Source organism: Furipterus horrens, unplaced genomic scaffold (assembly GCF_987537825.1).
Source record: "Furipterus horrens unplaced genomic scaffold, mFurHor1.1.pri manual_scaffold_2, whole genome shotgun sequence".
NCBI lineage: Eukaryota > Metazoa > Chordata > Mammalia > Chiroptera > Furipteridae > Furipterus > Furipterus horrens.
In genome coordinates, this window is record NW_028327172.1 from 214,648,885 (window position 1) to 214,932,018 (window position 283,134).

General features: G+C 54.3%; 4 protein-coding genes across 9 annotated transcripts in view; 2 read left to right on the plus strand and 2 right to left on the minus strand.

Annotated features, from left to right (window-relative positions):
* Positions 1–3,081: 3,081 nt before the first annotated feature.
* On the minus strand, positions 3,082–7,416 carry CYTL1 (cytokine like 1). The gene is made up of 4 exons (XM_090268218.1): positions 7,225–7,416; positions 5,176–5,220; positions 4,915–5,043; positions 3,082–3,679 (listed from the first exon to the last, which is right to left on the minus strand). The coding sequence occupies exons 1-4, from the start codon at positions 7,372–7,374 to the stop codon at positions 3,596–3,598; spliced, it is 408 nt and encodes a 135-aa protein (XP_090124344.1). The 5' UTR covers positions 7,375–7,416; the 3' UTR covers positions 3,082–3,595.
* A 20,239-nt stretch (positions 7,417–27,655) lies between these two features.
* On the plus strand, positions 27,656–183,131 carry STK32B (serine/threonine kinase 32B). Of its 4 annotated transcripts, none has more exons than XM_090267087.1 (13): positions 27,656–27,788; positions 71,188–71,243; positions 89,571–89,722; positions 138,926–139,099; positions 159,965–160,002; positions 163,917–164,006; positions 174,406–174,509; positions 174,987–175,067; positions 175,514–175,630; positions 177,451–177,576; positions 178,368–178,499; positions 179,890–179,954; positions 182,414–183,131. In XM_090267087.1, the coding sequence occupies exons 1-13, from the start codon at positions 27,737–27,739 to the stop codon at positions 182,550–182,552; spliced, it is 1,326 nt and encodes a 441-aa protein (XP_090123213.1). In that variant the 5' UTR covers positions 27,656–27,736; the 3' UTR covers positions 182,553–183,131. The 4 variants fall into 4 exon arrangements, with proteins under 4 accessions (XP_090123213.1, XP_090123215.1, XP_090123214.1 ...); XM_090267089.1 differs by lacking the exon at positions 182,414–183,131 and adding an exon at positions 180,620–180,887; XM_090267088.1 differs by lacking the exon at positions 174,987–175,067.
* A 15,481-nt stretch (positions 183,132–198,612) lies between these two features.
* Positions 198,613–262,105, minus strand: EVC2 (EvC ciliary complex subunit 2). Of its 3 annotated transcripts, none has more exons than XM_090267092.1 (20): positions 261,848–262,100; positions 260,675–260,743; positions 258,591–258,777; positions 255,642–255,751; positions 253,709–253,756; positions 248,080–248,214; positions 245,728–245,867; positions 230,802–231,126; positions 224,293–224,532; positions 221,960–222,135; positions 219,919–220,078; positions 216,784–217,238; positions 213,950–214,154; positions 212,699–212,821; positions 209,111–209,338; positions 205,749–205,963; positions 204,311–204,398; positions 203,203–203,399; positions 200,648–200,749; positions 198,613–199,267 (listed from the first exon to the last, which is right to left on the minus strand). In XM_090267092.1, exons 1-20 carry the CDS (start codon positions 262,046–262,048, stop codon positions 198,997–198,999), a joined length of 3,675 nt encoding a protein of 1,224 aa, XP_090123218.1. In that variant the 5' UTR covers positions 262,049–262,100; the 3' UTR covers positions 198,613–198,996. The 3 variants fall into 3 exon arrangements, with proteins under 3 accessions (XP_090123218.1, XP_090123217.1, XP_090123219.1); XM_090267091.1 differs by having other exon boundaries at positions 253,703–253,756; XM_090267093.1 differs by lacking the exon at positions 203,203–203,399 and having other exon boundaries at positions 253,703–253,756; positions 261,848–262,105.
* Positions 262,106–264,432: 2,327 nt separating this feature from the next.
* Positions 264,433–283,134, plus strand: part of EVC (EvC ciliary complex subunit 1) — a 41,910-nt gene continuing 23,208 nt past the window's right edge. The window contains exons 1-9 of the mRNA XM_090267094.1: positions 264,433–264,789; positions 267,829–267,954; positions 270,957–271,040; positions 272,787–273,019; positions 274,120–274,204; positions 274,522–274,620; positions 275,196–275,333; positions 277,447–277,605; positions 281,750–281,966. Of these exons, the coding sequence (XP_090123220.1) occupies positions 264,616–264,789; positions 267,829–267,954; positions 270,957–271,040; positions 272,787–273,019; positions 274,120–274,204; positions 274,522–274,620; positions 275,196–275,333; positions 277,447–277,605; positions 281,750–281,966 (1,315 nt within the window). The 5' untranslated portion in view covers positions 264,433–264,615. The remainder of the gene's footprint in view (positions 264,790–267,828; positions 267,955–270,956; positions 271,041–272,786; positions 273,020–274,119; positions 274,205–274,521; positions 274,621–275,195; positions 275,334–277,446; positions 277,606–281,749; positions 281,967–283,134) is intronic.

Below are 283,134 nucleotides of genomic sequence, written 5' to 3' on the forward strand. Positions count from 1 at the left end.
TTTAAATTGCATTTGCAATTAACCTTTGATGTTTTATGTGAGTGCTATTCGTTTTAATTTTTATTTATTAAATTATGGACTAAATAATATATATATTTTCCTAGAGAGTGATAAAATATTGAACCGTCACCCAGTTTAAGGAAAATCATGCTATTATTTTTCCAAGTCCTCTGTATTGCCCACCTTAAACTACCCTCTTTCTTCACTCTTCAGGGGGACAGCTTCTGCCCTGAATATTGTTTTAAGCACTTCCTTGAATATATATGTATAAATCCTCACCCAAGGATCTGTTTTTATTGATTTTAGAGCAGGAGAAAGGGAGACAGAGAGAGAGAGAGAAACATCAATGTGAGAGAGAGACACTGACCGGGAATCGAACCTGCAACCTTCTGGTGTACAGGATGACGCCCCGGCCAGGCACCCCCCAAATATATTTTATACTTTGCCTGTTCTTCTTCTTTTCGCAAATGGAATCGTTCCAAACATCGTCTGCTCCTCGATGTGAGGTACCGAGGGTCAGCCAGGCGATTCCTTGTCATGGCTCCACAATCTATTTATCTGTTTTATCACTGCTGGACTTTCACATTGTTTTCGGTAATTTGCTATTATTGTAAACATCCTGCCCTGCATACCCGTAGATGTATTTGCTGGGGTGCGTGCGCTCACATTTCCCTGGGCTATAGCCTAGGGTTAAAATTGCTGGGTCATGGGGTATAACCCTCTTGAGATTTACTAGGTTACACACTGGCAGCAGCAGGTCCATTACCGCGTGTCCTCACTACTGCCTGATATGGTCAGATTTGACAATATTAGGTCTATTTATGGTATAAAAGGGTATTTAATTGAAGCGTCACTCTTAAATCTATAAATGGAGACAAACTACCCTCATCCACCTGTTCCCCAATGTTGGCAGAAGAACTAAAGTTAACAGGAGGAAAAACAGACTTGAAAATTGCACAGTTCTCCGCATACTTAAGACATTGTCATCATCAATAAGTTAAGAGTATTCCGGAGCATTGATACCCAATGTCAGAGCACACCTTCAGGCCCTGCCCTGTTATAGCCGGTCGGTTTCCAGACTCAGGACGTCTGCAGAACTGTGGGCCGGAGGAAGGGGGCCCGCCGCTGTGGCAGTGACCATGACCCGAGTCCATCTGCTGCATAAGGGGCATCGTCTGATTTCCCGGACTTGGGCTGGTGCTGCAGCCCAGGACCGAGGTGAAGTAGTGAATGAAAAGGCAGTAACTCCAGAGCACAATTCCTTATCTTTGTGTGACAGCCAGAAAGTTCTGGAAAGAATAAGTCGAGCTGCCTTTTAGGAACCTGATTGCAAATGTTTGAAAAATGCAGATCCGACGTCCAAATAATTCCCAGGACACCTCCAGGGTGAAGGAAGGCAAACCTTGGTTATGATGGCTGAGTGGGCCATTTTCCGCATAATTGTGCTCAATTTTTCTTTTTCTTTTTTCCTTCTCCTCCAACGCCTCATTGATTTCAGGGCACTTCCTTCTGCTATCCTCTGGGCTCTTCATCTGACTACCTGAGAACGAACACGGTGCAAAAGCAGACAGCCGTTTTGCAAATCAGCGAGGCTTACACCAGGAGGGTTTTTGCCTAATGATTCACAGTTGGGTTACACGGCCCCGGGGTGGGACGTGTCCTGCTGATTTCAGCAGTCAGGGCTCGGAGACAGGGGGACGGAGGATGGGGCTGAGATGCACTGGGGGAGCCGAGCTGAGGGCTCTGCGCAGGCCTCTGCTGCTGGCTGCGGCCCAGACGGTCAGGGTCTGTGGTCAGAGCACTGGGACAATGGACACCCACGGGTGTGTGTGTGTGTGTGTGTGTGTGAGTTGCGGAGGTTTTGAGGTTGACCAAACCAGCAGGAATCAGCAGTCCCTGGAAGCAGGACACAGGCCTCTGAGGCTCTGAGTGTATGAGTGTGTGCCAACAGTGAGCACTTCATGGAGAAAGGGTGGGCGCGGACCACCTGGGACTGCAGGACCTCCTTACCTGTTGGCTCTTTTGGTCTTCCCAGTAAGCGGTATCCACTATCCATCAGTCAACTCCCAACGGATAGTTACTGAGCACCCACTGAGTGGCAGCAGGCACGGTGCTAGGTGCAGGCGAGGAGACGTAGCCCCTGCCTTTCTGGGCACACGGCCTCGTGGGGAAGACGCCACAGGCAAGTGAACAAACCAGCCAGCGGGTGACCCACTGCTGGGTGTCAGAGGGTGCTCTGCAGAGGCGGACAGGGTGGGGGTGGCAGGTGGGGATTAGTAGACACAGTGAGAAGCTAAATTTCCTTCAGAGCGGAAGCATAGGAACCTGTTCGGGAGGTGGGTGTTGAAATCAGTGTTCTACTATTGGCTGGAAACTGGGTGGACGGGAGGGGGCCCCAGGGGAGGCCGTTTGTGGTACCAGGTCCCAGCAGTCCTAGGGACCCGGTACAGAGATGCAGGGGGCTTGTGTTTCCAAACAGAAAACAGACGCCTAAGGAAGCTTCCTCATAACTAACTCATCTGGGAAGCCAGAGGCATCCGAGACCAAGGAGGAAAGCATGGCCCGTGTGTCCAGAACGGAGTAAAAGAAACAAAACCCCAGTGTCTCATGGGACGCATTTCCAGCAATGCAGTTCCTTAACTGAGATGCTGCTGTAGGTTTCCTGAAGCAGGTAAGCCAGCTGCTTCACCTGCAGAGAACCATCATGGGGCCCTCAAGTTCAATCCGCGTACCAGCTGGTGACCTTCAACAAGTTAATCCACGTGAGCCTCTGTCTCCTCGGATGCCTGTCCCTGGGCTTGTTATGAGGACCAATGGACTGCTATCTGTGATAAGTACCAAGTACCGCACTGCCCGTGGGCACCATGCAAAGTACAGTATGTCCCCAAACCCAAGTCGGAGCCTCTCTCAGTGCCTTAAGGACAGATATCCACGCAGGTGGGTTGAAGCAGCCCAGACGCACCGGCGCCCGGTGGGAAGAGGGAGGGAGGGGGCATTTGCTAAGAGCAGCGAAGTTCAGAAAGAGCGTAAGGGAAGCCCTACAGCCACTGGGACAAGAACAGCAGGACCCGTGTTTCTCACTGTAAAGATCGTCTTTATTTGCTTTTCATCACCTTTCAATGAAAGTGCTGTGTAAGTACGGACCTTGCAAATACATCTTGTAGGCAGCAACGCTTCCTGAAAAATGAAAAGTCACTCTCGGGAAGCTGGTGTTGGGCGAGGATATAAAATACAAGGCCGGTTAAACGTAAGCAGGTTCTGTTACTACAAACACATTCTTTGTCCTTAAGCTAGTTGTTCAGAAGAGGGAAGCGATTTGCGCTTTTCTTAGTGACCAAGTACGCCTGCCTGCTTGTGTACCTAACTGTCCTGGCAAGCCAAGCCAAGGGGCATGCGAGCGAGGCGGCTTCTAACTACGCGCAAGGTGAGCTCTGGGCCAGGGCACAAGCCCTGCTTCCCGGAAGGCGGAGGGACATGTGACAGTCTGAGATGCTACAGAAACAGAGAGACCTGAGGGGACTGTGGCTAAAGCCCACTGTGCTGGGCAGCTGACGTAATTCAGTCCCCTGGGGTCCTCTCTCCGGTCTGGGCTGCCTTAGCCTTGAGGGTCTGGCAGGACCGTGGTCACCGGCATTGGGTACTCCAAGGCATTGCAGTCATCCGACAGGAACACCAGGTCCTGAAAAAGACGTGCCGTGAGCAGGACCGTTCCTGAAGTCGGCTGCGGGCCCCAGGCACGGGTACCGAACTCCAGGTTATCCTCCCAGACTGTTCAGTTGTTCCCTTTGGGGGGAAATTCCCACCCCTTTCTCTCCCCAGAAAAGCTAGTCACGTCTTCACATTCCCGCAGAACCTCATGTGTTCTTTAGTATTCACTGAGTTCACGCATACCTTGGTCGACCAGATGGATAGATGGGGAGGGAGTGGATGAGTGAATGAACCTTAATTATTGAGAAACAACTCTGGGTGCAGCAGTGGGGATATCTTGAAAAACAGCCAGAGCTCACCTTCAAAAGCTTTAGAATCAGTCACCCCACTGACAGCTGTATTACTCACGTCTTCTTCCTGTGTCCGCTCTGCCCGCCCCCCACCCATAGACCAAGGGGAGAAAGGAATGGGGAGGAAAATGGGTGTGGGAGGAAATGCCTAACAAATCTTTGATGTATGAACAAATACATTATAACTTCATTGCAAATATATTATAACTTAATTGCTGATTATTAAAGTTTCCCGAGGACAGTACTGGGGGTTCCCCTCCTGGGTTCTTAGGTCAAGGGAGTTACCACAGTGCCCCCAACACACACACGGTCAGGTGTAGCCATTATTATCTTCCCAGTGATCTCGGGACAGTCACTATCTGTCCCCAGTTCACAAGCGAGGAAACTGTGGCTCAAAGAGGGGAGGGGATGCGCCCGGCTGTGCAGCAGGAAGATCAAGACCGGAGCTCCTGTGGGTCCCAGGCTCTAGGCCATCGGGTCGCACGGAGGCTTCCCTTTCCACGTCTCAGCTAGTGCTGATTTCCCGCTGCCTCTGCCCCCGTCCCGGAGCACACCCAAAGCCTCTGCACAAAGTCTCCTCCGACTCCCAGCAGGGGCTCGGGGTGCTCTCAGGCTCCATGGCCCTCCGCCCCCACCGCTGCCATGCGTGGCTCCCCAGAGTCTGTGTTATGTGGTTAGCATGTGGTCCTGGGTGTTGTCCTTCCCCCATCAGTGTGGAGCTCGTGGAGGCAAGGGGGCTGGTCCTGAGTCCCCGTCACTTATCACGGGTGACTGTGGTTGAGGAAGGGCTGTGTGAACGGGAAGCACCCATAACCCTTTCTCCCCCTCAGCCCGCGCCCCTCCCAGCCCCCCTCTTCTAAAAGTCTTGGTCAGTGCCGTGTAGAGCGAGACCCTTCCATGGCGTCCCGCCACTTACTCTCCTGCAGAATGAGTTCATGATGGTGTAGAGTTTCCGCACTCTGTCCTTCAGGGTGTCCACCTGGGCCACCTTCCAGCACTGGGGCGAGGCCACGAAGTCCCGCAGCTTGGCCAGCACACAGTAATTCTGGGAGTGGGGACAGTGGGTCTCGTGGGGGATGCCAGTAGCCAGAGGGTTGGGAGCGGGGGGCTCCTGCGACCTTCCTCTGAGATCTCCACCCCCACCTTATGCCTCCCCAGGCAGGCAGACCCCTCTTACGTGTATATCCAGGTACAGCCTGGGCAGGTATCTCACACAGGGCTCCTGCAGAAAGGGCCACACCCTCAGCCCGGCGCAGAAGGCTCTCAGCCCGCCCTCCCGCCGCCAGACCAGCCCCAGGTCCTCGGGGCCTTGATGCACAGGACTTCCTTGTCCTGTGGCCATCTGGCTCCAGGGTCCGACTGTCAGGGCGCAGACTTGGTACTGGTAACTGTGAGTTCGGGACTGGCCATAGATGTACGGCCACCCCTGTAACTATGTACAACTATATCCACGCCCATAAATATGCATACGTGTACGTACATATTAACAGTGCTATAACTGTAATCTGGATATAGCAATACCTACAATATACCGTAGTAATATGGAAGTGCACAGGCATGTCTACTCTGACGTCACTGTAGTTTACTTTATGTGCGGGACTGAAGGCCAGGGGCCAGATTCTGGTCCCGTGATACCGGTGTGGGGTTTGTGGTACCCTAACACCTGCTTTGAAATCCCTGTGTGACTGCGGGCAGGCCTCCCTCTTCTCTGTGACTCAGTGTGCCAGTGGTGAAGTTAGAGTCAGCACACGTAACCCTCCCCTTCCATCCGGCTCTGCGGCCCTGGGCCCATGCGCTGGTTTTACGGTTTAAGATCAGGCTCCTTTCAAAGAGGTTTGCGCTGCATATGCAACCCCAGGGAGTCTGGGTAAACGGCGGGGCCAGGACACAGCAGAGCATTGTCACGAGTGGGTATTAATTTATGTGACAGTTTGAAAGGACCCACATCGCAGAACTGCTGTGCGGTTTGATCCAATATGATTGCACACATGCAGCGTACTCACACATGTACACACACGCACACACAAGCAGACACACACACAGGCAGACACGTGCACGCACCAGTGCACTCACACGTGCACACGCACGCTCACAGTACACATGCAAGCAGACACGCACAGGTGAACACACGTGCACACACCCATGCACTTGCACATGCACGCACGCACATGCACATGCAAGCAGACACTCGTGTGTGCACACATATGTGGACACACACACGCCTACTCACTTGTAGACACGCACACATGTACACATGCAAGCAGATGTGCACACGCAGCACACACAGGTGAACACGCGTGCACACATCCATGCACTTGCACACCCGCACGCACATGCACGCACACACGCGCACTTGGAAACCCCTGCGGGGACGGGAAGCTGACAGGCTCCCCCCAGGATGTCCTGGCAGCAGTCGCCTCTAGGGGGTGGGATGGCCAGTGATCCCTCTTTGTCCTTTGTGCCTTTTCCAACCGTTCTACAAAGTATATGACTTTCATAATTAGAAAAAAGCAAACATTATTTAACTTTTAAAAGAAAATACAGAGGTGTCAGGGTCCCATAAACGCCACATCTGAGAAACATTACCGTTTGTTTGAAGTGTTTACAGTGGTAAAGGGACACTTAAGTTTTACCAAAGTCTTTAATGGAGTTTATAACTGATCTTGTTTCCACACGGCGGTCAGGAGGCCCGTGGCCTGACTCCGAGGCCGCGGCTGCCACCCCCGGGGTCCCCATGAGGCCCCGCTCTGCCCGCTGACTCAGTAGCCACGCTGCGGACCCTCACAGCTGTCCCACAGGGGCGGGGGCCCGGCCGTCTGCTGAGACCAGTTGCCCAGGCCCCGGTCCCACAGCAGGTCGGGGTGGAGCCCGGTGCCAGAGTCACTCCCAGAGAGCACACTGGCCAGGGGACTCCATCAGCCCAGTTCTCCGCTCCTCCGTCGTAGCTCCGCAGTTCTAGGCTCTACGGGGAGGTTTTATTTTCTCTTTTTCACATTTTACAACATATCCTCCAATACTTGCTAGCAAGTTGCAAGCAGAAATTGTGAAGTTTTTGATAATGTTTCCTTGTACTAAGGAAAATGCAAACGACTGGCGTCGTATTTAAAAGGATGGGAATAAGGCAGGAACACCTTTGGGAGTAACATTGCCTCGAAAAGAAAAACAACAGTTACTTTTTGCTGTTGTTGCTTTTCTTGGGGGCCTGGGGCCGCCTTGGGGGACTCACCAAGGGCTCCGCCGCCTGCAGACTCTGGAAGTCCCCGGTGATCTGCCGGCTCAGGCTCAGCATCCTGGAGTAGCAGGTCGGGGGAGCAGGCCGCACGGCGGGGGCCCCGGCCAGGAGCAGCAGCAGCAGGGGGAGCAGCCAGGGCCTCATGGCGCCAGGGGACCTCCTGCAGCCCCGGCCGGCAGCCGCTTTAAGCAGCTGCTTGGGAGTGGTCCTCCACGCCCCCATTTCCTGTGGGGCCCCGCCGAGGCCATGGAGCACGCCCACCTGGACACTGGGTCCTTTCAGACCTGCAGGCCCCCCTTTGTGGGAGGAGGGGCTGCCTGGGGGGCAGCTGGGCGCCTGGAGGGCGGGCAGGGCGTGCTGGGCGCGGGGCACGGCTCCAATACAAGCTTCTCCCCCGGCGGGGGCTTTGCCCGTAGGGGCAGGACCTGCTGATGGGGGCTGTGGAGGACGGGGGAGACCAAGATGGATGAGGGGGCGGTTCAGCGGAGGCCAGCAGTGGGCGGCCAGGCCCCTCACACTGGGAGCTCGTTATAAAACTGGCTGCTTTCCTTGAGCAGAGGTGGGGGAGGGAGAGGACCAGCAGTGATGGATTGAGCGCCAGTGACCGGGGCTTGGGCTCATGCAGCACCCGCCCACCACTGACCAGCCGGGGGACCTCAAGCGGTCATCTACCCTCGGAGCGGCTGTGTCTGGGCATCTGGGGGGTGGGCCAGGGCCGGCGCCCGTGGTGGGGGGTGGGGTGAGCATTCCCGCAGCCAGCCCCCTTCAGGCTCCCCTCCCAGGCCCCGCACAGAGCGGACAGAAGGCGGGCAGTCCCCCAGACGCGCCGCTCTGTTACAGGGTGCTCCCCTGTGACGGGCACCTGCTAAGGGACTGCGCTGTCTCCTCAGGGGCTCTGGGACGCATGGTCACTCAACTCCGGCGATGACCTTGGGCAGGTTCCTTACTGCTTCCCTCCCTCTCCTTATAGCTGAAATGGGGGTGATGGGGCCCCCGCTCAGAAGTCGTGGTGAGGAATAAAAGACGCTGCACTAATACCACTGAGCTAATGTCAGGGCTACGATCGCCGTCTCCATTCCTACAACTGTCCCTGAGCTGCAGGGGCCTCGGAAGGCAGCCCCACGTTCCAGGCGGGAAACTTGAGGCTCAGACCGTCCCAGCGACCTGCCCGAGGTGACAAAGCTGGAGGCCCCTGGGGTCAGTGGAAGCGGGACTTGCGGTTGGAGCTGAGTTGGGCCCGTGGGCGGCCCGGGACGGCGGGACAGGGAGCAGGAGCTGCGAGAGGAAGGTTCTTACTTGGCGCCGAGTGTCACTTATGCTCCAGCGAAGACGCACGAGGGTCATTAGTGCCGCGGGTGTCCCGCACAGCCGGCCGGCCGAGCCTCACAGGGAGCCCGTGGGGTGGGCGAGGTCCTTCCCATTTCACAGAGGGGGAAACCGAGGGTCAGGGCACGTGAAACTGTTGGAGGTCACAAGGCTAAGGAGACGGGCAGAGCTGTGGACCAGTATCTGCCTGTCTCCAAAGCTCTGTCACTGTGGGGGGGGGGGCAGAAGGGGGCCCAGGCAAGCCACACACCCCAGAACAAAGCAACCCGAGATGGGGCCCAGAGGCACGGGTGAGGGTGGCTTGGGGTCCACCACAGGGATGACTCCCTGGCTCCAGCCTCTTCCAGCTCTGCTTGCCTGGCCCTGGACCCCAGTCCCTGTCCGTAAACAGTAGGGTGGGTCACCCCAGCAATGCCAGAGGTCCCCTCCAGTCCTGACGTTCTGTTTACCTGGTTTCTGCCGTTGCAGCCTTGGGCAGGGGTCACAGTCATGCCTTTCTGTTTTGCTGGGGAGTGTGTTCCCTAAACACCTTTAACGGAGTGGTCTGGGGGTGCCTCCGGGGCCTCCTCTCAGACACGGCAGAAAGGGAGGTACAGGCAGCAAGCACAGATGTTTTCCTTCTGGACGGAGGAGTCCCCACACTCCCTCTGTGGCGGAGCCTGTGCTGTGGCCCAGCCAGGGCCTCCACGTCCCCTCTGAAATGCTCTGGGGATGTGCTCATGGAAAAAATGTCACACTGGACACAGGGAAGGAAAACAAGCCCAGGCACCCAAACAAGTCCCTGGCCCGGCCAGGTCCGTGAGTTGTCCCTGGGCTGGAAAGCAGGACCCGTCTGCGCCTTTGACCGTGAGCTAACTAAAGCTCCGACCCTGTCCCACTCGGGACACCGCGTGTATGACTGTCTGTGGGCTCCCTGGGCAAATGCGGAACTGTGCCGCATCGGGGGCACCAGACACGGAGCTGAGGGGAGTCCGTCTGTCTCCCTCACCCACCCAGGGCCTGTCATCTCGCCCTGTCAGCAACCAGCACCCAGCCAGGCGGAGCAGGTGCCCGGGAAGGCTCTGCTGAATGAACCTGATGGTTGATGGTCTTGTTACGCAGAGTGGGGCACAGCCCCCGAGCCTGCCAGGGTGCAGGCGGCTCAGGAGACCCACGTCTCTGCTCACAAAGGTCCCCTTTGCCAAGTGCTCCCTGCAGCCCTTCAGCCCCCCGCCCCCGCCCCCTTCCTTCGCTCCTTCAGCATCAGGCTGCTCCGTTCAGAATGTAAATGTGAAAAATCCTGGCGGAAACTTCCCACAGATAAAGCCTTTGTCTTCTCCCAAAGGGACCTGCCAGCCCCTCAGGTGTGAGCTGGAGCCTAGTGGAACCTCTTTATGTCCCCGGAGAGCCCACCCACCAGGCTAGGTGACTGCTTCTCAGCTAGACAGCAGCGCTTTCTTTGAATGGATTTTTTATTCATTCTCTGGACATACAGCTACGTTTTGCGGGTCTCCTGCGGTGGACGGTGGGGATACACCGTGGGAGATGGTGCTCCCGTCCTCCCAGGAGAGTAAGCAGGCAACCAGCTACAGAAACGCAGGGGGCACGTGTGTGCTGTGCCCGCGGGGGTCATGGCGGGCTTCACCGGTGTGGGGGAAGGCACAGTGAAGAGAGAGAGAGAATTTGAAGGTGCTTTGCTGCTAGAGGGAGAGGCCATAAGCCATGGGAGGCAGGTGCCTCCGGAAGCTGGGAGTGACGAGGAGAAGGATTTGCCCTCAGAGTCTCCAGAAGGAACCAGCCCCGCCCGCCCCTTGATTTTAGCCCAGGGAGACGCATGGCAGACATCTGGCCGCCAGAACCGTGAGAGAATAAATGTGCGTTGTTTTAAGCCGCCCAGTTTCTGGAGATTTGTTCCAGCAGCCATCGCAGACTCATACCCCGCCCCCCAGGGTTCGGTGGGATAACAGGTTAGGGTGGTGAGGGACTCGGAAGGAAGCTGCATCCCCCTGCCTGGTGCTGGCGCTTCCTTGCAGCCTCCTGTCAAGAACTTCCCTGGAGTCTGCTTGCACACCTCCCGGGATGGGGGGCTCCCTCCAGATCCTTCCCAAGGGGGAGGAGAGATGTGGTGACGACCCCTCCTGCTGCCAGAGTAGCCTAACTCTTCTGTGCTGCTTCCACGGGACAGGCCTGCGGCGACCCCGAGGCCACCATCATTCCTCGCCCTGCCCGCCGCCCCAGGTGAAACAGAGCACATGTCCCCATTTCCTGAACCTTCTTCCATGGGGCGTGGCATCAGGGCCCTTTCCCAGGGACGCATCACATGTGATGTCTCCTCCCGGCAGCCAGCTCTGAAGCAGAAAACCGCCCGTGCCAGCCCGGCTCAGACCCTTCCCTGCTTCCCTGAGGCCGGAGCACGGTCCCATGGCTGTGGCTGGGCCCCGCCTGGCTCTCACCCGTCCTGCGCCGCCGCCGCCTGCACTCTGACCCGGTGACGATGATGACCATGACGGCCGCTGCCTCTGAAAGTGCTGCCTTGCTCTGAGCCTGTACTGGTATCAACGTATCAACGCGTTGACTCTATTACCACGGCTTCAGGGCAACCCGAAGGCTCGTAGTTACCACCCCAGAGGCCTTTGACCTTCACACAGGCTTCTTCCCTCCCGTTGTGCTGTTTCCATGGAACCTGGATGGACACACATCCCATCGGCTCCACCTGAAAGCCGCGTTCCTGTGTGGTCACAACGTGGCTGCCAGTACAGTCCTGGACACCTGCCTGCTCCTCCCTGTGCAGGGCGGTAAGAGCTGGCCGACCCCGGAGAAAGCCCTGAGCTCCGCGCTGGGAGCAGACGCTGCCCCCGGCCTTCTTGTGTGCTAGTGAGCGCCTCTGTGGCCTGGGACTCCTTTTGAGCGTTGCTGGGTAAAGAGCATTTGCCCTCTTCTTTCTGGCTGCTCAGACCGGCATATTTCTTTTTTTTTTTTAAATGTTTTTTATTGATTATATTGTTACAACAGTTCCAATTTTCTCCCCCTTGTTCTCCTCCACCCAGACCGGCATATTTCAATAAGTGGTGCAGGTATCTGGGGAAACACTCTTCGTGCCCAGCCTCAGGGAGTTACGGGGGACTCCTGAGCCGACCACAAGAAACAGGAGCTCACTGTTTCCTTGGTCTCTGGTTACTTGGCTCAAACGCGGAACCCCACCTTTCCCGAGTGTGCCAGTCTCAGATCTCCTCTGCTGCCCAGTGATAGGGAGAGCCCAGTGGCAGCTTCCATTCTGTGGAAAACGTCACACCGGACACACACAGAGCCTGAGATGCTACCGCCAGAGCCTGGCATGGGAGGCCCCTGCGGGTCTCTCCACGCCTGCCTGCCCTCGGAGGGCGAGTGCAGGCGCCGGGGCTGCCTCTGCCTCCCGACCCAGCACTCCCCTCCCAGCAGGCATTTGGGGGGGTGGGGGGGGGGAGCCGCCAGCCAGACTGTTGCCTCTGGAGTTCCTGTTGACATCAGTGTTCCTTCGGTTAAAAGCAGCACACCTCCCCCAGTTATGTGTTTTTGAGCTTGTTGCTTGCGCTGTTGGCAAACCCAGGTGGAAAGTTGGCCCTCGTGACCCGGAGGGGAGGACTGAAGACAGACACCAACACTGGGCTTGGCTTTGGGACAGCGATTATGAAAGGAACCCCATGTTCTAGAATAGAGACCCTTCTGTAAGCCTCCAAACACGGATTCAAAATTTAATGAGAAACAACGTGCAGGACAAGTTTCCCTCCACATTTTCTCTGGGTCTGTTTGTGCAGAAAGGACTCAGAAAAAAACCTTTCCGGAACAGCCCCGACCTGGCTGAGCAGAAAGAGCACAGGTTTGGGAGGAATACAGACTTCAGTTTCCAACTCGCTTGTGTGTGTTTTTTTAAAATTTATTTTTTAGTTACGGTTGCCACACACTATTAATTAGTTTCAGGTGTACGCACACACAGTGATTAGATGTTCACATAGACTCCCAAGGGCTCCCCGGAGAAGTCCAGGACCCAGCTGGCACCGTAGCCATTACAGTGTCACGACTGTACCCCCATGATGCTCCTCACAGCTCCGCCACAATTTTTATGATCGACAGCTTGTGCTTAATCTCTTTCTCTTCTGTTTTGACATGACTGTGCAAATCTTGTCATCCCTCATCTTTCTCCGATGTGCGCGGTTCATAACACTCATCGCACAGACTTTTTGTAAAGATGAAACAAACATGAAACAGCTGGAGTCACTGTGGGAGCTGTGCGTTTCAATTTCTTTATTTTTTTTTTGTCTTTTTTTTTTTCTTTTTCCCTGGTTATAGACCTTGTTCCTTAATTGCATCTTAGGCCAGTTCTTACCTCCCTGTTATGGTAATGGTGACGGGTAGATGTCCCAGGATGGATCCATCAGCACCTTCCCTGGGATTAATAGATGGGAACCAGAGGAGGTGGCCCTCCAATCCCACCAGTGTTCCTGTGTGGTTGCCAGGGGTGTGTCCCCGCTCTGGACTGGGCCTGCCGCAGAGGAGCAGGCAGGGCCAGGGTGCCTCAGTGGAACTGGGAGGTGGGCAGAGGAATGTCTGGATCAAGCTGTGCCTCTTGTTCCAGTCCTGGGGCCCCGTTCTGAAATTTCCCCCAGACTCTGTAAGCTGCCCTGGGGTCGCTTCCAGCTGCAGAGGTAGTGTTTCCTTTTGGCCAGAGCTGGTTTCAGTGGGGTTCTTCTCTCTCTGGCCAGGAGAGTTCTGGCTCCCACCGTGCACCGCACGGGGTCAGGGCTCACCGCCAGGGCGCTCTCCTTGGTGACCTACTATCGGTGGCAGTCATTAGTGCTGGTCATCACAGACGTTCAGCCTCTTCTCTCTCCCAGACCCATGTCAGGACTGCACTCCCCTGTGCCCTTGAGGTTAGATGTGGCCACGGGAGTAAGTCTGCGCAGTGACATGTAAGGGAAAGTGACAGATGTGACAGGTGCTGCTCCTGTGCGTGTGTTCGCACGCTCTTTCTCTCTGCCAAGGGACCAGTCAGAGATGGTGGCCGCTATCCTGAGGCAGAGGAGACCTGGGTGATGCCCTGGCCCACCTGTGGCGTGGACTATGGCTTGTTTGTTATCGCAGCAAAACCCAGCCCAGCCTGACTGTGGGAGGCAGAATTCTACAATGACTGTCAGTGACCCCTGTAGAACCCCTTCCTCCTGGCGGGGGGTGGGTTGGGGGGTTGGAGCCCATGTGTAAGAGGAGACACCACTCCTGAGCTCAGGTTAGTTATATGGCCAAAGGGATCTTGCAGATGTCCTAGAGGTGACCAATCAGTGGGCTTGAGTGAACCAAAAGCGATGACCCAGGTGAGCTTGATCCAGTCCCATGACGCCTTTAAAAGCAGAGAGTTTTCTCAGGTTGGTGGCAGAAGGGGAAGTCAGAGGGATTCCAAGTGTGGGAAGGACTTGACCTGCCATTGCTGGGTTGAAGGTGGAGGGGCCAGCCAGAGAAGGCGTGCAGGTGGCATCTCGGGGCAGACAGTGGCCCCTGACTGGCAGCCCTCCAGGAAACGGGAACCTCAGTCCAGCACTGTCTTCTCCCAAGAACCTCTGTGTGTGTGTGGGAGCAGATCCTTCCCCAGAGCCCCCAGCCTTGAGCCCAGGTCCGTGAGTCCCAGAGAAGAGAGAGCCTAGCGGATTTCACCTCAGTGCCCACCCCCCAGAGCTCTGAGCTCATAGACGGCTGATGTTATAATTTATTACACAGCAAAAGGAAATGAAGACACCGAACAACAGATTGCTGTTTGAGGTTACTCATAGAGGATTGTGATTTTCCACTCAATACCGCGTGTAATATTCCCATTCTGCTTCACCACGTTTGTTGGCGTCTTTATCGGACTCGGGATTCCTGATGGCAGGGGCTGGGCTGTCACCCCTGGGCTCCCTGAGCCCAGCATCGGGCCTGGCCAGGGTGCTCTTGGAAGTGTGCCGTTCATACCCGGCGAGACTGTGGCGTGGCTGCACCTTTCCCGCCCGCCTGCCACATCCATGTGGGCATTCTGGGGACCTGGAAAGAGGACAGCTAATGAGAGTCCAGAGGTTGCTGAGCGCCTGCCGCCTTTCTCAGGGCGTGGTGCACGTCACCCGGGGCTGTCCTCATCAAAGCCCCCCGAGGTGGCTGCTGGCATCATCACAGCCCCACGGCACAGGTGAGGCGCTGGGAGGCAGGCCGCCAGGTGACTCGCTCAAGGTCACACGTTGTTAAAGCCGGAGCCCAGGCTCGCACCAGACAGGCGGGCTCACTTCTGTGTCCCTAACCCCTATGCATCCTGCCACCTAAGGGAAGAGGCTCAGTCCCTTGCATTTGTTGAAGGACAGAGAGAAAGAAGGGAGAAGATCATTCACGCAGATGCTAACAAGCTGTGTGACAGTGGGCAGCTCCCTGCTTGACCTTTGAACCTCAGTGCCCTTGGACGTGAGGAGTGACTTTAATGAAGGTGATGTTTGGGGTTTTCTCTGTTCTGAATGTGGTGATCACCGCTTCGAAGGGGCCAGAGGTGGGACTGTGAGTCTTATGGGCCCCGGACTGCGAGGCCGGAGCAGGCCCATCCTCGGCTTCACCAGCCCGCGCTGGGTGGGAGACGCTGGACCCCAGGTGTCCTCGGGCCCTCACAGAGCAGTAGGTGTGCGTATTTAGGGTTCAGGCAGAGCAGGGGGGTGCTCAAAAATAGTCTCCCTCCCCACACCCTGCCCGGGGCTCGTGGAAAATCCCCGTTAGCGGGTAGCACGTTGTATTAGAGCTTGTTTTCAGAAGCCCGGGTTTTCCCCTTTGGGTTCGTTTATAGGACGCCAAGTGATTCCCTTGACAGGTCCTTTTCACCCGACGAACAGAAGTGACTTAGCTGGCCAGATATGCTCGTGGTCCCATGTCATGCTTATGAAACCGGACTTCTTTGAAATTCAGAACCTGAAACCCGTTCTGGCTCCTGATCTATGAAAAATTTTACTGCAATTTCCTTCTTTAAAGATCACTTTTTAAAAAACCCTCACCCGAGGGCTTGCTTATTGATTTTAGCGGGAGGGGAAGGGAGACAGGGAGAGAAACATTGACGTGAGAGAGAAATATCAATATGTTGCCTCTTGTACGCACCCCGACAGTGTACTGAACCCTCATCCTAGGCATGTGCCCTGACTGGGAATCGAACCCAGAACCTTTAGGTATGTGGGACATCGCTCCAATCAACCAAGCCACATGGGCCAGGGCTTTAATGACCACTTTATAATGAAAGCTGTTCCATTTCTGGTGCAATGTGATGGGCTTTTCTGGAGCTATCTATTACTGCCCTGTGCCTATAAAAGAATTATTTTATTGTGCTGAAGTAGACATAAGACACATTTCTTTTTACCATTTTAAGTGCCCATCTGGTGGCTTTAGGTACATTCACATCATTATACAGGGGTCACCACCATCATCTCCAGAACTGCTGCATCTCCCCAAACCAGAACTCGGTCCCCATTAAACAACAGCTCCCCATTGCCCCTCCCCCAGCCCCAGGCACGTTCCATTCCACTTCCCTTGAGAGGCCAGCTTGATTTAGGGATTTAAACTCAAAGCAGAGAGCCAAACTCGGGGCTCATACGCCAGCTCTGTCACTTTCTAGCTGTGTGACTTTCTCTTTCCACATCTGTAAAATGGAAACAACACCACTACCCCCACCCAGGGCCAAGAGAAGATGAACTCTGGCCAGTCCTACCAAGCCCTCAGATCAGCCAGTGCCCAGGGCAAGTGAGAATTATGGGTTTGCTTTCATTATTAATTATGCGATTTCCAGCCCCAGAAACAGTTCCCACCCTCAGCTCCAGACACACAACAGCACACTGGACCCTAAGGAGTTCAGCTGGGAGGCTGGCACGCCACCTCTGTCCCCAGGAACCAGCCCGGCACTCGGGGCCTGGTAGGACAGAGTGGGTCTGTGGAATGAGCTGGTACGCGATGCCCTGATATGATGGCCACTTGGAACCCAGCGCCCAGCACATACAGGGCCCATGCAGGCGCCCAGCAGGGCCCCCGCCCAGTGCCAGGGACCCCCGCTCCTGTGGAGGTAGGGCCTCCTCCCTGGGGAAGCGCTTGGAGCGCTTTGGCCGGGTAGACAGCACGCGCCCAGGGCAGGAAGGGCGGGAATAGCTCCAGCCGGCCGGGCGGAAAGCGGCTCAGCCTCTTCAGAACCCAGCTCGGCTCCCCACGTGGCTTGGCACGGTGAGCCGTGTTAAGTGTGACCCCCCGTTTTTTTCTTTATCTCTGAATAGTTCCTTTCTTCCTTGCCAAGGCAGCCCTCGCTTCGGAGCGCGCAGCCTGCCAGGGGCCGGGAATAAGGAAGGGACGGAGCACAGAGGCGTGTGTTGAGCACCTTGGGTCCCAAATCTCAGAACCTCCTCCCTTCGCAGCTGGCGTCCGAGATGAGTGTCAGGTCCCTCTCGCACAGGGCACTCTTAGGCTCAGAGGGGTCATGCGTCTTGCCAAAGGGACGCTGCTGGTCCCTTGGCGGGCCGGTACTAAAACCGAGGCCCCCTGACAGCAGACGTGTCCCGAAGCACCTTCACGGCCGGGCTCAGCCGGATGCTCTGCCCCTCACGTAGGCTGTGTCCACCAACACGGGCTTTCAAAGGCCCCGGGAGTTCTGTGAACTGAGCCAAATCCACTCTTGCAAAGGAGACGGAAGACCCCGAAACCTAATATAACATTCTACCCTGGAAACATATCAAGACAAAGAAGAAAAGGCAAAAAAGGAGATCGAGGGATATCGCATAGGTTTCCAGACCGGTCCCACGGGACAGATTTCACACCACGGCACCTAGTGCTTCCTAATTCCATTTCAACTCCGAGGAGCAGCAGGGACGGGGGGGACTCTTACGTAGCTGTTTACTCATTTGTTTAGTGGAAAGTTATTACGTAGCAACTGTGTCTCTTCCAGCTACAGACTTAGCCCTGAAAATGAACCAGAAAAGGTATGAAGCCAGTCTTTCTCACTGGCTGCACTATAATGATAATATTCTTTTTATACGTGGGCGTCAAATGCATCCTTTTCCCTCTGGCCTCGCCGTTCCCTTGCCTAGAACACTGTGCCCTGCTCTGAGCCGCGCTGCTGTCGCGCTCAGACGACGGGGCGGGTGGGTGATCCCTTCCCTGCCCGGCTGTGCTTGGTCCCCCGTGGGAGGAGCAGGCTGCGGCTGTGCCGGCCCGCGGACTCCTGTGCTTACCTGTCCTGACATCAGTCACAGATCTTTGCCTGCTCACCATTCTTCTTTCTGGAACATCTCCCCTGTGGCCCTCAGCCGGATCCTGAGCGCCCAGCACAGCGCCGGACAAAGGAAACAGTCCAGGTGCCCCCGCCCCCCGGGGCGTGTGATGACCGAGCAGCAGAACACACCGTCTCACCGATGGTTTTCGTAAGCGCCGCAGCCCTGCGGGGCCAGCTCTCTCTGGTTCCCTCTTGGGGGCGTGATTTTTGCTTTTTTATTTTTCTTTGTTTTGCCTGATGCTTTTGCAAAAAATGGATCTGTACACTTAGAAACAGCTTCTCTGTTGTGCGTGTGCCGGGTGTTTCACAGAGAGAGGGTCACATTCTCCTGCTTCAAGGTTTTATCATTCAAAACTGAGAAAAAGAAAGCCAGCCTCATCGGTATACTCATTCAGCTCATTCTTCAGGCGACCGGGAGTCCTCCCCAGGCTCCATCGCCCGAGGCTGCCTCTAGGGGCGTTTTCCTGGCGGCCTGGCCACAGAAGACCTGCAGTGACATCAGCAGCAATGAGCCTAATGCACTTTCCCCGTCGGTGCCTGCTTTCCCCCAGCTGGCTGTCAGTGACTTCCTTCAACTGCTGCTCAAAATGTACTTTTATGGCGAGATAGAAATTCGATGACAGATTCCCAGGAGCACCTGCGCCGTTGTCTGCAAGTGTTGCCCCCATTTACAGCCCCTGCTGGGGAGGCATTTAGTGCCCAGCTGAGCATGTTCCATCTGGAGCTGGATGGCCTCGCAGGACGCGTCATTATGCGTGGCGAGCACCGCATGGCTCCTTCATTTCCGGCGCCCAGCAGGGGCCATCTCCCTGTAGGCCTCGATACAAGTTCACCGAGGAAGTGACTGGATGAGTCAGTCCCCGAGACTCGCCTCTCACATACAGAACATGGAAAAACAGCCTTTACAGGGTGGCTGAAGGGATCATGTTTTGCAACATGCTTATTACGCTACTTGGCATATATTATAGTAATTGCCCAATGGTTGGCTAAATGCTGACCAGTGTTCTTCGTCCTGGTAGGGGTTGGAGGAGGAATTGGAATATCACGCAGAGAGGAGGAGGCAATTAGGAAATGGGGACAATATATTCCACAGCGCTTCCTTCCCCAATGTTTTGGGTAAGCCCTCGGCAGGCCTGGCATCTCACCATGGAATGTCCTAAGGGTGCAGGAGGGTAGAAGCTGTCAGCACCGCCCATGCTGGTGCCTAGAAGCAGTGGGACCGTGGGGGAGCCTGTTTAGTGGGGGTTAAAATCGTGGTTCCTGGCTGCACCATGCCCTGCTCCACTCTCCGGGCATCCCAGGGATTGTGTAAGCTAACAGACACCCTTTAATAGTTTCCCTTTATACTTCTGTGACCTCAGAGTCATTCTGCTCTTTGCAGCAAAGAATCCCGACTGTGTACTTGTTGGTGGGTGTCATTTTCTCACTTGTAACAAATACCATTTCTGCCTATATCGAAGATTTGAGTAAATATAATAGTACACGCTGCAGCCATCTGAAAGCAGCTAGGTGCAATGGTTGTAGGGACTGTGTTTGTCCCCCTCCCCGCCCCCTCCCCAAATACCCAGTACTCAGCACAGTGTCTGGAATGTAGTAGGTGCTCAATAAATAGTGCCTGAAAAATGCTACAGTCGTCACACCTTAACTGGTAATCATCATCATCACTACTCCTGCTCCTTCCCTATTTCAGGCCCCATGTGGTTCTGATTATGCAGAACCGGTGCTGTCAGATCATAAACTCCACCATGGCCAGCAAGACTGGGCAACCATGCTACTTCCTGATCACAGGGGTCCTGAAATCAAGGGGTACCTGAACAAGGAGGATCCGGTTCTACCAGCAACGATGCATATGTGGATGGAAAACTAAAGCTCGTGTTGCTGGTATTTTGAGGCAAATGCTTCCAAAATTTCAATTGACAGTTCACAGAAGCACTGTTTTATAGTTTCATATTAAATGCCAAGGTAAGAGTGGCATTTGAAATTGCACATAGCAATTCTAGCAACAGGTTGAATGTATCATGTTGAAATTGGTATTTGAATGGATTAGAGTGAAGTCCCCCAGCGCTGACCCTATTGACATTTTGGGGTGGATATTTCCTTGCTGTGCAGGGCTGTCCTATGCATTATAAACTATTTTAGCAGCATCCCTGGTCTCTATCCACTAGGTAGGTGCCAGCAACACTTCCGGGCCAGAGGTTAGTCCTCATGCTACCAAATCAGCATCTATTCATATGTATTGAGCCATTGCTGGGCAGCAGGCACTCGGCTGTGTACTTTGATTCAAAGTTCACATAACGCCATAAGCTGGAAACATTATTCCCATTCTATACACGAAGAATTGCAAGGCAATGACTTACCCAAGCTAAGTGACTGAATGCTGGATGAGTGGGCAGTAGCCAGTGGTGGGTTCAGACCCTGGCCACCTCATCTCACTCCCCGGCTGGAACTTTGACCCTTCCCGAGCCCCAGGCTCATGGCTAATAAATGACAGTTGCTTTGAAGACAAAGGGAGAGAACCTAGATGGAGGAGGAGGAGGCGGCCTTGAGGACCCTGAGACCGGCTCTGCCAGACGAACTTCCCCAAAGCAAACCAAGGACTCCTGGCCATGTTAAAGGCAGGGAAGATGAAGAGAGTTATTTTTTAGAGACCAGCTCCAGGGTGACTCTGAAGACTCAAAAATAAAACATTACCACGTTTTAGCCTCCGTTCATCCAAAAATGCTTTAAAAAAGATTATTTACTTATTTATTTTTAGAGAGGGGGAAAGGGAGGGAGAAAGAGAGGGAGAGAGACATCAGTGTGTGGTTGCCTCTCGCAGGCCCCCAGCTGGGAACCTGGCCCACAACCAAGGCCTGTGCCCTGACTGGGAATCGAACCAGCGACCCTTTGGTTCGCAGGCCGACGCTCAATTCACTGAGCCACACCAGCCAGGGCCAAAAATGTTTGACTTACGATTGCACCATCCTCTTCACCAGTTTGTGGGACTTCTGTATTTCTGTACCCATGGGGGCCCAGCATGTGATAAGCATGTTTGTTGAGTGACTGAATGAATCGCTGAAAGGGGGTAAAAGAGAGATCTCTTAGAACGCCCCCTCCCCGTCCTGTGTCTGGTAAACGTTTGACCGAGAGCATGCCGGTCACCATTGTGTTGGTCCCAAGTGACCCTCAGTTCTGAGAAACGACACGACGGGATTTTAGCACTGGAAGAATATTTAGACATGATCTCATCCGTAGCCAATCTGGTTCATGAATCATCCCTACAAGATTCCTGACTGTTAAAGCCATTCGACTGCTCGTTTGTTCGTTCACTCTCAGCTCGCTGGATGTCTGCTACGTGCCTATGTTGTTCCGGATGTAGGGGCGGGAGGAGGAGGAGGAGGCCCCTGGATGGCTTTCATTCCATCTGGATGAGTTAAATACCGGGCTGAGCCGCTGAGCCAAAGAAACCCTCCGACGCAGAACACAGTTGCACGCTGAGTGTGTTGTTCTCTCTAACGGTCCAGAGGTGGGCAGGCAGCCCAGCCCCAGTGGGGCACACTGCTGCATGAGGTCACGCAGGGCTCCTTCCGTCTGGTTTTCTGTTGCTCCCTAGGGTGCGGTCCTCACCAGCACGGGGGAAGCCCGTTCACTCCATCATGTAGGCAATACCACCTACAGGAAGGAGAAGGGAGAGTACCGCCCCTACGCGCATCACTTCTCACATCCTATTGGCTGGAATTAAGTCACATGGCCACGCCTACCTGCAGAGGATGCTGGGAAATGTAGTCCCCCATGTGCTCTGCTGAAACTGGGTGAGTGAGTGATCTTTTAAAAAAGAAGGGACAAATGGATACCAAAGATCAAGTAGCAGTCTTTGCCATACAGCACAGCTCCTTCATTCACTCAGTTTACAGAAAGGGGAACCGAGACGCAGGAAAGGGAAGTAGCGTAGCAGAGGTCACAAAAGAGCCAGTGGCAGTAGAAGTTCTAAGGCCAGTCTCCTGCCTCCTAGGCCACACACTTCCCACCTCAATACACGGTGTCTTTTAGGAAACATTATCGCTCCTGCTACATGTGGTTCTGATTTCTAAGAGAAGAATTTATTCTCCCTGATAGACTATTCTATAGACCAGTGGTTCTTAGTCCTTTTCTCTGAGGGAGGGTGGATTCATGAAGCCTCTTAAGGAACTGGGAAAGGCTTTAACTCTCCCCATAAAAATACTCAAGTTCAAGTACAGTTTCGGAGTGTCCATGACAACTCCCTTAAAGCCCTTAAGAGCCCCTATAAACCCAGATGGGGATACAGTGAAAGACGCTCCATGGACGCGGCTTTGGCAGTGACGGAATCTTCCTTCTGACCCAGCCTGGTTCACATCACAGCGAGAATTCTCCACAAACTCTTAATCGGAGGTCACCACGGAGCTACTACGCAAATTGTTTCAGCGTCAGAACAAGGAGCGCAGAACTGAAGGGCAACCAACTTCCAAACCATGAGGACGCCTCTGGGGAAGTCCTACAGCGCCAAGAAATGCAGACACACCACATTAGTAGCAACTTACGGACCCTTAGTTTGTGAGATGACACATGCACACTCAATAAAAAGCATTGCTCTTGAAATTATTATTTTTTTCCATCATTAGGAATCATTTACTATCTGGGTGAGATGATTTTCAACCACAGACCTCAGTGTGCAAACCGTGTCTTATCTTGATGCGCTGCAAAGCCGCCATTGTCCCCATCCGATCCCCCCATGATGTCCAATGCAGCGCTAGAGTGCGAGCAGCCGGGATTTAGGATAAGCAAACCAGAACCGAGTTTTAAATAGAACAGGCTTACCAGAAACGCCAAAATCTGATCTAGCCGACTCTAAAAAATGGCTTGGCGCAGAAGACGCCCTGCCCCAGGGAATGACTTTAGCCTCCACAGCGTGATCATGTTACATAAAATGAAAGGTTACAGCCGCTGGAGTTTATAGCTCCAAGTGCAAGTACGGGGAAGGCTTGATCAGTTCTCCGTGACAGGACTCACAGCCCCAGGGATCTACTGGCGACAATGTAGGTCAGAAAAAGAACCCCAGTTGTTATTGCTGCACTACACTTGGGATCTGAGAACCCAGAATCGCGTGCCGGTTCCCTCGTCAGAATCACAGGAGAACCCCTACCCCAGTGACTCTCAACCTCTTTCATCTCACGGCTTACGTACGCCAATCACTAAAACTGCGGTACCCCCCAAAAATGTATTTTTGCTGATCTGACAAAAAAAAACAGGTATAATTTTGAGTCATTCACACCGGATGACTACTGTTGCATTGGCCATGATCATTTATTTAATTGGATCATCTGAGGGGACAGAAGTCAGTGCCTCTGACTAAACAGTCAGGTATGACACGTTTTAAAGATTCTTACGGCACATCCATCGAAAATCACTGATCTGGACTGTGACTTCCATGATCTTTCCATAGTCAGTCTCTGGGAAAGCAGATACACTCAGCATGGAGAAGCAGATGGCTTTTATTTTACTGACATCTCTATTTTACAGAGTTAGAAGACCATACAAATCCTTATTAGGCCGAACGCAGCTGAGACCACGTGCAGCCATTTTCTCGGGGCGGAGGTGGGAGGTGCCGGACAGCTCACAACCTTGCACAGGAAGGAGAGGGCCGTGCTTACTGCGCACAGTAAGTCAGCCAGACTGCGTCAGCAGCGTGTGACCAATTCCTTCAGCCCTGCCTAGCGCTTCTGGAGGCTTCCACACTTGGCCGTCTGCTAGGGAGACCAGAGCGGGAGAGCAGGTACCCTCTCACTGTCCACCCACCCCCTTTCCTTACCTGGAGACTATTCTGGTTGAAAAGGAGCCTTGGCAGGGAGGACAGCCCAGGTAACGGTGGTCAGATGAACTGTGTGACCCGTCCCCTGTCATAAGCAGCAGCCCGCACCCAGGCAGCTGTAAGAGAATGGAGTTGTCACCTGTCTTCTTTTGGCTACAAATGTCCATTGAGTCTCCTCTGCTTCAGTGCTTCCCAATGGTGCCTGGAAAGTTTCTTTCTGGGGGTATTTTACAGAGCTATCCATAGCAAGGGTTAGAAACTGAACCCTCTGTCTGGGATGAAACCATCCTTGTACTTAGCTTTTAAGCATATTTTCCATGTGCTATTCTTAATTATGCATATAGTTCACTTCCATCTCTCATCAATCTAGAGCTCTAGCTCTCACAACCCTTGGAACAAATGGGCGTTTTGCTAGACACAGTTAGTCGTGAAGCTTCTAGATACCTTTTATTACAGACGAGGTGGTATTTATGCTCACTTCCCCCTTAGCTCTCCTAGTCCAGAGTCTTACCCAACGTACCAACTCGGTGAGAAAGCCTTTTGCCAGGAGCAGTTAAACGTGCCCTTGACCTAGGTTTTTGTTTGTTTGCTTTTCAAAGTCAGGTCCACTTCTTGTGCTGTCCACACGGCCGGTGTAAACGTGTATGGATTGCTTACATTATACAGTAGCCCCCATTTTGTAAAAATTCACTTGATACCACTTTGATTTTATGAAATAACCTACATTAGAACCTGGTTTCACTAACTGGAAGAAATACGAAGAGGTTTTTTGCTTTTATGAAAAAAAAAAAAAGTGAAAAGCAAAACTAGCAGTCCTAAGCCCAAAAATGCCTGGAGGCACCAGAAGCTGGAAGACCCCTGGACTGGCTCCTCCTCAGAGCCCCGAGATGGAACCCGCCCTGCCCACACCTTGACCCCTGGCATCCAGCCTCCAGAACAATATGAGAATTTATTTCTGCTGTTTTAAGCCACTACATTTGTAGTAACTTGTCACAGCAGCCATGGGAAACCAATGTGATAACATGGCATGAAGGACAAACCATTTGACCCTCTGAGCCTCTTTCTCTTCATCTGTGAAATGGGTGTGATCACAGCACACGCCAGACAGTAAGTATGATGATAAATTGTGAAATGCGCCTTACAAAATCAGGTATAGTTTACTGTCCACAAGATTTTTTCACAATGAAAATATTTATCATTCTTTTTCCTGGTTATTCAAACAATGTGACATCATACAAAAGCACTAAAAAATAAACAAAAATTGTCTGAATTCCTCAACTCCAGAAATAGTCACTGTTCCCTACGTCCTTTCTTCCAGATTCGACATATATGGCTAATTTGTGCCTGAAGGTACAGCCCATTCTTGAGCATTGTCCTTGTCCCGCTAGACTTCTGAACTTGAACTCCGTGAAAGCAGACCCTGTCTTATTCCCCACTGGGCCTGTTCCCAGCACCTAGCCAGGGCCTGGCTCACAATAAGTGTTCAGAAACTGCTGAAGGGAGGGAAAAAAGCACGTGCTCATGATGTGCTCATGTCTTCTCTGGGGACCCTCTGCCTTTCCTACCTCTCAGCACCAGGCCGAGTGCCTTCTGGGTTCCTACCGCCTCCTGGGATTCCTTGCACCACAGCACAGAAGCCAGCGTGGTCTCTGCACGTATGACTGTTTATTTAGGACATGCATCAGTCAGCTCTTTCTGTGATAATGCCAGGAAACAAACAACCCCCTCCCCAACCCCCGTGGGTTATAAGAACACGTAATTTTCCTACTCGTGAACCTGCAACTCTGCTTAGGATTCAGGTGGGTTCGGTCTGCTGCTTGGCTCTCTCATTCTGGGAATAGAGGCTCCTCCAGGGCTAGGCCTCCTCGGGATGGATGGAGAAAGCACAAGAGAGCTGAAACGCGTGGCATTTATTAAGGCCGTCACTGGGAACTGGTACACGGTCGCTTCCTCCCATACAGCACTGTCCAAACCAAGTCCTAGGCCGAGTTCCACATCCGCCGTGTGGGGGGAAGGGGAAACAGCCCTCACCCCTGTGAACACAGGTAACGGCAAGGAGAGAAGGAAGAATTCTGAGCAGATGGTACCGTTTCCAGGATAATAGCTCATCACTGAGGGCGACAGCTAACACTGCTGCTGTGCTTATAACGTCTCAGGCACCAACATCAACTCATTCCTTCCTCATAACAACCCTAGGAAGGGAAGTATTATTAGCCCCACTCTATAGGTGAAGACGCTGAGGCCAGAGAGGTTAAGTCCTTTACCACATCTGCGCGTTACAACCATTCCTCCCTCTGCCTCTTGATATAGGGATGTGTCTCCTTTATTCCGGTTCAGTCCATTGCCTGGGGTGGGCCAGCCACCCAATCAATGCTTGTTGGTAGAATGAAATGCAAGAGATACGTATGGATCCTTTGTTACCTGCCTAGCACTGTTCTGTTACCTGCTTGCTTTTATAAATATTATCGGTTATAATCCTCACACCAAGCGTGGGTGTTGATGTCAACCCTCCCATTTCATAGGTGGGACCTCCAAGGCAGACAGGACACACAGGAAGCGGCATAACCAGGGCTGTAAGTGAGGCTTGTCTGACCGGGGCCCAGCAGTAGCCCCCCCCCCCCCGCCCCCCCGCCATGCGGCCATCTCCTTGTCTGCAGGTGCCTGGGCGTGTTTGTTGTATAGGACAGAGACAACGCCCCACCCCCTCCCCGCCAGAGTGAAGCGGGGAGGCAGAGAGAGGGAGGGAGATGGCGGTGGGCTGAGGCGGAGACTCAAGAGGAACCGCTTTCTTCCAAAGCACGGACAGTGGCTTCGGGCGCCCGGTAGATGGCAGGCTGCGGCCGGAGATGCGGGCGGCAGGAGGGCGCGGCGGGCGGCTGCCCCCTCCCCCAACCTGCGTGTCCCTCTGGGAGCACCCTCTGGGGGCCCGTGCTCGTCCCCCTCGGCCCCACGAGCCTCGGGAGCACCCACTGCACCCCCGCCTTTAATACCCCAGTCCTTGGCGCGTCTCCCTGCCCCCCGTCTGGGCTCCCCACTTTCTGCCCCCAGGGGCCCTCCGACCCATAGGCGAACCGCCCGCCTGGGAGCATCCCAAGGCCCACGCCCGGCCGGCTACTCTGGGGGGCGGGGGGAAAGAGGGGGACGGTTTAGTGCAGACCACGTCCCTTGGGGGCCTCAGTTTCCCTAGGTACAATGAAGGGGCCACATTGGACCCTAACAGGTGTAGACCCTACGTTAATTCACCAAACACTTGAAAACACTTAATGTGATTAAGAGGAAAAGCGTTGGAGAACAGGCCTCAGGCTAAACAGGCAAATAAGGCCCAACGGGGTGTCGTGGGGGCTCCCCTGGCGGCCAGGACGGGCTGACTCCCGGCCGCAGGGCTCCTTTCGCTCTGAACCTCAGTCTGCCTGGCTCCGAAATGGGGAGCAGTGATTTTTCTGACCGCAGGGATGGTGTTTATAAGGCGTTTAGCAGGGCGGGGAGGGGGTGTAGGGGCACGCGGCGCACAGTAGGTGCTTACAAATGGGTTGCTGCCTGGCGGGAGCTCCCGACGCCAGTCGTTGGGGCTGACCCCCCGCACTCAGCCCCGTGGGTGTGGCGGGGAGGCGGTGGTCCGTGCGCTCTCCTCCAGGCCGCCCCCCGGGACTGAGCTCGCCCGCGGTGCACGCCACGCCCCCTCGTCCAGGCGTCCCCGGAGCGGAGCTCCCCCACCGCGCCTCCTCCGTGCGCCCCCGCCCGCGGGTTCCTTCCCTCCTCCTCCGCGCGCGCAGCCTCCCGCCTCCCGCTCTCTGCAGCTGGTGAGAGGCGCGCTCCGTGGCCCCAGCGCGGGGAAGGAGCCCACGGGTTCCCGGGCGGGTGCGGCGGACGAGAGAGCGCAGCCGGAGGGGCGCCCGGGAGGAGGGGGCGCGGCCGCCGCGGTCCCGCCCCTGCGTGGCGCTCGGTCCCCTACCGCTCGGCGCGCGGCTGCAGCCTGGGCTGGGCGCTCGCCCCGCACCCCGAGTCCCGCACCCCTCGCGGCGCCCCCGGCACCCCGCGCCCCGCCCCGCACGGAGCCCCCCGCGTCCCCGCGGCCGGGCATGTAGCAGCGGCGGCGGTGGCAGTCGCCGCGGCGGAATATGGGCGGGAACCACTCCCACAAGCCCGCCGTGTTTGACGAGAACGAGGAAGGTAAGAGGGCGAGGGGCGCTCGGGCCTCGGCCGGGTCCCCTTTCCTCTCCCCGCTGAGCCCGGTCTCCAGGCGCGGGGCTTCCACCCCGGCCGCCCCTGCGTGTCGGGGCCCCCAAGGGGGCGGCAGGTCCGGAGAGCGGAGCCCGAAGCCTTCCCTCCGGGAGCGGGAGGGCGGAGTGGCCTGCGGAGGCGAGCCCCGCTCTGCCGGCGCCGGGTCCCGGGGACGCCGGGTCCCCTGCGGAGCCCGAGGCTGAAGGCGGCGGCCTGGGCGCGCGTGCGGCCGCGATGCGTGTGCCCTCGTGCCGGGCAGCTGCCAGCCGCCCAGGGCAGCCGCGGGAAACTTTTCGTGGCTCAACTCCGCGGCTCCGAGCACGGGTCCCGCTGGCGGAGCAGTGAGTGGTGCCGCGCCGCATCTGGACTGCGGGGCCGGGGCTCCCGCGGCCCGGGGCGCTAGAGCTCGGGGTTCGGACGAGCAGAGCCCCGTTGGCAGGGCTCTGTGTCCGTGGGGAACCGTTGTTTCGTCACCTGCGAGATGAGGATTATGACGCCACCCGCTCCTCGGTGGGGCTGTTGGAAGCTTAACCACCGGCCACCACGTGAAAGTGGGGAAGCCACGCCGTGGCTCCTGTCCGCTCTCCGCCTGTCAAAGCCCCGTTTCCTGCTGCGGCGGTCCCCAGCGCGCCCCGGGCTCCTGAGCTCACACTGAGAGCCAGGCCCTGTGCCCGCGGTTTCCGTGCCCGCTGGGGCCGCACAGCAGCCCGCGAGCTCCGTGCCTTTCTTCCTCCCTTTTATAGATGAAGAAAGGACTGCCCTGGTCACAGCTCCAAGGGGCCAGAGCCGGTGCTGAGGCTGGACGGCCGCCGCGGGGGCTGTGTTCCTGGTCACCACCCCGGGGAATAGGCTCGTGTGCCCGGGTGATGGAGTCCTGCACCTCCAGGGCTGTGGGCATGGGCAGCTGCTCACCCAGACAAAAGGATACTGTCCTACAGTCCACGGAAGTTGGCTCAGGCCCATGTGCTTCTTTCTTGAAGGAGTTTCTAGTGTATCGACACTGAATACTCAATGAGGATTCTTGGTGATAAGGGCAGTGAGTGGGGCCAGGGCAGGGGCTTGGGGACCCCAAGAGGCCCAAGCCCTTCTTGGCTCTTCAGTGTGCAGCACAGGCAGGTGCGGATCCAGGAGTTGATCACAGAGGAGAGGTTGGCAGGGAGGTGATGGAGGCTCTTGTGGGTCCCAGGAAGGATTTGGACACCATGTAGCTGAACTCTTCTTCAGCTAAGTTCACACTGACCCTGAACTTGTCACGGAAGTCAGTGATCTTGACGCAGATATCAGCATTTCAAGGTCTGCTCTGCTATGGGACAGCCTGCTAGGGCTGGATATCCTCTTTGGAGCACTTCTGTCCTGCGTGATGACAGTCAGAAAGGCTCAGACCCTCTGAGAAGGTGATGCAGTCACTGACATGTGGAGAGGGTGGCTTGGGCCAGGAACTTTCTGTCCTCCACGAGTCCAAGTTCTCCTGTTGCTCGTTGGGAAGGGATTGGCGTTGGTCTGCTTAGGCTGCTGTAAGAAGATACCGCACACACTGAGACAACAGAATTTGTTGTTGGCAGAGGCTTGAACAACCGATATGTAATCAATCACTGTTCTGGAGGCTGGGATCCCAAGATCAAGGTGTCATCATGGCTGGTTTCTGGTGAGAACGCTCTTGCTGGCCTGCATATGGCCACCTTGCTGGGCCCTCACGTGGCCTTTCCACCATGTGCTTGAGGAGATAGAGATCTCTGGGGTCTGTTCCTCCTCTGAGAAGGACACCAGTCCTATCAGATTTGGGCTCAATTTATGACCTCGCTTAGCAGCGTCTCCTTCAAGGCTTATGGGGAGTTAGCGAGTTTCAGCACAGGAAGTCAGGGGGCTACAGCTCAGTCCATGACAGAACCGGACTCCCTTCTCTGAAGAAAGCAGAAACTTGCCCACCACGCCCACGGTTAGGGCTTCGGGGTTCAACCCTGGGCCACGGGTCATGCTTCTGGCACCCCTCTTAGCACCTTCCCCTTTATTTGCAGAGGAGCTTCACCTCCCTTATACTTAAAACCATCTCTATCCTTTATCTCAGAAAATGAGCTTAAAAATATTTATTGGCAAAAGAGTTACTTAGCCTTTCGATTTTCCTGCTGTTGTTCCTCATTCCAAATGGGTCAGGGCCCAAGGTCAAGTGCCCGTTTCAGGGCTGGTTGAAACACAAGGCTGGCGCTCTCCTCCTGGTGCCGGCTTCCAGCCCAGTGAAACATTAACTTGTGCGATTTTGCCAGCATATTTCTTAATTATTTCCGTGTGCAAGGAAAACATTTACTCGCCACCAGCCAATTCATTTATTTCACAGGCATTTTCTGATCCTCTTCTCCCCATCTACCCCTGTGCTGGGCACCAGCGATGTGGGGGCGGGGGGATGACCCTCAGGGAGCCCCCCGAGCAAAGAAAGAGCCAGGACAAGGCAGGGAGCCCAGGGCTGTGCTAGTCAAGAGAGGAGAGTCCCTCACCCTGGAGCAGGCGGCTTGGGTGGGAAGAGAAGACTTCTGCTTAGTCTTGGGTCTTATAGAGATGATAGGAGTTACCAGGGAAGGGGGAGTTGGTAGAGGGGGAAGGGTGTTTCAGAGAAAGGGAACAGAGAGTGCAAAGGCAGATAGGAAAGAGTAATCGTCGCTCATTGGGGAGATTGCAAGGGGCTTAGCACCCCTGCAGTGTGGAGTGTGATGCTGGGAGGCACCGGGGAAGAACACAGAGTGCCTAGCCGGCCAGAATTTGGACCTGATCATACAGGCATTCTGGGGTCACTGAAGGATTTTAAGCTGGGGAGCAACATGGTCTGGTGGATGAACACGCACTCCCAAACTAGAGTCGTCAGGTGGCTGATGATGCAGACACCTGCCCAACCAGAACAAGTTTTGTTTGTTAGTGATTTAATGCCAAACCAGAGCTGGAAAGTTCCCATCTATATCCTGGTGGTAAAAGTTTAACCTGCTTCCGGATGACGTGAACAACCAGCGTCACTTACCTCGCATGGAAGACCTTTCCGACCCAAGTGGGGGTCACTTTCATGACTCAGCCAGGGAAGTCACAGAATCTGCATTTTCCCGGAGAGGTAACTGAGGGTCCCACGACCTGTGTGGGTGAGCTGAGACTCACACTGGGTCGTTCCACGCCAGAATCTGGGGCCTGGCAGTGTCCCCTGTGCTCACCTGGAGGCCTAGGGGACAAGGCACCTCTCGCAGGTGTGTATGAGCACGCAGACAGGACTCCGACCAAGGTCCCGTTATCCAAGCGCAGGTAGGAATGTAATATAAATACATTCTGACACCTGAGTGTTCACATGCACATCGGTGACACCAGCCTCCGGAAACACTTGTGGAGCAGCCGTGACATGATACAAGACGTGGGAACGGACACAGAACCATCCGCCACTTGAAATTCGCATCATAATTGCTTTTGAGCTGTTTCTCCCCTTACTTCATGATCCATGTCTAGACATTTTTATATAAGTATACACCTACCACAAATAAAACGATTCCTGCCTTTTCCCTTAGCATCCTATTTAAGTAGTGATATTGCTACAATGTCTTCAAAATTAATATTCTAATAGGTTTTACTATTCCATCAAATGGAACTCTCCTAGTTTACTTAAATATTTTCATATTGTTAGAAATGTAGGTTTTCAGTTTTCCGTCTTTATAAATAGTTGCTTTGAAATTTTTTACGTAAAGAATTTCTTGTCTTTTCGATGAACTCCTTAAAGTGACGTGCAGGGTCTTGAGAGGATTAGATCGGCGGAAATGGGGACTTTTTAGGACTCCGGAGACATGTTGTTAAATTTTGTTTCCAGGGGGTAGAAACATGCTGTGAAATCATGTTTCCAGGGCGTTTTCAGTCAATGTTTTATCAGTTTATGGCCAGCACCCACGTTTGAGGGGGTTGTTGATTTAACCACCTCATCGTCCACTCTGGGTATTCTCATTGTAGAGGGGCATGAGTTAAAGAGATATTTAAAGATCAGTGTTATTCCTCTATTATGATCGGGCCAAGTAACTTCCCACACGGCTCACAACACGAAAGCACCTTCTTGGTCCACGTTACTGTGCACGGAAGCCCTTTTCTGCTAGAACCGCTCGGCCCTGGAGGCCGTCCGCCCCCTGAAGACGTGGGCGCGCTTCCCCAGGAGGGAGTCCTGTGAGCCCGGGACACCCAGAGTGGCTGGCATCTCTGTGCTGCAGGGTTCCCTCTTGACTTTGTGCCAGCTTTCCCGGACCTCTGGGCAGACTCACTCCTGTTACGCCTTGGTTTCCATACGTGGACCGCTTGTGCCTGTGCATAAGGTGCTGCCCTCCCCCCAAATAGTCTGGGAAAGCCTGGGATGGCGTGGAGGGCTTTGGGGCCCTCTGGAGAGTGTGCCCCGAGGCCGGGGCTAGAGAGGTGCCTCTAGGGGCTGGGGCTAAGGCCTCGGCTCAGTATGTGTAAGAGGCGCGCGTGTGTCTAACGCAGGATTCTAGGACGTAAAGCTTAGGCTTTAGGAACTACACCTCCTCTGAAAAGGCGTTTTGATCTGTCTTGTACGTGAGGATTAAGAAAATGGCCATAGATCAATATGTGACGGTTTAGTAGACGTGAAGGGCAGGATTCGCCGGTGCCTTTCAAAAGGCGCAGAGAATAGAGGTGGGTGTTGTAAGTCTGAACGTTACTCAGCCGTCCCTGTCCAGGGGGGCACGTTTGCGCGCTGTTGCCTTTCGCTGAGTCTAAGGCACCCATTTTCCGTGTGTGAACATCTCTGAACGTGGGCTGCAGCTTGGGACCCCTGCTGGCCAAGGTGGTGTTTGGGGTGCTGGTTTTACTGTCTCTGTGGGCTCACGTTGTTCACAGTAATGTGCCAAGTGCCAAGGAAGAATCATGTCCTCCTTAAGGGGCAGCGTGTCTTCTCAGTGGTCCCTAAAGCAACCACGTATTCGATGCGATGGTGTCCGAGGTGACATGCGACAGGGCATGTCAGACCAGCCTCCTTCGGTTGCAAGTGACAGCAAACCAACGAGAAGTTCTTTGAGAGGAACTAATCAGCTCTGGTCACTTCTGAGCACCTCCATCTGGTGCACGCCATGGGCACATCCCTTGCTTAGATGTGAGAATAGCCCCTCCACTGCTCCCCTTGCTTCGCCCCTTCTCAGTCAGCGTCCCCTGTGGTTCTGTTAAAAAGGCCATCGGGGTGTGCCCGTGCTGCGGTCAGCCTGTCTCCACTCCCCGCCCCCCAGCTGCGAGTGAGAGTGAGTGAAAGCTGGACCCCACCCTCTCCAACCTCGTCTCCCTCTTTTCTCTTAGTTCTTGTCTGTTTTCCTCCCCTCGGTGGGTACCAGCTCCTCCTAAGGACTTATGAGCTTCTTAAAGGGAGGGGTGTGGTGTGATGTATTCATAACTGTGTTTTCAAGACTTAAAAGACCCCCTTGGAGCACAATAGTGCCCGGTAAGTCTCCGGTGGGTGAGTGGGTAAATGAATGAGTGCCCGTGTGGGTCCCGTCCGTCTGCCGTGGCTGGGACCGGGTTCTGGAATGATGTCCTCAGGAGTTGGCCTCCCTGAACCCTCCGCTGTCCTCTGTGTGGCTTCAGGCAGGTGCCCTCCTGTGGGTCCCCGTCTCCCAACAGGCTCCGAGCCTCACAGCTCTGAGTCTGGGAAGAGGGAGCATCTTTTTCATGTCTGTGGCAGAAAATACCCCTGGGTTAGTTCTGCTCAGTTCTGGTGAAGCCTTGGGCCATTCTGGAACCAGTCGCTGTGGCCAGGGAGAGTGAGGCTCACGGGCCAGGCCGGGTCTCATGCCCAGGCTCGGACCTGGGGCGTGGAGTTGGCTGCCCCGGAGGCACTTGGACTGAGTGCATGTGAACAGGCCCCCCCAAGGAATACCGGAGAATCCACAGAGGAAGGGCAGGTGGATGCTGGGTAGGCAGGTGGCAACGCCTCACACCTTTTGACATTTTTAGGAGTTGTACCAGGTGTTATATATTCTTCTGTAATTTTCTGGTTTTGCTCAAGACCTTCCATTTTCACTGCTGTGTAATATTCCATTGTGCAACAATACCTTAATTCATGTCTTTCCTTCTGCTCGTGAACATTGGTGCCTTTCGAGTTTTTGACTCTTGTGAACAGTGCTGCTGGGGGTTTTGTGTGCATCCTCTGATACACATGTAGGGTGTCCCCGGGACACACCTCTCTAGGAGAGGGGCGGGGCCATAGAGGAATCGCACGTACAACTTTGTAACGGACGCAACTGGGAAATGATTTTCTAAGTGGTTATATCCGTTCCCACTCTGACAGGCCAGAGCGGACATTCCCATTGCTCTACAGCAGCACTGCTCTAAAGAAATAGGAATAAGTCTGCAAATACCAGCCACGCATGCGATTTTAAATTTTCTACCAGTGACATTATATAGGTAAAAGATATAGGTGAACTTACTAACCCATTTCATTTAACCCAACATACGCAGAATAACGTGGTTTCAATGTATAAGCAATATCAAAATTACGAAGGTATTTTACAGTCGTCTCTTGATGTTGGATATTGAGTGTGTTTTGTGCCCTTACCGCATCTGCATGTGGACACAAAGCAGCTGTGGCCAGCGGCTATGTCGGAGGGCGTGCCTTTATGTCCTAGCCAGGATTCACGTCACTGCCTTTTTTCACATTTGCCAATGGGATGAGCCCACCATGGGCTGTCACTGCTGTTTTAACTCCCGTTTCCTCACAGAAGAGGTTGAGGGGTCTTCACTGTTTAGTCCCCGCTGTGGAGAAGGGCCCGTTCACAGCTCTGGGACTTTTTCTCCTGCAAGTCTGAAATGGTGACACATCTGCAGGGTCCTGCTCTGCGGTCACAGCGCAGTCGATTTGAAGCTGAGAGGTGACATTAATAACGGGTACGTGTCCCTGTGTGACAGTAACTCAATAATTTAGTTCTTTAATTCCCGTTTCTCCTATGGGCTCTAAATCTGTGACCCTGGGTACAATTCCACTCGGCTGTCTCAGAAGAATGAATGCCTCAAATTGACAGGAACCTCAGCCAAGCTCAGGTTCCGCCAGCATTTCCCCGCTGAGTGGATAGGACCGTAGGCTAGCTGGTTGCAAACGCCAAAATGCCCTGGGTTTTCCTTGACACCTCTGTCTCCCTCACCCCCGCAAGTCCAGTTTAGGCACCTGGCTGTGTTGGTTTTACCCCTAAACATCTCTCATATCTGCCTGTCTTTCCAGCCGCCCCCACCACCAGCTCCATCAAACATCACCCCTCCTGGGGACCCCATCCGGCCTCTGACCTGCCTCCCGTCCTCCCTCTTGCGCTTTCAGCCACCCTCCACCCACACCCAGGAGTTTAGCTTTACATTGCAAGTACGATCAGGCCAGCCCCAGCGCAGCGTTCCTTCCTGCCTCCTGCTGCTGCTGGGGTCGAGAGGGGGAGCTGTGATGGCGCTGTGGTCCAGAGCCTGCGCAGCGCTTCCCTCTCCCCGCAGCCCACTGTCCCCTCCTGCACAAGGAGTGACACTGCGCTGAAGGTCCTCAGCCCAGCACCTGGCACGCGGCTGCGTCTCTTTATGATCCATGTTGCTCTTCGTGTTATTCAACCACGTAGGCCTTCTTTCCGTTTCTTGTAAGTTGCAGCCACAGGCCTGCCCCAGGGCCTTAGCACAGGTGCTTCCCCCTTGGCGTGGCTTCCTCCTTCCTTCAAGGCTGAGTCCCAGACAGGTCAGGACCCCTGGGGACCCTGTCACATGACCATGTGCCTCTTCATTGTGTTTCTCGTGGTCGTAGCTCTTCGCTTCTTTGTGCGAATCCTTCACGTGTGTCTGTCTGCCCCTGGGACCTGAGTCTCCACCAGGACAGGGCCTGAGGCTGCCCAGCGACTGCAGACTCAGGGCCTAAACCGCAGCCGTGATGTCCTGAGGTGCTGGCGGCTGAAAGTCTGAGACCAAGGTGCCGGGCGCACTTCCTCCTGGTTTGCCAGCAGCTGTACCTCCACACGCCGAGAGCGGGCATGCTAGTCTCTGTCCCTTCCCATAAGGACGCTAGCCCATCCTGGGGGCCCCACCCTCAGGGTCCCATCTAAGCTGATGACCCCCCAGAGGCCCCCCCCTCCAGGTCCCATCCCATCGGGCATTCCAGCATATGAATTTTTTTTGGGGGGGGGACACCAACATACATGTCCACATGTATGATTTTTATTCTTACTTCTCAGGACTGGCTACATAACTCGTGGGACTCAGTGACAAATGAAAATGTGGGGTCCCTTTAATACCTACCATTAAAAGTACTAAAACATTATTTTATAAAGCTTTTTTCTTTCTTTTACGATCTCTCTCTCTTTCTTGGTTTGTGTGGTGCTCTTTATTTGCTTCATAGTAGGAAACAAAATATAAAAGTGTAAATATTAGCAAGAATTTGACCATTTATTGCTATGTTGTGCAATGCCAGAGTTTTAAAAATTAATTAATTAATTATTTTTATGTATTTGTTTATTTATTTATTTGTAGAGAGAGGGGAAAGGAGAAAGAGAGGGAGAGAAACATCACTGTGTGGTTGCCTCTCACTCGTGCCCCCAACTGGGGACCTGATGTGTAACTGAGTCATGTGCCCTGACTGGGAATCGAACCAGCGACACTTGGTTCTCAGGCCAACGCTTAATCCACTGAGCCACAGCAGCCAGGGGCTATGCCAGTTTTAATGACAAACACAAGAGCATTTAAATTGGGTGTGTGTGTGTGTGTGTGGAGTTGCCAAAATGACACAGTTCCTATCTCAGAATACATATGTGTACGTGTAACATGTCCCTCCCAGGCAGCGGAAATGCCTCACAAAATGGACTCAGCTGTTTCATTCACTTCTGGATACGGGCAGAGTCTCCCGCCTTCTGTCCCTCCGGCTCACTGAAGAGCAGGCAAGACTGGAGGGACAGACTGTGGGCTGCCCTCTCTTGTCCCCTCCTTGTGGGTCCTCGTGTGGGCATCAGCAGTTAGCTCACACGGGAAGGACACACAGGGAAGAGCAGGTGGCGGCTGGGTCCTGTGGTCCCCGCCATCCCTGGGACAGAACAGCAATGCCTCCTCCTGCGCCAGAAGCAGGCAGTTCCCACTGGCAAGAGTGCCCTGCCACCGAGGGCTGCCCATGCGCCTGCTCACGCAGGGGCCCACGGAACACACTCACCGGGGCTTGCTGAACCTCCACGCTGTCTGCTTCCCCGAGGGTTTGTGCTCACAGAGAGCCTGGCCTCTGCTCCTGCGCGCTCCGGCGTTCCTGGTTGGATAGGTTTGCATATACGGAGACAGGGACTTCTATCCCTCCGCAAGGATGTCCATGGGAACCCAGGCACCCCCGTACCCCCACCCCGAGGTCGTGCAAGTCTTCCAGCCCCTTGATCCTGTGTCAGGTGCCACTTCCAGGCTCTATAGCTTATCAGCCTCAACAAGACCATCGTGTGGCAGGATTTTCCGCAATTCATTGAAACGATAAAAGACCTTGATACGTTCCGTGTGAAATGTGTTGTTTTTAAGCATGTTGTTAAACAAAATCAAAAAGGCCCTGTATGTCATATTTCATAAGTGGCAACACAGCTCCTTAGCCCTCCTCTGCAGAGGATAATTACCCCGTCTGTCCTCCTGGGGAGTCAGAAGGAGCTTCAGTAGAACCCATCTGTTACCCAGAATTAGGCGCGCTTCAGGTTTGCATCGGGACGCGGTCTGCACGGGCGTTTTCCTTCTTCCAGGAAATAGCGGTTGTTTCTGTTCCTGCTCAGGTATCACAGTCCCTTAGACCGAAGTGATAAATCTTTCAGGCCTTCTGTTTATCGATCCCTTTCATTGCTGTGGAGATGCAGAGAAACAAAGCTGTGATTTATGATTTGTTTTCTTAGCCAGCACGTAAGACACAAGCTCAGGCCCCTGGCAGGCAAGGTGGCGATCTGGCCTCTCCGACGTGCCGCTGAGGGAGGGGCGTTCGCTGCCCGTCCTCCAGACGCGTTTACCTGCTTGTAAGCGATGGGAATGTTGTGTTAGATTTCGATAAAGACTTCTAGCCGAGGCCTCTAGGACAGAGGCCCTCAGGTCGGACGTTGCTTTGGGATGGGTTGAAAGTCATAGCCATTTAAAATACCGTTCTATTAGAGGCTGACAGCGGCTTCATTTTTTCCAAGGCTCAGCCTGGACCCCACAGACTCAATGCTTAATGGCCACCCCCAAGTTTTTACACGGATATCCGGTAGGAACCTTACTCTTCCTGCCCCCCAATGGAGCCCTTGTTTTCCTGACTCATCCCCAGACCTGCTCCTTCTCATCCTCCCATGGCAGCAAATAAAAATTCCGTTCTCCCAGCTGCTCGGGCCCAAATCTTTGAGTCATTCTTGACTGGTGTTTTTTCAGTTCCTCTCTCTCTCCTTCTCCCTCTCCCTCTCTTCTGGGGATCAGTCACATGCATGTCAGACCAGTCGATAACATTCTACAGATTACTAGGAACTCTGTTAATTTTTTTTTTTTTTTTTTTTTTTGCTATGTGTGTGTGTTAAATACATTTTCTCACTTCGTTTCAGTTTGGATATTTTTCTGTTGATTTGTCTTCAAGTTCACAGACTCTTTCTTCTGCACCATCCAGTCTGTTCTTTCAAATAAATGAATCTTAAAATTCAAGGTATTATATCTTTTAGTTCTAAGATAATTTGTTTCTTTTTCAGGTTTTCTAGGCCTCTCCTGAAATTCCTCATGTTTTCCCACCAAACTTATTTATTTTTCTATAAATTCTGTAACAGTTCTGTTATTTCAACATCTTAACTCTGTGTGTGTATGTGTTTCTGTGGACGTTGTTTTCTAAGCCATGGGATACATTCTCTGTTTCTCCAAATATCTAGTCATTTTCTTTGTAAGCTGGACACTGTAGACGGTCCGTTATAGAACATGGTACACGTAAGGCTCTTACCTCATCGTGGCACATGACTGTCTTAGAGTATATTGGATGATGACAACATCGTTTTATCCAATTAACTTCTTAGTTAATTTTTAGTTCTAGGATTTCCACTTGGTTTCTTTCTTCCTCTCGAGAGGGTGAGTTTTGTTTCACGAGAAATTAAATTAGTGCAAGTTCATCAGGATGCTCAGGGACCTGACTTCAGGTTTATGACGGGTATCTCTTGGTTTTACTCTGTATTCTAGAGCGTAGCCGTTGATTCCGGGACTTCATACGCACTCTTACGGGGCCTAACATGACCTTCAAACTCTGTGTCCCCGACACTGGGAAGCTGCTGAAGTTTCTGCTCATCTCTTCCAGTTTTTCACCTTTCGTTTCGTGGGGCTCCTTGGAGTCTCGCCCTATTCATGCCCATTTAGGGTACAGACAAGGACCCCAAGGGGAATTAGAAGGCACAGTTGGGGCATTAAAACTGGTTGTGTCCTGTGGAGTTATTTCTCTAGCATAAATTCTAAAACAGTATGCTTACCGAAATGAGGAGCGCGACTGTCTTTATAACTTCGTGATTTATAAGACATTGGCAGCCCAAACACCTAAGTCTTGCTGCCACCGGCACAGCATACGTATAACACGTCTCCCAGACTCGCTCTCCCCAAAGTGTTAGCCTCGCTGCCACCTTTTCTTAACGCGACAGGCTCGCTGCGTCAGTCCCGGGCTTTGCTGACGCCCGCGATGTTAACTCCGGAGGAGAACACAGCCCTCTCTCGCGTCTTCACTCACCATTGATATGTCCTCCGTGAAATTGGCCTCTTTATGTGTTTGTCCATCCTTTTTCAGTTGTGCTTTTGATTAAAAGTGTATCTAAATGGGCTCTTAATTCACTTCAGCAATTGATCCTCAGGTCCAATTTTACTTTCCCCTCCTCTAAAGGTACGTTTATCATGGGATACATTGAATGCTGGCCAAATTTAGTTCCGGTACATTATTCTGATTCTTTTTAAGGTTCATATAGACTTATTATAGAAACATGTAAACATTGAGAAAACTTTTGAAAATTGTCGATAATCTTTATTTTATGGATTTTCTCATGTCCTCTTTCCAAGCACAGGGCACCGCCTCTGTAGACTGCAAAGGCCACTTTTATCCCTCTTTTTACTTCACAGTGGCACCTAATCATCTTCTGTTCTTTCCATAAATATCTATTACCACGTCTCTACCTGGCACCCTGCAGGGCTCCATGTAGTTACAAGTTTGCCTGGTTGTATCCGTCAGTTTTTGCTGCGTAACATGCTGTCCCTCATTCAAGGGCATTCAACAGGAAGCATTAATTTCTTGCCCCTGCCTCTGTGGCTCTGGCTGGAGATGCAGAAGCAACATGAGGGAGGCCTCGCGGCGGGGCAGGGACGCAAGGGGACAAGCCCAGGTGCACAAGCGTATCTCACACCCTGCTTATGTCACATCTGTTACCATCATTGGCTGAAGAAGTCACACAACCAGGTGAACCCACAGTTAAGGGGTGGGCAGAACGCCCTTGACCATGAAGCCATGGCATTCATGTGGATGTTTAATGTGACTCTGCAGGCATGCAGAACAGGGACCAATAACCCAATCTGCAACAACAATGGATAAATGTTATATTTTAACTATTTCGTATTATCCTAGCATATGAATATACTGTAGTTTTTGAACTTGTCTCTTATTTTGGGATATTTGGCTTACTCCTAGTTTTTGTTTTTATAAATGATGCCAAGTTGACCATCTCGGTTTACGATATTTTTCCTTCTGTGTGCAGTGCAGGACTGTCTTCTTAGAGCTGTAATGCCCTGGAGGGGAATTCCTGGGCCCAAGCACTGGGGCATCCTTAATGTCTTCTGAGGCGCTCTTTGGTACTCTGCATTGCTGACAGGCGTTTTTCTCTGCATTGCTTTTTTCACTGACGAGTAAATGCTGCATCTTCAGGAGGCTGAGCTGTACTCAGAATGTAATCTGCATTTTGCATCTTATCAGCTAATGCTGTGGGAAAATGTGCTGAAAAGACGTTGGATTTTAAGCTGGTGAACTGTGTACATGGTGATCCCAGGTTGCAAGAGAGTCATGATGATAAACTCTGCACGTGGAAGCCTTTGCCTTGGGTACCGCGGCCAAAATTACGGGGGGAGGTTCTGATATCACAGGGCACGTGGGCCTTTTTTGTAACTAGGCCTGGGTCAAGGGGAAATCTTCACGCCTTCATTGTAAAGTTTTCCAGGACAGGGATTTTTTTTTTCCTCCGAATTATTTTGCAAGGGTGAGGGCGCGAGGCCGTGAGGGGAAGAAGGGAGAGGAGCAGAGAAAAAGGGGTGCTGCCTGCTCGGGTTGCAGCATCCATAGTGACCCCTCAGGATGGGCTGCTGTCCCAGGCAGGAGGACGCCCGTGGTTCGGAGCTGCGTGCTGGGACTGCCACCTCCACGGAGCAGGGACCCCGTCACTGTGTTTCTCTCTGTGCGCTCGGCAACTGGGGTGCTCCACCCCCCGCCCCCACGGTGGTCCACGGAGTAATACTTGTTAAAAGGATGAATGGGTGTTTGTAACATTCAGTGGGGCTGGACCTGTGCCAGTTGACAAATGACATGAGAAGGTCATGACAGTGAGAACAAGCAGAACCCACCTTTAAAAAATCTGCGTCGTTGGAAACGTGGGGGCTAAGAATTCCACTGAAGAAGGCACAAAGCCACAGCAGAGGGAAGTTAATGCTCCGCGTAGGGGACCCCAGTAGGTGGCTAGAGGGAGGTGGTGGGGATCTGCAATTCTGGGCATCCAGCCCCTGGGTCTGACTCTGTCCAAGCCCCAGGTGCCGTGTGACAGCTCCTGCGGAATTTTGTTGACTCCTGCTTAAATATCCCCTGGGACACCTCCTGTGCCCAGAACCACGGGACTGCTGGGGACTTGGGGGCCACCCTCCACTTCTCAGCTTCCCTGGCCAAGGGGCCAGCACTTCACTGCCTGGCCTCAGCCTGCCCCGCAGCGAAACTGTTTGCCCAGTGAGCCTCCCCTTCCACCTTCTGTCCCGCCCGGCATTACCTGTACCCGCGTCCCTGTCTCAGTACCACGTGGGCTACTTGTTTGTCTTAATTGTGGTTCGCACCTTCGCTGAAATTATGCTACAGTGAGACAAGAATTTCTGTCTGTCCCCCCAGCCCTGTGTCCCCAGCATGCAGTGCCCGCTGGGATCGCAGTGGCAGCCCTGAGCGTTTGAATGGGTGGGCGCGCGTGCGTTTCCTTCCCGGGGCGCTGGCTGCCCGGATCCTTTGCGTTGGGTTGGTTGAGATTGCCATTAAAATCTTTTCTGTCATAAAAATAATATGTTTTATGATTTTTAAAAATGGGAAAATTCCAAACCTCACAAGAGGAAAGAAAATCACTGCTGGGGTTCTAACTTTGAGAGGAAATCTCTGTTAAATTTTACTTCCTTTCCTGGGAGGACTCTTTTTCTCTGCAAAAGTATTAAAAAATTTTTTTTAATTTATTGATTTGAGAGAGAGAGAGAGAGAGGCAGGAAGAGAGAGAGAGACGTTGACTCATTGTCTCGCCCATCCATGCATCACTGGTTGCCTCTTGTATGTGCCCTGACCGGGGAGCGAACCCACAACCCTGGCGTATCGGACGGCGCTCCAGCCAACTGAGCTACCTGGCCAGGGCTGCAGAAGTAATTTTGAAATGTAGTGTGCAGTACAATTTTACATTCAACTTTTCCACTTTTCCTTATGACGGATGTGTCTTTTCCATGTAACGATAATAATTATACCAGAAAATTTTTAGTGATTTCAAAATTACAGTAAATGAACTTATTCTGTTCCCCTTGGTTTCTGTTGCTGGTTCTTGGCAGTATCTTCACTTTGTTTGCTGTTGTAAATGCCATGATAAACCCCCTCGTGCACATCGCTTCCTCTGTCTTTCAGATCATTTTCTGGGGCTAGATTTTTCCAAAGTAGAAGCAGTTTATGAATGGTTTTAAGGCTTTGACATTTTGTCAGCTTGGAGACCCCTCTCGGGGAATCCTGTGGATGACTGAAATTCAGCTGCACTTAGTAGTCCCTTTGAAGGTATATTTAGAAATGTGCATTCTGGTCGCTCAGGTGCTTTTTGAGATGTTTTCCTTCCTGGCTGTGGCGTTTTCAGAGGCCAGCTGGTACTGGGGGCAGAAGCACACTCCAGTCTCAGCTGTGCGCCCAGCTCTGGCTCAGCCCCTTATTTCTGAGAGAGTTTGGGGCCCGTCACTCCACGTCTGAGCCTCATTTTCTGCATTCGTCAATTGCATAGAATTGTATCTGCTTTGCGGTGAGGGTTAAACGAGATGGGGCCCATAGACCCCTGGCACAGAGGCTAGCAGATAGCATGTGCTCAGTAAACGGACATGGGCATCCCTTCCTGTCGGGACAGTTACACGACAGGAATTGTCCCCGTCGCTCACTACGTACAGAACTAACACACGGAACATTTAAACAGCAGCTGGAAGGGCTGGCGTCTGTGCAACCCCTCGCCTCTACCCTGAGTTGTTAGAGTTCGTACTTCTCTCTGCAAGACCCTGCTTCTCAGCGATAGCAGCCCCTCTGTTTTTAAATCCTTGTGGTTTTATTGGGTGTGTCCTGTTACAGGTCTCATTTTCTTTGGCGAATTGGTGGATTCTTTAAATACTTCCTCACGTGCTCACGGGGTCACATGGACTCTGTTTCACTTCCCCGTGGCTGGGGAAGTGGCTGCTGCCCTTGGCCTCGTCAGCGGGCGTCTCTGGGTACTGCTCGCCGCTGGCTGCAGCCAGACCACCTCTGTCGGAACGGTGGGCACTAGCGTGTCGTGCATCATGCGGAGGGGCCTCGCGCAGCGTTTCTGAAAACGATGAAAGATGGGAGGCAACCTCCCTGGTCAACACGAGGGGAAAGAGTCAGTGAATTCTGATCCTTCCAATGAGATATTTGGAAAGCATGCAAAAAAAAAAAAAAAAAAGTTTATGAAGAGTTTTCATGGTGTACAAGTAATTATAACTAACAATTACATTTATGGCAAGATTCTAAGGATGAAAAGAAAATCAGACACGCAAAGTACTGGGAGGAGCTGTGCACACAGAAATTGCTTCTGAGTGGAAGCGACTAAGGTGTTTATATTCCATCCCTTTCCATGCCTTTGTTTTCAATGTTTTTTTTTTTTAATGCTGAGAACAAATTACTTCCTTTGTTGGGAAAAATCTGCAAAAATTGAAGAACACGAATCTTTAAGGTGGAGTCTGTTCACATAGTTCTTTTATAATTTCATAAATTAAAATTATATTGTTAAGTCCTGCCTCCGGGTAGAATTTTCTGGGGTTTTTGTTGCTGGTGCTAAGGTCGCCTTTGATCCTGCCCCAGAGGAGACCCTGAAACTCAGAAGCGTTTATGGACGGATCATCGATAGGCGGGAGAGCTCCACATTCCCGTCTTTGATTGCAGTTTAACGCGGCACGGGTCTGTGGCGTGATTCACGACTGCAGAAGCGCTGAGCAAAGCGCGGATCAGTTTCCGAGTGACTAGTGTGCGCTAGCTCAGCGTTTTCCGGGATGTATGCTGAGACACACGAGTTTTCCAGGATTCTCAGGGAACAAATAAATGTGTCTGTGGCCCGATGAAGCATCATCGTAGGGAAATTCTGCCGCGTGGGGTGCCGGCCTGGGCGCAGGCTGGATGCTGTGCTCATCACGTGTTCAATGTTGTCAATTACCAGTTGGGATCATTTCGTTCAACTTCCTGTGCCTCGGTCTCCTTGCCTATGGAGTGGGAATGAAATTATGATGGTCTGGGTCAAATGAGCTACGTGGACGTGTCTAGCATGTTCCTGGCCCACAAGACGCCTGCTCTTCTCATTTTTGGCCTGTGTCCTTCCCTTGAAGACACGTAGAATCTCTGGGTGTAGTGTATTACGGACCCTGAGAAATTCCACAGGAAGGAACCGTGTTTGACTTTATGTCAGGAGTATGTCCCAAAGCTACTGCCGGCTGCCTTCCCTGGCACCAGCGTTCTGGGGACACACTGGGGCCATAGCTCTGGATAATTCTAAGCAGCACACCATACAGTTCAGGTGCACCTGCAGCCACGTTCAGAACAAACATCAACGGGGCACGAGCAGAAACGGCAGAGTAAAAACCCTGAAATCCGCCCTGGCTGGGGTGGCTCAGCAGACTGAGCACAGGCCTGCAAACCGAAGGGTCACCGGTTCACTTCCCAGTCAGGGCACAGGCCTGGGTTGCGGGTCAGGTCCCCAGTTGGGGGCGTGCAAGAGGCAACCACACACTGATGTTTCTCTTCCTTTCTTTCTCCCTCCTTTCCCCTTTCTCTGAAAATAAATTAATAAAATCTTAAAACAAACAAACCCCACAAACCTCTGAAATTCTGAGAAAACTGGCAAAAAATGTCAGTATCAACTTTTTGGAACTCTGGAAGTTAAGCAAAGCTCCGTAGAAACCCGAGGAGCACGTATTCCAGAAAAGCGGCTGACAGCTTGGTAAGCACAGCAAGCTTTGTGGTGGTGTCACTCACCCGGGTCCCTTTCCCCACTTCCTCCCTCGGCCAGGGCCTTGAAAATGACAGCCCCTATTCCCAATACCAGAGGAGGCAGGAGGGACCTCCGTCACAAAGAACCGTGCCATTTGACCTGTCTCTTGGCTCCCAGCAAGCAGGCGACAAGCGGACAGGCTGGCAGGCTTATCTTTATTTCACCTGCTTGGGAACTTGCCCACTGCTCCCTGGGGTGCTGGTCAGAGTCATTTACAGGCACATGTTGAAGTCATTGCTGCCTGAGGCACACAGATAAGGGGCTGCTGTACTTGGTTTCGGTCACTGTGGGTGATTGGAAGAGACACGTCACCGTCCCCGCTCACGTGGCCCTTCCATTGTGTGACTAGAAGCCCTCGTGGCAGCGTGCTTGGTGACGGGGATTATGAATAATATAGTTCACTGTCCAATCTTAAGAGCTCGGTTACAGAGTTAGGGGCACGCTATGATGAAATGCTGTTAATCGTTCAAAGTGATGTGTGTGATTGATGTGGATGGAATGTTCCAGACGGGAGCGGAAAGGCAGGGCGCAAGCACAAACTGAGAAAAATTACCGCCGGGAATCATGCCAGTTCTTCCCCTGGGCGGCAGGTTATGAGTGACGTGCACGGTCGTCTCTGTACTTGCTGACACGTCCTGCGCAGGGGAATGTTCTCAATCAGGAGTCTGCGCCGTAGCAGGGAAGCAGACAGACACAGATGCAGCACGCCTTCTGAATGCTCCTAAGAAAGCTGAAGTTCTGGGTCTACGCTAAAATGTTTTTAAGAATTTTCCGACAGCTGATACAAGGGATAGAGGGGGTACTGTCTTCGCACCTGAGGATTTTTGTACTTTCCGGTGCAAATAATAATAAAACGTCCTGTCCTTTCTCGGCACGGTTTGCGGCCTTTCTGCAGACCCGCGTGGGGAGCGGCCACATCGTCCAGGACAGTTGGTGTCCGGGTTTGTGTGGACAACAAAGAGAAAACACGCCCACGTTCTGCTCCGTCAGACGCCCCCGTCTCTCCCTGGAGCTGCCGCACGGGACAGGCTGCTTTAGTTTTAGACGTTCACTGTGACTTTGAAGCCGCCTTTTATCAGCCTCTGAGGCTCGGCGGGGTTTTCTCGCGCGGTGGCTTTTGGAAACTTGGCATCTGTGGCACCTGCCCAAGCCGGGTGGGCACAGTGCAAGGTTTTTCTTCTAAGACGGTGGGAAGGGGCGTGGTCAGCGGCCCCCTTGCAGTTGGGTACTTTCTGTGGTGCCGCAGAAGGAGCCTGGGGCACTCGAGGGTCAGAAAAACAGGAGCCGATATGGATACTATGATTATTACTATTTGTTTACTTGTAATATTAAGTTTACTCCCATGATGTCGGCCAGTTGTAAAGGGGGAGGGGCGAACATTGACTGAGCTCCCGCTAAGTGTCGGGCATGCGCCACGCAGAAGCTCATACAACAATCACAGTGACCCCAGGAAACGTTTTTATTTCCACTCCAGAGGAAGTGAAATTGAAGCTGGGAAAGTAAGGAACGTACCCAACTTGTAAGTGGCAGAGCTGTGCCCTGACCAGTGTGGCTCGGTGGGTTGGGCATCATCCTGCAAAACAGAAGGGTCACGGGTTCGATTCCCGGTCAGGGCACAGGCCTGGGTTGTGGGCAAGGTCCCCAGTTGGGGGCATGTGAGAAGCAACCGATCGATGTTTCTCTCTCACATCGATGATTATCTCCCTATCTTCCCCTTCCCTCCCCCCTCTCTAAAAATAAATAAATACAATCTTGTAAAAACGTGGCCGCGCTGAGAGCGGAACCTCAGTCATCCCAAAGACCTTACTCCTGCCCGTCCCAGCCGTGGCTCCAGGTGCACGGAACCTCATTGAACTGAATCGGCCGCCTTGCCGGCGGTGTGTGTGTATTGGTGGCAGAGGGCCGCGAGCACTTCGTGGCGCCCACCGGGGAAGCCTGCCTGTTCCTGCCTGGGCTGCCTGTGGTCACGCTGCCTCCGCGCTGTCGAATGAATGCGTGATATGCTTCCCGTGTGGAAGCCTTCACAGGGGCACAGATGCCCCTCCGTGTTACGCCCCTATGTAGGCACGTGTTCTCTTTCACTGCTGGGCAGCGCCTGAGCGTGAGAACCGCCTCCTCGCACGTGTAAGAGCGCAGCCCGGCGCTGCTGGCTCCGGCTGCCATGCTGGGCGGCAGAGCGGTGCGCTCACTCGTCTGGCTTAACCGAAGCCTCGTGCCAGGGATGACGGGCTCCCCGTTGCCCGGCCCCCAGCCCTTGGCACCTGCCACGCCACTCTGTGGGCCTATGAGTTTGACTAATTTCGCTGCCTTAGAAGTTATCCTTCTGTGACTGGCTCATGTCACTTAGTATCATGTCCCCACGTCCATCCGTGTTGTCAACACTCCACTGTTTGCATAGAACATACAGTATTTATCCGCTCCTCTGCTGATGGGCATTTAAGGTGTTCCCCCAACTTGGCCCTTGTGAATAGCGCTGCAGTGACCATGGGAGTGCGAATCTCTCTTTGTGATCCGGAGTGTGGTTCCTTTGGATAAATACCTAGAACAGACGTTGCTGGACTTTATGGTCGTTTTACTTGAAAGTTTCCGAGGAACCTCCACACTGGTTTCTGTAGTGAATGCACCAGGCTGCACTCCCACCAACACTGTGTGCGTGGGTGCCGGTTTCCCCGCACTGTCACCAGCCACTGTGGTCTCTAAAAAAATTCTCACCCAAGGACATGCTGACTGACTTTAGAGAGAGGGGCGGTGATGGAGAGGGAGAAGGACAGAAACACCAATGTGAGAGAGAAACATTGGTCGGTTGCCTCTCATATGTGTCCTGACCAGGGACTGAACCCGCAACGCCGGCACGTGCCCTGACTGGGAATCGAACCTGCGGCCTTTCGGTTTGTGGGATGATGTTCCAACCACCTGAGCCACACCAGCCAGGGCACCTTTTGCGTTTTGGATAACAGCCATCCTGACAAGCGTGAGGTGATGTCTCATTGTGATTTTGATTTGCGTTGCTCTGGTGATGAACAATTTGAGTATTTTTTTCATAGACATGTTGGCCACTTGGAAGTGTTTTTTGCAGAAATGTCTATCCAAGTCCTCAGCTCACTTTCATAGGGTTTTTAGTGGTGTTTTGGTTCGTTTTACTATTGAATTGTAAGAGCTCACGCCATATCAGCTCAACGGCTTGCAGCATCTTCTCCATTCCGCGGGTCGCCTTTTCTCTCTCTTGTTCACTCCCTGTGCTGGGGCCCACCAGAAAACACCCGCACCCCGCCATGCTTTGTTGGCTACATCAAACCCCTAAGCCTGCTCAGATGCAGGGACTGAGAAAACAGACGTGACCTTTTGACATGAGGAGCTGAAGTGGGGCCGCGCCCAGGGCGTGCGCTGGAGGTCGCTAAAGAAGGGGTGTTCCCATCAGTGACCTGAAGCAGAGACAGCTGTTGTCTTCACAGGAGAACTAGGGAGGCGGTTGGGTGTTGTGATCCGCACGTGTTATTGATGTAACAGGGAGGCCCTGGGGCTAGGACACCACCCCAGGGTGTCTTGGCTGAGAACCAGCGCTCGTCCCTGGCAAGAAGACCCCCTGTCAGCAGCAGGGCGGTTGACATGCGTCCTCGGCATGTATGCGTACGTGGCGTGTGTGTGTGCTCAGCACCTGAAATGAGCCCGCTTGGGGGTGTGCCCGGCACTTCCCATGGCCATTCTGTAAGGAGGCACGCTGGCCCCGTTTTACAGGCGAGGAGGCTGAGACGCGCCCGGGTGAAATGGCTCACTGAAGGCTACCGTCACCGGGTGGGCAGCAGGGTTCTGGCCTCTGCTCCTCCGGAGTTCAGTTATGTACCCTGGCGACCCAACAGTCTGGTGTAAGGGACAGCGCCTCCTTGTCCTTACGGGAGTCTGGGACCCTGGGAAAGGAGACAGTGTCTGATTCAACATCTACAGGCATTTGTCAGCACTGACTGTGTGGAGAGAGGGTGTATTATTTCCTGTTTGTGCCCCAGCTACCATCACCGATGGTTTACAACAACATGAATTTCACATCTTGTGGTTTTGGAGGCCCGAAGTCCCAAGTGGGACCCACTGGGCCTAAAGCAAGGTGTCGGCAGGGCTAGGGCCTTCCGGAGACCCTGCAGAGAGGCTGCACCTGGTCTCAGCCGCACCTGCAGGCCGCCTGTGCACCTTGGCTCGTGGCCTCAGCCACAGCCCGCCAAGTCCCTCTCACAGCAGGCCCCTCTGGCTCTGACTTCTCTGCTTCTGTCATCTACACAGAAGGCCCCTGGGGACGACATGGGGCCCACCTGGCCAATCCAGACAAACCGCCCCGTCCGCAGGTAGGCTGATGGGCGGCCTCCATTCCGTCTGCTGCCCTCATCCCTTTGCCATATAATGTAACACTCACAAGTTCCAGCAACTAGACCGTGGGTGCCTTTGAAGGGCCATTGTTCTGCCCACCGTAGAGGGATGGTGCTCACTGGGGAAACACAGAGGAATTAGGGGCGCTAGTCTCTCAAGAAGTTTACAGCTGGGTGTGCGTGTGTGTTTGCATGTGTCTGTTCACAGCTAAATGGAGTTAAAGGCAGGACGGGAAAGCCCGTGGCAGGGATGAGGGTGGGATGAGAGGACCTGAGCGGAGGGGGTTGCTTCAGGCTGGGACGTCGGGGGGATAGAAAGGCTTTGTGGAGGAGGTGGTCTGTGAATGTGGCCTTGGCGTCTGGTTGCAGTTTCCAAAGGTAAAGTTGGTACAAGGAAGAACATTGTAGGCAAAAGGAATGGCCCCGGGAACAGTTACTATCAAGAGGCTGAGGCTGTGCTAGGAGTGTGTAGGTCGTGGCCCCATCTCAGCTGCCTTCAGGGGGCAGAAGTCATGGGCGTGACTTGCTGGCTCCCGTGTTTCAGCAAGGCCTGTCCCAGCCAGCACGGGCAGCCACCACCCAGCCCCTGAGAACTGTTGCCCTTCAGGAACCGAGGCTGGGGTGGACAGATTATTGCTTTTCTGAAGAAACCAGGTATCTGGATTTTTATGGGAAATGTTCAGATTTTGAAAGTTAGTGTCTAATCAAGTTCTTTAAAAACAAACAAACAAACAAAAACACTGAATAGGCCACACAGAAATCAGAGCATTTCCATCGGTCATCTCTGATGCAAGGCACAGAGAGGTTGAGCTACTTGCTGATGGTCACACAGCTGCGAAGCAAAGCCAGTGTGCTCAGTGATCCCTGGGTTCTTGATACCGTGCTCTGAATTACACAGCAATAATGAACATCCTCTAGAGGTGGATGGACCGCTGTCATGGTCCACAGGAGGTGTCTAGGCTGGGAGAAGACGGCCGTGGATCCGAGAGACAGCACCGTTGGAGCACTGGTGCAAGAAGACAAGCTTTCTTTCAACCTGGAGATGCCGTCCTTGTGGGAAGATGAGGGGCACGCCATGTGGCCCCCAGGAGGGGCTGCCCTGCGCAGCATGAGGTCTGGTGCACTGATTCCGGAATCTGTGTCTTTCTGGAAGAGAGACTATAGGGGTGGGGAAGGAGAGAGGGAAGAAGGCAAAGGAGAAAAGAAAATAGAAACAAAAACTAAAATTACCTCTTTTGTTTATGCCACAAAAGGGGATGGATAGTTAAGACCATTATTGATATGAAAGTTCATTGAAAACTCTGTTATTTTTTTTTCAAGAATGGAACGATAGAAATGATTCCTTTATCATCCCCTCTGATGATAGAATAGAAATTTTATCCCATCTTGTCCCCCAATTACAGACTATAAATGACTTAGTCTCCTGGAAGGTTTTTTTTTTTTTTTTTTAATACAAAGCATTTCTTTAATTCGCATTTCTGCTCTCCAGGGCGGAATGACAGGCTGCACATAATAAAACTACAGCTGGAATCCCTATCTGATGCGAATCGCCGTGGATTTACATCAGAGCGCCCGCTCTTTAAGCACATCTTCCAGCCATGGCAGCTCAGTTTCCCACGTACGTCCCCCTCCGTGTGACATGGGGATGAAAATCCGGGCCCCTGGGTAGAGCAGGCCTTAGTTAATTCATTCAACACTTATCGCTAAAGGAGCCTCACGCCCCAGCTGGCTGGGGACTGTCCTGTTTCCTTCCACCTCCTCCTCAGTTCAGCGTCCCCTTTCATTCTCGAAAGTGCGCTGGTTCTCGCTCTCCCGGTCATGCTGATGCGGCGGGTTTCCTCTGCGCCAGGCACGGTCCTCCGCCGGAGGGAAGGGGCGAACGGGGTGGAGTCTGTCCCTGCCCTTTCCTGATAGAACCACCGCGTAGCTCAGCGACCCCGGACCTGTCGCTGCACATCCCGTGCCTCAGTTTCCTCGCCTGTGGAATGCAGCTGGTTGTATCTACCTGGTGCGGCTGTCGTGAGAGTTCGATGATCCACTGCAGGTGGGCAGCGTGCGCGGCAGAGCCCCGGGCGCGGGGCTGAGCCGGCCACACGTTAGTTCCCAGCGCTGCGGACCCTCCTCCCGACGGGCCCGCGTGCGCGCTGGAGAACTGGGCTCCCCGAGACGCGCTGTCGAGCAGCATGCACTTGAAATGACAGAACCCAAAGGCATTTTTTTATTCGTTCATTTATTTAGCAGTTAATTCACATGTTTTCTACTAAATGTCCCCAGGCCCTGAACTGGGTTCTGGGGATTCACTGGTGAGTGGGACGTGGCCCCTGTGAACACGGCCTGAGAGCGCTGTGGCCCGTGCTGTGTGCGAAGGCAGGTCTCTGGTTTGGTTGGAGAGTTAGGGAGGTTTCTGAGGTGGGCAAGTTGTCTTGAAATTCCTATATTGAAGCCCTAACCTGCAGGACCTCAGAATGTGACTTTCTTTGGAGGTAGGATCTTTACAGAGGTCATCAGATTAAAATGAGGTCATCGGGGGAGCCCTAACCCAGTGTCACTCGTGTGCTTGTAAAAAAGGGACCGATGAGGGCAGAGACTGGGGTCATGCGCCTACAAGCCGAAGAACAGCGAAGACCCCAGTAGACCTCCCCCCCCCCCCCCGGAAGGCAGGGCAGGGCCTGGACAGGCCCTCCGTCCCGCCTCCCATTCATGCTCTCAGACTTGTGAGAGAACCCGCTCCTGCTCTCTAAGGCACGCCACTGCAGCGGCCCCAGGGCCTGGGCACATCTTCCTAGAGCCCTGGGCCCCCATGCAGGTGTGGCCATGCGCCAGGTGTGATTACAGGGGCGGGCGCAGCCCCTGCCACCTGGCGGGTGCTGCTGGGGGCCAGACCCCCTCTCCCGCTTAGCTGCGGAGGCTCTGAGTTCCATTCCAGCCCCATCACTTCATAGGACTCCAGATCCCAGGGTGACAAAGAAGAGAGGAGGCTCCCACGCGTGTTCAGGGGCAGAAAGACACAGATGGTTGTTTTCCAGAAGCGAGTGCTCCCCCGGCAGCTGTGGGAGGAAGAGGAAGGAACGGGGGCTTCCAGGGCAGGTCCGGAGCTCTTGGGCTCGCGCTGTGGGTCGGGCGCCGCAGGCAGTCCGGGTTTCCGTTTCCTGCCAGGCCCCCCCCACTGGCCGGCCCCCTTGACCAGGGAGAGGTGCACACATGCATGTGGGATCTCTCCCATCGTGGGGAAATTGGGACACCTCGGGGACCCAGGCACAGCCGACCGTGGCCATCGGGAGGGAACGGCGCAGTGTCCATCATGAACGGGAGCGCTCATGAACCAGATCACTCTTCTGTTCTGAATGATTTTTTAAAATGAAACGTGTCAAACATGGACAAGTATGGAAATCAGACGATGCATACCGGCGTCTCCTCCCCCAGCTGAAGAAAAGACCCATCGCAGGTAGGCCTGACGCTTCTTGTCCGTCACACCGTAGTCCAGAGACCACCACCAACATTTCCGTGGGGTTTTTTTATTCTTCCGCCTCATGTTATGTAACCCAGAGCCATGGAGCCTGTTTTCAAACTCTCCCCAGATGAAATGAGATCATTCTGCCTCTTGCTTTTTCACTCCCTGGGATGTTTTGTGTTGATTCAGCTGCGTTCACTGCTTTGCGTGGCTTCCTGTGATTATCCCCAATTTATTGACTCATCCCGTTACTGGGAATCGATGGGCGCCTTCTCGTGTGGGTTTTCTTGTGCACGTGCCTGGGCGTTTCTGGGCGGCACTTGCCATAGAGCACACACTGAGAAACAGTGGAGTTGCTGGGTCCCAGGATGGGCCACCTCGGGACGGATAAGCTATTGATTGACAGATGACTCCATGGAAGGGTACTTTGCGCACACACCTGTGGCTTTGGCCGTTCCTGCTCACCCAACATAGTCAACACTTGGTATGTGTCAGGCTTTAAATTTTTGCCAATATGATGAGTTTTTAAATTTTCCTGATATGAGTGAGGTTGACCCTCTTTTGAAATATTTATTATCCTTCTCTTATTCCTGTCTTCCATGAAAATGCTTCTAAAGTTTTAACGTTAAGAATGATCTTTGGTCCTGCCCAGTGTGGCTCCATTGGTTGGGCCCTGTCCCACAAAGGGAAAGGTTGCTGGTTTGATTCCCGGTCAGGGCACGTGCCTGGGTTGTGGGTTCGGTCCCTGGTCAGGGTGCATACAAGAGGCAGCCGATCAATGTTTCTCTCCCGCATTGGTGTTTTTCTGCCTCCCTTTCCTTCTAAAAATAAATAAATAAAATACATATTTTTCAAAGAATGATGTTAACTCATTGTAGGTTAAGGAAATTTACTATGTTCCCCATTTGCTATGAGTTTTATAAAGTTTGAGTGGGTGCTCATTTTACCTTTTCAATATTACATCTGTAAACGTCCACAGGAATGCAGCGTAAGGGCTGGTACGTTGTCAGAAAGTGAGCACACCCAGTCGATCGATGCCAACCGAAGACTAGAACAGTGGCCGTCACCCACACACCCCTCCCGCTTCTGCCCTCAGCCCGCCCCTCAGAGGGAACCTTACTGTGAATTCTAACACCGTAGGTTAGTGTTGCCTGTCTGCAAACCTTATGTAAATAGACTCAAGGAGGGTATATTATTTTGCTTCCGGCTTTACTTGCTCAACATTGTAGTTTTCTCTAGCTTTATTTGTATTTTGGCTGTGCTCCAGTGTATGCATATAGTGCATTATATTTTTCTGTCCTGATCTGGATATGTATCATTACTAGAATAGCATTCATGGGTGGGGTACGTGCCCTAGAGTAGAATTTCGAGGTCATAGGCTACACCTCTGCTTGGTTTCTGAAGGGCACCGCTATTCCTGCCCGGGTGCGAGTAGGGTCTCCTTGCTCCGTGTCCCCTCTGACTGTTGTCATGGTCATTCTCATTTTAGCTGCCCTGGTAGGTACGTGATGACAATTTCTAGCAGTGCTAATTTATATGTCCCTTTGTTAATGCTATTGCATACCCTTTTATGCGATTATTTCCATTTAGATGTCCTTTTAGGAAATACATTTCAATTCTCTGCCAGTTCTTCTACACATTGGTCTCCTTCCTGCGTTCCCTACACACTCTGGATCTGAGCTCGAACGCAGAGGTCTTAGCTGTGTGATAGAAATATCTTCTATTCTGGACGGTGCATCGTTACTCGCTTAAGGGTGTCTTCCGGTGAACAGATATTCTTAGATTTAATTTGTTAGCCTTTTCTTTTAGGATGGGTGCTTCAGAACCCTTGCCTACTCCAAGATCATGAAGATGTCCCCTGCGGCGAAGGGTCCTGCCCTTTCCCCCCAGGAGATTGGATTGTTGAATAGCATCAGTGATAGAGAGCATCCTTCTTTTATTCTTGACTTCAGTGGGCATGTTTCTGAAGTTTTAACGTTAAACGCAATGTTCGTGGAAAGTTTTCGGTCGTTAACTATTACCGCAGTAAGGACGTTTACTCCCCGTTTTCTCCAGTTTTAACCATGCACGCTAAGGTCTACAGCCGACCCGGGATGGATTTTTGACTCAGGTATAAGATAAAGGTCTTCATTACACTTAATGAAATTCACAGCACTTACTTAATATCATTCCGTCCGAATATGCCTTTTATTAATCGTTGAGATCAGGATTCCAACAAAGCTCCATCCATTCGTTCTGCTTCTTATTGCTATGTCTCTACGTTTCCTTTGTTTCTTTTAACCTATCAGAGTCCTTTCTTTTTGCGTTACTTTTTCCTGCTATTGACTTGAGAAGGAGGGAGGTTTTTCTGGAAACTGTTTCATGTACTGGATTTGGTTATTCCTTGTGGCGTCAGCTGAATGTCTTCCCCTGGACCTTCCGTGTCCTGTAAGCCGTGTCCATGTAACAGTTTGGGGTGCGCACTCTTCCCTGGGGGGGCGGTACATTGTATCTCATTTTGGATGTTTCGCTTTTAGCGGGGCTGAGACTGATCAGCGGGGTAGGCAGTGGCGGTCTGACCCCTTTCTAGTGAAATTCCTCACCAACCGCCCGCCGAGTGGTCTACCCTCTACCGACGAGCCCCGCCAGAATCAGCTGTTCCCCGAGGAACTGCCAAGGGTAAACTTTAACTCGACCTTTCTTCTGTATCTAGTAAGGGAAAGAACGCGACCTCACCCTCTCGGCTGTGCAGTGACCCCGGGATGCGACCCATGCGAGAGCGGGGCCACAGATGCCCTGTTCCCGCCCTTTCTTCGCCGCGTTTCGGGAGGGTTGGGGTCTGCATGTTCCAGCGCCCTGCGTTGGGCTTTGTTCCTTTTCTGAGGCCCGTTACGAGTTTTGTTTTTGTAAATTCCACGCGTTTTTATAAATTTCGGTCTTATTTTTTATATACATTTTTATCGAAGCATAACCCGTGGAGATTGTCACTCCAGTCGTATGTACAGCGCAAGGCAGGCCTCACAGGGGAACACATTATATGATCACTGGTCGTATCAGTAAGTATGTCGTGAGGCCCCCAGGAGCCCCCCTGTGCTCTCTTCCACTCACTCCCAGAGGTCACCTCGGCCCTGACATCACCTTCGTTTGCTTTCTTCCTGGCTTGGAACTTACACAAGCAACCCTGTGGGTGTCCTCCTGGGTGTGTGGCTTGTTCATTCAGCCCTGTTCCCGAGGACCCCTGTATTCCGTACTATTTCAGGTGCTTCTCCATGTTTATTCTTGGTGGCGTGCGGGGCTTCTGCGTGGGAATGTACTGCAGTCTCTCCAGTGGGCTCCCGGTGGGCATCGGGTTGTTCCCAGTTCAAGCCTAAAACTGCCCTCTGTGGGTCTCGGCATGGCTTTTGCGGTCCCTGAAGCGTTCTTGGATGTGGACTTGGGCGTGGAATTGCAAGCTCACCTGCGCGCGCTCAGCGTCAGTGGGCCCTGTCCGATGGTTTTGCAAAGTGGGTTTTTAATTGATTGACACTTCCTCTGGCAGTGCATGAGAATTCTGGTTGTTCCGCATCTTTGCCAACATTCAGTATTGTTATAGTTCTTTATCATTGTAGAAAGCGTGGGGGGCCGTGTAGGGACATTCTGTAGTGATTTCAGGGTACAGCTCTCTGCTGCACGAGGACATTCAGCTCGTTTTCCTGTGAAAACGACCACTCCTTCTATGACGTATCTGTTCGAGTCTTTGCCAATTACTTCTCAATCGGGTTATCTCCCTTCGGGCTGATTTGTACGTGTTCGATGTGTTTTAAATAAGAACTGTTTATCGGCTATATACATTGTAAAATTTCCCACACTCTAGCTTGTTCATTCCTGATGTTGTCTTTTCGTGACCGGAAATCGTTACTTTAATGTAGCCAACCTAATAATAGCCTTTTATTGGTTAGACACACTTTGTTTCTTGTGTTAGACTCCTTTACTCCTGATTAAGTCACAAAGGTTTTCTTCCCATGCAACCTGCTGGAGGTTTTGTTTCCCTTTCAGCATTGATTTTCCACCTCCCTGGAGTGGATGGCGTATAGGCAGTAGGGGAAAAGGACAGCGTTTATTTCCAGTGGACTCCCTGCTGTTTATGGGAGACGGCCGTGACAGTTTTGCCATCGCTGTGCAACAAAAACCACCCCAAACTGGTCACTTAAAACAACGACCACGTAGCCTGGTCACAGTCTGGCTCATCAGCCTTCTGGGCTGGGCCTCACTCAGGGCAGCCACCTCCTGGGTGGACAGGGGCCTGTTTCCGCCAGGTTTGTCATTCTCCGGCAGGGTGGCTTGGGATGCGTCACCGGGCGGCGGGGATCTGAGAGACACAAGGGACACGAGGGACCGCATCTGCCTGTGGAAGCACTTTCCAGTCTCTGCTTATAGGACACATGCTATCGTCCCTCTGGCCAGGGCACGGCCAGCGGTCAACCGCAGACTCTCCGTGGGAGGGGACTGCCCCACGGCACAGATACAGGGAGTCATGGTCAGCACTGGGGCCCGTCCTGCAGCAATCTATCCAAACTGTCCTTTCCCGATAGTGCTGGTGGCTCGTCACCCTGCCGCAAAGGCGCCGGCTGCGTGTGTGTCAGCCAGCTGTGGCTGTGGACTTGTACTCTCTGGTACACTGTTCTCAGGCCCAGTGCGGGCGATATATCGCCTCCACCCACCCGGCTTTGTCACTCACTGCACTTCCGGCACCTGAGCTTCTGTGACCTTGTGACTCTTCTTCAAGACTGCTGAGGCTCCCTGAGCCCAGGAGGTAGGGTCCCCTTACCCCCCGCCCAGGATCCCAAGTGGAAGTCATGAGCAGAGGCAGAGGGCAACTAAAACAGTAATTAGCAGAGAATCGTTATGTTTAAGTCGAAACACTCATTAGCTTTGAAGAATGGGAATCTTAAAAGGCCATTTATATGCAGATGCTCCCAGTGTCCCTGCTGCAACCCATCATTAGCGGCCCTGGCCGAAGACCTCCTGTCCCTCTTTCTTCCATCCTAATTGCCATGCGGTCCCTGGCTTCCTGTCACATTAATGCAGACGGAAGCCACACTTTTATCCGGAGCCTGTCCAGCCACGGGACCGTAAGCTTCATTATCCTGTGGCCACTGACACTGCAGAGGCCCAGGCTGTGGGAGCCAGGGGCGACCTTCCAGGCTCCTCGTTTTCCTAACGAGGGGGCCAAGGTCTGTGGGAGAAGACGCATGTCCAGGGCCAGTCCTTCCTTCGCTCATTTATTGACAGGTGTGTATTAAATATTTATGGCACAGCTACTCCACGCGAGGCACAAGTGGAACCCAGACAGACAAGTGCCTTGTTACAGACGGGCAGTGAGCTCAGAAATGAATTCATGAAAATGAGAGAACGTGGTGCATGCTGGAAAGGAGGTCAGCAGGGTCCTGTGGTTGAGAATGATGTGTGTGCCTGGGCCTCCTTCATGGGGGTTGTCCTGACTTGGGTTTCTCTAGAAGCAGACCCTGACCGGAGGATCCACGGCGAGTGTTAACACTTTGTTTAGGAGGTGATCCCCAGTGTCCTGGGCAGCAGGGAAGTGGGGCAGGGAGGGGAGGCCACTAGTGAGGTATGTGTTATCGAGCAGGTCACCACTGTGGGTACCTGCGGACTTTGGGGAGCCGTGTGGAACACACCTCAGAGTCATCACTCCATGGTTAAGAGACTTAGGGTAATGGTCCAGCCGTGACCATCAGTCATGGGTGGAGGGCTGCTGCTGGGGTACTTTCATTTCGGGGTACTTACCACCTGATGTGCAGGGCAGAGCCGAGTCCCATCGCCAGAGGCAGCCCCTCAGGGAAGAGGTGCAGGGGCCTGCACTGTGTGCGTGGGGGTGGAAAGGACTAAGGGGAGGTAGGTGGGCACCCCCGTCAGCTCCAGGGTTGTACCGGCCAGACAAACAGGATCAAAAGGACGGAGGGATGGACAGATAGAAGGATAGATAGGTAGAGATTTATTATAAGGAATTGGCTCGGGAGGCTGAGAAGTCCCAAGATGTGCAGTCAGAGAGCTGGAGACCCAGCACAGCCCAGGGTGCCAGCTTCAATCTGAAAGCCAGCAGGCTCGAGACTCAAGAGGAGCTGAGGTTTCACTTCGAGTCTCAGGTTGCTGACCTCCCAGCTCAGCCGGTCAGTGGAAAGAAGTCTCACTTCCGTGGTGAGAATCAGCCTTTCTCTCCTCCACGGCCCTTCAGCCGATTGGACGAGACCCTCCCACAAGGGAAGGGCCATCTGCTTTCCTCAGCCTCCCAATTCAGATATGACTCTCCCCCCAAAACACCCGCACAGGCTCACCCCAAACACTATTTGAATAAATCTCTGGGCACTTCGTGTCCCAATCAAGTTGACACACAAAGTTGACCATTGCAAGGGTGGTGTGAGAAAGTGTCTCTGGCGGGGAGAGATCTAAGCTGACAGCACACAGATAAGCTAGTTCTCAGGAGAGGGGCAGACAAGACAATGACATAGCATATGTCGTAGGTCAAACGGAGCCTCTGTCAGCCGGGTGCCTGGGCGAGTGGGGTGAGCAGAGTCACCAGCTGGTCTGTGTGGACAGGTAGCACAAGTGAAAAATAAACATTTATTTTTATAAGCCATTAAGGTTTGGGGCCTGTTTGTTACACAGCACATCCCAGCCCATACTGATGGATGAGGCATCTTGATAAATGGCAAAACTGATCCTATGACTCCATTGCTTAAATACACGTATATACTTGCATGCACACACGATACAACATGCTACCTCTCAAATCTCTGTAGGGTTCCCTGCTGCCCTCAGGAGAAGGAATAACGTCTCTATCCAAGCCTCAGAGACCTGTCCCTGCCACCTGTCCAGTACCATCTCTTGGCACTTGACCCATCTCAGTGTCCTTGACCTTGCCGTTCCTTCTGCTGGGCATAATGTCTCGTCCTCTTCCCACTTCCAGCCCCCCACCCTTCCTTCCAACATCACCTTTGTCCTTCTGGTCTCTGGTTAAGTTCACTTCCTCAAAGGAGCCTTCCCTGTCCCCTGTGTCCTTCCTGTGACGTGACACGTCTTCTCGTCACACCTGGCGCTCCCCCAAACCACAGGTGAAATTCCTGTGTTAATCCTGGGCTCCCGGAAGAGGGGATGACGTCCGTCCTATTTCTTCTGGTGTCTCAGCGCAGAGCTCAGACAATATCAGAGAAGACGTCTGCTGTAAATATGTATCACATGCATAAGTAGGAGCTCTTTCTGCCATGTTCCCCCCCGAGTGCTGTTATTAAACACCAGCTTTTCTTTGAAAAGGAGTCTTGAGCAGAAACGTAGAACTCACTTCCATTCGGTTCAAATCTTTTCAAAGAATCACCTCCCTGCACCCCCTGCCTGCCCCTGCCCCCCACACCCCTGCCCCCATCTCCCAGTAAAAAGAGAAACGACATCAGGACCAAGGAAGCCATCGCCTGCAGGACGGGCCGCTCCTCCTGCTGGGGCTGGGGCTGGACGAGGAGACGTGGGCTCTGACTGGGAGCCGCGCCAGCTCATTATGTCGAGGGGCAGTGGCACACCTGCCTGTCACAGGCTGGAGCCTGTCGTTTGTGTGGGATGTCTCAGCAGCCCGGCTCTTTCGGCTCCCCTGGCCCCACAGGTCAGGGAGGGGCCCCAGCTTGCAAGAAACCCGCTCTGCGGGCGAGAGAGTAGCCAGAGGCATGGCTAAGACTCCGTCCCTGTGTTCAGAGAGAACGGTGAAATGGTGATCACAGCTGGTTGGAAGTACAGGGGTTTGGGGAATGGTCAAGGGCCGTTCCCTGTGAGAAGCACATCACGGGCCGTCCCGTGTCGTCGGTTAGCTCTGCCGGGCTGATTTATCGTCCAGATGGGAGACCCCTGCCCTGCTCCTCGGGACTCGCCTGGGTCCCTCGGGCCTCCCACGCTGATTTGCACATAGTTGGCCAGTTGAGCCCAAACCCAGTTCCAGTCCCGGAACCACCATGCCTCCCAAGCAGCCCTGGAAAGGACCACAGCGAGCGGGGGAGGCCGTGTGCTGAGCCTGAAACGTCGCTGCGTGCCCAGGGAAGATCCCAGTCGGCTCAGCCGGCACACGAAGCGTGAAGGGATGGCACAGATGAAGATGTGAGCGAAGCGAGACGGAGAACAAGGCGTGGGGCAGAAATGGCAGCAGCTTCAGGTCCGAAACGTGAGCCTAAAAGCCCCCACGCGGAGTGGAGCTCCCTCATAGCCAGATGAAGAAGTGCACCCAACACCGGTGCCCACACACAGGTCCGTGCAGAGAAACCAGGCCCGGTGCTCAGGGGAAGCACGGGGGCCCGGCCCCGAAGGACGGTGTGCACGAGCCGCCAGGACAGCTGTCTGTTGCTGTGGCCCTGTGGTGTTGCCGGTCACAGTGACTTGGCCAAGTCACTTGGCCCCTCATTAAATCAAGGACAAGCACCTCTGTTCTGTCTTTGTTACAATAACCCCAGGACCTCCTGTCCCCCTCACTCCCGTGATTGTTTTTATATTATTGAAAGGAGGTGATAACAATGGACCCAATGTGACAATCACAAGAGCCCCCTAAAAGCAGAGATTTCTCCGACTGGTCAATGAAAGGCAAGTAGGAGGGGCCTGGTGCCTGGGAAGGACTTGATGCACTAGTAGAAACCTCTGGGTACTTCGAGAACTCTGGGCTCACAGCCAGGACAGAAAGAGGGACCCCCCCATCCTGCAACCGCAGGCTCCTGCAGCGCTGCCTCCCGCGGCCCCAGCTCGTCCTCGGACCCCGCCGCAGGGCCGTTTCCTGTTCCTGCCTGGGCACGTGCTCGGTGATCGGCCCCAGCCCGCTGCCAGGCGGCGCTGGCTTTGACTTAGGCTAAGGGTCGTTTTGGGGCCCACGGACGTCTAGCTGCTCCAGCCTCATTTACTACAAAGCTGTCCTTCCTGCACTGCGTTGATTTTGCACCTTTATCAAAAATCAGTTGGGCGTCTCGTGTGGCTGTGCTTCTGGGTTCTCTGTTCTGTTCCATTCACACGCCTCTCTGTCCCTCCACCGCTGCCCCCATTCCCGTGTCCCTGGATTTCTGAGGCTACGCGGCAGGCCCTAAATTGGGTAGAGTGGGTCCTCCCCTCTTATTCTTCTTTTTCAAGATTAAGCTACTCTGTGGCTACAGCATCTCACCCTTCTCCGGAGAGTCCTTGAGCCCCGTCGCCCTCTCCCTCCCTTCTTGCCATTTTCCTCTTCTCCCCCTTCATCGCACAGTCAGTACCACCACACACCACCGCCGCGATGTCTGTGGCTGCCACCAGCAAGCCTCAGCGCCCCCGCGGCTCTCCAGGCTGGCTCTGCTCGCTCCGGGTGGACGCTGTCACTTGTCTGGGGGTTGCCTGGTGGTCAGAGAGTCGGCGATCGCTGCAGCTGGGACCCCTGTGCCCCGGGGCTGCCCAGTGTCTCCCCGTCCGGAAGGGAGCCTGGCCGTGTTCCTGGGCTGAAAGCAGCCAAGTGGGACAGGAAGTGGGTTCCGCAGCCATTTTCCAGCCTCGTGCGGGTCAAGCCTGCCAGCACCCCCTCAGCCCTGCCACGTCATATTGGATGTGGCTGAATGGAGAATCCGTAGTGGGGAAGCGCCCTTCACCTCAGAGCCCGAAGGCCACCTCGTAGAGGACGTGGGTCAGGGAGTGGTGAAGAACGGGGTGATTGATGCTGTCCGTGGACCGCAGCCCCAGGACCCTCCCTCTGCCCCTGCCTCCCGAGGGCGGCCCTGGGCTGGCTGTCAGGCTCCGACGCCGGGCCAGCCTCACCGTTCGAGGTTTGGTACCAAGAGTTGAAGTCCGTGGCCTCGGTATGGTGAATACCCAACGTATACAGTGAGGAATTTTAACATTTCCAGGACCCCAGCTATATGGCAGCTAATGGAGGATGTTTGCTTATGTTTAATGAGGCTATAAATCAAAACAGTCTGCATCCAAACACTGGCTTGTTCACTGTGGTCTGGCTAAGCTCCCTCCACGACTCATGAAGAAAGCTCTTCCCATGAAGCACTTCACCAGGGCGCCTTTGTCTCGGCCTTGGGTATCGGATGAGTAATCTGCCACCTGGACTCAGCTCTCACCTCTGCCCCTAAACAATCAGCAGATTCTAAGCCACACATAAGACCCCTAATCTTACCCTATCTTTCCCCAGAAGAATCAGGAGATCGGTTTTCGGAGAAGTGGTCCCACTCTGCGTATTTGCAGACTTGCCTCTGAATCACTGTGTCGAGAGCGGGCAGGGACCTAGCAGGTGATCCAGTCACGTCACTTCCTTCCTGTGTGATTTGCCCACAGTTGCACGGGGGACATTGGTTTGAGAAGTAACCAAGCCCTGCCCCCCCAGAGCTGCTGAGCCCTGATGCCACTCTACGAGAATGAGGAGCCCATTTTGTTTCCAAGATATTGTATTGTTTCTGCAACGTGGACTGATACAGGTGTGCACACAGGTGCACAGAGCGTGGGCTCCCTTGCCTGGCCACTCATTCATCCGAGCAGTTAGTCAACGTTTATTGAACCTCTCCTGTGGGCCAGGTGCTTTTCCGAGTGTACTGGGCTGAACACCATCCCCCCCCCAAATTCACGCTCCCTCGGAACCTCAGAATGTGATCTTATTTGCAAGAAGGGTCTTCGCAGATGCCATTAGTTAAGATGAGGTCCTCCTGGAGTAGGGCCCTAATATAATGGCTGGTGTCCTTATAAGACGAGGAGAAGAGACAGAGACAGACACAGAGGGACGAGGACCAGGTGACGAGAGAGGCAGACGCCGGAGTGATACAGCCATGAGCCAGAGAGCGGCGCGGCTTGCTGGCCCCAGCGGACGCCGGAGGAGGCAGGAAGGATCCCTCCCCAGAGCCGTGAGGAGGGAGCGCGGCCCTGTCCACACTGGGTGTCGGACTTCTCGCCCCCAGAACGGGGAGAGAAGACACGTCTGCTGTTGCAAGCCCCCGGGGCGTGGGCCTTCCTACTGCAGGCCCAGGTCATGAACGCGCGGCCGAGAGGAGGTGCAGGCGTCCGAGACGGTCCTGGCTGTCGAGGGCCAGTTAGGGTCACGCACTCTCTCTCTCTCAAACACGTGTTCGATGCCTTCCTTATCGCGGACCCCACACTGACCAGCCACCCCTATCACGGGTTCTGGCCTGAATGGGCACCGGATTTCCTGACGGCTCAGAGGCGCGGGGGTGTTTCTGCTGATAAGTGCAGCGTGAGAAAGAACCTCTGGGGCTTGATGCAAACACATTCATCAGCTAGAAAACGGAACAGCTTTTAATGAGGCTCTGACACGGGAGGGCGGCTCGGTTCAGCAGACCCTGGGTGTCTGCTCTGTGCTGGCGTATCCGAGAGGTCACCAGGAGCAACGTTCCCGCTGTGGCCGCGGCCCGCCAGCGTGGACACTGGCCAGGAGCTAGGTGGGTGGCAGCCAGCATCTCAGGCGGGGGAACCCAGGAGCAGGAATGGGGGGCTGCAGGGAGAGGGCTAGCACAGGCCTGTGAACAGGACGTGGTGGGGGTTTCCGGGGACAGCTAAGAGCCTCCAGCCTTTGCAGTGACCACGGGCATGTGGGTCCTCCATGCAGGCTGTCTTCCTGGGCAGGGAGCCGTCCCTCCAGCCCTGGCGGAGCCTGCGAATCGGTGGCCTTCAAGCTTGCCTGCCACGGGAGGAAGTCACATACCTTGATGAGTCCTGGGGAAGGGAAGAGACTGGCTGTTTACTTACTTACGTATTTTACTTTCCAATTACAGTTGATATTCAATATTATAGTAGCGTCAGGCGTACAACACAGTGGTTACACATTTATGTAATTTACGGAGTGTTCTCCGCAACAACTCAGTACCCAGCTGGTACCATACGTAGTTATTACAATATTATTGACTGTATTCCCGCGACTATTTCGTGATTGCCTATTTGTGCTCCTTTTTTATGTTTGTTGATTTTCAGTGTTTTTCCGTGACAGCGGGCATTCAGCGTTAGTCCGTATTAGTTTCAGGGGTACAGCGTGGTGGTGAGACAGTCATGGACTTTACCAAGACTGATACTTGCCGAGAGCCTTTCTTGTCTGGCACCAACAAGGTTTGGGATGTTGTTACATGTAACTGATTCACTGGGAACTTCGTTTTGGCATCTGGCGAACAGAGAGCTGCTCATTTGACTTTGTTTCTATCCAAGGAGCTAGCCGGCACCCCCTGCCCCAGCCCCGCTCACCCCCTCCTCCCTGCCGCTGCCCCCGGAGCATGCCCAGGCCTGTGGGTCCCAAAGCTGAGTTCCTCCCTCCCCTCCAGGGTTCCGGTCGCCTGTTCTCTGAGGCACCTCGCCCCGTGCAGGGCTCTTTGCTGTTTGTTGACTGAAGGAATAAACTATGTGTTTACTCTGGTAGAACCGGGCTTCTCAGAACTCATCTGGCAAAACATTTGGCCCCATGCTGGCGTGGTTCTCCAAAGGATGACTTTGTTGATTTGGGGGGACAACCTCGAGTCTGACTGTGGTACATGCGGGCATGAATTTGAGAGCATCCCAGAACCTTAAAGCCTTACCCCCATTCACCATCTGGGCCCCCCAGTGAGGGGGGCATCACTGCGCCCATTTCACAGATGGCTGTGGGGAGATGCTGAGGGGTGAAGGGCTGGCCCCTTCTCAAAGCAGGCAGTGTCTCTGACATTGTGTGCGGCGCTCCCTGGGATATCTCCCTGCCAGGATGCAGTGTTTATTGAGCATCTGCTATGTGCTAGTTGCAGGGACACTGCAGTGAACAGAACAGGCAAACATCCCGGTCCTCAGAGAGGCGGCCTTCTCCAGGCTGCCAAGAGAACTATGTACAGCCAGTTCCATCGATGACAGTCACTATGAAAGAGATAAAAATGGGGACAAGGGAAGGCCCCTCGCTTCGCCAGGGAGGAGAGACCCGAGGATGCGGAGGAGCAGGCATGGGGGTGAAGCAGGGCCAAGCGTTCCAGGCGGAGGGACAGGAACTGCAGGAGCACCTGGGTGTGCAGAAGACAGCCAGGAGGCTGGGGGGGGCAGGCTGACTGGTGCAGAGGGAAGGGGAAGGGGGCAGCAAGAACCCGGTCCTTGCAGGTCACGGTGAGGAGCGTGGATTTTATTACCTGCACAACCAGCCCTCCTGAAGAAGATGAGCAGTTCTTGGGTTGCAGGCTCCTGGGATGGCGGGCAAAGGAGGAAGGAAGGACTCTTCCTGGTCATGGGCCTGGGAGCAAACGCAGACCCTGGAGCGGACAGGGGAATTCATCGCAAGCGCGTCCCTTTCTGAGAACTGCCGTGGTCTCGTCTCCTGTCCCAAATCACCCCTTCCTGGGACGTGCATCAGCCCGTGGGAGGGCGGCGTGGTAACCACGGGGAGAGGGACCCTGAGCAGAGCTCCCAGGCTCTGTGAGGCCTGACGTGCCCTGCCCCGAGGAAGAGTGTGGTGATCTCAGGGGCTGACCCCCTTACCAGGCCGGCTCACACCTCTCCATGTACAGCCTGTCCTGCGTTCCGGGAGCTCGCCCATGCGTGGCACCGGATTCTTGTGTGTGCTCTGGCTCTTCCTCGACTCCCTACGTCCCCTCCTCTGCCCCGGCCAGCTCTTGTCATTCCTCAGACCCACACACAGGGTCTTGTGCTTTTCACCACGTTCCCTGATGGTCCCCGCAGGACGGAGCTTCTCCAGCAGCGTCTGTCCCTTCTCATTAGGACAAAATGCTTTCCCGGAAATGCCCCATTAGCCCTCTGCTTAGACCTCATTGGCTAGGCTGGTGTCCTCAGGTCACTGCCAGCTGCACAAACATCTGAGAAAACGGGGAACAGAACTGTCCAGACCAGATGGCCCCTGGACAGTCAGGATCAGCCGGGAACTTATTAGAAATGCAGATTCTCGGGCCCCTCCCTGGACACGCGGGGGGTGGGGCACTATCTGTTTTAATCAGCCTCCAGGGATCCTGATGACGGCCACAGGGTTCGACCACCCGTGACTCGGTGCTGGGTCTGGCCACTCTGGTCCCTAAACAGATCCGAGGTTCCTCATCAAGGAAGAAGGGAGAGGGGAGCCAGGCTGGGGTAACAGCACGTGTGTCATTTTGTCATCTGTGTGACAGCTCTCGGGGAAGGCGTTCGTGAGTCCGGTCCCCTGCCCCGGTGGCTCTGCCTTCGGACAGCCGCATGCCCCTGTTTCTGCCTTCGCAGCGCACTCGGTCCGTGGTCACCCTTGGCAGCTCTGAGTGTCTGGTCACCACACACTGCTTGTCACGAGTGTTCCTCCCGCTCCCCCAGGCAGCTTGGAAGTGCTGCCGACTCCTTCAGGTGGGACAGTTTATGACCTAGAAACTTCCGGGTGACCTGTGGTCTCGGTTCTCCCAGGACCATGGGGTTCCCAGCCAGGGATGCAGGACGTTCAGTGAAAAACCATGCGGACAGTTATGTCTTTATGACTGACTAAAGGCTATTCTAATACTTCTACTTAAAAAAATAAAAAGCAGGAAGGTCCTGGGAAAACCAGGGCTGGATGGTCACCCTGAGAAACGGACCCTCCAGCCCTCCCACACCCCCACACCTCCCAGCCAAGTCGCCTTGCTCTGGGCCAGGCACCCTAAGTAACAGCGGGCTTTCTAGGGCCGTCTCTGGCTTGCCACGCTCCCAGCTGAAGCCATTTCAACCTGCTTATCCACCGCCAAGTCTTCCCTTATTCCAAGTGCACGTCTCAGAGAGACGCTGAATAAACGGAAGGTGCAGGCCATACGCTCAGTCATTTAAATCCAGTCTAGTCCAAGAGGGAAGTAAGCAGTCAGTCAGCACCTCTCCGCCCTGTGCATTACGGCAGATGCCCCCAGGGACCCGCAGTGCAGGGGATGTGGGTGAGTGAGGTTATTTACAATGTTACCATGCCGGTCATTAAAGTGATGATAGCTCTGACCTTTGCCAGTTTGCTCAGTAATTAACGCCCCTCTCCAGTTAGCACCCTGGACGCAAGAGGAGGCCCCTGAGAACTGAGCCTGCCCCCAGGAGGGAGAAAGCAGCCATGTGCTTCCTGACTCTGACGCCCACAATTAGCCGGACGCACCGCGTGTCCAGAGATAGGTCTGGACCCCACAAACCTCTCCACGTGGTGGCTGGCTCTGAAAAGCTCCTGGTGAGAAGGAGCAGAGGGAAAACGGGTCCGCCCAAGTGACAGATGCCAAGGAGAGAGCAGGGCGAGCAGAAACACGTGGGCTCGTTGCTTTGCCAGCGCACCACTGGGGGCGGGGGGCAGGCCAGGGCTGTTCACGGAAATCTCTCTCCTGGGAGAACCCGGGGAGCGGGGCGGCTTGCTCCCCGTCCCCCATCGCCGACATCTGGGGCTATCTGAGAGGTGGCTCCACCTTCTACAGAGGGGTGAGCGAGGCACAGGGAGGCCAGGGGACTCGTCCAAGGTCACTCAGAGTGTGGCAGAGGGAGAACCCAAGCTGTCTGAGTCCAGGCTGGGTTCTCTGGTCCCTGCTCAAAGTTCAGAGGTAGCTCCCCGGAGAAGGTGGTTTGTGGGGGTGGGGAAAAGCTTCCTGAGAGAGGGGGAGCCTGTGAGGTGCAGACAAAGGCCACGGGGGGATCTTCCCCCAAAGCAGGGGAGTTGGGGGGCCTGGCTTTCCAGGAGCAAGAACAGCCGTGGGGCCCTTGGGGAAGCAGGGTGTGGATTGCTGATGGAGGGCAAGTGTCAAATGCCAATGGTGGCACCTGGGAGGGACCTTGGGGACTCTTTGCTGATCACATAAGAGTGCAGTCCCAAGCCCAAGGCCATCCCTCTTCTCTTCTCCCTTGACCTTCGGTGGGTGGGGAAGACCTGGAAATATGGAACTTCCTCTCCTGGCTGGTTGTTCTCAGAGGAAACCAGTCTCTGTCCAGTAGCCTGGGCTTTGCTGAGTCAGCCATTGGCCCCATCCCTCTGTGTGACGCGCGTCAGGCATTAGGGGCACGCTGGGTGCCGACCGTGGCGTGGCAGGGACACAGCTCCACGTGGTTACTGTCCCCTGCCTGAGCTTCCACCCCAGGGGCCGATGGCATTCACATCCTAGTCTTTGCTAGGTGCTGGAAACTGGCTGTCACCCAACCTAATTAAAGAATATGCCCTGCCCCAGCTGGTGTGGCGCAGTGGATGGAGTGCCAGCCTGTGAACCAAGGGGTCACCAGTTCAATTCCTAGTCAGGGCACACGCCTGGGTGGCAGGCCAGGTCCCTGGTGGGGCCGTGCGAGAGGCAGCCACACCTCTCTCTAAAAATAAATAAATAAAATCTTTTTAAAAAGAATTAAAAAGAGAAGAGTGTGTCCCGAACACTCACTGTGCACTAGGAACTGTGTCTGGCACTATGAATGTGGAGATTTTCTTCCAGTCCTTCCCTTGGGTGAGGCGTGTCTGTCGAGGGCTGACCGGGTCCTAACGCTGTGCTAGGTGAACAGAAACATGCCTTTGACCTCGGGGATCTTAGAGGCTAGTGGGGAACGGTGATCCTAATCAAACCCAAAACTCAGATACAGACGGTGCATTTTGGAGGAAAGCCCCACAGGGCTCTGAGCGGATTGCACGGAGCAGACCTAGTCTGGAGAGGGAGGGTGGTCTTCTCGGGGTGCAGAGGGGGCAGCGAGGCAGAGGACCACGTGTGGGGCCAGGTGGGGAGCATGAAAGCCACAGGAGCCGCTGCTCCAGGCACAGAAAGCGAGGTCCTGTGACTGGGGCTCGGAGGGTGGGGAGGGTGCCCCCAGCCCTGCGGGGCCCCCAGTCGGAGCTCGGAGGGTGCCCCCAGCCCTGCAGGGCCCCCAGTGCGGGGAGGCATTCCTCCCGAGAGCAGTGCGGTGGCGTGGTGCCCGCATCTCAGGGCGGGAGGGTCGGGGCGGGCGCTGGGAGGCCCCTGTGGCAGGAGGCGATGGGGGTCGGAGTGGAGGGCGGCTGCAGGCGCGGACAGCGGGGAGAGGCGGCGAAGAGGTGGAACGGACGCGACCTGCCGAGGGGCTGGATGTGGGGTCGGGAGGAGAGGAGCCAGGATGAGTTCTAGGCCTTGAGTTCGCAAGGACAGCTGAACACTGAGTGGCTTGTCCTGGCGTCTGCGTTGGCTCGGTGACGTTTGTGGTGCTCGGGAGCTTCCAGGGGGCGCTGTGAGGTGGGCGGGGGTCGGTACCTGCGTCCCGGAGACCAGCAGCACCTTGTGGGGCCATCGGCCATCGGGGATGATGGAGCCTCTGCACCCGTGGAAGCGGAGGCTTGTAGGACGCGGGCTGGGTGGGCTGCGGTGTGTAAGGACTGGGGGCCCAAGGCTGTGTGTGTGCAAAAGCAGGAAGGTGAGCGGGGGGGCCCTACGTGGGAGCCCGGCAGGTGCTTGAGCAAGGAGCGCGTGGCCGAGCAGAAGGGAGCCAGAAAGGCGCCCGCTGCCTCCAGCGCGTGGCCCGTGTACAGCGCTGGCTGTCGGGCGTGGAGGGAAGCCGGGCTGGCGGAAGGCACGGGGAACAGCAACCACGGGGACCCCGTCCAGGCCTCCGTCCTGGGGGGAGGCTGAGAGAGGATGCTCCAGGAGGACGGCCGGGGCTCTCCGCCCTCTCCTCCAGGAGCTCACGACCCCGGGCAGAGACTGGCGTCCACGCAGGAAGGGACCATGACGTGGTCGTGGCAGGTGAGGGTTTAGGGCTCCTACAAAGGAGGCGGGATTAGCTTCTTGGACGCTCGGGCGGGTAAGCTGCTGTCTGCGCGTGGGAGATAAGTGTGCCAGATGGACGCCGTGGGGAGCGGGCGTGGGGCAGGTTGTCCCGGCCGAGGGGAAAGCGGCAGGTATGGGAATTTGGTAACCCAAGTGTCCATGGGGTTCTCTGTCATCCCTTTCCCTACGGGCCCACCAGGGAGGTGTCAGCTGCCTTAGGGGTGGGGATGGAAAATCCCAAGAGTGTCCATTCGGGGGGGGGGGTTGGGGCAGGGTGCTTCCTCAGCAAAGGCAAGCAATTGAAACTGGGAGCCGTTTGGAATAAATGGTTAGGTAAGAACTTTCCAGAAGCAGCACGAGCTTTGCCACATCTGACTTGTCTCCTCCCCGCCCCCCCCCCCCCTTTTTCTTTTGCAGTCAACTTTGACCATTTTCAGATTCTGCGGGCCATCGGGAAAGGGAGTTTTGGAAAGGTAAGAGTGACGGGTCCTAAAACATTCCATCCACGCACCATCCCCGTCGCGACCGCTGGGCGTGGGCTTCCGCGTCTGGTTTTCTGTGGCTGGCCGGGCGCCGTGCGGCAGAAAGCCCCGGACTCGCCAAATCTGAAAGGAGAAAGGAAGTCTGAACAGTTTCCTTTGGTTCCGCTGTAATTTCATTCCGAAAATCAAATTACCACGGCAGCCCTGGTTTCGGTGAATTACAATGGTGATTATTTCAAGATCGCTAATGCTATTTCCCCCTTGAGGATCCAAATGAGGGAAGCGGAAAAAACCCACCAGCTTACGAGAGGGCCAGCATCAGCTCCTTTCTGCAACACTGGCATTTCATGAAAACATTTTATTTGGAACGAACACTTCACAGGAGACCTGCCCTCCTCACAGCGTTTTCAGGGTACAGTGTGTTGGCCCTGGCTGTGGGCGTGGCGTTGTACAGCAGATCTCGGGTGTGCATCTTGCACAATTGACCCTTCCGCCCATTAGTTAGTGACTTTCCATGTCCCTCGCCCAGACTCTGTCCCCGATTCTGTGGCTTGGACTGTTTTATACGCTTCATTTACGTGGAATCTCGCAGCGAGGGTAATGTCCTCAAGATGCATCCATAGAAACATGCTGCAGATTTTCTTTCTTTTGAAGAAAAAAGATTTCATTTACTTATTTTTAGAGAGGGGGAAAGGGAGGGAGAAAGAGAGGGAGAGGAACATCAGTGTGTGGTTGCCCCTTGCACGCCCCCAACTGGGGACCTGGCCTGCAACCCAGGCCTGTGCCCTGCCTGGGAATCGAACCGGCGACCCTTTGGTTCGCAGGCCGGTGCTCAGTCCCCTGAGCCACACCAGCCAGGCTAGATTTTCTTTCCTTAAGGCTTTTGTGGTTCCTGTATACCTCATTTCCGTTTTCACTTCTCTGTCCCCTTGAACCAAATTCTCCAGCTGTATCGCCACCTGCTCCCCGACCCTGCAGATTGGGCTCTGGGTCACAGGGCCGTTCGGGATAAGGGGCATCGCGTCCTTACATGGTGTCCTTGGGCAGATAGGGGTTTCCCTTGGGGCGGTCGCCCCCACTGGAAGTCGGTCAGCAAGGGCTTCGGAGCGGGCAGGGCGTGGAAAACGGACGTGCCGTGTCTGCCACACCAGGCTGCCGCGATAAGCCAGTTAGGGTATGCGGTGCAGTGTCTGGCGCGAAACCAGACCTGCACTCTGTCAGCGCTGATCCCCTCACTGTGTAGGCACTTCCCCTCCTAGGCAGCAGCGAGGGGGAAGGGGAGACTCGGACTAAATGTGCTTTTCAGAAGGAGGTGGTGGTAGCGGGCACGCACGGTTCTTGCGTGGAGGGGCATTTGTTTGGGCCTAAGGGGGGCACTGGGATCAGCAGGGCTGTTGTGTACGTTTAAACTCCCAAAGCATCTCGTCATGTGTGACAGGTCACTATTGATAAATGTTGGGATGAGGCTTGGGAAGGCTCCCGATCTTTCATGGCGCTTGCTCTTCTGGAAAACCACGTAGTTCTGACTTAACAGGAGCCTTGTCATTGAATTTTCTCTATGACCTGTTATTGGTAGTTTGTGTAGAATTGATATAAAATTAGCCAACTTAGGTTGATTTCTTTACTCTTTTATTCATTCATTCTTCCTTCAAAAGATCCAGCCAGCCATCCATTCATCCCTCCACCCAACCATCCATCATCCATCCATCATCTCTCATCCATCATCCATCCATCCACCTACCCATTCATCCATCGTCCATCCATCCGTTCACCATTTGGGGGATCATGTTGTTCTGGATCCTGTTCTGGGTTCTGAGGTTGCAGAAGTGAACAAGATGTGGCGTCTGCTTTTGGGGATCTCTCAGGTACATGGAGGAGGCAGAGAAACAAACAGATAATTAAAATCCAGTCTGAAAATCACTGATGGAGAAAAGCCCGGGAGGTATGGGTATGCGGGGTGAGTTTGGGGGACACCAAATGCAGACTTCAGAAAGGACACTTCACGTAGAGGGCAGGGTTGACTAAATGTCTCCATAATATTTTCTAACACTTTAGTGTGAACATTTTCAAACATATAGCAAAGTTGAAAGAATTTTATAGTCAGCCCCCATATCCACCCTCTAAATTCCACAATTAACATTGACCAAATTTATTTTATGAGATACCTATTCTATTCAGCCATCAATCCATCTTCTCTTTTATGAATTTTATAGTAAATTGAAAATATCTGTACACTTACCCCAATTATCTCAGCAAAGAGATTTGCCTATAGTTTTTCTTTTGCTGCAAAAGCACAAACAAGGAAATGCACAAACCTCAAATTCACAGTTGTTGGGTTTTGAGAAACACATGCACCTGTGTCACCTGAACCTCTCCCAAGATATAGAACATTCCCGTCACCCAGAAGTCCCCTGCTGGCCCTCACCACCCAACACTCATCTGTACTCAACCCCTCCATCCTCTGTAGCTGAGGTTTGCCTGCTCTAGAACTTAAAAGAGATGAGGTCGTACAGTAAGGACCTTGTGTGTGACTTCCTAATGCTTAGCATTTTGCATCATGACTTGCCTCATAATGTTTGGGTGTTCATCCATGCTGTTGTGTGCCAGTACTTTTTTCTTTTCTCTGATGGATCATATTCCATTCTGTTAACCCGGTGATTTTCAACCAGTGTGCCACAAAGCATTTTAAACCGCGCAAGACCTGACTACTGAGTCAGGGACACTGACCCCTCCTCCCTTAGATTGTCACATACAAAAAGGTAACAACAGCCCACACCACAGTGGCCATCTGGTGTGAGCAGATCAAAATGATACCTATTTTTTGGTCAGATTGGAAGAAAATAATTTTTTGGGTGTGCTGTGGAATTTTGCTCATTAGTTTATGTGCGCCCTGGGATGGAAAAGGTGGAGAACCACTGTATTAACATGTCCCAGTCTGCTAGTCCGTTTTCATCGCGATAGACTCCAAGGTTGTTTCTGGTTTTCGCTACTTTGCAGAACGTTGCTGGGAAACTTTGTAGTCTTTTTTGTGAACATGTGATTTCGTTTCTCACGGTTTAACATCTGGGGTTGGAATGGCCTGGTATAGAGTAGGCGTTTGTTTCGTTTTGTATGAAACTGCCAAAAGGCTTTGCAATGGGCTTGTGCCAGGTTACCCTCCTCCGGAGACTTCCATGTGCTTCACAGCCTTGCCGGCGTGCCGGGGTTTTTCACGTCAGGTGTCCTGGGTGTGTGGGAGTATCGCGCTGCGGGTTAGTTAGCGTTTCCCCGATGAGTCGTGGTGATGAACATTTTCTTCCAAGGGCTTGGTGAGGAGTCTTATATCTTCATTTGTGAAGTTTCTGTTCAAGACGTGGTGCTGTTTTTAAAAACTGGGTTGTGATGTTATTAGTGAGGAGTGGGATATATATATTATATATATATTTTATAATATACATATCCATATCTCCATATATATATATATATATATCTCCGGAGCCGGAGTCCCTAAGGCGGTTTGACGTTGTAGTCAACACCGGCAACTCCTGCGGCGCACCTGAAGCCAAGCTGTATTGACTCCGTCTTTCCCTTGGACCCTTCAGCTGCGAAGAGAGGGGGGGTCTGCTGCATGGGCAACAGCAGACCCTCCATATCACCCTGCCCAGGCTCTGTAGCTTCAGCTTCACTGGAGAGGACACTCCAGCGTCATCGCAAGATGTCGATTCAACACGGGAGGAGACAGATACCGTGTCACTCCCGAGTCGGACTGCACAGCCATTCTCGGCGGTGCAGATAGACTCTTAAGAAGCTACACCATCGTCTCTCGAGACGGACGGCTGCCGACGATATACGGATACCAGTCCTTGCTCAGATATGAGACTGTTCTCTACAAAACTGTAGTTCTCCTATTAATTTTACTAGTGGTTTGTTTTGGTGCACAGACATTTTACATCTCAATGAGGTCTCATTTATTGAGTTTTTCCTTTTAGGGTTATCGCTCTGTGTGACTTGTAGAAGAAAACTTGGCTCAAGGAAATATACTCCAGTCTCAAAGATATTTTCCTGTGTTTACTTTGTAAAATTTTTATGGATTAGTTTATAGGTTTAGTCTTATGATTCATTTTGAATTATATTTTTTGTATGATGTGATATAAGGGTTGAGCTTCTCTTTTTTTTTTTGGATGTGGATATCCATTTCTTGAAAAAAATTTCCTTTGCTTATTAGACGGCTTTGGTGTCCCTGTGAAAGCTCAGATGCCTTGTGTAAGTGGGGGGTCTACTTCTGGGGTCTAGTCTGTTCATCCTACCGACTTAGGCAAGTACCGGACTATCTGGATCGATAGTAAGTCTTGAAATCAGGTAGTATAAATCCTCCAACTTTATTCTTTTAGGGATTGTTTGGGTATTCTAGGTCTTTGGATTTTGATTGAAATTTTGGAATTCTTGTCAATATCTAAAATAAAATAGATGGGTGAGATTATAGTGGAGATTACATGAGCTTTATATGTGAATTTGAAAATAATTGGTATCTATCAGCATTGAGGATTCTAATTCACAAACATGGTGTGTTGTTCTGTTTTTTTCCTTTATTTATTATTAGAGATTTAAAAATTTATTTTAGCAATGTTTTGTAATTTTGTGGGCAGGGGCTTTGTTGTGTTATTGTATTACTATTTCCCCTAAATAGTTTATAAAGGTTTTTTGGGGGGCACTATTTTAATGGAATTGTTTTTAATTTAATTTTTAATTGTTTATTGCTAGATATAAAAATACAATTGATCTTTGTATCTTGTATTTTGAAATTTTGCTAATTAAATTATTAGTCGTGATAGTTATCTTTGTCGTTTTCTATAGTTATTTTAGGATTTGTTTTTAGAACTTATACTAGTTTTACAAAATGAGTTGAGACATTTTCCTTCTCCATTTTCTCAAAGACTTCCTCAAATGTTTGATAGGGTTTACGAGTATGAATGAAACCATTCAGGTGAGGGGTTCATTGTGGAAAGGCTTTTGATAACAAAAATCAACTTCTTTTTAAAAATATTTTATTTATTTATTTTTAGAGAGAGGGGAAGGGAGGGAGGAAGAGAGGGAGAGAAACATCCACTGGCTGCCTCCAGCGCGGCCCCAACCGGGGACCTGGCCTGCGACCCAGGACCGTGCCCTGATCGGCAATCGAACCGGCAGCCTTTTCGTTTCCAGGCCAGTTTTTTTAATCGATGTGAGTCTATTCAGGTTTTCTGGGTTTTTTTCGTATGTGAATTTTGGTAAATTGTAATTTTCAAGGAATGTATCAAATTTCTTTAGGTTGCCAAATTTGTTGTCATAAAGTAATTTATAATATTTTTATATGAACCTTTATGTTTCTATAGCATCTGTAATTATAACTTCTCTTTCATTTCTGATATTAGTAATTTGTGTTCTTGATCTTAATTTTTTGACCAGTTTATATATTCTTAGATTTTCACAATGAAGCTGTAGGTAATGTTTATTTTAGACATTTTTTAAATATAAGTTTTTTAAGCTATAAAATTTCTTCTAAGTACCACTTTAGCTATATTCTAGAAAACTTTAAATATTGTATTTTTGTTATTTAGTTTATAATATTTTCTAATTTCTCTTTGACTCGTGCATTATTTAGGCATGTGTTTTTCAATTTCCAAATATTTGGGTTTTTTTTACCCCCCTAAACTTACTGTATTTATTCCCTTTCTTTCTTGAAAACTATTTCTGCTGGATACAGATGATCAGGTTGACAGTTTTTTCCTCATTACTTTAAAGATTCTGTCCCATTGTCACCTGATCGCCACAGTTTCTAATGACAAGTCATGAATCTGAGCCATGATGTGTGGTACGTCCTGTGTCACTTTGGTCTCTCCTTTTATGACTTTCCTCCCGTCATTGACTTTCAGCTGTTCGGCGATGGCATGCCTGGGTGGAAGCTCTGGGTTTGAGAGTCTCTCTCCCTCGGCTTAGATTGCCTGTATGTATTTTCATTTATTTGTACCACGGTGCCCTTTGTACCGTGCGGCATGGTCACAGCCGTGAAAACTGTTTCAGTGTCCTTTGTGCTAATGCCAACATCTGAGTTATCGTAAGACCGGCCTCCATTGGGAACAGGTCAGGTTTTCCCAGTGTTTATATGTTGAGTCATGTTTGGTGACGTCCTGGATGCTGTGAATATTGTGTTGTAGAGACTTTGGATTCTATTGTGTTGCTTTGAAAATGTACTTTTAACAAGCAGTTGACTTGGCTGGACTGACACCGCTTGCTCTGTGTCTGGGGCGGGTGCACACACCTCAGTCCCCTCTTTTCCTTCTCTGCCAGGCAGCTTACCGTGGCCTTCAGGGGCCCGCCAGCGATTTAGGCAGAGCTTCTGTGCCGATTGAGGCTTCTCTCTCCAGGTTTCTCAGAAGAGGGTGGCCCAGAGAGTTTAGGAAGTCTGCCCGTAATCTCAGGACGAGTGGTTGAACTTAACGCTCCGAGTGCCACGTGTGATCGCTAAAATCCATGTGAGAAACGCCAGGCTGTTTTGCTGAGAAATGCAGAGTTTATGAAAAATACCTATAAAAACATTATTAGTCATCATAATTTGCTGAAAATTTCACGACATATAGTAAATACACTCTTCTTTTGTAAGCAGTGTTCTTTGATGCAATTTAGCAAAAAACTTATTGCATTAAAGTTATTTTATTATAACAATTATTTTAGAAAAAGTAAATTCTTTCCTTCACTATGGCTTTTGAAATATAATATATGGCTATGGCATAATATAAAACCTGTGATTATAACTTGAAAAAACACATAGCAACATGGATAACAATCAAGAAGTATGCCAAATAGTGCATAGATTTTTGAAAAAGAAAGACAACATCACAACGTACAGAAAAATGAACACAAATGGCATTCACACTGGAGACATATATCAGTAGATACCCACAGTGGAAACCAGCTTATAAACAAAATGCTAACACTCTACTGTGAAGCAGTGAAAACATCCGTGAGCAAACGCTTCCGTATCAGGCATGCTGCGTAGCGTTTCGACAATTATTGCAAAGATAAATGAAATGAAAAGGACCGTTTAAAATGTAAGTAAAAATTATAACAGAATTAGTATGTCAGTATGTGAACAAGCGTAAAAACTGACATTTGGATCAACGTGAGAAAAAGTTATATCAACATATAACCTGAGGAACAGAAAAAGAGAAAACATGAAATAGGAATTATTCCATTGTTAGTTACATTGATAGCCGTGGGAAAAAGAGTCGCTGGGAGCGACGCGGGCACTTTCGGGAAAATTCGTCCGCGGCACTCACAGCGACATGGGCACTCAAAGGGTTAAACAACGGAACAGTTAAAATCCCGTCTGACCTTCCCTTTCTGTTGTTTGTTGTCCTCCGTTTGAGCATTTTATGATGTTAGGACATCTGCTGCCCCCTTTGAATGCACAGCACCATGGGTACCACGGGGAACACCCAGAAGCCCGTGGCTTTGAACCTCACGTTCTCGACGATTCGGGTCCTGAGCCCTTCGCCTCCATGCAGGGCGTGGGACTGACTCAGCCCAGAGGGGAGAAACCACGCTCCTCCTCATAGTGAATGTTTTGGCTTCGCTTTCTGCCTTTGGCAGACTCGCTGTCTGGCCTTTATTAGTTTTCCAGGAAGACGGTTCATTGTTAGACTCTGACAGTGGCCCCGGTTATCAGGAGTGAGCTCACACCGTTTACCTTCACGCTTCCCTAGTGGCGCCCCAAGGGAAGAGCTGCAGGGGGTGGCTGGTCTCTGCAGGAACTGACTGACGGTTTTAATCACCCCTTTAGTGCTGACTTCTGGGGCCACTGAGGCCCGGCAGAGTAATGTGTGCGTAGCTAGTGGAAGCACAGGAACTTGGGGTCGGGCTGCCTCTGCTTAGTGTTAGGTGTGGGCACCTGGGAGAGTCAGTTAACCCCACGGTGCCTAATTTTTCTCATCTATAAAGTGGAAAAAGAATGAGGAACTGCAGCAGCTGCTGTTCTTCTTTTCTTTCTTTTTTTACTCCCCTGCATGCTATTCAGTCCCCTTTCTTATCACAACGTCCCTTTCCATAGGAGACCGCCTCCCCACTCCGTGTGGCCCAGAGGACTGTCAGTCATTGTGGCCCCCCCTCCCCTCTGAGATGGGCGTGGGATGTGGCTGAGCCGCCACTCGGACCCTGTCCTGCTAGACCAGGGCTTGCTCCCAGGAGGCTGTGTGGCCCAGACCCAGCCACTCAGAACCTCCCACAGGACCGCAGGGGAAGGGCTTGCCCTTTTCCCTCCCGGATTGTGCGCTGTAAGAAGACAGATCTGCGTCTGGTCCCGCCTCCCTCAGGAAGTGGTAAAGGCGGAGGTCTGTCTGTAGAAGGAAAGAAGGAGGCACAGAGCAAAGAAACAGGAACAGGTGCATGTATCTCACCTGCACATATGGAGTGCATATCTGTATGCACATATGTATATACATATATACCTTCTAAGCAGTACATCTCGTCGGCAGCCGTCCGTCTCGAGAGACGATGGTGTAGCTTCTTAAGAGTCTATCTGCACCGCCGAGAATGGCTGTGCAGTCCGACTCGGGAGTGACACGGTATCTGTCTCCTCCCGTGTTGAATCGACATCTTGCGATGACGCTGGAGTGTCCTCTCCAGTGAAGCTGAAGCTACAGAGCCCGGGCAGGGTGATATGGAGGGTCTGCTGTTGCCCATGCAGCAGACCCCCCCTCTCTTCGCAGCTGAAGGGTCCAAGGGAAAGACGGAGTCAATACAGCTTGGCTTCAGGTGCGCCGCAGGAGTTGCCGGTGTTGACTACAACGTCAAACCGCCTTAGGGACTCCGGCTCCGGATTTTCTGTCGGGGTTTACTCCCTTAGCCTTTCCCCTGAAGAGGTATGCCGCAAGGCAGCGGAGGTTTTTTGGAGTCAGAGTTTTCCTTCTCTGAAGCAGTACATACGCATGTATATATATATACACCCACTAAGTAGTATATGTGCACACCTGTGTACACGTACACGTATACGCACATAAATATACACCCACTAAACAATACATAGGCACACATACATGTTACCCCCACGCGTATAGGATAGATGCATACATGAGTGTATATGTATGCACATATAAATGTACTCTCACATAGCAGTATATGTACACACATGTATGTATGTGTGTATCCACATACCCACAATATACATATATATATTCATACCCACCACACGGTGTATATGGGTATATACACATATGTACAAATGACAGAGAACATCTATGTGATATGTAATGTAAATGAATGGAGGTTGTATAAGTGAATAAAGAACGTCACAATTAATCATTCATCTGGGAAGATCTGGGGGACCGGTGGACACCGATCGTCTCTGGCCGAGGGTCCCGAGGCCGACTGCTCCGTCTCCCCTGCGGCAAGCCTGCCTTACCCACAGCCGCCCCTCCGATTACCGCCGCACCCCCAGCCCCACGCTCCTTGAGACGCCCCGAGGCTGGAGCCTGCCGAGTCCCGCGTCTGCACCAGCCGCGTCCAGGCTGACGCGCTCGCTCTGAGTGCACTTGGGAGTGAGCAGGGCTCAGTGACCTCCGAGGGAGGGCGGAGGAGACCTTTGGGAGAAGGTTTGCTTCCAAGGTGTCTTTTTTGGACGGGCAATGGTCCCTGTGCTTGAAGAGCCGGAGCGTTGAAGCAAAATAAGTGGGGAGTTAATTAAAATTCACGGAGGCAGCCCGCACAGAACACAGCAGAAGGCGGCACGGAGGGGTGCGCCGAGAGCCCGTTACGTCCCTCACAGGGCGGGCCTGGGAGAAGCGAGCAAGGCTGCAGGGACGGCCGTGCCCGGCTCCGCGCTGCCGTATTATGCAAGGGCCCTCGTTTCTGTGCACAAGCACGTTATTATTTGTCTCGTCCCACAGGGCAGACTTTCACGTCTGCGTGCGAACTGGTGGTGTGAAAAAAATATTGGATTAATAGCAGACTAGCCGATTGAGGGCCCCGACGGTGACGTCTCCGCTGTAGAATGAAACAGGGATGAGGTTTTACAGGTGCGTTCATCAGTTTGAATGTTGAGAAACATTTAACTTGGGGTTTTTTTCCCTTAAAAAGAGTAGTCTTTTGGAATCTTTTTTATCTTTTAAGTGGCTGAGTCTTCCAGAGACGGGGAGCAGAGTAGAAACGCACAGCGGGACTTGGGGCTGGACGGGCACTGTCTACAGCCAGGCGTTCTAGGCGGCTGTGTGTGGCAAGCAGCCAGACGAGGTCTGCGAGGCTGCAGAGCTGACAGGATGGCAGGGAACAGACCAACATGCAGACAATAAGCAAATACGGTATTTCAGCCGTGACCGTCACTCTCTGGGGGACAGTCTAGTGCAATGACCCGGGAGGACAGGGCTGCCGCTGTCCTCGGAGGAGAGGGCCACAGAGAAGGCCTCCTTGAGAAGGAGTCATTTAAGCCAAGACCTAACTGTGAAGAGCTGGGGGAGAGAACCCCATAGACAAAAGGGGCAGCAGATGCAAAGGCCCTGAGGCAGGCGCAGAGTTAGTGATGGGGCAGCGGCACCGCGTCTGCCAAAGCAGGGCCTTGGGATACGAGGTCTGTCCAGAAAAAGCCCAGCCGTTTTTAATATAAGGAGAATGGTGTGCGTGACATTGGTGTAACCTGGCAGCCAAGGAGAGAGGGCTGGAATGGGCACGTGGGAACAATGACGGCTTCACTGTACCGGTCAGTGGGGGTGGTAAACACCACTGAGTGAGCATGCGTACTGTGTGGTTGTCGCATTCAAAATGACTGAGCGAGGAGAGCAGCGAATCTGCATCAAATTTTGTGTTAAGCGTGAACATTCCTCCTCGGAAACTATTCAGGTGACTCAGAAGCCGCAGCTGTGGGTACCTGGTGACCGGCAGCTTCACCACGACAATGTCCCTGCTCACGCATCACGTCTCATGCAGAGTTTTTTTGTGAAACATCAAATCACCCAGGAAACTCAGCCCGACTACAGCCCAGACTGGGCGCCCTGTGACTTCTGGCTTTTCCCCAAACTAAAGTCACCTTTGAAAGGGAAGAGATTTCAGACCATTTATGAGATTCAGGAAGATATGACGGGGCAGCTGATGGCGACTGGGAGAGCTGGGTGAGGTCCCAAGGTGCCTGCTTTGAAGGGGACTGAGGCGTCATTGTCCTGTGTACAGTGTTTCTTGTATCTTCTTCAAGAATTGTCTCTGTTTTTCACATCACATGGCTGGGTACCTTCTGGACAGACCTGTTATGAGGTTGCTCTTCTCAGGAAAATGCACGAGTCAGCCTGTGGACAGCGGTGGGAAGCCTCAGCTCCCAAGCCTGACAGCACTGAGCTGGAATTCTGGCTGACGCAGGCGACTGCGGGCACGTCGCCTGACCTCGGGGAGCCCGAGGAGTGAGCTGTTATTCTTCTGTGAGCATCACTTTCGGAATTCTGAAACGTGATGCTTCTGCTTGGAAGCCTGGCTTATTCACGCAGACCTTTCATAAAGGATGGAATTCATTTCGTTTTAATGAAATATTTATTCATTTTATATTAATTAGGCGGCGTTTGGCCTGAGGCACGCTTTGGCAGGATTTGCTGGCTCCCGGGATCGCTTTATTAAGAGCTAAATATCACAGGAAATATCACAGGCTCACTCGTGAATGCCTTTCAAGCCTCGGCCAGGGCAGCCGACCCGTTACTGACCGCGACGTTTGACTGGCTTCACCGCTCGTGTGCCTTTGCTGTCATGTTCCCTTAATGAGTCTCATGCCACCCGCTGGACGAGCCTTCCGGGCCCTCTCACGGGCACACGTTTCCAGCACTGAGGGCGGCCGGAGCCCCAGCGCTGGCCCCGGCCCCGGCCCCACGACTTCCTTTGGCGTCTCCTGACACTGGGGTCTCCCCTGGGACATCGGACAGGACCGTGTGTAAACAGTGGCATTAATTTATTTATAAAACCCACAGCCACCTGTTGGAACTGCGCCAAACTCTCCTCCATCCTGCTATCGGAAAGAACACCTCTCCTCCTCAAAGCTCAGACTTGCCATGTTCGTTGTTCGTTTATTCTTTAGTGATGTATTCATTCACAATTGTATACCTAGGATCTGCTTTTAAAACTTTCCAGAAGCTCTCCAACACCCTCAGGACAAAAGCCAATGGTACGAGGTTGCCAGCGCTGCTGTGACAAAGTCCCACAGACGGGCTGGAGGTGGGGGGCACTGTCACAGCCGGAATCACTGTCTCGGGTCTGGAGGCCAGAGGTCTGGTGCTGTGTCTGAAGGGCTGGCTGCTTCTGCAGCTTCTCTCCTTGGCTTGTAGACGGCCGTCTCCTCCCTGCGTGCGCTCGTCATTTCTCTCTGTGTGTGTGTGTGTCTCCAAATTTCCCCTTTGTTATAGGGACACTGTCGTATTGGACGAGGGTCCACTCTAGTGACCCTGTTGTAACTTAATTATCTCCTTGAAGGCCCTCTCTGCAAATACAGCCGCGCTCTGAGGTGCCCCAGGTTAGGGCTGCCGCTTACAGGGTTTGGGGAAAATGCGCCCCTTAAGGCCGTCTCTCCCTGCCCCGTTCTCACCTCTGTCTCCTCTTCTTCTGCGACGACACCCAAGGTGCTGCCGCACTGCTTCGGGGGGACAGCAGGGGCCATTGCCCAGCACAGGCGGGAACTCGGACTCGGGACAAAGGGCCCGGGGTGGGCGTGCTGTCTCTCAGCGGCCCTGGGGGAGGTCAGCGTGGCCTGGAGCGGAACCTGACACGCCGTGGAGGGGCGCCTCCCGGGGCACTCCCCCTTTCTGCATGCGGACTGAGAGCAGACAGTTTAGAATCAAGCGCCTAGCAGTCCGAGCACTTGAGGGGACCGGGGGAAAGGCCGGGTGCCCAGCTCCGGAGGCCTCGGTGGCTCCCTGGGCCCGTGGGAAGCTGAATTCAGGCGCTGCCTGCTGCTCCTGGCTGGCTCACGGCCAGGTGTCGTAGTCAAGGGTCTCCAGAGGCACAGAACTAACAGGATGTGTGTGTATGTACATATGGAAGCCCCGAATCTGGAGGGTAGGCTCTCGGGCTGGAGCCCAGGGAGACCCGATGTGCCAGTTCAGTTCTAAAGGCCGTCTACCGCTGAATTCCCTCCCGTGCAGCGGGGTGCGTGTCCGTTCTGTGCAGGCCACCAACTGATTGGGCGAGGCCCACCCACGTTAGGTAGGGCAATCTGCTTCACTCAAGGTCCGTTGATTTACAGTCATCAGAAATTAATCGTATCCAAAAGCACCTTTACAGGCTCATCCAGAACAGTGTCTGAGCACATATCTGGGCACCGTGGCCCAGCCAAGCTGCCGTATAAAATTAACCAGCACACCAGACAACGGGGAAATTGCTCCTGAGGTCTTTCTTAGGTCATTTCCGCCCGTGTCTCTGACGTCCTCTGCGCTCCCCTTCGGCGCACGTGTGAATGAACGGTAATCGTAATTGCCGTCCTAGTCAGTAATCTAGTGAGTGCTTACCCTGTCGCCCTCCTCACCCCTTCTACAGGTGAGGACGGTGAGAAAACGGGCGTCTACCATGCTAACGGCACGTCCCGTCGCTCCGCTTCCAGTGGGGCCGTGCCCTCGTCCCCACGGCGCCCTTCGTCCTCCCTCCGCTGCACCCTCGTCTTCCTGAAGCCCGCCCCGGGCCACGGGGGGACCGTTCAAATGCAGCCTTTCCCACCAGGCCTTCCCCTGATCGCATATCCTGGGTCAGCTCCCTCGTGTGGGGTCCCCGCGCCCCATGTGCCCACTGCCCTTGCCTAAGTGGTAACTGTCCGTTCACTCGCTCGGCCAGCTTCAGGTATCAGCGAGATGCCTGCTTTGTGCCAGGCACTGCCCTCGCCCCTGACGACGGAGCAGGGAATAAAAGCGAGAAAACTCCCTGTTGTCGTGGGTTAACAGCCCCGTGGGGAGACCGGCAATAATTAACGGATAAACCAAGATGCGTGTCCTGTGGCAGGAGCTGCTTGGGAGGTAGAGGAAACAGGGAGCGGGGAGTGGCCGAGGAGGGGCTGGCTCTTTCACACGGGAGCCCAGGCACGCTCCCCTCGTAAGGTGACCCGTGAGCAGAGCCTAAGAAGGCGAGGGCCCAAGACCGGGGACACATGGGGACCAGCATCTCAGCCACAGGAACGGCGCTGAGGCCGGGCCAGGGTGGGCAGTGAGTGGGGAGGAGATGGGGTCCGAAGGGGGCTGGGGCCAGACGCTGGAGGGCCAAGGACCCGCAGCGAGGGGCGTGGCTTTCCTGAGTGTCGTGTGTTTTCCCCACTAACCCTTGAGTTCTGAGGGGACGGTCACAGCCTCGTGGCTGGTATGATTCCAGGCCTGTGGCTGCCGTTTAATAAATGCTTACTCATCCCCTTATGTTTCTGGAGGCCGGCTGTTTTTCCTTCCTTTATTTTTTTTACTTAACTGTAGTTGGTACACAGCTCACATTGGTTATATTAGTGGCAGGTGCATTACGGTCTAGTGATTTGACGTTTCCATACCTAACAGTGTGACCACCCCCCTAATTCTGGTGATCATCCGCCATCCCCCCACCCCTGCCTCTGGTCACCACCCTTTCAGTCTCCGTGTCTATGAGGCCAGCCTTTGCTCACCCCGGGGAGGCACCCTCGGTCAGAGCCCCCGCGGCGCTCTGCACTGTGAGAAACCCTCACGCACTGTGTGTGTCAGGTCAGGGGTGCTCAGCGCGGAGGCGCAGGAGAACGACCTAAAGAGGCGCAGACAGAGAGGGGTTGGTTTTTCTCACACGGAAAGGAGTGGGGAGGTAGGGGGCTCCGTGAGAACAGGTCCGGCATCTTTGAGATGCTCTTGGCCTCGTGGTCATGAGGGGCTGCGGCCGCCCCGGGCATCACATACGTGTTCAAGGAAGGAAAGACCAGAAGGTGGTAGAGGGGGGAAAAGGGGACCACGTGTCACCATTGCCTTTTAACCAGAAAGCAAGACTTTTCCCAGAAGCCTCTAGCAGATTAATATATCTCACTGGCAGAGCTGTGGTTGCTTCTGGCTGCAGGCAGTTAATGGGTCGCGTTAACTCCTTGAAGGAAATTGTTCTGCTATTACAGAGAGACGGGCAGATGTGCTCAGGCAGGTCACGGTCACTGTCTGCAAAGCCATGTTTCTGTCACGAAGGGTGTTTGAACCAAGGTCCCAACATGACCTCTCTCCTTAGTGACTGTATTTCATCCTGATTTTTCCCTCCAAATTGGTTCTTTCCCAGAATCTTGCTCCTGCAAACAAAACACTGCCCTTTATTGTCACGCTCCGGCCATTGACTGAGTCAACAGCGTTTGCTGGGTGCCCACCAGCTGGGGGGGGGGGGGGCATCAGCTGAGGCGGGTAGGAAGGGCAGCCCAGGCCGGCCCCCGGGAGGGCCCCCGGGAGGACAGCGCTAGCCTTGCCCCCACATAGTTCCCGGTCCCAGCTCGGCCCTGGCCTCTCAGATGCTGGGGTCCTCGGAGCTGGCCTGCCTGAGCTGTAAAGTGGGGGTTCGAATCCCGACTGTAAGGTCACTGGAGGTGCAGCCCGATAGAGACATTCCTGAAGAGCCTAGCCAAGAGGTTCTCAGCTGGTCTGCAGGTCAGACCCCGTGGGAGCTTCTGAAAAGTGCAGAATCCCAGCCCCTCCCAGAGCTCCGGCTGTGACTGACACTGTCAACAGCACTCAGGCTGGGCGTGACGTCCGGCCGGAGACCTCCAGGCACCACGCACGTGGATTCTTGTCACCCTTATTCTCTGCTGCTCCGAGGCCCCCTCCCCGATTTTCGATGTGCGCTGTGATTCCCACGGGCCATCCTTAGGGAAGATGTCCTGAAAGCCACACTCACTAGAATTCATTTGTCTGTGCCAATAAATGGTAATTAATAATGATAACATCAGTTTCTAATTGGATTAGACTAACGAGGAATGTTAATTGGGTGCTTGCCTTTTAGCAGCTTGGGTGGCTTTGGCCAAATTGCTCATTCTCCGCCTCATTAGCTGCGATTTCTTGCGGAAAAGCCTCCGGGCTGCCCTGCTGAGGAGAGGGGGTGCCCCGGGGACCCACGGCTTCTGTTTTAGCGTGGAGTGTTCCCGGGACCTGGCCAGGGTCGCCTGTCGGCGAGGCCTGCCAATGGCTCTCTGGAACTACCTGTCACGAGCTCAGGAGGCTGAGGTGCTGCGGAGGTTCGCAGGGGCCCTCAGGCACGTGCTTGCCATGGGATTCAGAGCTGGGAGGGACAGACGCCCCTCCTCTCGCCGCGTCAGCACGGAGGCAGGAAGGACCGCCCGCCTGCTGGAGGCCACACGGGTCAGGCGGACCCGTACACGTGACGTTCCAGTTCTCCATCCTTAGACCTCCCTGTCTTCACTCGTAAATCCAAACTTCCAAGCCCACACCCTGTACCAACCACCCTATTTAAATCCTGGACTGAAGTCAGACTGTGAAGCTCTATTCAAATATCATTAGCACTACTGCGAAAGTTGAAATTCTTATTTAATTTTGAAGCGTCTCTTCCAGTTCCGTACCCGCCCCTGAGCTCCTGTGAGGGCCACGCTCCTCCAGCCCCTCCCTGGGGGGTGAGAGCCATCTGGGCCCCTTTGCCCATCGTGATCACCGAAGAGAGCCAGGGACTGGGAACCCGGCGTTGGGCAGACGTCGTCTGATCAGAGCCCGGCTCTCTGAGGTCGATGTGGCCGGCCGGGCCGTAGGCTCCCTGCCCCGCAGACGCTGCGTCTGCTGGGCATCGATTCTGAGAAGAGAAATGAGAAGAGAGGGAGAGGACAGATACTGATGGGTCGAGCGACCAGCCCGCCACACGTCTCCCTGCAGGGTCTCGGGTACCCAGGGCTCCAGAAGTCTCTGCTGGGATCCCCCACAAAGCCAGGGCTCCTTGGTGCTTTTGTTCAGCCTGCTGGTGATTTACAGGTTCAAGGTCACTGGAAAAGGAAGTTCCATGGGCCTTTATGCCACTCGTTTTGCTGCCTGGAAATGAACACATCCTTTTGGAGTCCCATGAACAGTGCTGATGAAGGCATTAAGATTCACGTGACATTTACGGCCCCCCTAATACTCGGTCTCATTTCTCTCTCTGTGTCACGCCAGCGGCACAGGGTGGGCTTTGCTCAGTTCAGACCGAGACGAGGCTCAGAGGCAGAGCCGAAGTTGGAGTCGGAGTTCAGCTTCCCCATCGTCCCGTGTCTGCCCCAGACAGGCCCACAGCCTATCAGAGCTGCAGGGGGTCCATACCGCAGGCCAGAGCAACCTGGGATGCTCAACAGAAACCCCCAGCTCCTTAGCCAGGTCCCTGGTTTTATCCTGTGTCCTCTCTCCCGGGCCCTGTCCTCTCTCCCCCGGGTCCTGTTCTTAGGGAGGAGGCATCACAGGTGGAAAATGGGGGCTGGGGAGGCAGAGTCTGGGTTTGAGTCCTGAGACATGAGAAAGGCATGAATCCCCCAGGGAGGTTCCTCTGGCCATCCATCCTCCCGACCCTGCCCCCAGTAAAGGTCACTCAAAAGTCAGACCCACTATTTAACAGCTTGTTGAACTCTGGGCAAGTTCATTGGTCCCTTGGGGCGGCCGCTTCCTCGCGCTCAAGGGAAGAGGATGGCTTTATTCTTAAGGGTCTTGTGGGGATTGAGTGAGATCATAAAGGAGACCGTTTGCTCAGAGGCTGGCCTGCACCAAAGCGCCCGATCCATGGAGCCGTGTCACTGCTCCCGCGATGCCCCCTTCCCTGCCCGCAGCGGCCACAGGCCTTCGTTGGGGCTTTCCCAGGAGCGGGCTCCGAGGCGAGGACTGGAGTGCGGGGCACAGGCGCGGTGGGCCCGCGAAGAAGGGTGAGCAGCGGGCCAGCGCAGGCCGGGCAGGAAGACGGCCATCGGGCAGGCACCCCGTGGGCAAACCAACTGTAGGGGCCCCGCGAGCCCCAGACGCATCCCGCTGATGGGCGCGGGGCCTGGGGTCTCGCTGCGCAGCTGCCAGCATGGGTCAGGTTCTGCTCCTTCCGCCTGAATTAGCCCCCCGGCCCCGCTGGCCTGTGTCATGGACCACGGAGTGGGCTGTCCTGGCTGCGGGGCAGGGCTGCCTCTTCCACTTCCTGTGGCTCTAGCTCCTTTTGCAGCACTGACACTGGCCAGGCTTGAGGGTAAATATCTGATAAGCCGGCGACGCTGGTGCAGCTTCTCCATGTGACAGACGCCGGGCACTCGAGGCGTAGCCAGAGATGCCCCGCCAGCAGGTTCTCAGAATAGAGACGTGAAATGCAGCGAGGGCTGATTTTGTTTTTTTTTAAACGTCAGCCTGAACGCTCTCCCCTTTGGCTGTCGCTCAGGTGTGCATCGTGCAGAAGCGGGACACGAGGACGATGTACGCGATGAAGTACATGAACAAGCAGAAGTGCATCGAGAGGGATGAAGTGCGGAACGTGTTCCGGGAGCTCCAAATCATGCAGGGGCTGGAGCACCCCTTCCTAGTCAACCTGTGGTGAGTGCCCCCCACCCCCCACCCCCGCGCCGGCAGCACCCTCGGGACGGGGCCAGACGCCCAGCGCGGCTCTGCCGGGAGCAGTCCTCTGCGTTGCGCAGAGAACGGAGCGGGCCTTTCGGGGCGCGAACATCTCGTGGCTGTTTTGCGGAGGGCGTTTTCTGCTGACCGGTTTGTTCGTTCGTAAAGTGCGTTCTCTGACGACTGCTTTGTGAGCTGCATTTCCTGACGAAGTCTTGAAACGTAGGCTCCATTTCCATTCCGGTCCGTTTCCTTACCTGATGAATCAGAGTTGAAAGTAAATCTAGAAGGGGTTTTTGTCCGTCCGAGACCACGTGGCATGCGGTTAGAGGCCACCCAATGCAGTCTTCTGTGGGGACGTTGTAGAAAAGCACACCTGCCGTGCTGATGGTGAGAAGGACCCAGCATGGCTGTCCCGTGTGGACACCCCAAATCCCAAGTTCTGGATCCAGCCCACACGGGCCGCGGGGTCCATGTTCTGGAACTGACTCTCTAGCCCATCGCTAGTTTTTATCCCTGCTTTAAATCCGCATCCAAGGAATGCCGCCCGGCTAGCGGCTCTCTGCCTCTGGGCCTTGGCCTGGGCCGCCGCCTCTCCCCGGGGCTGCCGCTGGCCCTGGCTGCCCAGCCTCCTCTGACCAGGCTCTGTGGCTGCCTGTCGTGCAGCTTACGAAGGACTTAGGCCAGGAGCCTTCAAAAGCAAGGGCTGTTCCCTGGTTCTTTGTTTCGGTCTCAGACACGCTGGCGGCTCTAAGTGTCTGCTGAGCTGGGTTTGGGGGAAGCAAGGGGACAGACTGTCCCAGGAAACAAATTCTATTGCGTTCTGACCTCAGTCGACCTATCATTGATCTTAAGAGCATGAGAGGTGACCCGATGGGAAAGTCTAGTCCAACCTGTATTCCTAGTATCGCTGATTATTTCAATTGTCCTCCACGGAAGCTCTCCGAACGCCGGGCGGTAGAACAAAGAGGGACATGGATTGTCCTGTTTAAGGAAACCCAGGTGTGCCCGGCAGACACCGCAGCCCTGGGCGTTTCCGTGGGGAAAACCCAACCATGTGTTACACGCTGGGGTCTGGGCAGCAAGGCCAAGTCCTTCATCTCTCCGGCAATGGCCCAAACACTCAGTTGTTTGAGGAAAAGAAACCCCTTCGTGTTCTGATTGCAGTACCAGGGAACTTCTTAAAGTAAATTTCTAATCGGGAAAGCAACATCCGTTCATTGCAAAATTCAGGAAATGAAATACCTAAGAAGGGCACGATGAGCCAGACTCCTCCCATCGATATAAAAGCACACACGACACTCTGTATCCTGCTTTTTCAAATTATAATACTTCGGTGGGAGTATTCTCTCATTATGGCAAACTTCATGTAAATCCTTTCTCATGGCCACATAACGTTCCCCTTGGAGACGTTCAGGAAGATACTGAACTGTAATCCTGTGATAGAGGTTATGTCGGGCTGTTTCTCGTGATCTTGCTGAGACGAAGATCTGTGAGCTTGGCCTTTCCCAGGGGAGACTCCTTAGGACGGGCAAGGCGGTCAGAGGCCCGTCTGGGCTGCGGTGCATGCCGAAGGAGGGGGTTATCAGAGCCCTCCCTTCTCAGGCAGCGGCTTTGGGTGTTTCATTCACGGTCTCCAGGACACCAACGGATTAGTGACAAACACTCCTCATTCCATGACAGTGCTAGGTAAATAAGACCCTCAGCAAGCGTGGCCTCTGATGGCGTAATGGTCCCATCGTCAGCAAGGAGGGGGTGGACCTGCTGCTCGATTTTGGGGATACAAAATCGAGCAGCATTATAATGGATGGATGATAGATGGGTGACAGACGGTAGGTAGGTAATGCCCTTCGAGGCACAGGTCACAATGAGTCCTGAGTCCTCAGTCCATCGGGTGCAGCGAGTACTTTGCACAGGGTTTGTTACCAGGATTTATTTCGGTATAGACAAAAAGCAAATTTGCTTCAGCACAAAGGGAAGTCGCCCGGGTTTTAAACCTAAAGAGTGAGTTCCGGCTGACGTGGTCTCTGGCCCCAGCTGATGTCTGTTGGCTGGTTTTAGAGCCAAGCCTCACGCTGACCGCTGGCTGCTGCAGCGTCCCGTCCTGGCTGGGCTGCCCCGGCAGAGACTGAAGGTCGTGGTTGGCACGCGGGACCTGGCTCGGGTCACGTGCCCGCCCAGAAGCAGTGGGGGAGCGGTGGCGGTGGTTGGTCCCACCTGAGTCCCGGCCACAGAGGAGGAGGGAGGGGACTCCAGAGAGAGACTGGGAGCATTTCCAGAAAACGGTAGGGATGGTGTTGGCCACACGATTGGTGCCTGCTCCCCTGTGTGATGTCCTGGACTGCAGGCTTCCTAGTGCCCCGTGGGGTGAGGGCTTTGGGCCCCACCGCTCAGAGGGGAGAGCGGGGCTCCGGGCAGCCCCGGCCGTGCCCGAGTAGATGGAATCCTGACTCACACCGAGACCATCCCCCGTGCCTGAGGCTTTCCGGTCTTGGAGGGAGTGACCCCTAAACACTTAACTTGTCTTTGATCAGCACTGTCTTCAACTCCTTTAATCCCCTCACAGCCTCTGTACTTCCCTGTTACCCTCTTAATGTTATTGTCCTCATTTTACAGATGGGGCCCCTGAGTCCCACTACTAGCAGGGGACGAGTGGAGCTTGAACCCCAGCTTCCTGCTTCATGGGCCGCCCTCACAGCAGCAGGGAGGAGGCGCTGGCTCCCCCGCTCAGCGCACTGCACCTCCCAGCCCTGCATGGAGCCCCTCGGGCTCCGGTGGGCCGCCCCCTCCCCACGGCAGGAGGGGAGCGCAGTGAGAAATTGCTTGTCGGGTTCTAAGGACGCCGCCGCCTGGTGTCAATAACCTGCCAGCTCTTCCGCTCGTTGAGTGGAGGCTGAGTTGTCGCAGCCTTGGAAATCCAACTCGGCCCCCCCATTCTTGTTTTCGCTGACGTGCTCTGTCACAGGCGAAGGCTGGGCGCCGGCTGCTTCCATGGACGCTTTGTCTCTGAAGAATGAGTGATGGGTGCTCCCAAGCCTGCCATGGTCCAGGTGCAATTGTCAAGAGCGATATTTTCACCAGTTCTGAGGCAAAGCTGTTCTGTACGCCTGGGCCTCCGACAACCAAGGAAAGGAAGAAGGGAAGGAAAAGGTCAGACCTGTACAGGCAGGGCACCGCTGGGAGCCCTGGAGAGGAGGGGGGAGCGGTGGGGGGCCTTCAGACACCCCAACTCTGAGAGCGGACCTCCATGCTTCCGTGAGAGACGCTCACCGTAAGACCCGGGGACACAGGACTTCGGCAGCAAAGGGAGGCACTTATTCACGATTCTGAAAAAACGGGCGCACAGCCAGGGGCAGGCACCTCACTGTCGGGACAGACAGGGGTATTTAAGCCCTAACGCAGGGTGCCCGCCCCCGTCTCCCCATTGGCTGGGTCGTCCAGAGTTACATTCTAAGCCCGAGGTGTCTAACACGGATTGGTTCTACTGAGTCGCCATGGTGGTCAGCTCTGTAACAGTGCCCTCTGGTTGGGGAAGGGTTGCTGTGGGACAGAAAGTCCCAGAGCTCTATGGCCCTCGCTCCTGGGAAAGGCTCCGAGGGGGAGAAACCCGGTCTCAGTGGGGTGCTGGCAGCTCTGCCTCTGCCGCCGCTGTCAATGGGGAACTTTGTGACCAGGTACATGGCCGGTGATGGCTCAGGCCCTGCGGGACCGCAGGCCATGTTTGTTTCATGGTCGCCCGACTCCAGTTCCGTCGGGGACCTATCACTCTTGGGGCACGTGACAGCTGGCTCAGGAGGGGTGCTTAGTAATTTTCTCCTCTAAGTTTGAGAGGCACTTTGTTCTTTTTCTACTTATCCCACTTGCAGCCCAGCTCTGCCTCCTGCAGGCGTGAGGCTGCTATACACTGAATGGGGTCCCCCCCATTCATATGCTGAAGCCCTACCCTGACCCCAGCGGACTTTCCTGAGATAGGGTCTTCGGGTAGCTGTCAAGGTTAACGGAAGGACAGCTCCGTCGCTATAAGGACAAAATGGGTCAAGGGACAGCAAGTGCCCGCACGGGCTCTGGTGTGAGGACCTCCGCGGGGTTGCTGAGTTTGCGTCCTCGTCCTCAGGCCGGCCTCTGGCGGGACGACCTGGTGTCTTGTTCTCTCCTGGAGGACCTGCTGACTTTGGCAGTCTCGAGTTTTTAGCACTGGACTTTTACCCCAATTAAATGGGTGTTTTCAGACTGTATTTTCAAAATCCATTTCTACTTCCCTGATTGGTTATAGTTACTAGACTCGCTGTTAAAATGCGTGGCTTTAAACCGGGCAAGTGCTTGCCCTGCCTGGCTGATGGCTGAAGTGACCGTGGGCGTGACTGCCTGGCAGAACTGGACGGGAACAGACGCCTGGAATCAGTTTAGAAACAGGTCTCATAGCAAGCGTATGTTTCTAGAACCTTCCCCAGGTCGTAATGGACTGGATCAATGTGTTACTCTAAGGCAAGACAGAGCCACTTAAATTAGTGGCTGATAATTTTTACGGCATTGAGATCTTTGATTAAAAGGAAAGTAGGTAAGGTGCCGGAAGGCGCGGCTGGGCTGGCCAACGCTGGGGCGGAGAGGTGGACGGGGAGGACCGGGACTGGGCCACCCTGGCAGCCTTGGGTGAGGAAGGACAGAAGCCCCTTACAAACAATCACCAGGTGCTGGGCAGCCTCATTTCCTTAAAAATAATCCCCCTTGGCCTTGACTATTGCTACAGCCTCCCAACTAGTGTTTCCACATTCAGCCCACTGGCCATCGGAGGGGGGGGTGTGCCCTCCGCCGGGGGCCTGGGTCAGGTCAAGCCATCGCCACAGAGAACCGTAGGTTGACCTCGGAGCTTAAACAACACACCTCTGCTGCCCACAGTCCGGGAGGCTGGGGAGTCTGAGACCAGGGGCCGGCGTGGTCGCTTTCTGATGCAGACCCTCTTCCTGGGGTGGCGAAGGCTGGCCTCCGTGCTGTGAGCTCACGTGGGCGAGAGGGAGGGAGCTCTCTCTCGTCTCCTCTGTAAAGGACACTGGCCTCGCGACCTGGCCGCTGACATTCCTTCAGTCTCTCCCCCTGACCCCCGCCCCTGCCACCATCTCGGGACATTTCTGTCCCAGCCCTGTGTCCTGATTAGCAGTCGCTGTAATTCATCTTGCTGTTGGCCTCTCTCCAGGCCTTTGCATGTGCCGTTCCTTCTGCCGGGGACACCGTCTCCCCTTTGCTCACTGCTCATCTTCCCATGCGTGTTCATTCATATTCCGGGGACCCTTACTGGGTGCCAGGCACTGTCTTGAGTTCTAAGGTCCCAGAGAGGAGCAGAAGTGGTATGGCTCCTGCCTTCCGGGAGGTCTGATCCAGGCACCACCCACCTCCTACCTGCCCCCATCAAGTGTCCTTAGGACTGCCACCCATGGCCCTGCCCGCGGGGCTCTCTTCTGGACTCATTATAGCGCAAGGCAGCTCAGCCACATTTATCTGTGTGTCTGTCCGTTTCCTCCACTAGCTGCCCGCCACTTGGGGAACGGGACCGTGCCTTATTCACGTCTGTATTCCAGCATCTGGTGTTCAAGGAGCTAATTCATTCACCATTTGTGAAGGGCTTACGATATGCGGAGCGCGGTGTCTGACGTTGGTGACGGCACCGTGCAGGAGGGAGACCGTCCCTCCCCGTCCTTATGGAGCTCGCAGGTGAGAGAGGACAGACCTGAGTCCATGCTGATACTGCTCCTCGGCTCTCACTTACACCTTGTAGTCGCTGTCCTCTGGGGTTCTGGGGGTACATTAGAAATACACAGACATGACAGATTGTACTCTGCCACGTCCGGGAGGGTCAGGTGATGCCCCGGTCCATCTCCAGCACAGAGACAGGAGACGCTGGTGGGGGTTTTTCCGATTCCAGTCAGTAATGACTTCATCAGTCCCCATCACCATGGTAACCCCTTAATGAAAGGGGACAGGAGGTGATACTGTCTTGTTCAGGGTCCTTTTTTCATCTTTACTATTCCAGGATTTGTTCATGTCCCTGGGAACTTCAGCTTGTACTTTTAAAATGTCAGGTTTTCCAATTTTATTTTTAAGTGACGTAGGTTTGTTATTCTTCAGGGGACAGGAGGTGCTGTGTGCGTGGATTGTAAGATGCATCAGCCTGCATTCTGACACCCAGGGGTTAGCTGAGTGAGGAGACAGACGTGGAGCTGAGCAAAGACAGGGCTTGGGGAATGGGGGTTGGACCTGATGCACTGGCCCTGGTGTTTCGGACAATTCCTGCGGGTGAACTGGGGGGGTGGGGGCTGCAGCTCTCAGGCAGGGCGGGTGTGGGGTTTGCCCAAGGTCATGTGGGAGAACCAGGACTCTCCTTGGACCTGCTGGCGGCCTTTGGGGTGCTCTCCTTCCCGATCTTCTATCCTGATGTGACCCCTTCTTGGGCCCCTTTCTCTGGCTGCTCCTCACGCTTTCCTCTGTAGCCGGGCCAGCCCTGGGCCCATGAGGAATTATTAAATCCACCCCCCACTTCTTCCATGCTGCACAATGGGGCAACACCGCCATTTGTGGGTCACCCATGGTGCACGGCTGTGTCCCTGTCTCCTACTGATTCATCCTCAGAGCCGTCTCGCAAGGTGGGCGTTGTCATTCCCAGTTTGCAGGTGGAGAAGCTGAGGCTTAGTGGGTTAAGTAAGTTGCGCAAGACGCTGTCACTCACAAGAGACAGCCCTGAGACTTGGAGCAACGATGTGCTGGGAGGCGCTTAACAGCCAGCTCTGCAAGGGGACAGAAAACCCTGACGTGGCTCATTTCCGTGGTGTAAACACGCTCATCGTGGTTTGCTGTCCACTGAGTGTGTCCCCCCAAAATTCGTATGTGGAAGCCGAGCCCCGATGGGATGGGGTGGGGCCTTTGGGAGGGGTTTAGCACACGAGGGCGGGGCCTCATCCCTGGGATTGGTGCCCTGCTAACCCCCTGGAGCTCCCTCATGCCTTCTGCCATGTGAGGGCACAGGGAGGAGACGGCGGTCTGTGAACCAGGACGGGGGCTCCCGCCAGACGCGGAGCGGACCCGCACCTTGGTCGTGGCCTTCTAGCCTCCACCGCAGTGAGGAATGAATTTCTGTTGACCCCACGCCACTCAGTCTGCGGTGTTCGTTCCAACAGCCCGGCAGACTGGATGGGGTGGTTGATTTCACATTAACAGCAGGATGGTAACAGCTCGCAAAATTGCCAGAAATCTAGCAGCTCTCGCGAACCGGAAGGAACCGGCTCCAGCCCAGCCCAGACAGACCCCGATCGAACACCAAAGCCTGCGCTCTCTCTCTCCAGACCCAACTTCCGAGAGCTGGGCCCAAGCCCGGGCCTCCCAGTGCGGAGGTGACCAGGCGACGGGCCTACCCTCCAGGAGAGGATGCCCTGAGAGGAACAGATGCAGGAAGAATGGTGATTGTGTGCCAGACAGGAAATGGGAAGTGGAAAATGTGCCTTCCCTGCCGGTGTCCTCACCTGTGAAACGGGACTGTCCCCCACCTGCCCTGTGGTGTGAGGACCCCATGCACCGAAGTCCTGCAGGAATGATGGTTTGTTAGCAAGACAGCCACGATTATGCTTCTGCCCGAGAAGACTCTTGAGTATGAATAATAACCCGTGAACGTGTAGGACGGTTTACGAAGTTGCGAGTGGGAGACAGTGAACGTGGCTAAGCCTGTGAGGACTGCAGGTGATGCCGGAGGATGCTCAGTGGCCGAACAATTTTAGGTTAAGCTCAAATCCCAGAGACACACGACATTGCCTTGGATGCGATCCACTTTAACAGGAAGCACTTACCTGCTGCCGTGAGCTTAATTAAATTGGGAACTGGTGGCCTGGCTCCTCAGGTTCTTAAAAATCACGTGACAGCTCCCCGAGTTCTCCCAACATCCAGGCGCGTGCCCCCCGCCCCCAGTCTTTGTACCTGTGTTCCTCTGCCTGGGATAGTTGCCTGCAGACACCTGCAAGGTGGGTCCCTTCACGTCCGTCAGATCTTAGCCAATGGGACCTTCTCTCTGAGGTCTCTCTCCTTGGCAGCCCCTTGCTTTGTATGCTGTGGGACATTCCACTTTATAACGCACAATCCATTTTACTTCTTTAGCTTTATTTTCTTTGCCTGTGTCTCACACACACACACATACACAAACACACACACAGGAAGGAAGGCTGGTCTGGCTTCATGGGGGCAGGGACCCTTGTCTGCATCTCCCTCCAGCCCATTTCCTGCACTCAGAACTGAGTCTCGGCTCAAACAATGCTCATAAGTACCTGCCCAGTGGACGAGTTTTGTAATTAAGTCCTCCTTCCGCCCATCAGCTCCATGCAGGGAGCCGGGTGAGGCCAATAATTTTCTAAAAACAAAAATTAGTCTTACTGGGAATCAAAGACACGTGTAGTAAAAAACTCTGAAGCGCCATTTCTTGTCCGTCCCATTGGCCGGTGAGAAGGAGGCGAAGAGGCATCCCTAGAGATTTCTGGTCCTGTGGTCACGTTCCGAAATGCAGCTCTCGGTACGTTTCAAAAACCTCTCGGTCTGGCGTGTTGACTTCTAGGGACTGACCTTTTAAGCAAGTAATGGGGGAAGCAGACCCGGTTCTATCGTCACGGTAACAGCCAACTTGGAGACGTAACTGTCGGGCACGACACCCCCGTTCACGCAGGCATGTGGAGTTCGCTCTGCGGGCAGCAGGGACAGTCGTCATAAGTGGTCAGGTGACACGGGCGAGCACAGGTCACACGTTGCAGAGAGGAGCGACGTGCAGAGAATGCAGAGGACTTCCGGTGTCGCTGTTGTCACCCTCGTGATTTGCTGAGAAAACACGTGTTCTCCCGTGACACAGAACAAAGTGGGGTTCGTTCCAGGGAGCACAGTCCCACCAGCCGTTCCCCAAGGCCAGGGAAAGCAAACGTCTGAGCGTCACGAAGGCTCTTCAAAAGGCATCTCATGTATTTCAAAATCAATTCTAAAGAGAAAAAAACCTCTTAGGGACACAAGAATGAAAGGATAACATCCTTACGGTTATCGATGCAACCAAACAGGGGAGCAGGTTAGAGGTGTAACCGCGGGAAAGGAGAGGGTGTTCACTCTGTGCTCAGTTATTCATTCATTCATTCCACCCGTGTTTCTGGGAACGGCTGCCCAGAAGAGAACGCGGCGCCCTGGGAAGAGAACGTGCTGTGGGGGATGGGGGAGATCAAAAGGCTTGACCTTGACCTCCCGGGGCCCCCGGGACCAGGCCCCTGGGTGCGCAGTCCCCCGAGCTGGGCACGGCAGAGGTCTCACCGGGGATCCAGCAGCAGGAAGACCGGCCCTTGGGGCCCCTTGGGGTCAGTTTTCTAAGAAAATAGCACTGAAGACCTCGCAAATCCCCACTCCGCCCTTTATGAGCAATGTGGCCCTTAAACAGATACTGTCATTTGCCATCCTCTCAACCTGTTCTCATCACAGGGGCACAAGTGGCCACTGTCAGAGCAGCACCCCCCCCAAAGGGCAGTATGGACCCCACTGGGCTTTCTCGGCACAATGGCCTCTGCCGGGGAGGGGGCGGCACGCAGTGGCACTGGGGGGAACCCAGGACTCTTTTCCTGTCCCCTGCAGTTCCTGTCTCCAGCCTGGGGCACCGCAGTGAACGTGGAGGTGGAACAGAACACTTTAACCATGAAAGTGCCGCCTTCGGTTTTACAAACTGACCGTGACTTTCATGGAGCCCCCCATTTTTTGATTCGATCACAAAGTCTGGGTCGCCCTGCCCAGCTCACCAAAGTTGGCTGTGCACAGGAAGCCAGCTGGGGGGCTGTCAGACCTCAGACCCACAGAGCCGGAGAGACGGTCCGGACCGCCGGCTGCTGAAATGGTTAAGCAGCCAAAGCCCTTCCTTGGATGAAACCAAACGTAGAAGCCTAACACGTCACCAACAAGAATGCAGAACGAGGCAGGACGGAGCCCTGGACGTGGCACGGTGAACCCCGTCAGCCCCCAGGGACCCCTAGGGACTGTGGAAACCACGGGGGACCAGAGGACAGAGTCTAAAGCTTCAGTCCACAGCTGAGAAAACTGAGGCCCCCAGAGGAAAGTGTCAGATTTCCAGGTCACGGCTAAATCCCAGTGGCAGGTCTGCTTTCCCTCTGAAATCCCTTCACTGTTTGAAACAACTTCTACTGCATCCGCTGGAAAAATGAAGGCAGCGCCCTGGTCCGGAGAGCACAGGCCCTGGGGGAAGGCAGGCTCCTCGCCCTGCTAACTGCGGGGTGCGGGGCCCTGCACTGTGGCTCGCTCAGCTCCTCTGACCCTCAGTCTCCCCACCCATAACACCCCCTGCCCCGGGGACCTGCTGTCAGCAGTCAGAGGTGCCCCTTTCCCCGGGGAGTCCCCCTCATCGCCACGAAGACATGCAGGGTCCTTCAGTTCACAGTCCCAGACCTTCCCGGGCACATTCCTCTTAGCACTGGCCAGAATCCTGGATTCCACATATTTTTATAATGACTTGATTTTTGCTGGTCTCCCTGTCTAGACGGGAAAAGGAGATACTCAACACCCATGAGGCCATGTCTGCTTGGCTCTGCACATGCCACCAGCCCTCAGGACGGGGCCCAGCACAGAAGAAGCACTTCATAAAGAGGGGCTGAGTGAATGAACTCCGGACCTTGGGGGCGCTGAGGAACAGAGACACGCACGGCCCTTGTCAGGTGCTCGGGCTGCTCCGGGATGGTCACGGGACCTGCCCTTACCCCAGGGGTCACCCCCGGAAAAAGGAGCAGCAGAGCCCCCCCCAGATAGGCCCTGGTGGGAAGCATGGGGCACAGTGCCGGGCATCCCGTGCATGCGTGATGGGTGTCAGCCAGCAGAATCGCCACTGCCATTACCCAGCAGCCTCTGCTCCACAAACTCGCTCTGGCTCAGACGGAATGGGGGTCAAAGCAGCACTGGTTGTCACAGATGAGCAGACAATTTCTATCAGGTTCAGGGGACGGAAGGTGCCGTTCTGGTTTGGTTTCCAGGTCAGTGTGGGTCATGGGTCAGCGCAAGTGAGTGAGGATTTGAGAAAGTGGTTAGACTCTGCTGTCCGGGGGAATGACCAGTCTGGCAGGCGTGGCAGGAGAAATGTGCTACCGAGGAAGGCGGGGCTTGTTTACGTGGCTCCTTCGTGTAAGAGCCAACAATTAGTGTGGAGAAAAACAGGTCTTTATGTACAGTATTCCAGCCGTGGGGGGGCCTGTGAGCACTCCCCGAGACCCAGCACTTTCCTTGCTCCCCAAAAGGCCAGAAGCCAAAACCAAGCCCAATAGCTCCCCATTTCCTTATCTGTGAACTGTCTCCTTCAGGATCTGGGGTATGATGTCATCAGCCTCCGTATAACAGTCCAGGAAAGCACGTGCCGTGTTCCGCTGGGTCACGGTGAAGTCCAGGAAAGGCACAAGTCCTAAGAGAGTGTCCCTTCTGCATGTTCTGAGTTCCTGGAGTCCAGAGAGAGTCGGGGTCTGCAGGGTGGAGTCCTTGGTCGCTGCGGAGTCAGCCGGAGTGGGCGCAATCGAAGCCGCAGCCTGCCTGCTTCCTTACTAGCCCGGGCCGCGTGGCCAAACCCTGACTACAAACTGCCTGGCTGCTTCCTCTCACCTGGCCGCTACCACCTGTCGCTCCATCAGGCCTCTCTGACATGCTCCTGCCATCGGGCTTCTTGTCATGGCGGACGGGGCCCTTATACTTCCTTTCAGACCGCACGGTCCTTCTTTCACATCAGACTTCAAGCCGATGGCGGGGCCTTTCTTCATCCTTTCAGACAACGGCTCCCTCCCTCCCTTCCGGCTCTCTCCTTCAGGAAAGGCTCATCTCCCTCCTCGTCATGGATACGCAACGTACCTCCAACAGTATCACCCTCCCTGGCGTTACCCAGCAGCCTGCCGTACATACGCAAAGCACCTTAAAAGCTGCCCTGTCTCCTTCCCCATCCCCAAACCGTGGGCTGTGGGGACCTGTGGGGATGGCCTCCCCCTGCACTGCTACAAACGGACCCCACGCACATTCAGCCCCACGGCCCACACCTCATCCTGACAACCCAGGTGATGACGTCACCCTCTGTCCCGAAGGAGAAGCAGGACCACGGGGAGCAGAAACGGGCGAGAAGGAAGCAGCAGGTGGAGGGAGCCTGTGAGCCAGGGAGCGGGAGCCTGGCCTTCAGGACGAGTCCAAACGCCGCGTCCTCACTTCGCGTTTAGGTGGCGCAGGTTGCGTGGGAGACCCCGTGGCCGGTCGGGGTGTCAGGCTGGTTTAAAATCCCTGCCGTGCACAGCATTTATGCAGAGGTGGTGAATCCTGTCTTTCCCTGCTAATTATGCGCTTCTGAACGCGGTGCACTGAAAAGGAAAGTCTAAACCGCTCTGACAATTTCCATTTCGTCCACACCCTTGAGGTCTGTGCTGGGAGTAATGAGATTTCTGATGAGCCAGGAGCCAGGCACAGATTTGGCGTCTGGATGTTAATCTCGAAGGAGCCGTGGGTCTTACAGAGATCGCTTGTGGGCCATTATAATGCACATTAGTGGCATAGGTGACCCTTTTCAGCCACAAGTCCAGCTAAAGGCAGGGCACGCACTGAGTGTCCCTTTAATTAACGATGACACAAGGGGGTTGTTTGTGCAGAAACGGCCCACGTGAGGCAGGCATGTCAGCGTTCTGCAGGAAGCAGGAAGCCTAATCAGAGGCAGACAGGAGCGGCACCACGGGGACCTCCTTTAATGAATACATTAAGCGTTTGTCATTAGCATGTCTCTGTTGCTCTGTGGTCACGGACTCCTGGGTGTTTGCAAACCGATTGGTGCCTCCGGGCTTGCTTACATTATAAACCAGCTCCTCCAGTGCTTCTCTGAATCACCACGTATTCCAAATTAGGGGAGTCACCGAAACAAGATTTATTCTCCTTCTTCAAGTTGTGTGTTCTCTTCGCGCTCTGGTTTTAACTTCACTGAGCTTTATGAGACAAGCTAATTCGTTAGCCTCACGTCCCCCGCCCCGTCCTGTGCTCGGCTCCGTGGGGCACCCCCGCAGCAGGTACTTTCCCAGCGGTCCCGGTCTTTGCGTGTGCTGTTCCACTTCCTGAGACTCCTCCTGCCCCTGCCCACGGGGTGAGCTCCTATCTGAGCCACAAAACCCTGCCCACCACTCATGCATGAAGCTTTCTCTGATCCCGCCGGAGGGCTGCCCTTTTTTTTGAAGTTAGTGCTTGGGGTAAAAGGTGTGCTTTTCCTGAGGAACTGGAACGTGTCCTTGTTCTCAGTGAAAAGCGTGTGTGGCCTGGCCATTCTCCGCCCTCTGGCTGAAAGGCAGCTCAGAGCTAACCCTCTTTAGAGAGGCCACGCCATAGGAACAGAGAACCCCGGACGGGGAGGCCTGACTTTGAGGGTCAGATCATGGGCTGCTGCACTTGGACAGTCTGCTGAGCCTCTGTTTCCTCCTCAGTGAAGTGGGGCTGCTGCCTGCTTCTTAGATTTTGTGTGTGACATTGAACAAGACAATGCTGGAGCCCTGGACCCGGCGTTCTGCAGTGAGTGTTCATGGCCTGCCTTTCTCTGCCCTTCTTCTTTGAATTGCCTTGCTTTCTACCTGACATTGAAATTCCTTGGTCCCAGATCTCTTTCTATTTTTATCGTCACTTTGTTTTCTACGTTTATGTTGTAAAGCCACCTGAAGTCACCTGTGGAACTGGCTGAGATGTTCTGGAATAAGCTCTTCTATTTTTAAAGTGGCTGGAGCCCTCCTGCCGGTCCCCTGGTCCAGGAGGGGCCATAGTGCCGGGCCCTCCCATGCTGCCTTCTCCTCCCGGGGCTGGGGCGATGGAACCGACCCGCAAGGGTGCCGAGCCAGATGTGAGCGCTGCTTTATTAATATCTTGGCAGAATCCCCACTCCTCGCCACACGGTTCTTCCAGAAGCCGCTTTGGAAAGCTTGGCTTGGACTTGGGGTCAAATTGGAACCTTCTACGTCCAGCTCAAATCTAGGTGTGGGGATCCACGGACACACATGTAGCTGCAGAAATAGGAAGACTCGTCCTGAGCAGCCCCAAATGTTCTTGCCCAGAATGCCCCTCAGTGCTCCAGCCTCGCTGAGTGCCAGATCCCTGGGCTGGCTTTGCCGATACGGTGCTGGGACCCCACTCACCGGGTTACCGTCGAGCGGAGGGGAGGGCCCAGGTGTGGTCATTGGAAAGCTCCCCAGATGATTGCAAAGTGCAGCCAGGCTGGAAACCATGGAGCTGCTCAGCCCGTCAGCACCAAGGGGCACGGGTGAGAGGGCGCAGGGAGCCGCGGCCAGACCCCGCCCCGGACCGCGCGGCTGGAGGACTAGGGGGCAGGCTTGGGTTTGGGGGGCCAGCAAATGAGTGTCAGGCCCTGATCAGCTGGGTGGGCATCTTCCCCCCTTTTAGGGAGACGTGAGTGAGTGGGAGGAGAGAGACCAACAGCGTCCTGTGACCTTCTAGATTGGGGGAGGAGCTCCCTCCTGCCCAGAGACGCCTGAGCGGAGGAGGCAGTGAGGGACACTGCGGACCCCCAGGCTTGGGAGAGAGACCTCTGTCGGCCCTGTCAGCCTTTGGGGAAAGTGCCGTATGGTGCCCACGCGCTCCTCAGCGATTGAGATGCGCATGGGTTCCGGCCCCCCTTCGTTGTACCTAACTGACAGGGAAAGACGAGAGAAGGAAGCAAGGCTCCCCCGTGGAGGGGACTTCCGGGGGGAAGCCAGTGGCTGCCCATCTTCTTGCACTGCTTCAGCTGTCCATTCGGGAACATGGCGCCATCCCTGCACATGGGCCTTGCGGTCCCTGGCACAGAGCGACCTGCAGCGTGTGGTCCCTGCACTATAGCCATCGGGGCGCTTCTTCCATCTACTCCCAGAATCCGTGATTTCGGGAGTCTCCTCTGGGTACCTCGCTTCAGGCTCAGCTCTTCGTGCTCACCCTGGGTCCGGTGCTCGGCCCGGCTCCACGCTGGTCCCAAGCCAGCTGCTTTCTTCTTCTTCGGGGCACTCAGAATGCTCTCCAGGATAGATCACGTGTCGGACCACAGAACTAGCCTCCACTCACTTAAGAAGATTGAAACCATCCCAAGTGTTTAGCCATCAGCAATGGTACGAAATTAGAACTCAACAAGAGGAAAACAGAGAATTCACAAATATGTAGAAGTTAAACAACGTACTTCCAAACAACCAAACCTCAAAGCAACATGCCGATGATGTGCATAGCACGCACACGTGACACGGATGTGATTTTATTAACCAGTGTCACCCCAATGAATTTAATTTAAAAAATGAATCAAAAAGCGTATTAAGAAAAATGAAGACAAAAGCGCGACATACCAACCCTAATGCGGGCAGCAGAGTCGGTTCTGAGGGAAGATGATGGTGGTACAGGTCCCAGTGAGGAAGAAAGAGGGGGCTCAGATAAACCACTTCCGTTCACACGTCAAGGAACTAGAGCAAGAAGCTGAAAGTCGGCCGGAGCAAGGAAATTGTAAGTGTTAGACAGAAAGAGTTCAGAGGTGAGAGAAACAACAGTAAAGATCAATGAAACTCGAGTGGATTTTTAGAAAAGAGAAATACCATTAACAGACCTTTTGCTAGACTAAGGAAGTCTCTTCAGTACATGGAAAACAGAATATTCTCACACAGAAGAATGAAATTGGACTCTTATCTTACACCATATGAAAAATCAACTCAAATGGATTAAAGACTTAAACAGAAGACCTGAAACTATAGAACGCCTACAAGAAAACATAGGGGTCAAGCTCCTTAATGTTGGTCTTGGGAATTATTATTTTTTGTATATATTTCCAAAATCTCAGGCAAAAAAAAAAAAAAAAAGCAAAAATAAATATCAAACTAAAAAGCCTCTTCACAGCGATGGTAAACATCAAACTGAAAAGACAGCCTATAGAATGAACAAAGATATTTGCGAACCATAGATCTGATAAGGAGTTAATTTTCAAAGTTCATAAGGAGCTCCCACAACTAAACAGAGAAAAGCAAATAACCCAATTCTGAAAATGGGCAGAGGACCTGAATAGCCATTTCTCCAAACAAGACAAACAGACGGCCGACAAGTGCATGAAAATGATGCTCCAGATCACTAATCATCAGGGATATGCAAGTCAAAGCCACAGGGAGACATCACCTCATACCTGTCAGGAAGGCTATTAAAAAAAACCAGTATCACAAGTGCCGGCGAGGATGCGGAGGAAAGGGATCCCTCGTGCACTGCCGGTGGGAATGCAGGCTGGTGCAGCCGCCGTGGGAAACAGCGCGGAGGTTCCTCAAGAAATTAAAACTGGAACTGCCTTCTGACCCTGTAATCCTCCTTCTGGGTATTTATTCCAAGTAATTGAAATCAGGGTCTCAGAGCGATGGAAGCACTCCCACTGTAGCACGGTTCGCAACAGTCGGGATTTGGAAACGACCTAGATTGTCGCAGGGGGATGAATGGGTAAAGAAAACACGAGACACGTACGCAATGGGATGTCATTCAGCCTTTAAAAAGAAGGAAATCCTGACGTCGGCGACAACGTGGTAAGGGAAAGAAGCCAGACAGAGAAAGCCAGATATGTGTGCTCTCATATGTAGAATCTAATATAATCAAACTTCTAGAAGCAGAGAGTAGAATGGAGGAGGGTCAAAGGGTGCAGTGTCTCAGCTCTGCAAGGTAAGTTCCGGAGCCCCACCGTACGGATAGCGCCTAGAGCTGGCAATGCTGCATTTACACGTAAGGTCTGCTAAGGGGGTAGGTCTTACATGAAGTGTTCACACACACACACACACACACACACACACACACACACGATAATAGTAATAAAGGAAGTAGGAGGGACTTTGGGGGGGATGGATATATTTATGGCCTCGATGGTGGTCATGGCTTCACAGGTATATACTGACCTCCAACGCCATCGAGTGTACACATCACTCACATATGCCGTTTCGCAGGTCCGTCATACCTAAATAAGGTGATTTTTTTCTTCAGTTGCCTTATTTATTAACCTCATCTTAGCACGCCCCCTGCTGGCAACAACGCCTCTGTTTGGCTTTAAGTGAGAACTCCGGCCACCGGCATGGATGGACCTGGAGAGCATTATGCTGAGTGAAATAAGCCCGTCAGAGAAAGATGAATACCGTGGGATGTCACTCATATGTGGAATCTGATGAACAAAATAAAAAACGTAGAAACAGACTCATAGATACGGAGAACAGACCGACAGTGTCAGAAGGGTGTTGAGGGGCCGGGTGAGAAAGGAAACGAAATTAAGCAGTACCCATTGGTCGTTACAGAAGGACCACAGAGATGTAGATTATGGCATAAGGAAGACAGTCAATAATGACTACGTACGGGGCCGGGTGGGTATTGACGCAACGGGGACCACTCTGTAAAGTACATGGGTTTCTACCCACTTTGCTGTGCGTCTGAAACTACTACACAATAATATTGAACATAAATGTAATTGAAAAATAAATTTTAAAAAATTAATTAGGAAAAAAAATAAGCAACCCTCCGTCCATGGTGCCCCAAGGGCTCCCGGCTCCCAACTGTAGCTCAGCTTTGGATTTCTGCTTCCACGTCCCAGCCACTGGCATGGAGGCGGGGCTCCCTGATCACCCCATGATGGGCAGGGAGAGGATGAGAGACCAATCCTGGCCTGATGCACCCAGATCAAGCCCATCTGGCAAATATAGATTGTTTTGTCCTTTGTCAGATAAATTATCGTAATGCTCGCGAGCAATCTTCATTAAACTCCAGTTTTAGAAACCACATCCTCCCTCCGTTCATGACTCCCCGTGGTCTCCAGGGCAAGGTCCACATTTCTTTGTTTGAATGGGAGTCCTGCCCAGCTGGGCACGCTCCCTCTTTATGGCCTCTCATCCCGTTCAAGTGCAGACGTCCCCCCTTTGGGGCTGCTGTAGGGGCAGAGTTTTGGGGCAGCGAGGTTATGAGGCTGGACTAAGACGTTCACAGCAGGATGGGAGGAAGGGGGAGCCTGGAGAGTAGACAGGCAGTAACATGGACACTTCTTGACTGGGGCACCCAACGGTCCAGCTTCTGAAGACAGTGAAGGCAGTGACAGCATACAGGACGGTGATCTCATGAAATTGTCTGATCTCTAACCCATTCTTATGTCCCAGGGAATTGGATCTGGCCTTTTCTTCCCCGTGTCTCTTGTATGTGACTTTCTAGGGACCCAACTGTCTGACACAGTTCATGTCACTCCACAAATAGCTGTTAAGCTGAACTGGACTGATCATGACGATACTGTAATCATGGCAGCCACATTCCATATGGAACGGTCTCCATGCCGGGTCCCTCGTCTACATATCTTATCTGATTTTCACACAACCCCTAGGAAGCATGGATAGGATCTCATCCTACAGCTGAGAAATAGTTTGCAAACTTTAAAGGCCTGGGCCAGAGTAGCAAGGCTAAAAAGAAACAGACCGCATGTGGCTGCATACCTTTCTGCTTCCCAAACCAGGACCGCTTCCTCTCGGCCACCATTGCCCCAAGGACAATGTTTCATGTGTTGACACAAGGAATTTAAGTCAGATACGTGAAATGTTAGACGCCACCTGCCTGGTTTGGATGTAACAGCACAGTTCATAGGAGGCTTAAATTATGCATCATGGAAGCGCTTCCATGGGAAAAATAAAACATTAAACACTCTCCCACGGCTCCACACATCCCCGAGCTAGCAACCGTTTCCTTGAAAAGAGCATCTCATTACAAAGCTGTGATGTTGCAGGCGGAGTCTCCAGCCCACGAGGCAAAGGTCGCTCTCTGGGAGGAGTCATGGGAAGGGATGGCGTCCACTCGAGGCCAGTGGCAGGAGGGCGGAGGCTCCAGGCACACGGCACTGAGGAAAGGGGCCCCACCCAGCAGTGCGGCTCAGGGAAGGTGAATGTGGGGCGCCCTTGGATCCCTGCACAGTGATCCATTTCCTTCATTTCAGGACAAGCTGCTCAGTCCCCACGCCATCCGGAACCTGTTTTCTCATCTCTGAAGTGGATATAATATTGTATCTACCTCCCTGGATTGTTGTGGATGTGAAATAGTTGAATTCATGTAAAGTGCTCAGGACAGAAAGCAAGCGCTCTGTGAGCAGTAGTTATTTATCCTCCTCCTCCTCCTCATCGTCTGCGTCATCACAGTCAGTAACTTGGCTAGGGGAAGAGCACTGCCAGGAGTCAAGTGCCTATTCTGTCACTTATTAGCGGCATGACCTCAGGCAAATCCCTCGTGCTCCCTGGATCTCTGTTCCCTCAGTCAGTGTGAATATATCTAGGACCTTCCAAATGTCAGGTACAGTGCTGAGCATTCTCCATATATTATAATATCGGTCAGCTCTCGACAACCTGAGATGGATTACAGATCCCCTTTTAGAGATATGGAGTCTGAGGTTCAGAGATGTTAAGCAAATTGCCCTGTGTCACACAGCCAGTGAGTGGGGGAACCAGGTTTGAGCCCAAGTCTTTCTGCTTCCAAAGACCATACTCTTAACCACCTCCCTAGGAAAGAGGGTGGATTCCCTACCTCAGAGGGTTCTTGGAAAGTCTTAAGATCTGAAATGTCAAACACCTATTACAGGTGCTAGAATATAGTAGATGTTCAAACGTGGGAGTAAAGGTACGCCATCACCACCACCATCATCATCGTCGTCATCATCATTACCATCATCATCACCACCATCATCATCACCATCATCACCACCATCATTACCATCATCATCATCACCACCGTCATCACCATCACCATCATCACCATCATCATCATCACCATCATCATCATCATCACCATCATCATCACCACCATCATCATCATCATTATCATCATTACCACCACCATCACCACCACCATCATCACCATCATTATCACCACCATCATCATTACCACCATCACCACTACCATCATCACCATCATCATCATCACCACCACCATTGCCACCACCACCACCACCATCATCACCACCATCACCACCACCACCACCACCATCACCACCATCATCACCACCACCATTACCATCACCATCATCACCACCATCACCACCATCACCACTACCATCACCACCACCATCATCACCGTCACCATCACCACTACCATCACCATCATCATCACCATCACCACCACCGTCGCCACCATCACCACCATCATCATCATTATCATTATCATCATTACCACCACCATCACCACCACCATCACCACCACCATCATCACCACCACCATCATCACCAAGGCTTTCCCTAGGTGCCCTGACCCATGGTCCCCACCTTCCCTTCTGCCTCGCCCCTCCTGTGTTTACACAACAACCTGGCCCTTCACTCTCCAGCCCTCTCGCCCTTATCCAGGTCTTTCTTTCTGCCCCACCCGTCTCTCACCTTCCCCTCAGCCAATCTTTCATTCAGATCACAAATACTTTTCCACGGAGACTTTTCTTATCCTGCCTTAGCTTCAGACTAAAGGTGGACTGTTGCACTCTTGCATTCTCAGTGGTGTGTGTTATGAACTCTGCTTGTGGTTTTATTAACTCGTCAATCATTCCCTCACCAGACCACAGACTCCATGAAGCAGGAACCAGGTGTGGAGTTCAGTGTCATGTACGCAGCCTTACAGGGGGCATTGGCAGGCATTCAATGGCAGATAAACAGTCATCTGATACATTCTTAAATCTGTTCCTTGGAGCACTGTTAACTGTCGTGTGCAAAAGTGTGTTCTACCCAGAGGTTTTCCTGGTCAGGTATGTTTTAGAAATGCTTTTCTATCTCCGTTCCTGAACGGTCATGAGAACAGTGGTGTGCCAAAGGCTCTGAGAAGGCCTGCGATAAAGAAACCACTTACATTTCATTTGATTTTATTTTAATTTTTGATTTTTAAGAGAGGGGAAGGGGGGAAAAGAGAGGGAGAGAAACACTGATGTGAGAGAGACATTGATTGGCTGCCTTCTCTCTGTGCCCCAACCGAGGACTGAACTTGCAACCCAGGCACATGCCCTGACCGGGAATCAAACCGGTGACCTTTTGGTTTGCCAGACGATGCCCAGCCAACTGAGCCCCGCTGGCTGCAGCAAGAAACCACTTTAATTTTTTAACCCAGTACCCTTATTTGCCCATTGGTTCCCCCCGTTTCCACAAATGGCCGTTACTCATCAGACCTCTTCCCTGGAAATGTCAGACATTAAGAAGATAAGGCCTCTGTGGTCCTATGCTATTGGGAAAGATTTGTCATTTTGAGAGAGAGAGAGAGACAGAGAGAATGCTTGCTTCCCCACGACTTCAGATTTCCGGAAGCAAGGCTGCTGGGGGGCTAGAGCAAGATTAGCATCGGCTCCCACCAGAAGTGGCCGTGTCAACAATAGCATGACCAGACGAATTACCTTCCCTTCAGTGACAGAGCTCAAGCCCCTGGAGGTCCCCAGGAGGGACCAGGGAAGAGCAGGGGACACGTGTCCCTTAGCCCGTTGTGCTCAGGGGACAGAGGGACACGGGGACTGACAGCTGGGAGTCCCTGGAGCCCCTGTTGTTTGGTTGTTCATTTCTTTGCTTGTTTGCTTTGGGCAGGAGGGACCGTCCCATGTGGAGCGTGTCCTCGTGCCGGTGTCCCCTGTGCTAACTGACTCACTCCGCTCAGTGACCCTGGGAGGTGGGATCATTCCCTCCTGGGGAGAAATAAATGAACAAAACCATCATGTTTCGTAGTGGAAAATGCATGTCTGTTCGTCTGAAAAGTAAATAAACTTGCATTTTAAACTGTACATCAGGCAACCTCTAAAATAACCCAGGGACGCGTCTCCCTGATGCCAGTTTTAGTCCAGCGACGGGGCTTCCTCAATTCCCTTTATAAACCAGTGTTTATTTGCTGTGTTCCGGGGCCTTTCCTCTTCGTGACAGACTTGGGAGTTATTTTCCTACCCCCTTTCCTAGTGAGGAAACTGAGGCGGAGGGGGCACGATGCCTCATTCACCGTCCCTGCGACGGTGTGGAGCGCCTGGGCGCCGGGTGCTGTCGCAGGCTGGGTGCGGGGGAGTGACCGCTGAGGCCGAGAGCATCTGCCGCCCGCTGCTGTGCACTGCGTGTCTGCGTCCCCCCAGACTCAGGTACGGCAGGCGGGCCCTCGGGGACGTGACCAGGACTGGTGCTCCTATCAAAGAGAGGACCCCAGCAAGCTCCCTGCCATTCCCCCGTCCAGCTTGTGAGGCCACAGCGAGAAGCTGACGCCTGGGAGCCCACACCCATCAGCAGCTCGACCTTGGACGTGCAGTCTCCAGAGCTGCGCGGCACACACGCAAGGCCCCCGCCCGCGGTGTGGCTCCGGCAGCCGAGCCGCCGAGGACCCGGTGTTTTACGGGGGCCGCCTCACTTAGTCCCCACAATTAGGCGGCAAGCAGATGCGATTAGTGTGGACATTTAAGAGATGCAGCAACTGAAGGACCAGATTCAGAGAAACTTGTCCAAGGTGACAGCGGCCGAGTATGTGGCCGACCAGGACCCAGACCAGGCAGCTGGGGCCGTTTGCCCGAAGGACGCTCAGATGCAACACCTCACAAGAGAGATGTTCTTTCCCAACAGCGTGTGGTGCTGCTGTCAGCTTAATAAAGTGCTCCCAGGACTCAAGTTGTAGCCGCTCTCCAGGGACTGGGGACCATAGGGAGGTTACAGAAGACAAGGGTGGACTCGGCCCCCTCCCCGTGGTTCCTCTGCAGAAGCCACCAAACGGGCTCCCCCAAGTCAGCACGCCCTCAGCATCCTGTGATTTAATCCAAACTTAACAATTCTGTTATTTTAGCAAAGGCCACAAGGTGACTTCTCCTGCATTCATCATCGTCCCTTCTAACATAATTGGAAGCCCCTGCACTGGTCTGAGAGTGGGATGACGCCTTACGCACATTTCATTTGGACATAAATGCATTTGCACCAGGCCGGGGCTGCTGGCTGTAGGGGTAGAACGTTCACGGCTCATGGGACGCGCAGGCCCACGGGAGGCCGTCGGTGCGGGAGGAAGGCTGCTTCCGGCCACTCGGGCAGAGGGACGTTCATTATCGCAGGCAGGGGCGTGGCACCTCCTCTCAAAAGCAGGTGTCACTCCCTGCACGTCCTCATTCCATGTCTCCAACACGCAGTCTCCCAGCCTCCCGCTCTGTGCATCCGATGGGACGCGATCAGCGTTCATTCCTGGCGAAGTAACACGGGCGAGCCATTGAGAGCAGCGCCTCTCTTCTCGAGACGCTTCTTGTCCATTATTCCTTTTCATTTTGATTGGATTCTCGGCTGCTCCTGATTCCTCCTCCTCCCTCCCCGGCCTCCCCCACCAGCACAAGAGCAAAACCCTGTCCTTGGCTCTGACGGCTTATTGCTCCTCCACTTCTGTCCCCAAGCCCCTCTCGTGCCTGTCCCGGGCTACGGCGAAAGCCGGCTGATGACCGCTTCCCTTCCGCCTGGTGCCCGGCAGTCTATTCTCCACAGAGCCTCCCAGATGAACTTCCAGGAAGCTTAGGTTGGATCACGTCAGGCTTATTCAAAACCATCCAGAATCAAGTCCGGGTGCCTTTCTGCTGAGATGTAAGTGGAACAACACTGCCTCCTCCCCTTTACCGATAGGGAAGCAAGCCCGGGAGTGAGGCAGGCAGAGAGCCAAGTACCATGGTTATTACTGACCAGAAGGGCGTTGAAGAACATGTCCTGGGCCCACTGATGGGTGGGCTTCTCATACCCCCTCCCCTGAATGTCCTCCCCTGTACCGGAAGCATGCCTCTGAGCACCCCTTTGGCCTTCTCGGGGAAGTCCTGCTTCTGACTGCAAACCTCCCCCCTGTATTCATGCCATCCTACTCACGTTTAACGAGATTGTCTTTCCCTTACTGATGTCTGGGGGGGTGTATAGACATTGATTGTCTTCTTGCCATTGGGAGCTTGTATTTACATGTCACAGTGACTTTTTTCTTTTTTTTTTTAATTTATTTTATTTTTTAATTTGAATTTTAATTTTTGGGGGAACTTCCACTCTGTAACAATTCCCCCCTCTCAGACTTAAGACCCTTTATAATCTTATCAAGGACACTGGGAGAAGGTCTCATGCTCCTCGAGTTGCTTCAAGCTGGACATGGCCGTCGTCCTACCTACCCTTGGGTCCAGAAATCCCTAATAAGAGTGGGGGTGGAGAGGAGGGTGACCTTCCCACATGGGGAAGGATCGTGCAGACTCCAGATCAGTTGGCTGTCCCTGGACAACGGCATGCTTGGTTTAACAGGCTGGCATCCTTGTTGTATTCTGGGGGCAACAGATTTGGCAACAGGGTTAAAAAGCATCATTTAATCCTTAACCACTAGATAACAGAAGGCAGGGATTAATTTTTCAATGTCTTACATTAGGGGGAAAAAAGGCTTTTTGGACGAAGGTGTGCAAGGCACATCACACCTGTCCAAAACCCTTTTGCTCACTATACTTAGTTTGGACTGAGGGAAATAGTTTAGGTTTCCCCCCTCTCAGGCCTCTGGGCTCTTTCTGTCCAAGCCATTAGGACAGAAAAGAGAAACCAGTTTTAAAGTGAAGCCCACAGACCACCCCATGCTTCACCAACCCAGCCACTTAGTTCAGCCAGACTGTTGAGTCTCAGGAGGCAGCGATGCAGACAGGATTAAGTGAGGCCTATACGTGCAGACAATCACTCAGGTAATGAGATCATAGGCTTATGCCCTTTGAAAACAGAACACACATGTTAATTTATGCAACATAACCCACAAACAAGTCTCTAAATCTGCAAGACTGTCTTATTGGAAAGACATCCAGTTGCAAGGCATTTGACATTCTTCTTGCCTGTAAATTAAGCATCTTTGATGATGTCACAGACCTAATTTAACTTCCAAATGAAAACAAACTTTAAATGAAAAGAAATTTTAAAGACAGGTAGCTGCATTGTTTTATAGTTTACCACTGAGCATTGTGATTTTCCTTGAATCATGATATTTTTCACTAAGATTACCCTCTTTGTCATGAAAGGGACTGCATTAAGTCCAGTTTTAATTTATCCTGTTCATTTGCATAAACACAAGAGCACCAAATGATCACTTATGATCTTTACTTCTGCTTTGCTGGAACTTACGTAAGGAACCTTTAGGGTGACTTTCAGTCTGCCCTTCAGGGCACAGAAGCTGAGCCACATACGTGGCATTCAGCCTTGCCTGTAAACACCTGTCTTTTCCAAGTCCTTTGGGTTTTTCAATGTGCTTTAAGGTCCCTTCTAGCCATCTTTCAGGAAAGCAACCTTCATTCCTTCCCTGGAAAGATTGCCATCGACCACACAACCAACCAAGGTACCAGGCCTTTTATCTCGTGGGCTTTTATTACTTTCGAAAGTCAATCCCAGTACCTCAGGGCTTTTGGGGAACAACCAGAGCCCAAGCAGGTCTCCTTTAGGCATGACATTCCAGTCAAAGACCTGGTCAAAAAACCTCTATTAACAACTGGTCTTATTAGTTTTATGCCAAGAAGCTTATGTCATTACTTACATCTTCAGAATGCCAAATTCTTGAGGGATCAGATAGGGAGAAAAATATACAGTGTGAAGGAAAATTCTTGTCCTTCTAATATTCACTAAAATTGCATTTCCATACTTTACATTTTCTTTGGTTCACGTCCCCGAATGTGAAATTTTTTTTGGGGGGGGGGGACGGGTTGCTAGCTCATTTATTTATTTATTTTGCTTTTATTCCCCCCCCACTAAAATTTTTTGTTTGTTTTTATATTGCAGTTGTCCCACTTCCCCCCCATTGCTTCCCCCCCCACCCTGCCCACCCCTCTTCCACAGTCAATCCCCACCCCATTGTCCATGTCCATGGGTCATTTATACATGTTCTTTGACTAGGTCCTTCCCCTTCTTACCCCCCTTCTCTCCCTCCCCACTCCCTCTATTTTCCTTGCCAAATTTGGGAAGTTTTCCTTCATTATTTTTTCACATAAGCTTTTGATTTCTTGCTCTTCCTCTTCTCCTTCTGGCACCCCTATGGTTTGGATGTTGTCATGTTTCAAGTTGTCCCAGAGGTTCGTAAGCCTCTCCTTATTTTTTACAATTCTTGCTTCCTCATTCTGTGCTGATTGACTGTTTATTTCTTCCTTATGTTCCAGATCATTGATTTGAACCCTGGCTTCCTTCCCTTCACCATTGGTTTTGTGTGGATTTTCTTTCATTTCATTTAGCATAGCCTTCACTTCTTCCTTTATGCATTTGCTGTACTCAAGCATATCTGTCAGGCCTGTGAGCATCTTTATCACCAGTGTTTTGAACTCTACGTCTGTTAGGTTGGCTATGTCCTAGTCACTTAGTTCTCCCACTGCTGCCTTGATCTGTTCCCCCTTTTGGGCCATATTTCTTTGTCTCCTCATCTTGACAGGCTCCTGTGTTTGTTTGCCTCTGTGTCTTAGGTAGAGCTATCACACCTGTTACATTGTAAAGGGTGGAGCCTTAGGTAACCCGTTTCATTACGTTGTAGAGCTGTATGTGGTGGAGGGGTCAGAGAGGGAACAATGCTGCCTGCCCAGCACTCACCCCTTTTCTAGGCACTTCTCCCATTTCTATATGGGCCTGGCGCCCCTCTAGCTGTTGCCCTGGCCATCGTTCCCAGAGTAGGTGGCTCTGCGGATGTTCTAGGACCATGGGGACCTTAAACAAGTGGATTCTGCTGAGAGACTGGCAGTTTCTTCCTCTTTCCCAACCCCCACTGGTCTGCACAGTCAGAAGCAATGAGGCTTGATTTTCCCTGGCATTGGGACTGTGAGCTGTGCGGTCTGGTTTGGGGCTTGGAACGCTCCCCAGGTGTCCCTCGTGACATTTTAAAACGTGTGACTGCACTTTCTGCCGGCCTGCTGCTGCCACTGCTGCTGCCACCACCACACCGTGTCCTCTCTGCCCCGACTCCGCCCCTCCTACCTGTCTGGGTGAGTGTTTCTTCTTTATATCTTTGTTTGCTGGACTTCCATGCAGTTTGATTTTCTGGAACTTCTGGTTGTCTCTAGTTTTGAGGTAGTTGTGTTCCTTCTTAATTGTGGAGGGAGATGCTGCATGTCTGTCTATGCCTCCATCTTGGCCGGAAGTCTCTCATGGTGTCTTTTGATAAAATCTTGAGTTTTAATGGAATTAAATGACTAGTCTTCCCTTTTGAAAGTTAGCACATTTTACGTTTGCTTTGAAAAGTTTTTCCCAAGCTTGAAGTTGTAATGACATTTTCCTATATTTTCTTCTAATGGATTTTGAAGTGTGGCTTATCATGTTTTATGCTTAAATTCAGGAGGTTTCTCTGTCTGGTGTGAGGTGTTGATTTTTGTATATGGTGATACTTAGATCCAGGTTCTGTTTGTTTCTTACAGAAAAACCATTATTCCAACATCTTTTGTAGCCCCTCATGGATCGAATACATTCACTTTCGCCAGCGACCTTACGTCTTTGGGCCTGTGTCTGGGTGGTGTGTCCTGGCCCTGTGGTCTGTTTGTCCAGCTGCGCACCACAGCCACACCGTGTGAATTATTACCACCTGGTAATGGTACAAGAACACTGAGGAGAAATGAAAAATCTCTCATGGCCCCATGAGTTCAAGGCTAACTGCCTCAGAACCTTTTTAGTCTTTGGCTTATGCATCTATTCAGGAGAGATTTGAATTTTTATTTTCCCCTAACATTTGATTATTCATTTTCCCCTTGGAAGGAAAATGTTTTCATATTTTCTTACATTTTGATGCGTATTTGCAAATGCTCCAAATTTATGATTTTATTATGAGAAAGATATGAACCAAGTGTTAACATTTTTACAGGAAGCCCAACAGTGGTTTAAAGACACCATTTTGTCCCACATGAAAATACAAATCTCTCCTGAATAGGGGGACCCAGCAGCTGGTCTTGCCTGACTCAGGGGTCTCTTCCCCAGTGTTCGAGTCAGCGTGGACTGAGTGCTGAGCCCCCCAACGCACCTGCTTGTGGGTGCCCGCGGTGCCCGGCTCACTCTCCGGGGGCATTCTGTTACAGAGCTTCCCTAACTGTGAGAAAGCCGCTCCCATCACTTATCCAAAACCAGCGTGCAGGCAGTACCTGCCGTGGGCTCCAGCCTTGCCTTCGGGACTGCGCAGTGCTAGCCTTGCCTGCTGGGGCGTGAGTGCCTCAGCGTGACAGCCAGTCCCCGGTCCTGCAACCGTGCGCGGCCGGCCCACCCAGGGAGCAAACGCAGCTTGTGCAGCAGGTGAGCCGCCAGCGCTCCGTGTCCTCGGGCCGATCGCCTCTGAGTGCTGCGCCCTGTGAATGACCCCACGGGGCCGGCCCCCGAAGCGGCCAGTGATTGAAATGAGACATTCCACGGATTTGGAGAAGGTGTGATTTTGCGTTCTTTCACACTTAGGCAAGATGATGATTGACTGCTATCATTTAAGGTTCATAACCATATCGCCGACCTCCAGGACTGAAGTGTTTTTGATTCACCTTGCCAGGAGGTCATTCTGCATTTCATGAGAAGGAGGGGTGGCGAGCAGTGGAGGTCAAGGGGCTGTCGGGGGAAGAAGCATTGCAGCAGGGGCACGGACCACAGACGTTGCTGTCGTGGCAGCAATCGGGGCTGCCGTCCCCGTCCCCGTCTGCCCCATTAACATGCTTGGAAGGGCAGTGGACTCAGAGGGAGGGGATGTACCAGTGCGTTCGGGTCTTGGGTAACATTGGGCTTCAGTTACAGGATTTGTCCTTGTACCCACGGCGAGTTTCTTAGGGCAGGAAAAAATATCCCAGTCACAGTGTGGCACTTGATTTATTGTTTAATAATTTGGAGAAAAGATCTCATCGGCAGTTGGGCTTATCTCTCAATTTTAGTGCCTGGACCTGAGGGCGGAGCACTTGTCATGGTCCCCAAATAGAGGGAGGGTGGTCTGAGGGTTTCTCTTTCTGGAAAGGAAGGTGTGTCAGCCTCAGGGGTCCCGTCACTGAAAAATAAGGAGAGAGCTACCAATCTCATTGGATTTTAAGACATAGTGAAATTTAATTTACATATCTGAGCTGGTCTCAAGTTTCCTCAGGATTCTTCTTAAATGGAAGCTATTACTGTTATTACCATTACTTTTGCTGTTATTTTTTCCCCTGTCATGTATCCGTGGGTCAAGTGCCTTGTTCTCCACGGTTCCGGGCCCTGTAAACTGCTTAAGTCTGCATGACTGTTATTCCAGACGCAGCCCTGGGAGATACACGAGTCACTTCGGCATCCTGTTCGTCACCACGAGCCCAGACAGAAAGGGAGGGGACATTGATTACACTCTTGTTGGGAATAATGGCAAACAATTTCGTGTCCGTCTGTAATCCCCGAAGCTGATCTGTATTTTTGAAAGCCCAGTCTGACTGCTGTGGAAGACAGATTAGGGGACAAAAGCAGGAGGCCTGTTTAGGAGGCTTTTGTCCTGGCCCGGGAAAGAGAGAATAACGTCTGGACCAGGTTTGCAATAAATAAACGGAAGGTAGATGGATTTGAGATACGTTTTTGAATGTAGAACCAGATCATGGATTGGACCTCAAGGGCAAGAACAGTGAAGGCTGGTCTACAGAAGAGAAGGGATTCTTAACAGTTAAGAGTCCAAAGAAGTCCAGAACCCTTGCTCAGAAACCGTGGGCGCCAGAGCCCTCCCCCGGAGCTGTCCAGGGTCCTGAAGTGTTCACTGCGTCGTCCATCCGCCCAGGGGCCTCTCGCTTTGTGCCAGGGACTGTGATAACGTGGGAGCATAAAGAGGACAGGTATTTGTGATGAATTACAGGCGTGCAGGAAACCCCAGGACAGAGTGATGCCTGCCAAGGCAGAAAGGGGGCACCTAGGTCAGCCAGCTGAAGTCAGATAAGGCTTTCTGGTGAAGGTGATCTCTGAGCTGAATACTGAAGGGTGAGTCAGGAAGATGGAATTTTATATGTCAACAGCTTGCAGTAACAGAAACATGGCATGCAGGCAGTCAAAAGATTCAAGTCAAGGCTGGGAAGACAGGGAGGAGATCACCAAGAAGCTTGTATGGGGGGCTTAGGCATTCAGAGTCCTACTAGAGGCAGTGAGGAGACCCAGAGGGCTTTGCAGCAGGGAGCGGGGGCGTGAAATGGCTTCTGGCTCTACTGCGTCTCCACAGCGTGTGGTATGGGATGGAGGCGGGGCGGGGGCTGAGGTGTCTGGTGCAGTGATCAGCTACTGTCCGTGAGTGGCAGCAGGAATGGGAAGTATAGGGATAATCTGTCTTCCCTCTCTTCTTCGTCAAGTTGAGCCCAAACAGGGATTTCTGCTCACAACCCCATCCTGGAAGGGACTTAGGGGGAAGAAGCTGGTATCGTCCCTTCCTGCCTCTCAGTACGTTATCGGGTTTCTGAGCGATGCGTTTCTCACGTCACCTGCGCCTCCTTTGTCTATTGGAAGTAGCTGGTGTATTGCAGGTGAGTGCTCCTCAGGGTGCCGGGCCCTGAGTTCTCTCGGGATGGCCTGCCCCCAGGAGCCATTGATGTCCTCTCTGTCACTTCCCGCTTCTGCCAGGAGGGTTCGTGAAGGACCTGCTCTATAGATGCAACCCTTTTAATGAGGCGCTTCCAATGTCCACCACTGGGAAGACGTATTGGGTAGGACCCCGACTTTCGCCAGTAGGAGCTGCATTCCACACCTCAACTTCACAGCCTTAACATGCACCCACTGTTTCTAGTGGCCATGTATTCCTGTGATTGAAAGATGGAGAGTTGGCAGGGCTTGGTGGTGAGATTCCTACAGGAAATAGGGGGACAGGTGGAGTCCTGGCTACCTGGGTCTCAGGCCCAGAAGCAGGACATGGTTTTCTGAGGTGGACCCCGCAGGGGAGGGAGGACGCATTTGGGTGGCAGGTGTGGCAGATGCCGGCGATGCCCAGCCCGCGCGCCTGCCTGCCGGAACCCCTTTCCCGCCGGCCCGCCGCTGCTGCGCTGCCTTCCAGCTGGCCAGCTCCTGGCTTTCTGGGAGGGCTGCTGCCAGCCTTCCGGAGCGTTCCTCTGCCCGATGCACCTAAAGCTGGAACTGCCTAAGGGCTACACTCTCCTGAAGCTCCCCGGGGGCAGGGGGGTGAGCCCTCCAGGTCTCCGTGCCTCCATTGGGGGCGTTTGGGCAGTGATTCACATGACCCCCTCGCTCCCCCTCGCGGTCGCCCTTGGGATTTTGCGTGCTGTCTCACGTGTCCTGGGCCTCCTGTCCTTCCAGGTCCCACATCTCTGCTCCCTGACTGGTTTTCCTTGGAACCCTTCCAAGTAAACTGTTCTCAGATGAATCCTCACCTCAAGGCCAGCTTCTGAGGAACCGAAACAAAGCTGGGAACAATCGCTGATAATACTTATATCACAGAGTTGTGAGGATTAAATACAGTAATGCTTATAGAGGACTTTATTATATGCGTGACGTAATCTTAACATTCAAGAATTGTTAGCTAATGTTTTCCTGTAAGCGAGATTTTAGAAATGTTTATCTGCAGTGCTCATTGTCCTGCGAGTGGCTATCAGACAGACAGTGTAGGTTGGTGGTCTCAGAATGTTTGGTTTCACGACCCCTTTCCCCCTAAAAGTCACAGGCAACTTCAAAGAGTTTTGTTTATGTGAGTTTTATCCGTCAATATTTAGTTTTAGAAATGAAAACTGAGACATTAAGCACATGTATTTATAAATTATTTTAAAATGACCATAATAAAGCTTCTATGTGTTGACGTTAATAACATTTTAATTTAAAAATACCTATTTTTGCCCTGGCTAGTGTGGCTCGGTTGGGTGTCGCATCGTCCTGTTCTCCATAAGGCTGCAGACTCACTCTCCCGTGGAGGCGCGTGCCCAGGGCAGGCCAGGGTTTCAAGGTCGCAGATATCGAGTAGACACAGCCAAACTGAGACAGTCCGAGAACAGTCTGTGAGGTCATCTTTGAAAGTGGGCGTATCTGTACCTCGAACCTCCACAGATCTTAGAAACCCTATACAGCACAAGGACATACAAGCATGCATTCATTTTAATTTGGCACCATCACATATAATACAGCATCTGGGAAGCTACAGACTCATGAGAAGATGAAAGTTTTAGCCAATATTATAAAAGTAGTTTTGATAGTAGATACTCTGACAGGGGCTTGGAGGTTCCCAGAGAACACACTTTGAGAATTGCCGGCGCAGACCTCAGAATACTCCGCTGGGCTGGGGGGGGTGGCGTTTGAAGCACCCGCACGCATGTGCTGTGTGAATCGCTGAGTGTGGGCTGTGGTCCAGAGCGCCCAAGGAGCATTAGCTGCTGTCACTACCAAGGGGAGATGACGCCACAGAATATTTCCCCTTGAGGTTACCTGCGAATAAGGTGAGAGAAGTACTTGAATGGAACCTTCCGGAACCCCAATATTTAAGCAAAAGCTTAATGGAATGGTAGAGGCGGGGGAAACAGAGTGTTTATCAAAATGATGGGTGGAAAACTGCCAACAAACATATATCTAACTAGAAATTTCTGGAAACGGACCGAAGAAAGCAAGAGATGATCAAGCAAGCCCACTGATAGATATAATTTCCCCGGTCCTCCAGGTTTCCCACTGGCTGTGCGGCCGTGGGTGATGGCACCTGCCACAGTGAGGACCCAGAGGGGTGAGAAACTCCGCTGTCACCCTTACAAGGAGTTCTGAGCTCTGAGAAGTGAACCGCCCATAAGGGCCTTGCTGCCTGCTCCAGCTGCCTGGCCTCACACCCGGCAGACCAGACACATTTACGGGACGGGTCAGATGAAGGCTGGATGACAAACACTCTGTGTCAAAGCAGCTTCGTTAGATTAGATATTTGCTGGCTGGTCAGCTGCATCACCGGGATCTCTATCATGATCTGTGCCATCCTGACCGTTTTGTGTTGTACCTTTGCTTCCTGGGCGGGGCTGTCACACCTCCTGCGCTATGGGGCAGAGCCCCTTGCACTCGTCACAACCGGGTGACCCTTCTCACTACGCTGTGGCGTTTCCTGCAAGGGTGGGGGTCCAAGATAGATTCCTGCCATTCACTCTCCGCTGAGAGACCGGGAGCCTCCTCCTCTGTCCCCACCCCCTCCGGGCCTCACAGTCCAAGGCAACGCGGGTCTGCCTTCCCCGGCGTTGGAATCACAAGCTGACGGGTCTGGTCTGCAGCTGGGGGTGCTCCCCAGGTGCATCTCACCTCCCTTTAAATATGGGTGTCTGTGCTCACCGCCGTCCTGCCGCCGTTGTCACCACTGCTACCACCGCGAGCACACCTGACCTCTCTGCCCCAGCTTCACCCACTCCTACCCATCCGGACGGGCACCACTTATTTATAACTTCATACGTTGGACTTCCATTTGTTTTCTGGAATTTCTGGTTATTTCTGGTTTTGCGGTAGTTGTGTTCCTTCTTAGTTGTGGAGGGAGACGCAGCGTGTCTGTCTAGGCCTCCGTCTTGGCTGGAAGTCCCCCCAATTTTTTTATGCACCTTCCTGTCCACCCTCATCACTGCTTTATCCAGGAAACCACTGTTCTTGTCTCTATCACCCTAGCTTGGTTTTGCCTCTCCCAGAATTTCATCTGAATGGAAAGTTTGCTGCCTGGCTTCTTTAAAGCAGCATCGTGCTGTGAGATTCAAGCATGTCACAGTCTAGAGCAGCCGTCCATTCCCCCTTGTCACTGTGAGCGTTCTGATGGAAACGCCACACTTGAGTGACGTGGGCAGTTTGGGGCTCCAATGAACCAGGCTGCTGTGAACACGCTTGCTCAAGTGTTTCTGGGAGCATCTGCTTTCATTCCTGTTGGGTAAACACTGAGGAGCTGAATTGCTGGGTCAGGAGGCAGGCGCATGTTTAACTTTATGCGAAACTGGCAAACAGTTCCCCAAAGTTTGAATGAAATTCACACCCCTCATGGAAAACTGGTTACGTCACACTTTTATCAACATTCGGCGTTGTCGGTCTTAATCATGGTCATGATTGTCGGTGTGCATTGTTATTTCCTTGTGGCTTTAATTTCCTTTTCTCTGATGACTAATTTACTTATTCGCATCCTACATCTTTCTTTGTGAATTGCCTGTAAGCCTTTTGCCTATTTTTTTTAACTGCGTTTTTTTTTTTTTAATTGTGAAGTTGTAGGAGTCCTTTATAAATTGTGATATAAGTTCTTGGTCAGTTATACATTTTGTGAGTATTTCACCCAGCCTGCGGCTTGCTTTTCATTTTCTTTATGGTATCTTGAATGAGGAGGACTTTGATTTGGATGAACTATCATTGATCAATCTTTCTCCTTTATGTTCCCTGCTTCCTAACCCCGTCTAAGGACTTTTACTTGCCCCAGACCCTAAAGAGCACCTTTCCAGTGTGGTGTTTTCATCAGAGCCCTGCACAGGGATAAGAAGGGGTGAGCCACTGCTGCACGCAACGTGTAGACCTGCTGTCTGTCTCACATCTTCTGTGTACGGTGTGAGGTAGGGACTCATTCCGTGTGGACAACCGGTTGTTCCAGGCCTAGATGCTGGAAGAACTTTTCTTTCCCCAGTGACTTCCTTGGTTTGGTTTGGTCTTGTATCTTGTTGTTGTTAGAATGTCCCTCTCAGAATCACGGCGTCTGAGAAGGTCAAACACGTGGGTGTCCATGTGACTCCCGAGTGAGGGGTTCACCTGGCCGTCTAACCTGCGGCATGCACATCCTTCCGCAGGCCCCGGCCAGGGTTCTGGGGCACACAGATGTGACGCTGGCAGTCGGAAGTCCCCCAGCACTGGCGGAGGGGGTGGGGTCCGGGTTTGCGGGCAGGGATTGGCTCCTGTGCTCTGTCACTGATGCGGACATCCTGATGCACACCACGAACATCGAGATGCTTCTAAAATATTTTGAATTAGGGCTGTCTTACTTCTTTGTATTTGTTGCGTACATATTAACTTAAAATTTAACATGAAAACAAACCTTTCCACAATCAGGTTACTTCAGTCTCGGTCCACACTGACCTACTTTTATGTAACGTGATCATTGTAGACTTGGCATTCTTGTCCTCTTATTTTTCGCTAGGTATTATGTCCCAAGGGTCTTCCCTGTAATGGCACAATGTTTGTTTGTTTTTTAATTTTAGTATTTTTATTATTTTACTTTATTTTATTTTATTTATTTGTTTTTAGAGAGAGGGGAAAGGAGAAAGAGAGGAAGAAAAACATCACTGTGTGGTTGCCTCTCACTTGCGCCCCCAACTGGGGACCTGATGTGCAACCTAGTCATGCGCCCTGACTGGGAATTGAACCGGTGACCCTTTGGTTCACAAGCCAATGCTCAATCCACTGAGCCACAGCAGCCAGGGTTCACAATGTTAGTTTTAATAGCAGTGTAATATTCCATAACATAGATGTACCAACATGTATCAGTACTGACCCGTTCCCTTACTGTTAGATAATAGATCAGATCCAACATCCGATCGTGTATAAAATGATGACCATCTATGTACATAAACATTTCCCCTTACTTTAATATTGTTCTTTAAGGTACCTTTCTTGGTCTTAGATTACTGCATGAAAGGATTGGTGGGTGGGTATCATCAGTCTACTGATATGCATGCAATCTCCTGGTAATATACACCTGCATTAAGTCAGCTTGGGATTTAAACCAAAGACGCTACAGTGAATTTTGTTAGTAAGTTTTCTAATTACCACACATTAGTAATAATAAAAGCATCAGCAGCATTTGGACGCAATTTATTGTGTTTGGATTCTGTCAAAACATAGTCACAGCTGGCTTACAATCTGTCCCTGGTGAAATTAACTTTTTGAGATAGTACAGTTATAAAACTCCCTTTGCCAACGGAGCATATAATGTGGGGTTAAAAGAACAGTTATTTTCAGAGCTGCATGGAATTCTCCAGGGGATGGTGAGGTTAAGGGTGAGGTCTGGTTTCAGAGAAGATCTTAATTAATGATCTGGAAGGTCCCGATGCAGCTGGTTAATTAAATTCACAGATGGGACTTAGCTGAGGGGTGGTGTGAACTCTGGGGAAAGGTGAAGAAATCCGATAAAGAACTCCTGCAGTCACCACGGAGCACACCGTGTAAGTGAAAGTCGGCCATCGTCTGAGCCAACAGCGTTTGGCTCCGTGTTAGCCGAGTGTGCTGGCCCCGTCGCAGCTCCGTCTGGGCAGGGTTTGCCTAAGCAGCCCCGGGTCTGGCCCAGCAGCCTGCATGCCCGTGGCCTCCCTCTGTCTTTGCCATCGGCAGCAATACCCCCTGACATCTCCAGGGCCGGCGTCTTGTCCGGACACAAGAATAACCGTCAGCCTGACTGCAAAGTGAAATAAGAGAAAAGGGTGAGCCTGTTTGGTTAACGCTGAAGCGCCTTGACTTACGATTCCTTTCCCGCCTCTAGCATCTTCTGCATGAGCTTTGGTCCTAAACTTTTATGTCTGTTTTCCCCACTGCCAAGCAGGTTACATAAAGGCCAAATACGGGGCTCCCTAGCTCATACACCCAAACTCCTTGGAGCTCCTGGGACCAGGACGGGACCCAGGAGAGAGAGTCCTAAACTATGAAACCAGGATGGCGTGAAATGCTTGGATGGAGGACCCGACAAGGGAAATCCGTGCTGTCTGAGAGGGATCAGGCCACGTTTTCCATCATCTTGTTGAAAGTGGGAGGAAGGCCTGCGAGTGTCCCAGGGAGCAGCGGTGGTCAGTGGGAAAGCGACGTCCCGCTTCCGTTGTGGCTGAGTCCATGGGTACTGTGGCCACGATATGCTCTTAACTTCAGTTCAGCCTTTATATTTTAAAACACTGAATAGAAGAAAACACATTTATTACAGACTGCGACCTTGATGCCTCCCCTGCCCCCTCCCTGTTTTCCCCACGTTCCTCAGCTTAGCACCAAGTTCTGGTCCGTGGAGGGCCCTGGCTCTCGGCCCCATGGCTGGGCAGGGAAGGACAGGCTCCGTTTCGCTAATGTGGTTCCTGACAGCTCCTCTGGGAGCCGGTGGGAGCAGAGAGGACCCCCACATCTCAGGAAAGGAAAGAGAGTCTCAGGAGACTAAATGACCTGTCCAAGGTCACACCATGAATAAGTCACTCATCTGGGACTGAAGTCAAGTTCATGCACATATTCTGGTTATGCAGCCCTCCTGACGTCTCGTCTAGTCTCATAGCCAGAGTGCGGGAGGGAACAAATTACAGCGAAGTGGGGGGGGGGGAAGGAAACTGGGAAACGCTTCCCCTTTTAATGGGGAACCCAGCCCCCTCAAAAGGCACCTTCTTTGCGCTGCTGCTTCCCATGCACAGAAGACATTGACAATGGCGTCCCTTCTGGAAGGCAATGTGGCGGCGTCCCTTTAGGGGCGAGAGTGGGGAGCACCAGCAGCCTTGGGCTGAAACCTCTGCAGCCACAAGAGTGGGTAAGCTGATTGCCCTGCTGTTTCTTGGTCATCAGTCCGGACCGACGGACTGTAAGGAAAGTCTCCCTTCGGTATTTCCCTGTGTGTTGGAACACAGGGTCACTGCTCTGCTCCACGCCTCCCTTCCGGCCATGAAAGGCTCCTGCTGGTCCGGCCCCTGCCCAGCCCTGCTCTCGCGCACTCCACGCCCACCCATCAGGCCCTCACTCGGCCCAGCAAGGTGCTGAGCTCATCCCCCACCCCCCGGGGCTTCTGGCTCTGCCTGGAACGCCCCTCACCATGACCTCTGCACACTCACCGCCCCCTCCGCGCTCCGCTCGGGTCCTGCCCCTCCCTGGCCAATAGCCGTGCGTGCTGCCCCACGCTCCTCCAGGCTCGGTCAGGCCTTCGCCCAGCACTACCTGGGTTGTCTCGTTTACGTTTTTATTTTCTGCTTTATGTTTGTTGCTTGGCTCTCATGTCACTAGATGCCAAGCTCCATGAGTTCAGGGGCCTTTGTGTCCTGTTTACTGTGCATTCTTGATACCTAGATCATTCCGTCGTGGTTAAATCCACGTGTGTGTGTGTTAAAATCTACTCTGTAGATTTCTGGCCAAACTGGAGTAAGAGGTTAGATTTACCCTGCTTCCTGAAACAATCAAAGAAAGGGAGAATTACATGTAGCTTACTAGTTCATTAAGGTCAGTATAGCTGTATTCTGCATGTTCCGCAAGTTCAGTGGAGACATGAGGATACAAACAAGACCTAAGTCAAACTTCTAGGGATGAAGACTACGATGTTTGTGTTGAAAACACACTGGAGAGGATTAACGTCAGATTAGACAATACAGGAAAACAGATTAGCAAACTTGAAGACATGGCACTAGGGCGAACACTCCTCCGTTCATCCTGTGAGTCCCACGTTACCCTGGTTTGAAAATCAGACAAAGACATTACAAGAAAAGAAAACAGAAAAAGGGAGACATTAAAAAAAAAGAAAGAAAGAAATCTATAGACCAATGTCCCTCAGGAACATAAATGCAAAAATTCTTCACAGAGATTTAGAAAATCAATCCAACAATATATACAAAGTATAATACACCATTCCCAAGTGTTATTTACCCCAAAATTCAGGACTGAAAAGAAATGATCATCTTCACTGATGCAAAAGCAGCATTTGACAAAATCTCAAAAACTACAGATATCATCATATTTAATGGAGAATGACTGATGCTTCCCCCTAAAATTTGGAACAAGACAGGAATATCCACTCTTACTACTTCCATTAGAAGTTATATTGGAGGTTTTAGCCAGTGAAATAAGACAAGAAAAAATAAAATAAAAAGCATTCTGAATGGAAAAGACAAATATAACTCTTTATTTGCAAATAACATTACTATGTTGTTTACACAACAAATGTGGTAGAATCTACCAAAAATATTAGAGCTAATAATTGAGCTTAGTAGGGATTCCGGAAAGATCAATATGTAAAAATTAATTGTATTGCTATATGGTGGCAATAAATAATCAGAAATTGAATTTTTAAAAATAATACTTACTGGGTTGTCCAAAAAATTCATTTAGTTTTTTCTGTATGTTGGCTCTAGCAGCACTTAGTTGTCTTTAACTTCATTTGAAACAATTTTTTTGGATTGTATTGTGACAGCTGTCATATCAGCGTGCATTTACAAAAACTTATCAAAATTGGTGAATTTTTATGTAGTCACTTTAATATTGAAGATGGAAGAAAATACAGAACTTTTTTGGCATGTTATGCTCTATTATTTAAAAAAAGATAAAAAATGCGACTGAAATACACAAAAAAAGATTTGTGCCGTGTGTGGAGAAGGTGCTGCGATTGGTAGAAAGTGTGAAAAGTGGTTTCTGAAGTGTCTTGGTACTATTGGCATTTTGGCCAAATATTTCCTTGCTGTGGGGCTGTTTTATGCACTGGAAGGTGTTTAGCAGCACCCCTGGCCTCTGCCCACTAGAAACCAATAGCAAGAGACAGCCAACATACTCAGAATATGCAAGTCAATAAAATTATTGGTGAAAATGAAAAATGTGTCTTTTATTTTACAGAAAAAAAAAATGGACTTTTTGGCCAACCCAGTATAATAACATCAAAAATATAAAATACTCAGATATGAATCTGAATAAACATGTAAAAGGCGTATACACCGAATGCCACAAAATATTGCCGAGAGGAAGGAGAGAAGATTAAAGAAATGGAGAGAAATACCTGTTCGTAGGTCTCAGGATTTAGTATTGCTAAGGTGTAAAGTTTCCTAAAATTGATCCATAGATTCAACACACTGTCTGTCAAAATCTCAGCAAGCTCTTTTGTAGGAAATGACAAACCGATTCTAAAAATATGTGGAAATGCAAAGCTCTTAGAACCGTAAAAACAACTTTAAAAATTAAGAGCATAGTTATAAAACTAATACCACTTGATTTCTAGACTTACTATAAACATACAGTAATCAAGAGTGTTATATTGGTATCAAGATAGATAAATGGATCAACTGGACAGAACAGGGAGTCCAACAAAAAATAGACCCACACATATTTGGCCCATTGATTTTGGCAAGGCTCCCGCCTTATGGAGCTGACCTGCTAATGGTGGGGCCAGGCAGACCATATTCAGATAATACAAATAAACCAATTATATAATATTAATTGTGGTGTAAGATCAACTTAGTCACTTCTTATCTATCATTCATGTTCTTTCATTATCACAAAGAGAGAGAGTATGAATTGATTCGGTTCCAGTTTGTCAGTTCGTATTTTATGGTAGATCATCGTTTTCCGGGTCATGACTTCAAGTGTGCTGTTTTTCTTTAAAACGGCCACTAATCCATTTTGATGCCTGTATCTGCTTCCCTCAGACCGTGTCTCGGCGCTCTGTCCCTCAGCCTGTGGAGGAGGCGGGGAACTTCCCAGAGGAGGCGCGCTCCCGGCAGGATTGTTGCACCCATCGCCATCCCCCTGAAGCCCCAGGGTCCTTTGCTTGCTGGCTTCTGTCCGCCCTTCAAGTCTGAGTTCTGCTGTTGTCTTGGAGACCGCCCTCATCCTATCTCCATCAGCATCTGCAGCCGCTGCCCTGTCCTGGCTGCTTTGGAAACACTGGAAGGATGGATGGAGGGCTGACTGGGGCTTGAAGGCTGAGCGGAAGGGCTGAGAGTCTCCCCTGGGGGAAGGGCCACCATGTGAGTGGTTTGCAGTGAGTGCAGCAGGGGCCCCGGTCCCTGGGGTGGTGGACCCCCATTCTAGAAATCAGAAGAGCCTCATGAAGCATTCTCAACAGGACGAGCGTGCAGCCAAGCAGGAGTTGCCTCAAACCTTCCAGGTGCCCCGGCACACACGCCCCAACGTGTCCCTTTTTATCCAAGAACAAAGTGAGAACAGCGCGAGCCCCCATTTTAAAAGACATTTTATCATTTTACTAAGTTTTGATGTTTTAAAAAAAATCATGCTAACTTCTTAAAATGCACAGCCTCCTTTGGGGAGAGTGGGAGGAGCCCTGGCATCACGCGCCACCGCGCTGTGCACAGGCTCCATGGCCAGCGCCGCCCCGGGCCGCCACGCGAACAGAGAATCTGATGTTTCCGGGGTCCCTGCTGCCAGGTCCTGAAGGAGCCCCAAGAAGCTTGTTCCGTGTCATGGAGCCACCTCTTTGCTGAGAAGGCAACCAAAGGACTTAAGTATTTTCCTTCCATTTACTATTACAATAGAGTAGTCATTGCACCCAGATTTTCAGACTGACTCCACATGCATCTTCTCATATGCATCTCATGTCAAGCCTGTGATGTGAGGTTCCCGGTTATTTTTACAGTGATCATATTACAAAGAAGGCAATGCGGCTCCAGGCCTTGAAGCGCTGCCCGGAGAGGCGCGGCGGGCAGACGGTGGCACGGGACCCCCACTCTGCTCGGTCTAGACGCCCAGCTCCTGTGCTTCTCCGCAGCAACAGGTCACCTCCCAGTGAGAGCAGAAGCCTGGGGGGTTTTCCAGTTTCCTCGTTAATGGACTCATAGAAGAGGGCTCTGTTCATCTGGGTCAGCTCCCACTGGGTATGAGATCCGGGCTTCGGCACTGGCAGGGCGTGGATCGCCCCTGATGAACTTCTGTCCCGTGAAATTGGTCCCCTCCAACGTCAGGTCCTCGCAATAAACGTGGGCCATTTGAAAGCCAGCAGAGTTGCTTACTTGTTTCAAACAGAGCATAGCGAGCGTGCTCAGTTTTGCCTCGTAGGACGATTGTTCTGTAGACGCAGAGGACAAAGGCAGTCAACGCATGCTCTAGGTTTGTCCGGTCAAGTCATTCCTTCGTAATTTAACTACAGTTGGTATGTCATACTATATTCATCCTATTAGTCTTAGGTGAGCAATATAGTGACTCGACATTTTTATACTTTACAGTGTGATCACACCACTGATTCTAGTGATCATCTGCCAGCGCGTAAACTTATCACGATGTGATTGACTGGATTGCCCCTCCCTTCTTCACTCATCCCCCGACTCCCGCCTCTCTGGTAACCATCCCTTTGCCCTCTGTTTCCATGAGTCCGCTTTTGTTTTCTTTTGTTTTGCTTTTTAAGATTGTACATAGAAGTGACTTATTTCACTTAGCATATACCCTCTAGGTCCGTCCATGTTGTCACAAATGGTACTACTTCATTCTTTTTCATTGCTGTGTAGTATTCCATTGTGTAAATGCACAGACACACACACGCATATACATCACATCTCAGCTATCCACTCACCGGTTGACGGACACTCGGGTGGCCTTCACATCTCGGCTGTTGTAAACAATGCTGCATTGAACGTGGGGGTGCGTACATCTTTTCAAGTTTGTGGTTTCATTTTCTTTGGGTAAATGCCCAGCAGTGGGAACGCTGGGGCATCAGCCCACTCTAACCAGACAGGAGCCATTACAGTGGGGTCCCAGTGGTCCGGCTCACACAGACGCTGAGAAGGGGAAGGGGAATTTCAGTCTGCTTACGGATGTCCTCTCGGCCTCAGCGTCTCTGTGTGTGACACGTGAAGACACTGTTCGCCTGCCTACCTGGCTGTGGTGGTGTCCCCCTATCACTCAGCAGATATATTAGTCATCTGTCCCATGAACTCATGAGTGAGTGACCTACAGACCAGTTTTAGTGCTTGAGGGGACACTGTATGTAGCCACCATCCTGCCCATGAACAAAGGGGACAAGGAAGTCTCTGGTGGGCTCTGGAAAGAAAAATCTCTTTCCTGTGGAAATTTGAAGCCCCAAGTGTACAGCTCACAAGGACTGGGGCTCACGCGCATTTTCGGGCGTGGGTAACACGACTGACCTCTAGTTGCAGGCCTCCCGAGGCCGGTGATAGAGGACAGGACATGCTGTTGAAGAAGGAACCTGTCCTAGTGACCGTGGACAAGCCACGCTGTCTTGGTCTTAGTTTCCTCTGCCAGAAAAATGAGGGCAATAATGCCCACTCCCACGGTTAAATGGGATAAGGGCTGCATTCTAGGTACTGGGGATGGACTCTCTTGGTTCAGCTCCCAACTCTGCCATTTCCTGGCAATGTCACCGGCAAGATCAGGTACATAACCTCAGCATCTCCGTGTCCATATCTGCCCAAGGCAGCTCATCATAATGCCTACCTCCAAGGGTTTGGGGGAGCATGACAAGGGTCAACATATAGAGAGTATGTAGAACAGCACCTGTCACATGGAGCCAGGCACCATATCAGTGTCACCTATTTTCATTACAAGGCACCACAAATAAAGAGAGAGCTCAGTGTTACAGGGTTCACGAAGGCTTCTAAATGAGGGAGCATCGGCCTGAACCAGGTTTCTCCGCCTTGGCATGGTGGACAGTGGGGCCCAGCCGTCTTTGTGACGCCCGTCCTGTGCATTGTGGAATCCCTGGCTTCTGCTCGCTAGCTGCCACTCATGACGCCAAAAGTACCTGCAGACATGGTCACATGCCCCCATCTGTCAGGTTGCCCCTTGTGGGGAACCTCCACTGTAAACTGGGAAGGGAATGATGGACAGGAGAGGCGGGAGCCGTGGGCGTGGCGAGGGAAGTGGGTGGTGACAGTGGGAACACAGAGTCTCCTTGGGGATGCCGGGTCCGAGGCCCACCAGCCACCGAAAAGTGGGTGTGCCGCAGTGGATCATCCAGGAGGCTTGTCGTGGCCCATGGCACCAAATCCAGCCCCGTAGGTGAGCCCACGCTCAGGCCACCTCTCTAGGGTGACTGCTCCCACGGAATCCCAGCTCTGGCCCGGGGTCGGAGCACGGGAGGAGCCTACGTGGCGCTCACTGGCGCGTGTGTGCGTGAGCCCCACTTGTGACGGGAGCCTCGGAACGTCCTGTGGTGCTCCCTAAATGTGTCTTTCCACCAAGGAGCTCCTCCGTGCGCCGACGCCCCTGTAGCGCCGCTCTTACAGAATTGGTCTTTGATGCCTTCAGCTCACCTTGAGGAACATCATACAAAAAAAAAAAAAGAAAGAAAGAAAGAAGAAGGAAAGGAAGAAAGAAAGAGAAAAAGAGAGAAAGAAAGAAAGGAAAAACAAATCCCTGTTAAACGTGCTCCTCTCTCTAGAGCTAATGTGTAGGCCACTGCTCACCGCCGTCCAGAATGCCATCTTACAGAACCCAGTGGGGGAGGTTTGCCTCTCCGGCTTCCGTATCGGGAATAATCATCTTCTTTACTAAACAACTGATATCCGTCCCCACCTTGACCCTGACTCGTGCGGCTGATCATGGTTCTCACGTGGCTGTGCTTGCTGGGAAGGTCAGGGACACGTCTGCGGCCTGGGTCAGGCAAGCACGCAAGATCTTTGGGCATGAACTGGGCTATTTTCACCTGCTTCCATTTTCTTGAGTTTTTTATTTCCTGACCATCTCTAGGGCTTATATATTTTTTAATTTTATTACCATCTATGTATTTCACAAGTCACTTTTAATTTTTTTTTTTTTTTTTTTTTTTGGAACAAGGGAATCAATTAATATGATTTTTAAAAACCAGACACTGGGTTCTTCATGTTGGTGCGTCCTGGCGCCCAGGCCAGGACTGACACTTTCCCTGCCCCTGCCCTTCTCTGCTCTGCAAGGGGAGCCCAGTGACCCAGACTGCTCTGCGGCCAGTGTTCCTGCGGCGGAGCGGAGGCTTCTCATTGGTGACGCTGTCACTTCCATGACAATGTGCAGCGTGACGACTTCATTATAATTCCAGCCCAAGAAGACGTGAAAGGGACAGTGGCACAGAGCTCTGCGGGGGCGCGACCCTGCAGAGGGAGACAGACTAAAGATCCTTCTCTGATCTCCCGTAATCCATAATCCCATCAAGTCTCTCATCGGGAATGCGGAGGCCATGGCCCAGGGCAAAAATGGGTCTTAGGCAAGAAAAAGCCATCCCCCGAGCTAGCGCTCAAATCAGTGTCCTCTTTGCGCTTTGAATGTCCTCTTTAGAATTCATTCCGGTCGGCAAGCTTCTCTCCCGAAAATTCCTGTCGCCCCGCCAGAGCGCTGGTGGCAGCGGCGCAGTGAGCCGAGGGTGTGGACTGCGCAGGCTGTGAACGTCCCGTCACCATCGGCCAACAGTTGTCAGAATACAAACGGAGCTTCTGCAGGGGGCCTGTTATCGCTGATTCCTGTCATTGCTTTTGAGCATTTCAAGCCTTCTCTGCAGTGGCAAATGGAAAGATGTATCCGTTCAGACCTTTTCAGTTCCAAGTGACAGCAGCAGAAGTCCATAAGCGCAGTCGCTGCGGTCCCTGTAAACGCGAAGTTCCGGGACGGACTCTCTTCCGCGCTGGCTCTGTGTGGCCTCACTCTACAGGTGGGTCTCGTCCCCACGTGGGGCGACAGGATCCAGACAGCCTCTTGGTCACAGGTGCTAGCCCAGCAAACCTAGAAAAGGAGGTTTTCTTTCAGGAGTGCCCACACTGATCCCAGGGAGCACCCGCAGGTCTGGGTGAGCCTGCACCAGCCGCCAGTGGAGGCGCGTGGACTTCCCAGCCCAGGGTCGCATACCTGCTCCTCCCTTTGGTGAGAGGGAGGTGCGGGACTCAGCAGTGAGGAGGGCGAGGCCCAGAGGAATCAGAAGTCCGGAGTGGAGGGCACATGGACCAGACGCACGTGAGCTCTGCGTGAGCAGAGACAAGCCCACTTCCTCCCGTGAGGCCGCTTGACCTTGATACCAAGCTTGGGGTCAGGCAACAGGGTGATGGTGGATAGGAAGGAATGACACGTTCGATGCAAAAACCCTAAACAACACGTGGGCAGCCGGAATCCAATGTAAAAAATATATTCATATATATGTACATATACATGCATATATGTGGGTGTGTGTTTGTATATCAGGTAGAGTTTAGTCTAGAAATGCCGAAAGTTTAATGTTTAAAGAAAATACCTGTGCGCACACTCTTGCTAAAAATTCCGAGCAGTGTAGAAAGCAACTTTCTTAACTGGATGAATAAATTCCCCAAATGTCTACAGTAAATAAATTATTTAGTGGTGAAACACTTGACTGAAGTCCAGCATGTGAGAAACGCTCACAGTAAAAACCGGGACACAGGACTGAGCAGCAAAGCAAGGCGTTTATTCACGAGTCTGCAAAGCTGGGCGCACAGCCAGCGAGGAGCAGGTGCACACGAAGTAGACAAAGAAAACTGGTTTTCCAGTAATGCGATTAGCTCCCCCTCCCTCATGCAATTAGCTCCCCCTCCCCTCTCCTTCTCCCCCATTTCTCCATTCCTGGTTACTCCGGAGTTACAATCTAACACGATCATCTACTTAACTAAGGATGTGACTAACTCAGGGTAATCTAGTTATAGGTCTGTCTCCAACTCATTTGCAAAGTTATCCAGCTATACCTTCCCATTTCTCTGTGTTTGGTGATGACCATCTTCCTCCTTTTGATCCCAGAGATATGTGTGAGGAGCTGCAGAATGTCATTTCCTGGTCCCTTTTCCACGATTCATCTGTTAATTATCTCCTACTGGTTTGAGAACCACTGGCTTCTTTATCACTAACAAGAACAAGGTAAAAATGCCTGCTGCCACCTCTTCTAACCGACGTGTTCCTGGAGGCCGTGGATAGTGAAATAAACAAACACAGAAATAAGAGGCGTAAGGAAGGACGGGGAGAATGTGACCATGGCAGTTTTTCTGTGGGAGACACAGTCACCTTCCCAGAAGGGGCAAACCCAGAGCAGCAGAAGAAAAGGCCTTCGAACTAATAAGTAAGAGATTAGCCACATTTCTGGAGTCAAGATGAACGTCCACAATTCTGGAGGACACATTGACCTTCGCAATGACTGGCTAGTCAACCTTGTTTTAGAAGATTATGTTCACAACAGCAGTACAATCTATTTAAAATATCGAAATAAAAGCACATCTGTGCCAGACCTTTAAATAGAAGATTATACAACTCTATTGCCAGACCTAAAAGAAGACCAGAGTAAGTATTTCCTATTTCTGGAAAGGTTGGAAAGGGTCAGCATTGTGAAAAGGTTAATTCTCCTTAATTTGTAAAGTCAACATAATTCTAACAAAAGTTGAAGAAGGGTTTCTCAAGAAACTAGATACATTTATTCCAAAATTTGCATGGAAGAGAAATATTAACCACCACCAACAGCTCAACCATGTTCAAAGACAAGATGGAAGAGTCTTCCAAAGCCTTCCTTGGGTTAACTGCTCCGGGCTCGTGTGTCCAGAGCCTCCTTGTTTGCTTTTCTGTCCGTCCACGTGGCCCAGATACATTGCCTGGACGGCCCTCTGGGAACCGCAGTGCCTGGCAAAGGCTAAGGCCTGCAGCCTGCGAGCCTGTGGGGAGTTTTATGGTTTGGCCGGGTCGCTGACGTTCAGCTGCTCCCGGGAGGCACTCAGTGAGGCAGCCACACGTGCCAGACCGAGCTTCTGCGTGTCCTGCAGCAGATGGGAAGTCCAGCGGGTGCCCTGCAGATGGCCCGGGACCACCCAGTAGCCCCTGACCCTCTCGTCCCTGCCTGGGCTCGCAGCCAGGCCGCCAGCCCTGAAGTGGGGCCAGATGGGAGGGAAGAAGCTGCTCCATCACCGCCCTGTGATCATCAGTGGCTAGGGTGCTGGGAATGGGGGAACGGGAGGTGCCACGGCCCTGCAGAATCCTGGGCTCCCAGCACCGGGGGCTCATGCCGTCCCTGTACCTGAGTCACAGTCCCCATGTGCTCCAGACCTAGTGCGCCCTCATCTGCAAAGACCCTCCTGCCTACCCCACCTGCTGGAGAGCTGATTCCCTCCCTCCGCACGCCCCGCTGCACCCCGGAGAGCCTCCTAGTAGCCTGTGCCCCTGCGTGGCCGGCACTGTGGACTCAGCCCCCTCTTACAGGGGACTGTGTGCTCCTTCAGAGTGAGGATGGTCTCTTTGTCCCAGTGTCCTCACACACGGCCCAGCGCCTGTCACAGGGCCTGTGCTCCGTAAGCATCTGGTAGATTAGTGGGTCGGCAGCACAATGCTTGGCCGCAGTCCTCCTGGCCTAGACTCTGAACAAGTGCGAACAGCAGGTGAGACGTGCAAGACCTGTGACATCTGGGCCACCATTTCCCGTCCCTGGGCCCCAATCTCTGTGATGCAGGGCCAGCAGGGCTGGGTGGCCTGTAAGGGCTTTGCCAGCCCTAGAATCCCCATCCCATAAGCACGTGGCTGTCACCCCTATGGTCGAATCGAGCATCCAGCAGTCAGTCTGGGGGGCTGCACGCCCAGGTTACAGAAACACAGCGTGCACGTGTCCCAGCCTGTCCTTGTCAGAGCACCAGGGAGGGCTGGCGATCTGGGTTCTTGTCCCCACCCCGTCATTGGCTCACAGAGTTCCTTCCTCCCTCTGGGCCTCAGTTTCCTCTTTTGCCAAAAGAGGAGAATGGCCTGGCTGACCCAGGTCCAGTATCCGAGAATCCGAGACGCAGGTGTAATTTCCATGGCAACATCCTGTCGCGCTGTGATTGCCTCTCACAATGCCCTCATCACATTCCACAGTTCTTTGTGGGGCATGGCACCGTTTTGTGACATTGGGGTTCTACTTTGCAATTGTTGAACACCGTTCTCAGATTCTTCAGTCCTTAAAGAGCCGGAATGTATCTTGTTAGAAGTAAATTTAGTCCTTTGTCAGTTCCTTATTGCTTTTGGGAATAGGCTTCATGAATGGCTTAAAACACAGCTGTTTTGTTATCGCCTGTCCTGTGAGTTGACTGGGCTTCTCTGGGCAGTGGGGGAGGGGGACTGCCGTGGGACGTGCAGGTGTGCCGAGCGGCTCACTCTGCAGCCCCCCATTGGTGTCGCCTGTCCCTGGCTGCGCACCTAAGACTGTTGCTGACCTGGACGCCTCTGTTGTCCTTCTTGTGGCTTCTCCCTGGGGCTCGAGCTCTGGCTGGTTTCCAAGAGGCAGGAAGTAGAAGCTGCGGGTTCACTGGACCCAAGGGTTGCAGAAACGAGCCCCCACCATCACTGGGGAACGGCCTGTGTGTGGGGAATGGAGGAATTGCTGGGAGGGGGCTGCATCTTGGGAGACATGCAATTGCAAGCCCTGAAAACACTGAACTCAGGCACCTGCCGGGAACGAAGTAATATGTTAGAGCCGATGGTGGCTGAAATGCCGTTTGTCTGCCAAAGCCTGGGGGCCGGTGCTGTGCCAACCGTGCCCTGTGACTTAGGGCACGCCAGTGCCTCTCTGGGCCTCGGTTTGTGCGTCTGTGAAATGGGAATGTGGGTCTTGAGGATGCAGGAGTCCTCCCTGTCCCTAAGGAGCTCTGTCCCTCTGTGCTCCCAGGTACTCCTTCCAGGACGAGGAGGACATGTTCATGGTGGTGGACCTGCTGCTGGGCGGGGACCTGCGCTACCACCTGCAGCAGAACGTGCACTTCACGGAGGGCGCCGTGAAGCTCTACATCTGCGAGCTGGCCCTGGCCCTGGAGTACCTGCAGAGGTGTCACATCATCCACAGGTGAGCGGCTGCGGGGGGCGGGGCCTGGGGACAGCGCCGGGTGGGCGGGGCCGGGAGCCGTGGGCGGGGCCGGGAGTAGCGTGCTGCAGAGAGGGTTTTCTCACGGAGGGACGGTCTCCGGGAGCCACAGTCACCGGGACCGTGAGAAACAGCAAGGCGCGGCCCTTGCTGTGCAGCCTCCGCACACGCCTGCTGGCTCGTGACCTGTCTTGGAGGCGGACCCTCCCACCGCCTGGGCACGGACCTCGCATGGCCCCACCAATTAGAGACCTGGCTGGGGCTGGTCTTTGCTTCTGTGTTCCTGTGTCTTTGGGAGGCTGGAATGGTCTGTCCCTCCAGTGTCAGGTCAGAGCGGCCACGTGCTGTTGGGTGGCAGTGCGAGGGATGCTACTCCGTTCCTTTCGTACCTGGGAACCTCAGGTGTGCCTCGTGGAGGACTCCTTCCTCCTCGGCAGCTCCCGTGTGGCCTGGGCTCTGGCTGGAGGCTTCTCCCGCCGTGGGCAGCAGCCCCAGGTCCGACCGTGTGAGCAAGCAAGCTCACCTCAGAGGCAGGAGGCCAGCCAGCGGCTTCGGGGTGCCGTGGTGTCATCAGTGAGGTCCCCTCCCTGACCACACAGGAGGGGCTGGAGCGAGTGGCTTCAGACTTGCTCACTGCGGTCCTGCCCGGTGCCTAGCTGATTGTCTAGTGTCCACCGTTTTGGAAGACTTGAGATTGAACTTCTAATGAAGACGATAGTTGAAGCTCACGCATCTACATCTTCTTTGTTCTAAAACCCAATAAAATGGCAGTTAAGGTATGCTTGAGAAATGATAAACTCACAAAGATGGGGAACAGTAAAGAGGAGACAGAGCAAAACCTCGGGGGCGTGCAGAAAAGACGGAGAGTAGCAAGTGACTGAGGACACCAGGAACTGACCTTGAAGTTCCCACTGGGAAGAACCAAGAATGGGTAGACACTAAAGAAGTCTTAAAAGGCTCAGGATCTGGTGGCACCCAGTAGCTAAGGAGAGGGGGCGGGGCTGTGAAAAGAGGCTAAAATCAGGTAAATTGTTTGAAAGCTTTTCTTTAAAGAATTATTTTAATGTGTCAACCCTGAGTATGTAATGTTTAAAAAAGTTGCCATATTAGCATAACTTGTCTTCGGATACCTGACGTGTACGTGGCTAAAAACACACCCGTGGACTCGTCTTCACCTCCCGTGTTAGTGACCCCTTAGCGCGCAGCTCCGTCCTGCCCTGGCCTCACAGGTTCAGTGCTCCGAGGCCTTCAGCACCCTTCCCGTGTTAACAACTCATCACCTGGGCGTGGCCCCCTCGCTTCTTCCTATTTTCTCGGCTCTGTCTTCCAGGGGCCTTCCTGATCCCTGGAGGCTGATCCGCTGCTGGAGGCTGGTTTACTTCTCTTTGGTTTCCGGCAGGAGTGGGGGTGGCCTTTGTCCCCGGCGCCTATCCCTTCGGGTGGCTGTTGGACTACGTGTCCTGAAACTGTACCCCTTCGGTTATTGCTCCGGCTCCAAGTCCCCCACTGTTTCCTCACCTCGCTCCTTTGCTCGTACGGTATAATAGTGCATCAGGGTCCCTCTCCTTTGAAGAAAGCGGGGGATGGAGGAATTGTCTAGATATGAAACTTGCTCCTTTGGTATAGGGAGAGAGCAGCCATCTGACAAACCAACCTGAAGGTCACAGCGCTGTTCCAAGCACAGGATAGAGCGTGAACAATCCAGTACACCCTCCGATGAAGGTGTCCCTTCACGGGCCTCGTTTCCACAGCTCTGTGTGGGTGATAGGCAGGATACAGCACTCCAAACGCCGCGTCTCGATGTGGCCTCTTCTTACATCCTTAGTTATGGGACTTCTGTTAAGTGAGATTTTCGGTGGCCTCGTTTAGTTGTAATGTTGATGTGGTTGTGGGAGGTTCCAAGTACCGCGTTTACCTACACCGTCACCTTGACCGGAAGCCTGAATACTTTTTAAAAAAGTATTGAAAACCCCAGCCCTGACTGGCATGGCTCAGTGGGTTGGGCATCATTCCCTAAAGCAAAGGTTGCTGGTTCGATTCCTGGTCGGGGCACATGCCTGGGTTGCAGGTTCAGCCCCCAGAAGGCAACTGACCCATGTTTCTCTCCCTCTCTTTCTCCATCACTCCCCTACCACACACTAAAAATAAATAAAATAAAATAAAAAGAAGTGTTGAAAACACCAGATCTGCTTACCATTCTGAGTAACCGATGGCTGCCCCTTCCTCTGTCCCAAGCAGAAGACTGAAGATTTGTTTCCTAAAGTGTAAAATCGAGGGTGTCTGGACTGCAGCACACCAGGCCTCCTGCCCTCGAGAGCCTGCACTGAAAACCGCAAGTCTAACCAGGCGTAACTGTGACAGGTGCTACAATAACACCCTCCTCCCACTCCACCTGGGCTCGCGTCCCAGGCCTTCCTCCTCCTGGCAGGAAATGCAGATTCCAGCAGAATGTGAGTGAGCCGGGAGGGTAGGCATTGTAACATCACAGTGTCCTCATGACCCCTGGGAGTGTATTCACAATGAACAAGCCCACTCCCTCACCATGAGCTCCCACCTTGGTCAGCGACAGCCAGGGCTTCTCAGACACCCGGGGAAACCCGGTGTGAACACTGAGGTCCACAACAAGCCAATGGAAGAAGAAAAGCTTGGAATAAGCAGAGCATCTGCAGGGAGGAAAAATGGAAATAAAACTACACTTAGTCTTTTCAGAGGGATGAAAAAGGAGTTTGGCACTTGAAAAGTAAGAAATACCATATTTCTTTAAGACTCAGAGGACAAATATCAGAGCACTTACGAATTAACTATATGGAAGCAGAAATGAAACACCCAGAAGTTGCGTTGGAAGTAGAGTTGAGGACGTCCTTGATACAGTAAAACGAAAGGACAAAGAGAACACATAAGAAAACGGAAGGACCAGCTCAGTAACTTCAACCTCAGAGAGAGAGAGAACCCAGGGAAAGAAATTGTTACTAACTGAAGACAGTCTCACGGATCTGAAACACACGGGTTTGCAGGAAGGGCTCCCCCGGGACACAGTGCGGTGACTGGAAACAGAAACACACCCCGCAAACTTCAGGTCCGATCGGCATCCACGGAACCACAGGTCACGCAGGCTGAGGAGTCAGAACAGTTCGGGGTTTATCAGATCCCCAAAGGTCGTGGGGACGTGCTGATCAGCCAGATGCGACGATATACATGTTCACAAGCTCGCGGTCCCAGAAAATGGTCCTCCACACACCTTTTCTCTGGCAGCTTTTAGACAACGAGATGGCCCCCGATGAAAGCGAGGACTAAGTCCAGAAGGAGGAGGAAATGGCACGCAGAAAGCTGGGTCTTCAGGAGGGCCGAGGGGAGGGCCTCCTTTAAGATGATGGGGAAGGGAGTTCCTGCCCGAGGAACTATCTTTTATAATAGCCATGTTTTATTTATGCATATATTAATTACCATATATGTCTATATATACAGTTGAAGATTTTTATAGAACTTGTGCATTTTTAATGCTGATTAACATTATCTTCTGTTTCTCTTATATATTTTTTCCTGGATCACTTTTTAACACTCCAGAACTGGGGGGAAAGTGTCTTAGGAAAGCAGATCCATATGATTAAAATTCAGAGCTCTGGAAATCATTTTAACATCACCCTGAATGTTGGCCCTTTGCACTTGGACTTGGCTCTAGCCCATCGCAGTCTATCAAACGTGAGCGTTCAATTGGACGGCCCGGGGGGCAGCCCTGGCGAGAGCTCTGAAAAGTTCCTCCCGTCGTGCCTTGGTTTTGTCTTCTGTAAAATGGGTGCATAAGAGAATGGCAGGACGTGGCCCTGGAAGGACGAGTGGCACGGTGCTTGTCTACCATGTACCGGACCTTCTGTGAGACTCACAATGGCATGATAACAATTAATAAACAGGCTAAAACTGATAGGACCTATTTTTGTGTCCCAGATATCCCCCCCACCTCTCTCTACCACCCCTGAGTCAGAATAAACCACCAGTTCTCATCAGATGACAGACCTCCCACCTCGCCCGTGGGCCAGGTCACAGCAACTAGAAAATCTTCAGATACAAACAAAACTGAAAGCATGCAGAAGAGCCATTTAGACTAGAAATTCGCGTTCAATTTCAGGAGCAACTGCCGTTGCTGGGCACAGAGCTTCGGTCCCCTCCGGTCGCAGGCTCGCTGGCATTGGGAGAATTTACGGCTCTGGTGATGGAGGAGGGAGATACCAGAGAATCCAATTTATTCCTTAAAGTGACTCCTCCATCTCCTGGGGACGGATTGCTCCTGCAACTGGGTGGAGAGATAATAAATTTCAGAAATGGGGACCTCGGCCTCAGCTTAAGGTCAGAGAAACGGGAGTGAAATCTGGGAGCAGAAAGCACATCTCTGAAAGGCCCCAGTGTATGAGAGGCTGCTTTACAGACGATGTCCCCAAGCAAGGGGACAACGCCGTGTCAGGAAATCGGGGCAGCGTTTTTGGAAGTGTCACTGTGCAGTGAGAACGCTGAGATTTCTAACGCTTGATTCCCATGCTCGTCCCTCCAGCTCTGAAGCCTTCCCCAGTGGGACTCCTCACTCATCCGCCCAAGCATTCACCCAACAATAGTGGAGAGGTCAGCGCTCGGGCATCAAGGTCAGAGGCATGGAGACCACAAAACTGCCTTAAGCCTCAGTCCTAAGGGAGGAGTGCACTGGTGATTAGTAATCACGTTAACATGTTTGGGCACTAACCACCATCTGCCGGGATATCAATGTATATACACACACGCGATACACAGATGCAGGTACATATGTATAAGTCTATACCTTACTTTAATTCAGTGGAGCCTCCCCTCCCTCCCTCCCTTTGCCAATGAAGACAGTATAGGGCCAGCAGGATGTAATTCGTAAGAGAGGCAGGCAGGTAGGTACCAGATCCTCTGAGGGTCCCAAGCAGTGAGAGATCACTGTGCCTTGTGCCTCCCCTGGGCTCGTGGAGGAGCTGGGCTTGCGGGTCTGAACAGCCGGTCGCAGGTGCAGACGGCAGAGACTTCTCCAGCAGGAGCAGTGGGCACCAGGACGGGGGCAGAGCCGCCGACCAGCACGCCCTTGCGGGCTCACGGCAAGTCTCTGCACGGGCGCGAGGTCATCACATACAGGCTTCGTCTTTGGGGAGCGGCTGCGTGTGCGGGAGGCTCGGGGCGTGTCTGGGAGAGCTGAGGAGGGCGTGAAGCTGGAAAGCCTGTGAGAGTTACTTTTATTTTTTCACTCGTGGTACAAACACGCAACGTACCATGTACCATCGGGACCACTTGTAAGTGTACAGCCCAGGAGTGTTAGGTCACTTCACGCTGTTCTACCACCGAGTTCTAGGATGCTCTCACCTTCCCAAACGGAAATGCGGTGCGTGCCCACTAAATGACCCCCTCCCCCTCCCCCAGCCATGGACACCTGTGGCCTCCTTCCGTGTCTGTGGATCTGAGTCTCAGGCGGGATCACACCGTGTCCGTCCTGCTGTGTGGCCCCATCTCCCTGAGCGGTGTCCTTCTGGTGCATCCATGTTTGGGCAGGTGTGAGGATGCCCTTCCTTTTTCAGGCTGAAAATCATCTCAGCACGTGGCTGGGCCACACTTTGTGCACCAGCCACCTGGGGATGGCCCTCAGCTTTGCTCCCACCTTTTGGGATTGTGACTCTGCTGCCGGGAGCCAGCGCGTTGGGTGATTTGCCCGGAAGTAGAATTGCCAGAACTGCTGGGCCGTGTGGCGGTTCTGTTTTTCATATTTTGAGAAGCCGCCCCGGCTACAGTTTTATCATGAAGAGCCTGAGCTGCCGGACAGAAGAAGTCAGACTTTCTTCTGCAGACCGCGGAGAGGTGACTGGCGGACGCCAGGAAGGGCCAGGTCGCAGCCCATGTCACAGGCATTCTGAGGGAGAGGACAGCTCAGGAAGGCCAGTTAGGGGGTGTGGCGATGCGCATGTCCTGTGCCGCTGCGGGAAAGGAAAAACTGACGTTGGTATGTCAGGTTTGGGGCTGCTGACCATTAGGATGGGCCCTCGTATCCACACTGATTCACGTTCTTCCTTCTCACCACGGTGGGCGGTGCTTGCAAATGCGGGGTGTTTTGCTGTGGGAACTCAATTCTTCTCTGCAATAGTAAACAAGCTTTCTTTAATACAAGAGCTACCACGGCATCGAGACACAGACAGCACTGTTACATAGTTTTTTATGAAAAAGCAATAAAAATTACGTATGGCAGCAGAACTCTTCTTTGTGCTGAAAGTAGAAATTCCGCAGGCCGGAACTGCAGGTAAGAAGCCTCGAACAAGTGACAGAGTCGGTGACCCTGCAGGAGTCCAGTGAATAAGTATAAGCCCTCATGCACTCGTGATCTGTTTGCAAACTGGCAGGTCCTGAAACCTTGGGAACCAGTCCCACCTTCCTCCCTCTCATTCCTGAGTCCTCTGAAGTTCAAAGTCTTCCTTGCTCCCCCCGCTGCCTCCGCCCATCGCCATCTCTCACCGGGACCACGGCGTTGGCCTTCGTTGGGACAGTCGGAATGCAGGCAGGACAGGAACCCCCTAGAGCGTGTCCAGGGAACTTGTGCAGGGAGTAGGTGGCTGGGGGTCCTTCTTCTACACTGAGGAGCCAACGGGCATCAGCTGAGGACGACGCAACAGCTTCCTGCTACTCACACCCTGGAACTGGAGGGACACGGAGCAGGGGGCGGCAAGCGTGGCGTCATGGAGCCTTGAAGCAGGTCCCTGTGGGGCGGCGGGGGGGGCCCCACAAAGCACCTGCTCAGGGAGACCCGAAGCTGGGCAGTGCCACGGAGGCAGGGACTGTGAGATACACACTGGGCCACGCAGACGGGATGCAGCCCTGCCGGGCCACTGCCCAGAGGACAACAGCTCCGCCGTGAAGTCCCGCCCGAGGCTGGCCCAGGGGGAGACCAGAAGACCGGGCACCCAGGAAACGTGGCCCCAGGGACGCAGACAAGAACAGGAGAAGGGTGCGACCACTGGCAGGCACGGGGCCAGCACAGCTTGTTGGACCCGGCTGTACCGTGACTTTCCGTTAATCCAGACTACACGGCGTGGACAGTTTGCTACTTCATTGCTGTGACGATGTCACTTCCCAGTCAAGTATTGTCCCCTCCGTGATGGCTACCATGACTTCAGAGGGAAGCACTTGGGACTCTGTATTTCGTCCTGCTTCCAGAGCGCCTCGTGCAGACCTCCCCTACCACAGTGACCTCCCGGCCGCCTTCGGGTGATGCCCTCTGCCCGCCCGGTTCAGTTGCCACACGTTTGGAGCCATATTCTCATGAGCGGCGCAGCCCCAGCGCCTCAGCCAGCGGCTGACGGCCCGCAGTGCTTGCCTGGGCGAGCCTGTGATCAGAGTGTGCACCTTTCGTGGGAATACGTCCTTCACATGAACATGCTGATCGTTGGAAATTTTAACTTCAGAAGCTCGTGCGCTGTCCCGTGTAATTCGTGCAGCAGTTCCTGGGCTTGGGCCAGATGTCCCGGTTCCATTGACTTTACAGGGGGAGCAGCGGAGGTCTGGGGGAGGCTGCGACTTGTCAAGGCCACAGGCTTCGCCACAGTGGGAAGCAGGTCCCGCCCCTGGGGTGCCGGCTGAGCTCAGGGCCGCAGGGCTGTGTCTCCCCTGGGTTCCGGGCGGACTTCGCCCGTGGAGGACGGGCGCCCCCCTTGGAGCCAGCCCTGTGCCACAGCTCAGTCACTATGCCCAGCGTTAGCGCTTTTAAAAGTCGTGATGGTCGGAGGCTTTAGGCCAAGACGATGAGTTCAAGTTCAGGGCCCTGGAGAAGCACAGCTGCTCTGGGTGTGGGGAAAGGCACCCGGCCAGGCTCCCCCAGTGACGTGCCGGTGTTTCCTTCATTAACTGACGTGCTTGCTAATTGCGACGCGTGTCTTGTTACCTGGGGGGATTTTGCTGCATGAGAGATGTTCCCTCCAAGTGTGTACTCCATTATTTAACACGGGAAACTTCACTATTCATTGTTAATTAAATTAATCTTCGCTACTGAAGAGGAAAGTGCCTCCCGGCATATTCAGAGGGAACGCTGGGCGTCACGGCACGCCCTCCTCTCCCCGCCCCCACGGAGCAGGCGGGCGCTGTCCCCGTGTCGCACAGACTGATGGACAGCAGACAGCCGGGTGCTGTCTCCTTCCTGCCAGAGGTGGCTTTGCACAACAGGGCCATCCGCGCCGGAAAGGTGTGAGCTGGCTCCCGGTCGGGTCTGGGTGCCGTGCCCTGCCCGGCACGGCGGGACCCTTCATTCTCCTGTGCCCACGCGTCCCGTTAGCCGACTGGGGCACGGCACCTCGTCGTGGTGGTTTGGATGAGGTCATTTGGCAAGCAGGCTCCCGCCAGCAGCCCAGCAACATGCCCACCAGCAGCCCGGCAACACGCCTGCCACACGCCCCGCACAGCCGTGCACCCAGCTGACCTGCAACAAGGCCACGTCTGTCTTCTCGGTCTTCAGCCTCTTATATCAATCCCAGAAAAGCCTCTGATTGGCTCTGCTTGAGTCCCAGGACCGTCCCATGTCCATGACTGAGAAACTTCTGATTGGCTCTGCTTGAGTCCCAGGACCATGCCTGAATGAATTCCAATAGAAGGAAGGGTAGAATGTTCTAACTCAGCCCACCTGAACCATGTGCCCATCTCTCTGAGCTCCATGGACAGTCCCTTTGGGAACTCACTGAGTGGGAGGGGTTCCCCAAAAGAACCAGAAGAGGCCAGGAAGCCATGGAAGCAGAGAAAACAGGCTACTAGTCCCCACCCCCCAGATGTGATGCCTCCATTGGTGTGCAGGGCCTGCTCAGCCTGCATGCGCCTCTTCTACCAGCTCTTCTGGGAAGAAAACACTGCCTCCTCCAGGAAGCCCTCCGGAGTCTTCGGAGCAATGCAGTTATTCCCTGGTCTGTGTTTCCAGTAGACGCTTGCGTACTTCTATCGCAGAAATGACGTGGTTCACACCTGCCTGCTCCACCCGACGGGGGCTCATTCATTTGGGCTCTTTTATGCATCTTGCTGCCGCCGGGGCCCAGCACACTTCCCAGCACACAGTAGGGTCTACGTATGTCTCACAGTTCCCAGCACACAGTAGGGTTCTACGTATGTCTACAAAGAGGGAGTGAATCGAACAAGTAGTACTGCTAAGGTTTCTCTAAATTAAGCCGTAAACAGAATCTGTTTTCACTCTTATTTTAAAATCCCTTGCATGTTTTCACCGCTGGTCTGTTCCTCTGCATTCATAAGAGGCCACAGATCGAGGAACTTTCTGTTTGTAGCAGAGACACCAGACCAGACACCGGTCTGGAGGAGAGACGGCCATGTTTGAAAACCTTCTGCCCCGCCAAGGGCATGAAAATACGGAGAATTTCTATTCAGGTGGCAGCAGGGGTGTTCTTAACGTGTTCACACACATGTCTCCTGTGGCGTGTTGAAAAGCTCACTTAGGAGCTCGTCTTTGATGTTGATAATACTCGTTTTGCAGAAGAGACTGACTAGTGAGTCGCTGGGGGAGAGGACCGCCCTGAGCGCACGCGCGTGAGCACCACAGAGGTGTGCTGCCAGGAGCCAGGAACCAGGCCACTGCGGGCAGGACTGAACGGGCAGCGTCACAGGCCGTGACGGAGGACTTGGGGCGCTCACTGTCATGCTCCCCGATCTTTACAGATGCACTTGCAGCGTGTACGGGCAGCCCACAGCTGCACATCACCTCCTACTGTGGATTTATTTCTGTACGATATGTGCACACTCAAACCTACTTCTGAAAGAGCCTGGGGTGACATAAGAGGAAAGAGTGCGTGAAAGGCGGTGAGCAAGGGGCCCAGGTCCCGGGCTCGAATCCCTGTCTGTGCTTTCTGTGCAAAGTGGCCCCCTACCCCTGAGCCTGGATCCAGTGTTCTCCCTCCCTGTGGGGGTGGGGGCGAGGACCTCAGGTGGCTGTGAGGATGGGAGAGATGACGGACGTGAGCACCAAGCCTTGGGCGTCCTGTCACCGTCACTTGGTCCCTTTGTTGCATCCCCTGCCTCCCTTACCTTCTCAGGGAGGTTGACCAAGCAGATAAAACAAACTGAACTGTTTATGAAATAAAACTGAGTTTGGAACCTGGCTGTCCCGCTTGGTGTGTGGGTCATGGGAACAAGCTTATAAATCCCTTCAGTCCTCCTTTCTCTGATCTTTAAGACGAGGTGAGTGTGCGTCACCCCCAGGCTGGTATGGAGACGGGGTCAGGTAGCGTGTAAGAAGGTGCTTAGTGCCTGGGAGGGGCCGAAGCGACGTGTGCAAGAAAAGGACACCCGTCCCACCACGGGGATAGGAGGCAGGAACGGCCTCGTCGCTGGCCCAGGTGGCAGCTCACCTAGCATCCAATGGACCTGATTTCTTGGTGGCCCCTCTGTAAGGTTTTGCATTGAGTGGAAGGGCCCAGCATTTCACATAGCTGGACTTGAGGCCACATCCCGACCTTGTCTTTGTTGAAGTTGGTGCTAAGTCGCTGGGCTGCTCAGTTTAGAAGGCGCATTCCAGGTCCCCGGTGCCGGCTGCTGTTGCATACCGAATGTGACACAGGGTCCCATCCCGTCGGGTGCGTGGCGTGCGCCATGCCATCCAGTCCTCACGAGCACCAGGGCCGCTGGGCGTCACCAACCACCCACCTGCCACTCACAGCCACGAGCACAGGCGCCCGCGGAGGTTAAAGAGCTCGCAGGAGAGTATGGCGACGGAAAGGGGCGGACGGGGATTAAAGCCACACCCGCCGCATTCAGTGTGGAGACACCACGCCTCCCCTTCACTCCGGGTTTAGATTTTCATTCCCGAAGACAAAGAGAAAAATATTTTAACCACCTGGAAAGAACTCACATTTCTCCGTGGAGCTTCACTCAATAAGAACTGTAACCCAGGGGATGTCTTTAAGACGCCAAGGAGGACTTTGTCCACAGCCGGGAAGAGACTGTCCACCCCTGTGACTCAGAGACGCTCTGGGGGCACAAGCCACGTCTCTCCAGCCACGCGGACAGGCCAGGATGGGGCTGCCTGGGCCCCCCTTGCCCTGCAGACAGACTCACAGGCACAGCAGATGGTCCAGAAGGACGGCATGCTGAAACGAGCCAATAGGTGACTGACCCCATGAAGGAGAGACGAGGGTCAGTGGTCAGAAGGGCGCACGTGGAGGGAGGAAGGACAATGGCTTGGGGACCAGGACAAGCGAACAGGACGTGTGGAAGCAGAGGGTGGGGTGTGGATTCTGGTGAATCTGATTAATGAGCAAGGCAGGCGCAGCGACTCTCTGTAGCTGCCACAGCCCGGCAGCCCCTGGGCCCTGCCAGTGCCGCCAGCTGGGTGGTGTGTGGACCATGGTGCCATCCGTTGTTTGCAGGAGCCTCGAAGCTTCCAGCTGGCGAGGACTCGCGGTCCCTCGCTCCCTGCACCAGCGTTCTGCATTCAGACATTGTCGGGACTAGTCTCAGTTGGCGTCCTACCAAGGAGACTGTCATTAATCTGATGTCTCATCCCCCTGCTAGACCCCCAAAATCCAGAATGTTTAAAAAGGAGAAGATGGCAGTCTTGCTCTCATGTTTTTCTGGGTCAAGAGACTATTTAATTAGCTTCAGCTTCACTCCTGTCGTTACATCAGTAACTACGTCTCCATTCTCTGAGCGCAGGGCCTCAGCAGGAGGTGGGGGGCGGGAGGCAGGGGGTCTCTCAGACTCATATCCCCAGCTCCTCCTGAATTCAGATGGATGTCTGAAGCAAGTCGAAGCCTGGGTTTAGCACAGCGGACGGAGCCCCTCCAGGACGTGAGACCCGCGGCCTGAGTGGCGAATCCCCGTTTCTCTCGCCGGAGGGCCACCACGCGGAACTGAGCACAAACTAGACGTCAAGCATTTCGCTCAGCCCATGGGGAGATGGGGTCTGCTTTGGGGCCCAGAAAAGCTTCCTGGAGAGCGCGGCCTTGGGTCTGTGACTCCAGGCGTGAGTGGGAGTCGCCCAGGAAACGGAAACAAGACAAAGCCGGAGCTTCCGAGTACTCGCGGGCGTGGCATGCCTGTCCACGTGAGCCAGGGTTCCCCAGAGAACCAGAACCTAGGGGATGGACGCATCCCTGCGACCGATGCTCACGGACGGGCTCCCAGGATTCCGGAAGTGAGCAGGTTCCCACACCTGCAGGCTGGGTCTTCCAGCGGGAGGTGCGGGCGAGCCGAGGGGGTGGCTCCTGCCCGAAGTTCAACCAGCATGGTCCAGGAAGAGCGCACATTTCAGTTCAAGTTCAAAGGCAGTCAGCTTGGAAACAGTTCTGTCTTACAAGGGGGAGGGTCAGCCTTTCTGTTCAATGCAGACCTTAACTGGTCGGTGAGGCCCACGCACATGAGGTGGGGCAATCTGCCTTGCTCAGCCTACTGATTCAGGTGTTCACGCCATCCCAAAACGGCCTCACAGACATCCCCAGAATAACAGTTGACCAAATATCTGGGCACCCTGTGGCCCAGCCCAGTCGGTGCATTAAAATTACCCATCATGCCATCCAGTCACAGCTCCCACGGGGGTGACTCGTCTGTGGGCTGAGTTGGAATTTTGACCAGGGACAGCCAGATTTGGGGGACAGCAGGGCACAGGTGCCCCCGACATCGAGTGACTCAGCTGGTTCGTAGTTTGGAACGGCTTCCTGGCGATGCCCTGCTCAGCCCCACCCACAAAGCATGTTTGCTCTGTTCTCCGTGCTGGACTTCTAACCTGGCAGATCCTCTCTGTGCCCCGGACCTTCCTGGGTCCACGGTCACCGTGGCTGGTGGCCGTCTCCTGATTGCCAGGCTGTCCCGGTCTCTCCTGCGAAACCTCATCCTCCAGCTTAACCTCTACCGGTAATGACACTGAGATGGTGACCTCTAGCTTTACCCTTGTTTTATTCCTCTGAGTTCTCACCCAGGAATGAAAGACAGGGGCCGTTTGCCTGAGGCCCACTCAGAGACCCCGTAAGTTACGCTTAGGAGTTAAACTGTGGAGGTCAGAGTTCAAGACAATCGGAAAAACGAAGATGCACGGAGTGGTAGAGAAAATGTTGAAGAAGAAAGTGAGAGGGCCAGGGCCAAGCCTGGACCCAAGCCCCTGCACTTGGAGACAGCAGACAGAGGGGCAGCAAAGGGGCACAAAGGTGAGGGAACCCGGCCAGCACATCTTGCTACTCCCGGGAAGGAACTTCCAGAAAGAGGTGGAGTGGCCACTGCCCACGCCAGATACCCAGGAGCTTCCCCCTCACCAATACCCTGAAGTCCAGAAGTCCGGCTCACCAGCATCCCAAAGAAGGCGCAATTGAAACCCTTCCATGTCCCCTGGGAGTCAGGGCTCTTCAGAGAAGCAGAATCCCACGGTTTCACACATCTGGGCGCCCTGTGGCCGAGTCCAGCCGAAGCATAAAGTTAACCATCACAAGCCCTAAATTCATGACTGGTGTCCTCATAAGAGACATAAAAGGAAACACAGAGACATAAAGGAGAGCAGGCCATGAAGTCTGAGGCAGGGCCTGGAGTGATGTGGCCACAAGCCAGGGAATGCCGGAGCCACCAGGAGCTGAAAGAGGCAGGAGGAGGCCCTGCCGACACCTTGATTTTGCTCTGCTGGCCTCCAGGATTGGGGGGGAACGTACTTGTGTTCTTTGAAACTGCCCAGTTTGCTACAGTGTGTCACGGCAGCCCTAGGACATGCAAACTCCACCTTTATCGCTGTTGCCGTGTCTGCAGACTGCCTGTCTCTTAGTTAAATGACATTCCACAATGGACTGAGTACATTTTGCTAAGATACATTTGTTCCAAAAGGACACTCTACGTTAGTCCTTTGAAGAGGAAACAGTTTTGTTTGTCGTAAGTGGTGGTGACTGTGAAAATAAACAGAGTGAAATCATAATAATGTCGCAGAGTGCTCACCAGTGGCCTGCTCTGCGCTGTCTTTGTTAAAAGAGGGAGATCAGCACGTTAAAAGAGACACTGGAATCCGGCCCTGGCTGCCGTGGCTCAGTGGATTGAGCGTCAGCCTGCGAACCAAGTGTCGCCGGTTCGATTCCCAGTCAGGGCACGTGATTAGGTTGCATGTCAGGTCCCCAGTTGGGGGCGCAAGTGAGAGGCAACCACACAGTGATGTTTCTCTCCCTCTCTCCTTTCCCTTCTCTCTAAAAATAAATAAATAAAAAATAAAAAAATAAAGAGACACCGGAATCCAACTGCGATGGCCCTCCAACCCAACAGGAAGGACTGGGGAGAGTTTGTAGAGAACAGCTTTCTCATCCTGTGATGCAGTGTGACAGAATGGGGTCCTGTGTGCTCCCTAAGGTCCCCGCCCACCCCCTGTGGTCCTCACAGTCCCACCTCGCACAGCGGGGGCGCCCGCCCAGCAGCTCCCCAGCCGTTCTGCCGTCTCCCCGCCTGCATGTCCAGCCGGCCCCCTGCTCCGCACGCTCTCTGCTCACATGGACATCTCCGCCCTCTGGAATGACTTGCAATTTCTCTATTCATTCCATCGGTTATTCATGATGAAGGTTTTTCTCAAATGATTACTGGTCACGGATAAGTGTTTGCTGCTATTGAAGAGTGAGAGAGTCAAACACTAATCGGTTGGTCTGGGTGAGAAGGGCACCGTCGTGGGGCATCAGACAGCAAGAGGGGGAGACAGAACCCCCGTGGAATGGCCGGGCTGCAGCTGGCCACGTCAGCGCCTGCAGGTCTTCCCCTGGGGCCTTCACAGCCTCCTGAACGGCCTTGACCTTGGCTTGGCTGCAGAGGATGGGGCTGCATGACCGGAGAAGGGAGTGGGGACTGAAGGGAGCGGGGACGGCGGGCCGCACCCACAAATCAGACCTTTGCTTGTTCCCCTGCCCCGCTGAGCCATACACCCACTTCCACCCTTTGCTGTGCCTGGCCCGGCAGCTCGGGGCCAGCAGTGGTTCTGTGGGCAGAGTGTCAGCTCTGCGGCCCCCAGCAGCCCCTCAGCAGTGGCCCCTGGTGCCTCCGCAGCTGAAGATGCTGGAGGTCCCATGAGGGTTCTGGACTCACGGCTGCCAGGACCTCCTGTTATTCCTCCTGCTCTGCCCCTTGTGATGACAGGGTTCGTCCTTTGGTCTGAAATGGCTGATATCTCTGTCCTAGTGACCTTATACTGTTTTGATTCCTTGATTGTGTTGCTAGGGGACTCATTCAGTCACCAAATAAATCCTTGTTGGCCACTTAACCCTCTGCCAGGCGCCCTTCTATGGCACTGAGCAGAAACCCAGACAGCCTGCCTACCGGGGACTTGTGTCCTGTGTGTTCTAGTGCTTTCTAGTGGCCCAGATGCATCCGGGCGGTCCTCGGTGTTCCCTGGAAGCTCTCAAACTGCCTCCCACAAATGTGAAGCCCAGGCCCCGCCCCTGGTGCAGACCCCTCCAGGATCCCAGCCCTGCAGTCAGGCCAGACTGAGGCCCTGCCACGCTGGGACCCTCCCTCGCTCCCAGCCTCTCCCCAGGCCCCTCCAGCTGCCCCCTCCCTCCCGTGCCAGGCGTCTGTCAGCTCTCCCGTTCCTCCTCATGGTGCTCCGGGGCCAGGAGAGCAGGGCTCAGGTCTCCGGGCTTGGTCAGGTCACAAAGTGGGCAGGTGACGCCCGCTGGGTCCCAGCGAGGCTGCTGCCCTCCCAGTTGCCCTGGCTCCCACCCGCACGCCTCTCTCACCGGCTCCTGCCTGTGCTGCCCGGGGCACGGGGGCAGTAAGTCAGGTCTCCCCCTCCCCCCCTCTCCCCTCTCTGCCTCTCCATCTCCCTCATGGTGACTCCCTGTGGGCCATCTGCCACAGCACATCAGAGAGGGGGCTCCTCGGAGCAGTGACCAGGCCAGGAGCCTTAGAAACGCCGGCACTTAGAGATTTATCCCCGGGGACTGTCACCCGTGGGGCCATTAGCCAGCTCTGGGTTGATGAAAGGAGGCTGGAGGAAGCAGGGCCCCATGGATAGTCGGCCCCTTTTCACGTTGTGGGTCCCGGTCTGCAGCCACCTCGCCCTTGGCCTCCCCCCGCCTCCCCTCCCCCCTCCACTCTCCGTCCCCTGCCCCTCCCACCTTTACAGATGAGGAAATGAGGCTCAGACGGTGTGAGTCCCAGGGCTGGTGTGTTTCAGACCGAGTAAGGCCCCTTCCAGTTGACAGTCTGGGATTCTTACACATTTTGGCAACGTGCCCTGTTGGATGAAATACAGAGATTGGGCCCTAAAAATAGCAACTCTTAAAATATGAATTCATGTAACATGCCAGGTAGACTCTGCTTTCTAATCAGGGCCCACATTGCCCGTGAGAGCAGGGTGGTAAGTCCCTGCTGTGTTCCCCCGGGGCCTGTGGGGGAGGGTGGGTGGGTGTTTGCTTGTTTCCTATGCCAGCTGATAGCACCTGGGCGTCTGCTCGCTTTAGGTCTGCGCTGTGTCAGAGCCCACCTGTCTCACTCCTGCACCCAGACCCCCACGGCTGGCCAGGAGGTGCCGCTCCCCTCCCCCATCGCACCAATCAGCCACCCTGGCAGCTGTAACAAAATCTTTCTGCTTCCCAGAGGAGTCAGAGCGCACCACCGGGCCAGTATTTTAATGGAGCGATGCCTACATGCCGGAGGCTAAGAGTCCCCAGAAAACCCTCTCCTGCCCGCAGCAGCGGCCCATCTGGAGCCGATGCAAATGGCTGTCTTGCCCCATAAGCAGAGCAGGGCTCCGAAACCCCAGGAAACTCCATTCCTGGAGGAGCAGTGGGAGCTATAGAAGTTCTGGATCAGAGGGCTGGCCTCATCAAATGTGTGTTAGAACATGCTAAAGCTAAGCTCCTGTACTGGTTAGGATGGAGGCTTGGGTGCTGTAACAGTGAGCCAAATAAAAGAGAGTGAAACACACAAATCCTCACCCTGACATGGCGTACGTAATGTTTCCCAGCTTACGGCTGAGGAAACCAAGGCTGTGGTCAGGGGGCGGCGGGCAGGGCGTCAGGGCTGGTGAGAGGCAGCCCCGGGATCAGCCCTGGGATCGGCCCACGGCCTCCCCCACCTTCCCTGCCACCCCCACACACATCACAGCGTGACTCTTTCTCTGGTGGTAAAATATCCACAGGTTTCCATTTCACAGACGTGCCTCTCCGTCCACCAAGCTACTTGTCCTGATGGCTGCAGGAGACTGTCAGTGCCGATCACTCACAAACCCCTGCGGAGGGATGCACGCAGAAATGTCTTCCTTGGCAGTCTGGATCAGAGGCATTTCTGTGCTGTGTTTAAAAATAGCCCAGCTGACATTTCGTGCTGTTTCATTTGGGGGCTGGGGACTCACTCAAGAGTAAGGGCTGGGTTTTAGAGCCTCGGATGCCTCCCTCCCCTCAAAGTGTCACTGTGCCCAGCCCAGAAGTGATGGCTCTGTCCTCAGAGAACAGCGTCGCGGCCGCTCCCTCCCACTCCCCGCCTCGAGCGCCATTTCTGTGCCCACGAGCCCATGTGCAGCGGGATGACGCACCAGAGCTGAGATACGATCGATGTGAGAAATAGAACTGGAGGAAATGGCCTTGGAACCAGCCAGCCTAGGGGCTCTGATAACGCACTTGGCCAGAAAACGGTGTTCTTATTAAAGCCCAGCGGCCCAGGCTCTCCGTCGCCTCCGGGGGGCTTTGCCCCAGTCAGCTGGCGAGTCTCCCGCAGAAGAGATCCAATCCATTCTGCCAAAAGCTCAGGAATCTGCCCCGGAGCACCCCCGCAACCATGTGTAAAGGTCGGGGAGAGTCACCCCTCTGCCGTGTCATTTATTTTGGCACTTCTCATGGCTGGGAGGTGCTGTCCTGAGCCTCGTGTTAGTAACATCTCATTGCCTGGCTACATGCTCCCAGCGTCAGCCAGATGCGGGCCACTGTTTCCATTTGCCAAGACCCTACAGTGCGTTGGTTTTCTGCTGTCGCATAGCAAATAGCCACGAGTTTGACAGCTTGGAACAACTCACATGTATTTTCTCATCGTTTTCCTGGGTCTAGAGTCTGGACACAGCTTAGCTGTTTCCTCAGCCCCGACTGCCACAGACCTGCACTCCCCTGGGCTGCGTTCCTGTCTGGACCTTTCTGGGTCTTGCCCGAGCTCACGGCTGTGGGCAGGATTCAGTCCCTGTCCCACGGGACCGAGGTCCGAGAGGGGCCTGCGGTTGTGCCCTGCGGCCTATCCACACATGACCACTGACGTCTTCAAAGGCAACAAGGGAGGCTGCTTCGCTGCCGTCTGCTGAGACGGAGCCTTAGACAATGTCACTGTGGAATGGAGACGGCCCTTGTCCCCTTTGTCGTGCGCCCCGCGCTAGAAGCCTGCCACAGGTCAGCTCCTGTTCCCTCTCGGCCTTCTGTACCTTCACCTGCAAGCTGAGGACTTGCTCCCCGGGCGGTGTGGACCTGAGCCTTGGGAGCAGAGGCACTGGGGCCGGAGCCTCGCCACGCAGGCAGCCTGCCCAGACCTGCCGGGAGACATGTTCATGAAGGAAAGAAGGGGAAGGAGCGAGGGAAGAAGGGAGACGGGGCGGTCAGAGAGAAGACGGAAGGGAAGAGGGGTCAGCCGAAAACCCCGGGATGGCGCGTTTCATCATCCTTGGCGTTTTGGGTTCCTGCTTACTGAGCAGCGCCCACCCCTCGGTGTTCTCTGTGCCCCCACCAAGGTCATCTCAGTCCTAGGGACAGCTCACGGGATGCGCGTTCACACTCACTGCTGCGTTTTCATTTTTGACCAGCCTTTCCGCTCTCTCTCACCGTTTCTTGGGAACCGCGCTGCGAGACGCCCTGGGCGGGACCCAGTGTTTGCTGGCTTGACCCACAGGCTCTTGGCTCTGAGTCTCCTGCCTTGGTTTCCATTGTGTGAGGTCTCGAGTTCACCCTCCCCGTGGGACTCCATGAATAATCCGTCTGGAGGTTCGTGTGGGTGTTCTGCGAGCCTGGCAGTGGGGTCCAGTTACGGAACGCCCGTCCATTTTCACGGGCCCCCAAAGTCACAATGAAAATGAACATTGAAGTATACAGGCTGAAGCCAAAGCGTAGCCTTGTGTTACTACGAAGAGCTGCCGTGTGCGTTCAGATAGAACTGTTACTGGACAGACCAGGAGCGATTGCTCTTGATTTGGAAGGAAGCTGTCCGTTGTCTCGGAAGATGGCACGTTTACGGTCAGTGAGGGCACGGGGCTCGCGTTTCTAAAATCCGTGGTTTCGTATCCGGCCTTGGAAGTGTGCACATGTCAGTGATGAGGAATCGGGGCTGAAATGTCAGCGGGGTCCCTTGAGGCCTTTTCTGTTGTCCCCTGTTCCTCTCTCACTGTCCTTCGTGTGTTGACCAAGGGTCCCTTCTTCCCCAAAGTCTGCCCAAGGCTCCTCTGGGCCTGGGATGCGGCCCCCGTGCCGGCCTCTGCGTGGTCCGTCCCGGCAAGGACCCGCACGGCCAGGTGAGCCAGCACGTACCTGCCCAGGCTCCTCGTCCCGGCTGACGTCGGAAACCCGGGCGGGCTGTCTCAGCCGGGATGCCCTCCCCCGGCTGTTCCCTCCCAGCCACTTTCGATCTCCGACCCCTGCCTGCCCCAGGGGTGTAAACCCCCATGTGTGCGTGTCCTACGTGGGATTGACACTCTTCCACACGGATGTCCTTTCCCCAATTTCAACGGTCCTGAGTCCAGCATGTTTTTCTGTCTGAATTGGGGTTTTGGTTTTTCTTTGACAGCGTCTCCTACTGACGGGCACCATGCCAGGCACCACGGGGTGCAGGTGTGAAGCAGCGAAGCCCCCCCTTACCAGGCACCGCTCGCAGTGGGGAGGCCTCTGCTGTTAGGGCGACGTGCAGCAGGGCCTGACGCTCCCCAGCCCGGATCTGCATGCGGTTCACTGTGCGCCCCTAAAAAGGCACTGGCAAACCTTCCCCCTAAAGGGCAGACGCTAAGTTTTAGGCTCCCTTTTCATTTCTGTTCTGTGTGTGGTGGTGGGTGGTTGGTTTTATGTTTGCAGCCCTGCAAAGACGCAAAAGCCCTTCCCGCTCACAGAGCACGCAGACCGGCGGCTCTCAGCCTGGGGGTCGCGACCCCTTTGGGGGGTCAAACGACCCTTTCACAGGGGTCGCCTAAGACCATCGGAAAACACATATATAATTACATCTTGTTTTTGTGATTGATCACTATGCTTTAATTATGTTTATAACAATGAAAATATATCCTGCATGTCATATATTTACATTACGATTTGTAACAGTAGCAAAATGACAGTTAGGAAGTAGCAACGGAAATAATTTTATGGTTGGGGGTCCCCACAACATGAGGAACTGCATTAGAGGGTCTCGGCATTAGGGGGGTTGAGAACCACTGATACCGACAATTAAAGAACTGGCTGAGGGCTGGGTGTGGCCCGTCTGGGACTTGGACAAGGTACTGACGCTCCCCGAGCCTCAGCTCCTGTCCATGGAGAGGAGACGGTGATCCCTGGGAGGTCGTGTCCCAGCAAGGTGGGTGGGTTAAGTGACATCAAGGAGGGGAAGTGTGTACGCCTGCTGGCCGACACCACATGCTCAGTGGAGCAGTCACTACAGGGAGAGAAGAGGCCAGAAATTGTTAAGAATATTCCAGAAAAAAAACACAACACAGTCTCCTCGAAGGTGCAGGAAACAGAAGGAAGCAAGAGCACGGGCGCCCCGTGACTGCCGCCCTTCCTCCCCGCTCCGTCTGAGGCCTCGCGCCTGGGGAGAGAGACAGCTCGCCGGGTGCCGTCCGGCATTTGTCCCCGAGTGTCGCGTTTGTCATGCGCTTCCCAGTGGCTCCAGGAATCATGCGCTTAGCTTCTTTCTTTTCTGTTACAGAGACATCAAGCCGGACAACATCCTCCTGGACGAGCAAGGTATGCTTGCCGGGGACACTTGGTAGGAAAGGGGGGGAGTTGGGGGTCCTGAGGAAGTTGGGGTCCCGGGGAGTTGAGTTCAGGATTGAGCAGAAAGCCTCCTTGGGGTTTCCGTGCTGGCGGATGGCCATGTGTCCACGTCTGGTTCGTGTCCTGCCAAGGCGAGTGTATTTGCAGGTTTCACGTCGGAAGACGTGGCTGTTGGAGGCCTGGCGTGGGGATGACAGAGGGTGGGAAGCCCTGGGCCTCCCATGCCAGTGGCCCCCCCTGTGGACCTGTGGCTTCAGAAAACAGCTGGCCTCTCTGGGCCTCAGAGTCATCTGCCCAACGTGCCGAGGGCACCACCTTCCAGACCGTCAGGGCTCGAATGGGACAGTGCGCGCCGGTGGCGAGCTAGAGTCAGTAACCCGTCACCTGCGGAGCCTTCCGCCACCCACCTCCTCAAGCTCTCGTGTGCGCACGCGCCCGGCCGTCTTCTTAGACCGGTCCCGTCGGTCTGAAGCGGAGCCGGAGACTCTGCGTCTCTGATGGCCCCGGGGTGAGGCTAGCTCCGTGGGTCCGCGGGCCGCACTCTGAGAAGCCGGCTCCATGGTGGTAGCTCCCCAGCTTCAGTTGGATGGGAGCCTCCAGGGGGACTTGGTAAGACGCAAAGGCCAGACCCTGACCTGCATCGGCGAGCCGGGCCCTGGGCGCTGGATCAGCCCCGGGGGGTGACGCCCAGCCATGTCAGGACCACGGGTCCAGGGCGCGGCTGACAGCGCACAGCGAGCCATCACTGCTAGTGGCCACGTTGCAGCCGGTGGTCAGGGCCACCTTGAGGACTGCATTCGCTGGCTGTCCCAGGCTCGTCCCCCAAGGGCTTTGGGGTCGGTGGGCTAGAGGGAGCAGTGGGGATTTTTCTGAAAGGCTGCCTCTTCTGTGAAGCTCCCCCAGGCCCCCGCCCCCCCGCAGGCGGAGGCCGCGGCTCCTTCTCGGAGCCCCTCTGGATGCCCAGCTGTGCTGCCAGCACACAGATGTCCCTTCACATTGTGTGAGCCGCTCGGCACTGGGAGGTGGAGCTGGAGGGCAGGGGGGACCGTCTGAGTGCGCCTCTGCCCCCGGCTGCTGAAACCAGACTGAGTGCTTTGGAGCAGGGGCTTGAAATCCCTGTGCTCCTGAATGGAAGGTCAGGGGTGGCCCCGAGATGCCAGGGAACTGGGCAGAGCTCAGGGTGTCAATCCAGGTCCTCAGTTTGTATCTAAAAGTCAGGGTCCCCTGACATGAGCTCAGCTGACCCCCAACTAGCTGTGTGCCCTTGGGCAAGTTCCTCCGCCCCCCTGAGCCTCGGCCTTCCCAGAAATAAAACAGAAGTAATACCACCTTGCACGGGTGGGGGAGGTCTAAGACAAGACGTGAAGTCTGTTAGCGGGAGGCCTTGTATCACCCAGTCTCTCCCCCTGTCCCTCCTCTGCTCAGGGCAGGGCGAGGCCGGATCGCAGAAGCAGCTGAGGGTGAGGTGAGAGGAGGCACAGGCTGAGCCAGGGGTCCGGAGGGTGGGCTCTGGCCAGGACCCTCAGGGACCTGCCCTAGTGACAGAGGGAGACTTTTGGACAGAGGCCTTTCAGGCCCTGGACAAATGTCCAGAAGCAAAATTAAGGCAGGAACATAAGGTAATAGGATTGATCCAGCCATTTCATCTGTGAGGATAAGATGCTCACGAGCCTGGGGAGTAACTGGGCCTTTCTGATGTCATACTTCCCGCCCTGTCCCCACAGCCCGGCCACAGCGCCCCCACACCCTGGCTCTCTCTGTGCTTCCTCTTTTTCAGCCTCTAGGTCTCTGCCCATTCCTTCCCCTTCCCTCTCTGCACGGGTCCTCAGCCTCTGAGCTCAGTCCTCTCTCCCTGTCCTCCCAGAGCCCTCCGCTCTGAGCACCCCATCCTTCGCCACCTCCCGTGTGGCTTGCACAGGGTCCCCACCTGCCCTCTGCAGCATCCCGCACACCGCCCAAGGGCTCCAGACCCGCTCCCCCTCTCTCTTCTCCAAGCTCCTGCTTCATCACATGTCTCCGCTGGACGTTGGGACAGAGTGCTGAACACACTACTTTATACTAAAGAGTGAATGGCTTGTTACCCACCGCACTTTCACATCCAGGGAGCCTTCCCGGCTGTGCAGGGAGCGCTCAGACACACAAGTCCCCTCCCCCCCAAGGGAGGCGTCTCCTTCCCCTGATCTGTGACCAGAAACACCCGTGAGCTTTTCAATTTTTTCCTTATTCATTGTTGCCTTCTCTTCTCCAGCTTTATCGAGTTATGAATGGGAATTAACCATCGTGTCTGCTTAGGTTGTACAACGTGATTTCTTAAGGTGTACGACATGATACGTGTACGCTGGAAAACGATTACTGCAGTCAAGTTAATTAGCGCATCCCTCACCTCACACATTTACCTTCTCGTCGTGTGCGGCAAGAGCGTTTACGATCGGCCCCCTTAGCAAATTTCAAACCGACAAACCCGGATCATTAGCCGCAGTCACCCCGCCGTACGTGCCTCCCCTTGGCCTTCCGTTAGCTGCCTCATGAAACAGCTTGCAAAACAGATTGCCGCGCGTAGCTCCTTAAAGCGTTTGCTCAGCAGTCCCATGAAGCGTTTCCTCAGAGAACAAGCTGGTCGGCTGTGTTTGCAATGAAATATAAACATAATTAGATGCATTAATAATTTATTCATCATGCTCAGAATCCGCTGCTTACACACAGCCCACAGTGCTCACAGGCGCTTCTCCGCCCCCCCCAGTTCACGGAAGCTCTCGGGGAAGGTACAGCTCCTCGGGGTGCTGGTAAAAACAGAAGGGGATTCTGCCACCTGTCACTCCTGCTGTGCGTGAATTCGGGTGTCACCAGCGGTCTGCTTTAAGGTGCCCCAGTGCCCTGGCCCCCAGGGCCAAGAGGAAGGGGGGCATGTCTGCCCCTCAAGGGGACAGAGTGCAGCAGAGGGACCTCCCTGCCCCAGGGAGGGGCCCCTGGAGACAAATTATGGCTTCTCCACGTGTCAGCTGCGTGACCCTGGATGGGTCGCTGGTCTCTGGACGTTCAGGCTACTCTTCTGTAAAACGAGGGCATTGTCCCTTTTTAACAGAGTTCTTCAGGGATTACCCTGAGGTCTGACACCCACGCTGGACCAGTTATGCAGCCCTAAGTATCAGGCTTAACTGGGTCAGTGCCTCTGCACTTTTAATCCATACTTTTTTTTATCATGACCTCGGTATAAATAGATTTATTTATAGGTAATATGCGTGAACAACCAAGAAAGTGTACTATAACACGCACATAACGTGCACATTATAACCATTTAAGTTCTGCTCCTAGCAAATGTCAACCACACAGCGGTGTCTCCAACTACGGCCCCCGTGGTGACCGTGAGAGCCTCGGACCCTGTTCCCCTTCCAGCTGAGCATCGGGGCCCTTGACCCGCCTCTCCCCGTCCCTCCACCCCCAGCCCCGGCCACCGCCCGCTGCTCTGTTTCTGTGAGTTCGGTTTGGACAGCCTCCGCGTGCGACCCTGCAGTCTGTTCTGTACTTACTTTTCCGTCTTATTTCACATCGCATGATGCCCTTGAGGTGCGCCCATGTTGTCACAGAGGGCAGAGTCCTTTCTCGTGGCTGAATAACGCTTCGCTGTGTGCACACTCCACATCCTTCGTCCGTTCGCCTGCTGGCACGCACTTGGGCTGTTAGGTCCTTTCGGTCTCTTGGCTGCTGTGAATAATGCTGGGGGGAAACAAGGTGTTTTCTAAGTATCAGATAACCTGCGAGGGTAAGTGGACGTTCCCGTAGTTCCTTCCTGCAGCGCGCCCTGCAGACCCCAGCCTTAAGTCACACGGGAATAGCCCAGCTGCCCGCAGCGCCTGCTAACCGGAGTCTCCGTTTCTCTGTCTCAGGACACGTTCACATCACCGACTTCAACATCGCGACTGTCGTGAAAGGAGCAGAAAAGGCTGTTTCCATGGCCGGGACCAAGCCGTACATGGGTGAGCATGCCGGACCCCTTCGGGGCGAGCTGCTGGGTGGCTGAGGCCTCCTGCTCACCCCCGTGCCAGCCGGTCCCAGCATGGCTCTGGGCCGCCTTTGGGCTCCCCCCAGGCCGTCTTCCCAGCCAGGCACCTTCCCCTCCTGTTTCTGGAGAACTCCTACCCAGCCAGACAGCTTGGCTCAGGCTTAGGGGAAAACAAACCAGCCCCTGCTCCCGATTTGATTAAAGCCCACGAGTGTTGACAGAATGTAACTTTGGTGCTGGTCACTTGGGTCTATACGCCTAGATATACGTGTAGTGTCCGGTTGCTTTCTCTTCGTGACTTTTGGTGGAAGTATTATTTTTAGTAAACATGTTTCCCTTAGTTTTCTTTAAGGACGCCTGTTAACTGAATATTGTGTCTTCTCTGCCAAATCTTCAATATTTGTCGTTTTCGGATCTTTCTGATCCCTTCCTTCATTGGTTGAAATGTTCCTCGTTTTCCTTTCTCTTTCTTTTAAAGCAGTGTTTGCTGTCTTCACTCACTTTTGGGTGCTTTCTAGGGAAGTAATTATTACTGCAATCATTTCCCTTTATTTCTCATATTTTTCCTGAGCTCTCTGGCCTCATTCTGCGTTGTTAAGGTCTAACTTATATTGTTCTTTTATGTCTTGTGTAATTTTATTAATGTCTTTATTAGTCCTTAATTCTTGATGTCTACATTAATTCCTGATTGCTGAGTGACAAACCATGTCAGAACTTAGTAGCTTAGGCCCTGACCAGTGTGGCTCAGCTGGTTAGGTGTCATCTCATGGAGCAGAAGGTCACCGGTTCAAGTCCCAGGCAGGTCACAAGCCTGTGTGTGGGTTCAGCCCCGGGCTGGAGCACATAGGAGAGGCCACCGACCAGTGTTTCTCCCTCACACTGATGTTTCTCTCCCTCTCTTTCTCCCTTCCCCTCTCTCTAAAATGAATAAATACAATCTTTAAAAAGCAACTTAGTAGCTTAGAACAATCCCAGCGTATTGCTTCTCCCAATTCTGCCATTTGGTTGGATCTGGTTTGGGCTGGGCTCGCTCTTTCAGCCCGTGAGTCAGCCAGTGGGTCTGCGGGGGGGCACACTCCGCGAGGACGGGTGAGGTGAATGGGCCTGTCTCTGCGCGGTCTTCTGCCATCTCGGGGATCAGAGCGAGCTTGCTGCTGTGGTGACAGTCATCTCTAGAAGGGGAACCCAATTCCCACGTGCTTATCGAGTCTCTGCTCATATATTCCCTGATGTCCAGTTGGCCAGAGCAAGTCACGTGACCAAGACCAGGGAGCCCGTGGGAGGGACGGGCGGCCCAATTCACTGGGGAACCAGTGAGGAACCCCTGCCCCACACCGTCATTTCACTCTTTGAAAGAGTTGGTTGCAGCTCCGATATTTTTGTGGCGGCCACATCACTCCGGTGCGTTTTCCTTGTAATGCGTTGTTGTTCTACTCTTTGTTCTCCTTCGTGTCGTAGTGAAGTTGCGTGGGTTTTGACGTGGATACCTCTCTGTGGCTCCTTTTCGTGTGGAATTATTGTCCCTGAACTTTTAGAAGACGGTGTGATTTAGGGTAGCTTTTCTAACTTACCAGACCGACTTCACTTGCTTTTGGGAAGTCAAAACCCAAGGCAGCGCCCTAGCCGGGGCCTCCGGGCTCGGCTCCACGTGCCCGCGTGTATCTGGACCTGCTCTTCTCTGGCCTCTAGGGTCCCTGTCCTGCTCGGTCACGGTTCCACGCGTGACGGCGTCTCCAGGGGCCCTGGCTGCAGGATTAGGGAGACTTTGTGTCCCAGGCCGCCCGCCTTGTGCAGATCGTGCCCTAGGCCCCTGTGCTCCCCTGACGCGGGGCCGGCCAGGGCCCCTGGCCCGTCGGCTGGCGGTGCCTCCCGGGGCCGGGAACGTCGGGCGTTCTCTGTTCTCCGGTTCGCCAGACGCCGCCGCGCGTCCTGCCCGTTTCCGCCTGCGCAGAATTCGCTGGGCAGGGCCTGTCACTGTTCTGGCTCACTCCTCCCACTGGTATTTTGAGGTTGGTGAGGACAGCTAAGGTCTGAAGTGAACGTCGCCCGGGATGCTTGGCCGTTTATCTGCCCTGTCAGGTTTTTACGTGGGTTTGCCGAGTCGGACATCACAGCCTCACCTCCCCCGAACCCGCTGCTGAGTCAGGCACCTTTAACCCATTAAACGCCTCAGTGAAGGGAGCCTGGCAGTGAGTAATGGGGAAAACACGGCTTTTCAGCATTGGCTGAGCCAGGCCTTGAGCTAAGTGCTTCCCATCCGTAACCTCACGTCACCCTCGCAAACATGATGTAGGCACAGATTTTATTCCCATTTTAGAGTGGAGGGGACGGCTGAGAGACGCTGGGGGTGACGTCTGTGGTGACAGGCAGGCCCAGGTCAGTGTGAATGCCACGTACACCCGTGAGGGAGTCCTCTTATGTCGCATGGCCACCTTGGGACCCCAGTAAGGCTGTCACTGCGGATGATCTTTCTGCAGTCCCTTTCCAGAAGGATCCAGAGCTGGGGCAAATCTCTCCAAGGATGTCACGGACGTCAGATTCAAGATGAGAAGGGCAGGAGGCGGGGGTAGCACAGGCATCAAAGCCACCTCCCAGGCCTCTGGGACAGGCAGCAGGGTGGGTTAAGGCGATGTCCCTATCTGGGGACAGTGGGGTGCGGGGAGTCACAGTCTGGAATCTGAGGTGTCTGTGGGAACCTCACAGGCGTCGTCCAGGCCTCCGGGGGGTGACATGGCCGGGACGCGTGGACTGGGGGCAGTTTCCAGCCCTGAGACGCAGAAAGCCAAGGCAGTGACAGGATCGCTCTGGGAGGGCACAGGAGGAGAAGCCCCGATTCTGAGTCCCAGGGCATGTCCTGCTGGAGGGGCAGGGAAAGGCGGAGGAGTCGTGGTCTCCAGAGAGGGCTGGGGAGAGAGCGATGATGGAGAGAGAAGGCCCTCCCCTGTGGCCTCCGTCACCCTGTACATGACTTCTGACCTCCCGTAGGCTGTCTCCATAAGGCAAATTGATCTCCAGGAATGCGGGACCCGGGGCCCAGGAGAGACTCAAGACTGGGTTGTGCTCGCTTTGACCTTCTGCCTGCCCTGCCAGCATGCATAGCAGACTTCCCCGGCACCAAGGCAGGGACTCCGCTCGGGCCACCTCAGCCCCGCTCCTGCCCCCCGTGACATCTCAGGCAGCCGTGTCCCATTTGCAGCCTCTGGGGCAGAGGACCTGGAGTGGCTCGGCTGGCCGCTCTCCACGGGGGCCCCACCTTCAAAAGGCAGAAAACCAACACATATTGTGACCCCACTGCATATCCATTGTCACATTTAATCCTCAGAAGATCCAGAGATTCCTACATCTCTCCATTTTACAGATGAGGAACCTGAGGACCAGAGAGACTGATTAAGCTGCCCAGCGTCACACAGCTGGCCAGTGCAGGAGATGGAATTCGAAGCCACGTCTGTTCGGATCTGCAGTCCATGCGTTTGCTGCGGCAGCATGCTGCTTTTGGGCGCCGAGTCCCTCCCGTCTCCTAGGGCCTTACTTCTTGTACAAGAAGAAAGCTTGTTGTCCCAGCTGGGTGTAGGGGTCAGGGTTGCCACCGTCCCTCTAATTAGAGGAGCTTCAGTCCTGAATTAATGAGCAGAGGCTCGTTTTTATGGGATCTAGAGGGCCCAACGGATGTACCAAATGGATGTTTTCAGACACTGTCGGGGTCGGCGGTCCCAGTCAGTGGGGGTTCCGTGGGGGAGGGATGGGGCGAGGGAAGGCTCCTTCAGTAAAGTCAAACCTGTCAAATCCTGCGTGTCCCGGGGCTATAATTTCCCCACATCACCTGGCAGGTTTGCTGATTTCATTCACCTGAGCTGTTTCGTTTAAAGGCCCAATAAAAGTTCCCAATTGCTCTCAACATGGATTCGGGGAACAGACTGATGAGTAAGCTCCCAGAGGTTGCTCGTGAAGGATGATCTTGGAAGAAACATTTGCATAGAACTGAATTTCCATTAATTAAAAGAGCAGATGGAATTCGTAATCAGAGAAGAAACATCTCTCTGAAATGTGCCAGATGAGATGACAGCCCCGTCCCAGCGGCCACCCAGGGCTCAGAGCGTATGCGCCTGAGATGACACGAAGAACCGAGCCTTCGCTCAGCAAAGGTTTGCGGAGTCTGTAGGAGGTGCAGGGCTCAGAGCCGGGCTCTGGGGGCCAGAGGGCGTGGTGTGCTCTGGGCCTCGGGCTCGCGTCTTGGGGGGCAGATGGGTGTGTGGGTGTAGCTGTCAACAGGTCACGGTCAAGACGGACTCCCCTTCTCAGGGAGACTCCGAGGGTGTGTTCAGAGTTTGCTTGTTGGGTCAGATAAGGGGAGGCCATTTCCCGCAGAGGGAACAGCCAGGGCAAAGGTGCAGAGGAGGGAAGCAGCGTGGTGAGCTGCGGGGGGAGCCAGGCTTAGAGAACAAGAGGAAGGGGAGGGAGAGAGGAGACAGGCCAAAGCCCGAGGGTCTGGAGCACCGTGGGAAGAGCCTAGGGAGACAGCGGGAGGTTCAGTGCTGGCCCAGTCAAGGTCATAGCCACGGGATCCAGCCTCATGTGTGGCCTTGGAGATGCAGATGAGGAACCAGGCTCGCCAGGGCGGGTCCCAGGGAAGTGAGGGCTTCACGGGGACACCACTCAGTGGCTGGGTGAGCTTGGGTGAATCTCATTGCTGACATACGACACCCAAAGTGCTCAGCACGGTGAAGGCTCCCGCAGGGCTGGCTGCCCGACCTGAGGGTCCCCTCATCTGCGGAGCGGGGTTCGCGATGACAGTCGGCTGGCCTTGGCGGGCCGTTTGTGAGGGTTTACTGACATGCCTGTGGATGGTACAGAGCGCAGTGCCTGACAAACGGGGGATGCTCACGCTGGTAGCTGATCTCGTCACTGCTGTTGCCCTCGTGATTGGGGTGAGCACTAGGGACCAGAGCCCAGACCAACATGCCCTGGCCTTACGGAGCACACGGTCTGTGAGGGAGACAGACCCTAAACAAATCCTAATTCATATCGGAGCTGGGTCACCTGGGGGTGGTGGGTGCTTGGGGGGGTCACGGGGCTTGTGCCTCATCGGTCCTCATCGGGTGCTCGTTCCTCTCCCCCAGGAGCTGCAGTGAACACACAAGGACAGTGGTGGGGCCGGCATGGCGGCACTCACGCGCTCCTTGGTGGAATGGTGCAGGCCAGTGGAGTTTGCTGCCCTGTGACCCAGGGAAAGTGACAGAACCAGCATTCCGACCCAGGCCAGTGAGGCTCCGGGGCTCAATGTCTTTCCTGAGAATGTGTCATCTATCCATCCACCCACTCATCCATCCATCCGTCCATCCTCTATCCACCCATCCCTCCCGCCCTCCATCCATCCATCCCTCATCTACCCATCCAACAGAGATTTACTGATCACCTTCTGTGTACCAGGCACTGTTCTACGGGCCAAAAATACAGCTGTGAACAAATGGACAATATTTTTGCCCTCACTGGTTTGCCTGTTCATAAGGAAGACAATCATTTTAAAAATCATCAAACTGATATATAGTTCGAAATGTTTATTTTTGAGGAACAAATTCCATGCAGTAAATGCACTTCTAGCATATAGTTTTATGAATTTGGACAAATACCCACAGGCATATAACCATCACCACAGTGACAATAGAGAACATTCTGTCACCTCCAAAACTCCCTCATCCCAGTCCCCAGCAACCAGTGATCAGTTCTCTACCTCTATAGTTGTGACTGTCCCAGAAAGCCATATAAATGGAGTCATATTGTCTGTAGCATTTGAATCTGGCTTTCTCCACTTAGAATGATGCGGTTTGAGATTTAAGCATGTTGTCGTGTGTCTCGGTACCTGTCCCTTTTCATGGCTGAGCAGAGCCCCATTGGGTGAATGAATACACACAGTTGGTTCATCAGTCACCAGCGCAAAGACATTGGAGCTGTTCCTAGTTTTGCATAATTTTGAATAAAGCCACTATGCACATTTGCATACAGGTCTTTTATAAAACCTAAGTCCTGCAATCTCTAGAATAATCACCAGCAGTGGGATTCCTGGGTTATATGGAAAGTGTATGTTTAACGTTCTGAGAAACGGCCAACGTGTTTTCCAGCGAGGCGGGGCCATTTCCGCCCCCCGGGCTGTGCGCCCTCACCTGTCCTGGGGATGGTCTGCGGTTGCTGTCAGTTCTGGGGGCCATGCTAAGATACGGGCGGTGATTTCCATTTGCCATTCCCTAACGATGCATGCTGCCGGGCGCGTTTTCGTTTGCTGGTTTGCCATCCACGCGCCTTCTCCGCGGAGTACCCCTTCACATCATCTGTCCGTTAATTTACTGGATTGTGAGCTTTTTAAGCTCTTGGAGAGGGCTTTACGTATCCTGATGTAAGTTCTTTATCAGATGTGTATTTTTTGTACATTTTCGACCAGCTGGTGGCTTGTTTCTCTATCCTCTTTAGTCTTTTTAAAGCCAACGTTTTCCATTTTGATGAAGTCCAGTTTTCCCTGTTTCTAAAACTCTTCCTCACACGAGGTCCCAAGGATTTTTCCTGGTTTTGTTGTCCAAGTTTGATGCTTTGGGGTTTTACCTTAGGCGCTATGGTCCCTCCTGAGGTCATTGTTGACTACGGTGCCAGGTGTGACTCTGGCTTCCTCTGGCGGCATCTGGCCACCCAGTTGTCCCTGCACCATCTGTTGAAAAGACTGTCCTTCTGTTTTGTGTCGGGGGGGTGGGGGTGGAGAACGGAGCCCCGGGCAGGGAAGCAGGGAATTGCACACATCTGTTTAGAAGGAGAACTGATCTCAGTGGGTTGGAACGTCGTCCCACACACCACATTGGTTATGGGTTCGATCCCCGGTCGGGGCACATGTGCTTCTCTCTCTCATTAATGGATTGGAGCTGGGTGTGGGCTTGTTGTTGCCATGGTTACCCTCCACGCACCTCTTCCGGACTCAGGTGGAGGTGGTGCTGCCAAAGGGTCTTCTCGGTGGCCTGCCCCTCCTCCCGCTCTCAGCTCCCCTGGGGCCTGTGCCCAGAGGCTCACGCCGTGGCTTCTGTCCCCTGGCAGGCAGCTTCCGTTCCCCTTACCTGACACCTGCTGGCCCGTTGGCATTGGGAGGAATGGACAGCGCCCCCCCCCCCTGTTCTCCTGAGTCTTCGGGCGGCTCTGCACCTGTGGGTCTTGGGGTGGGTCCTTCTCGTTGACCCTGTCCCTCTCCCAGCAATGGGAAACCATCATCGTCTGAGCCCTGGAGGGTCATCTGTCCCTTCCTCAGGGGTAGAAACATTGTTTTTCCATTCCCTCCTCCCATCCTCCTGGGCACCCTCTCTGGTGACAGGCTGTGCTGCCTTCCTCCGTCAGCGTCAGGATCTTGTCCCAGAGGATGGTGCCCCCGGGACCCTTTGCTGCCACCATGTTGGCACAGGGGCTGTGTCTGCTTATGAGGCAAACATCAGTGAGCTGGACCAGTGACAAGAGAGCCAACCGATGTGCATGTATTAAGTGCCTGCTGTGCACTTGGCTGAGCTCCAGGTCCTGGGAGGGCGGGGAGGGAGGTGTAAGGGTGTGCCAGGACCCGTCCGTCCTCGGGTGCCTCTGTCACCCCGGCAGTCACCGCAGTGTCGGAGAAAGGACTCTGGAGTCAGACAACCAGGAGAGGCTGACCGCGGCTCTGCCACAGCGGCCGATGACCTGGGGCAAGTCCCTCGCCCCTCATTAACTTCCCAGGCTACACAGCAAGTCCCCAGACCATGGTGTCTTGGAGCAAGAGGAGTTCATCCTCTCACATTCTAGGGGTCAAATCATGACGTCACCAAGATGGGGGCAGGGCTGTGCTGCCTCCTGAGACTCTAAGGGAGGGTCCTTCCTGCCTCTTTCAGCCCCTGGTGGCTCCCGGGATTTCTAGGCCTGTGGCCACCTCACTCCATCTCGGCCTCCTCGCTTGGCCTTCTCTGTGTCTCAGGGTCTCCCTCTTTTTCCTCCTATCAGGACATTTAGGGTGGACCCAACATTTTATCTTGAGATGATTTTATCTTGATCACATCCTCAAAGACCCTATTTCCAAATGAGGCCCCACTCACAGGTGCTGGAGGTTAGCACTTGGACGCATCTTTCTGGGGGACGCGATTCGCCCCACTACACCCCTTTATGCCTCTACCACCTTGTCTGAAAAGTGGACATCGTTGGAGCACCTGCTTCCTGGTGGGTAGGAGGATGCAGAGAGGCCATGCGCATCAATCCTTCACGTAGCCCCTGGCACACCGCAGCCGCTCCTGTTCAGTCCTCTGTGCGCGGAATGAGGGGTTTAGTCTCGTACCCACACTTCCAGCTCTGAATCCGTATGATGCTGTGATTCTGGGCCACATGAGCAGTCATTTTCATGGCATACGGATTATGACATAAACGTTATGTTCTGTCATCAGCCCCAAGTGTGACGGGGAAGAGAGAATGTCACCTTTCACAGGCTGCAGACATTTGTCACTAGGCTGCTTGTGACGGCCCAGAGAGCATCCGTCAGCTGCTGTTTCTACCCTGAATGCTGGGTGGGCTCGCGGCTGCCGGGCATGACGGGGATTTACAGGGAAGGCCTCGGCATGCACAGCCATTCCTGTACGCATGGGCGCGTCCCTGCCTCTCGTCTGTCTGAGCACGTGGGCCCTGGGGACACTCACAGGGAACCACGTGACTGCTTTTCTCAGGAACCCTCAGCCCAGAGAGAGGGGGAGCATGCACAGGGCGAGGCAGGGAAGGGAGCCCCTCCAGCTTGGAGCTCAGTGTCGGGCTCAGGGAGGGGCCCGGTGGGATGCAGAACACCAGCTCAGTACCAGCGCGCGCTGTTACATCTAACCCTCCTGACACCTCTACGAATAAAACGCTAGATCCCCTTCTTCCATGACTGGGGTGAAGAGGAGGTCAGTGGCTCACTCACCTCAGCCTCAGCCACACTGACCTGCCTCCCGTCTTGGCACACACCCTGTTGGCTCCTTTCCAAGGCTCAGGGGGCCTACGGGGACATTTCCCAATCCCGTCTGCCCCATTATAGACCACGTATGTCTTTGATCTCAAAAAAAACACATTGATACAAACCTTATTTCCAACAGGGATTCAGCCAGTGCACAAGACACACCTCAGCTTTGCACTCGCCAGCTGGGTGGCCCCCTTCCCGCCACTGTCCCTCTCTGAACCCCGTCTGAAAATGTGTCACATGATGACAGGCCCCTGGGAACTGTGGTAAAGATGAAAGGAGAACCCAAGGGGGAAAGAATGCTCTAAAATGGGAAGTAAAGGCAGAGTCTCATCAGAGGGCAGCTGGACTCGGCCGCCGGGCAGATTCGTGTCCAGCTGCCAACCCCCCAGCGCCCAGACCCGAGCGGCTGTCTCCCCGTGGCCGTGCCGTCTGAACGCCCGTCTGGCGACTGAGTCAGGACGCCTTCGATCCCAGCATGCTGCGGCTCCCTGGGACAGGTGGTGGCTGCTCTGACCACTAAAACGGAATTGTAGCCACAGAACTTTTCTGGAAGCCAAGTGAGCGATTAGAGCTCGGGGTGCGCTCTGGGCCCTGGGAGGCGGGGGAGGCAATGAGGTGAACCCCTGCTCGGCACCTTGGGGAGGGCTGGGGCCGGGGACCCCCAGGACCGCTGCAGACCCTCCCTTGGGCCTCCACCCTTCACGTCTCTCAAACTGCGGTGAAGGGCACATCACAAGATTACCTACTTTCAAGCAGACGTGGCCATGGCACCTCGTGTGTTCACAGTGTCCCGTACCTGCCATCACAGGCCGCTCCGGAACGCGGCCGTCACCCCGTAAGAACACCGATAGGGGGGCTCTCTTCTCTCCCTTCTCCCCGGTCCCTGGTGACCCCCAACCAGCCTCAGTCTCTGCAGTTACTGATGCTGGGTACTTTGTGTTAGGTCCCACGCCTGCTGAAGTTGGCTCGTTCCTGAGACAGCAGCAGGCCCAGGGGCATGGACACCTGACCCGGCGTTGGTGCCGGCAGCAGAGTGACGTTTATCGGGGTCCTCAGCCCCTGGGGTGTGGTTTCTGCCACTTAACTCAGACTTCGCCCACCCGCTCCCCACGCCGGCAGGAGTCCTGCTCCGCCGAATGCACCTGACTGTCCCAGAGCAGAAAGTGCCCCCCTCACACACGAGGGGCACCCACTGTCCTGCTGCCCAGGTGGTCACACTGGAGTTTCCTGTGACACCCACAGCTTTTCTCGGGCCAGCGCATGGCTTACGGAGGGCTGGAAGTTCATGGCGCGGCGGATGAAGCACTGGCCTCACGGTTCCTGTCCCCATGTCCCCTCCCTAAGGGGCGGTAAGTGTAAACGGAGACACGCGGTGACTTTCTTTCTGTCCTGTCTTTGGCAGCCCCAGAAGTGTTCCAGGTGTACGTGGACGGAGGCCCCGGGTACTCGTACCCTGTGGACTGGTGGTCCCTGGGCGTCACGGCCTATGAGCTGCTGCGGGGCTGGGTAAGACGTGCTCCTGCGTGGTGGGCCTGGGGGCCGTGGACGTGGGGGTCTCAGGGTGTACCAGGGCAGAATGGAGTCGGCTCGCCCTTCTGCTGGGGTGGTGCAGGGGGCGGAAAGGAGCACTGTGAGGAGTCAGGCCTGGGCGCCAGTCCCGATGGCCCGGGTGTCAGCTCTGGGGTCCCTCCCTGAGCATTAGCGAGCTTCTGGTCTAGCCCCTTGGCTGTCAATAGGCCAAGGTCAGTGGCTGGTCAGTGGCAGCTCACACACGGGAAGCCCCTGGGCCTGGTGGTTTTGAGCACTGGCCCCTGTCTGCCCACAGTGCGAGGTGCCTGCCTCACGTTCCCGCTGGGGTGATGCCCTTGCGGGGCACAGACTGGGGTGTGTCCCTTGTTCTGTTTGTCCGTCCCACTCTCCCTGAATACCTAGCTCCATGTCCTGGGCCTTTCAGTAAGTCTTCTCGCTTTATTTCCTGTAAAGGTAACAGCCAAAGATGACGAATGGCACCATGTGACAAGTCATAAGTGCCCCTTTCGTTGGAGCAGAAAGAATCATGACAAAGTAACCGCTGCCCCGTGCAGGGCCAGGCAGGCCGAGAAGGGAGGGGCCGTGACTGAGGGGTGGCTGGGTGCTGGTGACGACAGCTGACCTCTCCGGACTACCCTCCAGTGCCCCGAGCCGGAGCCAGGAGCAGGGACTCTGGGGCTCGGCTGGTGGGTGTGGGTCCTGCCTCTCTCTGCCACGTACCAGCTGTGTGACCTTGTCACGTCACTTAACCTCTCGCGGCCTTAATGGAGCACACACCTGCCGGTGCCCGCGGTGCCCCCAGGCCTGCTCACTGGTGGGTGGCACGTGGGTCCAGGCCGCAGGCCCTACTGTGACACAGGAACACCCACGGCTTCCTGAGGGAAAGAGTAAACTGTCCCTGGTGGCCGCAGAGTGTCAGCCACGCCTGCGCTGTCTCCGGTCTCCGCGCTCCCTCTGATGTCGCCCCTTGTCCTTTGCAGAGGCCGTACGAGATCCACTCGGCCACGCCCATCGACGAGGTCCTGCACATGTTCAAGGCGGAGCGGGTGCGCTACTCCTCCACGTGGTGCAAGGGCATGGTCGCCCTGCTGAAGAAGGTGAGGAGCAGCCACCACGGCCCGGCGGGGGGCCAGGGCACGGCACGGGACAGGCGTCCCAGCAAACGAAGGAGCAAGGCCATCCGGGCAGCAGGGCTCCCACCGCTCCTCCCTGCCCCGCACCAGCGCCCCTCCCGCACCCGAGGTCACAAAGCGTGGGGTCCCGTCTGTGACAGCGCAGCCCCGCGCTCTTCCACACCGCCACCCACTCCTAATAAATAGACATGCGTCGTGCAGGGGGCTCTTTAAAATATTTGCTACAGATGGTCCTTTAACGCTCTGAGCTTTGAGAAACCGGCGTCTCCTGATGTTTTGCAAAAACTGGCTATGAGCGCAAAGCAGCTGCTCTCCAAGTGTGGGCCGGCAGCCCCGGGGGCTGGCGGGAAGGGCCGCTCCCCGCTGCACCCCGGACCGTCCGAGTGAGGACCCGGGCTGGGCCCAGTCACCTGTGCTTGATGAGCTCTCCCGGGGGGTGGGATGCACGTCCGAGGGCGGCAGGTCGTGGGCCCTCCTTTTAGGCTGCATTCGGCTCCGGTCACCTGGAGCCCTCCGAGACGCACAGTCAAGTGACAATGACGGCGTTGGGGGTTATGTGCCAACCTTGGCCGAGGGGATGTTATGTCCCGGGCCAGTGGTGGGACTTCTCGCCTGATCCCTGTGAGCCCAGTGGTACTGACCCCGAATAGTGGCATTAGCCCCCCAGGAGAGGTGAGAAGACCAAGGCTTTGGAAAGCGAACCGGCTCCGTCCGTGCCACGGGGTTGGGGTCGTTCAAGGGCAGAGGCGGGATTGGATGAAGCTCTCCTAAGGCTGCACCCAGGCCCCCCCAAAGGGACGCACGGAGTGACTGATGAGTTGACTTGCTTTACAACAGATTTACCACCTGGTCTGTAAAAGTCAGTGTCTTTAACCCAATGGGTCACCGGATCACAGGGGTCCTTGGCACCCGCCAGGGCCCTCCCCACCCACCCACCCGGCGGGTCAGACAGCCGCTGCCCTCACCGCTGGGCCCCTGCAGGGCAGGGCAGTGGGGTCTCTAAATCTGCACCACTCATTTGGGGGCAGCCCCTACAGAGAGGCTGTCACGACCATCAGACACGGCGCTGCCAGGTATCTCCCATGGGGGGTGGCTCTAGCCCACTGGCTGGCACGCCCGTCGGCAGCTGGGTGCCGACCTCCTCTTAGCGTGTGCTGGTCCTTCCTGGCCCAGGGCGGGGACTCCTGCCCTTCCGGTTTCAGCCCACGTGTTCTTTGCACTGGATGAGCTAGTGTCGACAGGCAGAAAGGCCCGTCTGGATGCAAGGCCGTGGGCCATGGCTCTCTCTATGCTGCATCACCCTTATTAGCAGAAATCTATTCGAGAAGAAGCTGAAAATTGTCCCCTTAGCTACCAATGAGGTCCGTGCCTCCGGCCACAGAGGTCACCTCATACTGCCCAGGGTGAATTACTCTGCATGTCCCATTTTCAAGCTGGAAGTCCTAAGACGAAGTGGCTGGTTCTTATGTTTAATTGGAAGCCTCTGCAGACACCCGAGAGCCGGCGTGTCACACAGGGCCATAGTCCCCGAGGGGAGCGCGGCAGGTCGCTGCAGATCTAGTCCCCGGCCGGTGCCCTGGGGGAAGCAGCCTGACCTCCCGGTCCCTCTCTGCTGTGGAGATGAGTGAAGGTGGCGCTGCCTGGGACAGCATCCCCCACACGGGGCGCGGCGCGGTGGGGCGTGACGAGCAGAGCCCCTTCATTTTCCCAAGGCCCCGCCCTCAGAACTCCGCTCCCCCCGGGGGTGCGCAGCCCAGGCAAGCATGGTTGCCCTGTGTCCCCAGCTCCTGACCAAGGACCCCGAGAGCCGCCTGTCCTGCCTCGGCGACGTGCAGAGTGCACCCTACCTGGCCGACGTGAACTGGGACGCGGTGCTGGAGAAGGCGCTGACACCCAGCTTCGTGCCCAACGTGAGTGGGGGCCTGTCCGACCGCGGGCCGTCCCTCCGCCACATGCCCTGCCCTGGGGTCAAGGGGCACCCCTGTCGCTGGTCCCTGAGCAGCAGCGGGTCCCGGTCCACTGAGCTTCAGCACAGGTGGGCACAGGCTGGCCTCGGGGGGCCGTCTCTGCTGTCTGAATGGAGGTAGACACTCCGGCTCAGCAAGCCTCCACCCGGAGACACACACTCACACTCACACACTCAGCGCTTGCACACGCATGCAATGCTTGCACACACATACAAGCACACGCACATCACGTGCGCACTCCCATTCACACACTAGCATATGCACATGCACAAACATGCACTCACATACACAATTCACATGCATGCTCAACACACAGGCACACACACACTTATACACATATGTACTCATACACACACCTCGAACGCAAGAAGAACAAAAGAGACTCGTTCAGGCCACAATACAGCAATCATACAACACACACACAGACCACACACTCACACACACAAGACACAAAACACACCAGAAGCCTGCAGGGTCCCTCTGGCCACGCTGTCCCTTAGCGCCCTTCGGGGGGGCCCTTTTGTCACAGGGCAGTCCGGGGGGGTTGGGGGGGGAACGAAGGCTGTGTACGATGGGAATGTGGTTGTCTTCTTCGGGAACGTCTGTGTAGCTGACATGTCCCACAGCAGTAGGTCATGCTTACTTGTGCAATGAGTGATTGGATGAATGAAGGGCAGAGTGGAAGTAAAATCCAGGGCTAGGTGGGACAAAGACGAACCGAGTTTTCCTTTCAGAAAGGGAGACTGAATTGTGACCCCACATTTGAACTGGAAGAAATGATCCTCGAATCCAAGCCACTGCATAAAAAGAAGAAGAGGTTGGCAAAGAGCAGGTCCAAAGACGGCACGAAGGACAGCTGTCCTCTGGTGAGCACTGTTGGGGGCGGGGCCCGGGGGCTGGGGTGGGACGGAGCTCGGCTGCTTCTCAGACAAAGGGGGGCCGTCACGTCACCCAGCCAAGGACCTCCATGGGCTGTGAGTGAGATGCCTCCATCCAGCAAGTGGCCTTCCACTGCACGAACCTATGAATGGATCACTGGCGAGTTATGTGTCCCCAGCTCTGACCATCCATGTCAGCGCTGTCCCCAGTGCAAGAGCAGAACAAGGCGAGTGACATCAGCACCTGCCGAGTCGTCCCAAGCACCCTCTGGGAGGGTCTCATGCTGTGGAGATAGCCAGGGCTGCGTTGTGACTTCCCTGGGGCCACACGCTGGCCTCACGTGTTCATCTTCTGGGCTGCCGCAACCAAGGGGCACAGCCTTGGTGCCGTAAAATAAGCGACATTTATTCCCTCACAATTCTGGAGGCCAAAAGTACACACTCAGTGTACTGGCAAGGCCAGGCTCACGGCGAAGGCCGGAGGGAGGGTCCTTCCCTGCCTTTCCTTGCCCCTGGTGGTGGCTGGCAGTCTTGTCCGCCCTTGGCTGGGGGCTGCCCCACTTCTTCTCTGCCTCCATTGTCTCGCGGCATTTCCCTCCCCACGGCTCTGTGTCCTTCTCTGAAGGACACCTGTCATTGAATTGGGGGCTCCCCCTTCTTCAACATGGCCTCACCATAAGTAGGTACAGGGGCCACCACCCTGTCTCCGAATAAGGTCACATTCACCGGTTGGGGGGTTAGGACTTTAGAACGTCAACGTATGTTTTTAGGGAAGAGCCCAATTCAACCCTCCACTGCCCCTTCCTCCATAAAAATATTTTTTAAATTATATTTAATGACCACATTGGTGTGAAGAGGACTGTAGCGTTCAATACTAAGAGTTCTTTTTCTCTTCTGCTTATTTTAAAGGAAATTAGAATAGCTCTGTAGCCCCTAGAAGCATGGTGGCCCTCAGGGCCTCCTGAGTGTGTGTTAATAGGGGTGCACGAGGCGGGGGCGTTCTGCCAGGCGTGTGGTTACGGAGCACTGGGGGGACAGGTGGTTCTTGGCACCTGTTCTTGACGAGAATGCGCACCTTGCATGGTGGCCTTGCGTTTCTGCCCCCCTCCCCCTCCCCCCGGGGTTTCCAGTGACCAGGAAACCACACTGACGATTTTCAATCCATAATCCACCCCAGCGTGGCTTTAGTGTTGGGTTTTATGGCTTCAGACTGAGAAAAACATGTCTGTCCATCTGCCAGGCTCCCTTGGCCCAGCCGCCCATGGGGCAGCTTCTGCCACTCGGCTGGTCCCCAGCCCCAGGCCGCCCGGCCCCATTTAGATCAATCTCTGTCTGCCACCGCGGTCACTCACAGTCCCCTGTCTGCGCTCTTTGACAGAACGGACACCTGCAGCAGTGCTTGGAGACCGTGCGGAAGGAATTCATTGTGTTCAACAGAGAGAAGTAAGTCTTCAGCGGCCCTGGCTGGGCCAAGCCCTTCCAAACCTCGGGGCTCCTGGGAGCTGGCCAGCGCCCAGAGCGGGGGCGGCTGGGGGCCCGCGTGGCTGAGAGGGCTCTGGCTTTTCTCCACACTCAGCCTCAGCGTGTTCATGAGATGGGGAAGCAGACAGAGCTGGCCAAGGGGTGCTGGCGCAGACACGCAGGGTGCGGGTGGCGAGGGGCCTGAGACCCGTACGTACCTTCCCGGGGCCTCATCTCCGGCACTGGCCCATGGGGCTCTCTGCCTTGCACTGGGGCTGTTATCAGATTAAATAAGGCTGTGGACATAATACCTGGCGTGGTAAAAACAGTACTGCTATTACTACTATTGTATTTTTTAAATTATTATCATTATTATTATTATTATCATTATTATTATTATTATTTAATGGGTGTGGGCTGTGCTGGGACCCCAGCATCTCAGGCTGACTGGCTAGAGATGTATGATGATGCTGTGTTGGGAGGGTCTCAGCTGTGGTCCTTAAAGTCCAACTCAGACGCTGCCTCCTACAGGAAGGCTTCTCTGATTCACACAAGGGTTCAGAAGCCATCTCTCCCTCATTGGGGCTCCCACATCACTAGGCTCCACTCTTCTTAAGCAGTGTTTGAAGTTTTATTTTGTGTTCCAGTGAGAGTACCGGAGTCTAGAGACAGCAGTGCTGGTTCTCAGTATAACCATATTTGGGTGCGTACACTATTTTTAAATAGAAAATCCCAGCTTTGGGGCATTTAAAAGAAAATCTTAAAGGGGCTCCTGTGAAAGACCTGGGGAATGGTATCACAGTTCAGTTATGAACCCACTAGAACTGTCCTGCTTCAGGAATAATGTCCTTCTTTCGCCCTCGGACGGTCCTTAGTCACTTGAGTTTTCCCCTAGAATTGATGTGATTTTCTCTCCAGAGGTGCCCAAGTCTCTAGGATGGAGGGCAGGGGAGAGAAAGGGCGGGAGGAAGATTCTGAGGCACAGCAGCCTCCCCCAGGGGGTCTGGCCACCTCCCCCTTTCCCACCCAGCGCCCCCCTCACCTGGACCTCAGCTCCGCCCCTGGGCCCCGGCCCCTCCCCCCCGGGAGGGTGTATTTTGTCCCTGACCACCTTCCCCGGTCATCATCCCTGAGAGCTGCAAGCCCCAGGGGCAGCGGGACTGCACACCTGGTCCTCGTCCCTGCAGGCGGCCAAAGGGCAGGCGGCAGGAGCCCCCGCGTCCACCGTCCGACGAAGCACAGCGCTGCTGCCGGTGTCTCAGCGCGGCCTGAGGACCTGCGCGGATGTCAGTGCTGTGGCTAACACGGGGCGTCCCCCCCACAGGCGTGTGCAGGGTCTCACGCACTCACGCGCACAGCTGCACACGCATGCATACGTATGTACACACACACAACTGTGGTCCGGCCAAGACCATGGACACCCACAGTGCTCTGCATGTGATGGGATGGAAACTTCATTTAAATCAGGCAGCGGGTCTGCCCTCTGAACATACTGCTGTCGAAAGCACATTCAGGCGAAACGCTGTGTCTCTCAGACAAGGCAGAACTGCGCTGATATGATTATTTCCAGCCCCTTCCCAGATATTTTACACGCAATCCCTCTGATCCCGTGAGGCTCCTGCCAGGTGAAGGCTGTGACCCCATTTTGGATAGGGGAACCGAGGCTCCCGACATAAGCGCGGTCTGCCTGCAGGACTTGCGAGCCTGGGTTTGAGCTGCTCCCTCCTGCTCTCGCACGTCCTGCTGCTCCTCAGCGTCTCGGTTCCGTCTTCGGCCTGCACTGCACGCACGCAGGGACAGTTGTGGGGTCACGCTGGAGCCTGGACTTGAAGGCTGGAAAGAGCGGCGTGTTAGCATCTGAACTCATGTGGGAGGCGACCAGTGGCCCGCGGTTAAGGAATGCGATGTTCAGAATCATGGTCCCTTAACCAGGCTTTCATGAGCTATTTTGTCAGTCTGGGTGCCCCCGTTTGGATACTTACTGGTGGGACGATCTTGCTTGTGTCCCCTAGGACTGCTTTGCTCCCCAGGGTGTCCTCTGCCCCCTACCCACCGGCCCCTGGCACGGGGGCCGGTCCATCGGTGGGCATTCGGTGTGAACACGGGGACAGGACAAGTGACGGGGAGGCCTCACCACCTTTACTGACAGAGGGCTCAGACGAGTTCCATCCGTGATGCCCTGTCGACTTCCGGGGGCCACGAGGTATCTCCTTGTCACCAGTGGAGAAGCCGAGGCTGTGTGTGTACAGTAGCGCACCTGAGCGCACCTGACCAGGCTTTGACTGCAGGCCCGCCGGGCCCCAGGGCGCTGGGCTCCCCCGGGCCAGGGGACGGTGTGGGCTGGAGGCGCCCGGTCACTCCGCTGGCCCAGGTGTGTCCTGGACGACTCGCTCCCCCCTCCCCATGTCACTAACTCAGGCCTGTGCTGTGCTCGCTTGCAGGCTGAGGCGGCAGGAGCAGGGCGGCCAGCTCCTGGACACGGAGGGCCATGTGGGGACACAGGCCCCGGGCAGGCCCCTCCGCGACGGCTGCAGCAACAGCGCCCGGGGCCCCGCCTGCTCCCGCGGCTGCAGCAGCTAAGCCGCCCCCGGGGCCGCCCGGCAGGACTGCACTCGCCTCCGCCCTGCCCAGCGGAGCCCCGCTCTGTGCTGCGACGGTCCCTGCCTCACCCCAGAGACGTCAGATGCAGACGGAGCCCTGGGCTCGGAGCTGGGGAGCCCGGGTGCTGGTCCCCACTGCCAGAATGCCTCCCTGCGCGACCTTGGACCGGCCGTGGCCTTCCTGTGCCTCAGTTTTCGGCATCTGCCAAAGGGGTCAACCGCTCTCCGCACCCCCATAACTACAAGGCCGCTGGGAGACTGCAGCTGGGTGGCAGACATGCAGAACGTTTGGCGTTTGGAAAACTGATTCCACAGCCGCGCCTCACCCTAAGGTTGGGTGCGCACGTCCCTCCCCGAAGCCCTGAGACCGCCACAGCGTTGCCACTCGGTCCGCCCGACTTACAGGCTCCGTAAGACTGCACTTTGGGAAATGCAGCTCAACGGGAAAGTGCGCAGCGGAGGGGTTCGCCCTTCCGAGGGACGCCCCGCGCCCCAGGCCTGGAGCCAGCCCGTCTCTGACCTCCTACGGTCGCCTGGCCAGCAGACCCGCCTGGTCGCCGAGGCCGTGGGGCTGTAGACGTCCTTCTCCCTAACTCGCTGAAGACTGCCTCCCCCCGTTTTTCATTCCAGCGGGTCCCCACCCCTCCCCTGGTGCCAGGATGGCGTGGAGGTCCCCACTGCCCATCAGTCACTCCTGTGGTGCCATCAGTCCCCAAACCAAGTCCCATGGCAGGACTCTGACTTTCCACACGCCCTCCAGGATTTCTCCCTCGGGGGCGGGGGGGCGGTGTGTGGAAGGAAGCGGGGGTCCTTACAGAAAGTCGACCCGCAGAGGACAGTGGGGCCACTTGGAAAACAAACACCTTGAAGGCCTGGCGCCTTGGATGGGGTGCAGTGTCCGGGATAAAGCCGGGACTTGGGATCAGGCCTGTGTTCGGAAGCCGGCCCTGCTGTTCACGAGCCAGAAGTCCTTCGGCAAACGGCGTCATCCCTTAGCGCTCATTTCCTCGGTTTAAAATGGGGGTGACAACACCCCCTGCGGGTCGTTTCGGGGTGACCTCCGATCCTGTGTGCTGGGCCCCCAGCACAGAGCACCCCCTGAATGGCGGCCACTCCTGGTCAGCAGTGTCATCAGCATTTAGAGAAACTGGCCTGTCACTCATTTGTCTGGTTGGTTTTCTGTAGAAATAAGCCCGGCGTCTAGGACTCTGAACTTCCTTCCTGGCGACATTAACATCTGCACGTCCTGTTGGTGTGTCTTTATTTTTTCATCCCACTTCCAATTTTCCCCTTTTACGTCACTGATCGGCCCTGGGGCAGTCACCGTCATCTGTCCGAGTCCCCGAGGGACATTTTAACGTGTGGTGTGGTTTTATATTTTCATTGTCTAAATGGTTCTCGTTTTCCTCCTTGCAGCCACAGCGGCGTCCAGCTGCTGCCGCCACCTGAGTCTCCTTGGCTTCCACACTTCCCATCCTTGTCCTGTCCTGTCCGCTCTGGGGACTGCCCGGGCCGCTTCTCTCCCCACAGGGACCCCGGCAGCCTCTGGGGTGTCTCCATGGGTGGGCCTCATGGGTCAGGAGCAGGAGCTGGAAGCAGCCTGAGAGACGCTGGATTTCCTGGCTCTATTCCAGGCAGCACTGTTCCTTCTGCAGAATAAACAATTTCTTGGTCATTCTTTCCTGCAACTTGGTTCTTATTCAGGGTCGGATGGGAGGGTGATGTGGTTAAGACCCGAAATTTAATGACAAACAGAGACAGGGTGTGGGTGTGGGTGTGGTGGAGGGACTACCAGGTCAGTGATGTGTTTCCTTTGTCCAGAGAATAAAACCAAACGTAGCAATTCAAGGCCCCATCCAACTTGATCACAAATTACATTATTATCATCAACTTCTTCATTGTTATTTCATGCTTACAAAGGTGCCGTCTATACACTAGGGAAAATATACAGAAAATCCTCCACCTAAAGAAAAATACTCTTACAATTTCCTCACATTATGGGTCAGACCTTTGCCCAGTCCCCCCGTGGGTGCAGGCAGCCCAGGACTGGCCTTAGGGTACAGAGTTTGCCAGGTCCTCCCTCCTTGCGACGCCTTTCAAACCCCGGCTCCACCTTTCGAAACAGGTGTTCCTCCTTGACCAGTTCCACCTCTTCCGTGAGGCCTCAGGCTCTCCTTGAGTTGCTATCCCCAGCCAGGTGTTTTCTCTTCCACTTCGTTCTCTCGCGCGTCTTCTGGAAACTTCTCGCGGCTCCATGGCTGTCACCTGCGCAGCAGGGTTGCTTTCGCCCCTGGCTCATCCTCCCAGCCTTCAGCTGAGAGAGGGGACGGGTCCTCTCCTGTCGGCCCCGCCCCCCGCCTGCACCCCTCTCCCTGTCCTAACAGCACCAGCTCTAAGACGGAATCAGTCATTTTCAAATGAATGACATGCAAGCACAAATCCTCGGAGTGGGTGGAGCTTCCTTCTGGGGGCCTCCTGCTTCTGGTCCCACCCACGGCCACTTCCCGGGGCTGTCGCCTCTCCTGTCCCCGGTGCTTTCCCAGAGGCTGCCCCTGGATGGAGCGCCCACCCTCACCCCCTCCTCAGAGCCACTGCCCCGAGTCCCAAGTTTCACGGGAGTTTTCCCTTCTTCGCCTCAACCCTGTTCTCGGGGTACAGAGCCCCAGCCCAGTACTGACAAGAAAGCAGCCCGTGGTGCTGAGGTGGGGCCCGAGATTCTGCAGAGCTAACACGCTTCCAGGGCTGCTGACACACTGGGCCAGGGACTGCCCTTGGGGTAACGGCTCCAGAACCTTCTGCCCTCAGGCCCACCGGGCCATGCCCACGCCCCCTCCCCACCGCACCTGCAGAGCGGGGTGGTTGCAAAGCTGAAAATATTTCCCAGCTGGCACTTTGCAGAAAGCGTGCGCTGGCCCCTGAAGCAGGAGGCACACCTGGGACGCGGGGCGGCAGTGGAGAAGGCACAGTGGCCTTGCTCGCTGGCAATTCAGCCCCATGGGGTTCCCGTGGGAAAGGAGTTGCAGACATACCCATGGTCCGTTTTGCCCTCATGGGGTGATTGGTGGGCTTTCCCCTCACTGTGGACCCTTGTCGATAACCCCTTTCCAGCCGGGTGTTATTGAAGGTCACCTCCGTCTGTCTGCTTCCTTCCCATGCCGCTCGGTCCCCCCAGCAGCCCTCTGTTCAGTGTCTCCACTTTGTGCGGCTCAATTTCCACAACACGCACCACACTGGCCCGCTACGGGCCCTGCACCCTGCCCGCCCCTCTCCAGGTCGCGGTCTCCACCGGGTGGGCAGGCAAGGCCGGCCCCCCATCGGGGACGTGTAAGGAGCACAGAGACTCCCACCTGGGAGCCCAGCCTGGGCCACGGTTAGCAACATGCCTGTGCTTTGAGGGTTCAGCCCACGCATGGTGTCTCTCAATATTTCCTCTTCCGACCTTGAACATGAAACCGCCCCAAAGAACGAGTAGCTACTTCCTCCCGGGCCAGACAAATGTGATGCTGGATGTCCCCCTCAGCGTCTCGGCTCTTTGTGGTCATGCCCATCCCCCCGAACACACACTTGCCAACTCTTGCCTCCCTACAGAGACGAGGGGGGAGCGGCACACAGACCCCTCCCGGGTGTAGAGGCTGCGTCCTCGCAGCGTCTGAATCCTAAGAATCTATTTGTCCACCAGCTTCGGTGCCCCATTCAACGCCGCCTTCTAAAGAGGAATCCATTTCACGTGTCATGTTTAGTCACCTCTGAGCAATTACGGGCGAGCCCTGGCCGGCGGCTCCGTGGCTGGGGCGCCGTCCCGTACACAAGAGGCTGCGGGTTTGATCCCAGCCCGGGAACAGAGAGGAGGCAACCAACCAGCAGGTGCTTCTCTCTCACACCAAGGTCTCTGTCTCTGTCTCTATCTCTCCCTGCCCTCCCCCTCTCTCTAAAATCAATAAACATGTTCTCAGGTGAGAATTTTAAAAAACAAAATAAATAATAATAATAATTGAGGGTGAGAGCGGGGCAGTTCTCAGATGGTGTTCTGGGCAGGACAAGAAAATCCTGAGTCCAATTCCGCCAAAAAGCCCTCCCCCTCTCCCAGCCCCCATCACACCTGTTCTCAAGGTCTCGGAGGAACAGAAACAATGCAGGAATCAGGGAACGAAGGACCATGGCAGCAACCCTGGGGCCCTGGCGCAGGGGCCCGAGAGAGGTGCCAGAGGAAGCGAGAAGCCCACCTTTGAAGCCTTAGCAGGGCCCCACTTCTTCCCAAAAGGCGGCCTTGGCTCCGGCCAGCTCAAGGGCGTCAGTGCTGCCGGCCCCGTGGGTGGTTCGGGTTCTTACCCATCCATGGACCCCACTTCCTCTTTCCTGGGGTGGCAGATGGGAAGGGCTGATTCCAGACGTGCCTGGCAGGGGAAATGCATGAAGTCTCTTTTCTCTGTCAGCTGCTAGCGGTTGGAGAGCCTGCTCCATGGGAGACCAGCGTCAAAGCAGCCCGGGGCTACTCACTCCCTGGCTTTCCCCACGCCCCCTCCCGTGAACCTTCACCCCCCCCACCCCCCCACCCCGCACCTCCTTGCCGACCTCGGAGGTTTCGGCAGGGGTGTGATTCACCCCGGATGTCTCTGTGTATTACATTTTATGTCTGTGTCTCTGGAAGAATTAGGCCCACAGTTTGTAGGACCCTGGGTGTGCTGGGGTCTTGACACCGATAAGCCCACCCACCTGACAGTTTTGAATCTTAAATATCTGTCATCCAGGCAGAGGCCATTGCATGGCACGGGGAAGTCTGTCCTAAAATCCCTCGGCCTTTCCCCTGCTGGCTCATCGATCAGAACCGGCCACATGCCCGTCAGCGCCCATCACTGGTGTGGAGAAGGGCAGTGTTGTGACTGGTTTAGACAGCAGCCCTCCTCTCCCACATGCTGCAGGCAGGCGGGGCCACCATCCTCTGGGGGGGCGTGGTGACAGGACCCTGACCCCAGCGCACTGCAGTTCTGTTAGGGGCCGGGAAGGGAAGGGAAAACAGATTTGGGCTGAATGCACAGCTTTTAACAGGAAACCCAGACTCCGTGGGACTTGAGGGCGCATATTGCAGTTTTATTAGCGGTGACCCCGCACAGATGGTCTGGCTCAGTTCCACCAAAGAGCGACGAGGCAGCAGGAGTCGCAGCCTCACCTTTTCTCATGTTTTCATCTCGAATCGTCATCGTGTCCTGTTAAGAGGCTGAGGCCAGAGCCATGTGTGCGCCCCAGTGGCCGTCAATTTCAGGACTAGATCACAAGACGTGGAAGGGCCTGAGGCTGCTCAGACAGGGGGGACTGCAATGCACTGAGGACCGGCCCCCGGGTTTCTGCAAGGCCCAAGTCATTCACCCCTTTTCCCCAGGGGGATCCAGGGATCTGACAGGTCTCAAGCCTCTGGGCAGCTCCGTACGTGAGGAGCTGAAAGGTTTCCTCTGTGTCTTTAATTCCAAAAACGAAGCACCTGGAGAGAGCCCGCCTGGCCTTCCATCTCTCCAAGTCCAGCGTCCCAGAGAGTGTCCCACCAATGACGCGTGGCTGGGGGTGTTCACGGACAGCCACAGCAGTGGCCCTGGAACCTCGTGGGCTGACCTCGGTCACCTCCAGCACACAGAATACAGGAAGGGAGAGAGAAAGGTGACCGGGAGAAGATGGACAGACACTGTCTACCCTGGGCGACCAGAGAGAACATGGCCAGTACAAAGTCCCAGTGACGTTTCTGCCCCTGATAATAAGTGACAAGAAAGGCACGTCATCAGGGCCCATAACCCCCATCTACTCCCGAGAAAACAGCAGGCAAACCTCGACCGGGGGACAGTTTTCAAGATACCTGAGCATCGCACGCCATGAAATACGGGGTCACCGGGCAGTGTCTCTGGGGACAAGAGACTGAGGAGGCAGGACGACGAATGAATGGTATGCGGTGGATTAGGTCACGGAACAGAGAAAGGACATTCGTGGGAAAACCAGTGGACCCAAGCCAAGGCTACAGCCCAGTTGATGGCAAAGCCCCAAGGTCGCTCCGTGGTGTTGACAAATGTATCGTGGGTGCGTGAGACACTGCCGTTGGGGGACGCAGATGAGGGACATACGGGAACTCTCTACGCTGCCCTTGAAGCGCTTCTGTCAATCTAACGTTATTTAAAAATAAAAAGTTGAAAAAGTGCCCGTGGAAAAGCTGGGCACCACGCCCCCCCAACAATGCTCCCTCCGCCCCTCCCAGTTCTCGAGGCCGAAATCGGGGTTCTGCCTTCGAAGGAAACAAAAACTACCCCCGAGGAGGGTTAACTAGCTGCAGGGATTGGAGCTGAGGGTGGCGCTGACGTGTGGGGCGAGGGACCAGAGTCCTGCCTCCGCGACGGGCTCACCCACGGGTGCAGAGCCCACGTTGCCCTTCCTTCACGCGGGAAGTGGGAGGCCACACACAGGCCCTCCTGCTCGGCAGAAGCCCACGAAGCCACTGCTGCCTGCCAGGCCAGGCCGGACGTGGGGACAGAGAACGACTCCCTGAAGAAAACAGTCAACTCGGGAGAGAAGGTGAGAAGATTGAATTCTTCCCCTCAGAGAGCTACGAGACGGCATTGCTAGTCCGAAAGGAAAAGAATGAAAGAACATGAGAGTTCCCGCCAACGCAGAATTGTGGCCGCAATAAAAAACTCAGTAAAAGGGCCGGAGCAGTAAGTGGAAGAACCTTGTGGAACAGAGTCGAGAGAAAATGAGCCAAACCGGACCGGGCGAGGCGCACGCGCCCAAGGACGGTAACGGCAACCGGGAGGCGTGTGGGCGCTTCTATCTTCTGGGCATGGCACCCACGTGACCTTTCCGCGGCCCAGTGAGGCAGGTGCCGCCGGGACCCCCATTTTATAGATGAGGAAACTGAGGTACGGCCCCTGGGGGGCTCTCCTGCCGCGCTCCGCCCCCGCGCCCTTCCCAGGCTTGCCCGGGAATTGGGGCTTCCCTGCTGGTCCCGGGGCCGAGAGAGCTTGGGGATTCAACCCGGTCCTTCCTGCCCCTCCCCACGGCCAGTGACCGGCCAGCGCGGCTGCACCTTCATCTGGGGCGGGACTAACTCTGACACGTGCCCTCCGCTCTGGCGCACCTGTCAAGATGGGGTTGAAGCTGGGTTTGGCCCGAGGTCGCAGCCTTTCCCTGCCCTCCGTCACCAGGACTCCCCAGGAGCAATTTCTTAATAAACCGCGTGCGCCCTAATGCCTGTCCAGGCTCTGCTTCTGGGGGAGTCTGACCTAGGGGGGAACTGTCCCTGGGCATACAGTGGCGAGCCGGACGGTGCCGCCCGGACCTCAGGAAGCCCCGGGAGAACTGGAGCGTCACTGATGGGTGTGTCCGTACCGTGTGCCAGGGCTGAGGAGGGGATGGGGTGGGTGCATGGGTGACTTCTGCCGGCCAGAGGGGGCCTGCCTCAGCGGTCCCCGCGGACCACTCCTGCCCTGCTCTCACGGGCACCGAGCCGCCTTCAGGCAGGACCTAAGGGGAGGGCCACTGTAACGGCAGGGCCAGCCCACCCGGGATCCCCAGGCCACCTGCCCTTTGGGCCAGTTCTCTGGGGACCCAGCATACCAACCAGGCTGTCACTGAGCAGAGGGCCAGCTCCCTCTGTCTCCTGAGGCTCTGCGTTTAAGAAGTAGGGTTTGGGGAAACTGGGGGGGCAGCAGGAGCTATGGGGGGAAAAGTGAGACAACTGTAATAGAAAAACAATAAATAAAAAAATAAAATAAAGAAGTAGGATTTTTTAAATGCTTTTGTTTATGAAGTTTTTCTTTCTTTCTTTCTTTCTTTTTTTCCTGAGAAAACCAAACTGCGCATCGGCGAAAAGCCCGAGGTGGCCAGCTTACGGGAACAATACCGCCCTTGCCTGCTCTTGCCCGCACTTCCGAGTTTTTCTGACAGCGCCCAGCTCAGAGAGACCAAAATGATGAAGGACAGAGATGGGAAGTGGGGGCTGGGGGGACAGTGATCGGACCCCCAGCAGTTTCCCTTAAAGTCCAATTTGCCAGGACGTCTTCCCGCCAGGAGACCCCCATGGGGAGCAAGCCCACACCTCACACATCACCTCCCTTGGCCCCCACAACCGATACAGGATTCCTGTATGCCCCCCACTATTTAGAAATTAAAATTGAAATTCAGGGAGGCGACAGAACCTGCTGGAGGTTGTCCGGGTCATCAGAGACCCTGGATTAGAACCCAGGCCCGTTTACCGCGAACACGGGGCTCTTTCCTACGGGACCTCAAACGCACCAGGAGTAAAGTGTCACCCACAGTCTCCTGCCCCCACCTCCTCAGGTCAGCCCTGCAAGGGTGATGCGAGATGCCTCTGTTCGGCGAACTCGCTCTCATGCTCCCCAGGACTTGGGGCGGGGGGGCTGTTGTTCAAGGGGGACGGAGCCTTGTGTCTGTAAATGCTGACAGGGAGCCCCCCAGCCCTAACATCAGGAAGGGGCTCCCACCATCGCTGCGCCCCCGTCACTCACTGGATCTGTCCACAGCTGGCCCGTGTCCCAGGTGCTAGACTACATCAGTGATGAAACGGACACGGGTCCGTTCTCCGGAGCTGTCACTGCAGCGGGGAGAGACAGACAGTAAACAAGCCAACAGGTAAACGGGCCCCCGGCTGCTGAGGACCGCGGAGCAAAGGCAGCGGGAGGCGAGGGAAGGCGACTGGTGCAGAGGAGGGAGGGATGGGACTGCACCTTTCATCCAGGGATGGTCTCGGGGAGAGGGTCACACCTGAACAGAGGCTCAGAGGACGTGAGGGAGCAAGCCAGGCGGCTGTGCAGAGAAGGGCACCGCAGAGGAGGCACCGGCCAGTGCAAAGGGCCTGAGGCAGCAGCAAGCAGGTCTGGCTGCCCAAAGGCCAGAAGGGCCGGAGCGGAGCAAGAGGGGAAGGCAAGGGCGGGGGGGCAGGTGTTGGTCCAGGCGGTGTGGCTCCCCAGGGCACAGAAAGGAGCCCAGCTCTTCCTCTGTCTGAGCCAGGAAGCCCTTAGCAGGCTCTGAGCAGCAGATGCACGTGACCCGATGTACATTTATAGGATCAGAGGTGAAGACGCTTGTCTCGGGCCCCGCGGCTTGGTGGGGACAGAACAGGGCAGTGTGTCTGCCTGGGGAGGCCGCCATTCCTTCCCTTCCCCCACCACTCACATCAGCCAGGTCTGCTTCCATTGCCCGGGGGAAGCTGGGATAGGGGTTGCGGGGAAGACGGATGGGCAGGAAGTCCTCTCCAAGTGCGGAGCATCTGAGCTGAAACCTGAATGGTGGCAAGGAAATCTACGGAGAGCATGGTGTCCGTGCTGAGGTCCTAAGACGACCCCGCTTGGCACATTGGAGGGACAGAGAGAAGACAACTGTGGCTGAATTAGGGGGAGCACAGGAGACAGACGCGGGAGACGGAGTCCAAGAGAAGCCACGGGAAGGAACCTGGGTTTTATTCCTAGGAGTAACAAGGAGCCGTTGGGGGACTGGAAGCAAGAAGTGATCTGCGTTTTTAGAAAGCTCAGTCCGGCAGCTCTGTGGAGAACAACCTGGGGCAGGGCCTGCCGTTTTGGGTATGAAAATGACTTATTTGAGAGCTGTCACCGTGCTGTGAGAGTCTGCTGCTAGAGGAAGCAGGAAGGAACTCGTGGGTGTGCTCTGGAGGCTGGGAGCACCCTATGGGGTGAGGGGCTGCCCATCCTCGTTCAGAGCCTTTCCCAGGAGAACCTAATTCACAGCAACGGGGAAGGAAGTGTTCATTGTCACTTCTGAGGACTCTTCTTCCATGGAGCATTGTCATTCAGTACTAACAGATTTCCCGCTGGGGACAGTCTTGCTGGGGGTGGGCGCGGGCTGGGTGGGAAATAACCGCCTGCAAATTTATCAAATTAGCACCTTTGGGCTTCCTGCTGGGTAACTTCAAACATGTCCCCCATGCAGCCTGCAGGATTATTTTCCAGACACGTCTGCGCTGAGTGATGGAGGCTTTTGTTGTTCTTATATCCTCCGTGGTCAAAGGGTCCTCTCCCGGCTTCTCCCGCCTCTCAGTGATCTGTCACGCAGCCACCAGCTGGCACATAGAAATCGCTCGATTCCTATTTCAATGAACAAAGGGACTGCTGGTGGTTCTACTCTCTCTCCTCTCTATTCTCTAAGGAAAACGAAGGATTTTTTTCTTAATTATCTCTTTTATTTTTGTGAGCTGTGAAGGAGCCGCAGCTTTCACATGTGTCTCCTTAATGACGAGCCTTAGATCACGGGCAACCGCCGGGTTGTCCAGCACTAAGTTAAAGATGTTAGGGACCTCCCAGACCCCCAGAGGGCCCGAGGACCAGGGGTGGTGGCTCCAATATCCAGGAACAATGTCCAAATGCCCTGCTGGCCGCCTCCAGAGAGGTTCTCCCATTGCCGCTCCCGCCGAGCTCAGCCGTCCCGGCTCCCAAGTCTGACCGCAGGCTGGGCGGCAGGACCCCGGGCCGCCCGCCCCTCTGAAGGGGGCCTCTGCCGTGACCCTCCTGCGAAGGGGGGCTTCCCACGTGCTCACCTCACCTCCTCCGACCATTTCTCTCCTGCAAATCGAGGTTCCTACCTGGTGAAGCCTGAGTCACACGCCTGTCCCGTTTGCAAGGGAGGCTGGGGAAGGAGTCCCTGACTTCTGTGTCAGGGACAGGCACCCTCAGGAGAAAGCTTTCCAAATCTGGGGCGAGTATTCCGGAGGCCCGGCAGGACAAACAGGCGGATATCCACCGCGACCTTTCCCTGCTAGGACCGCTTCCTTCCGTCCTCCGAGCCCGGCCCGCTCGGTGTCGAGGCGAATTTGACGGCGGCTGGGCCCCGACTTCTGAAGGGCCCCGCAAAACCCCGACCTGACACTGTTTTCTACTGACACTAAGTTTGGTCTCATACGTGCAGTTTTAATTACGTACAAGTTTACAGTCGGCGGTAAAGCCTGATAGTGTGTTTGTATTCGCTTATTTCCATTATTCCACGACCACGCTGCACACTAGACACGCGCTACGCTGCCCGGGCCCCGCCCGTCGGAGCGACAGCACCGCATTTGCTCCTCCGCGCGCACCAAGGTTCTCCCGCAGCGCAGACCCACGGTGTCCGCAAACGCGCAGGGATGCAGATTAGTCTGCGGGTGTGTGCTTGTTTCATTACGGTTTTAAAGACAGTTTTCTGTGCGTATCAATAAATATTCAGGTAAGCTGAAATTATATTAAAATAAAATTAATTCCTATTGTTGAAATTATATTAAGATAAAATTAATTCCTGTTGTTATATCAGCACCTGGATTTTCAGTTTATGAATCATTAATAAATAAACTAATAGTACATAGTGTTTTTTATTTATTTAAAAATATGGTTAACATATTTTTATTTTCCCTTTTTTAAGGGGCCCACTATTTTCTCCGGCGCCCAGGGCCTCAACCGACCTTAACCCGCCTCTGGGAGCCCCTCCCCAGCCAGGCTTCTCTTTCGAGACTAAGAGTTTCTGCTTGGGCTCCTGCGCTTGGAATCCGCCCCCCTAGACTCGCCCCGCCCCCCTAGAACCCTGCCCCCCCCCCCCACCGGGGACTATCGCACTGGAACCAGAGCTTTAAAAGGAAAAAACTAAACCACTGACCCAACACGCAGAGGTTTACCTTCTTCAACTCTAGCAACTACTTCCTAACACAGACGCATGCAAATATTCGACGCAAATGTATTTCAAAGATATCCTCTAAAAACAATCTGGGTGCTGACAGTCTATTATATCAGAATCCTGGTGTCCCCCCCCCCCCATGGGACACTTAAAAGAGTTCATCCAACGAACGGGCTGGGTGGCTCAGCGGGTCCCAACGTCACCCCATACACCGAACGTTTGCGAGCTTGGTTCCTGGCACGTCACTAGGCTGTAGGTTCTGTCCCCAGTCGTGGGGCGTACGGGAGGAAATCAGTCATTGTTTCTCTCGCACACCGATGTCTGTCTGTCTGTCTGTCTCTCTCTCCCTTCCTCTCTCTCTAAAAAAAGGGAAATCAATAAAAATCTCCTTGGTGAGGATTAAAAATAAAAGCTTATCTGTTTTGCTTGATTCCCACCTAATGCGCTTATTTATGTTGTTCGTTTTTAAAGAAACACAGTTAAGAAATTAGAAGCAATGGAAACTATTTGTATATAAAAACCAAAAACATTTTCATGACAAAATCATAAAAACTAAAGTGACAAATGTTACCTTTGGAAATATTTCGACTTTAAAACACGATATTAACAAGGAGTTATTATCCGTAACATATAAGTCTCTATAGAGTTTTCCAAAATCATAGGAGAAAGAAAAATCCTAGAGAAAAATAAGCCAAGAAATAAATAAGCAAGTCACAGAAAAAAGAAAAAGGATATTAATTGTACGAAAAGATACAAACCTTGCTGACATGAGAAAGATAAATTATCTTTAAATTAAAACTACTTTAGCTTAAAGCTTATAACCAAGATGTGGTAACAAGGGCTAGATTTACCCTCTGGCTTGAATAATTTAAAGCCCTGGACCTAAGGTACAGAATAATTGTTTGAACTTGCCCCTGAGCTGGAAACAAATGCGGGAGCCCTGCAATGGCCGCACTTCCTGCCTAGGGAGACAGCCTAGGCCCAGGTGCAGCCGGGGGGCTCCCTGAGTTCAGGGTGGAGATGAGAGGCCACGGATCCCCAAGAAGAGCACTGAGGAGCACAGCACCACAGGGAGCAAGAACACCCAAGACCCGCGAAGGGCCACCCGCTACCGGTCAGGAGGGTACCGTCAGCGCCTATGTGTGTGAGCCAAACAGTGCTTGAGGCCAAGGGAAGAACCGCCCAAAATGTTTGGAGGGACTACGGCTCAGTGCCTGCAAGACTGGGGACAGAGCCATCTCCCGCCAGCCAGACCTGACCGCCCTGTAAGTCAGGGGCCATTCCGTACAGAAGAAATCATATCTCAGTAATGGGGTGTAATGAGTCATCGACTAAACACTGCCCTAGCCCCAGCTAACCAACCTGCAAAACCAGATGCACGAGGATCGCAACATTCCCAAGTGCTTCGCGGCCCCCAGAACAAAGCTCAGGGCTGTTTAGAAGAAACACAAAGCTACCTCACAACTGATAAGCTGACCGGCATTCAGTTTAGAACCTTCTCACTGAGCTCCGTTCTGCCAACTGGCGGCAGTTTTCAGACTCGCCCCAGAAGGGAGGCCCATTCCCAGAGCCAGCGCTGTTCTGCCTCCTGGCTTCAGAGGCCTGCTCTGCTGTCCTGTGGGGCGTTCTGGAAAAACAGGGGGAAAAATGGAAAGAAGAAGAAGAAAAAGTGAACAAGAAAAGAAAAAAGAAACACCAGACACATAAAGCAGCAGAAAATACGTTGCAAAGTGAGAAGTCACTGACGCCACCCGGGGCTGACTCGTTGGAAGCGTACTGGATGTCACCGAGGGGCGTTTCTGGCACTACATTCCTATACCAGGAAAGAAGAAAGACCGCAAGTCGGTGACCTCAGATTCCCCCTTAAGAAACTAGGGAAAAAAGAGGAAAGTAAACCCGAAGTACATAGAATAAAGGAAGTAACAAAGATAAAAGCAGAGATCCATAAAATAAAAACAGTGGAGAAAACCATTAAGACTGTAAGCTGGTTCCCTGAAAAGATAAATAAAATGGATCAGCCTTTAGCCAGGTTGATCAGTAAAAATCAATCAATCCATCAAAGGAGACAGATTATTAAGATGAGGAATGGGAATGGTATTTTCACTACAGAATCTACAGAAATTTAAAGGATAATAAGGAAATATTATGAACAGCTTCATGCCAGTCAACTAAATAATTCCAGTGAAATGGAAAAATTCCTTGAAAGACTTAAACTATCCACGAACATTCAAAGAGAAACAGATGACCTGATACACTCTACATCTTTAAAGAAACAGAATTTTTGTGAAAAACCTTCCAATAACGAGGACTCCAGGCACCAAAATTCACTGATGAATTTGACCACATATGTAAGAAAAAATAATTCCAATTCTCCCCATACTCTTCCAGAAAAGTGAAGTAAGAATAAACTTTCCAACTCATTTTATGAGGTCAGCAACACCTTGCTTCCAAAACTGAACAGACATTACAAGAGACAAGTACAGACCGATATTCCTCATGAACTTAGATGCAAAAGTTAACAAAATTTTAGCAAATAAAAATCAATAATATATTTTGAAATGATAGTATATCATGACCATGTTGGGTTTATCCCAAGAACACAAAATTGATTTAATATTAAAAAAAAAAATCAATGTAATTCATCCTATAAAAGAATGAAAAAGAAAAACAATAAGATCATCCCAATAGATGAAAACAAATGCATTCGACAAATCCAACATTCATTTCTGATTAAACCTATCAGCAAGTTGTGAATAGAAAGGAAACTCCTCCACGTGCTGAAGGGCATCCATGAAGGACCAATAACTAGCATCAAACCCGGTGATGAAAGGCGAAACCAGGGAGAAATCAGTTACATCTGCTCTAACAATGTCTAGCCAGTGCAATAAGGCAACTAAAAAAAATGTGTCCAGGCTGGAAAACATGTAACACTGTCTTTAGTCAAAGACTCCACGATTGTATAAATAGAAAAACTGATGAAATGTATTTAAAAAAGTCACTGAAACTAAGGAGTGACTTCAGCAAGCTTGCAGAATACAAGTAAACAAACGAAAATCAATTGTATTTCTATATACTATCAATGAAAAAAAAAAGACAATCAAAAATTTTAAAAGCAGTATCATATACAATAGCATTTAAAATATTTAATATTTATGGATAAACCTGCCAAAAGTACGCTGACAACTATAAAGCATTGCTGAGAGGAATTTTAAGACTTAATTTAAATAAGTGGAGAGCTGTAGTCATGCGTGAGAAGAATCAATCTTGTTAAGATGTAAATTCTCCTGAACTGGCCTATACATCCAACACAATCTGAATAAAAATTTCAGCAGGCTTTTCGGTAGAAAGTAATTCTGAAATGTGAACGGAAATGCGAAGGACCTATTATAGCCAAAAAACCTTGTAAAAAAACAACAAACTTACTTACTTAACATTACTGGATCCAAGACAGTAAGGCAACAGTGATCAAGAAACTATCATTGGTATCAAAATGAGCAAATCAATCAGTGGAACAGAACAGAACGTACAGAAATGACTGACTCACATGTGTACTCGTACAACTGATTCTCCACAAAGATGTCGAGGCAATTTAGTGAAGAAAGAGGAGCCTTTAAAAAATGATGTTGCAACAATAATTGGAAATACATATTCTTAAAAAAGAACTTTAATCCATGTTTGCACTATACACAAAAAACTCAAAATGGATCATAAATGGAAAAGTATAAAAATGTGTGCTTATTTACCTATGTATGTACATTGTACACACACACGCATACAAAGTTCTAGAAGAAAACATAGGCAAAAAACCCTTTGTTAATCAGCTTAACAATAACCCACAGCCTTCGGACCAACTGTCAAAAAACCCTTTGTGATGTTGGGCTGAGTAAAGATCCTTACATACCAAAAGCATAATTCATGAAAGAAAAACCTGATAAACTGAACTTCATCAAAATTCATAACTTCATCAGAAATTTGTAACTTCTGCTCTTAAAAAGGAGCTGTTAAAGGAATGAAAAGACAAAATGCAGAATGAGAGAAAATATTTGAAAAGCCTATATTTGATAAGAATTTGTGTCCAGAATATATACTGAACTCTCAAAACTCAAAGATAATAAAACAAGCAACCCAATAAAAAAGTGAAAGATTTTTACCAGGCACTTCACCAAAGCAGATATGTGGCTGGAAAAGAAACGCGAAAGCCTGATTAGAACTGCCGTGAGACTGGCAAACAGTGGGGAGGGCCTTCAAAACGCTTGAAAGGGAGCTATGGTCCAGCGGTTCGACGTCTGGCCGTACAGCCAAGGAAGCCCAAACCACTAATCGGAAAGAAAACATGCAACCCAGTGTCCAGTGCAGCATTATTTACACTCGCAAAAATGAGCTCCATTGAAAAGAGCTGTGTGCAAAATACATTTATTTTCTTAAATTCCCCTGATGAGAACAGAGCATGTAACAAACACAAAGTGTAAAAAGAGAGAGCCTTTGACACCAGCCCATCATGCGGCCAGACATGGCGGGGATGTGAATCGGGGACTGAGTCTCCTGCAGGCCCTTGGCGAGGGGGGACCGAGTCTTCACGCCGCTTGTAAAGCCAGACAGAGGGCCCATCTGGGAATTCATGAGAACAGACTCCACTGGGTCCTTGAAAGTCGGGGGGCGGGGCTTGTTGGGGCGTGTGTCTTCCATGTGCCACTTTCGTTTTCAGAGTGTACCTTATAAACACACACGCAGGCGGGCAGGAGAAAACACATCTGTCCAGCTCCGTGGCACTCAGCTCGGGCCTAGTCCGTGGCCAAGGCCCAGGCGGCCTTCTTGGCGTTCAGAAAGCTCTTCTTCTTTTTCCTGGGAGGAGCGTGCAGGGAGAACTCCGGATCCTTTGGATTTCTGAATATGAAGACCTTCTCGCCCGTGTTCAATAAATCCGCGGTTTCTGCCCCTACAATGCGCACGGGCACCAGGTCGCCGCTGGACTCCAGGGACAGGTGTGGCCAACTCCCTTTTCCAGAGGACAACATCCTCTCTCTGAGAGGACGACATGTCTTCTTCAATATGCTAAAAAAAAGGAACAGAAGATCACATGGACACTGGTGGCATCTGACCCTCCTGAGTGTCGTGCTGGGGTCCCCCAGAAGAGCCCCCTTTGGGTCCCTAGGTCCCCAATCAAGGACCATTTTAAAGAAAGGCTTTCTTGTTGGTCACCCGATGGCCCCTGAAATGAGCCGAAGTGTGTGGCAGTGGCGTGCTGCGGGGAGCTCTCACTACGCACAGCCGTTACGCTGTCAGGAGTTGTGTGAGGCTGTGGTCATCACGCCGTGCACTTGACATCAGCCACGGTGGGAGTTTTTACACCGTGGAAATGGGCCCACGCTACACTCAGCGCTCCCAGCCCCCTCCCAGGACACCGCGGCCCATGGGCCTCATGCGGAAAGCAGGCTGACAAAACCTGATGACGAAGCCACAGAAGTTCCGCAGAACGTGTTGGAAGCAGGAGACAGCAGCACGCTTTGGGAATGTGGCCCCGGAACACTGCCCCCCACTCTGCCCTCCCCCCCCCCGCCCCCCACCAATCCTCATCATGAGCTCCCTAGCGGAGCACTTTAATTGGTAACAGCTTGCCCCTCATGGTCTTGGTTTGGGCTCAATATCCTGATCTGATTTCTCGGGGACTGAATTCTGATACGCAGCCTACGAGCCATGTCTCCGAGATTTCTCTCATGGACAGCTCAGGACGCACGGCCTCAGCACCTTCACCTTGGCTCTGAGAATTTGGGCAGGTGGCTGGACTCAGGTTAGACACTGCCCTTGGACAGTGACTATCCCTGAGCACACCCTGGACACCGCGTTTTAACCCATCATGATGCTACTCTTTCTCCAGATCTTCTCCAGTGGGCGATACTGGAAACACTGGCCGACTGTAGCAGCCTGCAGCCACTCTGCCCTCACTCTCCTCTGCTCCCCGGGTGTGCCGTCACCACCATTAAAGGAGAAGGACCCTCAAGAGAGGAGACGGCACTGGCCTGGACGTGGAGGGAATAAAGGGGTGAGTTAGCGGTCCCAAGTCCCAGGGCCGCTGTTTACAGCTGCAGACCTGGGCCTCTGCGCCTGGGCTCCCTCACTTCCCGGAAGGCTGGGAGGTTCCGTGCAATGAGCCGGCCTGGTCAGCTCTACAGTCAGGACAGTCCTCCTTCTGATGATCACACTAAGCCACGTCCATTGGTTTAAGTACATAAGTCAAAGGGTAATAAATTATAAGTGAACATTCTCCCACTGAGAGCTAGCAGCTCATCTGCTCCTGAAGTAGGCAACTTGGAAGACAGACTGTGGTCTTCGGGAAGGCATGGTCCCCTGCTTGGTTCCCTGCCCCTCCCACCCCGCTCCCAGGCAGCCTGGCTGAGCTCCTCCACAGCCCCCCGAGCAGGTGCCCGTCGTTACCTCTCCTTCCTCTGGCGAGCCCACTGGGTCTTCTCGAATCCTTTGCGTATGAGTTCTCTGCGCAGCTTGCTGTCCAAGTCCCGCCACCAGCCCAGGTGTTTCCTGAAGGCAAGAAGGGAGAGTCTTACAGTTTCAGGAAAGACAGAATCTTCCAGCGAGCCGCAAGCCTAAAAGGCACATGGCTCCATCCCAACGTGAGGAACTGCGAGTTTTCACCGCTTCTCTCACTCACTCAAGGCACGTTGATCAAGCACCTTCTCTGGCCTGGGCCAGACATAGTCTCTGCCCTTGAGGGGTCCCCAGTCCAGAGGTCAAAGCTGGTCAGGCAGAGGAAGGCGGCTGAGAGTGGAGTCTTGGTGCCCCGGCAAAGGGAGCACACAGAATGCTCACGAAGCAGTGGGCTCTGTGAGTGGATGTTCAAGGACCTTGGGCTCAAGTCAAGCCCATAAAGGACGGAGTGACCCCAGGAGTCCGCCTGTGCCCAGCTCTGGCCAAGCTCAGACTCTGCCTTGGCCGGTTCTCACTGCCCAGCTGCTGGTGGACACAGTCCCTCCCGGGCTGTGCCAGGCTCCCTCTCCCAGGAGTCTAAGTATTGGGCAGAGAGGGCCGGTGCTCTGAGGGACCAGCCTCCCAGAGAGCACTCCCCTTGTCCTCTCCTGGTCCTGCCTGTCCCAGGGACTGGGTATCACAGGTCCCTCATGTACCCTTTTTTGCTTAGATTAGTCAGTTGGTTTCTGTTGCTTGAAACCCAAGATTCTGAAATGATGTGACAGGCACTTGGGACACAAGAGTAGTGTCTGCCTGCCCTCCGAGACTATGACCCTGAGCCATGGGGTCATGCTCCACACTCTTGGTGACAGCCACCCTCCGTGCTCTTGCCATGTCCCATGCCAGCCTGACCATGCCTGCTCACCGGCCTCCCAAACTACACTGGCCAAAGGGGCAGCCCCATAAATAAGGTCCTCATGGGCGGCCCGTCAGGCAGTAGATTCCCTGTGACTCTACCACACATGTTCCTGCTCCAGAGTCACTTCCAATACCTGACATTTGCATGTCCCTACCTGACTGCGCACTGGGAGAAACCAAGCTGTGACATGCTGCTCCTAACCACCTCACACCCATCTCTGACCACACCCACACATAGCCCTGGCCGCGCCCACACCCAGCCTTGGCCACGCCCCCAACTACACCTAGCCCTCTGGCCACACCCACACCTGGCCGCGCCCACACCCAGCCCTGGCCACGCCCCCAACCACACTTCTCCCTCTGGCCACGCCCACACCCAGCCCCCGGACTGCGCTGCCCCTCCCCTGCGCTAGAAGCCTCTTCCTTGCCACTGCGGATCACCCGCCCTGCCCCATCACTGTTGCTCCCTCTCCCACACTTCCTCTCGTCCAGCCCTACTCTTTATCTACCGTCAGCAGTGCTTCCTAGCTCCGAGTCAGGGACCCCTTTACACTGCCCCTTTTCTCAGAAAAAATAACGCACGTACGCACTTACCCCTGCAGTCGTGCCGTTCCGCCCGATCCGCGGCTCCCCGACACCCACCCCCGGCCTCCTGTGGATCTGGTCGAGACACGGGCCTCACTGCCTGGCGTTCAGTACTTGCAGGCCTGGCCGTGGCTTTCCATGCGTCCCTGCCCCCCACAAACTATTCTCAAGTGGCACTGCTGGCTGCTCCCCACATCCCTGCTTCGTGCCTCTCCTTATCAAGGGCCTTTGCTGCCCAATTCACATCCGGAACCGGATCCTGAAAGAAGCTATCTCTGCAGCATTGCCCCTGATTGAGGAAAGCTGAGCCCACACTAGAAGTCCAGTAACAGGGTCACATAGTGCACACACACACACACACACACACACACACACACACCCCTGAGGGGACTATTAGGTGGCCGTTAAAAATAATACCCACGAAGGTGTTTCAGTAACTGTGAAAAGTATGAATTTTAAATTGTTAATAAAGTAACAGGAAATGTAGTCTAAGTAGTATGATGATTATTATATAAAATGACTTTGCACATCAACCAGAGCTGAAAGGAAATGTGAAAATCTGCTTCTGCTAGAAGGCTCTGGAAAACAGGATGTCAGGCTGTGCACACAGGGACCACTGCGTGCGTGCGCGCGCACACACACACACACCCATCACCCAGCAGGGGGAACACATGCTGGAGGAAGAACTGTAGCAAAGTGCTAACAGCCATTTTCTCCAGCTGGTAGAGCCATGGATTTCTCTTTTATGTATTTTTCACTCTGGTTTTTCTGTGTACTTTACACTGTCTTTAATGTGTCGCAGCATATTTACAGCCCAGAAAACTTCCTTTCTTACGCTCCTACATGAAAAATGAATTGGGGACAGAAAAAGAAGGTACAGACCAAACACATGGGCCCACCAGGACTTGAAAAGATTAATAGCGACGTCTGGCTGCCTTCGCTGCTTGGACAGCAGTGGGCAGACGAGGCGAGGAGCGTGCCACGGGGGTCCCACGCCCCTCCCCCCACCTGCTCTCTCCCGGGAACCCCTTCATGGTTTCCCAGAACAGCGAACGCCAACTCACCCCCTCCTGCCCTGGTCGGCCGGCTCCCCGCCGCCGTCCTTGTCCACCGCATGGTCCGGCTGCTTCTGGCGGACCGACTCGAGCACGGCCAGCAGCTCGGGCTGAGAGGCTGTGGGCAGAGCCACGCTCAGGAGGCGGCGCAGCGTGCCGGCCGGCACCATCGTCAGCTTGGACAGGTACGAGGCCAGCCTCAGCTCCTACGGGGGTGAAGGCAGGAGCTCAGGCCTCAGCGCTCTGGCCCTGATCAACAGCACGTTCCAGTGCATTCCAGCCTTAGGACGTGTTGTCCCGGGGTGATAAATATTTCAGTAGCTTAGTCTCAGAGACATGTCCCCAAATTTGCAGAGCTGTCAAAAAATTCTACTTGGTCAGCAGCCTTGGCTTTCTGTGACATTTCCAGAGCCTTCATCCACCCCTTCCGACTCCCCCCAGCTCACTCACCACGGCTAAGGCACTGGCCTAGAGCAGCAACAATCAGTAATGTCTCCTTCTCCTACTCATGTTCCGAGGGGTGACGTGGCTCCGGTGTGGGGACAGCACTGGCTCCAGAAACAACAAGAATGTCCCCAAACCAGTGGCATGAAAGAAGCTGCCACGCCACACCACAGAAGGGCACTCAGTGGTAAAAGAGACAGAACGGGGTGGAGTTCAGGGCACGGGGCTACATGGGAAAGGCCAGTCTCCACGGGCCACGCCTGTGTGGTTCCCTGTGCAGGACATTCCGGAACTGACCCAAGTTAGAGGTAGAGGAGGAGAGCAGCGGTCACCAGGGCGTAGGGACGGGTGTAACCAGCGGGCGGGGGGGAGGGGGGCACAGGGCACATCTTTGTGGTCCTGGGATAGTTCTATGTCTTCACGGTGGCATTGGTTACAGGAGTCTACATGTGACAAAGTAGCACGCATTTTATCGCAAGACCAATGTCCTGGCGTTGCTATGTGTTGGGTTTCGTAAGGTGCCACCACTGGGGGGACTGAGTGAATGAAGTATGGCAGGGGCACTGGGACGCTCTGTGTGACCTTGGCCACTTCCTGCACATCTAACATTATTTCAAAATAAAAGGTTAAGAGAGCAAGCAGGCTGTGCACGCCCAGAAACCCGTGTTCCCACCTGGCCGTACAGGGTCACGAAGGTGTCCGCCTCCATATTCTCCAGCAAGTCCTCCAGCACGACGCTGTCCTCATGCTCCTGTCGCAGACTGGAGGGAAGTAAAACCTTGGTGAGGCCTTTTGCTTTAGAGCAATGCTACGCGTCATTTAAATAACAGAGAATCACAATCTAATCTCCATAGTATCTGACATATGTGGGAAGACATGGCCGGAAGAGGCCAGGGCCCAGCCCGCTTTGCAATCATGCGTCAGGGAAGGCCCAGCGGCGGGGAGGGCTCCTCAAAGCGGGCAGCTCTGGGCAGGCATGTGGAGACCCCACTGTGGTTCTGCAGGGCTAGCAGTATCAGTTGTCCTGGCCACACTCGGGAAGTCCAGGCTCCGGGACCTCGTCCACTGTGTGCCCCTGTGTTGCCAGAGGCCCAGGACCATCATCCAGGGACATCCCTGGCTCGGACCCCCGAGGCTGGGGAGCACCTTTTCACAGGAGGGTCTCCGTCAGGCTTCCTGACCTGCACACGAGGGGCTCTACCTCACCGACCCCTTGGCCCACTCAGCTCAGCCTCATGGATCACCCGCCCTGCATCCTTGCTGTCGGTACAGCCCGACCCTCTGCCAGTGTAAGGTGCATCCAAAGCCTGGCCATTAGCACTGTCCTCCGTGAAGCCCAGAGGGCATCCGGGCGTGAAACTGCCCAAACCCTGCTCTCAAGCAAGTCAGCACCTCTGAGCCCTTCCCTCCGGTCACAGGGACCAGCCCCGCCCAGAATTACTTCCCTGTGTTTGCACAGAACAGCGTCATCAAATCAAAGAAAATCTCCTGGGACCTCACCGCCCTGCAACCACGCCCATGACAATTTGGTCTGCTTCCTTCCAATGAATGTGCGAACATGTTTCCAAAAACAGGGCCGTCCTTTCCACACCTGCGAGACTCTCACAGCGGGAAACTAGGGAGCTGCTGAAAATGACATTTTCCAAGAGCTCCCGAGGCCATGGGCAAAGGCTAATCATCTGACGGTAATTTACAGAGGACAGACTGGGGTTCTGCCTGTTTCACGTTTCACAGAGGCAGAGATGAAACGTGACGTGCGGGTGGGCCCAGGGCAGGCCCGTGCCGAGGCCGGTGCCCTGTTTGGATGCTGTGCCATGATGGCGGAGATGCTGCCATGGGGAAGCCGGGCAAAGGGCGCACGCAACCTCTGCACTAGGTTTGCGGCTTCCTGAGAGTCTATATTTATTTCCGAATAAGAAGTGTACACATATTGTGTTTAGCAGAAACTCAATGATAGTAGAAAGAAAATAAATGAAGGCTAGGAAGATGTCGGGGAAGAAGCAGCGTGTGTCTGAGCGCTGGGATGACGCCTGCTTGTTCCGCTGAGCGCGAGAGGCCAGGCCCCCCCTCTGCCCAGGACACTGACCCCACAGCGCCATCGCCCGGCTCACCTCTGCTGCTGGTACTCCAGCAACGTCTGGCTCTTGCTCAGGGCTCGCCGCAGGACAGCAGACACCTGCCTTTCGGAATCCGTGTCCTCAGACTCATTCAGAAGCCCGGGCCCGTCCCCGGCCCACTGCTGCCGACTGACCAGGGCCCGCTGCAGCTGAGCCGCCTCCTGCTGGGCCAGCTGGTCCTCCAGCTTCCTCTCCAGCTCCTGGAGCTCCTGCACAGGGGGGCAGGTGGTGAGCGAGAGGCGGGGGGCCCCGGGGGAAAATCCAATGTGCTCGGTGTGGCGCCAGAGGCCTGGCTCTGCCTGCTGCTGCCAGTCGCCCCCACCCGCCCTGGCAAACAGTGCGATGAGGCTGCACCATGATCTCATACCCCCGGGCCTTTGCACATGCTGCCCCCTCCACCTGCTGTGCCTTCCCCGGTTTGCCTGGCCCATTCTGAGTCTTCTCTCCAGCCTTGGCTTAAGAAGAACCCTTCGGTGAAGGGCTCCCTAAGTGCCTCGAGAGATGCAGACTCCTCTGTGAGGTGCCCACTCACTGCCCGAGGATAAGTGCCTCCTCCAAATCCAGGTGATGAAGCCCTAACCCCCGATGGGATGGGATTAGGAGGTGGGTCCTCTTGGAGTCACTCATGATGGGGGGATTAGTGTCTTCATAAGAAGAGGAGGAGGCCAGAGCTCCCTCTGTCTGCCAAGTGAGGATACAATGGGAAGGCAGCCGTCTGCAAGCCAGGAAGAGGGCCTTCAGCAGAGACAGAATCTGCTGCCCCCTTGATTGTGGACGTCCACCCTCCAGAACTGTGAGGAAATAAATGAGCGCCTTCCTAAGCCACAATCTGCGGTATTTGTTACAGTAGCCGGAGCTAAGACCATGCCCCATTTTTGCAGTTGCCTGAAATCACTGCCACGGGCCTTTCTGCAGGAATGTGACCTCCTTCCTGGCAGGGCTGGGTCTCCTCTGCCCTGTCTGCAGTACTCGGCCTGGGCCTGGCACCAAGCACCTCAACCGATGGATGTTTCTCTCCCTACCCCCACTTTCTCTCTCTAAAATCAATGAACATCCTCCAATGAGCATTAAAATATGTATGTGTGTGTGTGTGTAGGTATGTGTGTCTCTCTCTATATATATGAGTGTGTGTATATATATATCATGGGGTGAAGGAAGGTTTAAACACTTCACACGATGCCTTCGATTTAATGAGCACTCATGTCCTATAAGCAGCCCCCAGTGGTCTGTTTTTCGGGTCTAGATTCGTCAGGGCTGTGAAGTTGGGCAGCAAAAAAAAATATGAGGAAGCTCAGGCAGAATCGACAGACGGGGTGACCAGCAGCAAGTGGGCAGTGAGCGGGGGCAGATGAGAGGAGGACCGCCGTGCCGACCTGCGGAGGTGGGCAGCTAGCGGTGTCAGCGAGAGGGCCGATGTGGCGGATGGGTCACCCTGGGGCCACGGGACCCGCTCGGAGTCGGCCCGTGCTGTTTAGATGGGCCCGCCCCTGCCTGGGACTCAGTGACGCCTCTGCACATGTGCCAGCCGCACGAGACCCGCCTACGGCCGCCACCAGGAGAGGCGCCCCTGCTCACAGTTTTCTGCAGGAGTCATTTCTCCCAATGCATTTCGTTTCACGCTTTTTTAAGTCTCTTGAATGTCTAACAGCTTCTAAAGCCCGTTCCTGCTGGGGAAGTGGCTTTCACAGAATAAACGTTGTGCTGCCTGGAGCAGAGCCGCAGGTCTGTCTTCCCTCCAGACGCAAGTCGAGGACAAAGAAAAAATGGCACCACATCCATCGTCTTGCCACCCACTGACGAAGCCCGCAGCGCCTCACGTGTTCATGGTCAGAGGCTTCCAATGCAGAACAGCCGAACTCCCCGACTCCGACACACCGGGAATCGAGGAGGCCTTGCTGCTGACGTGGGGGTGCTTTACGGTGAGGCTGAAATGGTTTAGGGGTCACGCTGCCCGGGTACTAACAGCATTTGGGGGGATTCATGTAAAAAGGGCCCCTACGTGGCTTAGGGCTGAACGGAGGCTGCTCTCAGGCATTTAGAACGAGGGCATCGTGAACTGAAACCAGAGGTTCCTGGGGTCTCCCTTGGTCCCCAACTTGGCACATGACCTTAGACCTGCCCTCCCCCGAAGGCCTCATCTCGTCACCCATAACCCAGGGCAGACACGGCTCACCTCCACGCCAGTCCCCTGCGGCGGGGCCCTCCCTGCGGGTCCTGGGTACACACTTTGTAGTTTTCCTCCTCATATTAATTTTAACTTGGGTGGCCACGGAGCTCAATAAACTCCTTGTTCTGCATACATGGAAAGGGCTGGGTGTGGTGCTTCTTTCCTCTTTTAACCTGTTAGTCTGGCAAATGTTGCAAAGGAAGGCTTTCCTGTTACACCAACCCTCTATTCCTGCGAGAAACTCAGCCTGGCCCTGTTGTTGTCATTTTTTAAAAATAAGTGGCCAGGTTGTGTTAAAAACATTTTGTGTATGAATTGTACATGAATGTCTGCAAGTCAGATTGACCTGCGATTGTTCTCTCTCGGACTGTTCACGTCTGCTTTTGGTGTCAAGTTTACCTGAGCTTCATAAAATGAGCTAAGGCTTATTTCCTGCTTTTCTAACATCAGGGATCATTTGTATATGAGAGTAGGAAAATCCAGTACCTGGAAGACAGGTGAAGCTCACCTATAACTCCACTGGGGTTACGTGCTTTTTCGTGTGTGTTCTAAGTTGGTTTTTATTTTTCTTATTACTATTGACTCATGGCAATAGGACTACACAGTACAGACTTTTTTCCTACATGAGCCAATTCTGGCAATCTGTATTTTTCTAGAAAACTTTCCGTTTCACATTGGTTCTCGCATGGTTCATTGAATTTTCTTATTTTTTAAAACTTCGACTACATCTATAGTTACTTCCATCACTTTTATTTAATGACTCCACCTCCCACACCTTGAAAAACTGTAGCACGTGGGAATAATGGTAATAATCAGAATGATAAAAGTTAGCGTTAATCTGATATTTCATTGCATCTAAGTGCCATCCATGGAAAGCTATGCTGTGACTGACACATGTCATGAAAGACACACGCTGCTGCTGACAGATGTGCCAGCCCCATCGGAGATGTGAAAAAAGTTAACGTTAGAAGGCCCGCTCTTTAGAGGCAAAGGAACGGAGCACCTCAGGCTGCGAGAGGACGGTGTGCTCCCAGGTGCGCCACCTCGCTGAGCCCCCACCACGACCGCCCCTGCCGCCCGGACAGGACAGGCGCCCGCCGCCCGCTGGCTGGTGCGGGGCGGAGGTGGGCACCAGAAAGCAGCACCTGCGCAGCGCGGCCCCACCCTCGGCCCGCAGGCCGGCACTCACGGGGCTGTGGGACTCCAGGATCTGGGCGCACGCCGCCGCCGTCAGGGTCTCCGACACGCGCAGCTCCTCCAGCAGTAGGTCCCGCACGCCGAGGAGGGCGGTGTACGCCCACAGCGTCTGGGCTGCCCGGGCCGCCTTCTGGAACTGCAGGGAGACGAGGGCCTCCGCCACTCGGCCCTCCTGGGCCTCCAGCTGCTGCACCCGCTCCCGGAGCAGCTCTCCTCGGACCTGGGCAGGGGCCGCGCCAGAAACCGGAGCAGGTCAGCGGATGGGGAGGAGAGAGGGCGGCAGCTTACAGACAGCAGCCTGTGGGCTTCAGCGTCTTCAGTTCAGGACTGGGAGGAGGGTCTCAGATATTTACAAAGAGGCAGCCTGAAATCCGCAGTTTCTGACCCCAAGGGCCCCTCTGCTCACAAACACGCCCCAGGGCCTGTGGGGTCTAGGGGCTCACTGCACCCTGACCACTCCTGCAGGCACATCAAACCTCATCGCTCGCCAGTGCAAAATCCTTCCAGGCTCCTCATCCAAGAGGAAGTTCAGACTTCCTAACACAGGCCCCGCGGCCCTCCCCACCCATATCCCAGCAAAGGGACGCCTGGACCGGTCCGGTCTGTTCTGCCCTCGGCACCACACACCGGGGCCTTCCGCTTTCCCGGCCGCTCACAGCCCTGCGCTCCACGCTCTGCGTCTACTGAGCAAGCCCCTCACTCTGCCCTATGTCCCCGGCCCCTCGCCCTGCTGAAAGTCTCCCACCTGTCCTTCGGGCCTCTGGTTCCTGCTTAGCCCCTCTGAAGCCCCCTACTCTGCACATGTGTGTCACTGCCTTCTCTGTGACTCCCATGTTCCACACACGTCACTCAGGTGGACACTCACTGCACCGTTCATCCCGCCAGGACAGTGGGGACCCAGCACCCCAGGGGCTCAGTACTTCTAGATGAGTAAATCCAGTCCCTCCACCCATTCACCCAACTCAGTAGTTCGTTTGGGCATCCATGGATGCTCTCTCTCTACGACCCAGGGGCCCTTTACTAGGAAACTAATGGAGGGTGTGTTTCGTGAAAATAAGCAACATATCAAGAAAGAGAGGGGTGATAAAGACCCCCAGCAGGACCCCAGGACAGCAGCTGCGCACAGCTCTAGCAGGCAACCTCCAGGCGGGGCACAGCAGAGGAACGGAGGGCGGGACCAGAGGCACAGAGCCATGTCCTCAAGGTGATGCAGCTACTAGGAGGCAGGACTTGGGTGACAAAGGTCTAGGCAGGATGTATGCACAACTTCAAGAAAAATGCAAAGTAACATTTTTAAATGGACAATGTAAACAAAAGTTACTCCATTCAAACCTGGCGAAGACCCCGTGGCAGCGATCGGGTGTGAAAGGCAGACACAGAGCACAGGGCAGAGCGGAGGGCTGAAGCCGGAGGCAGAGGCTTTGAATGCTGCGCTCAGAAATCGGGATTTTGTCTGGGGGGTGGGGGTGGGGGTCGCGCGCCAAGACATCTCCCTGGGAACAGCGCTTCAGGGAGATGACTCTGGGATAAAACGGGGGGCAAGAGGAAACGTGGGGGGAACCGGCCGAGGCTTTCCCGTCTTTCGACGGAGGGAGTCCCCTCCTCTTCCTAGAACGCACCCCTTCCAGCGCGCCGCTGGGCTAAGCTTTCCTGCGACCTGTGCCGTCTGTGTTCTCCCGTCAGCTCGTCTGAAAACGAGCTTCAACTCTAGTCGCTTCTGAAAGGACAGGCGTGGAAGAGCGGTTCCGACAGGGCCCCCCCACCCCCCCTGAGTAAGTGCCTGGGGCGGAGGCCGAATGATGTGACAATCGGGCGCGCAGCGGGAGGCGGCACGGTAGGGGGACGCGAAGGAGCCGCGCTAAGGAGCCGCGCAGGCGCCGCACCGCGCGTCCTGGGACTGGCCGTGGGGCTGGATGATGAATGGTGATCGGGGGTGTGGCGGGCGCGCCGCCCAGACGCAGGCCACTGTCGTTAAAATCGTCCCGGACAGGCAGCGTGGGTGGGGCACGGGGGCTTGTCGTTTTCATCCAGATGTAAATGCTGCTGAGGAATATTTATGAGCAACTTCTAAGTGCGCTGTGCAGACACAGCAGGAGAACGCAGCCCAGAGCCACTGAAATACCCGCTCCGTTTCTGGGCCCATCAAACGATCCGCTCGTGGGACGCGGGAAGGGCGTCCAGGGGCCTGATCAGGAGGCCCCCGGAACGGCCGCGTTGTTGGGGAAAACAAGCCTCAGTGGAGCCCGCTCCAGAGTTAAAGAGCGCCTTTCCGCCCGCGCTCCTCACCAAGCCCCGGTGACTGAGGGGCCACTGTGGTCACAGGGCGCTGTTTACGGGGGGTGGGAGCCAAGGCGTGTCTATCCCACATTGCACCGCTGCGGGAAATACCTTTCACGATAAGAAAGACGGCATCCTGGCCCCTGCCTGCCTTCCTCTTAGTCCTGTTTCTTGGTGTCATATACTGAGTGGGGACAGGGTGCTACGTCCTGGGTCCCCAGTCACATGGAAGAAACCGTGGACCTTGCACAGAGGACTTCTGATGGCGCTCTGCCGGCTTACGCATTTGAGAAATACACTTCCATTAAAAAAATGAAAACGAGAAACTACGCCAAGGACACAGATGCACAAAACCGGCCGCTCCCAGCTGCGGCCTGACGCAGCCACTGCCTGAACGTACTGCTCCTGCGCGCCCGCCCTCGGCTGCGTGCTGGGGGGACAGCAGACTCCCAGGCAGCGATGACATGCTGTCAAGTCTTAAATGTTACTTCCTCACAGACTGAAACAGAGTCCTCCACCGACGGTCGATGCCACCTCCCACTGCTCACCCCCATCCTGGTCACCATCACATCATCTTATTCATGCCCTGAACGGCACTGATCCCAGGCTGCCATTTTAAGTGCTTTCCGTCCTCCTTCCCCGACGAGAACGTCACCCTGCGAGGACAGGGACCGGCACTGCCTCACTCACGCTGCCACCAGAGCCCATCAGCACGGCGCCAAGGACGCTAGTGTCGGGAACTAAGTGGGAAGAACCGGGTGTTCCGATAAGGCTTCTTGAAAGAGGGGCACCTGAGGACGGAGGCAACTCCTGAGGACAGCTAAGGACCGAGTTCATCCTTCCAGGTAAAGGAAGGTGGCGAGGGGACTCCCGGGAGAGCGGAGAACAGGGACAGGTGAGCACCATAGTCACTGTGCCTTGTGCAGGAACGTGAAACATGACAAGCAAGGGATGGGAAGCGGGCAGGGCAGGGGGACCAGGCAGCTGCGGGAGCATCTGGGGGGGAGGGGCGCTGGGTGAAGAGGGAGACAGAAAAGAGGCGGCCCTTGGGAACACCTCAGCCCTGGCCGGGTGCAGAGATGGCGGCACCCTCAGGCAGCGGGGGAGGCCTGGCGGTGACTGGCAACCTCCAGCGGACACGTGGGGGAAGAGGCTTCCAGACAGAAGGAGCAGGTGGAAGGGCGGGAGCGGAGCGGGCAGGTGTCCCCCACGGACCACCGCTTAGAAACATGGTGTTTGGGGGAGGTGGGCCACCGCAGCCCCGGCGCTCAGGGCACCGTGCACACGGGGCAGAAGCACTGACCTTTTCAACCAGGTCTTCGGGGGCCGGTTCGTCAAAGAGCTGGATTTTATCTTCGATGCACTTCCTCAGAAGGTCGGCCTTGCTTTTACTCTTGGCCCGCGGCTTTCTCGCCCTGGGCTGTTGCTGGAGAGGGTGAGAGAAAACGTGGGCACGGAGGTGACTGCCAGACGTCCCTGCAGCCCTGGCGTCTGAGCCAGAGCGGCTTCTGCGCTCACAGATGCACCCCTGGAGCCGGTGGGGGCCCAGGAAGAGGTTCTCGTTCCCGGCACAAGCTCAGCCCACGGGCCTTCGTCTTCATGGTCTCTGTGGGCTCCTCCAGCCAAAGTAAAGACGGAGCCCCTGCTGGGCAGAGCCGGGGCTCTGCAGTCACAAAGACGGGGCACCCACTGCTGGGGCCCTCCCCCGTCAGCCTCACTGAGCTGGGAGCGCGGCAGAAGGGGTCCGTCCTCAGGCGCCTACGGGCGCTGGAGAAAACCGTCAGTCAACACGGAAGCGAATAACTGAGACGCTCTCCTGGGGCCGACGAGGGCTAGGAAAGGCCGGGCACTCCGTGACAGCCGCTGGGAGTGCCCGGCGTTGAGTGGACGGGAGATGTCTGCAGAGGTGAGTGGCCGCTCAGGGCAGCTGTACGCGTCAGATCAAGGAGGCACCGTGCACACCAGAGGGAAATGGGATCCTCCCAGAACAACGGGGCGCACAACCCGCTCACGCGCGCATGCCAGGAGGTGACAAGGCAGCCGAGACCCCATGACAAGACGCTGTCAGGTGTGTGGAGATCGGGAAACCGAGGTTCCCGGCCCTGAAGGGAACACACTCGGGGCTGCAGGGGATGACGGTGAGGTCACGGGTGCCCAGCAAATTGTTATTCCATTAATAAAGGGGTGTGGCCGATGAGACAACCTCTGAGCCTCGGTCTGCACACCTGCAAAGGGGGGATCTGCCTCGTCCCATTACTGCAAGAACGTGACACCACAAGGCAAACACAAGGACAGACCGTGACACAATGTAACCGAATGCGACATAGCCCGATAGCGTGACATGACACAACAGAATATGACACAATATAATGTAACAGCAGGACAGACACAGCATGACACAGCAGAGCACACCCACGGTGTCAGCACAGTGCACGGCAGGCTGCCCTCCCCAGGGCGGGCCAGTCCCCTTCCCTCCCCAGCTCACCCGCCTGCCCTTCCTCCTCCCTGTCACACCCCTGGAGGAATCAGGAGGCCACCGAGACGCCCATCCTACCTGCAGCTCGGGGGCAGCCAGGGCCTGGTCCAGCTTCAGGAACTCCGCCTCCCGCCAAGCCGTCTGCAGCCGCTGCAGCAGGACGCGGGCCCGGATGCGGGGCAGGGCCAGGCTCCTGTCCATCTGTGCGAAGCAGCCCTGCACGTCCCGCCGCAGCCTCAGCAGCTCCTCCTCCGACAGGGAGACGGCCGCGGAGCAGAGCCGCCTGGGAGGGCAGGGACAGCGACGGGCTGAGCAACGGTCCCTCTGCACATGCGCCACAGCTCTCTCCCCGCTCGCGCGTCCGTGGGCCCCGGGCACTGCCGTGTCCTGGCTACTGCCAATAATGCCACCGTGAACTCTAGCCCTTCGGGACAGCATGGATGGACCCCGGGGACATGATGCTAAGTGAACTGAGCAGACAGAGAAAGACAAGTACTGTGTGGTTCCGCTTCTCTGTGGAATCTGGGGGATAAAATAAACAAACAAATAAAAGAGAAACAAACTCATAGGAACAGAGAGCAAACTGATGGCCGTCAGACGGGAGCAGGGAGGAGGGATGGGCAAACAAGGTGGAAGGTGTGAGGAAGCACGGACTGCCAGTTCCAATCATAGTCACAGGGACAGAAAGCACAGCTTAGGAAATACAGCCAATAACGCTGTGACAACCATGGACAGTGTCAGAGGGGTGCAGGACCTTCTGGAGTGATCCCTTTAAAAGTGACCTAAATGTCTCCATGTTGTACACCTGAAACTAGTATGATGTCATACATCAACTATAATTGAAAAATAAATTTTAAGGACTTCCAGCCAAGATGGAGGCCTAGACAGACCTGCTGCATCTCCCTCCACAACTAAGAAGGAACACAACTACCTCAAAACTAGAAACAACCAGACGTTCCAGAAAATCAAACTACATGGAAGTCCAGCGAACAAAGATATAAAGAAGAAATACTCATCCAGACAGGTAGGAGGGGCGGAGAGGACATGGTGTGGTGGCAGCAGCGGAGGCCGGCCGGCAGCAAGCACAGTCACACATTTTAAAAACTAGGGAGGGACACCTGGGGAGCACTCCCAGCACCAGACCAGACTGCACAGCTCATGGTCCCAGTGCCAGTGAAAATCAAGCCTCATTGCTCCTGACTGTGCAGACCAGTGGGGGTTGGGGTGGAGGAAGAAACTGCTGGTCTCTCAGCACAGTCCGCTTGTTTAAAGGGCCCCCACAGTCCTAGAACGTCCGCAGAGCCACCCACTCTGGGAACGACGGCCAGGGCAGCAGCTAGAGGGGCGCCAGTTCCGTATGAAAGTGGGAGAAGTGCCTGGGAAAGGGGCGAGTGCTGGGCAAGCGACATTGTTCCCTCTCAGACCCCTCCCCTGCATACAGCGCCACAACGTGGTGAAACGGGTCGCCCTGTACTGATGAATCCCTAAGGCTCTGCCCCTTACAACATAACAGGTGCGACAGCTCTACCTGGGACACAGAGGCAAACACACACAGGAACCTGTCAGAATGAGGAGACAGAGAAGTATGGCCCAAAAGGGGGAACGGATCAAGGTTCCAGTGGGAGTACTAAGCGACGGGGAGATAGCCAACCTCACAAAGGAGGAGATAAACAACCTAACAGACGCAGAGTTCAAAACACTGGTGATAAAGATGCTCAGAGGCTTGACAGATATGCTTGAGTACAGCAAATGCATAAGAGAAGAAGCAAAGGCTATGCTAAGTGAAACAAAGGAAAATCCACACAAAACCAATGGGGAAGGGAAGGAAACCGGGGTTCAAATCAATGATTTGGAACATAAGGAAGAAAAAAACAGTCAACCAGTGCAGAATAAGGAAACAAAAATTTTAAAAAATGAGGAGAGGCTTAGGAACTTCTGGGACAACTTTAAACGTGCCAACATCCAAACCATAGGGGTGCCAGGAGGAGAAGAGGAAGAGCAAAAAATTGAGAAAACCTGCTCTCCCTGGTGACAAGGTCAGCCCCCGGGCACAGCACTGAGCTGAGGAGGCAGCACACGGCGGAGGCCCGGGAGACCCTGTCCCGCGGGAGGTCACTGCCGCCGAGCAAGGGTGGGCCCTGCAGAATGGCGCTCCAGGGGTCCGGGAAGAGCGCGGGCCTGGGCAGAGAGGGGCCACGGTGTGGGGCCAGCAGCAACGGCACCGACAGGCAGGGCGGGAGGCAGCCGGACTTACCGGATACACAGAGGAAGACTCCCCCCCTTCCTCCTCGGCCACCCCTCCCCCACACCCCTCCACAACCCTATGTCAGAGGAACCATTTCTAATAAGAAGGGCTATGGATTCAGAATTTAAACTGACTCAGGTTCAACTTAAACTGGAGTTTAAGAGTAAAAGGGTTTTGGTTTTGTTTCTTGGCTTGAATGGGGTTTTCCAGGTGGGTGGCTTGGCGGGTTTGTTGAAAGGAAAACCAACTTAGAGGCATATTAAGAAAAGAGGACCCCCCCCCACCCCCCACCCCATTAAACATCACTTCTCCTCCAGGGACCAGACGAAGTTCCTGCTTCTCTATCAGCAGTGGGTTTCATTCCCGGTCCGCCCAGGAAATTGTTCAAACAAAGCAGCCAGGCCCACCCTGCCGTGGGAGCCAGGGGCACGTAGCCCTCTTGCTGCTACAAAGCCTGCCCCCTGCAGCCCCCGCTTGGTCACTGCGACCCCTGACTGGCCCTGGTGCCCTTCTCCCCGGGGCTGCAGTGACTTACAAACTGCTGCCACTCCCACCTGTCCTGCGTCAGAGGCCGTGTGCTCAGCCGTCCCAGACCCTCGGGGTGGGAGCCGTCCCGCCCCTGCAGTGGGACGGGAGAGGGTGTAATCACGCAGGGGTGGGTACTCACGCAAAGATCAGGTGTCCCCAGCGTCTCAGCTCCGCCTGCTCCTCCGTCGAGGCCTCCGGAGCATCGTCCTTCAGCCTCTGCCTCACGCTCTGGACGCCCTCCTGGTCCCTGTCCCTCTGCTGGCCCTCGAGTTGCTCGGCCCGCGCAGCCACCTCCCTGCCCTGCTCCTCCAGGACCTGCTTCAGGAAGAGCCAGGGCACGCCGCGCTTGAGCAGCTCCTGGGCCACCACGGAGTTCTGGAGGCGCCGCAGCTCCTCGGTGGCCTTCTCGAACAGCGACAGGGTCAGAGCCCTGAGGTCGTCCAGCGCGGCCTGGTCCAGACGCCCCTGCAGCTCCTCCAGGGCGGCGCTGTGGTCCGCCACCAGGCTGCGCCACTGGCCCAGGTATTGGCCCGCGTCCTCGGCGGCGCGGAAGGCCTCCACGACAGCCAGCCGCTCCTTCCGCTGCTCCTTGTGCTGCCGCGAGTTCCGGAAGGAAGCGACACAGGGACAGACTCAGTACATGAAGGCCACTGGGGAACCACTGGGGATCTGTCTGCGCCTCTTTCCCCAACAAGCCCGCCTTTAGAAAATTATCCTTAAGGAAGTAACCCAAACCATAGTGAACACGTCATTTGTGCAACATGTATCAAGCATTCGTTTACGGCCTAGGTGGAGCCCGGGAGGCAGGACCACCCCTGCCCCCCCGCCCCAGGTTCCAACCCTAGCTTCTCCAGGGACAAGCTGAGTCAGCAGAAGTGACCATCAGATCCCGGCTGTGACTCTACAGCCAAATCTGCACAGTGGCTCCACCTCGCAGAGGGGCCATGAGGGTTCAGTGAGTTACTCGGAGAGAAGTGCCCGGTGCAGAGCTCAGATCAATGAACGTCTGCTACTGTAGGGCTGCGTCCCAGGGACGCTGTAGCTGCCCATTGGAGTGTTAGAAGGAAAAAACCGGAGACCCGTGAGAGGTGATTAAAAAGTAAGGCCAGAGAAGGCCTTTTAAGGGAAGAGATCCACACGAGACCCAAGGGATGAGGGCAAACCTTAACCAGCTTAAACAGAAGGAAAGAATGTTCCTCACAGAAAGAACCGCAGGAGCAAAGGCCCGGTGGTAGAATAAAAAGCTGATCTGCATGAGGATGTCCATCGCGGTGTTCTTTCTAACAGCACACCCGCAGACAGTCTCGGTTCCATTTGGGGAGAGTGTGCCTGGTCTTCCCTATGTTCATGGGTCCTTGTGACCCGAGCGCCCATCCCCTCATTCTACATACAAGGTGTGCCCAGCGCCGGGGAGACAACGTAAGTCTTTGCCTTTGTGTAGCTACATCCTTACTCTGCCACTCGCGCTATTTATCAAAGTAACTACAAGAAGTAATATTCACGGAGGATGGCTGCGGTCCTGGCTGTCCGTCCATCCTTCCTGATCCTAACCTCGCACCAGGCGCACCCATCAGAGAAAAGGATCGTTGTTCCAACCCTTGAGCCAAAGGAGATGGATGAGGTGCTGCTCAGGATGGGGTGGAGTTCAACAGTCAGGGTGAGAGTCATGGCTTCTTGCTGGACCCCAAACTCAGTCGTTAAAAGCAGAGTTTCTAGCAATCAAGTTCCAAATCTATTCTGCATCCCCTGCCCTCCCTCCTGGATGGTGCCAGACAAGCACCTCAGTGTCACCCTGTACCTCCCATACGTCCTCTGACTGGGTCCCTGCCTCCCCCGGGCTCACTATCTCAGGTTGGGTCCTTGTCAGATCTCACTGGGCCGAGCGCGAGAGCCCCTCGTGGGTTTGGAAAGCCCTTCAGCGTTCCGCACTGTCCTCCAATGCAGGTAACCCTGGCTCACGGCGCCCTCACTCCTGGGCACACCCCGCCCCTGCCTTCATCCCCTGCCCCCCACACCCGACTCCACACACTCTCCGGTCCCAGGCACAGCAGGGCACCCCTGCCTGAGCACCTCACCTTCAAACAGGACACCTTCCCCCTGCCTGCAACGTCCTTCCTGGCCTCGGATGCATCAAACGTGCGTTTGTGCCCCGGGTCTCAGCTCAGGCTGAGTGTGCTCGGTAAAGCCTTTCCCAACAGGAAGGGCAGCCTCCTCTCCACGCTACCGGAGCGCACCGCACGCGGGGTGAGCGAGCCCGTTACGATGCGTTTACGCGCTTCATGTTGCTCTCTCCTCTGCAAGGCGGGCAAACAGCTGAGCAGGTCAGTGTCGAGAACAAGGCCAGGGCGCCCGGCCGGGTGGCTCAGTTGGTGGGAGCATCATCCCGTAAAGTGAAAGGTTGCGGGTTCGATTCCCGGTCAGGGCACGTGCCTCATGCCTAGGTTATAGGTTCGGTCCCCAGTGGGGGCACATGCGAGAGGCAACCAACCACTGTTTCTATCTCGCATGAATGTTTCTCTGTTTCTCTTTCTTTCCCCCCAACTAAAAAAAAAAAAAATCAATAAGCATGTCCTCAGGTGAGAATTAAATTTTTTTTTTTAAATGAGAGGAAATCAAATAAATTAATAAGAAATAAAAAGAAGGTGGTGGCCAGGGCTCTAGGTCAGCCAGGTCTGGGTTCAGTCCCATGTCACTTCCTGGGTATTTGACCTTCTGCTGTGATCTGAATGCTGTGTTCCCCAAATACTGCCATGCTGAAACCTGATGCCCAATATGATGGAGTCGGGAGGTGGGCCTTTGGCAGGCACTTGGGTTGGGAGGGCAGAGCCCTCATGGATGGATCTAAGGCTTCCAGAGCTCCAAGCCCCTTCCAGCACGTGAGGGTGCGGGGAGCAGTCAGCCTTGTGCAACCCCGAAGAGGGCCTCCACCGGAGCCCCAAACTGCCGGCACCCTGACCTCAGGCGTCCAGCCTCCGGAATCGTGAGACAGAGATTTCCATTGCTTGTGACACTTTGTGACAGCAGCCCAAACAGACTAAGTCACTCAATAAACGTTACGGCATTGTCATGACTCACTCCTGTCCCCTGGGCCAGGCAGACGTGACTACCCTGCCAAGACCCACTGTTCTGCCGAGGCTGGGCCGGACGGCGTCCCTAACGGTCACCTCCCACCACGCCCAGATAGCCAGTCACCACGCGGGTCCCAGTGCCCCCTGGCATAGGCAGGCGTTCAGAATAGCTGCGTGAAGAATAAATGGCGACATCCCTTCCGTACCTTTTGCAGCATCTCTCGTCTTCTCTTCATGATTAACTTCTGGTGGAGCCTCTTCTTCTCCTGCTTTAAGTCATTCTCCAGCTTCTGCTTTATCGAGAAGACGTCCGTCTGCGCCCGCTCCAGCAGCGCTTCCGCCTGGTCCTCGTCCAAGTACCCGGCTCTAGGAGAGGGAGACTTGGGTTAGTGCCGTCCCCAGTTAGTGCCGGACACCCGTGAGACGCAGGAGGGCACGGCCGGCGCCGGGGCGGGCAAGCAGCTGGCCCACCACCAGGAGAACCTGCCTCGGGGGCAGCAATAGTCAGGGAGACACTGGGGTATGGGCAGGCTCTCCCAAGAGCGGAGGGCAGGTGAGGCACCCCTGCGCACGGGCCCCGTCCAGGAGGTACACGGAGGGAGCGCTCGTGGGGGTCTATCAGCGGGACTGGCCACAGGGGCTGGCGGCCAGATTAAACACGGTTTCTGGGTATGTCTGTGAGGGCAACAGACTCCATAGAGCGGACTGCCCCCTCCCCACCCAGTGTGGGTGGGCCTCCTCCAGTCTGGGGCCTGGCTAGAGGTGGAGGAAGGGGCCCCCTTTTCCCTGCCTCCCTGTTCCGGCGGGGACCTCTCATCACACTTCTGCCCTCAGACCGGAACTGCCCCGGCTCCCAGGCCTCGGGACACAGACGGAACCACACCATCAGCTCTCCTGGGCTCGTCTGCCGACCAGACAGCACGGGGGGGCTTCTCAGCCCCCGTAACTGCATGAGCCAATGCCCCCCACACATGTTATTTTTTTCTGTTTTTCTGAAGAATCCTGCCAATGCGCTCTGCTCCTCGCATGTGATGCCAGTCAGGCTGCATCCCTGCGCTGGGCCGCCTGCTCGGTACTGGGCAGAGTCTCCATGGAAACATCGCAAAGGAACAAATAGGTGAATGAATGAATGAATGGGGGACACATGTTTTAGAAGGAAGTCCGTGCCGGACTTTCCCGACAGAGCTTAAACCCCGGAGTTAGAACACACCTCCCTGTAACAGCTCAGAGCGGCGCAGACCCAGCTGGCGCGTCCGTTCAGAGCGAGGCCCCGCGCCTCCCTCGCTGGAGCGAAAACGCATCAGGAGCACCAAATCCACTGCGGTGACAAACTCATTAGCACCTTCGGGCGGCTAGTGCTCACGTGAGGGGCGCTTACAGCACCGTCTCTAAACAGGGCAACGGAGTTTCGGAGTCCTGATCAAATTGTCTAGTGGAACCAGTGGGAAAACCACTCATCATGACGGAACCAACGTTAGAGTCACGCCCCTAGTCATGCCAGGGCTTCTTGTCACCTAAAGAGAATACATTTCACTGTTCATAATTAAGCGCCTCTAAGCCTGGCTGAGAAGGAGCCGAGGCACTGATTTGGGGGGCGACCCCCGGCTTACCTGGCCACACCCCCCTCCCGGAGCTCTGAGAGAGACCACGCAGGCTTTTGTACTTCCTTCCAAAGGCGAATGCCGGAGCCAGCGGGGCACCGGGGCCCAGCCTCCGCCGCGGATTTCCCAGTGAAATGTCAGGGACCTGCTTTAGGATAACCCGGGGCGGAGACCTAGAGCCACATCAGGACCGGCCGTGAGTTGGTACCTCCCGGAGCTGAATGGTGGGGGTTCATGGTACGGGTGTCTCGCCTATCGAGTGTTTTAAATTCTATAACGCAACGGAGCCTTACAACCAGAGGACTTTTATTCTTTCTTTTTAAAAAAAAATCCTTACCCGAGGATCCACTTATTGATTTTAGAGAAAGAGAGAGAGAGAGAGAAACATTGATGTGAGAGAGAAACATCAATAGGTTGCCTCCCGTATGCGCCCCAACTGGGGATTGAACCCGCAACCCTTTGGTGTACAGGATGATGCTCCAACCAACTGAGCTGCACTGGCCAGGGCAAGGATTTTTCTTAAGACCAAAGTAAGGAGCAGCCAGAGCACTCAAGGAATGAACAGCAGTAGGTGGTCTTGGGTGAGGAACGTGGGGCAAGGCGGTCGTCTGCACCATTTGGGGTGTTTGGGGCATTTGGGGGTTACCTCTCGTGCTTCTGGATGAGGAGGGTCAGCTGCGCTGCCGCGGTGCTCAGGAGCCCCTGCGCACGGGCCTCTGACGACTGGATGCTCTGCACCAGGTACTCCCTGTGGCCAAACCTTTTACTTAGATGAAACCTCTTACTGGCCTGGAAAAAGTCCATTAACTCTTCTACATCCTCCTGTTAAAAAGTAAAAAAAATCAAGAAAACATGCCTAATTAAAATTTAGAGAAAATTCTTTCCAGACATTAAAAGTATTGCATTTCCTGCCTAAAAATACAGACAGGAGTCGGGGCACCGGAAGGAACACTTGTACCTCCCGGCCTTTGACAATGATACATGAGTGAAAAATGAGGGCTTTGGGAACAGCCCTGGGACCAGATGGTCAGGAGTCACCAAAACACCTCCACTGCCCTGCGAAACGGAACGTGAATTTCCACGAGTCAGTGACGCTCCTTCGCCCACGCACACAGCACACCTGCGCAGTGTCCCGGATGCAGCACCGGGACAGGTGCGGCCGTTCTGGGGTCCATCAGCCACCGGCCCTGACCCCCAAAACTCCCACACTCAGTAAGAGCAGCAAGAACTCTTCCTCGGTCCACAAAATGAACCAAACCCGGCCAAACACAAGAGAGCACAGTAACCTAGCTAACCCTGGGTGTCTCCCCGGGGCCCGGCACGGGGCCCAAGGCCCTTCTCACCTCATGAAACTTGTTCGAGGGGACAGGACTCTTGTTCCCATTTCACAAATGAGGAAACTGAGTCTCCATCGCCCAGCTGGTCCATGGCTGAGCAGGACTGGAACGCAACCATCTAACTCCAGGGCCTGTGCTCTACTTCCCGAGCAGGCTGCCCGCCCCGCATGCGGTTCTGGCCGGTGGCCTAGTAGTTAGGTCAGCAGGAACTAAACCTGTTAGTCTCAGCGGTGCTGCCCCACGGATGGGCCCTGCTGGCTTTTCCCCGTGGGAATCCTGTGCATGCCATGGGCTACTGAACGTGGCACTTTGTTCCACAAGAGACATCTGGCGCCACGGACAGTCTCCTTTCCACACACGGCTATGGCGTCGCCAGTTCCAACACCTGAGGACGCGCCCCGTCCAGACGGAGGAAGCCGCGTGGTCAGCAGGAGGGGCCCAATTCCAGCATCTCGCTGGGAGGTCGTGGCAGCAGGGTCCCCACGCATGTTCCCCGTGGAACGGACCCACGTGAGCTGGTGGCCGGGACCAACACCCAAGGGGAGTCACAGTCCCAGCCTCAGGTGCCTTAGCAGCTCCGGTCAAGGTCGTCCGTGCAGCAGCACCACGGTCACCACGCTGGTTACTTCTTTGACCCCAGTGTGATTAACAACAATGTATGTCCTTCCTAACCGGGTGATCCTAGCCCTGAGAGTGAACACGGCTCTTCGTGAGCAGGACAAGGACCGCAAAGCCTGTCCACGTCCAGGTGAGGCCATGGGGGCAGAAACCCTAAATCTACAGCAAAACGAAGAGGCTGCTTTGTTCTCTTCTTGCCCCAGTGCCTTCTGGGAGTGGCCCTGACTCCCAAAGCTCACGTGGTCACATGGTCTCCTCTTGGCACTATCCGGCCTTGTGGCAGCCCTCACACCCTGGGCCTGCGCCGGGACCTGAAATCTGCATACCAGTGACTTCACGCTGTGTGCACATGTGTGTGTAGGTGTGCTCAAAGAGTACGTCATGCCGGCTGCAGGAGAAATTCCGAGCCTTGTGGACAGTCTCAGATAAGCTATTTTCACTGCCGCCTAGGAATTTATTCAGTCAGCGTTAATAACACACTCACGCTTCGGTGCAAAAACAGACACAAACTCACCCAGACATGTTGGGACACAGACTGTAGACCCTGCACACACACGTACGTTTATGCACCTGCGTATTTCTGTCATTTTAAACGTATACTGTTCTGGGCACTGGCTTTTGTGGATCAGCTCACTAACCCTCCATCACACGCGTGAGTGGGGGTACTCTGTCACCCCCATTTTACAGATGAGGAAACTGAGGCTCAGAGAAGTTGAGTAACTTGCTTAAATGGACACAGCTGGGGAGTAGGGGGGCTGGAATTCAAGTTCAAGGAAGCCCGAGTCCCAGGCCTGGGCTTCTGGCCCCCATTTTCCCTGCTTTCCGGAAACTCGCGCAGACATTGCGGCAGATTGGGGTCGGAGGAAGAGGGTTCACTCGTCCACAACGTGAAAAAAGAGCGAAAGAGGAAGGGAAGGAGAGCAGAACTGAGCCCTGGGAGGGGAGGAACCCACCAGCCGGCTCAGGGGACGCGCCTGCCCCCCCACCCCCCCCACCCCCGAGCGGGCGTGACCGGGGGCGTTACCTGGAGCTGAGAGTAGTCTTGCAGCAGCGTTTTAGCCGCCTCCGGCTTCAGGTCCCCTTTGGAAACGGCGCTCCTTATCTGGGCGAAGAAGATGCCATGCAGCTCGTTTCTCTGGAGAACGGCCAGCTGCCGGTGCGCCCTGGCGAGGTCTTCCTCCTGCTGCAGCGCCAGGGCCCTCCGCAGGCGCTCCTGCTCCCGGCCGTGCAGGGTCCGCAGGAGGCTGCTGCACTCGGCGGCGGACTGCGGGGAGAGCAGGCGGCCGTGAGGGCTGACACGCCAGCCGGGCACGCACAGGCGCGGACGCACACGTGCATGCACACGCGCATGCAGCAACCCACCAGGCACACACACAGCACATGCAAACACACAGCACACATGCATGCACACAACCTAGCATGGAAATGCATGCGTGCACACATGCACACAACCCACCATGCAAACACACCCATGCATGCATAGCACATGCCCACGTGCATGCACCAGTGCCTGCTCACACATGACGCAATGCACGTGCAAACACAGGTGCACACACATACACTCAGGAGCATGAACACTCACACGGGACACACACGTGTCCACAGTACACACGCACACAATGTCCCAGGCTGACAATGGTGAGGCTGTAGGCTCTGGGAGATGCTGTTGCAACCTGTCCCCGCTGTGACCCTAATGTTTTCTAGAACAATCTCAAAGGAAAAAACCCGCCGGGGTGGAAATCTGCACCCAAACTGTGTGAAAACAGCCTGGGAAACCGACGCCAAGGACTGTGCTGTCTGGCGCTCAGGCCCGGCGCCGTCACCTTTCATTCGTAACTTAGTCGAGGAGAAAAGGGCAGCAACCAGGCCCACGTGGCGGTTATCTGGGTACAAAGGGCAGCGAAGGGGAGTGACGGCAGGGCCACATGCTGCGTGGTCCAGGGTGAGGAAGGAGTGAGTGGGACCGGGACCCAGACTCCACAGAGAAGGCAGCCCGGCCGGGACCCCAGTGCAAGCCAGTGAGACCCGCACGGAGCGCTCCGCCAAGGACACTTGAGATGGTGAGGGGGTGTCCCTTTAAGTCACTCCGTGTACACAGCCGAACAGGAACACACACGCTCACTTTGCAGGGCAGAGGGCACACCCTCAGAGACACTAAGGGTCTCTCCCCATTTCTCTCTGTGCTCAGGGGAAGAGGGAGGAAGTTGAATCCAAATCTTCAGGCACCGGGTTCTGAAACCACACAGACACTGGGCAGTGCGACGTGTTGGTGGAGCCAAGTGAGGGACAGTGCACCTGTCCTAGAGGTGGAGGGCGCAACAATCCCAGGGGGCAAGGGTCAAGGTCAAGAGGAGCCTGGTCTCGGGTGGTGGGAGGGCGTGGGACAGCAGCCGTGATGCGGCTGAGCAGAGGCCCAGGAAGGCAGACGGGTGACGATGGCACAGGGCAAGGGCTGCCCCCTCCGCTAAACAGGACCGGGGGCCCTACCCCGCCCGCACTCTGTTCTTAGGGACCAGCGTCGCCGGCTCCCCGGTCCCCAAGTCATGACCTGCTGCCTCCGCTTCCAACCACTCACAGGCCTATGGAGGCGAAATACGCATTTCCACCTTCCCAGCTCTTTTCACTGACTTTTCAGTTTGTTCAGAACCTGGCCCCGAAAGCAGCAGCGGTGGCAACCCCTGCCCCCAGGCGCTCCCAGCGCAGCGAGGAGGAGCAGCCACAGCGCCAGACACAGGGACATCGGTGCACAGCCCTGGCCGCATCTCCAGGGGCCCGCCCAGCAGTCATGGCTGCCTTGGCCTCCAGAAAACAACACCATCCTTCCGCAAAGCTGGTTTTATAAAAAAGATCAGATCAGACCGTTCTGAGTCACTCTTCTGGAGAGAAGTGGCACTCACAGCGAAGCCTGTCTAACTTCGGGAATGCAAGTCACGCGCCCCGGGAGGGTGCCAGGCCGACTCGGGCACCCAGGGGCGCTCTGCTACCCAGGGCGTGGCTGGTCCCCAGTGAGGTCGACTCACCACCCAAGCGACGTTTTGAGCTGTATAAAATTCCACAAGAGCCAACCTTGATTTATTTTAGTTCATAGAAATGAAATAGGGGGTGCCATCTATTTAACTTCTCAGAGCCAAGACCAAAAAATATGTGTGCATGCACACGCATGCAAATCCTAAAATAAAATTATATGTCCTCGTTATTAGAATTATAGTTCGGCTGAAGAGTAAAGCCTGAGGCATTGACATGTTCATGTCACAGTGAAACATTCCTTAAAATAAGCCTGGATAGGAACCCCCTCCAATCTCCATATGCACTGCCCCCCTAAGGGGGTGCAGAGACCTAAAGAAGTGGGTCTGTCCATCCTCCAACCTAGCTCGATCATTCTGTGGCACAGTTGAGACGACTAAACCCTAAAGCATGGGGCACACCTCAGACCTCCCAAGTAGGAAACGTCATGTGCAAAAATGAATGAAGTGGCCTGGCGAGAGAGACACTAGGGAGTGGTGGGGACTGAGGCAAAGTGAAGAGAGCAAGCCCTGCCTGCAGGCCCAGCTGGGACTCAGGCCAGCACAGAGGGCCCTGCAGGGACAGGGACCCAGTGCAGCCTCATCTTTCCATTTTTTAACAGAAGCTGGAAGTCTGGGTTTTTATATGAAGTTTTATATTTTAAGTCTTGGCAAAAAATGTGCATTTTACCATAATGTTCACACACCCACAAGTCCTTGCTGAACCTTCCGCTAGAACAGACTTTTCAGAGAACTGAGGCATGTTGATTCCATGGCTTTGAGTGTCTAGAAAAGCAACCTGTCCTCTGGCGCAAGTGGGGGTGGCGGGTACCGCCCAGGAAGGGCACTTCCTGTCTGGCTGTGCTGGAACATCTGCACCATCAAACACGTGCAACCGTCCCAGGGAACTGTGACGTGTACTCAGCTTAGCCAGAGGAGCAAACGGCAGAAATGCTTGATAAAATCACGTCCATCCGAGACGGTTACAGCGGAAGAGTCCGTGCACGTACGGGATCTTTGAGGACACTCTCGAAGGAGCGCGGATGCCACAGACAGCTCCGGGCTGGCCGTGCCCCTCGCCACCTCCTCTTTAAGGCCAGGAGGCACCTGTGCTAGAAGACAGTCCCCAGACAGAGCACACAGCCTGCCCTACCAGTGGCTGCTGTCAGAAAGCTGGGCAAGGGACCACCCCTCCGGGCCTCGGTTTCCCCGTCTCAAAGCAGAAGGAGTTCACGTTCTCTGCTCCGCATCACGGGCTGCACTGAAGATCACAGGTGAGGCGTCCCAGGGAGCACTAGCGCGGGAGACACTGCCCGGGGACAGAACTGCACCGCCCCAGGCAGCTTTTGGTAGCAAAGCACTGGGGAGGTCCAAGCACACTGGGTGGGTCAACACGGCCCACGGCAGCCCGGGACAGGGTGGCCCATGGGTGGTGGGGCACCAGGGTGGCAGCGAGCGCCGTGGCTGGGCGCTGGGTGTGAGCCCTGGGCCCACCTGCGTGTCCTCGGGCAGGTGGCCTTCTCTGCCCGCTCCCTCACCTGTGAAAGGGCGGTGCGCTCTGTCCCCACCTCACTGAGCTGGTGTGAAGCTCCGATGAGCTGTGTGACGCGCCCAGAGCGACGCCCGCCACGCGGCAAATGCTGAGGACGTGTGAGGCGCCCGCTGCAGCCAGAACACGCTTGCGCTGCAAGGCCAAGTGAACGCAAGCAAGACGAGCGACTGCATGAACCAAGGGACCCTGACTTTGTGTAAAACAAAAAAAAGTACGGTGCAAAAGGCCGAAACGCGTGCCAACGTCCCGGAGCCCGGAGCGGGGCCCCCTTAGCGTCACGGTGGCCCCAGGGTCCGCGGCCCAGGAGGAGCCCCATTCCCAGGCCCAGGAGTGACCTTCTTCCGTTAAGAGGTGGGATGGTGTCCCCCTTTTTTCCAGGGCTTTCCTGCTCACACTTCGGAGCCGGAGTGGGAAACTTCCCCACGCAAGGCCACACGAACAGTTCAGGCTCACAGGCCACGTGAGGTCGCTGCCGCTTATTCTTCCACTTTTTTGTTTTGCTTTGTTTATATCTTTATCATATTTTAAAATGTATAAACCATTCTCAGTCCCCACCACCACCACCACGGGCCAGCCAAAAGCAGGCTGGGCGGATGAGGCACATGGGTCTGGTTTGCCCACCACTGCTTTCCGGTGCTTTCTAAGTCTCCCTCATCAAACACATATCATTTTTACAGGGAAAGAATTGTAACAAATTTAGGAAAGAAGAGAAAGAGAGAGATCATGAGATCATTTAGGTGCTAAATCACTGAACAGTGCGTTAAACACCCTTTTCTTTAGAGCGCGGCCCAGGGACACATCTGACCAGTAAACATTGTCCTGAGGGAGATCGGAGGGCAGGCTCAGCCAGTGGCACTGAGGTGGGCTAAATGGTGACCCCTCTCCCCACGCCAAGACACGTCCACATCCTAACCCCAGAACCTGTGAATGTGAGCTTATTTGGAACAGGGTCCTTAGAGGATCGTACGAGATCATCCTGGATCATTGGGTGGGCCCTTAATCCAATGACAAGTGTCCTTACGAGAAAGAGATCAGGACATGACAGGGTCTTTTAGGAGAGAAGACAGCCGTGTGAAGACGGAGGTCAGGACTGGAGTGACGTGGCCATAAGCCAAGGACCGCCTGGGGCCACCAGAAGCTGGCAGAGGCAGAAAGGGCCCTCCCCCGGACTCTGCAGAGGGGACATGGCAGGAGGACACCTTGACTTTGCACATCTGGCCTCCTGAGCTGTGAGGGAATAAACGTCTGTGGCTTGAAGCCCCCAAGCCTGTGACCAGGAGCCAAACCTAACACCAGCCGCACTCTAAAATAAGAGGCATGTCAGGGTGAGGAGGCCTCAGGTGCAGGGAGCAGGTGGGGGCAGACAGCGTGAAGCTGGCCCTTTCACGGTCTCACCGCGGATGCGCCCCCGCTGTCACCCGAGAGCTGCAGATCCACTTCCAGGGGAGTCTGCAGACGGCCCACAGTCTGGGGAACGGACAGCGGAGGCCAGCAGCGTGTCCCTGAGTGGGTGTTAGAACTCGCCAGGGGGAGGGGTTTTCAGAACCGGACATGTGGGCTCAGGTCACGGGGACCGAAGGAGCCCCCTCTTTCATGGAGAACAGCGGGAACAGGCTAGATCTGGCACGCTCAGGAAAGAAGTCGGGCACGGTTCCTTTCAAGACGGCAGCCGGCCCGCCTCCTGGGAGAGGAGGGCTGAACGCCCATCAGCGGAGGCCGGGCCTGGGCTGCGGAGGGGGCGGCTCTCAGAGAGCACTGTACGTGCGCAGCCCGCAGTCCTCGCCTGGCGCCGCGGCCCCTGCGCCCCGAGGGGGTGCCCCAGCCTTGCTCCACAGCAGCAGAGCCAGACAGGCTAGAAAGGGAGTCCAGGCCCGTCTGACGCCGGAGCCTGTGCTGGAGAGAGCCAGCTGCAGCGACGGCAGACCCGAGGGACCCGCGCGCACTGACGTCATGAATGAGGCCTCTCTCCTCTCCCACGACCTCCCACGGCGCCACGAACACAGTGGGATAATGTCACATTTTTCATGAGGGTCCTTCTTAAACTACGGACTCCTTGAATGCAAACACACACCTCATTTTTCTCTGTACCTTCTCGGCGAAGCCCGGTGCCTGAGAATCAGTGATTAATAATGCTTTCTGAGTGCGTCCAGGTGGGTGGGTGGCTGTGGGTGGGTGCACAGGTGGGTGCGTAGATGGACAGGTGGATGGTCAAATGAGTGGATGGATGGATGGATGGACGGACGGGTGAATGGATGAAGAGATGGATGGATGGGTGGATGGATGTTGGATGTTGGATGGATGGATGGACAGGTGGATGGATGGATGGATGGATGGATAATGGATAGATGGATGGATGGGTGGATGGATGGATGGATGGATGGATGTATAATGGATGGATAGATGGATGGACAGGTGGATGGATGGACGGGTGGATGGATGGGGAGATGGGTGGATGGATGGATAGATGGATGGATGGGTGGATGGATGGATGGGTGGATGTATAATGGATGGATAGATGGATGGACAGGTGGATGGATGGACGGGTGGATGGATGGGGAGATGGGTGGATGGATGGAGAGATGGATGGATGGGTGGATGGATGGATGGATGGATGGATGGATAATGGATGGATAGATGGATGGACAGGTGGATGGATGGACGGGTGGATGGATGGGGAGATGGGTGGATGGATGGAGAGATGGATGGATGGGTGGATGGATGGAGAGATGGATGGATGGGTGGATGGATGGATGGATGGATGGATGGATAATGGATGGATAGATGGATGGACAGGTGGATGGATGGACGGGTGGATGGATGGGGAGATGGGTGGATGGATGGAGAGATGGATGGATGGGTGGATGGGTGGTGGATGCGTGGATGATGAATGGATAGTGGACGGCCAGATGTTGGGATGAACGGATAAATGACGGATCCCCGAGAGGAAGGAGGGAAGCCCACCTTCCGGAGCCACCTCACCCTCTCGCTAACGCGTTTCAGCAGCTCCTCCGCCTCCTCCATCGCGGCCATCTCACGCTGGTACTGGGTTTCTGTCTTCTTCCTGGTTTCCAGGTCGCATTCAGCCGTCAACGCCACCATCTTCCGATCATACTCCTCTTGAATTTCCTTCTCCAGCCACAGAAACTGCTTTTTGAAAAGAACGCCCACCCTCCTCTCTGCCTGAGCGGAGAGCTGGCCCCTGCTGGTCAGGTCTCGCAGGAGAAGGGCGATGACATCTTTGCTGATTTGGGTGCGACAGGCCTCCAGATCCGCGTCGGCCCGATTCAGCGTCGCCATCTCCAGCCTGGGGCACACAGAGGAGGAGAGAACAGAGTCACACGAAGCGGCAACGGAAACCAGAGTCCCTCCCAGCTCTGAGGCGTCACGCTGTTCCTAGGTGAGGGCTTCCTTTTTTCCTCGCCCTCCTCCTCCTCCTCTCCTCCCTCCCTTCTGCTCCACCGGTGGCTGAAGGCCAGGGACAGGGGAGCAGACCCTTCTTTAGTAAGCAGGCAGGTGCCGGGCTGGGAGCGAGAGGAACACAGCTAACATCAGTCATAATCCTTACAGGAGACCATGGGGACAAGGGGTAGTTACTGTATTAGGAGGGCTTTTAAGTAAAATTTACTTTCTTTTTCCAAATAAAAAGTAATTTAGGGACATAGAACTAAAGGTAATGTGCTGCCCCGGACGGGACCCTGGAACAGCTAAGTCTGACTAAAGTACGGACTTCCATTAATAATGAATGAATGTCGGTTCATTAATTGTAACCGTGCACCGCAGTGATGTGACGGGGCACGGGGCGGGTGACCCGCTCTGTGCTGTCCTCTCAGCGCTTCCGTCAGTCTCAGCCTGCTCTACCCACCAGTGGGACGCGCGCACAGGGCCACGGCGCCTCCCCCTGCCTGGGCTGGGGGACGCAGGAGGGCTGTGTCTGCAGCAGCGCGTCAGACGGCACCTCATCGTGGGCCAGTTTATGGGAGGTTCGTGACGTGCTACAGAAGGACGCCCAGGAAAAGGCTGATGTTCGTGGCAGGAAACCTGGGCCATAGGGGCGCAGAGAAAGAGGCTCATTCCCTGCAGGACCATCTCTCGATCAGAACCAGGGAGAGCGTTTTGTTGTATGTGCTTCCAGTTCTGTTCTCCATGCATATATGTCCCATCAATGTCACCGTTTACACAGATGCCAGTACAACAGGGTCCTTCCCTTTTTCACTTAATATTGTAACAGGCATCTTCCAGTGGTTTCAGAACCGCAAAAGCTCCCTTCATGATGGTTGAAAGAATTCACCAAGTGACGTGCCGTGATCCAATCAGCCATTTTTCTAACGGGGCCCACGTGGGGCGCTCACAGACTGCAGACTAACAGCACCCCGCCGTCACAGCTTCGTTAAGGCTGCCTGCGATTCACAGCGGTTTCCTGTGAACAGTTCCCCGACGTGGGAACTCGCCGAGTCAAACAGCAGCAACGTGCTGAAGTCTCCGGCACCACCTGCCAGAGAGCTTTCCTGGAAAGTCCCCCAGCAGTGTTGAACGATCTTTGAGAATTCGACAGGAGAAAATGGCATTTGATTCTACAAATAGAAAGGCAGTAAGAAAACTTTAGGACCAGAATCTGCAAGCATGTGGAAGTGGGTAGAACAGTATGACTCTCAATGTAATCATTCCAGAGTTTCAAAACCTGTCGATATTTACCGGGCTTGCTCCAGCCACTCCCTTCCCTGTTTGCCTGGGCATGGTAAAGCAACTCCCAGTTCCCATTTTACTGATCAGTTCCTCCGTGTGCATCTTTAACTGTCAAGAAGTTGTATGTTATCAAGGATGTACACAATTACCTGTGTATACATACACCTATAAATGGATACATATGTTCATAGGTTTCTTACCTAACCTTTATATCATTCATGCGTCATAGCATCACGCTTAAAATATTAATATTTACAAGCCCCGGCTGGGTAGATCAGCTGGTTAGAGCACCGTCCCAATACAGCAAGGTTGCGGGTTCAATCCCCAGTCAGGACCCATGCAAGAAGCAACCAATGATGCATGAATGGGTGGGACAGCAAATTGATGTTCTTCTCTCTCTCTAATCAATAAAAAAAAATTTAATAAAATAATAAAATAAAACTAACAAAAATTCCAATAACTAATCCATCATTGCTCCAACGACCTCCATGTCCCGAAGTGATTTTGACAGCTGACAGGTTAATCCAAGGAGCCAACAGAACCCCTGGCGCTGCCCCCCATTTCTCCTTCTATGCCACCGGTTAGCTGGGGAAACCAGGCCACCGTCCTGTGTGACGTCCACTTCCCGGACTGGGCTGGTGGCTCCCACAGGGCGTCACTGTCCCTCCGGCCCCTGCTTTTCCCGTAAACTACTCCTTAGACCGAAGGTCTTGATTCAGGTCAGATTCCGTTTGTTCTCCAAAATACCCAGAAGGGGCGCCACGTGCTTCCCACGTGACCAGACTATGGGCAGGCAGGTACCGTGGTGGGGGAACAGGTTCAAGTGTGACAGGCGACCCCCATATTACAAAGCTCCCTATCAGCTGTGCACCGAGTGGTTTTAGCATCCACTGGTAACTGTCACCTAGATCCGTGACATCATCAGGAGCCGGACAAGGCACATCTTCTAATTCTATCACTTCTGCATTTTTAAAGCTGAAATACTTTAAAAAGCAACTTCCCGTCACCATTCAGTGACTGACATAAAGCGAGGAGATGAGATTGGTGTGTGATTCTTTGCTAATTAAAAAGTTGATGTCCTGGCAACCTCCAGGAACCACGAGTCTGGGTCTGTTTATTTATTTGCTTATTTTGTTTTAGTATGAGGGCAAAAGGCTAATAAAATTTCGCAGCTCCCTGAGACTCTGAGCTTTGGCGAACTGTTACTGGAATTTTCGTCATGTTACACATTACAAGGTTTATGGTGAAATGATGCCTGATCGGTAAATTACGGCTGGATGGGAGGCCCTGTCGCTGAACCATAAACACTTACCAGGCAAGTCACACTTCCCACTTCCCTGAGCCAGGGGGCTGTTGAAATGCGCACATCCTTTGTGGGACCCTGGAAGCTCGGCCTGTGAGTTGTCACAAAAGATACGGGCTCCTGTGGAGGCCGCACACCTTGCCCCCGCGCTGTGTCCCCAGGCAGAAAACGCCTCTGGGACAGCTGCGTAGCCCGCAGCGTGGCCTGGGGCAAGGACACCCACAGGACAAGGCCCAGCCCTGGCCTCACGCGGCTGCGCGCCTACTCTCCAGCCTCCTGCTCAGATGGGGCCGAGTGTGGCCTACGGGAGTCTTGTGAGTCCCAGTATTTAGCTGAACCTAGGAGACTACCTGCCTCCCATCGTTATGAAATTGTAGATTTTTACACGCTTAGTGTATTTTACGTATTTATAGCCATTATTCTCTCTGATGCCCACATTTGACCATCTCAGACCAAAAGAGCTCATGTCCTTGAGACACAACCCAGTTCATCCAGTTTACACGACACCTCATTCATTCCATTCTTTCATTTTCTCAACCAGAGGTGCAGAGTGTTCCCCCTGCCCTTCCCTCCAGCAGTGCACCCCTTAGCTCATGTCCACGGGGCGTGCACAGAAGTTCTTTGACTTCATCATTCCTGATACTATCCTTAACTTCCCCTGTTTTGTTCCTACCAATTATGTTTCTTAGTCCCAGCACCACTTCCCCATTTCTCCCCCTCCCCCTCCCAGCTGATAACCCTCCACATGATCCCCATACCTGTGATTCTGTTCCTGCTCTGGTTGTTTGCTTAGTTGGATTTTGTTTTTATTTTTTAGATTCAGTTGTTGATAGTTGTGAGTTTGGTGTCATTTTAATGTTCATAGTTTTGATCTTCTTTTTCTTAAGTAAGTCCCTTTGACAGTTCATATAATAAGGGCTTGGTCATGATGAGCTCCTTTAGCTTTACCTTGTCTGGGAAGCACTTTATCTGCCCTTCCATTACAAATGATAGCTTTGCTGGACAGAGTAATCCTGGTTGTGGGTCCTTGCTTTTCATCACTTTGAATACTTCTTGCCAGTCGCTTCCTGCCTGCAAAGTTTCTTTTGAGAAATCAGCTGATAGTCTTATAGGCACCCCTTTGTAGGTAACTCTCTGCTTTTCTCTTGCTGCTTTTAAGATTATTTTTCTTTAACCTTTGGCATTTTAATTATGATGTTTCTTGGCATGGTCTCCTTTGGGTCCAACTTGTTTGGGACTCTCTGTGCTTCCTGGACTTGCATGTCTATTTCCTTTGCCAAATTAGGGAAGTTTCCCCTCATTTTTTTTTACAACTGAGTTTTCAATTTCTTGCTCTTCCTCTTCTCCTTCTGGCACCCCTATGATTTGGATGTTGGCACGTTTAAAGTTATCCCAGAGGTTCCTAAGCCTCTCCTTGGTTTTTTCAATTCTTGTTTCCTCCTGCTGCTCTGGTTGAATGCTTTTTCCTTCTTTGTGTCCCAAATCGTTGGTCTGGCTCTCAGCTTCATCCTCTCTGTTGTTGGTTCCCTACAGATTTTTCTTTATTTCACTTTGTGGAATCTTCATTTCTTCTGAGTTCTTTGAGCATCCTGATCACCAGTGCTTTGAACTCTGCATCTGAGAGGTTGGCCATCTCCATTTCATTCCATTCTTTTACAGGGGTTCTGTTTTGGTCTTTCATTTGGGCCATATTGCTTTGTCTCCTCACTTTGGCAGCCTCCCTGTGTGTGTTTCTGTGTATCTGTATATCTGTGTATTGGGTAGAGCTGCTTTGACTCCCTATAAAAGGCACCTGTAAATTCGGTGGGGTGGAGCCTTATGTAATCACCAGGGCAGGGCAACCTGCTTCACTGCTTTGTGGCTCTGTGTGTGTGTGTGTGGGGGGGTGGTTCAGAGAGAGGACAATGCCACCTCCTGGCTTCTGGAGGTTTGCCCAGCACTTGCCCCATTTCCAGTCATGTCACCCACTTCCTGTACGCCACTAGCGTCCTTCCAGCTGTTGCCCTGGTGGTGAGTGCCAGAGTGGGTGGGTTTGCATATGTTCTAAGTCTGTGTGGGACCTTTAAACAAACTCTCCTACAGATTGGGCAGTTTCCTCTGCTACCCCACCCCCCACTGGTTTCCCCACCCAGAAGTTATGGGGATTTATCTTCCTGGTGCTGGAGCCCTGGGTTGTGCAGTCTGGCCTGGGTCCTGGATCGCTTGCTCCCGAAGAATCCCTCCTGATTTTTATCCACCGCAAACAAATGTGGGGACCGCTGTTCCGCCACCACCGCCACTTGTCTGAGCCACTCCACGTCTCAGCCCCGTCCATCTCTGTGACTCCACCCCTCCTACCCGTCTGGATGAATGTGGCTTCTTTAAATCCTTGATTGTCGGGCTTCCATACAGCTCGATTTTCTGATGGTTCTGGTTGTTATTTATTTAGAGAAATAGCTGTGATTCTCTCTGTGGCTGTGCGAGGGGGCAAAGCATGTCTACCCATGCCTCCATCTTGATCAGAAATACCCTACGGCATTTTTAGTTACTTACAGAATAAAATGCTCATATTTTCCAGCCCCCCAAACGTCCCTGCTGGCTCTCTGAGACAGACAGAGACCTTCTGAGTGACACGTGCTGGACAGAGAGCCTCACACGGCTTTACCACTTCAACAAGCTGGCAGAGTTGGTAACATCATCAGGGTCCACACACGGCCTCCCAGGGAACACGCAGTTTTTCCCCGTCACAGACATGTCACCTTGTCACTCACTCCACTTTAAAGATGACCGCACTGCTCAGGCCTGGTTTGCTGACATACATACTGGATAAGCAACAGCCCTCCTGTACACGAGTGACTTCCCATGGAGTTCACATCACCCCCCGGCCCATGGGAAGCACCTGATGAAGGTAAGCCATTAAAATTCAGTAACAGGCTTGCCCAGCATAACATCTTTCTAAGAGAAACTGCACGGCATACATCACCCCAGGACCGATCGATACTTTCATAGGCTACTGGTGATTAGAAAGCGAGTGGCATTTGTGTCCTTTTGCTTATTTATTTCATATAAAAATTAATCATGTCCTCCGCAAACGGCAAGCAAGGTGTCAGAACAGAATTAGGACAGGACTCGATACCCAGGGCAGTCAGTGCTGCCCTGAATGTGGACGAGGACTCGTTCATCACGGTGAAGGATAATTAATTCAGGGGGTAAAAGAAAGGGCCGTGGCCATTTTTTACAACACGCCCCAGGCACCTACCAGTCAGCTGGCGTGAGTAATAGACCACAAACGCCAATTCGGGAGTAGAGAGAGTGACGTTCTCCCCCTGGGAGCCATTTCCATGGAGACGGTACTGCACCAGGCTCTGGGGGGGGGCGGGGGGGGGTCATCGATCATATTTCTATACTGTCAGCTCGAGGGGCTGGACAATGGAAATCTAGGGAGAAAAATGCCTCCCGAATATCTTCACTGTCAAAACGGTAACGGGAAGTTAAGTCAGAGTAAAAACAGTTGCTATGGGTGAGCAAAACATCAGTAAAGATGATGATGAGCCAGAGTTTTTAGTTTGGTAGGCACTCGAATGTACTGTAAGAGCAGGGTCAGCAGTCTGCGTCTTTCCTCTTGGACGTTTTCCTCTTAAAGGTCTCTGTCTAGAAGTCAGATTGGGGGGCCCCTCTAGGCCTTGAGCTGCTCCCTGGAAGGGGCTGCAGATGCAGGGAGGTGCCCTAGCACTTTCTGTCTGGGGGGCTCCCCGATCACCGTCTACTCCCCATCCGTTCGCTGACCAGACCCCGACAGCACAGTCAGCTCTGAACAGACAAAAGGGAACAGAGAGCTCCTCTGCTGGGTCGAACCCTCTGGGAACTTCCTTCCCAGGCCCCTCTGACCGATCTCATTACATGCGAAAGGCGCCATGGGCTGGGGGTCACAGACACTGCGTTTCCGACCTCGGCTCCCCCCCTTCAGCACTGGGCGACGGAGGTGAGCTATTTGCTGCCTCTGAGCCTAGCTTCCCGATAGGTCAACGAGGAGATCATCACCCGTGTCACATGACGGTCCTTGAAGAGATGAAGAGCTGAGCCTCTATGTATACAAGCTTTGTTTTAACAGCTTTATGACTATCAAGTCATTTAATCCTTACAAGGTAGGTGATTCTCCCTTTTCTTACAGGCGAAGAAACTGAGGCACGGAAATATTAAATCAATCAACAAGACAGAAAGCTCCTGCCTTTGTCGTGAACTTCCTGCCTGGACGGGGAAGCCAGGATACAACGAGATCACAAACAAGCAGACGGCACGGAGGCCGCCGACAGCCCTGTGCGCGACATGCGGGCACGGGAGTTTGAGGACAAAGACGGGCAACGGGGATGCTCCGCGTAACGGTGCGCGCCGGCTGTGCGTGACCCTCCAGCCCGCCTCCCAGGCTCCTGCCACCCTGGCCTCGTCGTCTTTCTTTCTTTCTTTCTTTTTTTTTTTTTTTTTTTGGAAGATTTTATTTATTTACTTTTAGACAGAGAGAAAAGGAGGGAGAAAGAGAGAAGAGAAACATCACTGTACGGGAGGTACATTGATTGGTTGCCTCTCACACGCCCCCAACCGGGACCTGGCCCGCAACCCAGGCCTGTGCCCTGACTGGGAATCAAACCCGTGACCTTTTGGTTCACAGGCCGGCACTCAGTCCACTGAGCCCCAGCAGCCAGGGCTTGTCATTTTGTTTGGTCATCAAATGCTGTGCCCTGAGCTCTGCACGTGCCGCCCCCACACAGCGCTCATCACTCAGGTCTCAGCTTAACTGACCCTCCCTTAGAGGGGCCTCCCTGAGGTTCCAAACTAGAGCAGGCCCCCCACTCCTCCTGTTCCTGTTCAGCCCTGGCCACAGTGACGAGTGTGCCATCATGGGTGCTGCATCCGTGTTCTGCTTGTCGGGGCACAGAAATGAGGACCCTGCAGCACCCAGCAGGGTCTGCCACATGCCCAGCACAGAAGGGCCCCATGCGAGGACATGCTGGGATAACCAAGCCGTTAATTACCTTCCGAAAATCACTGCACCCAAGGACAAAGAGCGCAGTCCAAGGACACAGGAGCAAAGGCAACCTGGGCGGTGGCTTTGGGGTGTGAGATGAGGAACAAAGCCACATCGCTGGGCGGGTTTCTCCAGGTTGGAAAGGACGGCAGTTGTGAGAAACCCGTCACACAGTGGGCAGCCCATGAAAAACGACTCAATTCCTGTTTTCAACAGGCTCAGCAAACGCCCTCTGAACCCCGACTCTGTACGAGACGCAATTCTGAGACCGCTGAGAAGGCCGTGTTGGTAGCACCGAAAGACAGCAATAAGCTTCCTTCTAATAACGGAAATAAACACAGGCTTGGAATTTCTTCTCTTATTGTTTCTATGCCTCGCTGGAAAAATCTCAGCTCGATTTTTTAAAAAAGCTGCACATCAGTAGAACAGTGGGTGCAAAAGTGCCCAGCCCGGCCCTTACCCCTCACCACGTGTGTGACCTCAGGCAAAAGCAGACGTAAGCCCTTCTGCACGTCGGCTTCCTTGGGAGAGTCGCCGCGAGAATTAAATACCATCGTAGGGGAGAGCCAGGCCAGAGCAAAACTGCTGCAGGCACTCCCTGCCTCTAGGGCAGTGGTTCTCAGCCTTCCTAACGCCCGCGACCCTGTAATGCAGTTCCTCATGTTGTGGGGAACCCCAACCATAAAATTATTGTCGTTGCTACTTTGTAACTGTAAATTTGCTACTGTTATGAATTGTAATATAAATATCTGATAGGCAGGATGTATTTTCATTGTTACAAATTGAACATAATTAAAGCATAGTGATTAATCACAAAAACAATACGTAATTATACACGTGTTTTCTGATGGTCTTAGGCGACACCTGTGAAAGGGTCGTTCGACCCCCAAAGGGGTTGCGACCCACAGGTTGAGAACCGCTGCTCTAGATGCTTCCGGGGCCAGCCAGTGGCACGCAGTTCCTCCCTCCTCTGGTCCCAGCATGCCTGGCACTGAGCCACCTCCATCCATCAGGACGACAGCCAAGGAGCCTGATAAAAATCGAGGAACCATCCCTTCCTCAGGTCCTGTCCATGAGAGGCAGTCTGTGAATAATCAGAATAGAAGAGAAACAACCAAGCAAACTAAGGAATGCTTTCGTCAAAATAAAGGGGGAAAAAAAAATCAGCCAGCCCTGACCGGTGTGGCTCAGTGGGTTGGGCATCGTCCTGCAAAGCAAAAGACCGCAGGCGGATTCCCAATCAGGGCACATGCCTGGGTCGCAGGTTCAGTTCCCGGTTGGAGTGCATGTGAGAGGCAACCGACTGATGTTTCCGTCTCACGTTGCTATTTCTCTTCCTCTCTTCCCCCATCCTCCACCAAATAAGTAAATAAGTCAGTGAGACCGGCAAAGTAATTGCTCTGATGGGTCTTAGAAATGAGGGGGCATTCAAGCCACCTAATGGCCTAGTCAGAATCCCAGCTAACCCCCAGGGAAGAATTACAAATGGCTAAGTCATTGGCTGGAGAAAAAAAGCTATTTTTCATGGGGAGACCATCACAGCTTTCCAGGCACATGAAGCCCCTGACATTCGGAGGGACGTTTTCTTCCGAGGCGCTCCTATAAGCCGAGATGGAAAGATAAAAAGTAACCCACAATGCCACGATTAAAAATCTGTCACCGGGTCCCTCCAGCGAGCACCCAGCCACGGTGTCTGCAGCAGAACTGGCGTTCAATAGAGTGACAGCGGGGTGGGGGGCAGAAGCAGGGGAGGAAGCGGGGAGGGAGGGATAGACAGCTCTCAGGCAGGGCAGTCTCCGGTCATGCTTGGTACCGATGTTAAACACGCTTCGGGCAAAATAGGATCGGCTCCCGAGGAGACGTAAATGCAAAATGCCAGAGATACAGGAGCACAGTCTGGCTGAAACCCAGCACGCCTGCACCAGCAAACCACAGCGGCAGGAGCATTTCACACACGCCGGGATGAAGGGAGGGGAGGTTTCTGACACTCGACCCCTTCCTGAATCAAAAAAAGGGGGATTAATTTTCAAGTACCTCTGCTCCGGTCAGGTTAGGGCACACTATCCACTGGCCACTTCAGTACCCAGGTGCTGATCACGCCAACCAAAAACCGACTTCCAGCTAGGAACACTTTGGGAATCACCTGCCTGCTCATACCACTTCATATAACAAGAGACATTTACAAACCTGTCAGTGACTCCCCTCCTCCCTCCCACTGCTCATCCTCCTTCTCCTCCCTCCTCCCTCTTGGGCAGTGTGCCAAATTTTCATCTGTCACCCTTGGCGTTCTGGTTAGGGAATTAAACTAAAATGAAGGCTCGTATCTGAGAGTCTGCACAAAGCTCAGTTAGCCACGCTGTCCGACCCCGACGCCCAGAAATGGATTAACAAGGCCGATTCCCAGCTGGGTGCAAGGTCAGCCCTGCACTTAGGGGGGGAAGCCTAGCAGGGCATGGAGGAATGCAGCCGGGAGAGTGCACCCTTCCAAGAAGGATGGAAGTCCCTCCCACCCAGAGCACCCACTCAGCTCACAAAGAGCCTGAGTCAGATCTAAGAGAGCTGCTCCCTCAGACCAAGGACTTAGCACTCCGGGCACAGGGGCAGCACACTCTGTTTCTGTTTCTGTCTTGGGTCCATTTCTATATGGCACAGGACATGGGCCACAGGACAGGGCCACAGGACACACACCACAGGACATGGACCACAGGACATAGAGCATAGGACACGGCCACAGAGCACACACTACAGGACATGGGCCACAGGACACGGCCACAGGACATCGCTTCCAGGTTCCAAGGACACAGGATCACATAGCTGCTCAGCTTTGCCTCCAAGCTCTCCCACGTTCAGTTGCTGCCACTAATACTCTTGAGAAAGACGCATGGAAACCCTGGTCATCTGGAAGGTGTCTCTGCAGGTTCTGCTTTTCTCCCCTTAAATCAGACCAGGCTCAGGGGCCACACGGCAGTAAAGACTCATTACCACCGTGTCTCTTCCATGACAGTCACCGTGACAGTATCTCAAGGAGGCAGCTTACAATTTCCCAGGGGACAGATGAGAAAACTGAGGCTCCAAGAATATACGTAACAAACCATAATGTGCTTGAGATTAAACACTGAGAACGCCCAAGTCCTGTTCTGTCACTTACTAGAAGTGTGACTATGGATAAACCTCTTCCCTGAGCTGAGCATCACACTCTTTGATTGTCAAATCCAGAACACAGATGTCCCAACAAAGAGGTGCATGGGGGGACCAAAGTACCTGAGCGGTGGAAGAGAGACTGTGTATTTTTAATTGCTAAACAACTATAAGGTATTATATAAAAATAGAAGTGTTTCATTTTATCACCCTGTGATCACTCCAAATCCATAGAAATTGCTCCCCGAGGGAAGCTGTGCATTTTGAACCCAGAATCAGAGAACGTTTGCCATAAATAGAATCCAGTTTAAGGGGCTCACACGTGACCCCATCACTAATAATTCAGTGTAATAAGAAAGCAACGAAAGGAAGAAAAAACTCAGATGTGAAAATCCCATCTGTTCAGGTGGTGTGTCTGGCATACATGGATCTTTTAAGGATCTCTGCCCAGACTTTGCATCCCGCACTCTGGTGCAGGGGGACCCCCTCACTCCTCCTGGCTGGGCATCCCTGCAGCTCTGCACCTACCAGAGCTGTGGGATGCTCCCTCCCCTCCCACTCAGAAAAAGAAAAGACCCAAACAACACACAAAACCCAGAACTGGGGAGTCACCTGAGGTTCCCCCTGCCAACATCACAGTCAGGTGCCCAGATTCTGTGGGCTCCTCCCAGGTCTGCTGTTCCCCCTAGATCACAGGCCCTCCTCTGACCACAGACAGCCTGGCCTCGCCCCGCCCCTCTAAGCCATCCTCCGTGTGCATCCAGAGTTGTCCTTTAAAACACAAGTCTTGACTTCCGGCAAGATGGGGGCGTAGACAGACATGCTGCATCTCCCTCCACAGCTAAGAAGGAATACAACTACCTCATAACGAGAGACAACCAGGAGTTCCAGAAAATCGAGCTGCATGAAGTCCAACAAACAAAGATATAAAGAAGAAATACTCATCCAGACAGGTAGGAGGGGCGGAGCCGGGGCAGAGAGGACACAGTGTGATGGTGGCAGCAGCGGTGGCCGCGGCAGGCTGGGGGAAAGCAAAGTCACACATTTTAAAAAGTGGAGAGGGACACCTGGGGAGCATTCCCAGCTCCTGACCAGACCATGCAGCTCACGGTCCCAGGGCTGGAGAAAATTAAGCCTCATTGCTCCTGACTGTGCAGACCAGTGGGGGTTGGGGCAGAGACAGAAACTGCCAATCTCAGAAGAGTCCACTTGTTTAAAGGGCCCCCACAGTCCCAGAACATCTGCAGATACACTCACTCTGGGAACGACGGCCAGGGCAGCAGCTAGAAGGGTACCAGTCCCATACAAAGCGGGAGTTCCTGGAAAAGGGGCGAGTGCTGAGCAAGCGACATTGTTCCCTCTCGGACCCCTCCCCCACACACACAGCGCCACAACGTGGTGAAACAGGTCGCCCTGTACTGACAAGAATACCTAAGGCTCCGTTCCTTATAACGTAACAGGAGTGACAGCTCTACCTAAGACACAGAAGCAAACAAACCCAGGAGCCTGTCAGAATGAGGAGACAGAAAAGTATGGCCCAAAAGGGGGAACTGATCAGGGTTCCAGTGGGAGAATTAAGTGACAAGGAGATAGCCAGCCTAACAGAAGAGGAGACAGACAACCTAACAGATGCAGAGTTCAAAACACTGCTGATAAAGATGCTCACAGACCTGACAGATATGCTTGAGTACGGCAAACGCATAAGGGAAGAAGTGAAGGCTATGCTAAGTGAAACAAAGGAAAAGCCACACAAAACCAATGGTGAAGAGAAGGAAACTGGGGTTCAAATCAATGATGTGGAACATAAGGAAGAAAAAAACAGTCAACCAGTGCAGAATGAGGAAGCAAGAATTGAAAAAAATGAGGAGAGGCTTAGGAACCTCTGGGACAACTTTAAACATGCCAACATCCAAATCACAGGGGTGCCAGAAGGAGAAGAGGAAGAGCAAGAAACTGAAAACTTAGGTGAGAAAATAATGAAGGAAAACTCCCCATATTTGGTTAAGGAAACAGACATATAAGTCCAGGAAGCGCAGAGACTCCCAAACAAGTTAGACCCAAAGAGGCCCACAACAAGACACCTCATAATTAAAATGCCAAAGGTGAAAGATAAAGAGAGAAGCTTAAAAGTAGCAAGAGAAAAGTAGAGAATTACCTACAAAGGGGTGCCTATAAGACTCTCAGCTGATTTCTCAAAAGAAACTTTGCAGGCAAGAAGGGACTGGCAAGAAGTATTCAAGGTGATGAAAAGCAAGGAACTACAACCAAGATTACCCAGCAAAGCTACTTAGATCAGCAGTTCTCAACCTGTGGGTCGCGACCCCTTTGGGGGGTCAAATGACCCTTTCACAGGGGTCGCCTAAGATCATCAGAAAACACATATATAATTACATATTGTTTTTGTGATTAATCACTATGCTTTAATTATGTTCAATTTGTAACGATGAAAATACATCCATCAGATATTTACATTACAATTCATAACAGTAGCAAAATTATAGTTTTGAAGTAGCAACAAAAATAATTTTATGGTTGGGGGTCACCACAACATGAAGAACTGTATTACAGGGTCACGGCATTAGGAAGGTTGAGAACCACTGCTTTAGATGGAAGGGCAGATGAAGTGCTTCCCAAACAAGGTAAAGCTAAAGGAGCTCATCATCACCAAGCCATTATTATATGAAATGTCAAAGGGACTTACTTAAGAAAAAGAAGATCAAAATTATAAACATTAAAATGAAAACAAACTCACAGCTATCAACAACTGAATCTAAAAAATAAAAACAAAATTCAACTAAGCAAACCAGAATAGGAAGAGAATCATAGGTATGGGGGTCATTTGGAGGGTTACCAGCTGGGAGAGGGAGGAGGAGAAATGGGGAAATGGTGCAGAGACTAAGAGGCATAATCAGTTGGTACAAAATAGACAGGGGCAGTTAAGAATAATACAGGAAAGGGTGAAGCCAAAGAACTTACATGCACGACCCATGGACATGAACTAAGGGGGTGGGATTGCTGGGGTAAGGGGGTACTGGGCAGAAGGGATCAAAGGAGAAAAAACTGAAACTACTGTAACAACATAATCAATAAAATATACTTTAAAAAAATAACACAAGTCTTCCCCAATTAAACACCATTCCCGGGCCCCAGTGCCTACTGCGGAGCCTGACATGCAGAGTCCCCTCTCCATCCCACACCTTCATTTCAGGACCTTAACTGAGGCTACATGGGAGCACAGCCCCAGATAAACCGGATCAAAGACCAGGGACCGACGGCCCTCCTACTCTCTGCCATCTGAAGCCTCATCTGTCTCCACGTCTACCTGCCTCTGAGAGCAGGGACTGTGGCATCTGCCCTTCCTTCCCTCCGCCTCAAAAGCCTTTTCTCCTTTAATCCACTTGGAAAGCCTCTACCCAGGCGTCAAGGATTAGTTAAAATATCCCCTCCTCGGGGGAGCACATCCATGACCCACTCAGAGGCAATTTCTGCGTCTGCGCTCAGCCAGCCCAGATCTTCCCTTTCGCATGATGCTCGTCAAACTTTTACGGTCACTAGGACCGACTGTGTCATAGCATAAGCCATGTCTTAGTCATCTCTTGTCCCAAGCACCAAGCACAGTGTTCAGTGTATCGCAGTTGTTTGATTGTGGCTGCTTCGTGACGAAGGACTGAATGAATGGGCTTATGAACAAAGGAAATACACTCATTGTTCGTACTCGTGCCCCTATAGATAAAAACACCCATCACACCCAAAAAGTATAATGTGAGTTCAAGTCTTACTCTTCCAAGGCATGCAGCATGCTCCCGGGGTCCTCGGAGGACAGGATGTCTATCATCTGGTCATTCAGGGCAAGATCTTCACTCACAGCATCGGCCGAGGTGAAGGGGGAGTGCTCCACCTTGCTCTCGTGGTGCTGAACCTGTAGGAGAATTTCAGAAGCAGCGATTGAGTAGGCCTTCTCGTGAATGCCATGTGCTAGAAAAGTCAGGAGGGAAGTGGGGATCTAAAGTCAGAGAACCTGGCTGTCCACACCACCTGTCTCTATTTTCCTCATCAACAAAATGGGATCATAATTCCAATAACCCTGCACAGAGTTGTGTGGATGAAACAAAGCAACGAATGGATCATCGCAACCTGTAAAGACCTATAGAAGTATTTCACGATCACCACCACCACCACCACCATCATCATCATCACCATCATCATCACCATCACCATCACCACCATCACCAACACCAACATCATCATCACCACCACCACCACCGCCGCCACCACCACCACTGCCATCACCATCATCACCACCACCACCACCGCCATCACCATCATAACCATCATCACATCACCATCACCATTTCTACTACCAATATCACCACCATCACCACCACCATCACCATCACACCAACATCACCATCACCACCATCACCATCACCACCATCACACCAACATCACCATCATCACCATCACCACCACCACCACCACCATCATCACCATCACCACCACCACCGTCATCAACATCACCACCATCATCATCACCATCATCACCACCACCACCATCATCACCACCATCATCGCCATCACCATCATCATCACCACCACCATCACCATCATCATCATCACTGTCATCACCATAATCATCACAATCAAAATCACCATCACCATCATCACCATCATCATCACCACCATCATCATCACCACCACCATCATCATCGCCATCACCATCATCATCATCACCACCATGATCACCACCATCATCACCACCATCATCATCACCATCACCACCATCATCATCACCACCACCATCATCATCATCACCATTGTGCAGAGGAAAATTACCTCTGGCCAGATGGGCATCAACATCAAGAACCTGGCAGCTTTCTGACCAGAACACAGAATTATAAGATAGAAGTGACTAACTGGCCGGGGCCTCTTCATTCCTTCACATGTGCATTGAGTGCCTTCTAAGCTCCAGGCTCCAGACCGGGCAGTGGGGATTGTAGTAGACACCATCTTGTTCTGCCCATGTCCCCTCACCCTTGCCACTTCAGTGCCCACAAGCTCACGACCTACCAGCCAACACCTACGCTTCCTTCCCTGAAGGCTTCTGCTGGCCTTCGGAGTCCATACCTGGGAAATGTCACCCTCTCCCTTGTCCTCAACCAATAACCAGTGGGACTTGGTAGATAAATACTCCAGCCCCTTCTCTGCTCAGGTGGATAACTCTGAGGTTCACTTGACTGTCCCCAGAGTTCCCGAGCAGAACAGAGCTCCAGGTGCCCATAGGGGTAACTTGATTGGCTGCCTTCCCTTCCTACCCGCTCCCCCAGCATTCCCCATCATTCCCTGGGGTCACTTCCCAGAGACTACCTGCATGTGGGTTCTGGTCTCAGGATGTGCTTCTGGGGCAGCCAGATAGAGGCAGGAATGCGGAGATGCCGGGGCTCACAGGGAGGCCAACAGGTTGGGGTAAGTGCCGTGTGGGGTCTACAGAACCCAGCATGGGAACCCAGAGAGAAGCCCCTGACTTAGCCAGGAAGCGGCCAGTGACAACTTCCGGGGACAGACAAGGTCCCAAGCTGATGAGTCTTAAAGAACGGGTCAAAATTATGCTCACGGAAGAGCAGAGGGGCCTGAAGAAGCGTCTGGGGGGAGTCTGAACACCAAGTCACTGGGTGGAGGGGTAGCTGCGGAGTGAGGCGGGAAGTGGCAGGCGAGGTGGCCAGAGGCAGGACCACAGGGTCCTTATGAGCCACGCAAGGGAGCCCAGGCTCCCCAGAGGATGAAGCGAGTCTCCAAAGACATCCCAGCAGGCAGTGCAGAACAGAACCTGAATTAGGGCGCGGCAAGGCTCCGCGGCTGGCCACACAGGTGGGCCCTCCATTACCTAGCTAGGCTGCAGGGGTCCCTTACACTGGCCACGTGCTAGAATCACCCACGGAGCTTTGAAAAATGACTAAGGATGGGGGCACATCAGGGCACAGTCCAGTAAGAGTCTCTGCAGGGGGGCCTGGATGTGTGCATGTGTCCCCAGTTCCCCAGGGGATTCTGACCCACTGAATTGGAGGATAAACTTCAACTTCACACCCACCACCAGCCGAACGGCCCTCCAGAAGAAGACGTGCGTGGAGACTCACCTGATGTCTGCTGAGCAGGCTTCCCTTCAAGCACTGATAGCGAACCATGAAGAAAAGGGTGACCCAGGTCAGCACAAGGGACACGAGGAAGGCCACGAAGAACCCGGCCACATGCAGGCCGTGGTTTGGCAGAACCTACGGGGGACAAGAGAATGACAGGGATTCGCCTGTGGTCACACTTCACCCCTTTCAAGTTGAGTCATAACTTACTTAGAGCAGAACAGGGACATCAGCGAGACCGAGCTGGGTTGGGACCCCACGTGCCACCTACTAAGCGGCTCCCCTATGAGAAGTCCGATTTATCTATTTTTTCTTTTGTTGCCTGAGCTTTCGGCATCACAGCCAAGAAATCACTGCCAATCCCATGTCACGAAGCGCTCCCCGCGAGTTTTCTTCTAGGCGTTTTATAGTTTTAGACCTTCCACTGTACTTGATCCGTGTTGAGTTGGGGCCTGCATGTGCTGTAAGGCGGGAGCCCAGTTTTACTCTTTTGCACGTGGAAATCCAGTTTCCTCAACGTCATTTGTTGCAATGACTGTCCCGCCCCCACTGAATGGTCACTCTTGTCGAAAATCATTTGACTATACGCGCGAGGTTTTGTCTTGGGCTTCTGAGTCTATTCCACTGACCCTGTCTGTCTTTATGCCCGTACCACACGGTTCTGATGGCTGTGGCTTTGTGCTATGTTTTGAAATCAGAAAGTGTGGGACCTCCCGCTTTGTTCTTTCTTAGATTGTTTTGGCAACTTTGAGTTCCTTGAGATTCCATGTGAATATGAGGATGGGTTTTTCTATGTCTACACAAAGATGCCTTTGGGATTTTGACAGATGTGGCATCGACTCTGTGGGTCCTCACGATATGAGGTCTTCCACCCACGTACGAGGACGACTTGCCACTTACATGTGTCTTCTCCCGTTCCGCTCAGCGACGGTTTGCAGTGTTCAGTGTGCGAGTCCTTCCCCTCTCGGTTAGGCTTATCCTTAAGTGTCTTACTCTCTTTGGAAGGCAAGACGCTAACGTGTTGGCAACGGTTCTCCCTGGCGATGGGATTATGAGGTAATGTTATTTCATTTTCCCAACTCTCCCCCTCCCCCTCCCCCTCCAGTGCAGAGTGGGTGTTTCCTCAAGATGTCCACCATGGACACGTATTAAATTCCACCCACCCATCCCCTCAAAACCAGAAAATATTTGACTGAAAGGGGAAAGCACACAGAATGATTTCTCTAGAAGCGATTTCAGGGGTCATCTAGTTGAAATGCTTCCCTCTGAGCTGAAGACCCAAGCAGCCGAGGGTCAGGGGCTTGCCAGCCATCGTCCCGCAGCCTCTGGGGAGCGGCTGAGGGCGGAGACTTGTCTCCCCAGGTGACGGTGTTGGCAGAGCAAGAGCTTGAAGGCAATCACAGGCAGAGACACCCTCACTCACTAATAAGCCACCTATCAGGCGACAAGGGGGACCAGAGGGCTACTGCCCAGCGGGATTGGGGGCCCTCAGCTTCAGGGCCGCGGCCAGTTCCCAGAGCCTCTCCTGCCTGCGTTGCTCCCTCTCGCAGGAGGAAGTGAAACTCGATCATCTTTCAAGTCTCTTCCGGGGGAGAAATCTATGTTGCTGTCCACAAAGATGCATTAAGTGCCAACCAAGGCAAGAACCTCCGTGTCACCGAGTGACAAGGTTGCCCAGATGTCCCGGCGTCATCGGCTCCACCAGCATGCCTGGGTGAGGCTCAGGAATCCCAGCGGAGGAGATGCTGGTCAGCACTCGCAGGAGGTGTGGGAGGTGCCCAAGGGACAGGCAGGCCAAGAGCAGCAGGTGCGACACCAGAGCCGTGCGGAAAACGGGCCCAGGGCACCGGGAGGCAGCAGCGGTCACCCTGCCCGAGGGGTCCCGGGAGCCGGGCTTCATCCAGAACAGAAAGCCAGCAGGTCTGTGCTTTAGGGAGATCACTCCAGAGGGGATGATGGGCTGGGCGTAGGGGGGAGCAGGACCTGACAGGTAGGAGGCAGGTGCGGTCACCCCAGCCAGAGAAGGCACAGCTCCAAGTCTCCAAGTTCAACTCCAAGCCACACACCTCTGCCCACGGTGACAGGCTCCCTCCGCGGGTCTCCAGTGCGCCCACCGTCACGCTTGCATGGGAGACAGAAATCCTCGTGGCGCACATCGCTCTCTGCCGGGGCTTCTCTTCCTTCCTGCGCTACCGGCGCTTTCTCTCTGTTAAAGGCATTGGTCCTTTTATCTGTAGGTTACAGATGTTTTCCCAAGGTCGTCACTTAGCCTTGCTTCATGCTGTGTGTAAATGTCAGGTTTCCAACTGCCGGTGTACCCACGTCCACGGTTTTCCTCCACGGGCTCCGTCACATCATATCATATTCACCCGCACTCCCCTTACACCACCGGCTTTGTGTGGGTAGGTATTAACCTGGTGAGGAAACTCATCCTTCGTTTTCTCCCAAAAGGTCCAGTCAGTCAAAATGAGCGGTGATACTCTTTTCCCAGTGCTGGGAAATACCATTTTATGACGCATGTATGCGTGGATATTCTAGCTCGTTCCACGGGTCTGCCTTTCCCTGTAAAAGTTGAATATTGACCTAATGTGGCTTTAGAATTTTTTAGTATTTATGAGGATGAATCCTCCTACCTTACTCTTCATTTTCAATTTTTTTCATCTAGTTTCATAAATTGATATTTTCAGGTGAAAGCTCCGATGGCTTTCCCACATCTCTCCCTCCAAACCCACCAGAGTTCTCGCTGGTGACGTCACAATTGCTCTCGACGTCCATCTCTGGCTTCGAACCGAGGTTCCTGCTCTCCCATGTGAGGCATGGCGCCCAGCCCCTCCCTGGGTACGTGGGGCCAACACAACAAGCTGCAGCGACATGTCCCAGCACGCCATGTCCCGCACCCTGTGGTGTGACGTTTTTTCCTTTTAAAGAGACTCTATCTAGGACATGTCAGTTTCACCCTCGGGAAAGTAACAGGAGTTGAAGGACATGATGAGGTCTCTTCCAAGAGACGCAGGATCCCAGGGCACGCAATGGGTCCCTGTGTGTCTTCACTTTGTATTTTTTGACTGCCTGGTGAAAAGGCCCAGCAGCCTCTGTCCTCACTGCCGAGCCCCGCCCACTGCCACTGTCACACTTCCCGCGTGTGAGGACGTTCTCCTCGCAGGTGCCCACGTCAACCCTGCCAGAACACGCCCCGCCTCACCTCACGTGTGTCGCAGCGGTGCCAGGCACCGAGGCCGCGGTTCCCGTCCACCGACAGACTGGCGTGGCCTGAAGTCAGATTTCCAGCTGCTCAGTTTAGCACATCCCTCCTCTCTCTGACAAAACCCTTCCTTTAAAGGCCAACGGAAATCTTCCCTCCTCCAGGAAGCCTGCCATGCAGCCCACCCACAGCTCTTTTCCTCCCGACAGTATCCACAGTGCGTACGACCTGTGTTTCACCACCTCACAAATTCAGTCACCGCCGTGTGCATCTTCAGGCCTCTGTTTTCCTCATTGACTGTCTCAGCGTGGCGGGTGGGGTTAGCGGGTGGTGGGCGATCTCAGACTCCTGCTGCCCAAGGCTCCACGACGCCCCAGCATCTCGCCTGGGCCTGACTCACACACTTGCGGCACCCGCATGGCCCCCATGGGTATCCGACCTTGAGACTCTATCCATACCATCCATCTGCGATGATCACAGCTCAGTGCAGGGGCTGACGCCTGCCCGTGCCACACAGCGGTAACCCTGGTGACGGCAGCTGACGCAGCGGGGCACTCACAAAGGCCAGCGCCGTGCGGAGCGCTGCGCACACGGCCACGCGTTCCCATGGATAAGCGCCTTATGGAGGGGGCGCCCAGGCAGGTAAGTCACATGCACAGGTTCACATACAATCAGTGGAGGGACAGGGCTTCAAAGCCAGGCCTTCGGGGCCAAGAGCATGCTGTCCCCACAACACTTCAGGGCCACCACGCACGGAGGCCATGACTTCCCACTCACAGCCCGAGGCCTCCTGGCTCCGCCCCCTCGCTCCACTGCCACGCCTGTGCCCGTGGGTCTGCAGCCCGAAGGGACACCCGCGCCTGCTGCCCCTGAGGCCCTGGTGGGCTGGAGGCAGCCCTGAGACCTGCGTGACCCATCTCACGCCCGAGGAGACCTTCTGGGGCCTGGAGGGAGGCTCATAAATACTGACCAAACCAACGTCCTCTGACTTTTATTACAATCACACAACGACCTGCCGCCTCCTCCCCTGAGAAGTAATCACCACCATTGGTGACAATCCGCCCCGTCAGGCATGTCCCCCTGTGCAGTGCCACCCACAGGGTAGGACGCCGTGGGGGACGCAAGGACAAGTCAGGCACGCGCACCGCCGGGAGCTCACGGACCAGCCGGGGACCTGTCTGCACCTGCCCCCCAGACCTCAGCCTCGTGGGCCCCCGCAGGCGTCCGGGCCACCCCCCCCACCCCCCCCCCCCCGGGCAGGACCTTGGCTCCCTGGGAGGCCGTACGCCCCCCCACGGCCAGGCAGCAGGGCTCTGGGGCGCATGTGCCTGGGTTGGACCCCGGCCCGAACGCCTACGAGCCACGCCGAGCTGTGCGCACCCCGCGGGCCCAGGCTGCGCGCCTCGGACAGCCCGCGCGTGAGGCCGGCCCCGGGCTGCGCCAGGGAACGCAGTTCCGCACAGGGGCCCGCCTTTCCCTGATAAGGAAGTGCCTACTGCTGTGCCAATGAGCAGGTATACGCCACGCGCCTGCTCCCTTCTGGGGGCCTGGAACCTCGGGATGCGCTGGGCACAGGGGCCCATGTGGCCGGCCCCCAGTACACACCCTGGCGCTGGGTCCCTGACAAGCTCCCCTGGTGGACAACAACCCAGGCGGTGATCCAACTCAGTGCTGGAGGAACTGAGCATGTCACGGGCCCGCCCGCCAGACTCCGCCCTCGCGCCCCTGCCCTTGGCCGACTCTCCTTGGCAGACTTTCCCCGTGACATCTCAGCCATGAGTGGGACTACACGTGCCGCCTGCGAGTCCTCCCAGTGAGGCGTTGAACCTGGGGGTGCTCATGGGAACCCTGATACACGAGCCATGTGACCTTGAGCAAATTACATGACCTAAGTGTGCCTTGGTTTCCCTAACAATGAAACAGGGACAATTTAAAAATAGAATCCATTTCCTGAGGTTGTGAAGATGCCCCGATTCACATATGTAAATTGCTCAGAAAGCCTGGCACACAGTAGGTGCTTAAGAAATGCACAGTGTGGCTACAAGGCGGAGGAACAACGGGACCCCATGAGGGAGGGCGTGTGAGCAGTCAGTGATGGAACGGATGAACGGGAATGGGAACAGACGGAGCAGAGAGACCTCCCCAGGGACTGGAGCTCCAGAAGGTTCTCAAAGGCAAAGCCCGGTCCCCAGCTGGCCTGGCCACAAACACTTCAGGGCGCGTGTGAGGGCGGCTGGACAGAAGCACAGATGGAGGGGTCATTCCAGAAACTAACCACACGGTCCGACTCCTGGAGCCCCCAGCCAGGTGTGGGCCAGCAGCAGGCCCCTCCCTGGGCTCTGAGAACAAGAGACCCCACCCCACAGGCATAAAAAGACCCCAGGGCATAAGGGGGTGTCCACATTGGATATTTCCTCTTACCTTTACCTTTTCTTCTGCCGTGATGGTGAAAAGGGCTTTTAGCTGTGTTCTGTTCTAGAAAAAAAAAAAAAAAAAAAAGGACGTTTTGGTCAACAGGTTTTGGAGTCTGACATGTGAAATCGCGTTTGGCATATTTCCCACCCTCTGTGCCTGGAGCTATAAGGGGCCCATGACTGTTGGGGGGTCGGAGCTTGTGGGCGTCTTAAAATGGGGAAAGGTCAGAACTGCCAAGCCCCCTCTCCCCCAAAGGCTTGTGTGACGTCCTGGCACTGGTTTTCCTAATTGAGAAGAGCACCAGCAGCACATGGCCTTCCAGTGACATGTCTGGCGCTGGGGTCAGGCCAGACCAGAGCCGAGAGCCAGACGGCCCAGCTCCTCACCGGGTTCCCCTGTCTGCAAACTACTCTCCCTCCGCCCCTCCTCCCCTACGTCCCTCCGTCCCTCCGTCCCTCTGCCCCATCTTCTGACACCCAAGGTCCAAGCAGACGGGAGCTTCCAGGGCACCGCAGAGCTGGTCTTCGTCTGTGCGAAATGCGCGTCCTCACCCTTACCACAAAGACTCCAGGGCTTGAGAAACACGTTTTCGGTCCAAGAGTGGAGTCAGAAAACACGGGCGCCCGGGTCCCGGCTCTCCCGCAGGGTCGGCAGACACTCCCGGCCCCGTGGGCTTCTGAGGGGCTCACGCTGGTCTCTGACGGCCACCTCGGCTCCCATTTTTACTCTGATTCACTCAGTTTCCATCCTCTGAAAGCTGGGAGTATTTCTTCTGGGCCAGCTTATCTCTGTTTTATTCTTCTCTGCCCTCCACTCCTGACTTTGTACTTAATTCTTTTCTGAGGCATTTGTCTTTTCTGACAGTTTTATTCTACTTTCTTATATCCGGTCCTTCCCTTCGGGGCTCTTCCATCTGATTTAATTTTATCTGGGACTTCTCTCCTATTGCAGTAGCAACGCTGTGCACAGACCCGTCCGCCTCGGGGTGCGAGGAGCCAGCAGCAGGGGGTCTGAGTCTGACGCTGTCACCGGACCTGGGCAGTCCCATCTGGGCCTCACTGTACACACCTTTTAATAGTACTTTCTCCGGGGGCTGAAGTCAGAACTAACTGACCAAAGTAACTAGCGCTCAAGCTGCCGGAGGAAAGGATGGAACTGCCTCCTCCCGCGTCCCCAGGGTATACACAGCGCCTGGCAGGGGCCACACAACCCCCGCGTTCACTGCCGATGGGGACTGATGAAAAGGTGAATGAAAAATGAAGACATACATCGGAATGGTGGTACGGCCTGCATTGTGTCCCCTCAAAATCCACGTGTTGGCGCCCGACCCCCAGGATGACGGACCGTGGCTGTTTAGAGATGGGGTCTTTACAGAGGCCACAAGGTGAAATGAGGCCATGAGGGTGCGCTCACATCTGCTGTGACCACTGTCCTTATAGGAGGAGGCGGTGAGGACACAGAGGGACGACCACGTGAAGACGCAGTGAGTTAGCCACCAGGAGTGGCTCAGAAGGAAGCCACCCTGCAGGCACCTTGACCTTGAACTTCCAGCCTCCGGAGTGACAGGGAATGAGTCTCCGCTGTTTTTCAGCCACTGACTCTGTGGTGCTTTGTCCCGGCAGCTCCAGCAGGCCACGAGACACCAACATCCAGCATCAGTTCTCTTTATACCAACCCTGCGCCATGCCCACAAGGGCTAAGGAGTTACTCAAGGTCTCAATGAGCTGCTAAGGGCCCCAGGTTCATGGTAAGGTGTGTGAGATGCCAGGGCCCATGCACCTAACCAGAATGTGGTATCACTGAAGGAAGACGGGAGGGAGGGAAGGAAGGAGGGAAGGAGACTGGGAGGGAGGGACAGATCCCAGGCCCTCACAGTCGGTGTTTCTAGAACAACTCCGCTGGGCAGCGACGAGACAGAAAACCAGAGTAGCAAGGCCATACGCACCGGTGACGAGCTCTGAAAGCTGAGCTGCGCAGGCAGCATCAGGGTCTCTCCGCGCCCAGCGTCTCCGGCCTCGAGTGACACTGTGTAGCTGACAGAGAAGGAGTCTCCGACTGCCCAGAAAGAAGGCACACGGGAGTCACAACAGGGGCCTCTGCCATGCGGCCATCCCGGTGACAGACAATACCGACTGCCGCTCAGACACCTCCAGGCAGCAGGGTCTGTGTGCATAGCAAGCAGCACGTGACCAGGACCTGGAGGGGCAGTGAAGGTCACCGGGGGCTCACGTAAGGTCCCCAACCTCATGATCTCTAGTTGGCCCTCAATCACTTCATTACAAAAATCGGCTGTTCCTACGGAAGGGCGAGCTTCCCAGGGAAGAAGCCAGCATGGGAAACGCCTGCTCTCAGGAGGCGACTCTGCCATTGGAGGGGACACACTCCATCAAAGCCTGGGGTCTACGGTCAGGTTCTGGAGAGGAACCCCCAGGGAGACTGGGGTCTGAAGGTTTTGCCCGACACCGCGATCCTGCAGCACCGCTTCCGGAGGTGAGACGTGCAGGCGGAAGCCTGCCATCTGCAGGGGGCAGGGGGTCAAGGCTGCTGTGACCACTAACGGGTTCCGGGCATCTCATGGGGACGGAGGCAGTTTGTAACCTAAAACCTGCTCTTTGTGACAGCTGCCTCGGAGCCTCAGCCACGGCCTGGGGGCTGGGGACGCAGCTGACCTGTCCAGGGACTGAGACCGGCACGTTGTCTGAATTGGGTGATTCTGGGGCTGAGCTTGTGATAGGATTAAAAAAAAAAAAAAAAAAAGAAACAGCTTTGAGATAAAATTTACCTACCATTCAATTCACCTGTTTTCGTATATCGAGTTGTAAAACCATCACCACAATCTAATTGTAGGACATTCCATCACCTTAAAAAAAGCCTTGTGCCCAAAGAGAGTCACTCCCATTGCCCCGCCCCCCCCCCCCAGCCCTCACCACTAATCCACTTTCTTTGGGACAAATCTGCCGTTTGGGGTCAGCTCACAGGAATGGAACCGTACTATATGTGCTCACTGAGCGTATGTTTTGGGGGGCATACCTGCGCTGGAGCGTGGACCAGTACTTCACTCCTGCTCAGTGCCGAGTAATACAGCATTCCTTCACTTATTGGGGGTATTACGTTCTAGACACTGCCCCCCACCCCACCGCGGTAGGTGAGAATCCGCGATGTGGGAACCTGACAATTCTTTTAGTATTTATAAATATTTTAAGGCTTTATAAACCCTTCCCACACACTTATAAACCGTTCCCAGTTCCTTATTAACCTTTCCCACTCCCTTATTAACCTTTTCCACACTTTTATAAACACTATTATGTTCTTAAACATATTCTACACTCTTAAACCTACGTAACTTCAACAACATACATATAAAGTACCGCAAACTCCCACGACAGTGAAAAATTTGCGATAAATAATTAAATATAATATTTTTAAAAATCCCGCAATACAGCGAGGCCGCGGTAAGTGAACCACAATACAGAGAGGGACGGCTGTATTCCATTGTGTGGCTACACCACACTTTCTTCTGTGTCCTTGAACTTTTGACTTTGTAAAACATGAAAACTTGACATTCACTAATTCAGCTTCTGCAGCTGAAAGGACCCCACTCCCTTCAGACATCACCAATGTCTCGGGGGGCCCGGACAGAACAGCATATTGGGAAGCTGGTTTGAGGAAGTCTAAGTTAATTTAAGAATTCTGGACGTCTAAAAATTTACAAGGGCTAAAATCTTGGTCTCAGATTCTAATTCCTTTTAGCCTTGAACATATTTGAATTTCAATTTGTAGAAGATTCATTCCTGAGGTTTTCATTTCTCCCTGAGAATGTGCAAAAGGGACATGCTGGCAGGTCACTGTTGGAGGATTTCATGCGCAATAAACCCCAGTTGTCCTTTAATCCCATTGCAAACCCGTGATTTATAATACCTTGTTGCATAGCACGACTGGAGATGATTTGAATGGGGATTAGAATTAGGGAGAATTTCCAGCCTTGGAGAGAGTTCATTTCAATCACGTAACACTCTAAATCATTTCCAAAGCCTTTACCAGGCAGGACAAAAGGACTCTCCACTTACCAGCATTCCCAGAAGGACATACGGGGGCCAAGGACAGGTGGTTTAGGGGAGCAGGGCCGTCCTGAGCCCTGGCCAACAGCTGATCCCCTTCCTCAGAGGACCAGCCACCACCCTTCAGGTCAATCAGAAGCCCCGTGGATTTGAAGACTAAGCCCATCAAGGGAAATACACACCCCCCGACTTGAAACCAGGGTGTCCCCTCCCTGGGTAGGGCACCTCCTCTGACTGGTAAGTTCGGGGTGCGTCGCCAGTTAGCCCCTCTTACTTGTGAGAGCGGTTCCAGCAGGAAGCAAGGCAGCTCAGCTCCCGCAGGACTGGTGGTACCCACCCACGTGCCGGCGGGTGACAAAGCCCCCCCACCTCTGCCGGTCGGCCAGTGAGTCATCTGTCTGACCTCACCGACACCTGTCCTCCCGCTGTGCCTTCACGCCCTAACATGCTCCGAGGGGCCCCACTCCTCCGTGTAGTCAGACCGCTACCCAGCACACCCCGAACAAGCTCTGCATTGTATTGAGTGATGGCAATTTGGGGCATGCGGGTCATGGACATACTGGGGTTCACTATAAACTATCTTTGCTTATGTTTGAAATTCCTCGTAATAAATATATATATAATTTTTTTTAACTCTTTCCCTAAATCCTGCCTTTCTGTAATTTAAGTAACAAGTCCAGCTTGCCGGGGGGAGATGTTGGGAGGTGGTCCCTTCCCCTGACGCCCCCACAGACGACTGACTGAGTGAACACACAGACGTGTCCCAGAGCATGTCTGCGGCCAGGCATGTGCTCTGTGGGCACGTGTGTCCCCGACGGCGGGCACCGGGTCATCACCTGGCAGGAACTTCTTCCTGAAGGCCTGGAACCCCGCCGAGGTCCTATTCCCCGTCGAGCCCCTGACGGTGAGGCCGGTGATGTTGTCGAGCAGAAGCAGGTCGGAGAGGTTGGTGGCCGCCGGCGTCTGGCTGTTGTTCACCAGCAGACGCACCTGCGCTGTCCCCAGCTCGCTGGGCCCCAACACCTAGGACAGGGGCGGAGTGAGGGCAGAGCCAACGGCCAGTTCAGGTCCCCAAAATGAGGCTCCAGCTCGCCGCGTGCACGTTAGGTCTTTCGGCAGAGAAGGTCTGTGTCCGTGTGCATGCGTGGACACAGACGTGTAGGGAGGGGTGCACGCATGTGCACGCACACTCATCCTTGCACACGCACGGTGGAAAACGTCTCCAGGAGGACGAAGGAGGGCACTGTGGTCTCACAAAGGTTCTGAGACTTCATCAGGTCCCACCTCCGAGGCCCCAGGAGAGTTTTGACACTAGCCAAGCTGTTGCTTGGTGACAGTTTCGACGTAACTAGGACCCTGAAATGCCGTGAAAACGTTCCTACAGAGGCACTTAGAAAAAAAGACATCCGAGCACAGAACCAACGTCAGGCTGGGGGGATCGTGACAAATGGGGTCACCCAGAAAAGCAAACAGGGGCTCTTTCTCAGTCCCTTGTATTGAAGATTTGACCCCAGAGCCCTGCCAGGGCCTCTGACTGCCATCTGGTGTCCAGGCTCGTCCTGCGTCCTGCACCGGTCAGCCTCCAGCCTGCAGGCCTGACCCCCCCACCCCGAGCCCCCGCCTCTGCCCGGCCCCGTCTGAGGGGCTCAGCTGTTGGCAGCCGCCTAGTGGCCCCAGAGCTTGACTCCCCTTCCGGCCGCTGCGCCGCCGCCCTCTCTAACTGATCTGCCACCATCCCTACCCCTGCTCCACCCAGCCCTGCTGAAGGAGGCACAGAAGCTGGAGGAAGGAGGGGAGCCACGCAAGTCCCGGGAGAAGTGACTGGAACACAAGTGTGAAAAGCAGGCTGCAGGGCTTTGCGTCCTGTGCAGCCTCACCCACGTGAAGGGGAAGAGGAAGGTCTGTGCATGGATGCATGCAGGCGCGCACACACATACACACTCATGACTGCATGCACGGGGCAGAAGATGTCTCCGGAAGGAAGGCCCCGGGAGAGGCGGGAGCACACACTGTACCCGGGAGGGGGAACAAGACACCTGAGGGCCTGGGAGAAGACGCAGCTGGGCAGGAAACGGGTCGCTCAGCAGGCCGGGGCTGCCAAACCCTGCACGCTGCAGAGAGCGGGCTGGCCCTCACCAGCTCCTGGGAGACTGGCCCCTAACGCCCCGGGAGCATCCTGCCTGGTGAGAGTGTCCTCATATACCTGCGGCCCTGGGCCGCACCAGCTAGCTCCTGCTCACAATGTGGTTCCTAGTGGGGGCTCAAGCTGTGTCAGGGGACCCCTAGAGGGGCGGAGACTGAGGGCAGGCACACAGGGGCTCCACACCTACGTGACCCACCCACACTGAGAATCCGTGAGCGGCCCTGATTGACGTTACACATCACAGCTGGGAAAAACAAATGCTGTCCATACAATTGCACCAGGAGAAGACAGCACGTGGCCGTCCCTCCAGAGCTCTGTTTCCCTTTGCTGGCTTTAATCTGCACCCTTCTGCTGTAATAAACTGTAACTGGCAGCCCCCCAGCTTCGCTGAGTCCTGTGAGTCCCCCTAGTGAATCACTGCCCGCGAGGGTGGTTACGGGGCCCCCACCACAAGGACACGGTGAGAAGCCATGCCATGGGATTAAAGACCTAAAGGACAGTAAGTAACATTTTAAACTATCGAGCATCACATCAATGTTAAAACCTATTCTATGTGATCACAGTGGATTTTCACGAGCAATTTAATTGTTACGAAAAACCTTCGCCCTGGTGAAGTAATAACAAATCCCTTGCAGATCGCTTCATCACTCACGTGGCTAGACGTGGGTAGATAACCCTGTGCTCTGCCAGTCCTTAAATACAAAGTCTCACTAATATATGATTTGGGCAAAACCCAATTATCTTCCCTTCAAGCAGAAGCCACCTGTGAACACTTACCACTGCGCATTTCTGAAAAAGCACTGCACTCTCAGGAGTTCCTGGGATGTCTCTTGAAAGGTCTCCATGCTGCAACAAAAATATAGAAATTATTAGGGAAAAACATTTCATGCTACACACATTTAATAAAAGTACAAGATGAACCTTTAAGGCGCAGTGAAAAGAAATTAATTCTGCTAGTCTAGTCACTGCCTTAAGTAATCTCGAAGTGTTTTTTTTTTTTGTTTTTTGGTTGTTTTTTTTTTTTTGAAGTGTGTAAAGGATTTGAACTTAAACCCTAGAGGACAGAAGAATGTGGACATGGAAGTGGGGCTTTTTCCTGGTCTGGGGTGCAGGTAAGCGACCCCCATTGTCAAGGGGATGCAACAAACGAGGCAGGACATTTCAGCAGAGAGCCATGTGAGCAGGCTGGGGACAACTGCGTTAATGGCGGCTCCCAGGGACGGGGCAAACTCGCCACACAGCAGCGACTGCGGGACCGAGTGAACGCGGGCTGCTGCAGTGTCTGGGGCGGCCTCCCCTGAACTGGATCCGCCCTCCATGTGGAGAAGCCACCAGCTTTGCCTGCTCCAGCCTGGCAGTGGCTCCCCTGGGAAAATCCAACGGAGAACCAGGGCTCCAAGTAGGGGGGTAGGGGAGACCCAGAGAAAACAGTCACCAAAGGCCAGAGGGAAAGGGGTGGGGACTGAACCCAGAGGCGGTTGGGGAGGTGCAGACACCGGAGCTGATCGGGAGAAAAGGAGAGCAGGGCTGGTAACCAATTTGGGGAGAAGGGGGCACTGAGATCTAGGGTGACGGCCAGGGCTCTGTGCCTTCCCCAGACTGGGACGACAGAGGGACAGCGGGGTGAAGGCGGGGCGGCTCAATTCATCAGCCGAGAGCGAGCCCCAGGGCAGCTCCAGCCGGCTGCTCTTTTCTCCCCGTTACTCGCCCGCGGCGTGCACCCCTCGGCAACGCGCTCTGTGTCCGTGAACTCCAGCGGATTCCACCCCGCCGCTGGCTTTCCGCAGCCACCTCGCGGCTGTCCCCACCTTTCCGGAGAGTTCTCGGCCACAGGTGGGATGCCCTAAGAAACACCGTGCTGCGCCCACCTTGTCTGATAAGTTTCCCGACACCATGGAGCACCCCCGCCGTCGGTGCAGACGGAGCCGAGCCCGGGGCCGGCCTCCTTACCTGTGCGGTCCGCTCGGGCCCCGCCCCGGGGGCTGCGGGGCGATCCGGGGACGCCTGCGCACGGAGGGGACGCCGGAGGGGGCTCGGCCCCGCGGGGAGCCAGCCTCGGCCCCCGGACCCAGCGGGCAGCGCCAGGGCGGCGGCCAGGAGGCCCCCGGCCAGCACCCAAGTGGCGCGCCCCGGGTCGGCCGCGGAGCCCATCGCCGGCTCCGGGCCAGCGACTCCAAAGTGGCGGGCGCTTCCGGGCCCAGGCCCGCCCCGCCGCCGAGCATGCCCAGTGCGAGCCGCCGCGGAAAGTTTTCTGGAAGCCTTCGGCGTCTCGGGCTGGGCAGGCCGGCAGGCGCCTAGCCCGAGGCGGGGGACGGGAGTGGGCGGGAGCGAACCGGGCTGGCGCGGCCGGCGCCGGCGCACACACTGGGGTTAGCGCGCGCCACACCCGGAGGCTCAGCACCACCCACAACAGATCCGCTGGCTCCCCTGCTCCCAAAGATCTCAGCAGCTCCAAGTGCCCCTCCACTGATGCCAGGTCTTAGCTGAGACCCACCTTCTCCAAAAAACCTTCCCTGCCTCACGCGGGGCTGAAACCCGAGTCTGCCCCAGGCCCACCAGCTCCTCAGTAGAGAAGCATTTGGAGAGGCAAGCCCATGTGTGGCGAAGCGCCCAGAGGGGACAGGACCGCACAGACAGGGTCTGCGAGGGAGTCTGGCAGCTCAAAGGCCCAGAGAGGAAATGGTGACTCTGTTTTCTGGTTGGGTCCAGCTCGGCACAGTTGGGCACCCACTGCTGAGCCTTTGCTGTGTGTTAGCCGCTGGAGCTGCCCAGGCACCCCCATCTCCCCTTCCGGACACCCAGTCCCCATGGGGAACCAGGGGGGCAGGTAGTCAGGCCAGCCCGTAGGATGTCTCTCCGGAGCCAGAGAGAGGGGAGTCCCTGTTTGGAGCCAGGAGGCAGGGGCTGAGCACCCTCCCCAAACTCTCCCGGGAAAGGGCTGTGCCTTGCTGTGGAGGGAGGCAGGCCTGGGAGATCACTTCCTCTGCTTCCTCCTGCTCATGGCCCTCAGTTACGGTTCCCACCTGTTCCTGGGTAGGGGCCCTCTCCTGCGGCCATCCTGCAGGGCACTGGGTCAGGTCTTCAGCCTCAGGTCTGGCAGCCAGGCCACTGCCAGCCCCTTCTCCACCCCCCAGGGACAGGCCTTCCCAGACTTGACATGGACGAGGTGATGGTTTGGGAGTCTGAGAATGTATTAGCTGAGCTTCCTGCAGAGGGTACCTGGCAGGGAGCCAGGAGTGGGACAGACCAAGGCCAAATGCTGGCATATCACTGAGCCATCGCTTCTATAATATTAGACAATGAGTCAGTTAAAAGATGATTATAATAGTCCAACCATGTTATAACAAAGTAAAATGCAAAGAATACTACATTTGTAAACTAAAGCTTGAGTAACCAAAGGCTAGCCAGCATAAAGCAAGAAGGCCAAGTTATTGCCCCCACAGACATTCCCAGGAGACTTCGAGACGCTTCTAAAGAAACTTTCAAGGACTGTGTAGCACACTGTGAGCCCTGAAGCCAGACAGATGCAGGCATCGCTACATCTGTCCCATTTCCTCATGGCGACACTGTGAGCGGGCCACGTTCCTGCTCCAGCTCTCAGCTTCTTCATCTATAAAAACGAAATCTGGTGGACCGTTCCCACCCTGCACACCTGCAACGGTTGATGGGGAAATGATGAAAACAACAGAAATGTGAGCTGCACATCCCTGTTAAGAACACCAAAGGTGTTCACCCTCTGTTGGAGAGGATCCCCGTGGTCCCCCTGCCCTAGCCCTCAAAGGGAATGGAGCTCCAAACTGTAAGCGTGTGTGTCCGTGTGTGTGTGTGTGTGCATGTGTTCACGTGTGTGTACACATACGTGCTCACTGCTGGGCCCCCAGCACCCAGGACAAGAGCTGGCACCTGGTTGCTGCTCAGTAAGTGTTGATCCTCCACACAGCCGGGAGATCCCCCGGGCCGGCCCCTGGCTGGCGCCTTGCTGGCCTGCAGCGGCTGGGATCAGCGGGTCTTCTGGAAGCGCCGAGGGAATGACGACACAGTGTCGCGTGTCTGCTGGGGGCTGGTGTAGCAATCTTTCGACACCCTGTCTTAAAGGAGAGCATGGACTATGGTGGAAAGAAAGGCATCAAGGCAGGATTCTTAAGAAGCGTTCAGAGGCGTGATGTGTAGAAATTAGAGGCCAGGCTGGAGCGGGACGGGCACTGAGCCACTTGGCTGTGACTCTGAACTTCCTCACAGGAAGGATGGGGGGATCCTTGTACCCCTGTCAGAGGGCTGCTGAGAATGTCCCTGAGATCCTCGGGCTAAATGCTTAGCATATCGCAAGCTCTCAGTGCACTTATCCGAGCAGCACCCTCCTTCACTCCGGGGGACCCCTTCTCCACTGGAAGTGCAGAGGCCCAGGGTAAACCAAGAATCCTCCGAAAAGCTCTGCTCGCTGAAAAACGCGCCTCCCGCCGGGCATGCTCAGTGCAAAGGCAGGGCTGGGGCGGGGGTGGCTCAAAGTTTTGGGCGGAAGATCCAGGCTCCTCCCTCTGGCTCCGGCAGCGCAGGGACCCTGGAAAGGCGGCGAAGAAAGGAGAGGGCACAGGCCGGAAAGTCGGCGGAGCGCGCTGCGCCCCTGGCCCGCCCGGGCTCCGAGCCCTGCGTCGCCGATCTGGCCGGGACGGCGGGCGGTGGCGGGCGGGATGCGGCCGGTCGTGGCCTGAGCGCCCCCGATGGCCCGCGATGGGGAGGCCTGCGGGAGCGACGTGCGGCTGCTGCTGGGCCGGGATGTGGTGCGGCCGGTGCCCGCCCTGCTGGCCCCCGCAGTGCTGCTGGGCGCCGCGCTCGGCCTGGGCCTCGGCCTCTGGCTCGGCTGCCGCGCCCTCCGCCGGCGGCCGCGACATCAGGTGGGTCGGCCAAGCGGGCAGCCCGGCTGTGGGGCGCACGGGGCGGTCCTCCTCGGCCCCCGGGCCAGGCTACGGGCCCGGGTTCTGCGTCTACTGGAGCGTGATCGCGGGCTTCGCGCGCAACAGGTCCTGCTCTGGGCTCCCCTTCTGCTCCAGGACGAGGCTGGAGACAGTGATCCCAGAGGAAAGCGGCAGAGGGACAGAGGGCAGTGTCCCCTGAAGTACCTGCTCCAGCCCACCCCGCTGTGTGATGCAGGCAGCCGCTAAAGCCCTCCCGGCCTCAGTCTTCTCATCCGCAGCACTGGGTGGTGGCAGGGCTGGGGATCCCCACCCCTGGGTGCCCATTCTGCTCCCTCGCTCTATGCATTACCTTGGTGGCGTCTCCTGAGTCCAAGCTGCTGCGCCAGGCCGCGTTCAGCCTCCCTTCATCCCTGCAGTGAAAGTTTGCCGAGTAGCTTTCTACTGCCAGCCCCTGGCCAGGGACCTCAGAGGGACCTCAGAGGCACCTCCGTGAGCAGGACAGACCCTGCCCTTGCCTCCGGAGGTTGACAGCTTCCAGGAGACAGGTCACAAGGCAGCATTTGATTATAACATAGCGTCAGGAGCCCTGTGATGGGGAAGTAATGCGAGCACTTGGGAGAGCCGGCTGTGTTCTTCCCTGTCCTGGGAAAGCTCTGCTTTCACGCCACCCTGTTCTTCCTGGGTGAACGCAGCACTGGGCTGGCCAGAACAGTCGTTTGGTTTTTTCCATCAGATGACTCTAGGAGCTCTTCTGACCTTTCAACTTCATTCGAAAGGATTTAGTTAGATTGTATTGCGACAGCTGTCACATCGGCGTGCGTTTTGAAAAGCTTATCAAAGTTGGTGAATTTTCTGTAGCCATTTTAATATAGGAGATGGAAGAAAATAAGCAGCATTTTCGACATCTTGTGCTTTATTATTTCAAGAACAGTTAAAAACACAACTGAAATGCAAAAAAAGTAAAAAGATTTGTACAATATATGGAGAGGGCGCTATGACTGATCAAACGTGTCAAAGCGGTTTGCGAAGTTCCGTGCTGGAGATTTCTCTCTGGATGATGCTCCACGATCGGGTAGACCCGTTGAAGCTGATAGCGATCAAATCGAGACGATCAACATTATACCACCCAGGAGCCAGTCAACATACTCAGAATATCCAAATCAATAGTTATTGGTGAAAATGAAAAATGTGTCTTTTATTTTACAGAAAAAAAGCCATAACGAATGTTTGGCCAACCCAATATTTTCTCTTATCTAAGGATTTTATAAATCTTTAAGGTGTTTTCCTCATGCTTGTTTTTTCCTTTTTATTTGTTTTGTGTTTGTCTTTCATGTTAGAGTCTGTAATCAAGTGGCTGGTGACTCTTGGCCTCCTGGTCATTTTTAAGTAGGGAGTAAAAAACCTGATGTTCCCCTACGGGGTGGATGAGGTTTTTCTCCGGGAGTCTTTACTGTACGATGATCTGACTGGGGCCTTCCCTGCAGAACCCTGGTCCTGGGCAGCTGTGACTACTATGCAAACAGCCACAAACAGCCCCTAAATCTCGGGCTCCGTCAGCGACCCCTCCATGCCCCCAGATTGCTGAGCATGCTCCTGCCTCAGGGCCTTTGCACTGCCTGTGCCCTCTGCCTGCAAAGCTTGTCCCTGAGACATCTGAATGGCTTGCTGTCTCTCACTTCCTTCAATGTTCTTCTCAAACGCCACCTTGTCCAGGAAGACGTTCCCTCCCATTCCTCTCCATTCCCCCATCCGCTTTTTCTCGACAGCACGTGTCCCCTCTGACATACTAGGCATTTCTTTCTTTCTTTGTTGACATCTCTCTCCTGTCATTGGAATATGAGCTCCATGGAAGCTTTATTTTGTCTGTTACTCTGTCCTCAGTGACTAGAACAAGGCTTGATGCTTGGCAGGTGCTCCATGGCCAACTCATTGACAAACGGGTGATATTTCTTCAGTTCAAAGATTATACCCATGAGCAGCCAGTGGTCAAAGAGGGGCTTGATCAGTGTCTCTGGCATAATAGGATTTTAAATGCAGTCAATAATTACATTCACCGCAAACACAGAACTAGCAAACTCTGAATCATTGCCCCCGGTGGAAACAGAGGGCTAGGTTTCCACAACGTGCTGGCCACACGTGTTCAGTAACCCACCAGTACAGAGCCTTGCTGCGTGTGCGTGTCTCACGTGATTTAACAGGTGGTGTTGATTCGTTACCGCTGCACTCACGGCCGGCAGCACGGGACGGAGCCTGTCAGACCCCTGCATTGTCTCTGTGAGACACACCCCAGCCTTTCTGTGCTCAGGCCACTAGGCTGCAAGGCAGTGTCACTTGGAGGTCACTTTAGACAATAAAATTGCCGACAAAAAGGACAGAAGTGCAAAAAAAAAAAAAAAAAAAGAAAGAAAGAAAGAAACAGAACGGCGCTGAGTAGCACCCAGAACACGCGTTCGCAGTCTGAGCTGCAACCGGAGGCAGGCCGTCCTCGGTGGGAAGTGGCGCGCTGGGCACCTCAGACTTCTCGTCGTTCTGCACCGCCCAGTAACGACCACGGCAGCACCCAGGTGTTCATTCTGGGGTGACAAACAAAGCTTAGCCAGTAGGTGAACTTGAAAGTGCCATTCTGTCATTTAAGGTAGTCTAACATATTTTCTGAAAAACCATCCAAGGATGTTGTTGGAAATGACAGGAGAGTTCGTGTTTACGTGCCATGTCCCGAGTTCAGCTGTCACCCCCAAGTTGCTCCCAGGCCACCGGGACCGCGGACGCGGATGAACAATGGAATCAGCTCTGACCCAAGGGCTGCCCCCCAGGTCCTGAGGACATGCTGAGAAGGGGCTTCGGGGGCATCTCGGGGGGTGATGCCTGCACAGTCTTAGATGTGTCACTGTCCCCAGGTGGGCATGAGAGGCGGGCAGGGCACACAGGGCCTCGCACACGTCACTGTGGGGGGTGAGGCCCTCCCAGGGGCACTGGGCCGACTGACGTCACTGTGTCCCCCTCGCCTTTGGGTTTCAGATAGACGACACGCAGAGTCTGCTCAGGAATCTGGAGTCTGACACACAGACGTCCTCGGGAACCGGCTCCCCATCCAGGAGGAGGAAGAGAGGAGCCAGGACTTCAAAGGAGGCGGAGGTTCTGGACGTAAGCGGGGTGTCCTCTCTCCCACCCGGCAGCCAGATGTCACCCAGATGAGCCTCTGGCAGGGCTTAGGTCCCAACAGACTTCCTTCTCGAGGCGTAATTTCCCTACAATAAAATGCACGGGTTTTAAGTGTACAGTCTGATGATGAGTGTTAGGTGTACACCCCCTTGAAGCCAACACCCCAGTTTGGAGTGTCCCGTCGCCCTGGGATGTTCTCCAGGGCCCCTGGACCCCCTTCTGGTTTACCCTGCACCCCAAGTCCCTTCCCGAGGCAGCCGCTGACTTCCCGCCCTGGGACTGGTTTGGGGGTGCTTCCCTGTGTCTGCGTCCCCTCCGTGTCTTGCTCTTGTCACCCACTGGCCAGTAACTCGGCCTTTGGTGTCTCGGCCCATCGTGGGACACAGCCTGGTGTCTGCGGGGTTCGGCTCTTCTGAATAAGGCTTCGGTGAAAGTTTGTGTATAAGTTTGTTTTCATTTTATTTTATTTCTTTTAAGGAAATACTAATTAAATATCTAGGAATAGGAGTCAATGGCCTCAGGCACAAATGTTAAAAAGATGAATTCTTTCCCTTACTGGGTAGCTTAGGTGGCTGGAATGTTGTCCCTACACTGGCGGGTTGCGAGTTTGATTCCTGGTCAGGGCATGAACCTAAGTTGTGGGTTCAATCCCCCGTCAGGGCACGTACAGGAGGCAACCAATCAACGTGTCTCTCTCACATCAATGTCTCTCTCTCTCTCTTTCTCTCTTTCTCTAAAATCAATAAAACATATCCTCGGATGAGAAGGGAAAAAAAAAAAAGATAGGATTCTCCCTGTACCTCCTTCCTGGCCCCCAACTCTGTCAGCCAAACCTGCCCGAGGGGCATCGCGTCCTGCTTTGGAATCCAGGCTCTTGGAACCCCGTCCCAGCTCTGCCACCTGTTTGCTGTGTGATGTTGAGCAAGAAACATAACCTCTCTGAGCCTCAGCTTTCTCAGCTTTATGGTGACGGTAGTGAGCCGGCTCCGCGGGGCCCCCCGTGAGTGAACTCTCTGATCACTCCTGCCACGGAGCCAGTGATCAGTCAACATTTGCAGGGAGCCAAGTCTCCCTCCCTCCCCAGGAGGCTAACTCACGTTTTCTGCGTCGTGATGGTTTCCCTGTTAACTGTTTAGCCAGACTCAGGCTATGCCCATTATCAGGCTAATAATTGCCAAGTTCAGTTAAAGATATACCCGTTCCAGTGGCTGGCTGCCCCAGTGCCCCCACCTTCTGCAGACTGAGCTCGTCACAGAATGGGCACGGGACTGTGACCCCCGTGTCCTCTAACACAGAAAACCAAGGCATGTGCTACGTGGCCCTCCTAGCGTGAGCTCTGTTTTGATAAATAGCCCCATCAGCCCAAAGCAAACAGAAAATTCCAGAAGGCTCTGGAGCATGCGGCTCCCCGGCCTTGGCCTCCATCCTCTCTGTCCCGGCCCCGTGTGTCGGCAGCCGGCGAGGATGCTTTATGCTTTACGGACGCACGTGTGCATTTGCTGACAAGAACGTGGCTCCGTCGGTGCGGGACGTGGCTCCTCTCTTCCTACGGTGGGGCTTTGACTGGGTTTCTGAGTAACGGCACTGGTGCAGCTGAAGGCGTTTTACACTGAAATCCGCGCCGCATCCAGCGTCCTGAACGATTGTGTGGCTGCGCTTGGGGAGGTGGCGGGAACGGGGAGGAGCCCTGAGCGGGAGCAGAGCTGTGAAAACAAACCACTCACCTCGGGTCCGGTCAGGTGGCGGAGCCCGATTCTATCTGGAGTCCGTGTGCGGGTGCTTCTGGGTCCTCGTCTGCTGACAAGGGCTGTGATCAGCCCGGGGCGGGGGCGGGGGGCGGCACTCCTCAGGCAGATGGCAGAACGGCCATGCCACCGAGGTGCCTGCCAGGTTGCTGCTGGCCTGCTCAGGTGCTGTTTTGACCCTTCACATTATGAGGAAGCAAAACATCTTCTGTATTTTTCACTCATGGTCATGGAGTGGCTTCTTCAAGGTTTAGCTGGAAGACACTGACGTAGAAGTGGGTGCTGTTGGGTAGAGAGGCTCGAGGTCTGGGCGCCAGGCCCCGGACTCACCTGCCTGCTCACCTCCGTGCACCTGCCGGCTGCTTCCAAAGCGCCCCTTCAGCACCGACTTTGCCGTGTGCAGGGGGCCGACCCCAGCGGGGAGGGATACGGAGAGGTAGGGGGACGAGTGTGCCCAGGCACAGCCACGAAGGCTTCCTGGGGAGCCGGTGCCCCAGCAGGGCCTCCAGGCCCCTCACCACTACTCAGCTGCCACGGTGTTGCTTCTGTCCGGTCCCAGCCACTCTGCTGGGTACTGTCGCCACCCGGTCCTGGGGACAGACCCACCCCTGGGCACTGTCTGGGGAGGCCAAGGCTCAGAGAAGTGGAAAGGCTTGCCCCAGCCCTGCTTTTTGTCTAAGGGTCTAAGCCAGAGTCTTGCACAGACATTACCGCATGTAAGTGTTTATACCGCTTGGCAATGTTAACATTATCCTGTTTGACTTTCCCACTAAAATATGTAGTTTTTTAGGAACACTCTTGTTAATTATTGTCATGTTATTTAAATCCTGGTTTCTTTCAAACGTGAATACTTGGAATTAAGTGAATGTTATTTAATATCTGTCTGTCCATTCATCCACCTGTTGGCACATTCACCCCTCCCCCATCCATCCCCCTGCGCTTCCATCTATTCATATCTGTCCGTCCATCCATTTGTCCATGTATCCATCCATCCATCATCCATCATCCATCATCCATCCATGCATCCACCTGCCCATCTGTCCATCCGTCCATGCACCTGTTCACCCACCCGCCACCCATCCATTTACCAAGGCAGTACCTACTGAGATCTGTACGTGCCTGTTGTGGTCCCTTTCCCAGGCCACTGTTACCAGTAGGGTGTGGCATTTGGGAGACTCTTGGGGGTTTATGCCTTGTCTTCGGGGAGCCCCCCACGCCGTTGCTCTTCTTCCTCCCCAGGAACCCGAGCCGTCTTTCAACAGCAACATCACAGCGTTTGCCCTGAAGGCCAAAGTCGTCTACCCCATCAACCAGAAGTTCCGGGTGAGAGTCCCGAGCTCCGGCTGAGACACGCAGTTATTCAGGGATGCGCTAGAGGCGGGGGTAGGAGCAGTGGGATCAAAGGTGCAATTTCGGGTTCTCTTTGAGGCTTTTAGGGCAAGACATTCTAAAAGGGGGAAACGTGAGGCTCTGTGACTGAGCGGGACGTCAGGGTGGCTTCGTTGTCGGGGTCAGCGTTTGCCCGTGGCATCTGAAGGTGGGGAGCCGCCGTGGCCTGTTGTAGCCCCGAGACACCAGGTGGCAGCACAGTTGGGCGGCATCCGCCCTGCTCGTCTTTGACACGAACACCAGCAGCGACACTGACAGTGTCACCGGTGTCTGGTTCACAGTCCCTGAGACGAGTACCAGCAGCTGACACTCACCGCACACGTCCCGTAGGGCCGGCGTACTACTGAGCACTTGTCACACAGCAGGCGTTTCAACCTTGAGATACTCCTATAAGAGAAACGACATTGTCAGCTCCACTTCACACATGAGGAAACTGAGGCCCCGAGAGCCTAATGACCGGCCTGGGGTCACATGGAGGGCGTGGCAGGGCCGGAGTCCACCTCTCCCCCCGCCAGGCTGCGGGTCTCATGCCCACAGGCCGGAGCTCACGCCTGCGGCTGGGAGTCTCACCCAGAGCCGCACATCCCGGGCCGGCCCAGGGAGCCCTCGGCCCGTGAGACGCTTCCCAGCCCAGTCGGTTGGGGAAGATGCTGCCTGCTCTCGGGGCAGGGAAGAGGACAGTCTAGCTGACTCCGTCCCATGTCCCACCCCAGCCGTGTCCTGACTTCTGAGGCCTCCGCTTCTTCACCTGTGAAATGGGAGTAATGGGCCCTCCTGCCTCCCCCTGCTGTTTTGAGGGTGAAATCAGCCAGCGATTTAAGTGCTCTGAGCAGTGCGTGGCCCCCACGCACTCAGGACGTGCTCGGTTTTACAAACTCCCTCTTGCTCGTGAAGCCAGCCGGAGCCTGTCGAAGGCTCAGAGAATTCCCGCACCGAGGAAATGAGTCCACCGTGTTTAACACGGGCCTTCCCACATTAGGTTTGCTGTGGAACCCTTACGGTGAACAGAAAGTGGGTACGCTTCCTGGAACTGTGCCCCAGAACACACGCCGGTAACCCCTTTGTTCCCTTAGCCTCTGGGGGGGGGGTGGATGAAGGGGCAGACTCCCAGGGCAGGGGCATTCCTCATCCTCAGCACCCACGCTGGGCAGCCTCCAAGGGGAGCCCAGGGCATGATCCAGGGCGAGGGGAGCATCATCCTCACCCGGGAGGGCGTCCCAAGTCTGGGTGGGGGACTGTGTGTGGTGTCAGGCCAGACAGAAATGACCGGGGCAGGGGCTGTGGAACAAGGTGCGGAATGGGCGTCGGAGAAGGTAGGGTCTGGGCTCTGTGTCTGGGGAATGGGCCGCTCAGCCTAGGGTTCAGCCTGGGGCCCCCGAGTCCGGCTCAGGCGGTACCAGCCTGCGACCTCTGGTGGTCATGCAGGAACTGCACTTCTTTGATGAGGCGCTTTGAGCCAATCGCAGGGCCGTGGGGTGCCTGCCACTTGGAAGGCGGGGAGGCAGGAGGCGACGCCCAGGTCAGCGTGCGGGTGGTCAGCAGGTGAGTGGACAGAGCAGGCCAGCGTGTCTGAGACAGCAGCAGAGCTGGGACTCGGGGAGCCACTGGTGGAGTCCCCTAGACCAGCACCCCCTGGTGCTCATGTGCACTAAGACTCCGGTGTCTCTTCTGCCGCCCCAGCCTCTGGCCGACGGTTCCTCCAACCCGTCTCTGCACGAAAACTTAAAGCAGGTGGTTCTGCCCAACCAGCCGGCGGAGGCGTCGCCGTCCGGCAGCCTGGGGAGCCTGAGCCAGGCCGAGAAGGACGACTGCAGCTGCTCCTCCAGCCTGCGCTCGGCCGCCAGCGACGACCCGTTCCTCCGCCGCACCTTCCTGCGCGTGAACAGCTTCCCTGAGGTGCTGACCTGCGAGAGGTGAGCGGGGGCGGGCGGAGGACTGGGGCCAGCGATCACATCGTTGCGGGGGGGAGAAACAGGCCCAGAGAGGGTAAGCAGTGCGGCCACGGGCACACGGCTGCCCAGCCTCAGAGTGGGACCCCGTATCCGCCTGTCACTTGCTGCGGCGTCAGGGGCCTCGATGAATCACCGATGCGCCCCCCGCGCGGCGTAGCAGCAGCGAGCTATGGTTAAACGCCTTCTGTGTGCTGGGCCGAGGGCTGAGCACTTCACAGGAATTACTTACTGCCCCGTCCCTACTGCCGGCGGGCGCCTGGGGACAGGTTCAGTGATGAATCACTATTAATCAGTCCGTGAGTTAATTCTTCCTAACCCCCCTATCAGGTAGGTGCTATTTTTGTCCCCATTTTATAAAGAATAAAGTGAGTCTCAGAGAGGCTGAGTGACTTGCTCAAGGTCACACAGCAGATGGTGACGGAGCCAGGTTGGACACCCCACCACCTTATCTCTGAACTTCATGCTCAAAGTCATCAAACTACCCAGCCAAGAGCAGGGCTCTGCATGTGGTAGGTGCCAAGAAACTCAGTCTGGCAGGTTTGTGGGTCGGTCCTCCGGGCTGTTTCTCAGCCTTTGGTCTTCAAGGACGTCTAACAGTTTGGGTGGAATGTAGTCATCTAAAACGCATGTGTTTGCACCCTGCCTCTTATCCGCCCCTGTGACTGTGTGACCAATACTCGATTTCTCTGATCCTCGATTTCCTGAGTCCGTTTCCTCGTCTGTGAAATGAGCACAAAAATGTCTGCATTTCAGCCCTCAGAGAGGTGATGTGCGATACTGGACAAGCCTGTGACCGGGTGGAAGAGCTAGTTTCATTTTCCCCACCTTCTGGCTCTTCCTGTTTTGTCCTGGATGTCAGGCAGCAGTTTTCTTCTGGTCACGAGTGGGTGTCCGGTGGCTCCCATGATTCCTTCCTGTGACCCCTGGCCGGCTGTTCGGGGCCTCCACACGCTGCGGAATCTGAGATCTGGAGCCAGGATGCTCGCGGCTTGTCCTGAGGTGTGACCCCTCTCCACGTCTCAAACACTCTGAAGGTCTCTCTCTCTCTTGTGACTTCGCAGCGTGGACCTTGACTTGTGCATCTACCACCTTCACTTGAAAGACCTGCGACAGCTGGACGCAGCGCTGAGGCAGCACAGGCACTGGGTAGGCGGGGAGGTGGGCTTGTCACTCTTTCACGGCGGCGGCGGGGCAGGAAGGGGGGCCCGGGCTGTCTGTGGGCTGAGTCCCGGGGACCCTCAGGAGACAGGGGCGGGCAGCAGTGGAGCCGGCTCGGCAGGAATGGGGAATGATGTTAGACACAGACCCCAAAATGGAAAAGCAGCTCCTCCTCTCACTTTACCCAGAGAGACGGACAGACAGACAGAGAGACAGACAGCTGCGAAGCAGGAGGCGGAGGAGGAGGGAAGGAGATACCATTGTTTAAACTTCTTTCTTTGTTATATTTCCTTTTATGGCAACAGATGTTCATTCAGATCTTTAAAATGTGCCTCTTTGACATTTTTCCGAAAAAGAAGTCTGATGATGAATTCTACCAGAAGATTCTTTCAAAACAAGAAAACGTAAGACTTCAACCTGTTATTTCAAGGTCACTGACAAACAGTTGATTACAATACATAAAACTGATGAAAGTGTTTTTGCTTTCATGTATAAAAACAGGTTATTACAATATACAGTTTTTAACACAATGCAGAAATATAAAAGTATGCGTACAGATAGAAAATAACTGTGTATTTTTAAAATGCAAAAAAATATTGGAAGCAGAGAAAAGAGAAGAGTGTTGATCATATTCACGACCAAAGAGAATCACTACTGTTGTTCTCTGCACAAGCCTGGGGTGTTTTTTAATATATAATTTTCCAGGACTTCAGAAGGACTGAAAGATATGACTTCACTGTTTACTAAATATGGTTTATTTTTTGTGGGCAATGAGGGATATGGAAGAAAACAATCCATTATTCTTGAGGCTCTGTGTTTGATGAGAAGAGCAGATTTCTACCACCAGGCCTTAAACAGGGCAACACCAGAGCACGTAATGACGGTTAAGAAATACGGCATGAAAAGAAACACTTTTCTTTTTCTAGGATTTAAAAAACATTAGATTTTTTTCTTTGTTTTCTGCCTTCTGCTTTTTCAGGATCTGCAGGACTTAGAGAAGGGACTTCAGGCCAGACTGTCAAGCACGGAAATGCTGGGTGCTGGCGACCACGAGTTCATCACCCTGGCCGACATGGAAAAGAAGGAGCGGGAGGATTCCGAGCAGCTGATAGACAACGTACGTGAGGAGTGTCCTTTCTGGCATAAAAACCAGGGTTCGGTTAAATGGATAGCGCTAGGACCGTGCTGAGTGCTGGGGCTCCCTGTCTGCTCTGCCCTGGAGCCTGGGAGCAGTTTCTGCATGAAAGGATAGAGAAGGTATAATTCAGGGCCAAGATTTTCTTTCTTTTTTTAAACAAATTCCTCTTGTTTAAATTTTAGATTGATCTTTTTATTATTCAAAGCAAAGACGCTCTAGCCCTCAATGTCATTACCGCAGGTAGGCAGGTAGGTTAGACAGATGCCAGCCGCTAACCTCTCCCGGGGTAGCCTCACCCCTGAAAGCCGGATTGACGCTCAGAGAAGGTGGCTTCCCTCAAATTATCTCCTTTTTGCCTCTGGGTCCCACCAGCCCCTGTTCATATATTATGTATTAAACAAGCATTCCCTTGGTACCCAGGCTTTGTACAGGCTACTGGAAATTCCAGGTGAACTTAGACCTGGCGCTGCCGGCGGTGGGGTGGGCAGGGGCCCACAGGTGAGCAGAGGGGGACTTCACGGGCTGCCAATGTGACTGACGGAAACCCCGGGAGGCGACGGGGGACAGTGGAGAGAGGACTTCCGTTTCAGCCCAGGGTTGGGAAAGGCTCCACAGAAGAAAGGCCCACTGGCTCTTTGGGAGAAGAGTGGGCACTCGCCAGTGGGTGGGCAGAGCAGCAGCCTGTGCCACATCTTGCATCTTGGGAGCCGTGAAGGAGCGAGGGTCCGGGAGAACCAAGACCGGACGGCGGAGCAGGGACTTGGAGGAACTGGGGGGCAATCATGTCACAGACGCCAGGGGAAGTCCGAGCCTCCAGCGCTCTGGGGTGGGAGGAGAAGCCGCAGCGCTGGCTGGGCGTGGAACTGCGTCAGGTGTGCAGGAGTTCACGGACGGTCGTCCACGCTCGCTCCCAGCAGCGAGAAAGGAGGCCATCTGATGGGCCAGAGGGACAAGCGCAGGCTGTGGGCGCGGTGGCAGCGTGACGGTGTGCGAGCCGCGGACTGGGGGCAGCTGGGGGTGTGCCGAGCCGCCCCGAGGCCCCGGGGTGGGAGAACAAACTTGAGGAGGGGCCGGTCCCTGCAGGCGCGAGTGTGGGCTCTCTCCTGGCCGTGCCCAGCCCTGGAGGTGGCTGGCTGGACCGAGTCCATCTCACGTTGTCATTTCTCTCCACCTTCGGTCACTGTGGCAAGATCAATGTGGGTCTGGTGTCCCTGACCCCTGACCCCTGTCCAGCAAGATCATGTGGGTCTGGGGCCACTGACCCCTGACCCCGCTGTGCCTGTCCAGCAAGAAGTGTCCGTCTCAGCGTCAGAGAGGTGGAGCCGAGATGGAGACATTCAGAGCCTTGAAGCAAAGCCTCCACTGCCTCTCGTCAGCCCTGGGGCCCAGGACAGGGGACCTGTCTTCCTGAGCCTGTTTCTGTATTTTATCCGGACATGGAATGTGTGAGGCACGTAACCTGCCTGCCGTAAAATAAAAGAGAGCGGTCAGGACTCCTGGTGACATTGTTCTCCATTCTGAGGGGCCACGGTGACGGCAGTGACGCGCCGACGTTCTAAGCCCCTTGGGGATCCCCAGCCCCGCTCCTGATGAGATGGGGAAGGGGAGAGGTTTTAAAGCGGGACTGTGGCCGGCGGCACCTCTGCCATGTCGCCTTTTGCGCTTTTAGGGCAAGAACTGATATGGAAATGGCCGTCTGGGCTTCTGTTTCCGGGACACACTCCCTTTTAAAGATCTGGAAGCTTCCTAGAGCACACTGGAGTTTCAGGCACCCCCACGCCGGCAGGAACCAGCCTGGCGAAGGGTCGGTCCTTCCCCTGCTCAAGCTGGTGGTCCTGCGCGTTCCTCCTCAGCGGCCGCTCACTCATGGCTGTTTGCTGAGAAGCAGCCTTGACTCTGACCAGCACCTGCAGAGGGACCCCCAGAGGCTGTGGTTATTGCCAAGATAAACTTGCTCTGGAGTGCAGATCGCTTAGAGTCTCTGCTTGTGATAAGGAGGGAATCAAACTTCCCCAAGCCTGGCCCATAGAGTTCTAGAGCTTTCTTAAATAAGCCCCCCACCCCACCTCTTGCTTCTTGTTTCATTCCACAGATGGAAGCTTTCTGGAGACAGATGGAAAACACCCAGCACTTGCTCGTGGACCAGTTCAAGTGTTCCGGCTCCAGAGCTCGACAGCTCGAGATGGCTCTGACAGAGAGAATGATCGCCACAGAGGGGCTGCTGCGTGACTCCCAGGACCTGCAGGCTCTGGTACACTGTGTGTGTGTCGGGGGCTGGGGTGCGAGAGAGGAAACCCAGAGAGTGGAATCAGGAAGCTTGAAGTGCTGTACAGGTCATTAGGATGAACCTTTGCATTGTGCAGCGGGAGAGAGACCCCAGAGAAGAGCAACGATCCATCCATCCTTCCATTCACTCATCCGTCCATCCATCCTTCCTTCCATCCTTCCATCCATCCATCCTTCCATCCATCCACTCATCCGTCCATCCATCCTTCCTTCCATCCATCCTTCCATCCATCCATTTTTCCATCCATCAATTCTTCCATTCACTCATCCATCCATCCATCCTTCCTTCCATCCTTCCATCCATCCATTTTCCATCCATCAATTCTTCCATTCACTCATCCATCCATCCATCCATCCATCCATCCATCCTTCCATCCACCCATCCTTCCAACCATCCATCCTTCCATCCATCCATCCATCCATCCTTCCATCCACCCATCCTTCCTTCCATCCATCCATCCATCCATCCATCCTTCCATCCACCCATCCTTCCAACCATCCATCCTTCCATCCGTCCATCCTTCCTTCCATCCATCCATCCATCCATCCTTCCATCCATCCTTCCTTCCTTCCATCCATCCATCCCCTAATCCCTCCATCCCAGACATGAAGACACCTGGCCAGCTCCATGTTCCTGCCGCACAGAACACTGTTTCTCAGCCCTGGCTACACATTGAAATTATCTGGGGAGCTTTAAAAAATACTGATGCTTGGGTCCCAGAGGAGTCCCCACCCCAGAGATTCTGATTCCATCAGTCTGGGGTTTTAGAGCACCAGGTGGCCACAGCGAGTGGTCATCATTGACACTCTCTGGTGCAGAAGGAGCTGTGGCTTGCTCTCCCAACTGCCTCAGGAATCACCTGGGAGCTTTCGAAAAATGTCTGTGCCTAGGCCCTGTGCCCAGAGATGCTGTCTGACTAGCTTGAAGTACATGCCATGATTTTGCTGGTTTTAAAACTCCCAAAACAATTCTGGAGATGCAAACCACTGGTGTAGAAGAATCTGCAAATCCAACTTCGGATCAAGGCTCAGCCACTCCAAGCTGTGTTATCAGCAACTGTCACTCAGCCACTCTGGTTTCAGTTACTGTCTCTGTGAAAGGTCCCAGGCGTGGTCATGGACAAGGCCCCGGGAAGTGCTCGGTGACCTGTGCCGTCATCACCAGAGGGCTTCTCTGCAGAGGTTTGGGGCTCGCCCTGCCATGTGCAAGGCTCCCCGTCCTCTGACCCTGGGAACGAACTCACGCCTTCCGTTCCGGTATGTGCGCTGCCCAGGTTACACCCTGCCCTCCGCTCAGAGACTCAGCTGCCCAGACCCGCGGAGCAGGATTCCTGGGGCCTCTCCACAAACCATCTGCTCCAAAGGGTGGCCTGCAGGCCTGCAGCATGAGTGTCCCTTGAGAGCTGGTTAGAAATGCAGCACCCCCCGACACACCCCCCCACATCAAGAAATGCATGTTAGCAAATACCCCCAGGGTGCACGCAGCTGGGAGACTCCGACGGGTCTTCCCATCGGTGCACACACAGCCCCCCTTTCTGCCTCGGCACCGCTAGGAGACAGGGTATCATGCTCACAGTGAAGAGATAAGGAGCCTGCTCGTGAGCCACTCAGGACCCACCCTGTCCACGGCCTCACCACGCCTGCGCCCAGGCTTCCTTGTGTGCCGGCCAAGCCCCTTTGAACTGGACTTTAATGTGATCAGGCTGCTGATATGGATGCTTATCAATAGGGAAAGACTTCTCCCTTCCTAATCTTTGTATTTCATTATTATCCTGTCAGCAGGATATTGATGCAGAAAACAAAATGTATCCTTAGCTGACTCTGGCCCAAGTATTCACCAGAAAGGTCCAAACAGGACGAAGGGAAAGAATTATCCAGGTTCTCAGTGCGCTCTTCCTTCAGCCTGCACCCAGTGAGCACCTACTCGGAGCCGCATTCTGTTGCAGAAACGGCATTGCAGACTCGGGCCAGACACCTGCGCACGCACGTCCCCCCGTCCTGCCGTTCATTCGCTGTGTGACCTGGGGCAGTTACTCAACCTCTCTGTGATTCAGTCCCATCGTCTGGGAAATGGGAGGAAAACTGGAAGCCACGAGCAGTGAGGGGACTGGCTGGGGACAGTGATTAGAAGACCCGCATCCCTGAGCCCCTGCTGTGTTCTGGCTACTGCGTTCACTGCTTTGCACGTTGTAACTTATTTAATCCCCACAGCAGCTCTGTACTTCAGGGGTCCGATGAGGTCCTGCAGCTCTGAGGGGTGCAGCCAAGTTTTACTAAGCCCGGGGCCCCAGCCTGGTGTCCCTTTGCTCCTTGCTCGGGCTCACCTCTCTCTGCTCCCGTGTTTTTTCTCTTTTTTTTTTAATATAAACCCAGAGCCGGGGCTCTCACTAGGAGCTGGAGGACACGAGCGCTTATCCTCCCGCGCCCTCTAGTGGTCACGGGCCCACACTGCTGGCGGCTTCCGTTCAGGGGCCGAGAGGAAGGGGCAAAGCCACTGTCCCCTGGGCGAGTTATGCAGCCTTCCGGACTAAAGCTCAGCATCCTCGTCCGTGATCGGGGGATGGTTGCGCGCGCCCTGTCCGCACGTGGTTAGAACACAGGCCGGGGAGGCCCAGGCCGGGCCGTGGGCGGCTCGGACTCAGTCCCCATCTTCAAGGGCTCCCAGGCCAGGACTGCCCTCAGGTTTAGTTCCTTAAAGACAGAAACACAGGGGCGGTGGAGCGCGGAGCGGGGCGCAGGGTAGGAAAGGTCAGGGCCTGTCGGGGTGATTGGGCCGGCCGGCAGTGCAGGGAGTAAGGGGAGGCAGCAGAGGCGTTCCAGCAGGCGGCCCCGCATGTCAAAGGCCCGACGGAGCTGCGAGCCGGGTGTTCTGGGCAGCCCGGAGCTGGCGGTGTGTGGGACAAGGAGGGGGACTAACGCGACCCACATGCCACTCAGTGTCCCCGCGCTTTAACGCAACCCACGTGCCATGGCAGTGTCCCCACGGCTTTAACGTGGCCCACGTGCCACTCAGTGTCCCCACGGCTTTAAAGCGGCCCACGTGCCACTCAGTGTCCCCGTGGCTTTAACGCGACCCACGTGCCACGGCGGTGTCCCCGTGGCTTTAACGCAGCCCACGTGCCATGGCAGTGTCCCCACGGCTTTAACGCGACCCATGTGCCACTCAGTGTCCCCACGGCTTTAACGCGGCCCACATGCCACTCAGTGTCCCCGCGGGTTTAACGCGACCCATGTGCCACTTAGTGTCCCCATGGCTTTAACGCGACCCACATGCCACTTAGTGTCCCCGCGGATTTAACGCGACCCACGTGCCACGGTGGTGTCCCCAACGGCTTTAACGACCCACATGCCACGGCGGTGTCCCCACGACTTTAACGCGACCCACGTGCCATGTCGGTGTCCCCGCGGCTTTAACACAATCCTCGTGCGATGGCGGTGTCCCTGCTCCTGCCATTGTCCTCGCTTTCATTCCACAGTGCTCATTCATTGAGCATCTCCTCTCTGCGACGTGAACCAGCAGTGCAGACCCTCAGGGCCCCCTGCCTCTGGTCAGTGTGGCCTGCGGGGGACAGGCGTCTTTTCCAAGAGTTGCGTCCCCGGTAGCAGCAACGTGGCAGACCAGGCAGGGGCCGGTTCTGAAGTCTGACTCTGGGGACCATCACTCCTAAAGTCTCTTAAGTCCCCAGCACTTGGACTCTGGGAGGCTCAAAAGCCCAGAACTCCTGTGATGTCTCTCCTCTCCCTGCATTTCTTTTCGGGGGCCGTGGCAGCCAGAGCCCAGTGGGTTGGGGGGCAGGGGCGGGATCACTATAAGAAAGGTGGATTTTCCTCTTCGGTTACGTGCATCTACTGAATTCCTCCCCAGAAGAGCGGTCTCTGTGGGGCACTCAGGACATACTAAGAGCTTTGCATCTGTTGTCCCGGGTCCACCTCGCCGCGTCCCCACGGGGGACGATGGGTCCCCCTCTGAGGAGCAGACACAGGAGGCTGAGGAGGGAGCTACTTCGTCTGTGCTCTGCACACAGGGGGGTGGGGGCACCGGACAGAGCTCGTTGCTGTTAACAGGCCTGAGATGGCCCAGCCTGATGGCCGGTGTCCTTCTCTCCTAGGACATCCTGGAAAGGACACTGGGGCGGGCGCACATGGCAAAGATGATTGAGTCCCTGAAGCAGCAAGTCCAGGAGGAGACCAAGTGCCGGCTGGCCGCCATCTCCCGCAGCCTGGACGGGCTGACCGTCGAGGGGAGACTGTCCGTGGGGCAGAAGGAGGAACTGCTGACCCAGCAGCACAAGGCCTTCTGGGAGGAGGCCGAGCGCTTCAGCAGAGGTGAGCGAGCTTCTGCGGGGCCCTGGCCCGGGACACAGCCCTCCTGGGGCCACCGCGCTGTGGGCCGTCGGGGGAGGCAGGGCTGCAGGCCACCCTCGGAAGTCACTGAGGCTCTCTGAGCCTCGCGTGCCTTCTCACGAGTCGGGGTAAATAAGCTGCCTCCTCGGTTGGGGTTCTTCCTGCTGCATTTGGCCGCCAGTCACTCAGACGGACAGAGAGCCCTTTGCATCCTGCGCAAAGGCACCGGGACGTGCCGAGGGCACAGGAGGAGGAAGTGCCCAGCAGCGGCCATGCCTCTCAGCAGCAGCCGGCAGCCCGACACGCGTCACGGGCCCTGCGTAGCTGCAGGGTGGGAGGGGGCACCCACCGTGGCTGCTCCCCACACGCAGTCCTGCTCCTGTCCCTGGGCCGACTCTGGGAAGGGGCGGGTAAGGGCTCGAGACATCAAGGGCCTGAGACTTAGTCCAGGGGAGACCTTTAGTGGGGCCCTCAAGGGGAAACCCCGGTCTGTCACCTGTAGGCTGGGTACACCCCGGTGCCAGCCTCCTCAGGCCCTGGGCGAGACAGCCCATCGCTGCTGGTCCAGGGCCACACGTGCCCCCGGGGCCTCTCGGGATGCCGCTGGGGCATCTGTGTCCCTGCTAAGTTCCCCAGCAGGCTCTGGCCCGCACACAGGCCTGGACCCCAGAGCTCGGGCGCCTTAACAAGATGCCGCAGGACAGGGGCCTGAGCCACAGACGTGGATTTGCCACAGCTCTGGAAGCTGGAAGTCCACCATCAGTGCGCCCGCCGATCTGGTTCCTGGGGCCGGCCCACACCCTGGCCTGCAGGCGGCCCCCCCTCGCTGTGCCTCCCGTGGCGGAGGCGGCTGCTTCGCGGCTCTTCCTCTTCTCCCCCAGCCTTGGGACCTCATTTAACCCCAGCGACCCCCTCAAAGGCCCCATCGCCAAATACTGTCACCATATGAACCTGAGGGGACAGAGTCAGAGCACGTTGAGGGCAGACCTGACCAGGCGCTGCGCTGGCCACGCTGCGGGGCGGAGGGACCGGGTGTGGGGGAGCTTTCTGTTCAACCCCAGCGCCCCCCCCCCCCCCGGCTCAACTGCCTTGGTGCAGGGGGGACCCCGCCCTAGGCCCGCCCTGCCTCCTGGGCCGCGAATCTAATGAC

Excerpts from the sequence above, each read along its gene's own strand:
- CYTL1 (XM_090268218.1), bottom strand. The coding sequence starts at position 7,374 with ATGAGGCCCTGGCTGCTCCCCCTGCTGCTGCTGCTCCTGGCCGGGGCC. Across the intron at positions 5,221-7,224 it reads TGCAGGCGGCGGAGCCCTTG|GAGCCCTGTGTGAGATACCT; the intron begins GTGAGTCCCCCA and ends CCCTTTCTGCAG. Across the intron at positions 3,680-4,914 it reads TGAACTCATTCTGCAGGAGA|GACCTGGTGTTCCTGTCGGA; the intron begins GTAAGTGGCGGG and ends CGTCTTTTTCAG.
- STK32B (XM_090267087.1), top strand. The coding sequence starts at position 27,737 with ATGGGCGGGAACCACTCCCACAAGCCCGCCGTGTTTGACGAGAACGAG. Across the intron at positions 160,003-163,916 it reads CATCCTCCTGGACGAGCAAG|GACACGTTCACATCACCGAC; the intron begins GTATGCTTGCCG and ends TCTCTGTCTCAG. Across the intron at positions 164,007-174,405 it reads CGGGACCAAGCCGTACATGG|CCCCAGAAGTGTTCCAGGTG; the intron begins GTGAGCATGCCG and ends TGTCTTTGGCAG.
- EVC2 (XM_090267091.1), bottom strand. The coding sequence starts at position 262,048 with ATGGGCTCCGCGGCCGACCCGGGGCGCGCCACTTGGGTGCTGGCCGGG. Across the intron at positions 209,339-212,698 it reads CCGAAGACCTGGTTGAAAAG|GTCCGAGGAGAGCTGCTCCG; the intron begins GTCAGTGCTTCT and ends GCCCCTGCCCAG. Across the intron at positions 203,400-204,310 it reads TCGTGACCCTGTACGGCCAG|GAGCTGAGGCTGGCCTCGTA; the intron begins GTGGGAACACGG and ends TCACCCCCGTAG.